Below are 286,885 nucleotides of genomic sequence, written 5' to 3' on the forward strand. Positions count from 1 at the left end.
AATTATCACACCACAGTCTGTACAAAACATGACACCAAGAGTAAAATTGCTCAGATGAAAATACAGAGCTGACTATAAAATTTATATTAAGATGAAACGAATAGGCAAATAACCACCACAGAAACGTTTAAAGTCATGTATTTTGATGAGAACTTCATAAAACAAAGTTAAAAATACATTAAAAGGAGACATTGAATATTTCAAAAAACCTCTGTTTTATTTGTACAGAGTAAAATACATTGTATTGTGAACATCGTTTTCATTCCATAACCGAAAGCCATTATTAAGTGTCTTCTTTTCACCAAATACCCTGGTCAGAAGCACAGACAATGGAAATAGGAAAGCTAATTAGTCTCTCTCTGCCAGGGCTACAAGGTGCATGTCAATCTCTGTTTCTGTAAGGATCCTGAAAGAACAAAAAGAAATCCTGAATAGCTTCTATGATTCTTCCCCTTAAACTCCAACCTAGTATCTATTCAGATAGGTTTTATACATTTCAGCCCTTTAAGGCCCTGCTGCCAAGGCCACAAGCCAACATTTCAACTGCTTTTGAAAAACAAAGGAAGAATCAAAGCCACTAAAGAGCAAAGTAGCAAGTGGTAGAAACAGAATAGGTAATTCCTCCTGTGCAATACATTTGCAAGCTGGGACCTGGTGAAAATAATGGGTATGGTAATTAGTGCAATTACTCCAAGGAATACACATGTTTTTGTTGCTTTTTCCTTCTGTTTGTTACCCATCTTTCCAAAAAGGACATGACTGGTAAATGAAGTTTGGCAGAGACTAGCACTAGACCCTTGAGCAGCTTTAGAAAAGGGATAATTCAGCTCTTGTTTGCTTTTTCAGAAATGCTATGCTATTCTGTTGTCCTAAACATCCATTATCAAATGTAAAATTACTCATCAACACCACGTCAACTTATACATCACGAAGCACTCAAAGGTCTGCACCTGTAGGGCTCCAATGTTTGAAGCCTCTCTCTGATCCTCACCTGCTAAGTCGTTAGATTAATGCAGCAGAGGACTTTCTCCCCACCAAATTGTTCCTCAGTTGTTTTTTGTTGTTACTGTTGTTCTGTTTTGTTTTATTTTAATGAAAAACCAAACCAAGAGACAATGAAAGACTAAAGCAAAAATTAACTGAATGACTCTACAGCAAGCCTGACTCAGCTACATTTTAGGTAACACATACCTAGAGGGCCTTTTTGCATTAACCAAAATGTCTCAAGAATTATTTTTCCATTCTTTCACAGCTGTACAGTATGCTGTGAGAAGGCTGTGCCTCACATTAGATACAGTGTGCAGAACAATCTGCAGCAGGAAGATTTCCAGGTATTGTCTATTTAGACTGACCTCGTAAGCATGCTGCACACACAGGGCTGCACTCTAACTGAAACAATAGTGGAGGCAGCAGGGAGGAAATGGCAGGTCTTCCTTTCACTCTGGGTGGGAATGTGCTGTTACTTGGGAAGTAAATGCTCAGCCTGTTCCAAATCACTGCAGTGATTTTAAGTCCAGAATAGTTTAATCTTGTCAAAATAACTGCATGAATTGTCATGTTGAAATCAGACTCCAGATACTAGTACAAGCCAATCTTCAGAATTCTCTTAAGCATTAAAAAAACATTTAGAATGGACATAAGATTTTGATCATTGTGGAAAACACTACCCTTTTACAAAGACCAGATTCCCTTGTCAGTTTAAATACTTCAATATCTGAACAATGTCTTTTACAAATTTTGTAATTACAAGTAAAATAAAACTAACAGAAAACAAACCTTAAACTTCAATTTCTGACATTTCTGAATTTACCATTGTACAAGCAGTAAAAACAAATTGCACAGAACCAAAGAAATACACCATGTTTTATCTACAGCGATCACGACCACTTACCTGAACTTCGGATTTTCCACTGTAACTACACCAACTTCTATTTCTGAAGGTTTGAAATCAATGGATAGTACAGTAGACAGGCACGTTATTGCTGTCTGAAAGAACAAAAAGCTCCTATCAATAAACAGAAAGAACTAAAGTATTTTTAGTAGATCTAGCATTAACAATTACCCTCTCTTCTAGTTTTATTTCCTTCCACCTCTAAACCTCAGATGTAAAGTTTCAAAGAGTTTCTGTTTGGTACAGAATATACTGCCTCTCCAGTTCCCTCCCAAAGAAGTTCAATCTACAAAAGCCAATGGATACATTTTCTTAACAGGAAAAAAAAAAAAAAAGACAAAACCAAACCCTTGACCAGGCAAAGATTAACACCCCAGGTCCCAAGCACATAACCTGTTCCCTAAGTGGCAAACAACAGATGTAATCATTACAGTCCAGGATTACTCAAAGCATGGATTACTTGTGTGCCTTTCATTTTGGCTTTTCTTCCGGTAACTAAAATTACACTGGCTGATTTTAGAAGTTGTATTTAATTATGGCTTAACTTGCCTTTTTTTCCCACCTTAGTCAGCACCTGTTTTAAAAGGTGTTCTTTGCAACTTCACTCATCCTTTGAAGTCAAGTCATAATAATGCTGAAATGTATTCCTAAAACAATGACTGAACACAAAAAACTCACCAGATGCTTACCAAATCAGTCATTTTGCATAGCATTCATATATCTTAATACAATATTCAGTTTCAACTTACGGTGGGGTCGACTGCTTATACCTCATTTCAACCACTGATTTTGCAATGCAAGAGACCTAACATTACAAGAGAACAAGACCAGGCAGGAGAAACAGGTGGGCCATAGAAGAGGACTCTTTGACTTTACACAGCTCACTATGGTGTAGGTGAAAATGAAAACTATAACGCAAGCTCATTAACCTGTTATATAAATAGGGTATGCTTTTACAATGGGCCTTGAACAACAGTTCTCACAGTAGGCATAGCATTTGCTGCTCTGTGCTGAACTGAAGCAGAAGTGTCTGAAACACTTTTTAGCATAAAGACTGCTTTAAGCATCACTGAAGACATATTACAGAGGCATGCCCAGAATCAAACACTGCAATAACCGGGCACCAACTACAGTAGAAGTGGTACAGCCACAGGTTCCACTTCAGCTAATGTAACGCAGAAGAAACAGATGAGAGGACTCTAAATGCTAACCAAATATCTTCAAAGGACTTTCTGGTTGAAAAGCTATGCTGCTCTGGAAACTGTCAGAAAAAAGGAAATGCCCAACTGCACTCCTCTGTATCAAAATCCTACATACAACACAGTCATTAAAAATACTTTGACGAATCTTTATTGCCTTCTACCAGCCTACCTCTACAGTTTGTTCGTATGTCCAATCAAATTTCTTCTTTACTTTCTTTTCAAGAAAACTGGTTGACTCTGTCTGTTTAACTCCTGCAGCTGTAGCCTTGAATCCACAATAGTAACCTGCTGGATCACACTTGTACACCTGAGGGCCATGCTCTTCATCAATACCAATCAAAATCATACCTTGAAGAGAAAGTTTGTTCATTATTATTTCTTTTTCTAATATTAGCAAGTTCATTGAACCAAAGAATAATTTGATACGCTGCTCCTAAGGAACACATGCATGCAAAGCTCCTCTGAAACAAGTCCAATGCCTAGACTTCAGACTCCCTCTTTCTCTCTCATTTGCCTTTTCTTACCAGTGTCTCACGCCAGGCATGCAACTCGTTTTAGTGTAAACTAGATTTGTGTCATACCCAAAGAAAGCTATTCATTAAACATAGAAATGTTTTGGCCAGCCTCAGTGTGTAAAGAACCACAAAGTCAGGAAATAAAGAAGCTTAATCCTGATACAAGGCTCACCCAGCCACAGTTCACATCCTGTGCATTATATGACAATGAGACTTTAAAAATCATTCAGTCAAGATGTCTTTTACCAGAAAGCAAATCTACAAACAAGTTGAAGTTATCCAAAATACTGAAAGTTCAATTTCAAATTTCTTAACAGTGAGGAAAAAAAAAAAGGAAATATTATCAGAAGACAAAACAGAACCTTTGAAGGCCATTTGACTAAGTGCTTTCAATTTGCAATTTCAAGTGAAATAAACTGGACAAATCTCTGCACTGCATCTGTGTCCACCTGCACTTCCAGATCTATAGTTTCAGCTTGCATATTAAAAATAACTGAAAATAACAATAACAAAAAGAAATTATCTTATATTGCTGTTAGCTTTATACTTGTGTGACTTTTAAATAGTAGTTACAGCTACACCAGCTTCTGAAAAACTACTACTGCAAACAAAAAAGAAATTCCCATCATCTTAAAAAAAAAAAAAAGGAAGAAAAAAAGGTATTTTTCTTAGCTTTGACATTTTTCTTCTCGCGTGGAACAAAGTTCGCTTTCCATCAGTATCAAGTACTGGAAGTGCCAAGCAAAGAAATGATCGTTCCCGAACATTACAAGTATATAAGCATGGGAAAACTGCCCCATCATGGAAACAGTGGTGCAACCCTGAATATTGCTTCTTTAGTAAGAAGTGCTAGTGCCTAGTATGATTACCAGAAGTGATTCATCAGTTCTGAAAATACTCTCTTGAAAAAAAAAACAAAACAAAAAAAAAAAACCCCAAACCCAAAACAACAAAAAGAAACTTAGGCAGAATGTTTAACGAAACAGCAATTGAGGAAACAAAGTCATTTACCTCAGTTCCCAGAGGGTCTAACAATATGGCTACACTTCGTTCATGACCAAGTGTAAGAAAAAAAAGTCAGAACCAACTTCAAAGTACAAGGATAACCAACTGTAGTAGAAATATATATACATTTTTTCCATTTAAACATAAGCTACATTTGCTATTATGAAGGAATACCTGTCCAGACATGTTGACAAGTGAAATATTAAGTACATCTTCCCTACAATATACAGGAAATGATGAAGTTAAAAGCATCAGTTAAGCCTATTTTTAGCCTATACACATCGCTTAGATAAAGAACAGTTGAAGTCCGCACAATCTGCATTCTTCATATATCTGTGATGTTTATGCAGGCCACACAGGCTAGTAAGAAGAGCATCTTCCATTAATAGCCATCACTCTGCAAACAGATTACGCCCACAAAACTAAGGGAAAAAAGCACCATGTGTTTTAAAAGCACTGAAATTATTTATTTAAATTCAAAACCTAAGTCGGTGGTAGAATCATACTTTCAATTCAAGACTTGCGAGATTATTCTCATCTGGTTGTTCATCCCTCTCAGTCCAATGGTTACATTCATGTTATTTTGCACAATTTGAAAACAGGTGAGAATCTCTTATACTTTTTGCAAGATTAAACAAGAAACAGCACAGATTTCATACTCTTATACTTACAGCAACCAAGAGGCCTCATTTCAGCATTCTGCGTATAGACCTGAGAAATATCCGCAATCCTTTTACATAGCATATCCACAGGGATGTCATAGCCATACTTGTACTTCCAGTTAGCAGCCTCATAGCGGGCTCTCTGCACCTGGGATCTGCTGTCAGCTAAAGAGAAAGGATTAATATTAATTTCACTGACTGTGTATCACATTTATCCCTAGCATTATTTGAGAAAGCCACACCCAAACTCTAAGTCATCTTAAAATACACACATGAGAACTAGACACGTTTTCTAAAATGAAACGGAGGGAAACAAACTTCCTTGAGTGAATAATTAATTTTATGCAATATACAGTTGGTAAATTATATAGAAATGCCAACACTTGAGATACTTAAAAAGATGAATTAAATACCTGTCATTCCTGTCATCACACAGCCAATATTTTCAGTAATGCTGAATAAATGAGTTACTGTGTTGGAATCCAGTAACTTGTCCTAAAGAAGAAGTAGAAATAGAATCACTGAATATCTGGAGTTGGAAAGGTCCCACAAGGATCACCAAGTCCCATCCACTCGCTCCACATAGGACCACTCAAAATCCAAACCCTATTCCTGACAGTTTTGTCCAAATGTTCTTTGAACTCCAGCTGCATGAGGCACTGCCCACTGCCCTGGGGAGTCTGTTTCATGCCTCTCCTCTGGTGAAGAACTTTTCCGTAACCCCAAACCTAATCATGATGCAGCTCCATGCCATTCCCTTAGGTCCTGTCACTGTGACCAGAAAGTGAAGATCAGCCCCACCCCCCTGCTCCCTGTGAAAAGCTGCAGGTCACCATAAGGCCTCCTCTCAGCCTCCTCTTCTCTGTTCTGAACAAACCAAGGGACCTCAGCTGCTCCTCATACACCTTGCCTTCCAGACCCTTCACCATCTTCACAGCACTCCTTCAGGTGCTCAATATCTAGGAAAGGCTGTCAACTAGAGCTCAACCAATATTAAAGTTCTTTTGTTCTCAAAATTTCTTCAGCTGTAAGACAGAAAGATTGGAGCCCCAAGTTGTCTTCAAATACTAGAGTTCTCCCCCTTTGTCAACAGTACAACAACACTGGGCCGAAACACTCGTGAAAATGTTACTGTGCTTCTGGCTTATTGTTTTTGTAGTAGGAATTAAAAAAGAGAAATCAGAAAACTGACTCGAGATAACTCAGCCCTTACAAGTCAGAACAGTGTCGAAGTACATCAGACCCTACTCCGTATTTTAGTTTTACCCCTTTGACAGCTCTAGAGAAAAAACATTAATGCAGTACTTGGTGACAAAACATACAATTAAGCACTAAACAAAGCTAAAATTAACAATAATCAGAACAACAAGAAGGTATTCAAACTGCTGCATACGTCAGTGATAATAAGTATAATAATGTTTCAGCGCTACACCCCCCACTTATTTTATTCTTCACTTCTTCCCAGCCCTCCTTCAGAAGCAGACTACTTACAGGTACTTTCTTCTGCGTTACGATTACTGCAGAGTCTTTTCCACGAACAGCTACAGACGTAAGCCCGCCCTGGTTTATGGCCTTAAAAGCATACTCTAGAAAAATATACAAAAGATATTAAAAACTCAATTAGATATGTTAGTATAAATAACTCGGACATATCTATGCCTCCCTAATATCTCACCACGTTCCACTACTGCTTCATTCAGCTATTTTTAACAATTCGCCTTTTTCTTCTATTACAGCACATAACAATTTGTTTTAAATCAAAATGTCAGATCTGCTCTTGACCAAAACAGTCCAACATTATCCTAATGTAACTGCAGATCCTGCACGACATTTTCAACACGTGGGAGCTTTCAAGCATTATTTCCATTGCAAGGATGTGATTTCTCCTGTATGTTTTAGTTGATACAGATGAAAATTGATATAACAGAGGCAAGGCAGAGAAGTTTAAATCTTATCATATTTTCTGACTTGATATTCAAATACTACAAAGTTTTATTTTACTTTATAAAACAAAATCTGTGTACACGCCTACTAAAAAGGTGTTACTCAGACAAATGAAGTTTCCTTCATGTGATCTAAGAAATATATTTCTCTTTATTAACAATCTCAAAAGTCTCCAAAACCTCTAAAAAATCTTTATCTGGCAAGTACCCAGCACTTCCCAATATCTAGTCAAGAAAGGAAAGTTTCAGGCACTACCTAGGATGCTTTTTTTTAATTAGTTACGTGAATGAGGCTGGAATTCAGAACAATTTGCTAAAGCTATACTCTAAAACAACGTGAGCAAGAAGGTACGCTGTTTTAAAAGCTGCACTCAAATCTACGGAAGAGACTGCATAACAGGGGAGGAATAATCTTAAAACCAGTAAATAAATCTTGCAGAAACTCGGACTTCATTTAATGCACTCAGGCTTCAGAGGATTTAACCGTTACCTAAAAATGCCATGAAGAATGCTTCCCCCTCTCCCTCCACTAGGTGCACAATCTTGCTCACCTCTTCCATTTGCCTTCCCAAGGACTATTCACACTAGCCCGCAGCTAAGTACAGAAAAACAGTGAGACATGAGCTAACACTGCCTGGAAATGGTTACGTTTCAAGCCCCAGAGGTATGTGACACGTTTGTTTATGTGTATAAATACCTGACACGAAAACGTGAAGAAGACAGAGCTGTGCCCAGTGCCAGGAAAAGAGGCAGGAGGCACAAAATGGAACATCAGAGCTTTCCTCTAAACATCAGGCAGTGCTTCTTTACTGTGCAGCTGGCTGAGCACAGGCTGCCCAGGGCTGTGAAGTCTCCTTCTTGGAGATCTTCAGAAGCTGCCTGGACCTGGCCCTGGACACCCTGCTCTGGGTGTCCCTGTTTGAACAGGAGTTGTAGAGGATAGACCCAGGATTCACGAGATTCAGGAAGAAAGAAAAAGGTAGAATAATATAGCTGACCATAAGCAAACACATTTTCTGCCCATACTGTGGCTAGATGCTAGCCAGCAGAGACATCAGTGTGGCATCATGCCCAAATTATCAACCTGGCTGCAAGCAGAGTGAGCTCATACTTACTTGAAGTAAACTAGCACACCTAAGTACTTTTCTCCTCATCTTTCCCTAGCAGGCAGATACTCAATGTACCTTCAATACAGCTTCAGGCTACATGCAAATACTCTCAAACATACAGATACTTCTCAGGACCTAGACAAAAGATTTGCAAGTGCCATACATTTCTCGTACATTAACTTAATTGTTGAATAACAGCTGATGAATATATCCAGGAGGCACCTCAATTTACTCTTTGCTACAGGATGCATAAGCCATGACCAGCAAGTAGTACTGCAGCACAGAGCGAGCTAGAAAGTTGTTCCAAACCAACCAGCATGTTTTAATAGCAACAGAAGACTGTATCCTGTGACTCTTACGTTATGTAGCCACTGACAACCAGTGCAAAAATGTGTTGCTCCCACTAAGCATATCTACAGAGCTGTTCATGCTGCATACAAACTTTACATTCACTATAGGTATTAATAAAGCACCTCTATATTTATATAGCTAGCACCTCTATATTTATAAAGGTAGCTTTCTACCAACATAAAGATACCCATACACATGTACCTTCATAGTTATTCCCTGCAAAAGGGACTTTCCAGGACTGCACTGCCTACCCAGGAAGCCTATTCCACATAGACAGTCTTCCTGAGAAAAACTTAAGGTCAGATGCAAAATAAACTACTGGCTACTACTGACAACTTGTACAGACCGTTCACAACAACTTCCTTTCCTGGAGAACAGATGGATGTACAGATGTCATACATAATACACTCAGTCAGGGCACTATGGAAGAGCCACTGGAATCCAGAGAGAGTGCATCAGGATGGTGCTGCAAGAGCAACTCAACAGGCCCATTTCTGAGAACCCTTCAGGTGCACTATGGACGAACTGTCTTTGCCAGACTGGAAGCTGGCTACACTGTTACAGAGAATTCTGAAAGAGCACCACAAGGCTCTTCTGCAGAACCTGGTGCACGGGAAACAGAATGGTAGATTCAGCGATCTAAAGAAGCTTGGATACAGCTTAATCACAGAAGGTTTGCAGATGCCTGGAAATAAAGGATGGTTGCTACTATCTCACAGGCCATGCTGTACAGAACATATGGCATTCAGGTGTAACAATGGAGAGCATGGGTTACTGCCACACAGATTCTGATGTCCCAGTACGCACTGCCTGGGACAGTGCAAGTGCCATTCCAAACTGCCATCGTAACCCTCAGATTACAAAGCACAACACTGGTCAGTCTGACGCGATTAACTGGAAGAAACACTTAAAGGGGAACAAACCGCTGTCAGGGAAGCTTTCAAGGCCCCGGAGTCTCACAGAGGCACAGGACACACCACAGGGCTCTAACCCCCCCTCACTTCCAACGAGGCCGCCCTCACAGCCTCCATGTATGATCGGACCGTGGCTGCCCCAGCTCCCCTCTTCTCGCCCGGACAGAGCAACAACGGAGCCCGGTGCACCGGCCAAGGGAGGCAGCACGCTTCCCCATCCTCCGAGGCAGCGGCGTTACACGGCGGAGCTCTCCGCGCCGGCTGCAGCCCGGCGCCGCGGGGAGGCCCGGCCCGTGACGGGGCAATTCAACGGCGACATCCCCGGGGCTCGGCACCCACCGACTTGGTAGAGACGGCCCTCGGGCGAGAAGATGGTGATGTGGCGGTCGAAGCCGGCGCTGGAGCCTCGAGACATGGCGGCAGCGGGAACGGAGCGGCCGAGGGGCTGACAGCGTGCAGGACCCCACCGCTACCGCAACGGGCCGCCGCCGGAGCGCTTCCGGGTCACGAGCGGTGCGCATGCGCTCGAATACTCCCGGCCCGCGCACCGTCACGCTCCATCATCACCACTGCGCATGCCCGAACTCCGAGGCGAGCGTCCCCCCGCCTCGCGTCTCTCCTCTGGTGAGCATGCGCAGTAGGGCGGAAGCGGGATATGGGCTGGGCTTGGGGCGGTAGTCATGTCACGACATATCGCTTCCGCCGAGCGATCGGAGAGCTGCCAAGGAGCCGCCTGGCGGAATGACGGGGAAAGGCCGCAAAGCAGAGAAGAAAAGCTCCGGAGTGAGCAGGCAGTGCTCCGGAGTGCGCGGGCAGCCGGGGGAGGAGCGCCCCTTTCGCTCTCCTAACAAAGCGTTTCCACGTGTTGTCTTAACGAGCGTCGTGTTCAAGCAGAGAAACACAGCGAGCTCCAAGAGGACGGACTGGGTACACGTGAAGAGTCACTGTTACCACGGCGCGGTGTTTGAAGTCCCGCGCAGAGGGAAATCCCCCCTTTCAACTGATGAACGCACGCCTGCCTTTCAGCAGCCTGGATTTCCCCGCTCCGTGGGGAGGATCTTGTTGTTTTTTCCTCTTTTAATTTAAAGCAGGCCATCTAAAGCTGTGAAAGCTACTTGGATAGCTGCACTTTCGTTTTAAAACATCATGGACTAACTTCTGGTGACACAGCAGGTGACAGGTGCACTTTTGGAGCACAGTATGCATGCCCCACATTTGGTCTGCTTTAATTTTTCCATATATCTACCTAATGGGACACTAGGTATTTATTACAAGAGGCAGTTTTTGTCCTCTTCATTTTGGAAAAGCATTGTGGGTAGATTAAAAAAAAAAAGTTTACAATTTGTGATGGCAGTTCTCCAGCCCAGTGCCTCCTGACTAGCTGTGACCAAAAGCAAATGCCCAAGGAAAAGCATTAAGGCTACAGAAAGCCTTTAATGATGCATTCCCTGAATGTTCTCCCAGCCTCCTGCTGTCTGGAGGGACTTCCCAAAACAGTGATACCATCCAGTTATTTAATAGCCCATGCTGGGCTTCTCTTTCATGAAGTTGCTGGTTTCCCCTTGAGATCCTGTGAATCACCTGCATCCACGGCAGCAGTGGGAAAGGGTCGCTCAGCACAATGCTGCGTTGTGCAGTTTCAACTGAAACTTCACATTTTATCTGAACCTTCTATCTGCCAGCATCATTTGATGCTGCTTCTGTACTGGAAGAGGCAGCAAACAATCCATTCCTATGCATTCCCTCCACAACACTCCAGATTCTAAAAGCCTCTGTTTCTCTTAAGATCTCTTTTCTTCTGGGCTGAGAATGCCTAGCTTCTTACTCCTACCATACATTAAGCTGTTCTATACTGTAACACTGGAGTTTAATGCCAGATGTTTTATTTTTCCCCCATGAGAAAAAGGAGATGAGAAAGTGGAAGGAATACTCAAACATTTCACCTAATTGCCAAAAAGGAACCAAGCAAGAAAATACTTGACATGTCAAGGACAGTGTCATGAAATCCTGTCAGAAGTAGCAAATCTAAGACTGCGAAAGAATAAGACAGTATTTCAGAAGTTGTTTCTTACAGACAAAATCTTAATGTGTTTTGTAACAGCAAATCTCTTGCACTGTATGTAATCAAATGAATTCTAATTAAAGTGAGGAAGTATTAGAGCTATGTGTGCCAGACCAGTGGCAATCATGTCATTTGTCCCAATGAGCTCTATTTGCCAGGTTCTATGCAATGCTGCTGCAAGGTCAGCATGCCAATTTTGAAGTTACTCTGAAAGCATTGCCTAATTCTTCTGAAGAACAGAGTTCACGAGTTTCAGTGTAGATGAGAAGCTTAAGCTAAATAAATAAATAAATAAACAACAAACAAACAAACAAAAATACATAACCTGAAATTTCAGAGGGAAAAACAAGTTTTAATTAAAAATCACATGGAGAGGGTACAGAAGTTGCTTGTTAAGATGGAAATAACAAACCTAATTCATCCTTGCTGGACCACCATTAGTGTCCGCAGGTTTACAAGAAGAATGAGTTTGACAAAAGGCAGTTACTGAATTTTTTTTAGTTATAGGCCTCACACATTAATCCCATAATTGTACTGCTGAGTTCTCCCAGTCTGCAGCAGCTGCCTAGAAAAAAAACAACCCAACAACAACAACAAAAAAACCCCATCACAGAAGAAGCTTCAGCTTGCACAGTTACATTGTTCTGTACTTCCGCTGAAGGCAAAGCCATTTTCTTGGTATTTGATATGAATATTTTTCCTCAAAAATGTCTTTATAGGGGATATGCCATGTGTCACCTGTAGTCTGTACTACACAGTCATAACTGCAAGCAGGCTGTGGGATAAAGAAAAATAAAAACAATTTTTAAGACTCTATCCAATGCGTTAGTAAAAGATTATAGCTGTTTTCCTCAGAAATCTGCACAAACTCATCTTTTTAGCAACACATTTGTTCACAAAATTTAGCACTGGAGGAAAAATTAAAACATCTTTTAGTATTTTGAGGTCTAGGTGGCATTATAAATGTTTAAAATTCTGTCCTTGATGTCCACCAGGTAAAAGGATTTGAACATAATACATGACATTATCAGAAATAACAAATTGTTATTCTGTTCAGTTAAATGAAATCATATGGGAATTAGTTCAGGATGTAGCATTCTGCAGCTTGAACTGATAGGGGACATTAAAGATATCTTGGGTTTGTACCTCCACAAACTGATTTGTGCTGAGGATGTTTTAAGGAAAGGAGTTCTCAATAGCACTTTCAAGAACAGGCAGACAAATACAATTCTGGTCTACTGTGTTACAGGTATATTAACTCAACGTGTGCACCACAAATATTAAAAATAACTGGTTTGCATTTATAGTTCTCAGAACGTAGTGTCATTCTGTATTTATACACTTGGAAGTCTATGATCATGAATGTCCAACATCCAAAGTAATTCATATGGGAATTGAGATGTGAAAATTACTAGCCCTGCTACAACAAAGTAAGTACAGCTAAAGCTGTAAACCTACATCCAATATTTGTTTCCATTATTAGGAATGTGTACAGCATTCATCTTTCTGTATATGGCTGTCATCCTTATAGGCCTATATCTCTGCAGTCTGATTGTAGTGAAGAACACTCATTTACAATTTTAACTACAGCAGCAAGAAAATGAATCTAAGTAAGCGCAGTACTGCTTTAATTCAGCAGTAACAATGGAGGTACGCCAGTCATCAAGGAACCACATGATATGCAATGTCACATGATTAATTTTTCCCCAGGAAATTATGTTCAAGGCTCACAAGGACTTTTGTCTTCTAGGCTAAATAAGTAAATACGTAAGTCAATAAATAAAATATACTAAATAAATAAATAAATATTCTGCCATAAGACAGTACTGTGCTTGGAAGTCTGACATTTCAGTAGCTAAATACCAACTACAGCTCTGACTATTCTGGGCTCTCCTTCATGAATCTTTGTAGAAATGCCTGGATAACATTACAGTCCACAGTGAAAAGAGTGTATTTTCCTATGGCTTCTTCTTCAACATGAAGATGAGAGAAATTGTATTACACAATTAGAAGCATAATAGTGCTACAGAAAAGAATTAGATAGTTCACAGTTTAAATCAAATGAAAAAATACTGGCACTTACATTTTATAGCAGTGGACAGACTACTATACACACAGATATAACTACACTTTCATTATAAACATTTAAGGTGACGATCTCTTACTTCTTGACAGCTTTCAGGTTTATTCCATGCTTTGTGAATATAGAGAATTTTCAGTAAAAATGGAAATTTTGAGCCCATGGGTACAAATCTACTTCGTATGCTTGAACAAAAAATTTTTGCTTACTGAGCTAGAAACTCCATATTTAATTAATACCCTTTGTGTGCTTTCTGAACGCAGTAGAAAACTTACCCAAAAAATTATATGTTTTCCTCCTGCAGAAGAGGAAACTGCTATTTGGTGTCCACGCTGCCACTTACGGAACAGGTGACGAGTCTCACTGCCAGACAGACAAGCTTTGTGATCCCGGAGGAAGTCTCTCGTAACAAACTTGCAATGTTTGCCTGACCGAAGAGTGGCATATAACAAGAAGGCATCATCTTCAGAACTTAACAAAACAGACGGAAAAGACAGAGATCATTCACAAGGTCGTAAGTGGCTGCAGGAAATGAATCAAATGCTGATCTGAGATTTATTCATCAGCAACACTGAAAATTCCCATCACTGCTTTAGTTCTGTGTTAAAATACTGAACTTCTGCTTACCGTAAGGCACTGAAAGAGAGTACAATAAAAAATACACACTATACGGAACATTTTTCCCTCTTACTACTGTCTGCTTGCGTAATAATATAATTCTTTGTCACAGACCTTAACAATACAGTGCTATGTGGAACAGAACTGCTATAACAAGAAAGGGTAGCCCCAAAACTTTGTTGAAATATAAACAACAATCACCACTGACAACAAAGCATAACATAAGCAACGACACAAATCTGTAAGTCCCTGTGACATGGGTAAATCTAATTCCAAAGAGACCTGGTGATCATTTGAAAAAGGTATTTGACATTAGTTCCTATTAAACAAAAATAGCTTTAGGAGAAAATCTCTAAAACTGAATTTATAGTTACCCCATAGCTGAAGATGCTGAGTGGAACTTTGTTTGAATGACTTTTTAATTGCAGTGGATTACTCTAACAGTAAGTGTCAGGCCATGAAATTAGTACGATTCTCTATCCAGGCTAACAAGTGTCCCCTTTGCTGGTGCTCAGACAAGTAGGAAGGAAAGCAACATGACAGACAGCAAAGAAAATGCGAGCAAGAACTAGAAGGCTGATGAAGGAGAACCTATCTGAAAAAATGAGCAAGACAGAAGGGTCTTGGAATGGCTGTTGGGAACAGGAACCTTGCCAGAAGTTCTGGGAACTGAGATCACAGAAGCAGTGGCAGAGACAGGTAGACAGATTCAAGTGATGAAACTCTTCATAATGCAACATTTAATGTGCAGTTTTTTGAAGTGAGTACAGCACAGGAGTATGCTTCTTTTTCATACATGCAAACTAGAGATACTAGTAATAGCACTATAACCTACAGCTATTAATACTAATTAAAAACACACACAAGTCACGTGTTGACTGCCATTAAATTTATCTGTTCTCTTCAACTTACATATTTTCAGCAAAGAAGAAGTCTGCCTTGTTCTGCATCTCTTTCATAATCTCTCTTTTCCAGTTGGAAGAGTTGGCCAGCATGTGTTTGCGGCCCAGCACAAGCAACCGAGCGTGGTCTTTTGCCAGCCAGTTGACAGCCTCAAAAAGCTGCAGAAAAACAAAGTAAAACAAAAGATTTCCTTAGCTGTAAGCAAACACAATGGCACTAAACACTTTCACGTCTGTGTGTCAGCCAGTGGGACCCATGACACACCCTCATTTCACACAGTTCTTACCTGCAACACAAATTAGGTAGATAACTAAGCTAATTCTTCAATGAAAAAGGAAAAAGAAATAATAATAAAATTCCTTGTCAGAAGTTGCTCTCAAAACACAGAAAATGCATTGCTTCCATAAACCTTTCCCAGCCCTTGCAGGTTAGGACCGAGCTAGCTCAGGGACCTAGATCACTTTGGAATTTGAATAATGTCCAGCCTTGGAAAAGATTTACCAGAGTTCTTGTTGGCACTGGAGAGGAGGACCAGACCTTAAACCACACTGTTTTTCCAGCTCCACCTGTTGTCAAAATCACAGAACTACATTTGATTTGGGTTGCCTGTGAGGAAGTAGCAAGCTACAGCAGAAGGAAATTTATCACCTCAGGATGAAGGGTTTATGAAAGCCACATCCAGACTAGCCTCCCACTGATGAACCAACATCCTGAGGTGGCAAATTCAATGCCGTGTCAGCTTCTCTTCAGAAGGACATTTTACCAGCCTCCCAGAGCCATAAATGCTGCTTGGGGCAGGCACTTCTGCCCAGCTCCCTCTTCCAGCTGTTCTCCTTCAGCATGTTTCCAGCTCCTGCCCTCCCCCTTCCTGCTCTCAGCAGGCAAAGGTTCTGGTATTCAGCATAGAAATGGGTACCATGTGGGTTGGAGGGTGTCACAAAGCACTGCCATCTGAATTCTGCCCAGAAAGAGAGAACTGTTTCTTCAGACCCAAGGCTGATAACTGTATGCTCAGCATCCAGGGAAAGGTGCTTCCTGATTTGCAACTCTGTTTGCTGCTACTGTTTGTAGATTCACAGTCTCCTGGTTTTTCTCCAATCCCTTTTCCTGCTTTGCTAGCTACTTCCCTCTTTCCCGTTATCTCTTCCCCCTGCTATACTTTTCTGCTCTTCCACTTTTTGCCTCTTTAACCTCCTTAAACTAACTGGACTCACCATTAAAAAAATGGCCCAACAGCACACCATCCTTCCTCTACTTGCCTCAAAGATTCTGCTTTACTTACACAATTAAAATGCAGAATACAGGTATTTTAATCTTACAAGATACAGGTAATTTTGTTCTGCACACTCCCTTGCATGATGTGACTTTACTAGGGCGCACCTTGAGCAGGGATGGTCCACACAGATTCACAGAGCCTAGGTGGGGGTTTCCTGAGTGTGGCGACTCCCACCCACAGCTGCTTCTCGAGAAAGGAACACATGAAACACAGTAACACTTGCTTCAGTCAGAGAGGAAAATGAACATAATACTGTTAACACAGCAGCAGTAGTTATACCTCACTTAACAAGAAAGAGTATTTTCTTAATCTACTGTTTCCAAAAGTTACCGTGTACATTTATCTTTCCTCAGGACAGCCCCAGAGATAAGTGCATGCAGCTATTTCCTCCCAAGTAAATAAGTTTGTTGTTTCTGCTGCAGTGTTATTTGATGGAATTTACCACCACCACCACCACCACATTCTTTCCCTTGCAGTAAAATGCACCTTTGTCCCCAGCTGTGCTGATGCCATCTATTTGTGGGGTGCAGAGCAGGCACAGCTGAAATCATGGATGGGCAGAACTTCTGGTCCAGGAACCAGAGCAAGAGGTGGGGAGATGAGCCCAGGGCAGAAAGCACACACCAGACAGTGCTGTGCCACGTTCAGCTCCTTGTATCATGATACAAAAGCCAGGAGTTTCACAAATATGGCATAAAACAACTGGAAACGCTGTAGTTGGTGGTTTTACTTCCTAAAAATCAAGCAAGTTGTATTTTAGAATAATCACTTTTCAGGTGAGAAGGCAGGTTATAAGCTCAGACATGGGCCTTTGAACAGGGCAGGATATAGATTTTCCAAGGCCTCACTGCCAGCCATCCCATCTGATCACCTTGCACCACGTGTCACGTTTTCAAAGGCTAGCTTTCTGCACACTGCATTTTTCCTTAGACATTACCGGTGCTTTCCCATTTGTCAGATGGGAAACCCCTAAGTGCCATCACTCAGAGGGACAGCACTCAGCTCCTCAGTCAGAGCTGGCCTACCTGCACACAGCTACAGCAGGAAGAAGCAGCCAAATAAATAGTTTAAATTTGTTTTGATGTTAATAAATTAATGTTAAACATTTCCTAAACATTGGGTGTTACTAACAACCATTTTAAAAGCAAAGCACACCTACAGTCTGCTAAGAACAGCAACAAACTGCTCTTACTACCATTGCTGCTTTCCCCTGCTGGTACTGCCACCTCCCACTCACTTCTGTAGCTGTGAAGTGCAGGGGAAACTACTGCACTGATGCAGGTAATAGGCCTGAGTGTGCTGCCAGCTGGGGCTGAGCATGACCATCCCCAGGGTTACGCAAGGAACCAGTTCCCACCATCAACACATTCATTTGAATTACAGTTTCATAATCTTTAGTTCCTTTTTTATATTCTACAGACAAAGAAGCTCTAGAAACCTGTGCACATAGCTGCTACACATAACAGGAGGAAAGAGGCTTTCCCCAGAGCACCCCAGCTACGCAGGAAGGCACACAAGATAGGCTGGACTTCCCCACTGAGCCCAGTAATTTCATTAAATTCAACACCATTATCAAAGCAGCAATCACAATAGAAGCTTCTTCTTATATTCCCTACATTATTACTGAAGAAGTCTGTTTTCGGAGGCATCCTGAGGATGTTTCTGCAGCCAAGTTCGACCGGACTGTGTACCAAGACACTTGGTGTTTCATCACATCCCAGTATCGACACTGACTGCAGGACTTTGCTCAAGTGCAGCACTGCATAAATGCAGACATACCTTCACCCAGGTAGAAACTAACTGCAAGGACTCTCCATGCACTGCATCCAAGCTAATTTGTCTTCTTGATTCCTCAAAGCAAATGAGTTATAAAGACCAACCTCAAACAGATTAAGCTCAGGCACAGAAGCAATAGTGCAATTTATGTTTTCCTGTATTCATGCTACCCTGGCTATTTTGCCAGGAATAGAGGTAACTTTAATTACTGCTACTCCATTCGACTTAAACTGAAGGTGGTGGAACTTCCATAAAATAATCTCTGAAACAGCTTGAAGTGCAGAAGCAGTATGTTTGTAATTCGACTCTAGCATTCCATTCTGCTTTATTATAGACTATAGGTAAATTTTCCTATTTCCAAGCAAGTTTGAAGAGCCACCGCAACAAAATAAACCTCTTTAAATTGTCTTTAGGTTTGGGAAAACTGTTACAAATTTCTTCTATGCAAATTTTCAACAGAGAGGCACATCATAAAAAAAAGTTTTGAAATAGATATTTTCTAATATATAATCCAATTACAGCTATACCCTGCTCTTAACTCAGAAGACATAATAAGTAATCATTTGATGGATAGTGAAGCAGTATTTTCTACAATAATTAACAGAATCAAATGGGATGCATGCAGGTACCGAATATATATATATGTATATACACAAATTAGACATACTATTTAACTTGTTAGTATGACAGGAAGGATGGAGAGGCAGGGTCATCAGTAACAAGAGAGCTTTTTGGAGTCTGGCTTTTTGGAATGGATCACCACTTTGGGAGACCCCAGCCCCTTCTCAGAGCTTACACCTCACAAATCTTGCGATTTGTGACCATACTTGCACACACTTATTAAATGTCATTCTTTTTGAATGATAATATTTTCATCATCATCATGATCCTCAGATGAATAAAGGTCAATCATGGATAAATAAGAAAAATGGGTAATGACAACAGTTAGCATAGCATGTTATTAAAAGAACAATGCCAAGAACTCTGATGTGACAGCTAAAAAAAGAGAGAGCTGTAGAGAACTGCTCAATTTCGTAGCAGAATTTGTAGAAGAGAAAAATAGTCTCAATTGGACTCTGAAAACAACTCAAGAAATATGTGGAAACACAAACATTCCTTAGTTGCATAACCGAATTTTTGAAAGTTGAGTTTTGAAAGTCACTGCAGCGCCAGTTAAGTTTCCCAATCCACAAACTATTCTGTTATGTAGCAACAGGCTTAGAGTTGCATAGGGGTTTTGTTAAACAGTTATGACACTGTTTTTTCCCCAGTCACTTAAAAAAAAAAATATATATATATATATAATTGATTTATACTTGCAAGCAGCCCCATTGATATTAGCTCAGTAATTATTAAGTAAGCATAATGATCAAGAAGTGATTTCAAATCCAAAGTAGCATTTTGACAAATAACTAAAACCGGGAGATGTTTGTATTTACTAAGAAAATAGTGTAATAAAGTCATTTTCTCCTTTTGTCACAAGAATAGCGAACTTCCTTAAGATTTTAGGAATTCAGAAATACATAGTGCAGTCATAATCAATAATCTGAAATCTATACCTAGACTATGACTTAATGCAGTCTCAGTGGTTGCACCCTGCTGCATCTTGAAAAAAGTTCATGTGTGAGAACTACAAATCTAGGCTGAGATGGGTCCTGCTGTTTTGGCTCCACACTCTTCACCTGGCTGCAGAATTTTGGGGGGCAGGAAGATTAGGCTTGTGGCTTCTGATCCCATGTTCCCATCTAACTGATTTCCTGACATGGGGCTTGTGAAAGGAACATGGAGACTACTGCTGCAAGGGAATTTGTGGGAGGCAGAGCTGCTCATCTCTATAAGCAATTAAAATATTCATATACAAAGCTTTTTCTTATTGTATAACTATACTTTTTCATACGTTATTTTCAGACAAATCTGGGCAATAAAAAGACAGGTACAATTCACTCATAAGCTTCATTCATCAACTCTAAACATAAACGGTTTTAGGCTTCAGTTCTCCCTGAAAGTTACCGGTTAGAAGGATCTCCTTATAAAGTAAGATCAAGCACCTGTGTCACTCAAGTCTTTTCAGGAATTATAGCATGATTTATTGGAACACAACTCTTTAATATAAACAATAAAATGTCTCTCTTGCGTATAAGTTTTAAAATATGCGTTTTACTTTTAGAGATTATTTCTCTAGAAAGAAATCGAGTTTACAATAATATCATTACTATTATTAATAATAATCCCTTGACACTTCCCATCCTAGATAATTCATTTCCAGGAGTCAAGTATTAATACCACAAATTAAAAAGATGAACCATTTTTTCCTTACACTGCAATTAAAAATAAAGAAATTATAATGATAAAAGAATAACAGATTTAATTCATCTTGTTCTTTTCATAATGTTTATTATGAAATCCAGAAAGTCAGTTTACACAAGTAAAACTACTTAATCATAGTACAACATATACCTCAAACTTCCAATAAATTCTGCTTTATGAGTGAACAGCTGTGTAATGCTGAGCTGCCTGCAGGGTTAAGCCACAACAGGCATTCTTACATGGAGATTTTTTTTATCCAGACTTCAACTGAGTATTCACTTTTTTTTTTCCTACCAAAACTTGGAGATTTGCAAAGTATTGAAGAGTTATTGGTATAAATCCTCCACACTTTGGGAATGAGTGGGGTGAATCTGTCTATCAATGATTATACAGCAGGAGGAAAAAGAACACATAAAAGTTCGAAGGACACATCTCAGTTGTTCTAACATCTCCTTTGTTCTCATTTTAAAATCTGTACTGCTGTTTCCTCAACTATTATTTTCTTTATAACATCTCACTTCAGAAAAAATGTAAAAAAAACCAAAACACTATTAGAAAGGAATGTTAGTGAAGCTGCTCCAGTCTTAAGATTTTGATAGGCTGGTTCAGGAGTTATAGGTATGTACTGAAAATCCAAAACATGAGCAGGATCTCTGGGTGGCAGCAGCAATAGTGTTATGAAAATGAAAGCACAAGCTTGATTGATCTTTTCCATAGATAGGAAATAACTTTAGTGCAGGACTGAAATCAGCATTGTAAGATTGAAACTGACAGTTTAAAAGATACCAATGTTTTAGTTTTCACCACAGTCCTATGCAGATGTCTGCACAGCATCAGTATGATGTGAAATGTTTTCCCACTCTCCAATCTGTGGTTCAGAAAGTCCCAGACAGTACTTCTGTTGTTTGAGGAAAGGGACTGCACCAGTTGGGGAGATTGGTGGTTCAGCAGGTGCAGGTATGATGCTGTTCAAGGCACAGTAGAGCTCCGCCTCTGTAGTGACAACTTACCTTTCAATAAACTTGAGAGTTACAGAAAAACTTTAAAATATATGCAGTTTCCGTGCCCAAAGGTAAACAGGCTTGTGGTCCAGTTAGAATGACAAAATAACAGGGAAAATCATCTGGGAATCAACAGCTTGCAATCAAAAACCAAGAATTAATCTATAGCATGCAGCAAACATTTGTAGAATTTTCACAGTTTTTGTTCTGTTCCTTATTACTACTATTTTCCAGCTGCTTGCTATAGATTATTATTCACAGATAAAGACACTATCTCCAAAAACAGCTGTTCCAATAAGAACTTCTAGTCCTTTACACAAATAAATACATCAATCAACACTATTCAAATACGGTGATTTCTATTTGAAAGATGAAAAATGTGTTTAATCTGACAAGAGAACATATCATGTTTATCTTCCAGAGGACAAAAATCAACAGAAACAAACTACAGCATAAATGCCAAAGGTGCAGGAGCAGCTGTATGGCCAGAGCCAGGCTCACCTGCCCTGCACACATACCAGCTACCTGGTAGACCATGCAATGAGGCTTCCAGCAAGGAGGGATCAAGGAAGCAACCAACTTTATACTAAGGTAAGCATAACTAATATTTATCAGGCTGGAGAAAACGTATGGCACTTTAATATTTCAGCATTACTCTTATTAAAAGAGTCATTAACTGGGATCATCCAACATTGTAGGCTCATGCTATTTTGCTACCAGTATCACTGCTGCCAACATCTGAGGCTGGAGATCTTACACAGTGAAGGTCTGAAAGTATTCACCATAACTAAGATCCACAAAATCTGATTTATTTCAATGCTTTTAAATAGAAGTGTGTTGATAACAATCTGAAGTACTCAATAGCTGAGCACTGGGTAAGTCAGCATTTATCTTAAGCATTTTTCATTAACACAGGAGATAAGATAAAGTAATTTGACAAACTGATAATATTATCAGCTCCCACAAGTTAATTATGGGTGATATTTGACATTGGTCTGAAATCTCCATTCTCCTGGAAACAACTGGATATATGAAAATCTCTGTCTACTTTGTTAATTTTTGTCCATGTAGTCAGAAAAATAAGCTTGACGATATTAAAATACGATTACCAGAGAGATTCAGGCAACAGAAGCAAAATAAGAACATCCCACCCACTATTTCACAAAAGCCTCTCATTTCAAAGCAAATTTCATTTTGGGGACTCGGAATAATTGTTTCCAGCTATCTGTCTGTGACCATACCCACCAGCCCATTTGAGGAATTCCACTGCATCTGTGCCCACTTCTGTGGAAAGAATGTACATACCACATAATGTCCCCTGCAGCACTCAAGATCAAATGTCTGTGCTCAAGGGATAACTTTACAGACAATATAGCCCAATTTATTCAATAATTTATAGTGTTAAAACTATTTGATATTACTGGTTATGTTGCCCAGGCCAGCAAAGTTGAAAGGGGCTTTTGGAAATGAGTGGGATGAGAAAATCAAAATCCCTGTCCTTTTACCATTGGCACTTCTGAAAGTCCACCTGGGGATGCTCAATCAATGGAAAGACAGAACTTTCTACTCTTCAAGGCAAGAAAACATGAAGTATGAACGATACATATGAACGACAAGTGATGATGTCAGAAGCATCCAATTATTTTAAACCATTTCATTCAAGTACCACATCTTAGGGCCATCATGCATAAATGGACTTAGTGTAATATAAAGTTTTTCAGGGATATAATGTGTAAACCAAAGATTACTTTATATACTGAAAGCGGTACAGCAGAATGAACATTAGACAAACCCAGGAGAATGACTCCTAATAATGAGCAAGTAAAATAAACACCGTTAATGCTGACTGGTTCCCTCTTATAACCACTTCATTTATTTATTCCAATATATGCCAATGTAGGGCTGCAGTGGAAGAAAATTCCTATCCATCAATCAATCAGGTAGTAGTATAGGTAGTACTAGCATCTAAGGAGCACCTATCTTCCACTCAGCTCTCCCTGAATTGTATTAAATATCAAGGGTCAAATTCCAATGAATCACAACTCTAATAAGCACCTACATCACAGTTCTACCTTTAGATTTCCCATTGCGCAGTGTAAGCACTACCTATTTTACCCAAATATCACGCAATTAGGAAATAAACAAGGAGGGAAGGCATCAGCAAAGAGGATTCTTCCATGCAGGTACACCATGTGAGTTAGGAAAAACACCACTGAATCAATAGAAATGAACTGGTTCTTAACTTCTATAAGAGAGCTCATGCCACTCGCTGCACACAACTTGCTCAAAGAGCCATATTAACATGAACCCTGGAAAGGACCTTTTTAAATAAAAAAAATTAAAATATTGCAGACAGAGGAAACATTACTGCCAAAACGTTTCTTCTTTAATGATCACAGAAGTGAGCAGGTAAATAGATGAATACAGGAAAACAATGAGGACAGATATAAGCACATCTAGTGCTTCCTTACTTACCTCAAAGGTAAGGTGGTGTCATCAAAAATTGACAGATGCACAGGTCCACTTTTAAAAGTTACCAAAGGAAAAATTGTGCAAGGATAGGACAGTTGGAAACGATATAAATGATTCAGAAACTATCAGTTAATACTGATAAAATTGGTCGGAAAATAGTGTCTCTATATTCATGCAGTTTTGACAACATCTTTAGCTTCTGACTCACTTGACTCGCTATAACTTGAATGTGTGTTTCTGAACAGAACCGTGACAGAAATATCAGATCATTAAAAAAGTTTCTGGTGAATAATAGATCAGGAAGAAAAAGAATCACAAGCTAGTATCACTGCATGGAAAGAAAAAAACAGCAGGCAGTTGAAAAGATTAAAATGAAATATGTGATTTGAACTAAAATAGAGGATTTCTTAAGAAGATGTAGGCTTCCTAAAAACGTGAGGCTGTTTAGTAAGCACAACGGCAGAGATGAAGCATTTCAAGTGATTTAAAATGTGGGATCATCTTTAGGGATGAAAATCAAAATTATTCTGGGAAAGTAAATACATTCATCAGAGGAAACTCTATCAAAGGCAATTAGATTTGCCACTTCTTAATCCACAAGTTCCTAAATCAGTAACAAAGTCTGGGAGACTGTAACAACAGGAATCATCCCTCCAAACTTGATAGAAACTGCCACTTCTGCACCTGACCTACAAAATCAGTACTGGAAAAAAGCATGCTTTTCATAGTAACTGTATTGATGCAGGATTCGCCTGAAATGGCCAACATTTCACATTAAGTGTTCTTAAAATTTGTAACAAGTCTGAAATACGAACTGTTGTGAATTGGTTTTGAGCAAGCATATTATCAGTGTGATCCTGTTAACAGTGCTGTCTTCATTTTGCTACAGTTATCCTAGATTCAAGTAGGAGTTCATATACTCATTTTCTAGTTCCAAAGATGAACACGAACAAACAGCTTCTGAAGAGATTTAGATTAGAAGCTGTGGAAAATTCTACTCAATTTTTCTGGAAGATTAAAAAAATTAACTTATATTTTAATTTTCACAGCAGCGTATAGTCATTTTATAACCTCAATTTAAACAGATTCAGATACCTATACAAATGTTTCTTCCACTCTAACTCTACAAGTAGAATTCAAATAGTGAAAAAACAATAAATGTGGGTTAATAACTTGTTGAATCATTAATCAGCATGCCAATATACTGAAATCTCTGGAAATAATGTATTGTACAAGGAAATCAAGGCTTTCACAACTCCAAAAACAAATGAAAATGAAATTTAGACTTAAGTCTCATTGTACCTTTTCTCCCTCAGATAACACAGTTTCAAAACAGGCACATTTTCCTTCTACTAAAAATAGCATATCAGATATGAAAGGCAAGTGTGAATCAAAAATTGATTCTTTTCAAAGTACATAAATTCAGATCTATATAAATGAATGCAAACACTGTTCTGATGGTTTTACCTATATTATCTTTAAGATGACATACAAAAATAACCAAAAACATTTCTCAGACTGAAACCAAAATAGATATTTTTACATAGAATTATCCAATAATAAACTAAGCTTCCCATTTTCTGGCCTGCTCTCCATATATTAATGGCACTACTTAATATGGAGGTTCCACACAAGAGACACTTCTAAAGTTCTGCTCTCTGAAGACTAGGTTTCATGTCTGGAGGCACAGCATACTATTGCCATACAGGTAACAGTTCGAAAATTAGATGAATCAGTTGGATAGCCCAAAGTTCACCTCACAGTTTTTTAAGGGGTAAGTGAAACAGAACAATTGAAACTCATCCATTTCATAGATGCTATTTGACTTTATCACCTAGATTTCAGTGGGACTTCTCTACAGTACAACAAACAGCCCACTGCTACAGTTACAGAGTTCACTGGGACATGACTCACAAGGCCACACTCATTCTGCTATCTTGAATTTCAAGCTCGTGTATCTGGTGATGCACAAGAGCTTTTGTTACAAAAGATGTGATGCAAGATGTGAATGCCCCATCCCTGGAAGCATTCAAGGCAAGGCTAGATGTGGCTCTGGGCATCCTGGTCTAGCAGCTGGAGACCCTGCTTGAAACTAGATGAGCTTTGAGGTTCTTTTCAACACAGGCCATTCTATGATTCAATTCTCCTCATTAAAAAGCAGTGCCTACGTGCTCCTGCACTCAGCTTAACACTTGATTTGCTGCTACTGTCAAATACAAAGCCAAAATAAATAAATATCAGAGAGGCATCAATACAGCCTGTTCATTTAATCACTTTCTTTATTCAGCCTCATAACCAGCAGCAAAGGTTGCAAATAGTAATGGGAGGCACCACAATGAAGCATCAGACTTAGGGAGAAAGCAACAGGGAGAGGTTGCCTGATGGTCAAATTGCTTAACCTGTTCAGTTGCTTTATTCTTCCCATCAAGGAATGCAAAATCAGACTGGCTACCTCCAAAAGGAAAGTAAAAGCATACATCCTTACTAATTGTCGGTGAATTTCTAGAATCTGTGACACTCATAACAAACATGCTTGCAATTATTATGTATGTGAAGCTGAACATTAAGTATCCTTTCATTATTTTTTTAAGCCACAAATGGAAACTATCAGACTTTTCTGAAGAACTGTGAGAAAACAGACTTCAGGTCTTTCCTCTAGGTTTGAGGCAAACAAGCCTAGTTTTCTTGACCTCTCCTTAGAAGTATAACAGCTATGCTCTTCTGCAGGACCTGGTGACCAAAAATTTATGAACTTGATCTACCTTATTTAACATGGCTCCAGTACAAAGAGGGGAAGACCTTAGCATATTAGTCTCTTACATGTGACTTAGGAGAAGAAATTGACCCAGTACACCTACTGAGACACTCAAGGACCTTCAGAAATTAACCGAGGAGAGATAGAAGGCAATAATGAAAGCACCAGTCACATGCCTTTAACACTAAAAATAAGTGACGTTGCAAGAATATCTGCCAGTATTTGAGTTCCTTTTCTCTTTTAAGAGAAAACTTGAATGTCTGTAGAGGTATCCTGTGACTAAATCAACTGAAGATCATGTTACACAGATGCTGGAGGTGATTTCAGTGAACCCATCAAATACCTTCAGTATTTCACCAATCCTTGAAGGAACTGAAAGCACAGTTCCAAAGAATGAAAAAGATTTTGCAAAGACAAATTCCTACTGTTTTGAGTAACAAGGCAGACTTTCAGTTATCATAGAAACATAAACTTGGACTATCACTATTAAGACAGAAGAGATGGAAAAGGCTGAGAGCAAATGGACAAATGTCTGACAACTTTGCTGAGTGTTACGACAAGAGATAGTGGGAGGAAGAATTGATGAACTGTCACAGTATGACAAATAAGACCTCTGTAGGATGTATCGATCCTGAACAGAGAATGACTCATGGATCAACTCAATTTTTGCTTCATTTAAAGACACTAAAGTACTTGAACAAATCACAGATGCTGCCAAACGAGTCAGAGAAGAAAAAAATTGTTTTCCATGCATGACTTGATTTGGGGGCAAATTTATTAATAAATGCTTGTTTTGCAGGACAGCTCATATAGCAGAGCTCATGTTTTGTACAAAGTATCACTGTCTCACTAGATCTCACTAAATGAAAATCTGGGTATATTAGCACCCATATTTATCTATTATATGTAAGCACAGATATTACTTCTTTTGTTCTTTGATCTCCAAATATATTCTGTATATCAGATACGCAAGAGAAAGTTTTGCTTATAGTTTCTCCCAAAGACTGTAAGTTGCAATAGCTTTTTTATTTCTTTAAATCATAGATAATTCATGGGTGCAAGAGACTTCAAAGAAACAAAGTTACACTTCAACAGGGATTGGAGTTACTAATGATGGGTTAACATGTCCATATATTTTATTTTTCCTCATTATTACACTCTTTAAGAGCTGTATTTTTAATCTGAGGAGAAAGAACCTTGACACTGTGAATAAGGCTCATATCAAAACAACAGTTTTGAGCTGAATTTACAAATAATTCTTCAAAGTTCTTCAATTCCACAGTCTTTTTTTTTTTCCAGAAATTTAATAAGACCATTCACTATTTTCCTGTAGACTAGCATCCTCCATCCTGATCTAGTGGAATTTAGATAGTAGAACTCCTCTGCTCTAGTGGAAATCTTCTCACTGTCTGCTTTCCTTTCAAGGTGGCAACCTCTTCCTCCCCTTCCTTTTCCATACTGCCAAGGTTGGGGAGCATAGGCATAAACTAGCACAAAACCACTAGAACAGCTAAAACTATAATACTAGATTTAAACTTCAAATCCCCTTGACAAAATTCGGAAACTAGTTAACATGAAAAAACAAACAAGCAAATGCAGTAACCTGTGATTGCTACGCTACTTGTGACCACAGTTCATCTAGCCACACAAACTCTCCCCCATTGTTAAGCTTCCATTCAGCAAGTTTGCTACTTTCTTCCCAGAAGAGAGAAGAAATATCTACCAGGTAAATCCCTACTCTGCCTGCCCCAGAGCTGCCTCCAGCAAGGGCATCCACAGTCTTTTATCCTGTGGAAGGCTGTGAGAGGTGCAGGAAGGCAGTTCAGTGGCTCTTCTGGCAGAGGCTGATTGCTGCTGCGGAGAGGAGGTATGGTGGGACTGCCTGCCAACTGCTGCCATCAGGATGGGACGAGACAGGAACAGCAAGGATCTGACTTTGTCAGCTGTTGTACAGGCCTACTACAATTTGCATAGGAATTGCATGAACTTGTGCAGTCCATTTACAGAAATGTTGATTAAGTTTGGGAGCAGTCACTTTGAACTCCCCACCAAGAGCAAGTATTCCTTTGTGCCTAAGGAACAAAAAGTATTTAACCAATCTTTAATATGTCTGAGTTCAATACAGAGATTAGTGAAAAGTTGGGGTTGATTAGGCCTCAGTGGCTGAAGAGTTTGAAGAAGGGAACTGTGAGTTTGCTTTTATATGTTCCTGCACACATTTGAAACATGTATATGTATATAAATATATATTTAGTTATGTCTAAGACCAGCTGGGTACAGCTATGAAGGGAGCTGGCTGCATACCTCATTTACAGCAGAATAATCTAAATGTAAATTAAAAACAGTCAAGTCTTTTCCACATCATGCTTGCTCCCTACATCTCACCTCCAGCTCTGGCCCCTACAATCCAGAGATAGTTGGAAAGTGCTCAGGGCTGTCACAACCTCTCCCACAAGGGAAGTGGGGTACTTCAGAGCCTTGATACCCCAGCATTCACTTACATTCTCCTCTCTTCTAACGAATAGCACAGAAAACTGATAAACCGGAAAAAGTGCATTTGAGAATTATGCAACAGTTTTTGTTTAATAAAAGAGCCACACAGCTAATGTGTGGAAATTCCCTCTCTTGACCTTTACAAGGTGAAAGGAGTACAGCAGGGAGTCAGGCAGCAAGGGACATGGAGTTCCAATCGTCATTGTGTTGGCTGAGGATTTATGTCATTAGATACATCTGGATTAACTCAAAGTCACAACACAGCCCCAGTGACCTTTGCTTAGACAAACAGCAAGGCTAGCTCAGTTTATAAACTACCATTTTTTGCAGTACAAACTGTGACTGACTCATCAAGGCAAACACATAACAGCAGTCTTAAACAGAAGGAGAATATAACACACAGAAGACTGAAAGAAATACACAACTCAACTATTTTTCACTTTATGGGAGTCTGTTTCTACTGCTTGGATTATGTAGCAAGAACAATTTTCATCCTATGATACTGTTAATTAGAAATCAATTTTAATGTCCAATTTAAAATGACGCACTAAGATGCAAAAGGTTGAAAAGAAGTACTGCTGATACCTAGTGTTGCAGTCTTACAGTGACTCCTTCAAAAGGCATCCTCTCAATATTCTATTTCCCTCCAAAGTGTTTGATCCCACCCTCACTCTCCCTCCTCTTCTGTCAGCAATTGATGCAGCTGCATGGTGATTTATATCAGGAAAAACAGCTCTAGTTTAGAAATCAATCTGGCAAAGAAAATGGATTATAATTACAAAGTGACCATGTCATATAGTAGAGAAATTACCACAGAATAGTCCTGTAAATCTGCCAAGTCAATAAGATTCATCATGCCCTGTTAAGTAAGCGCTAGTTGTGAAAACTGAAGGTGCCTGCAGCTACTGAAGTCACATATCTAGTTTTACAGAACATCGGAATACTTTTGGGATTACATGAGTAGAAATCACTCCTTCAAGTTCTGCTGTTTTTCCTTTTCTTCTCACCCCACAAAAAAGGTATTTGTGCCTTCTTCACATGCCCAGTCACTTTCCAGGATGCTTATAGAATGCATAAGTGGAATTACAAATAATAAGCTGTTTGAAAACCAAAGTAGTGTTTTTATCAATGTTTTCTGATTTTAATAATCTCACTCAAAGATAGCTAGTTGTACTTCAACAACACATTCGCATTTCCTACAACTTACTCTAAAAGGCAAACAATACTTTTTGTTTAATTTTGACACATTCTTGTCTGTATTTAACACATAGATCTTATGCCACTTCCCATGTTTAACAGCGTCTATTCTGGTATTCTCTCTAAGTTGTGTTAGGAGTGGTACAAAAAGCCAACAATTTACACACATTCACATTTGCAGAGAACCACAATCTCATGTTCTCTTTCAGCTATCGTAGCATACTCCTGGTAGGCTGGGAACAGATTTACAATGCAGTATCTTGACTAAGGCTGACAGATGTTGTAATAAACCCTTGAGAAGAACACAAATGATTCCTACCTGGAGACAAAAAATAATTTTTTGTAAGTAAAACACATTGGGTTGTGCAGCTTTTAATCAAAGTTCTTGGAAATATACTCCTGTATTATTTCTCAGGACAAGCAGAAGAGGTCGCTAAAGAGTCACAATACACTCCTCTTCTAAATTGGCCATTCCTGCTGGGCTGGGCATCCAGCTCGACCTCAGCAGCCTTCATACTCTGCCTCCAAACTTTCTTGCATGTACTTCAATTTATCCTCTTAATTCTGCCCTTTGAGCCCTAGACCTGCTACACTGCACTTTCCCATTTCAGCTGTCTCTGCTGTGAGGATGGCAGCCTCCAGCAAGGACATGCTAATGGCAGCACAAGTCCTCAAAGGCAACCTGCAGGCAGGTCAGCAGCCACGGGTGAACTACTCTGCAGAGGTTCCCATGGCCTGCCCTTCCCCAAAGCTTGGAGACATAAGAAAGAGTTTGCATAGCCGATTTTCTTCCTCCTTTTCTTCTGTTTATCAGTTTCTATTCCGTTACCAAGACAGAACAGCATACATACTCTCCAATTTGAAAGTATCTAGGGATACTTGAATCATGAGGGATTCAACATGGACCTATACAGAATCATCTAAATGAAAAGTTGGTGTCTCCATACTGTGCTCCTGGAACTGCATGGCACGACAGATCCAAAAAACACAGCAGAAGGTAAGAAGGAATTCAAAGGTAGCTTATGTTGCTCAACATGCCAATATCTCCTAGAAAGATTTCTGACCAGAAATGAGCAGTAATTATCCCACAAGACCAGACTGACTCTTCACTCCGCTGCCTCCAATCACATAGAGTGGAGAAGTTGAAAGGGACCTCTATAGAGATCTTCAAGTCCAAATGTGAAAGCACAGAAGATCACACAAGGAGTCCAGACAAGTCTTGAATATTTCCAGAGAATATCTACTGAATACTCAGGAATTCATTCAGAGCTCCCACACTGGGGTCAGGGGACATCAACAAGCCAACAGTTCGTTTCTCTTCCCCCTCTGGCAGCATATACCTGTTTCTATAGGTCTAAAAATACTGTGAATCTTCACATACAATCAACACTTCTCCACGATCCCATGCAAACAACTTGTAAACTTCCTTTTCTATTTTCATACTAAGGAAAGTACCCTTTTCATGAGCCAGAATCTCACGAAACTTCACCACAGCTCTCAGATGTCTTTCAGCAGGCTTATCTAACTCTGTAGCTCAGCTGCTTTTATCTTTATATATGAGAGGATATCCTGCCACTTCAGAATGGTTTTAAAGTAGCTCTAAGAAGTAAACTGTTTTTCTTGTAATCACTAGAAGTAAATCACTTCCTTTTTAAATGAAAAGAGTTTGAAAGTTTGAAGTTTGGCTTTGGAGGACTTGTCATAGAACACCCCAAGTTGGAAGGAAACCATAAGGAACACTGAGTCCAACTCCTGGCTCTCAAAAATCGGAATATATCTCTGAGGGCATTGTTCAGACACTTCTTGAACTCTGACAGCTCAGTGCCATGACCACTGCCCTAGGCAGCCCATTCCATGTCCACCACGCTCCAATGAAGGACCTTTCCCTAACCCACAACCTGATCCTCCTCTGACACAGCTCCACACTGCTCCCTCAGGCCCTGTTGCTGTCACCAGAGAGCAGAGATCAGTGCTGCCCTCCACTCCCCATGAGGAGCTGCAGCCACAAAGCTTCCCCTCAGTTCCTCTGCTCTGGGCTGAACAAACCTTGGGGTCTCAGCTGCTCCTCATACATCATCCCCTCTAGACCCCTCATCACCTTCATAGCCCTTTGGGTGGCAGCTGTATGCCCTGTAATTACTAATTTAAAATTAATCTTGGACAAAAACAACAACAATGAAAAACATGAAACCATTTCTTAGTGAAATAACGAAAATGGAGTATCAAGAATTCTCAAAAACGGGTACTGGTAAAGAGGCAGGATTAATCTAAAAATCACCAAGTGGAAAGAAATTAAGCTTGTTTGCCCCTTGCCTGAACAGGGCCCAAATGCTTAAGACAACAGAAAGTGAAATGAAATTTAAACTTGTATAGGATGCAGTTTGAACTAAGAGTTACTTCAACATAAAGACTTAAAATCATAACAGTACAGACTAAGTTTTCAAAATAGAACTTTTATTCTGTTCCCCAGTATTATGAAAACTGACATAATGTATGTCCTAATAAAGTTTTCATCAGTAGCTTATCTCCGAACATGACACACTAAGGGAAAATCTAAAGTATGATTTTACTTGACTAGTACAGTCAAATACGTAAGAACCAACACCTTTCATCTGATTGTTTTAATCTGCAAAGTCTAGATATTACAATGAAATTCAAAGATTTATGTGCCACAAAAATGTTTGATCAATTTCTCAGGAGGGTAAGTAATAATGAGGCACTAATTGTTCTGCCATCAGCCTAAGCATACACAAAATCCTTAATTAATATTTAACCAGCACTTACGTTTTCACACTGCACCTTCTTGGGCATTATATGGGAAATATTGAGTCCATCAATGACAATATCAAATGGAAGTCGATTTTCCACAAATGCTTGAAAGGCTTCAAATTCCTGAAATAAATAAACAAAACAATATGGGAAATAATAGACTTTGTTTAATAGAAATAGCTTTCATTCAATTTTGATTATGAAAACAATCAAAGGAGCCTCCACTAAATTTCTCTATTTTCTTACTTGCACATTTCCAAAAACAACAAAACACATAGAAAAACTTTTAGAAGACACAGATGTTACACTGGATAGTTTTTACATACTTTTAAGCTACATTACTACTGAAAACCACAACTTTGCAGTTATGCAGATTTTACCAATTATAGTCTGAATTCTACACTTTTATAAAGATGCATGTTACAGTCATTTTTACACAACAGCTTCAAAATAAAGCAATTTTACATCCTAGGAGACCGTGACACTATCACTAACAATTTCCAACAGTAAAATAGGCATCATTCTTAATTTCTCCACAAGAATCCTGAACTCTCTGAATGCTAGTCTTTGGATAACAGATTTATATTTAAATCAGCATTCATTTACAAGCACAGCCCTACATTTCTGAGATACAGTTTTAAAACTAGCAAACCAATGAATTCCTTACTACATCAAAAACATTACACAGTGATTAAGCAAACAGACAGCATCCATTCATGTTGGCGTTCTGTTTTTTTGCTTTTTTTCCCCCTCCAACAGAAGAAGGAATCACAATTGCTTTAAGGCAGATAGGAAAAGAATAAGGTAGAGAGTTTTAATAGTCTTCGTGAATCTGTGTTTTGATTTTTAAGATCTAGTATTTTTAGCAGACACCTTCACTACATTTCCATCTCCTGCTTCTGACTGCTTTTGATAGACATAGGAACCCTAATCCATTCAGGTGAGCAGTGACCTTGCTTCATAACAGACCCTTTTGTTAAGGGATAAAACCTATTTATTGGGTAATAGAGGTTTCAGTCTACAGCTACAAATAAAGGAACTCACAACAATCACAAACTTCATATCTGCTGCTGGGAATTCAAGAACCCCTCCTCCAACCTTCCCCTCCCCTGTGTAACCACATAGCAATATACAAATCTAAAGAATTACAAGCCCTGTGCCCTCCACATTAAAACAAAAACCTTGGATAGCACACAGAATTCTTCCTCTGAGAAAGAAGTGAAATAAAGAATGCATTTGCTCTGAAATTATACTGCTGTCAGGCAGCAACACATGATCACCAACACCAAATTTAGTCAGAATATTTGCAACAAATTAAAACAGAAAAATGATTATTTTTACTGAGAGCACAAACAGACCAAGAGAGATAATTAAAATTTCAGGTATAAATTCCAAGTGTACAGCCCTGTACCAGTGGAAAGCACACTGGTAAGAACACAGGCAACATGGCTCAGCCTGGCATCACCATCATCAACCGCCCTTCGTGGGATCTTTTTACTTCCCCACAGCTTAAATAAATATGATTAAGTACAAGAAATAAGGCACAAAAACAATCACCACAAACAAACTGTTGACACCTGTTAAGCGTTTCTCCCCTCCCAGTCTCCAGATTTTTTTTAATATAGATGAATGGCTACTCCCACTGCCATCTGAGGGACAGGGACATCAAGACTCACAAAGAACATCACTAGCAAAGGCAGAAAAGGAGGGGGAAACAGGGAAGAGAAACAATTGAGGAAAAAAGATTTCTGGCTTCCAGGCTCATGGTATTCATTGGAACAACTCATGGTTCAAAATCAAGCAAGTCATTGCTGCAACACTAGACAGCAGTCTGTGATGAGCTGAAGAGAAAAAGAAGGAAACAGAGAACAAAGGCAAAATAGGAAAGCCTCAGGACAAAGATAAGCATGAATGGAAAAAACAGAGGAAGCAAATTAAAATACATGGGAAACACTCCAACAGAGCATTATTTTTCCAGTGCCAACATTACTGGAAGTAACACTGATCAACTACAGTCAAGTAGACATTTTTAGAGAACAAGATGTACACATAATCTTGTATTTCAAGGCTCCATTCCATGCAAACACTTAGTGAAGACCCTTCACATGGGAACTTTATTTCAAGCGACGATAGTTACAGAGCAGTTCCTTAAACAGGCGAGTTCTCCTGATGAGCAGAACATTTTGCAAAGCAAGCACTGCAGCACAGGCACTAGAAGAGCCATAGAGGAGATGGGTGCTCTCTCTGTACCCTGTGCGTTGCTCTTCCTTCTCTTCCAGATGGGTACGTGGAGAAGAAGTTGCCAGGACAGGCTCAGTCCCTTTCAGAAGCCAACTCTGTCTCTCTGTTTGCTTTTGGAGCAGGAGAGAAGCTGCAGCCTTTAAGGTCACTCTCTCAAACACCCTGACCCTGCCATCTCCCTCTCCAACCTCAAAGCCCTGTTGGCATGTCCCTACCACTCTCCACATCTGCACAATCCTTTTTCCTCATTACCAGTAATCTATGCAATACAGCAGGAAGGGAATGAGAAAACACTCTTAATACCAGGAAATAATACGGTCAGAAGAAGAAGGCTTGCTGCCACAGGAGACTGTTATTCATGCATGAAGAGGTGAGGAGTTAACAGTAGAATAAGTGCAGAAGGCCAAATTCACAACCCAAAATTCAAAAGACTACAGTGATAATCCTCAGAGAAATTAAAACCCTCCAAGAATCTGTTCATTTTCTCCATTCCATTTATGTTTCCCCAGCAATACAAAAGATTGCTTCTTTCCTTTCAGGGAAAAGAATAAAAAATAGATGATCACCCAGATCTCCTTCCCTGAACAGAAAGCCAAGTGCGAGGTGTTGCACTCGGGTTGAGGCAATCCCAGATATGAGTACAGACTGGGAGAAGAACTCACTGAGAGCAGCCCTGCTGAGAAGGGCTCAGGGGTCCTAGTGGATGAAAAGCTGCACAGAAGCCAGCAGCGAGCAATTGTAGCCCACAAGGCCAAGTGCTGCTATTCTGGACTGCATCTACAGAGGAGTGGCCAGCAGGGTGAAAGGGATGACTGTCCCCTCTACTCTGCTCTTGTGAGGCCCCATCTGCAGTAGTGTGCCCAGACTTGTGGCTCCTCCCTAGAGGAAAGATGTAGAACTGCTGGAGTGGGTCCAGAGCAGGGCCATGAAAATGACAGGAGGGCTGAAATGTCTCTCCAGAAAGAAAGGAGAAAGGAGATGAGGTAATTTAGCTTGGAGAAGAGAAGTCTCTGGGGAAATCTCACTGTGGCTTTCTAGTACTTAAGGAAATTTATAAGCAAGAGGAGGACTGACTTTTTATGCATGTGATAGCGATAGGACAAGGGGGGAAATAATTTAAACTAAAAATGGGGAGATTTAGGCTAGATGTTTGGATGAATTTTTTTTTTACTTAGAGGGTGGTAAAGCACTGGAACAGGTTGCCCAGACATGTTGTGGATGGTCCTTTTCTGAAGGCATTCAATGCCAGGTTGGATGGGAAGTCAAGCCAGGCAGCCTGATCTAGTTGGTAGGCAACTCTGCTTATGGGTTGGGATCACAATCTTTTATGGTCCCTCCCAGCCTATGCCATTTTATGAAGGAGAGTCTGAGTTGCCAGATTTTCCATCCTCTCCAGGCATAGGGAATTAAAAAGGGTGAACCCTGGAAACAAGCAGTAGGCTATACCATCAAGATGCAGTACAGGGGGTTATTCAAGCATACAAATACTGACCTGCTCTATAAGAGATAAAGTATAACATCCAAAAGATACCAATCTTCCAATGACAAAGAATTGGCTGGACTTTATCCAGCTGATACTTACAGCTACAGTAATAAAGAAATGATTCATCAACAATTCAGCCAAGATATTCCCCTCACTAACCATCTGGAAAAAGAAATTGAAGATCTTCCTTATGAAATGTAATTAAGCAGCGCACAGCTGCAGCTAAGCTACAACCTATCAAGAGATGCCAGACACAAAATTCACCAACACAGTACAATAATGACATGAGGGCCAATTCAGACAAAAGGAACTATGCTACTCAAACAAGCTTCCACTTCCACACTGAGAACCTGACCTGTGAGCAGCAGTGCGTTTGCCAGACAGGGAGGTAGTGACAGGAAGCCTGAAAGGAACATTTAGATGAACACAACAGGGTGGGTGCACTCCTGCAGCATGCAACAAGACACCAAGCATCAGAATGTCTCTCTTTACATACAAGGACACACAAAAAAACACAGTAAACACTACACCAATTTCTAACTTGGGCTCATCTCAAGAAGCTGATGAGGGAAATTTTTATCTTAATACAATGGAGCTACAGAAAAGTATTGCAATAAGCTGTACAGCAGCTCTTTCATGACAGATGTTCTGCAGCGGTCTGTGTACCTGGTGAGCATGCCTCATGCAGCAGGACTGTGGGAAGCCTGCAGAAGGGAGGTTCCAGTCATAGCCTTTTATATACTACATTCAAATGAAAAGGAACTGGAAAAAGGAAACACCCAATTTCATTCACTGCCTGGCTGAGAAAACAGGGAAATGCCAACTACACAATCGTTAGAGGTGACTCACTGCCGTTTCTACCAACAGAACTTACGTTTGCAAATGGATATGACACTGACTACATCAGTTCTTTACTATGTCAGCCATAAAAATCCAATGTGGAATTTATCCTTATGTGAAGAAGGCATTTAAAATATTTGTCTGATTATGTACTAGCATGTGGGTGGCTGAAATCCATTCATACCTCAGCAACAGCACAAAGCAATCTCAATTCTCTTGGCACTCCACACCATCTGGTTTTCCCATGCTCTCTCTCACAATTATTAGTATATTTTTATTTTTTTAAAGTGGCACATGCTGATGCTGACACAGAAATGGGCATTTCTACCTTTTTCCTTCCCTCAGCCATTCATTCCTAATTCCTCTTCTACCTATGCAAGCAAGTCTGCTAGAGCAACAAAGAAGACAGGAGCAAATTAAGGACATATCTGACACGAGCTGAGCCAATGGAACAGACTTCAGTCTGAGCTGATTCCCCTGCTCAGGTCAGTCTACACCAGCCCAACAGTGCAGACAGCACACAGATTAGAGGTGAGGCAGGGAGTAGGTGAAGCTACTGCGACCACTATGGAGCACTGACTGCTAACTTCAACACTGTGAAACTACATAATTTTCTGGGATTTTCAGTGATCTCTCCCTCTGAGGGAGAAAAGTTTAAGATCATAGCGTTTTTCTGCTCGAGTCTAAATAGAAACTATCCTGGCAACCAGAAATAAAAATCACAGACTTTCAAATTCATCACCAAGCCAAAATGCCCACTGATTGAAATGCTAAAAAACGAAGTAATGTAACATGCAAAGGAGATAGATAAGCAAATCCATAGAGGAATTTCAATACAAGAAAAGCCATTCTGTTCATGCAAATTCATGAAATTTGAAGGAAAAAAAAAAGAAAACCTTACTAAAGGGATTTGATTTAGTAGTTTAGTGGGTAGGGATGGTGATAGGAGGATGGTTGGACTAGATGATCTTGTAGGTCCTTTCCAACCTAATGTACCTATGAACCTATAAAAGTTATCAAAACCATTGCAGAAACAACTGTTTGTCGCTTCTATACAATCAAACCTGTGCTCACTCATAAGAAATGGTGGAGACATTACAAAACATGTAAGAACAGAACTAGAGTTATTGATGCATCATTTCCCAGAAGCATTTGAAATTCTAGGCTTTGAACAAAAGAAAAAGCAGTGCTTTCTCACTCCACGTTGAATGGCAATATACCCAAGTGCAAGGAAGAGCAAACAATACTGAACAGAATATTACACTGCAATTAAATACTACAAAACCCTATCCCTAAGCATCAAGCAGGGCATTTTTTCAGTACTGTGCGAGCAGTTTTTAGAGAACTGAAAACACTCTTTAATCAGTTTCATAAAACACAAAGTGGTGCAGGCTGCTTTGTTTTTGGCAGTATTTCCTGGTATCAGAAGAAAAACACAGGAATGCGTGTTAGTGCATGAGACATAGAATTCAGCTGTCAAGCTGAAATCCAGACAATTTTTTTTTTAAGGTGCTTTGTGTTGCAACTGCTGGAGTATCCTTAAGTCCGCTGTCGTTATGCCTGAAGGCTTTAAATATTTCCCCCCCCCAGTTTCAAAGCTTGGAAATCCCCTTCGAACCATTATAAGCAGGAAGGCTTTTCTCAGTATTGTGTATGGTATCACTATGTACTCTGGATTAAAAACGACCCTTTTGTCCACTATTATCACGCTTGCAAAGTTAACAAATAATGCAAGGCTCAAAGTACCATGGCTGTAACCTCCAGATACACTGTCACAAACAAGAAGGAACCTAGAAACAAAGAGCAGGCAGGCAGACAGCCAGGCTGAGGTGAGATGTGTGCTGCCAGATCATGCTCCTGCATCAACAGCAGGCAGCGCTGCTGTGGAACTTGGTGCAGCCTGGTGTGAGTCAGTTCCACCAGCACGAGTGCCCGGGCAGAGCACTTCCCGAGCACACTGACCATGGAGAGAGAACAAGAAGTTCATGCTGCTGTCCTCAATGGAAAAATATACTCAGTTTTGCAATGCTTCCATTATTGAAATGGAATGCCTAGTAATACCATAACAAGCGCTATACAAAGACAGTGGGACAATGTAAAAGCTATGCATCACAAACCGTACCAAAAAGAGAATACTACAAGTACATGAGGCAGGAGAGTTATTTACACACTGTCCACAATCTCCATGTGGAAAGATGTTATGTTAAGATCAGACAAATACACTCCCATGCTGCTGCCTATGTTTGTAGTGAATCTAAGCAAGTAACTCATCTAGCTGAAAAAAGATGAAAAGTCACCCAAGGCAAAACAACCACCTTATTTTGTCATCTAGCCATGTCCCCTGCTCTTTATGGGAACACGCTCACCTTTTTTCTCTCTTGGCACACTTGAAGGGGACAGAAGTGAGCAGCTGGGAGGGTGGCAAGGCCAGTTACACTAGTTTGAAAAGCATGCTGCCACCAACTACACATGTTGAGTAATATTTGTAATCTCAATAGAAACAGCAGCCACTCCAGGAACTGAACGGTACTAAATGTTCTACCCTCACATTTCTGGAAACAATCCAGAGAATTAGAAGCCTATACACACAGCACCTGCACACTGGAATAAGATTAAACCAACTGTGCAACACTGGAACGCTATGATCTGCTAGAGTTTGATGTACATACCTTTTGACACAAAACTTTGTAAGAAGCTACTAGAACATTGTTTTTAAAATGCTGCAGCTAGCTCACAGGAAAAAAAAACAACCAAAGGGTCATGCTAAAAAATTAGCACCATCTTTCAAATTTCTGTCCTAATTCCCACACATAAAAATCTTTTACAGGTATTTAGAAAAGGGAATGGTATAGAAGCCAAAACAGTAAAGAGTACAAAACAAAATTAACATAAAGAAGATGGAATGATGCATGCTGTAGGAAAAAAAAAAGCGCTTATATTTCACAAATTCCTGGAGAAACTGCATAGACTTAAAGGATCATGTTAACAAAAATATCTGCTCGAACTGTTGCTATTCTAAAACAAAAGTAATTAAATCTTAAGAAATAAAGCACTAGATAAATAATGTGAAATTACAATAATCTGTTAAGCCATTTTAATTACCATAAATTACAATGCCATCTTCTGCAGCATCAGAAAACTCTGGGTTTGACCACAGCTGGAAAGCAGCTCCTTCACTATGAAGTAACTGGTGATGGAACAAACAATAAAATGGTAAAGGACCACTTGATAATACCCAAGTTAAAGGGGTATCCTTGTAAACTGTGTAAAACCAACACACGTTCACATTAATTTTATTTCACAGGTACTATCAAAAAATTCAGCAATAATCAAACACAGAAAACACTTCAAAACTGCATCATGCCAGAATTTCTCAAGAATCTACTTAGTGGAATGGATGAGCTACAAGTACCAGACTGTGTACTCAAGGAGTTCCTGATAAACTAATCTCCTTAAAAATCAGCAACTCAGCTAAGTCGGACTAGTTTAACTCTTTGGTGAAAACTTACTGTTCTAACTTTATGTTTATAGCCCCCTCTACATCTGTTGAGTGAACGGGAAAATGAGCTAATGAACAGGAAAAAAAAGAAATAATTAAGGTATGACATTCTAAAACCTCAGTGGATTCTTCCTACTACTTCTTACATGTTCTAGATAATATAAGAAAGACACAAGTCTGAGAAAAATCACTGCATTAGCAAAGCAACTTTGTACATTGCTTAGCAAGATCTCCAAATTATGTACAGTGGAAGTTGTGTATAATTAACACTTCTAACCATGCAATAAGTGCTCAAAAAGATTAAAGATTAGAAACAGATTTTTCTTACTCAATTGCACTAACTGGAATATGAAGAATGCATCACGTTAAGAGTATTTTCAAATACAGAGGTGACAAAAGAGTTGTTAAAAAGACAACTGCACTGGACAGCAAAACACAGCAAAACAGACACTGATCTGAACAAAAGCTCAATTTATTCCTTGTTAAATCAGTTAAGAAAAGGAAGAGTGGACCACTGCAGAAGATCTGATCCAACCTCAAGAAAATTCTCTAATACTGAGGTAACCAAGAGAAAGAAATACATGATAAATTCATGTTTTCATCTAGACCTATTCCTTCCTATTGCTAGTAAGGAAGCAGCTTCATCCTTTACTCCTCTGCCAAAATAATCTCTGTGCTTCTGTTTGCTTCCATTAAAAATCAGGAGTCTCTGCAGTAAGATAGGGCTCTCTGGAAGATCCTAGAAGATCACATCAAAGGAAGACTGTAATATCCATTCTGAATTAAATGGAAGAAGGAAGACAAAGTAAGCAGGATAAGCCTGCAGCTTGGGTTGCAGTGTTCTCAGACTCCATTCAAGCAGTGCAGAACTGAAATGATCTCAACATTCACCATAACTTCACCCATCTTTATTCTACGCTTACTGGCCCTTACAAGCATTGAAGCTAGTGTTCTTCCTAACCCCCAAACTAGCCTTTGTCCTAGCCAAAATACTGCAAACAAAAACTTGCAACTAAACCACAGCCCCATTCAACCCAGGTCTCCTTGGTCCTGGTGAATCTTACAAGACCTAGCAGCAAAACCTGGCCTACAAGGCAATACAGGATACTGCTGCATCCTACTGCATCTAGCAACCCATACTTAGCAGAGAAACAACAAAAAAAAACCCACCCACATCCGTTTAGCCCTAGCTATATGGATTCACAGCAGGACCAGATGAATTAATTACGTAATCTGCTTTCTCCATGAAAGAATCAGGCAAAGAAGTCATGGCATCCAGGTGCAAGATAACCATAATCATCAAGGCAGCTCAGGGCAGGTATCAGTAGCCAACCTTAGAAGCAGCTAACTTCACTAGGTTAGAGTAGGCCCACTTTTCAAGCCTGTCCAGGTCCCTCTGGGTTGCACCCTTTTCCCTCAGCATGTTGACCACACTACACAGCTTGTCGTTGCTGGCAAACTTGTTTAGAGTGCATTCAGTCCCACTGGGCACAAAAGGCTTTAAGGCAAATCTTGAAGTTGGGAAATGCACATATCAAAGGAGAACTGATGCATTATACAAAAGTCATCAACTTAACAGTTGAGAGGGAGCTCTATTTTCAAATCTTTGTGGAACCAGCTGCAAGAATTACAGAGATATGAATGGATCACTTTTTCTTCCCCCTCCAGACTATTATATTCTATAGGAACATGAAAAACCCTTTTACACACTTGACCCAGACCTAGCATGGGGACTATATGTGCCCACAAAGCCATCCCTTCCGGCCTTCCTCACAGCACATGCACATCAGCCCTTATCAGGGGTATGAAGTAGCTACAAATGGAATGAAATTACTGTATTGGAGTATTTGAGAAACATCTGAGAACAGCTGAGCATGAAAGTCATCCAGCAAAAGATGATACTGTCTCTCAGTATACTGATTATACTATCTCAGTCTCGATGGCATAGCCCCCAATTAAACGCAGAGTAAACAGGAATCCAGCTGAAAGTATCATATAGATTCTGGTACAAAGGTGACAGCCTTGTTAAAATTGTTTTCTTCCTACATCAGTTCGTAAGGCTGCAATTTGCTACATCAGATCACCACCTAAAAGAGCTTTTGGTAGTTGTGCATAAAGATATGAATTTGTATTATCTATGTAAAAGGTATTTTCTCATTACAGACAATATTTCATAGTTCAGGCAACCCATCTTGAAAATACTTGTAAATAATGTCCAAGGCCGTTCTTATGCATCCCCCTAAACTGTTTCATTTTCTTTGCCAAGAAGTACCTAATCACAGTCTTTTTTTCTTTTTTTCTTTTTAAACACAGCATAACAGTATTTTCAGAGAGGATCTTCAATAAACCAAACCTTTGCTCCTTACTAACTACTCTGATTGCATTTATGCCTGAGTGGAGTAAAAACAACCTACTCAACGAAGAAAAAAGAAAATTCCAAATGCATTCCAAATGCAATTTAAAGTGTTGCTGGAATAAAACTTTTCAGAGCTCAAAACTACTTAAACTGTTTCCCTGTTTAATCATTCTGTTACAAGAAACACCAATGCACTGAAGAATATTTGTCAAAAGAAAAGAGGGAACAGAAAGCTGAAATGTTTTCTATTGTGGCTGCTACAAAGAAGCATCACTGACTGGAAAATGGAAAGCTCCCTCTCACATATACTTGCCTACATAGTAATTTCAGCCTCTTCACCCAGTTTCCCCTGTGGAAAACCCTGGGCACAGGAGGAGTCACACTGTCTGGCATACCTAAAATGGGCAGGATATTTTCATCACCACATCTGCTTTCATAGCACAAAGGCAACTAAAAAGTCCCAAAGTTATTTCTGGAAACCTCCAACACATCACACCACTTCGCCTCTGCCACACATCCATGCTAAGCATTCAGGGAGGGAGCAGAATCAGCTGTACAGCCACCAGTAAACACACCACAGTCGCCCCCATTCAGCCTGCCTGATGGTAACAGAACTGGACTGAGGTCAGTTCTTAACTGCCAAGGGGGCGGCCCTGGAGAGGTAAATGACAAATTCAGTTGTCACACAAGTCAGCAAAATCTGCAGACATCAAAACTTAAAATAGTATTCTTTGTTTCATTCAGACCCCATTCATTATCAGGTACTTAGAAGTAACATAACATCCTTTTACCAGGACTGTCTTCCTAAATCTTCCTCGCTTCAACCAATACTGTCAATATCTATCTACGAACACTTTACACATTGGAAGTTTTCAAGACAGCAGTCATCATATAAAACACATATGAAGCTTCACAGATTGGACAGCAAACTGCTTAAGGAATTAAAGTTTTATTGTTGTTTTCTTTGATAAAACTACCTAAGCCATAACTTTCACCTTTTCATAAAGGCTTTTAGAGAACAGGTAAAGTTAGTTCTACAGCATGCAATAAAACACACCCTTTCATTTATCTCATATTACTACTATGTTGCTACATTTTAAGGATAATTTCACTCTCCTCTACAATTCACAGCTAGATGAGCCAGAAGTCCTGAAACGAACTGAATATCCGCACATAAAGTAGAGGGCTGAACAGGGTTCAGGTACTATGAGCACCCCAACACTGTTCCAAGTTTTTTTTACTTGTTACATGTGTATAAGGTCTGTGTCTGCAGAAAGCCTTAACTAAACTTGGTGAGTCCATCCATATTTTCGGAATCCATGCAGAACAGAGGTGCACACTACAGTTCTAAGTGACATCAGCGTTTAAAAGGTAAAGCTAAACCACCCCAGTGTGGTGCGGGCTCCATCTAGTGGACGTCAGTTTCATTCGGCATCACTAATGCTGAATCTCTGCACAAAACGCGTAATAGAACTGCAACACACAACAGAGTATGGAAATTCCACTCTGTCAGATGTTTAAAGTGTCCTTTGAAAAAGCTGGATATTCTTGATGTATGCTGTAATTATAAAGACGAAAGTATATCTTTAAAAATAAAAAATGTCAGTAGGAATCTAAAGGCTTATTAATGTTTAAAGCTAAGGGGAAAAAAAAAACAAAAACACAACGTATCTGTGCTATTTTCAGAGAACATCAACATGAATTCTGTGTTACTCTCCTAGCCTGACAGCATGCAAGACATACCTGTGGACTTGTCTTCCTGAAAGTGTCCGTCCCATGTATCACATCACTTATTATTCTTTCTCTCAGATTACTGTACTCCTCTTCAGTGAGCTCACTATCCTCCAGCTGATGGTTGCAAACCGGGCACCGTCCACTGCCAATAATGAAACAAGAAAATAGAAATAAGGTAAGAAGAAAATAAAAATAAAAAAGAATTATCTTAAATTTTACAATCACACAACAAATGTTCATATTGTCAAGGATTAAAAAGTTGTCTTAAACAATGATTCAGAGAAAAGTTGTTTTATAGTTATGAAAGAAGAGTTCATCTTATGAAAAGGCAACAGCTCACTTATAAGTAAAACACTGCATTTACCTATCTTTAATATTGGTCAGGTGTCCTTTCCAGTTTTCTCCTGGTATACTAAAACATACACGGGAAAAGAAATTACAGCATTAGATTCTCATTTAGCTGCACGAGCGTTACAGATAACAAAAAAATACAGATACTTTGCTCAGTATTTAGAAATAGACCCATTGCTACCCTGAAAAAAAAAAAACAACAACACAAAGAATTCATACATAATTCAATAACACCTTGAAGTATTAAATAACGAATCAGTGTTTAACAACAATGCTACATTGAGACTTTCTGATGCCACATCATCACCATCAGTGCTACTTACACTGGTACCACCACACTGGTGTAAAAGTTCCATTTTGCCCACAAGATCTGTAACAGAATAGGCTATATGCATGAGAGAGTGAAATGGCAGGTACTTCTCCCTTTGCCACTTTGTTTACTATCTCTGGTTGCACAATTACGTGCTGTAGGCTTTGGGATAGCCATTTCACTTGTCACTTCCTTTCCCATTTCATACAATGATACACAGGTTCTTCAGTTGTTTGCTTTTTTAAACAAAGAGAATGGGCAACAGAAAATATGGTGGTTCTTTGTTAGACACTCAGATCTCTATTGGATCTGGCTTTACTCACTAGAAGTCAGTGCTGGTCTGCTCTTCAGAAAAATCATTACTGAAAATAACACTTTTTCAGTTATGCTCATTTCTGTGATTACTGCAGCACCTTTTTCCTCTGTTAATAAGAGTCAAGTCTCAACCTTCATTATTTCTGTGATGTTGACAGAATTCTTAAGTTAACAGATCCTACTTTTGTTTGGGAACTCCACATAAACTGCCTATTTAATTTTAGCCAACAGCATAAACACTATTTCAGGTATCTTATTAGATCTGATACATGGCATAATTAGAATTGCATCCTCATGAACTGGAGCTTGCTACTGAGACATGATTTACCTTTCAAACCATAGCTTTATACTCCGCATAAATGTTTTGTGAGGGTATATTTGGTTTTCTCTCAAATATAAGAGGATACCAAACAGCACTTTTTGTAATGCAGGATCTTTCATACCCCTGCTGTAGTCAAAAAGGGCCTGCAGGACATCCAAGGTTGGCACTAAATCCTTAGTCAGCATTTCATGATAAAGTTCACAAGCAAGGGTCATTTCTCGGTGACGGCCAGCTGCTTTGATACAGGATTCATAGTTTGATCGTGAGGGAACCGTAACCCTTTTTACTTCCTCCAGAAGAGTCAATGCCATCCTCCATTGATCTGAATCACTCAGTCCCCTGATAAGAAGATTGTAAGCCCCACTTTCTAAAATCTTAAATCTGATTTTCAATATGTCGTACACATCACAAATTTCTGAAGTTTTTCCTTGTTGGACACACAGTGCCAGATATCTGACCAATAAATTATACCCAATGTCACCATTACTCTTTGCCACATGAGTCAGCAAGGACTTAGCCACGTCAATAGGGCTGTTATACCTGACCATATTGTTAAGCATCACTTCTTCAAATATTTCAGGGGACTGAAAACTTTCCCTCAATCTATTCCATTCCTCAGCACACAAAGGCCTTTCAGGAGGCTGTACAGTGGCAAACTTATGTCTTGATACAGTGTGATTCATAAACTGTTTCTTCAAAGTTCCCCCAGAGGAAGAAAAGCGGGGTTTCCCCTCAAGCATTTCTTGAGTCTCCTCATCTCGTCCTTTTTCTTCTTCATAATCAACTTCAGACCTTCTCTTAGAAGAACAGGCATCAGTCCCGTGGGCATCCACTGGTAAAGCAGTGCTGGAAGATGTCATAAAGCTGAAAAAGCTAACCTTGCCCTTTTTAGGGATGCCAAAAGAGACAGCAAACAGTTGATGGCATCTTGAAACAGGCCAGAATACACGGCTCTTCCATAGCAAAGCCTGTAAACCACGTTGACTGGGTTGAGAAAAGAGTGCCATCACCAGAATGAATTACGTCACTATTATCTCACTGTAGCGAGGAAAGTTCTGAAGTGGAAAATGCAGTTTGCATACAAAAGCTTATCATAAAAGAGCTGTCAAGCTACATATGCTTCACTTTCAGAATGGTTGTTCTACAGCATCTGGCAAAAACAAAATATGGTTAAATCTCATTCAAAAAAAGCCCAGTCACTTCCCTCAGAGCTGTGAGAACATTCACCCAGATGTGAGTGCTTTTCTTTCTACAGTTGTTCTGCAGGTTTACAGCTTATTGCTCCTCTTTGTCAGACACTGTGAAGATGAGCACTGCGCATGCTGCGCACACACAGGGACTGCTGACACTGCCAGACAGAAGGCACTGTTCCTTTCTTTCATCCAAATCGACTCAATAAGTTTTCTAAAAAATAAAATAAAAAAAAATCACTAAAACATCATGCTTTAGACATATGTGTAAGAACAAATTTAAGCTCCCAAGCTAGAAATGTTCTATACGATTTCAGGTCAAGAACCCAGATTCCAACACCTCCACCAGCCCAGGCACAGCACGCCTAGAGGAGCTCCCACCGGCCTCTAACCCAGGACCAACACCTTTCTCAGGGCCCGAGCCACAACCCCGAAAATCTCAACACTACAACTCCCAGAGCTCCCCGCGTCCCAGCAGCGCTGCCCGCCGGGAAACACAGTCTCTCGGCCTCTCTCACAGTTAGTACACCGGAGCATCGCGAAGCGCAGAGCCGGTGCAGCCCAGGCCCCTTCCCTGCGGGGCGCACCCACCTGTCTCGCTGCGCAGAGGCCATAGGCACCCGGAGCCGCGCGATGCCACCCACCCAGCGCGTAGCGCAGAGCAGATCGCGCGACAAGCACGGCGCCGTCAACCCCGCTCTCACCCGGAAGTACTACCAGACGCGCTCAGCGCTCTTGGAACCAATAGCGTCTCGCGGGGCGGCACGTGATCTGGCACGGCCTATCAGAGCGCCCCGCTCGCTCCGCCATGTCAGGTGTGGGCCGGGAACGTCGGGTGGCGTACTGCGCATGCGCGGGGCGTCGGGCGGCGCGGTGGGGTCATGGACTGGAAGCGGAGCTTGCGGAACCGCCTGGCAGCGCGCTGCGCTCGTGAGCATGGGATCGCGGGGATGTGACTGGGGAGCGGGACCCCTCCGGAGGGGGAGGCGGGAGGGGACGGCTTTGAGGCTTAAAAAAACGAATCTGACTCTTGTCATATTGACAGCCGTGAGCATGTCTGTCATAAGCACGGCGTCACAGCGCGCGCAGCTGCTGGAAGCGGCCCTCCGTACTCCTGAGGTGGGACGGGCAGGTCCTGTGTCCGCGGTGTCTGCAGGAGGCCGTCCCCTAACTCGCATTCGTCCTACGTGTTAGTGTGGCTGCATAGGACACGGTGTTAATGCTGTACTCCGAGCACCTCGTTACGTTAGAAGTCTTTATTTGCAGCCCGATCTGAAAATCCTTTCCTGTGTTAATTAGCCAAAAAGAGCGAACAGGAGCTGAAAGATGAAGAGATGGAGCTGTTCACGAAGTATTACATGGAGTGGAAAGGAGGAAGAGCTAGCGTCAATACGTCGTACGCAAACATCCCGCGATTTTATTACAGGGTGAGCGAGGTGTCCAGATACGTTTGAGCAAGAAACTGTTTTGTTTTATAAGAAAAATAAAGCACTTATTCAAAGGGGCATTTCAGCTTCAGAGGCTGAAGTAGGTTGAGATCTGAAAGATGTGAATTGCTAAGCATAATTCTTCTTTGAGTTTGCATACTTATGAATTTCAGCAGTTTCAAATAATTACCAGGCACTTATGGTAGTCTGTGCAGTAGCTTGCTAGCTGGACCATAGACCTGAGTGTTTACTAAAGATAACAAGTCCTATTTCAGAGATACTTGTTAACCCTGCACACAACAGGGGCTAGGTGATCTTTAAGGTCCCTTCTGATCCAAGGCATTCTCTGATTCTTCTTTTCACTGTTTTGACATACTGTTGTTACAAATACCTATCTCCCTATCTCTATACACACAATAGGCTGCTACTTTCTGGAAAGTGTCATTGATCTTGCAGACTAAAGATAGAGCTGTTGATTGCATCATCGTGGTCAGACAACTTATCTGTGATATAAATCAAATTGGAATGGGGAAATGGGAGAGCAAAATTTGGACACCTTTCGTATAATCAGCTGCTGTCTAACCTTGCATCATCCCTTAATCCTCAGGATCATGGGTTTCTGCCAATAGAGTTCTCAAGTACTTGTTTCTGCTGATGAATATACATGCAACCATCCATTCTGGTAGTTCTGTACAATTTTGTGTGTAAACATTTGTAGAACCTCATGAAAACCATCCTCCCATCTGATTTTCTGACCAAAGTGTGTCTGGTAGATGTTCATACTTCTGAGTGTCAGGCCTACTGTCTAAGTGCTGCTCTCTGTTGACTAAAATAGCAGTAATAAAAGTTTAGAGTTCAAGCCCCTGTGTCCCACAACAGTGGGAAAGTGCTTACAAATGGATTATGAAATATGGGGTAATTCTCTGTCTCTCATGACAAAGATACCCTGCTTTAAATAAACATGTAATTACTGAATTAATTTGAGACAGTATTCAAGTCGAGAAGTATTCCTGTAGAAGAAGCAGGTACCACAGTAGCACTCGGGTAAATAGCTCAGTATTTTCTGTCAAGTAAACAACTTCATCCAAGTGTCTGAGGTGGGGTTACCTAAGAATTCTCAGTGACTGTGTGGTTTTTCAGTAGTACCACTGTACAGAAAACTGAAATGCCACATTTTCTCTAGTTGCCAGCTGAAGATGAAGTCTTACTTCAGAAATTAAGAGAAGAATCTAGAGCAGTCTTTCTGCAAAGAAAAAGTCGAGAGCTGTTGGATAATGAAGAGCTTCAGGTAAGAAAGTGTTTTCTGTATGGCTTGCAATGATTTCTGACAGATATCTTTTCTCTGCAGAGTTTGAGCATCTCTTGTCTGTCCGTGGGATCTTGTGTTATTGTAGAGGTGCTTTGTGTTTACACAGGTTGGCTTGTGCTAGCTAAAGCCAAAGTGCTGAATAGTCTAGGGCTGGTAACATAAGTGTAAAGCTTCCTTGTTATTATGTACCTGAGGAATAAATCAGTGGCTTCTGGTTTTCCCACGTTTTGACAATTTTTTAATGGGCTCAGAAGAAGAAGTAATAAGTTTTGTCTATGTATCACTGAGAGAGACTCTGAAGACTGTTGAGCTCACCTCAGTACTAAGACAAAGAGATGTGGCCCTAGAAATCCCAGTAATGTGTTTATAACACCAGTTTAGGGTAGTGGAAGTGCTCCTTGCTTGCTTTGCTGGCTGATGTTGTGTCCCAGCTGAGACAGCCTTGCAATAAAAACATGTATTTGCTGCATTTTTTAGATGTTCTATCTTAGACACATTGACATATACAGAGTGTTATCTTCTTAATCAAATATGTAAATGTCTTTCAAGAATCTATGGTTTTTACTGGACAAACATCAGACATCACCAATGACTGGGGAAGAAGCAATGATCAATTATGAGAACTTCTTGAAAGTTGGTGAAAAAGCTGGACCTAAATGCAAGTAAGCATTTCTTTTCTTGCTTACTCTGGCTAAGTTTAAATGGTGCTGTAACTTTTAATTGCTCAAGTAAATGGTGACAGTCTATTGGTGAGATACTTCATGAAGTTATTGCTGACCTAATCGGTTTATGTTCTTGCAAAGGTATGTTTCTATGTATCTCTGCAGGAAATTTTCATAGGTTTGGAAAAGAGAATACCATGGTGGGTTTTTTTGTTTGTTTTTAAGAATAAATTCTCACCACCATAAGCATTTTTATGTTGGTATGGCCACTAAACTGCACACTTTATACTTGAAGAGGAAATCTTGTCTCCAGCGTCCAGCATTCCCTCATATTTGGTAGGAAATTTTCCATAAAAAGATATTCTGTGTATGTCATGTGATGACTTTTGCCATTTTACATTCTTGTTGGAGACTGCTGTTGCACACGTGGCTTTGTAATTGAGTTTTGGGTAAAAGCAGATTGCTGAGGGACTTCGGTTTGTTCAGCCTTGAAAAAAAAAGAAGACTCAGAGGGGATCTGATCCAAGTCGATAAATATCTAAGGAGTGGGAAGCAAAGGGAGAAAGCTGGACTCTTCTCAGCAGTGTGTGGCGATAGGACTAAGGGAGATGGCCACAAAATGAAGCGTAGGAAGTTCTGCACAAATGTCTGTGGGAACTTCTTCATAAGGGTGATGGAGCAGTGGCACAGCTGCACAGAGAGGTGGTAGAGTCTCCTTCTCTAGAGATGTTCCAGACCCACCTGGACGCCTACCTGTGCAACCTGGGCTAGGGAGCTGCTTTGGCAGGGGGGCTGGACTAGATGATCTCTAGGGGTCCCCTCCAACCTCTACAGTTCTGTGATTTTGGGTGTCAGTACTTCATGTATATATCGCTGAAGAAGATTGGGTGCTACCAACTATCTTGTACTGAAGAGAAATTAAAGTTGAAGAAAAATTCAAAATTTGCAGGCTGTTGAACAGTTCACTTGCTATGAACACACTCAGTACTTATCACTTTTAGGTTAGTGAATTAATATCTTTGAAGAGACAGAACTCATTCTCTATGGTTAAAACTGTCTTTTAAACTTTCTGCAACTTTGGAGTAATGGATCTGCATATGTCACTGTAGCATAATCAGGTGCATACAAGCAACTTTTTATTTTACAGGCAGTTCTTCACAGCAAAGATTTTTGCTAAATTGCTCCATAATGATCCGTATGGGAGGATATCTATCATGCAGTTTTTCAATTATGTCATGCGAAAAGGTTAGTTGTTGCTTCCTCTGTTTTAATGAGAAGTATTGTTTTTTTTGAGGGCATTTTAAGCTTTGTTAATTAATTGCTGTTCTCATCAACAGCAGTAGAATCCTATCCTTTGATTGCTAATGCTGTTTTCATGGAGGTCTGAGGGTTTTCTTTCTTACTGACAGGTAGGATGATTTACTGTAGCCTTGAAGTCAATCAGCCAACAAGATCACTGATCAGTTTATTATATATAATTATCTACCAATTTATTATATATTATCGTTCTAAGCATATATATATATATAATATTTATTATGTATATTATATGTATTTATATAATATATAATGTATTATTGTGAAGTATAAAGCAGTGAAGTTATGTAAACAGTGTGATCCTAACTGTTGTCCTGTAGATTCAGATATGTGTGCCTTCTTATTTCAAAAATGCATGCTTATGCTGTTTAAATTCTGCTGTTGTATTAGACCTCAGGAGTGAGCTCAGGGCTGTTGGATGGTAGCTGTCTAACACATAATCTGTGTACCACACTGTACAGCTGTTTTTAGTGCATGAAAATAGTTTAGTGACAGAGTGCAAATCTGTAGGATTCCATGTACCAGGTCAAACATGGTTCCTGCTCAGCCATTTCTCACAGCTGGTTATTAGAAAGCAGTCTTGGTCACAGAATACCCCATATCACTTCTGACTCTTACCAAATTGAAGGCAGGATCACGGTTTTTCAGCAAGGCTGCTCAAATCTCAGCAAAACGGGAAATACAGAGGTGCTCAGCATTGAACAGTGCATTGTGCATTTTAGAATAACTTCAAATTTTGGTGAGACCTCAGAAAAAATCTCCAGGTTTCTTCCCTGTAATTCTGTTTTCTGTTTTACAGTGTGGCTTCATCAGACAAGAATAGGTCTCAGTTTATATGATGTGGCAGGACAGGGCTACCTCAGAGAATCAGTAAGTACGTTCTTGATTAAGTTACTGTCTATCTTAACTCACGTGTCAGAGAATCGGAGAATGTTCAGATTTCTTCCATTTTTGTGTTACAAAAACAAAATCGTAATGTTGATTTGGATGAGGAGTGTTTATTTGGATAAACAGCAATCTCTGTATACTTGAAACTTGGTGGTGAGAGTGCTCCTACTCCTTCTAACTTAGGGATAATTCCAAAAAAGAGGTTGCAGGTACCTTGGTTTTATGTGATTGGCTCTTGACTAGCTTTGTTAAGATACAGTAGAAATCACAAAAAATTATGTCCATGCTGGGCCCAGAGTGGGAGTGAAAGTAATGTCCTATTCTGTCAGGAGTATAATAGTATAAAATAAGGAGTCTAATATTATAAAATAACTAACAAAGTTGCACTTATTGCCATAATTGAAACAATATATTAAAGAACAATCAGCAACAGGAAAATCCAATTAGGAATTACACACTGGTATTTGAAAAAGTTGCTGGTGAATTCATCTGTATTTACATGTATATATAAATAAATATATATATATACACACACACATATATTTAACATTTTGCTTTGCTTGCAGACCATTTCAGTTGTGGCACCATGTGCATGTTATGTATCTGACCTAGTATTTCTTGCACAGAGATTAGCATTTATGCTCTTTGCTGCATTGCTGTGTTTTTAACTGTGTGTACATGAAAGTCAGAGTGGAGTATAACAAACATATTCTTTAAACAACTGTAGTGTTTAAATCTTCTCTGTGTGTATTCTCTTCTTAATTCTACAGGATTTAGAAAACTATATTTTGGAATTAATCCCTACTTTGCCACAACTGGATGGCTTAGAAAAATCTTTTTACTCCTTCTATGTCTGCACAGCAGTTAGAAAGTTTTTCTTTTTTCTGGATCCTCTCAGAACAGGTAGGTCCATGTTTTTTCCAATTTTCCAAATTCTAAATAGGTGTATTTTCTGCATTAAAAAAAAGTGTTTCTACTGAAACTACTTGTGCTTTTGAACCAAAGTGTTGTCTTTGTAGGCTTCCATTCAGCACAATTGTATTTTAATCTTAATCTTCCTGGGTCTTCCATGGGTCTGTACATGTGTCTGACAGTCTACTTGCAATACAAATTACTTTTACTGAAAGATCCATCAGTTGTGGTACTCTGTGTTACAGAAATCAATATGTTAAGACATTCATAATAACAATTTCAAGTGAATGAAAAGCACAGCAAGTAACAGGGAACTCAGAATGTGTGGCAGAATATCCTTAGAGCTGTGGAAATGCTCAAGAGTGCTTATTGTGGCATCATTTCCTGTAATTAAATGTGTGCACTATGTAAACTCACTACAGATGGTTTGCAGTTATGGATGCTAATCATCTTGTTATAACTGTAGCTTACTGGGACAACAGTTTGCTTTTCCTCATATCCTTCAGTTAAGTCACAAACTACATTTTCAAGATTTCACTGTGCCCCTTGAAGACAGCGGTGTTGGGTGGGCAGCAGTCTCCAGCAGGGGTAATAACAAGTGTATAGAGAAGGTGTATGTGAAGTTACAGTGTCCTTATTCTGCACTGCTGTTTGTGTGGTGTCTCTCCACTGTTTAATGTTACAACAGCAGATACTGAGTCTTCCACCTTAGGCCTATAGTTGTGGAAGATATAAAGAAAGTAACATTGCTTAGGAGACGCTGTTATTCTAAAAAGCATTTTGAGCGTACCCTTTAGTGTTATTTTTGTTCTACATTTTGTGTTGAACATGGATGTTTTCTGGCTTTCAAAGTTGCAAAATAACTTTTCTAACAAAATTAACAAATGTCGTTCTCCTTTTTTAAAAGCTATTTTTATTTTGTCATTTAGTTGTCTGTGTTATCAACTGATTTTTTTTTTCCTTAAAAATAAAAATGTGTTTGTTTTCTGCTGTGGCACACCTAAATGAGAGCAGCCAAATGGCTGAATGACTTAAAATGGATTTTTCTTCTCTTTCTGCAGGAAAGATAAAGATACAGGACATTTTAGCTTGCAGCTTCCTGGATGACTTACTAGAGGTAAAGATCTCTTAACAGATACTACTGTATTTTACTTTACTGTTTCTGAACTCTAACTTTGTATTTCACTTAGTTAAGGGATGAAGAACTTTCTAAAGAAAGTCAGGAAACAAATTGGTTTTCTGCTCCTTCCGCACTAAGAGTTTATGGTAGGTTCCTTTTATATCTGAACACTTTTTTCTGAACCTTATATGCCTTATTCAAATTCCTAGTGTTATTTTTCCTGTTTTTTTTCTCTTTAACTCCTCCTGATAAGCAGTCTTTTCAATGTCTCTAGCCATCTTTTCATTGCATCCTTCTGACTTTCTTTACAGTTTCTGTTCTCCAATGTTGCTCTTTACCTCAGTTTTATTCCTTGTCATTTTGTGCTTCTTACTGCACAAAGTATAAAATTCCTTCTCTTCTGACAGTTCTGTTCATGCTTTTGCATTACCTTAAGCTATTTTTTGTTCACAACAGATCCATTAAAAATAATCTCTTTTTCTCAGGCTTGTGCTCCTTTCTCAGTACAAGCAGCCTTTACTTTGGAGCCCTCACTTTGCAGCTTGTTACCAGAATTTTGAAACCCCCTTCTGACCCCCACTGCTTCTGGTGCTCATTTATGATGATCCATGAATGTTTCTGTGGTTCTAGCATAACTCCCACTTACCTAACCTCTATGATAAAAATTAATTAAATGTTAAACGTGCTGAATTTTCTTTCCCCATTGAAACACTTTGTTGGCTCTATAGGAATGCTGTATTTTGTCATCTGTTTCCTTCCTAGGACAGTACTTAAACCTCGATAAAGATCACAATGGCATGCTCAGCAAAGAAGAGTTGTCTCGGTATGGAACAGGGACCCTGACCAACATATTTCTGGATCGCGTCTTTCAGGAATGCTTAACTTATGATGGAGAAATGGTAATTGTATGCTTTTACTCTGTTCACAGTACAGAAGTTTTTACTGATTAATAGGGGAAACGTCTCATGGTCAGTATCTTTTTTTAAAGAGTAGCTTGAGTTAAAGTAAATTTTGTTTGTCATTGTTAGGTTAGATTGTAGTGTAGCTGGAAAACAAGTTTCTTGTTCTGAAAAGCAGAAATGCTACAGAATCCAGGTAATGCTATAGAAGCTCAGGGTAAAGCTTCTCTTCTGCTTGTAGATTCGGTACATAAAGTGCATATTGAAAGAAACACATAGATAAATCCATGTTTTTAGAGGACATTTAATTCTTGAAAGAGAGAGGAAGGCAAATGGCATACTTGAGACTGTTCTAAGTCAGCTAATCCATGAGTTTCTTCATGAAGACAGTAGTGTTTGTTTTTTTTAATTCTAGGCTTTGCATAGCTGTGAACTATGAAATGAAAAATATCTGCTGGTTATTTTGAAAGTTTTGTATGATGTATCACTAAGATGTCTGTTTTTAGATGATTTGGCTCTAAAATGTGCTAAACTACAGTTTACTGTATAGCACTGCTACTCCCTTAGTAATTTTTTGTAGAATCCTTGAATCACGGAGTGTGGGAGGAATCCTCTCAGTTGCCCTTTGTTGGACTTGCTTCAGTAGGTGCTTACCTCCGTTGTAGTCAGGAGTCCAGAGCAGAACCTAGCACTCAGATGCAGTCTAACCAGTGATAAACAGAGAATCATCTCCTTCACTGACTTGCCAGTAAAGCTCTTCCTCGTGCAGCTCAAAATGCTGTTGTCAGCTGCCTTTGCTGCAAGGGCGCATTGCTTATATTCAGCCTTGTTGCTGTCAGGACTCTCAGCTTATTCTATGCAGAGCTGCTTTCTGGCTAGTTAGCCCCCACCATGTGCTGGTGCACGTGCAGAATTTCGTATTCCCTCTGAACTCAATGAGATTCCCATTTCTGCAGCCTGCTGAGGTCCTTCTGAATGGCAGCACAGCCCTCTGATGGTTAAGGTAGGCAGGGATGCTATGAGCACAGGACTGTATGTAGGCTTTCTGTCCTTAATTGTCACAGCTCTGTCTTGATCAGGACACTGAAAGTCCGTAAGGAAAAAGTAGGAAATGTACACCTCTGTGTTGTTTACTAGTGCTTCAACCACACAGATTGCTGAACTACCTACTCAGGTCTAAGGATTGTGTACTTCAGTTGGTCAGATGGTTCACTTTTGGATAAGACAAGGGTTATTACCTCTGAACACTTCTGACTTGTGCTAACGAAAACTATTACGGCTTTTCTTAACTGATTGGATATGTTCAGCATTCTGAAGATGTAATAAACATTGTTTTAAGAGTATATAGTGTGTTTAATTTGGATTTATGTTTGCAATACAATTTTACATCTAAAAATGGCAAGATTTCCTCTCCTCAGCAGTCACTAGAACTAACTTTTCTGTTCACATGGATGGTAGCTGCCATTTTCCATTTTATTTTGTCTTTTTCAGAAAATAGACTGATCCCCTACAATGAAATAGCTGCCAATTATAATGTTCCTGCTTGCAAAATCAATTTAGAAAGAAGACTGTAATAAACATGATTGTATCTACTTTTAGGACTATAAAACCTACCTGGACTTTGTACTTGCATTAGAAAACAGAAAGGAGCCTGCAGCTCTGCAATATATTTTCAAACTGCTTGATATTGAGAACAAAGGATACCTGAATGTCTTTTCCCTTAATTATTTCTTTAGGGTAAGTCTCTTTATGCAGGTAGGTCATTTTCTGTGTTTATGGTGTTATAGCCTGTGTGCTTCTGCATGCAGATCTGCAGGGAGTCCCTTTAAATTACCAGTACCCACTGGGAAGCCAGTAACTGCTTGTAAGATTTAAAACATTAAAAAAATATATTCCAAAACCTGGAAAGATTTCAAAAGGTATTCAGCATTGTTTTTCTGCAGTTGAAATTAACTGTTTTGATTTAATCTAGGAAAAATATTTTTTGTTGCTTTTAAAGTATACGTATATAATGATTACTTGTAAAAATCACTCACGATGGTTCTAGCTGGCAGTTGCCTGTGCTTTTAGTTTCCACTGTAATCCTAAAATTTGGTACGGTAAAGGAAAATGCTGAAGTGCAGTGATGGTCTGTAAGGCTGTGGGGTTTTACATCCAGGGTAATCATTCCAAAAAGCTTCTCACTGGTGTCATAATCAATAGTACTTCACAGTTTTTAGAATCATAGAATGGTTTGGGTTGGGAGGGACCTTTAAGATCATCTGTTCCAACCCCCCTGCTATGGGCAGGGACACCTCCCTCTAGAGCAAGTTGCTCACAGCCCCATCCAGCCTGGCCTCAAATGCCTCCAGGGAAGGGGGCATTCACAACCTCACTGGGCAACCTGTTCCTGTGTCTCACCACCCTCACAGTAAAGAATTTCTTTCTAATATCTACTCTAAGTCTACCCTCCTCCAGTTTAAAGCCATTTTCCCTCATCCTGTTGCTACGTGCTCTTATAAACAGTCCCTCCCCAAAAAATGGAATAACGAATCTTCCAATCTGAATATATTCCTATCTTGAGTAAGGAATGATGTGAGTGTTTGCATATCCTGGCTGCCAAATGCTCAAATTGTGGCCATAATTAAAGTTGGATTCTCATTATACGAAGAACTGTGGTCTTGGAGATAAACATCACTGATTGTGCCTTAACTCACCACCGCCTTATGTGTGGACGAGGACCGATGGCAAGCTGTTCTGTTAGTGCCTTGTCACACAGCAGTGCAACTTAACGTGCAGAAGCATGTTTAGGAAGTATCATACAGTGTCAGTATAGTGCTGCACAACTTATGTCTTAACATTTCTTTTTTAGGCTATTCAGGAACAAATGAAAATCCACGGACAAGAACCTGTTTCTTTTCAGGATGTCAAGGTTGGTATTCCGGAATACAGTACTACGTGAAATGTTTGAATAAATGTTTCATAATTTACCTATGTAGTGTTGTAGTTTCTAGGTTGATACGTATTTTATGGCAGGGTAGTAGAGGTGAATCTGACTTGTCTGTCTTGTGGGTTTGAAAATGTCTTTCTATGCAGCGTGTTGCCTAAGAAAAATCTGGTATTCAACTGTGCTAGTAGTTTTCATATGTAGTAGATAAACTGTCTATTAATGTATACTGCTGTGCCTTACACTTCTAGATAGATAGCTTATAGGACTTGGAATCATCTCTCCTTCAGGACCAAGAAGAGATGAAGTTGACAAACTATTGTCAGTACAGTTGTCTTCACTACTGCCTGCTCACGTTAGCAGTTTCAGTGCTAGATGTACAAGCTTCAGGAAGACTTAACTCACATGGATGAGCTGAGTTTCATGTTGCCTCCTGGAGCCCAAAAGCAAGTTCTTATTTGAGCTGTGGGAGCTGAGCACACTGCTTCTTTCTGTAGCTGTTACTGTGTTTTGTGTCTCACACGGTTAGGGACTTAACGGCCTGTTTTGTATATTGGTGTGGATGGTGCTGGTTACCCTAAGGTCATTCTGTATACAGCATAAAGTAGCCATTATTCTGCTCATTAATGTGTGAGGGCTCTTCCCCCTCCCACCTCCTAATTTTGACTTTTTTCTTTCACAGGATGAGATCTTTGATATGGTAAAGCCTAAAGATCCTTACAAAATCTCCCTTCAAGATTTAATCAATAGCAGTCAAGGAGACACTGTTACCAGCATTCTAATAGATCTGAATGGGTTCTGGACTTATGAGAACAGAGAGGTCCTTGTGGCAAGTGATAATGACAGTGCTGCTGATGCAGATGATACGTGATTCTCAACAGGAGTAAACTGCATCTGTTGAGATATCTCTTAACTGATGTATTCATCAACTATTGGACGCTGGGAACATTCATTAATTAAATGGATGCCTCTTGCATTTTACTGCCCTCCCATCTTTGCCTTCCTCAGGCACATAAAATAAAATGTGGTATGTAAAAATTAGTTCTGCAGATTCTTTGAAATGAAAACAGCAAGTCTCGTTGAAGAGGTAACTATGATCTGTTGTAGAGGTTTTTTGTTTTTTAAATAAATGTTTTGGGACTTTTTCCTTACATACTGAGCTTTTTTTAATTTGAATTTTCAAGAATGTGAACTTATCTTGTAATTAAGGATGTATTTTTGGAGTATCCTCAGCGCTGGCCTTTATCCACTCAGCCACAGTGTTCTGCACGGCTTTGTCTAATGACAGCACCATTAAGCATCCTACTCTAAAGGTGAAAGTCTTCCATAAGAGGTGAACAATGCTGGTATTTTCCTTCTTTAAGTGTCTGTCTGCAAGTGCATAACAGAAGGTAACCAGTTCAACAGTTAAGTAGATAAACGACTAAGAGGTTCATTGGCAGAAACAACTGCCCTGGATTTAGGTCTGGATAAAAGTAATCCAAAAACTCATATAAAGACTTTCACCAACTGAACTTCTTGTGTAGGTAGTATAGGGAATTTAACTTAACTGTAGAGCTGAGATGCAGCGAGATCATCGTGACTAGTCCTGCGCTGTTTATCACTTTGAGATAGCGCTGAAAATGTCCATGAATGCACCATGAAGTTGTGAGGAAGGGGCGGTGGCACGATGATGTCTTGGGCGTCAGTGCCTGGATGTCCTGCCAGGATGTGTGACTCGAGGAAAATGGAAGCAGTGACCAGGAGCTACACCTGTGTGCAGGTATAAAATGTCAACCACCCCACAGGTCCTAAGGAAAAGCCACAGCCAACTTTCAGTTCAAAAATTATATTAAATATAAAATAACCAATTAATGCCTTTACAGAAAAATTAAACCATTATGAAAGTAACTGCTTTCATACAGTTTGAAAAAAAAAACAACCAAAAAACTGAAGGAAGGATTAAGTTAAGGCACAGTGAGTAATACAGCATTTTATACAAAGAAGTTGAACCCCAAGGCAGTGTGAGCATTTCCAATACACCAGACAGTAGGGACAGAAGAAAACAAACACAACTGACATTAATTTCATGGCATAAAAACAAAGCATCTTTCAGCTCTAGAGGTTTCACTGTTGAGCTAAGCGAGACTTTCTCTTTGCCACAGTCCAAGAACTCCCAATATTTTCCTGTGCATTCCCCAAGTACTGATCCATGCCCTCCCTTGCAGATGTTCGGGGAGGAACGATTTTGCTTGGCTGTCAGCACTCTGTATTACCATTCAAAAAAAAGGTAAAGAACAGAGCATCAAAACAGTTCAAATGGAACTGATGACTGAATCTTTCTCAGATGATCATCTGCAGCGTAGAAGGGCACATGAAGGAGAAAGGACTTGTGTTGTATGGGATACTGTTTCAGAGAGCTGTCCAAAATACATAACTGAGCTCTGCAAAGTAATGCCCAAGGTTCCTGGCCTGTGCTGTTAGAGCAGGCTCCTTTGTTAGCTGGTAGATGGGGAACTATGGTGATGTCCAACAGAAAAATTCACTGAAAGTTCTTGAAATTTTTGAAGTCTCAAGGATAGAAACAGTTAAAATGGTTACTACATAGGTCAATGAGCAGAAAACACTACAAATAATCTGTAAAGGAAGTGACTGGGACACAGTTACTTATTCCCCTGTCTGCAGCAGTGACTCCTGATTGTCCCAGTGTAAACTATTCACCTCCAACTTAGAACTAGGATCACAGTCATTGCAATAAATTCCTTCAAATTGGTAACTGGGGGTAGTTAAAAACTGGAGGTACCTGCATTTCACTTAAAAAAAGAATGAGTTTTGTTTCAATACTGAAACAAGTGGGTTTTTTTTTGTTTGTTTGTTTCAATTTAAAAGAAGATATGTAAGCCTGGTTTTATCATTTCCAGTTATTTATAAATTCTGCACTGAGGGGAAGATACCTGCAGTAGGACATTTCTTCATAACTGAACAAGAAACAAACTGCCTGTCCAGGTTAATTAGGTACGCTAATTCAGGTATCCTAAAAGAAAGGTGTAGTTGAAGGGTGGTACTGTACACAGCATCTGCTGCATTCATGATAATTTAGCAAGATTTCACATTACTCTCCGTGCCAATTCAGAGCATGTGAAGAAGTATAAGAACAGGTGGCTCACTATTAATTCTTGGATCTAGAGGACAGCGTCTCACGCTGACGCTAGTTGTGTACTCAACTGCAGCACTGCACAGAACAGCTGAGCAGTATCAGCTTCCCACAGTGCTCGTACAAGTACCTGTGTGCTTAGAGGTGTTTATAGCCTCCTTTAAAGTTAACAGCAATAATAAAGTGTTTCATTGGGCCTTAAATCTGGTTAACATTAAACCTAACATCTCTTGTGTCAGTAACAGAAAGATACATGCACACAGTAACAAATAGGGGAATTCTGAAGCTACTATAATCACTTGTGTGTTACAGGATATTGATTCCTATTGATCTGTTCATGGAGAGCCAAGTTGCAAACAATGTACAAATCAGAAATAGGTGTTTAGAAATAGGAAAGAGCACTACGTCTGCGATCCACAGTGCCAGACAGTTTAAAAGTTTTACTTGCTTTACAAGAAATTCAATTTTAGACTAAATGTTTGTTGTACAATTTTCATTTTAACTGAAGTGCCAATTTGGCAGAATGCCTCAGCCTTTATTAGGCTGGAGGAATGAAGAGACATCACTTAGCTCTCTCCTGATCAATAAGAATGCTACAAGTCGTATTACACGGAACAAGTATAATCCTATTTTCCTGCTTGTAGCCAGATTATGACACCTGACACTTCCTATTTCCTACAATATACAGAGGTTTTCACTTAACTGGGGACAGAAACTATGTCTTGTTTGTTTTCCTCAACAGCCTGGCAATCTCCCTCATTTTCAAAGTTTACATTCACGAAGGAAGTAGAGGTTGTTGCTTCAGGCTGGTCTGTCTGGACAGGAGCCTCAGCCTGTGCCTTGCTCTGCTGCTCCTGATGCTGTCTTTCTGCTTCTTCTGACATCCTGTTTTCCTGTTCCTCCTCTTCTTCCTAAAATAAATGACCAGGTTCATAAGCTACTGTTTCCTTGAAGTAAGAAAGACTTATATTCTGTAAGAACACACCAGTTCCCGTTACGAGACACAGATATTTGTTCTGCTTTAAAAGTCACTAGCTTATTGTAATTGCAGAACTCCCATTAAGGAAAAAAAAAAACCCAAGACATTTAAAATAAAGGATCAAACTGCGTCCCATCAACACAGAAAAAAATGATTGTCCAGATAAGCAGTCTTTAGTGAACAGTAGTAGTGATAGGTCCACTTCCTGTGAAGCATTTCAATTCTATTCTAGTAATAAAAAGCTATTAAAATAAGCATTAAAAGTGTTACAGCTTTAAGTTCTTTTTGCACAAAGCACTAGCTACCTATCATTCATTTTCAGTTACAGCTTAGGATAAATGGTAGTGTAACGTTCAATCTCCCTTTAATTCAGAGTTGGAAAGTACATCTACTTTAAGTGAAATAAAGTGAGGCAGCTGCCTCCTTAGAGTGTTCCTTTCAACTTTCTGAAGCTTTTTAAAATCAACTGTGTAATGGAATAGAAGCAAGCAGGCAGAGCAGTGGTCAGGACCCAATTAACTCTAAGGCTAACAAGCTGATGAGAAAATGCTCTTGGATAAGCAAGCATAGGTCACGATCAAGTGAAAACTGAAGGTGAACTGAAACAGAGCTTCTAAATCTTAACTTCATTTCAGTAATCAATGCACGCATGCAGATTTTATTTTTGAGAACACCAGGGAAATAGGGAGAAAAAGCATTTAAGAACCTAATCTCACACACATACCTCTTTCTTCATTCTGTAATACTCATCAATGGCATATTGGTATTTTGGAGTGCTTATCCCCAGAACAGATGCAATCTTTTCCCCAAGGAAATCACACACTGAAAACAAAAAGTTTAGGAATGGTTAGTATATAGAAGAAAGATGTTGAACACAGTTCCATTGTAAAAGGCGTCACCTTTCCTGAATGGTTTTCCATCCTTGTACATCACTCAAAAGAGAATATCTGCTATGCTAAAATACTTACAGATCTTAGCTTAATATATTAAGAACTATTCTTAAAGAAAGAGAATGAACAAAAAAAGAATATGGAAATGAAGGAAAACCTCAGTAGTGGTAGTGTTTGCAGGCTAACAGCTTTAGCTTTGCATCCAGGTTTGTTTTGCTAGGGCATCCATTAAAATTTAAGCTTTTAACTGAAAATTAGACAAAAATATGGCTACCAACTATACTGGCACTTCAGTCTAATGGTACCAGACAACTGAAGTTATTTAATGGTATATGTACACTTTAATGCAGTACCAGTTTTAATGATGCTCTGTGTTGCATACTGATAGATTAATAAGTTTATAGGTTTGGGCTGTCTCAGTTTTCAAGCTGGAGGAAACATGTAGGATTACTTTGCCAAAACATGTAGTGCAGTCAGAAGGATGGCACAGGTGGGCTTGGGTCATTTGGTTGTTTTATCAACACGATGGTTAAAGCACTACTGCTTCAATAAAAGTGAGCAAGAAATTAAATATATTGCATTTCAAAATTACAAATCTGCCCTTAGGATGCAAATGAGTTACTTGGTCATCTTCAGTGAAAACAGAAGTCATCAATTGAATGGTTCTGGGAATGTACAGTCATTTTATAGATAACCTTACAGACAGAGCTCTTTTGAATGAACACTTCAAATGGCAAACATGGGAGGCAAAACTTAATTGGGAAGAAGGAAGGATGTAGCCATCCTCAAACCCATAACAGACTTCTGGGGGAAAAAAAAAAGAAAAAAAGAGAGTGATATGTGCCTTTGTGAATGAGGAAAACATATGGCATGGACAGGATACTTCTATAAAGTATATACTTTATAGTATTTACTACTTTAAAGTGTTTCTAAAAATACTAATAGTTTAATCAATAGGATAGACTGCCAATAGTCTTTTAAACACTCACAGCCTGTACTATGATGGAAATCCTACAGTTCATCAGTATACAATACTACTTCATACGTTGGGAAGAACACAGACTAGGACAAGCATTCCAAAAACAGCAAAATTTTATGAGGGCCACAGCTCAAAGAAACTTCTGTTTAGTGAGTTAAGACTTCTGACAGTAAGTCCTATTTTTGTCTATCTTGCAACCTCAGCAGGCTGTTGAAAAGTACAAGACTAGGTATACTCTCAGGATATTTGCCAGTTGTCTTAATAAAAATGGATGATTTAGTTAGGCAAAACATTCTTTCCAAATAACATCACTCAAAATGGTTCAACAGAAGACTTAATAGGAAGCTGATGTACTCCCTTGCCAACATCACCATAACTACATATGGAGAAAAATAGAAAAATTAAAGTGTTCAGCAAAGGGATTCATGCTTCATACAGCAGTTGTTGACTGAAAAGAAATAAATACATAGATAAATAACATTGCTGCCTAAAGCAAGGAAAAAGCACACAATCTTTCATACTTTTGAAAAAAATGACCAGTAGACTACAAAGATTATTCACAGTCTGTCAAAGTGACTCAATGTTCTTCATTGTGTTTAACTAAGAATTGAATGAATCAGTACCTGATAAGGTTGATGTGGCAACTCTCAGCATATGAAACCACAAGTAGGGTCCCCACGTGAGCGTTGTCTGTAACAACAAAATAGTACCAACGTGTAGAGCTGTATGTTAAAGATACACAGTAAGATATGCAAATGCTCAAACAGACGTGGAACAAAATCTGCAATGACACCTGTCTGCAGCTACCACATATTTTTGCTTTACAGTAAGTATAGACCAGGCATACAAGATAGGGAGCCACCATTTGTGTAAGAGCAGGTGGAGTTCATGGAGCTCGGCCTAGGCGTGGATAAGGGCCAGCCTGCAGCATACTGGGAAGGATTAAAGTGCTGACTACAGGTAACACTGTAGCATGTGCATGCTATAGGTCAAAGTACCAGGAAGAACAAGTGGATGAGGTCTGCTACACACAGCAAGAAACAGTCTCAATCCCACTGGAATAGCCCTGTGGGAAAAAGCCCTAGAGAGAAGAGGGGTCCAGGAAAGCTAGCTGATAATCAAAAATCATCTACACCAAGCTCACAAGCAATCCATCCCAACAAGCAGGAAGTCAGGCAGAAATGCCAGCAGGACTGTGTCAATAAACAAGGAGCTCCTGGCCAAACTCAGCTGTAAAAAGGGAATATACAGAAAGTGAAAGCAGGGACAGGTAACACCAGAGGAATATAAAGCAGCCTGAGCATTCAGAGACAGAATTAGGAAAGCCAGAGCACACCTGGAGTCAAATCTAGCAAGAAACATAAAAGGCAACATGAAGTGTTTCTGTAAATACGTAAGTGGCAAGAGGAAGATGCAGGCCTACTGCAGAAGGGGGCAGAGGCTCTGATGACACAGGACATGGAAATGTCTGTGGTAGTGAAAACTCCCTTCATCCCACATGTCCTTGTACAACTGAACTTCAGAAATCCAAAGGACAAGGAGAAAGGTGTGGTGTAAAAAAGACAGTACAAGAGGATCTGCTTCCAGCAAACTGGACAGAAGTGTGTTTGTGAACCCGGATGGGAAGCACCATTACTAAGATGGTGAAGGGACTGGAACATCTTCCACATGAAGGAAGGATTTGAGAGGTAGGGCTGTTCAGCGTTGAGAAGGCTCTGGGGAAATCTCATCCACGAGTACAATCTGTCAAGCAAGAAGCTCAAGCTGGCAAGCAGAATTAAAACAGATGCTATGTATTTTTGGCAATGGATATGGAAAATGTCCTGCCAAGGTAAAAGTGTAAGCAAAACCAGCTGCTAGCCTGCTTACACAAAAGCACCTCCAGCTTGTTGATTACGTACGCAGTTGGCAGACAAGCTAACAACAATCATTTCTCAATTTGTTCAGTTGAAGAACTCAAGAAAAGTGCTGGAAAAGCTCGTTGCCACAGGTGCAAATAATGGCATCGACAAGCTTTTGTACAGTCCTTCATAACAAGGTGACAGGGTCAAAAAGCACTCACACAGCGTGTAGGACAAACAAAAGCCTGCTGTGCAGCAGTAAGTAAGAAGCTACAAGAGCCCCTTTAATATTTAAGGATAAAAAGAGAAGCTGAGCTTCAATATGACAGAAGTGAATCAGACAGAATATTCTAATGTCCTACTGCAGTACCACAAACACTAAATCTGAGTCTCTGCAGGCACAGAGATGCTTTCTATTTCTACTATTCCCCCACCACAATTAAAGAACAGTTTGCTATGTTAGAAGTAATTCTAAGTTCAACTTTGTACAAACCTCTGCTTCCTACAACATGTGTCTATGGCCTAGCTAGGTTCTTTGCTCAGTCCAGTATTTTTGTGCCAGTCCTGGTAATTCAAAAAAAGGAACATTCTTTCAAGTGTCTCAAAAGGTAATATAAAGCCAAAAGAAACCATGTAATGAAATTTCAACAGTAAAAATGAAATGGCTTGTAGTGTAAACACCACAGAGAACAAGCAGGAGAACATGCGAACACATCCAGCAGAAATAATTCTCCTCTGTTTTTTTCTTGCTTCCTCAAGGTAAGTTTGGGCAGCTTCTGACAGAAGCTCAGATACCTAAGCAAGAAAGGCAAATGTGAGGTGAGAAGAGGCACTGGAGAGAACAAGAGCCTTATGGGTCATAACATAAATGTTATGCAAAAGCTGAATATAAATTAATACTACTAGATGAGGTATCTTTAATTCCTTGAATGACGCTGGAAAATGATACCAAAGTCAGTTCAGTAAGAACTGCACACCCAGATGTCATATATCTTTTTTGTCTAGAGAAGCCTTAATGTTCAGTGTAAACAAAACAAGAACATATAACACTGTATTTCTTGAATGGAATGCAGGAGATTAGTTTAATATGAGGGAACAATATTTCTCCTACCGTCATTCTCTTAAGTATATGTTTCTTCAATGCTTGACTATACTATCTTTCTATCCAGATATAATTTTGTTTTTTAAAATTAAAAACATAATGGTTATTTAGAGTTGATTTTACATTCCATAACACCCTAATGCACAATTCTAAAACTCAGCTATAATATAATCTGCCCAAGTCCACGTACAGAAGGTGTTAGTGCACTGCATCTTAAGTAGGAATTAACGTAATGAATTCATCCACTGGTAAAACCAAGAGGGCTATGATTCAGCAACAGCACGGTATTGTTTCCTAGTATGGTGTAAGGGAGCAGACACACTCTGCTGAACTTCTGAATATGCCATAGAAACCATCCACATCCATATTTATTTTTGTCAGTTTCAGTCGCTAATAACACTTCCTGAGCTTTCTGAAGAATGTAGCTTTGCTGCTTTGTTCTTTGTTAGGTTGGTTTTGTTTGCTTTGTTCTCGGGTTTTTTTTTTTGTTTGGAGTGTGTGCGTTTTTCCTCAGAGTAAATAGCAAAAATAAAGAAAAGAATCATTTATTATTTAGGAAAACATATATATATGTTTTATGAGTTAAACACTGCCATTATTTACTGTGTCAAGATGCAAGTTTAATGAGTTTAATTACTGATGGACTAGTCACTGGTATAACAAGTTCTTCACTGAGCACAGCAGGTGAAACTGCTACCACGAGCTGGTGAAATCAATATTGAGGAGCATCAAAAAAAGCATCTATCCTATGATGAATAGCAACTATTTGGTCACTGACTGTTTTTCCTCCCTCAATCTCAAATTCTTCAAATAAAATTAGACTTTCAGAGTTCTCAATAGCATAAAATAATGGCTTGGGGTTTTTTTGCTATATGAAGTTGAGCTCCTTTTAACTAGAAGATATCAGAATAATCCTCCTGTAAGAATATCTTTCAATCTTTCCAACAAAGTTAATCTGTTCTGGAGCTCTATAACTGAAATGTTCTGAGGATGAACGCTAAGGTTACAATCAACAGTTGTATAGTTGCTTAGAGTTGCTCTGCAAAGGCGTTTCTGCCCACTCACCTAATAGGTGAGGGCAACAAAGTGGCAATCCAGGAATAAGCAGAAAGATTATCACTAGATCCCCTTAGAGAAAGGTTTCAGAGGACAGAATCAAAGGAGATTTACAGTATAAATTACATTTTTTGATAGATGATTCAGTTATGAACAAAGCATTTACAAACACTAAAGAAGCAAAGGGGAACACTATTTAATAAAAAAAATACAGTTATCTTAAAATAATAAATTAGAAAAAGGTAGTAAGCATGCCCTGCATTTTGGATTCAACTCTCTCTTAAAAAACCACCACAATAGACCAGACACTGGTCCAGGAACAGCAATGAACTGAACGCTGACTTACAGAACAGTCAGAATCACTGCTTCAAAGCAAAACTTAAGACTTATGAGAATTAATTTCATTTTGGGTGGCATCAGCCCATCACACCGACATATTTAGTTGTCATATCATCAGCGTACATACATGTTACTTTGCTCAGTACCAAAGACATTACCATTGTCTGCTTAGCTGTACAGTGTAATTAAACCAAGGCACAGTTACTGAAGAAGTTTCTTTACAACACAGCAAAATGTTTGTTTCTCTACAACTCACTCAGAAGCTGCTACCACGCCAATACCAGCAGAGCTTTGAATTTTCATGATTTAAAGTTTCTATTCCAAATATTATGTGCTTTTTCTAAAAATAAATTGGTCCAGGAACAGCTATTATTTGCAACATACTTTTCTGTATCCCAACTGAGATAACAAGTTTTAGACATGCTGGTCCCAGCAAACTGACTACTTAATTGCTTTTATAGAAATCCTACAATAAAAACATTTTCAAGGCAGCTGTTGGCTAAAACATCAAAGCTCAGCTTGGACTAACATTTCTTCAATTCACTGGCTCAGTTGGGATACACGAAGCATTCAGCAGATAAGGTAAACTTCATTTAATGGCAACCCTTGGTCTAATCAAGTTTATTCTGCCAAGGTAAAAAGCAATGCTTAATAGGGCATACTGTGCTCCACAGTAAAGTACTCTGCTTTAGAAGGTTATTTTATTATATATTAAAAAAAAAGTAATAAAAATTAAATATTTCATGAAGTATAGTGGAATAAAGCAATTTTAACTGTACCATACAATATGCTTTTTGGTATTCAGAATAAAATTCATATTAGGAAAGTAGGAGTATGATCACACACAAATCCTGGCAGTTGTGAATATTTGAGGACTTTTTAGTTAAGTGCCCATTTGCACTTCTGTGGCCTCACAACACATACACCAAGTCCTGCAAGCCTCTCACCATGCTAATGCAGTGAGATTGTTCTACTGAGGGGATATGACAGAGAAATTACACTGATATAGTCCCTTCCTTATTATAATTAAAAAAAAAACCCTGTAAATATCTATGGACATCTGACAGAACCCTCATTGTGTGGAACAGATCTGAATCTGAAGGTACATCAGTGTTACTGTAATATTCAGTAAATTTCACAGTTCTTGCACTTCTAGAGTAAACCCTTAGGGGGAAGAAAAAACAACAACAGCAACAAAAACCAACAATAGTTTCATATCTATCAAGTGTTTTTAAGTTAAATATATTTATTTTCAATAACTAATTAGAAAAAAAAATCAATTTTCAATGCTTCAATTAATTTGTAAACTTGACATGCATTTTTATGCTGATACAGCTGTTCTCAGGCTAACGTTACTTTTCTTTGTATACCAGAAAGAGGTACCAATGCCATCAGTCCATCCAAGACTGAATGCAACAGCTTTGTACATGAACCCCTCAGAGGCCCAATCGCAGCACTCCATAGTCTCATAGCAGTTCAATCCTCAAACTATTACTTTTTCATCAGGCTAAATTAATTTTACATAGAGATAAAAGGAGAACTGATTGACAGTTCCTCACAGAGCAAAGCCCTTGTGGCCACAACACTTCTTCAGAGGAGAACAAGCAGAAAGTCAAACTCTCCTGAATTCCCTCTCTTTTGCATCCTTGGGAAGGATGCAAACAGAAAGTAATACAGCAGCAAGTCATACATTAAATAGGAAACTTTGAACGTAACATTCCTTAATTGTGGATTCCCAAACTGTGGTGCACAAGCCATTTCAACAGCAATCCTTATGACAGGTAGAAAACAGCACCCGTTTCTGTGTGTGCAAAGACTCTTATCTGAAGCATAGGAACAAGCAGCTCTAAACAGGCGTTTGCCTCCAGTGCACAAGCAGGCTGGCTGCTGCACAAAGCAGCAACCCCCAGCCACTTGACTGTACTCAGCACATGGGGAAAGATCCAGCCAATTTCCAGGACCCCACTTCAAGCTCAATACAGGCAATCAAGGCCAGAGAAGGCCAGGAATAGAGGCAGGCAGAGAACAGGACTGTATACTCAATTTGTGGGAAGACAGAACTGTAGGAGGATAGAAAAGAAATAGTTGGGATATCAATTTGTGGGGCTGTCAAAAAAGAAACACAAGACTGGGGATGTGGCAAAACTTCTCAGAAATACTTCTGAGATTTCTCAGTGCTTAGAAACAATTGAATTAACTGAATCTTTAATACACCAAATCAAATTTGTGACATCAAAACTACAAGAAAAAATGCAAGCAGTTATCCAATAAAACAGCATGCAGAAAAGTACCAAATGAAATACTTACAGGATCTACAGGAGGCAACAGGTCTTTCTTCTCTTGTTCATCTTCCTCTTCATCTGTGCTATATTCTTCCATTGTTTCTCCACTTGCAAAGTGAATAACCCTCCTTGGAACTTTCTTCTTTTTTCCTATGACACCCAGCTCCACATTCTCAAAGCCTCTATCTCCATTTGCAAGTTGCTACAGAGAAGAAAAAACAGAAATTACCTGAAGTACACTTCTACACAGTACTACACAGTAAGCTGCAAAACTGGACTTTTCCCTCAAAAAACTTCACAATATGTTTAAGAATTTAAATTGTTTAGAATATACAGCATCAGCATTAACTGTTAGTAGAAGGGAAAAAGAATACTTAATTTAGTAGGTAAGGATGGATGAAGAAGAGAAGTGTGGGTTTGTTCTTCCAGCTACTGAATACTACAGAGCAGTCTTCAAGTCTTAGAAAGCTTTACATCTAGTTCAAAGGCCACTCTGTAATTCTTTAGGATAACAGCTCTTGTTGTCAGAGAACTTTAGTAAGTTTTGTATTATATTGTACTCTTCATTTTAGTAGAGCTTTTAAGTACTCCTGCAACAAATGCAAAAGCTCTTTTGAAAATACTTCTGTCATACAGTGAAGAACACAGAAGGTAGGAAACGTTAGCCAGTTGCTTTTCATGTACCAGGCAGGTTTTTAAAAGCACACGTATTGTAGGAGCGTGTCATGAGGAACTTGGGGAAGGAAATGTATGCACGCATACATAGAATTAAATTGATGTAAAATAGACATGTTCCAATTTTTTATTACTTGTGTATATTTAACCTGAGAAGCCTTCACAGATCACAAATCAAAATTATTAGTTAAAATATGTATTTTTTAACACACGGTGGTAGGATTACCCTTAATCCTAAACACAGCGTGGCTTTTCCTGTCACTTCTGCTGGGTTCACCAGGAAATCCAGCAAGCATAGTGCAATGGGATAAGTGAAGGCAGGAGGGCAGAACTGCTTCCTTCATTCCAGGCAATGGATTTTTCTCATGCCCAGAAAAGAGGGAGGGAACACACCGATCACGTGCCAGGCCTGACGATGCGGAGAGGGAGTACACACATTCATCATTCCTTCTAGCCCTCATACTGCAGCTTCAGAAAACTGCAAGTCATTTTGGCCTCCTGCAGCATTTCTTTAGCTACCGTGGCATGTTCTGTGTATGTTTCTGGAGGAAAGAAACAGAATGAAGTGGCAGGATGAAGTTTTCAGTGAATCCAGCTGAAATGGCATTACGTCTCCATGAAGAACCACAAAGCTGGCAGTCCTGGGCCTAGTGCACTCTCTCTGAGTTTCATTCCTGGGAATAGCAGTGGTAGAACAGCAAAGCTACAGAAATCTGAGTGCTGAGAAAGTGGAACAGCCTGAACACAGGGAGCATCCTATGTACTGCTGTGAAGGCAGGCACTGCTCACTGCAAGTTGGTTCTGTGTTTTTTGGAGCACAGAGCACCACAGAATTGGCATCTTATGAAAATTTCACATTCTTTTATTGGCACAGTACAATGATTCCATTTTTCATGGTTAGCTGCAGTACTGTAAGAGCCCTATTTCGTATAATTATTTACTGTGAACAATAATAGCAAGCCTCACTACAAGCTCCTAGAAATCTTTCTGCTGATTTTGATTCATTTAGCTCAAATACTTGAAATATCTTTTAGCTCAGAAAAATAGTGTAGTACAATTTTAAAGTTTAAAAGCAGGCTTTAATTCACTGGCTATGGAAGCTGTACACTTCTCAATGCATCCTGTACCCCTCTTAGGCTACGTGTGGTAAAGAGCTCAGCACAGCTGGTGCTGCTACAACATTTTGGTCAAATGTAGTCCAGCACAAAAAAGAATCATCAATGGATGATGAAACATTTTCCTTGCTAATCTGGTTTGAAGACCTAAATGTATTTAATAAAATAAAGCATATCAGCTGTTGCTTTGATTATTACAAGGGCACAAACCTAGGTGTCACTGAGACAAATGCCACAGTCATCACTGTGGCATTTGTCCTTTTAATTTTTACATGCACAACATCAACAAAAGCCATGTCTCCCAGTTGCGAGCAGAAGCCCAGCATCAGAACATTTTATTTCCATTCCCAACAGCATCTACTCAAAAATGTGGCAACACAGACCTAATCTTTAATTATCACCTAGACTCACTTTATAGCCAAACAACAGTATCTTCTGATTGAGGCCTTACACATTTATTTTCTTTTTCCAGTGCAGGGAGCTGTCATGCAGATCACCCTTCATGTGCAGAGCTCTGGTCAGCTTGTCATCTCATTTTTTCCACAGGCCTATCCCCACCACCACGTTACATAGGTCCTGAAAGCCCCAGTATGTAGCATAATGTAAATAAATACTATGCAAGCATTTACTTTGGTTTCCCTTCTACCAGCTATTAAACATGGGGCTAGTTATCTTTGTGCATTCTACATGCTAGAGCTTTAGGTGTGAAGATGCTCTGTGAACTCTGTCCTGCTATTTTCTTCTCCAAATGGCCCCTGGAAATTTTAATTCACTTTACAACCCTCACACACTCCTCTCCTTTTGGAAGTTACATCCCAAAGCCGTTCCTTGTTACTCCCCTCATCCCCTCAAAACCTCAATTTTTGGCAGAAGCACATAGAGCAGGGAGCACTTCAGCTGTGCTGGTACAATGCCCAGCACCATGGGATCCCAGCCCACAAGCAAAATGCCAAAACAAATAAACTGCGATTAAGAATTAAGTGTATGAGGACACCTGCAGCTGGTGGCACTCGGTGTAACTAACACAGGACAACGTTAACAACCTCAACTTTTGCTAGGGAAAGAAAGAAGAAAAGCAAATAGGAGAGCAGACCACTCACTCTGTCATCCTCCAGTCTGACAATCAAACCCTCCAATCTGGGGGTCACATACTGAACTTTTGATCCAAAACACACAAGTCTGTGTCACCTGCACTCCGCCAGAAGGGCTGGCAATTGATCAGTTCACAAAGAGCTGCCGGCCTGACCACGCTAGTCACTGGGAGGCTGTAATAGCAATCAAAACGCGGTCCTGCCCGTGCTATCCCGCTTCTGCCGAGCTGGGGAGCGCCCTGCAGGTCAAAGTCCGCCCGAGCCCCGGTGCTCTGACACCTCGGCTCTGTCACTGACACGCTGGCTGGCAAAGGGAAGCCGCCCTGATCCAATATTTATCAGGCAATTTGTAAGGCGCTGTTCGCCCGTGAAACAGAAGACGCGGGGGAGGGGGGGGGGGGGTGAGCGTGCCCGCGCTGCAGGCGGTAACTACAGCGCACCGAAGAGCAGAGCCGCTCCGGCTGCTGCCAGTACGACCACCGGCCCTCCCGCCGGGCTCTGCCACGCACACCGCGGCCCCGCCCGAGCCCCGGTGACCCCGCTCACCTGCTCGGGCTCCATGGCGCAGGCGGCGGGTGCGGGGCTGGCGGCGGGCGCGCAGTACAGGGTGATGGCGGACAGCCCCTGCTCCATCCTCCCGCCCGCCGCGGCCCAGGGAGGCGAGCAACCGGGCGGCGCCGCCCGTCATCACCGCCCGGGGGGGCGGGGCGCTGAGCGAGGGCCGCTGGGGCCTGGTGCGCCCCGCCGCGCTCCCGCCTCTAGGCCGCTGCCCGGGGGCTCGGCGCGGGCCGCACCTCGGGCGCTGCGTCCTTCAGCTGCACTTAGAGCCAGGAGGGAGCTGGCTTCTCAGGGCCAGGCTGAGCTCCCCCAGCCTGCTCGCTCTTCGTCCCCCTCACATCTGCCTGGCCGCCCGCTGGATCAGCGGGAGGCTGAAGTCTCAACCGAAGAGCAGGATTTCACCTCAGGTGTTAAAGCATGCAGTCCTCCCAGCTCAGCTGCCTGTGGATGAACTATCACACCTCACAAAAAAAATGGCAAATTCTGGAGCTGGGGAAAAGGCCCCACCTCGTGCCTTTTAGGAGAAAAACAAAAATACCCCAGCAAACCTAAGGGTATCCTAGTCCCTGGGATTTGTCTCAGTGAGAAAATAAGCAAGCAAGGAAAAGCATTTGCCTTCACTTAACTGGTTTGCTCCAATGAGCAACAGCAAAGTCTTCTTTCTCCTAACTGCATGCTGAAAGCTTTACGCTACTGCTAGCCACCTTAATAACAAGGGACCAGAACTGATCTAAAAAAAAGCACATCAGCCACTGCCAAGAGGGACAGAACAAAGGCTTCCTCCTCTGCATGTGGAAGATCCTGTTTACAGAATTAAGGAATGAATGAATCACTTTTTCAAGTTTGGAGTTAGTGGCTGTAACATGCTCTTCCAAGGAGCCATGGCCTGTAGTATAGATAGGCTCTCAGAACATGTCTTAGAATTGCAGTTTCTCAGAAGAGAGCTGTCACGAACTAAACCCATCCTTCTCAATAGCTGCAATGAAAGAATATAAATATTTGAGCTGCCAGAGTCATCCCTGTTCCTTGCTAGGTTGAAAACAAAGTTGCATCAAACCTGTTCCTCTAGTCCTGTGGGTAGGACTTTCCATTAAAGAGCAGCAAACTAAACAAGCATGCACTGAGAATACAAGAATGATTGTTCCACAGCTGGTGAGGGTCTTCTAAATACAGAAGAGCACAATCAGGGCTTGCACACACTTTGACATGCATCATCCCTCCAAAAACAATAAACATATCAGAAACCTGTTTCTACATTAATGTGCCCTAATAAGTACATACCTAAGCTTGATAACATGCTGTAACCAGAGGGTAACCAACTGTAGGGATGTCGCTGATTTTAAAGTAAGGATGCGCAACTAGAACACAAATATAAGGAGTTAAGCGTATTTGGTACATTGCTCTCTTAGCCATTAGCTCCTCCTAGTGGCATTGTCCAGGCACTACAATTACCTGTTGACCCGAATTTAGATTTAGCCACTTGTCCAGACAGTAAAACATCAGATACATACAAGCAGCCTAACAATAAAATGATCTAGTGCTGACACTTTCTAACACTTTTATAAAGCCCCTCACATTTATGTAATTAAGAATACCCAGCCAAAAGAACAGAGTACATTCCATTGTGCTCTGCAGAATTCACATTTTATTTCCCACACTCTTTAAAGTGTTCTCCTATAAAGCTATTGAAGTGTTTTATAGACCATTTCCTAAAATCAAACAAAAAAAAATCTTCAGGCAGTTGGTTCCTAACAAGCTCTGAAGATTGTCCTGCTCAACATAAGAGTTCACCTATGTGTAATTGGCAAGCAATAGTCTGTTGTTCGTTTATACCAATAATATACTTTGGAAACAACAAATCACACATCCAACATCAACAGAACTATTGTCCAAACCCACCCTTGCCTCTCCTTGCTCATCCAGCTAGCAAGAACTCTATTCCTGTACAGTAGCAGCAGTGGTAATATAGAAATTCTTTCTAAAGACTAAAGCTAAACATGCACAATAAAGTGAAAATAGGAAGAGTTAACTGCTAATAACGTGACAGTCCAGCTGAGTCTGTATGAAAGCATAGAGCTTCACTGTTCATTCTCAATATGCCTATTCATGTACGATTTCCATCAACAGCATTCAAATTAACTATCCACTATCCCCTAACTGTGTTGCAAACCAAGATTTATTTTCCAGTCTCTGCTACATGGTTTTGTATATTGTATTAGTTTTTATTGCTCATGAACTGAAAATACTATAAAAACAAAGCTTCTGTAAATACATACCATTTAAATAGCTGAGAGCAGCACCCACACAAGCTCGTGATACAGAAATATTCATTGTTCTGTTGCGCTTAAAATACTAGGATCCAACTTAAGCAGTCCTTTCAGGCTGCATTTTAGGCATATGAATAGTGTCATAGTGAGTGGCATATCTACAGATTTTTCAGCATCATCTACAGGTAAGAATACATTTGCCATTAATAGTGCAGAAGATAGTTCCACATTATAGATTAAGTTACAGCACATCTTATATTTTACTAGCAGTAGAGGATTTCTGTAGGAAATTATGCTATCAGCTGTGTTAGCTGCCACCTTTTCAGACAACTGACATTAACAGATGGAGTTTTAACTTCTGTATTTATTTTTTAACAATTATCTAGGCAATATAAAGGGGAGCATTTACAACCCCAAGCACTTCGCAGTATATTTAAATCCATAACACACTCTCCGTCCTAAAAATAAGGATTAAAGATCTTACCATATTTGCTCAGACATCAAATTTTAACTTAGCTTATGAAATACCTGTAGATTCCAACCATTTCAGATCAAGCAGTGGATGATGTAAGATATTAAGACCAGAATGTGGCTAAGCTGGGGTAATACGGTCTGTCAGATACAGCTGTTTTTGTTTCAAGATGAATACCAGCACAAAAATCTACGATATATTACTATCTTCACAAAAGAACAGCAGTTTAATTGGCAGTCTGTTGTGAAGATTATCAAGCTGTCACATATACTAAAGATATCTGCATACGCACATTGTTAGTTGCTTCATTCTTTATGTATAGGGAAAGAACAATAGAATTCTGAAGAACAAAATTCTGTGCAAAACTAGCACACTCACCTTCTTCAAAAATCTGAGCAGCAGCAGCACTTTTCAGATGGTGAACGAGTTAAACTGTATATGCCAAAGAGTTATAGCAGTAATTAGAAACCAAATTAAGGAAGTCTCACTGCATGCTCATAAATGATCATTATGAAAGAATTGAAAAAATAAGACATTCCTCTGTTTATAATTAATTTTATTTTACAGTATATCTGTGACTTTTATGTACTATAACCAAAGATCAGGGTTGTTTACAAATATAATGGCTGCCATTTAATGTAAACAATTAAAAAGTGTCTCTAAATATTAAAATTTTACATCATTAAATTCAATAACTTTGTGCCATCAGGTATTAGTGGAGAGGAACTAATTTAAGCAAAAATAGTTTTCAGAAATTAAATGTAGAAACTGAGAAGCTTGAATAGCATTTTAAAAGACCACTCTGCCCATCACTGTAAAAAGGAAGAAAGCAAATTCTTTCACCGAAGTTGCAACTAATAGTCAAACAAGTCCATCTTTAAGGCTTCTTCACATATTATTGAATCCCATCATGCCTTTCATATTCCCAGCAGCACCTTGTTGGAATTGTCTCATCATTGACTGCAATCCTGCCATGCCACCTACAGAAAATAAGCGAGAACATGTGTTAATTAGTTTTGAAACACAGATCTTGCTTCAAAAGCACGTATGCTGTAAATAGGCCATTTCAGTAACATACAAATGAAAACCCAAGACTCAACCAGGCTTAAATAGCTATCAAAATATAGGTATCTGACAAAGTAATTGCAGGAGGATCTACAAACACAAGGCTCAGAGTGGATTTTAACATGACCTTTGCATTAAAATCTCAACAAAAGAAAAAAACTTCAAGGAGTTATCACTATCAGTTAGCAAGACTTGAGTACGGAAGCATTTACAATGTCAACATTACTTATTGGAGCCAAAGCTTGGAAGAGAAGTTCAGAAATAGATGCACTTTGCAACATACATGCTTGAGTTCTGATAAGTAATCTTTGTTATTTTGTCATACACTATTCCAATTGCTCATTTTGAGACCTAAATCCAAATGAAGAGCCTAGAATATGCACTTCTAAGCACAAAGTACTCAACTAAGCTTTCTGATTCTTGTTAGGACACACTGAATACTGATATGTAATTAACACATTTTTACATCCCCCTCCTCAATTCCATAATATTTCAAATGGATCAAATGTAAATGCTGAAGTTGTAAAAAGACAATGGATACCCATATGATGGAGGACTCTTGGATCCATCATCTTTGCCATCTGCTGGTTCAGCTTGGCCAGCTGCGATGGGTTTACATTCTTGGACATATCACCACCTTAAAGAAAATGGAAGAAGCAAAGCATATTAATTTGAGGCTAAAAAAACAACACCAAAATTCTGATTCATGTTTTTGTTTCCTACTTCTAAAATCCAGTTAAATCAATGATCAAAAGTTACTACATCAACCACTGTACTTTAGGATGAGCAGTCTCTTTCCCTCCCACACCATGGACTGAAGTATCAGTATTGTAATAATGAACTCTACATTGGGTAGAGTAGTTTTGACTGCCACGAATCATGCCACAGCATTATGAAGAACAGAACAGCTCTCACTAGTTACATTAGAGCTTACAAACATTATGAAAGGTGGTGAACTCAGTCTTCCTCTCATAATACACTTCCCCTTGTCTCCTAAAACCTAATATACATTGAGATTCCTGTGTTCACACATCAAGTGGCCTTCACATCGAGTGTTTTACTTTTTTTTTTTTTTTTTTACCTTTGAAAAGTCCTTTGATACCTCCCATTTTTTTCACCATCTGTGCAAATTTAGTGTATTGGGTCAAAAGTTCCTGGACATCTCTAGTAGAAACACCTGAACCTCTTGCTACTCTTTGGATTCTTCCTGGTTGCTTACTGAATACTTTAGCACCATCTGTACTGTCAAGTTCTGAAATCACAAGAAAAGGGAAAAAAAACTGTTACTGATTAGAGCCAGTAGCAGAAATAAAAACAACTGTGCTAAGAATTTATTTTTGAGACAGAGAACAAAAAATTAGTTTTAGAAGTGGCTATGCAGAATTGTATAGAAATAATTGAGGAAATTCTAAACAATGGTCCTTCATAAGTTAAATCACAGTGAAAGAAAAAGTTGCTAGAAACCATTTATTCTTTCAGAATACCCAGACTAAGCCATGTTAACAGGTTTAGCTCAAGGGTAAGAGTACATCTCTCCTGTGAAAGTTATGGGTAGATAAACAGCACACCTTCCAGAAAGCAGGCTATATCACTATGTAAACGTGAGTGTGGAAGAAAGATATAGACTGACAGTGACTGACTGAAGATGAATGCAACTTTTTCATTTGTAAGGACAGCGTTAATAATTTAAGAAGCATAGCTACACATTGACAATGCTTTGAAATTTTATCTCACCTCTACAAGAAATCAGAAGTATGTATCTGTGTATTGACAAAGTTTATAGGGTACAGGGATACATACGTACGTGCTCTTTACTATTCGTAAGGGTGAAATGTTCCTCTCTCTTTTCTGTCATCCTAGAAGCACCCTTATGTCTAACTTGTTGCCCAAAACAATCTTCAAAGAGTCTCGTTCAACAAAGAAAAATAATGGATTAGATTTATTTTACCTTGATCATTCATACTGTCCATTATAGTCATCAATTTCTTTAGCCTTGCCATTGATTCTTGTTCATTCCCTTTACTCATGAAGTCAGTTCCAAAACCAGGGATCATGCCCTAGTTTTAAAATGCAAAACAAAAGCTGTGTCAGAATGGGCACAACTAACTTGAAGAAATACAGACAAGAAGTTTTAGTTCAGCAGATATGTATTACAGTAGACAAATAATTTTACCTTTTTGAAAAATATAAAGTACAGATTCTAGTAGTATCAGTTTCAGTAAATAATTTTGAGTTTACAGCAGAATTTTGACAGCTATAGACCAGAAACTGATAAAATAAAATGATTTTTAGAATAACTAACCAGGATCTGACTGAATGGTCCCATTTTCATGATGTTTTGGAATTGTTCATACATATCCCTTAGTGTAAACTGACCTGAAGTACAACAAAAAGAAGATTAGCAAAAGTTACACTAACATTTTGCTGTTACTACCCTTTCTTAATTATTATTCTTTATAGTTACAGGGTAAATACTACTCTGGATAAACAAGCAGATAAGTAAACTTCTTGACTATTAATATGGCTAAGCCATTTCTGATGGCACAGAAGTTTTTTGCTAGTTCATCTGCAATTACAGCTCTACTTGTGTCATTTGAAGAAAAACATAACTATTGACCTGCCTGACACATTTACTAGTGAATGATTGTTCTTCAGTGTGCACTTGGAACAAGTTACTTGTCTGTGAATTCAAGCTTTGGGAACAACTTACCATGTTTGAGCTTTTCTATGAGTGCCTCGTTATCATCCAACTTTAATTCATTTACTTTATCTATCAATCCCTCAATATCACCCATACCTGGAAAACAAAACCAGATCTGAGGTTGGCATCGAAGAAATCACACTTTAACTTGCAATTAATTACCCAATTCAAAGTATCTTGAGAACAGCTGCATGTAGTACATACCAAGAAGTTTGCTGATGAAAGGCTGTGTTTTGAAGGGTTCAAAGTCATCTATGTGCTCACCAGTTCCAATAAAAATAATAGGAGACTTTGTAGCAGCAACTCTGCAGTAAAATACGTGTATTATGAAATGGCCTCTCAGCTAGAGATCATCAGCACAACACAATAAACACAACATCAGCGCAATCTCCTAAGTATCTCTCATACTCTCAAGTTATTAATGCAAATAAATCCAGCATTTACGATGGGTAGCTGGGAATAGCTGACATTTCTCTAATTAGTACTTCAAAATATAAACTCTACTTCTGCACTCTGCCTTGAAAAAACATCAGGAACGTAAGTTGCTTAAATTCACTGCCAAGTTCCAGAAATTTCAAAGGATAGAAAGAAAAATAAATTGCATCTATTCTGTCCTAATCCTGGAAGGTCAGATGACACATGGTGGCTGATTTTGTTGTCTGCTGTAGAAGGAACCCTAAAAAAAAAAATCTCACTTTCAACACAGGGAAAAAAAAGCTTACATATGGGAAAAAAAAACTTTTAAAATAATTGATCAATAGCAGTAGCATCAAATAAATCTGCTTCCCATCTGCAGAATGTAGGGAACAGATACAGCAGACAGCACATGCAACCACATGACAGCAAAGAACTCCTTTTTGGTATTTTCACTTTGCTTTTAAGTTCAATTTTCCATCACTGTGCTATAAATAACAGCAAAATACACATGGCAGATGAGGAATTCTAACACTTAAATGCAAATCAAACAGTGATTTAGCAAGTTGGTGTCAGATAACTCTGACTGTTTTGACATATAATCTCAGCTCCACGCAAGCTGTACCACCCAAAAGCAGCTGGAGGTTAGTCTCATGTAAAAGACAGAAGATAATATCACCTGTTCTAGTCAAAATTTGTCAACATATAGCACAGTGTACAACAAGCCCAGCAAGAATGGAGTACAGAAAAGCGTAACTGCAGATTTACCTTTTACCAACTTGCTGGACACTTACTGGACTTCAGAAATTTAATGTGCATCACAGCTCTAGAGCAATTAAGTTTTACTAGCTTCAATTTCTCTCATTTCAGTAAATATCTTGGACATTAAATGAAAGGAAATAAACACCATGTGGAAAGTTCATTACATCCAAACGTATATTTATTTTTTTAATTAAAAGTCCTTCTAAGCAAGATGCAATAATAATTGTATTCTGTTCTCAGAATGTGAAAATACTACTGCATTGGAAGCATATTCTAATATCTCATTGATCATGAATGCCAACACTGAAATTAGGATAAAAATTTAAGTAATTATATCTCTAAGATTTCCTGTAACTTGACAGTGATGCTTTCATTTGACACGAATACATTTAATGGCTGTCCACCCACGGACAGACACCTCTATTGTATCACAATACTTACGCACTAAGGGCACCACCTCCTTTTGCATGTCCATCAAGCTTAGTCACAATAACAGAAGCTACATCTACTTTATCTTTGAAAGCCTTAGCTTGAGCTTCACAAGCTTGGCCAATGGAAGCATCCATCACATACACAATGTTATCTGGTTGCTAGGAAGAAAAAAAAAAGGATAATATTTCCCTGCACTCTTAAACTTTTTTCATGCATTATGTTCAGTAACAGAAGTTACTGCAGTACATTTCTATGAGCACTATTATCTAAGGACCACTTGAAAAACCTTATGCTGTATTACTATCTCAAAAAAAAAACGTATCTAACAAAATATTAAAATTTAATAGTTTTAGTTATTTATGTTTTGAGTGACTCTAGATAGTATCCAAGCCAGCAAGCTAATTAGCACCTATAAGCAATGAACATCTTCCATTTGTTTTTTTCATTAAGAATGTTAAGATGCCCATTCCCCTGAAAACAAGTTACCCATTAGCATGAGTTGTGTCAGAACTGCCATATTGTTATGCGAGGCCATAGAATCAAAAAGAATAGATATTTTGAATTCACAGAAGAAACACCAACTTCATTTACATATCCAAGTTGCTGAACATTCTGTTTCAGGGCAACAATCGTAACAATCATAGAAAAGGTAGTACACATAGCTACAGAAACTTGACTTTTTTTTAAAATCTAGTTTCACGATGCAAAAACCCTTAAAGGCAAAGCTAAAGCAGGAACTGTAGTCTAGTTGCATGCAAGCATCCTTGAATTACAGATCCAAGAATTAAAACTGACACAAAGCAATTAAGTACTAATTATCTCTTGTTTATTCACATCAATTCATAATTTTTAGCACATTCTAGATGTTAGAAGTGCTGACACACTCTAGAGAACAAAACCACCAGAACTCTAGGAAGTCAACAATTAATTGCAGTTGAATAACTATAACAGAAGTTAATGTATTTCTTGAAACTACTCACTATGGCATTAGCAACTTGTAACATCTCTTCAAACAATGAGTCTTCCTGTTTGTGTCGTCCACTTGTATCAACAATGATAATTTCAAAGTTTTCATTCTTAAATTTCTCAACACCTTCTGAGGCTATAATTACAGGATCCATTTCTGTATAACTGATCAAAAAGAAACATCATTACATATGCAATTCTTTATTCCCAAACTAATTAAACCTTTTACTGCTTGACTTCAAACTTATTAACCATAAATGTATTCATGTCAAGATTGACTTTCTCTTGTTTCAAGCCAAAACTGATTAAGATTACACCTCTCTAAATCTCTTACCCTTACTGTTCAGTGAACTGAAGTACAAAGGACTGTCACATCTAATGAACACTGCACTAGGTTTTGCTAGCCCTTCTCTGAAGCACTCATAGTTCATCTCCACGAACTAGCAGTGTACCTTTGTGGCAAGAACGCCAACTGACTTCTTTGCTGCACTGAGAACACTGTGAGCAGGTCAAGAGAGGTTATCCTCCCCCTCTACTCAGCCCTGGTAAAGACACAGCTGGAGTACCGTGTCCAGTTCTGGGGAGCTCAGAACAAAAGGCCTCGACCTACTGGTGAGAATACAGGGCTACAGAGACAATGAGGTGCCTGCAGCATCTCCCTTATGAGGAAAGGCTGACAGACCTAAGACTGTTGAAGAGAAGACAGAGGGAATCTTATCAATATATATATAAGATATCTTCAGTGATGGAGCCAGATCCTCTTCAGCAGCACACAGTGACAGAGTAAGAGGCAAAAGTGCAAACTGAAACTATTCAAGATTAATATGAGGAAAAATAATGTACTGTGAGGATGACAGAGTACTGGCATAGGTTGCTCACAGAGGTTGTGGATTCCCTTCTCGAGAGAGATTGAAAACCCATCTGGACACAATCCTGTGCAACCTGCTCCACATGACTCTGCTCAAGCAGCACGGGGGTAAAACAGATCTTCAGAGGTCTCTTCCAAACAAAACCACTCAGTATGTGTCACCAGAGCAAATTTTAATATAAAGTCTAAGTAGTTAAAAAATTCTTCCTAAGAGATGTTCAATAAGGAACAATACATCATTAAAACTGAATTGTTCCCCAAACCGATCCTGAAAGATGCTTACCTCCCATAAAAAGGGATTCTTGCTTTCGTTGCATTCTGCTTTAATTGGTCAAAAGCACCTGTAAAACAGGTATGGGTCAAGGAAATTTGTGAAAAAACCCCGATAGCTAAGTATTAGAGAGAACCTTACCATTAGTAGCTGTTTGTATTACCTGCTCTGTATGTGTCTGCACATATTAAACATGTCTTCCAACCTTTCCTTTGATAGAAGTATGCTAACTGTTAAAAAAAAATCCAAAACAAGTAGTTATACCAGAATTCCACTACAAAGTATGACACTGTGAGAGCTTAAATTACATACTGAGGACAATCATATTCCAGCCTTGGTATAACTGCAATCACTTAATAGCATCACAGAAGCATCAAATGTTAGCATATTGGAAAAGTATGATACACAAATAACTGTTCAGTTAGACAAAAACAAGTGGTTTGTCTTTGCTTCTAATTTCAGTTTCCTGAGCTAGGAATGGTCACAAATAGCCTCTGATTCCATTTTATTAGCTCTTAATACTGCAAATAGAGCTAGCTTTTGGAAGCTAGCTAAAGTAGTTAAGTTCTAATGGCTAAAACTTGAGCATTTCTTTGCTTCTTTACTTCCAGAGGAATGAAGATACTTCAATTGCAAGGACGTTTTAAAGCAGTCTTTTATAACACTGTTTTTGAACACTTGCAAGCCTCACTAGTTCAACAGACATTCACAGAACATCTGATTCACACAAATAAAGACTTCCAAGATATACTTTCCTACAGAAGCACTAGGAATATCCTATGAAATCAGAGCAGTGATATAATTAGCATGGCCTATGTATGAATCTCTCTGTGAGCAACTGACAAAAAAAGGCAACAAGTACACATTAGCCTTTTTCCATAGGACAAGTTTTTCCTCTCCAAAAATATCTGTTAATAGGCTAAGTTACAATTGCTCTGAATTGAGCATTCTTTTTTAGTCTTGAAAATATACATTTAAATTTCCTAAATAAACTAGCAGCTGGAAGAGGTTTCACACCATCCACTCGTGCTTATCTGGGACATCTATACAGAAGTAACTTACATTAGTTCTCCTAAACAGGCAATAGAATTAGATAGGTTCCACTCACAGTGCATCTCAAACCCATGAAGTGTGGAGTGCAAAGAAACTGCTATCCATATATAATATCGTTTCATTAAAAGTTTAGTTAAAAAATAGTCTTGAATGGAGTCCTGCAACTATAAATAAGTTTAAAGAATATTACTTCGGACATTCACCTAAGAACCCCCTCTACAAAAGATTTTCTACAAATGTAATCAGTAATAGAAACAGCAAACATCGCAAGTACATTGTACTTTAAGTGTTCGACAACATTCTCCTTCCCAAGAAGGAAAACTATAGAAAATCCAAACAGGTCCAGTGTAAGTTACCTTTGAGCAGGTTGTTGTTTTACCACTTCCTTGCAAACCAACAAACATTATAATGTTCTGTTTTCCTTTGGTAGGTGTCCATGCTTTGACTCCAGGATCTACAAGCTACAGAACAAAGAGTACTGTATGTTGCGGAACTGAAATTCAGAAACTTAGACACTTTGTGTCATACTCGGCCCTGATAAGTGCCTGATTTTATAAGTAATGAAGAAAGCAAGCTTTTTGCATTTTTGGGTCTCGACTTAGATGCTTTAAATTCACAATGAACACCCACATCTACAGTATATGGTGTTATACATAATCATTCTGTAACAGTTATTCTTTTTCCCTAAGACTAATTATTAAAGGCAAGGCAGCCTATATATATTGCATACATATAAAAGTCAGCATAGGAACATAACCTCCACCCCACCATCGCAGCACAAGATGGATCTCTCCTGGTGAGAACCCTACAACACAGAAGACCTTCTAGGCTTAGTCTCTTGCTTCTGGAATGAGTGGAAGCAGACACTCCACAGAGCCAACAGATGCATGGCCACAGACAACAGATAAACAGAAGACCACATTTAATAGTAAAGAGGACAAAATACTGATACCAGACACAGACTTGACCAAACAAGCAGATAACAAGTTGCCATAGAGAAACTGCCTAATTGTTACTCAGACTTCTTCAATGTTTTGTAAGTAGTTTGAACAAATCTTCCCTAAAGTAGCAAGCTTATATTTCTGGTACAACCAAAGACAGCAGTCCACGAGCTTACAGTCCCTTATCCTTATTTTGTCTTTAAATTTCTTTGGAAAGAATAGCTGAACTTAAAGGTTAGTCTAGAAGGTACACCCAGAAAGTAAAGTTCCAATCAGAAAAGGTACTGCTGTTGGCATAGGAAGTAGCTTTAGAACAGAAAACCTGACAACCCAAAAAGGCAGAACTCCTGCTGGTACTATGCAATAACCTTAAAACTTAGCTTGCTACTGTACTGCTCACACAACACGAGCTGCACATAAAAAGTGTCGTAACAATTATGAAAGTCCTACTTTAACAAGTTCTTTAAAGACAGCATGCTGAATCATTTTTCTCTTGTTAAGGCCAGATGCCATCTCTTCAAGATCAATTGCAGACCTGAGTTAAAGAAAACAGCTTTGGTAAAATTGAAGCCATGAAGCACTGGTATAACTTACAGCATCAGTTTAACCTAGTACTAAGTGAAGTCTCTTCAAGTAAAACAGTAACCTCGAGTTTCTAGGTACAACGTATTCAAGAAGTGACATACATTAGAGACATTTCTGTATGCAAGACAAAACCAGGTTTCTAGTGTACTCGTATCTACTTACACATCTCAAAATAACCAAGGTAACAGTAGTGATCATGTACACACATCAATCTGTATGCAGCACAGAACATTGGAAGATGAGGTGTCTAGGCAGTAACAAAGAGCTTGTTTGCTACTCCACTTGACTGACGTTGTTTATCTTAAAAAAAAGATCACAGCAATTGCCTAAACTTGAGGAAGATCACTTTGATACAGCTGGCTAGACACTGTTTAAAACTGAATTTTTCTGTTAAAGTGAAAATGAAGGTTTGAAGGTGGACTGGAAATATCATATACAAATTAGAACTTATTCTTCTGTAACATCAAGCTACAATTTTCACAAACATTAGAATTAAAATTGATGTTGATTCCTATACTTACTTGACATTTTCTCTTAGCTGCTTCACAAGTTTAATATTAACATCAGCTTCCAGTAGTGCTGTGCATACTTCTTTTAGCATAGCATTTAAAACCTTTGGAGTGTAAAAGAAAAACGGTTTTACAACACACAACATTGACTAGCTCAGTATTAGTCTACAATAAGAATGAGAAAGTGTATTTAGGAATTAAATGTGGTCCTATTACTATATTGACTGCCACAAAGCCTATGCATTTGCTCATAGGCAAATCTAGTTTAAATCCAAAAGGGAACCATCTCGTCACCTGTATTTTCAGCAGAAACTTTACTGCTGCTTTGAAGTATGGCTTTTCAGGCAAACATGTGGATCAGGAATCTAGATCAGAAGTCATAAAATGTTTCACTTTGAAAAGTCTTGAACAGAAAGATTTTCACTTTTTTAAATGAAGTAACCTGAATAATCAATTTCATTTGTAAAGTTTAAACTCTCACAGCAGAACAGCTTGTATGACTAAAAAAAATGCATTGGGTTGTATTAGACTGTTGTTTTCTACCTTAAGATGCTGTAAATACCTTTCACCTTGCACGAGTTCTAAAAATGTAGCAACCCTACTGGTAAGCCTATTTTTCAGTTACTTCAGGCAACAAAACATTTGTCCACCTCAAGTTTCTAGCAATTTACTCAAAAGCACTTCCAAATCATCATATCTGATAGCTTTCAACCTTGCTTTTCAGTCCTTCGAACATATTTACCATTTCAAAATCTTAATTAAAAAAATACAGACTATGAAGTCAGCTTCCAGAATCATATACTGGCTAGACCAAGAAGGCAGCAAACTTAACACTCCTCGCAAAACCTATATTGAAAATTATTTCTTCTTCCACAGTCCAGCTTCTAGCAATCTAGTACACATGTCCATTGCACAGCGGAACACTAATGCTGGTGCATTCTGCAAGGTCTCAGAGTGACTCCCACCAGAACACAGCCATAAACTGCCTTCAGCATCCACCACTTCAGAATGCTACTTTCCAGGAGTACAGCCACCAGTCACGACGACCCTGTGAACATGGGGCCCACTGTCTCTATATGCCTAAGCCTAGCACTGAGTTTTTGCTATCATGGGCTATAAAGCTCAAGCTAAAAATTTTACTTGAAGGATGAAAAGATCCCAGGAATAACATCCTGTCACTTTCATCAGCCTAATCAGAACGTTGCTTTCCAAATGTTACAGTGTCATCATGCACGCACGTTACATACCTCTTCATTGATAATTGTAGCATTGCTCAGCGAACGCAATGCTGAGGTGATTTTTCTTCCAAGATCTGCTAGAACCATTTTGACGGCTTCAAAAAGATCTCAGAAGAATCTGGAAAATCATTAACAAATAGTTTTAAAACTACTTGAAGCTATGCCTTCACAGAATAATTATTCCAGTATATTCCAGGTTAAGTAACCCGCTTTGTGCTCCAGAAAGCAGGAGTTTTATCTTTTTAAGAATTATTTTTGGCATTTTAAGTTAATTTTAGGATATCCTGCTGGCCTACTTAGAAATAGAAATACCATCCTGCAATTAAGAATCATTTCACTGTCTGGTATATTTATGCCTAAAATTCATCCTGGTATGCTTGTTCCTAAAATTCATTACGAAAAAATAGTCCAGACATAATCCCAGATAGAACACTGCTTCCAGGTTTCCTACAAGGATGATGTTACATGACAGACTTAAAACAAAGCCAAGCAGCCTAGAAGCTATGTATCCTGCAGAGACAGCATGACCAGAAGGAGTATGCTTTGTATGTTCACAAGAGTGAACACTGTTGATCAGCACTATTACATCTACCTAATTCTAAATCAAACCAGATTTCCCACTTCAACAGTCCTATGCACATACACATATTTCAATTAGCAGAACTCATGCTGTATTTTTGGACTGTTCTATTGGGAAACCTGACCGTTTTTTGTTCATTACAACAAATCCTACATGCAAGCCTAAGATAACTTGACAGTTTTTTAAAAAATCAATTAATTTCTGAAAGCTACACATGCTAAGTCAACACATTAGCCCACTATGCGTCTAAAACTTTGGAAAAGGACAAAAAAATTGGTCTAATACCAAAGTCGCAGCACCGTAGTTGCTGCAGAAAGTAGTGCTTCAGGCTCCTCTTGTTCACCTTCTGATTTTGCAGCTGCTTTCAAACACTCCGCTGGAATTCCCCCCCCAGGTCAGCTCTGAATTCAAACCTCACACCCGTTATCCTTTCAGCAAACTTCCCAGCATGAAACCACCTGTAATCAAAGCAGCTGTCAATTTCCACGCTCTCTTCCACCCATATTCCAGAATCCTACAGATATCTAAGTATAGAAAGTTAATTATTCCCTAGCGAACAAACATTCTCACTGCTGAACGATACAGCCTCGAAGACCCGCTGCGCCAGAGCACCAGAAGCGATGGCACGGCAGCACGCACCCGTGCTGCTCTGACAGAACCCGCAGCAGCGGCAAGCTGCACCGTAGCGCCGAGCAGCGCCCGTCGCGGGCCGAGGCGTGGCGGCGGAGCGCGAGGCTGAGCCGCAGGGCAGCGCTGCGCTGCGGGGGCTGCGGCCCGCTCTGCGGCTGCCGGAGGACGGGCACGTCGGGAGCGGGGCGGCAGCAGCCGGGGTGGGATTTAAGCTACGTCCAGCCAGGCGTCCGGCGCGGGCACTCACCGGCGTGGCGGCCCGGGGCTTGCTGCTGGCGGGGCCGGGTTACGCTGCAGTGCCTCCGCGCTCTGCCACCGGCGGCAGCGGCCCGCTCCTACCGAGCGGGGAGACGTCACCACTCGCCTACACCCTCGGCGCACTTCCGCCGCCGGGGCACAAACCGGCCCCCTCGTTAAGGCCACCACGACTCAACGACGGCAAACGCCCTCCGAGACCCTTCGCACCACCTTAAGAGCGGCTGGTGGGCGGGGCTAGCGCAGGACGGCCCCCTGGGCATGCGCAGCGGGCGAGATCTCCCGTTCAAGCATGCGCAGAGACAGCGCTTCGCCGTCTCGGCTTCTGAGCATGCGCGGTAAGCGGTTGCGGTCAGGGCGCCCCCTTGCGGTGGTTGGGCGCGCGGCGATGGAGCTGGCGGCGGCGCGGCGCGCGGTGTTGGCCGCCGTGCGGGGCACGTGCGCCGCCGACCTGCCCCGCCTGCTGCACTGGATGCGCCACAGCAGTAAGCGGCGGGAGGCGGCGCGGGGGGCTCGGCCCGGCATGGTGGGGCAGGGGCGGCCGAAGGCCGAAGCCCTGCTGCGCTGCAGCTGGAGATGTGGGGAGGCCTGGCGCGGCAGAGCTGCACGTGCCGTGTGCTGCCCGCTGCCCCGGCCTCCAGCGTGGAGAGAGGCGGCAGGGCCTGCTGGGCTGGGAATGGCACGGCCTGGGGCTGCGGTGTTCGCCTTGTTGCACCCCATCGCCTTCCCAGCCCGGCACGTTGTCTGGCGGGAAACGTGCTGCCGCGTGCTGCTGAGCATGCACGAGTCAGCCTGCACGTGGACAGGAGAGATCTATGGAGAAACATAGAACCCATAAAATCTGGGCCCTTGCTACTGCTTGTAGTGGCTGCCAGTTTCTGAATCTACTGGTCAGGTTGCTTTAGCAAAATTACCTGGTTTTTTGATGCAATTTTAAGGTTTTATAGACTCCCCACTAAAATGTACATGTGCCTTTATGGTAGAGGAGAGGGGATTAGAACACTTTGTGCAGACCTATAAGAATTTGTCACGATTATCCAAAGAAGATGTGTTTCAACAATTTGTTAGGCTATTACCCTGTACCTGTCTATAATAGCTGTGTCCTCCTGGTTCGTCTTTTTTTTTCTTTTTCCTGTGTGAGCTCAGCCTCAAGCAAAGAGCTCTCTCTCTATTAGTGGTTTACGTTCCTTCATCACTGAGCAGTAAGTAAGCGGAGGCATTTATCCAATTTCTGTTCCCTTTCTGCAGTTTTGCCAGAATCACAGATGTTTGGGGTGATGTCCCCAGCAAAACACTTTGATGATTCCTCTCTCCATACGGTTTCTGGTTCTCCGAACAGCTTCTGTGTCTGCATACTGACAGTTACCTTCACTGTGGTCATTGTAACATGTAGGTGAAGCAGTGATAATTAGTGCTGATTGGCCAGAGGATTGTGAGGAGCTGAAACCAAGGTTTCTGCTGTTGCACACTGTACACAACTCAGGAATTTGGGGTTCCTGTGTGCCGAGAGAAAACTGTTGTGAGAGAAGTTGAAAAGGTACTGTATTTTTCTACCACACAGCAATATGGGTGAAGGAAAGAAACCCGTAAAGGAAAAAGTGTGGGGATGTAGGGATAGCATTCTGAATGAAAAACAGTAAAAGTAAGCAAGGATAGGATAAAAGGGAATGCAGATGGTATCCTCACAGACATGTGTTTTCCCCCCATCTCCCAACCTGCCAACCTGTTCTGTTTCTGTCAAGGTGTTGTGCTTACAGTTTTACGTCCAGCTGAGGAAGAGCAGGTGCACTTCCAGTGTTAGCTGTGGTCAGGCTTTCTTCTCTCCCAAACAGCATGCATGCAGCCTTACAAAAAGCCATATGTAAGTGGTTGCCCATTAGCTGTGTTTACTTATTTAAGTGAACTGATATTTTCTGATTTGCATGCTATATGTGTGAACTGATAAAAAAAACAACAACACTTTTCTCTGAAAGAGACAAATTAGTGAAACAAATAATATAAAGACACTTATGTAGGTGTAGCTAAGAGAACATTACTCAGTTCTCAGTCTAATGATTTCTGATTAATCTGTCTCAATAATTACAAGAGAGAGGGTATGTGTAAGATGCTATTCATTTTCTTTGTCCCAACAGAGAACAAAATATCTAGTCACGCTTTTTTTAGTCTTGCAAATTTTAGAAGTTCCAGATCTTTACATAGGATGGAAGAACACATGAGAGTTTTAAGGCAGCTGCTTAGCAACGCTGCTTCACTGTTTCGCAGTTGGCCAGCCCTTCCCACACACTGCAGTGGGACATACGTCATTTCATGGTGACTTGCCTTCCAGCTTTTCTTTTGAGTTAGTCTTAGATCACAGAGAAAATGAAACAATAGCAGTTGGAAAGTACTACAGGAACCTTTGGTGTCTTAACTGATTTTTTTTTTATCATATGATGATTAATGCTTTAATATCCTCCTGCAATAAGCACATTCCTGAAGTTCTGGCTAGGAAAGCTTGGGTGAAGCCCAACAGCTAATTCAAACCACTTGGGGGAACCCCCTTGAAGGTCCCACTCAGTTGGTCCCAGCATTTGATGTATAGCTTCTATATAAATGTGTGCGTGCACGTATTCCCAATTGTTCTTTACTGCCCAAACTCATAAAAATTTTCAGGAGCATGGGAGGTTGCATTTGGTAAGAGTGGGTGCTGGAGGAGATAAGCAATGAAAGCAGAGATTGGTCAGGCTTCTGTATCTCAACAGAGATGCAAGAATGAAAGCAAGTAGCCCCGGGAATACTAATTTCAAGATTGAAGCCACCAAATCTCTTTACTTAGTGGCAATTGCTGAGTCTCCTTGCTGTACTTGTAGCTTTGGTGCAGGTTACAGATGCCTATCTCTTGATCAATGTCAGTGGAACACATAAGGTAAAAAAAGACCCTTTGTGGTTTTCAGTGTGCTGTCATGGGACCTGAAATAAATGAAAAACAAAATTCAGCAGGGCTGTAAAAGGCTAATAGTAGCTTTTTTTTTTCAGTTATGTAACGGTGAAGTAAAGCAATCTTAAAAGCTTTTTCCATTTTATACATTTCATTAGAAACTTTTCTATTTGAAGCTGAGATTTCAAAGTGATTTTCAAGGCTGAATTGCCAGCTTTTTTAAATGGTATTGTATTGTTTGAAACTATAATTGAATAATAAATCATCACATTTCCTCTCAGTTTAGGACAAGTGACATATAATTATGATTATTTTCTTCTTTTGGACTCACTTGTACTGGGGGTAAACCAGTTTTGTAAGTGATTGAGGTAGAATTTAGTCCTGTAACTTGGAAGTTGAGGTCCATCAGTGCCACAAGCTCAGACTTTTAGAAAGTGATGAAGGAAAGGTACCTGACAAAATGAACTTAACCAGACATGGTGGCTGTGTTTCTGTATTGTAGCAATCTGCATGCAGAGAACAAAACTTCTTGTCATACTCTCAGTAACAGACCACATTTGTCCAGCTTTTATATTACATAATTCATGACCAAAGCGTTACTGTGTTCCTAGGCATTTTAGGTAAAATTAGCAGATGGTGATTTTTACAAAACAAGGACATAGTATAAAATAAGGAAAAAGCCTCTCTTGTAGGGGAATGGTGTCTAATGTTTTCTTGTTGTCAGTGAAAGTGGAATGAGTTTTTAAAAGGAAAAAAGCATGAGTTTCTGTGATGTAATCAAGTATTAGCATAGTTTTCTGTGCGTGTGAAAAAGCAGCTTAGAGCAAGGTTTCATATCCAAGTGGATAGAAGTGATTTATCCAAGTAGAATATCCTTGCAAAAGGCATCAACATAGTTGATGTTGGAAAGCCACGTTAACAGGAATGTATTTCTCACGGTGATGCTATATCAAACATCTTTTTCATTACTCTCTTGTTTGGTAAGCCTGTGGTGTGATGAATCACCAGTTTTAGGAACTGGCATTAATTTTCTTTGTTATTCTCAGTTGAGACAAATGGTACTGCTGCGGGAGAGAAATCTCAAGAATACCAACAACTAGTACTTCTAAGTTGTTAGTCACTGAAACTTAATGAAGGTGGGGAAAACTTGTGACTGGAAAATGGGCACGTGAAGTGACTAGTTTAAAATTTAACTTTACAGTTTCATACAGTTTATGAATGAGAGGAACTAATAAAATATGCTCCAATTATATTTCTACTGGAAAAAAGCTGGGCACTTTTTACCAAAATAGCTAGGTATGTTTAAGGATACAGAAAGCATTTAGAGTTCCCGAGGAAACAGTCTCATATATTGAGGTCAGAGGTTAGCATTGTTAGCCAGAAAGGAGCTAGTAATTTTCTAGAGATGTGGGACTTCCTCTTTGACCTGTTTGTCCAGTATCATTAAAACACACTGCTCTGCTAAATTAGCTTTGTATCAAGTAACATGGATGCTAGTATTTGCTTTTTACATCTCCGAGACTGAATATATATCTAGAAAACCACAAAGTTGTCTGTTACAGTTGGTTTTGCTAAATCTTCGTACTTCCACATGAAGTTATCTTCTGATATCATTTGGAAGTCATATATTGCTTGTCCTCTGACATGCAGTATGCAGTACCTGGGTGTGAAGGGTTTGGTGTGGCAGTCCTTTCTGTACTGTGTGAGGTTTTGTGATGTTTTCTTAGCATGTGTTGTATTTGCTGTAGAAAGACTGAGCAGCACCAGGGTGTTAATTAGAGTTTTTGCAGTGTGTTGATTAAATGTTAGAAATATGTGTTGACTAGATCCAGTGAAACCGGTTTTTGAAGTAAAATACAAACACTATTGCACTCAGACTTCCTCCATAAACAAATGATTGTGATTCATCTTGCAGCACTTCATGAACTGTACACTTCTTTCCTGGTTAGCTGTCTGCTCTACGAACACCAGGTTTGCACACTCGGCATTTCATATTTACAACAGTCACTAAAATGATAGCAAAAATAGTTTTCTGTTCTATTTTCTTCTTTGAAGGTCCTCGTAAGCTGATGCTGAGATTCTCAAGAGTGGACAATTTGTTAAACACCAGGGTGGAGTTGATAAAACTGTACCAAACTGAGGCAGAAACACGTATTTTCATATTTGGCACCTGCGTTCTGTAGTTGATGGCAATCTATGAATATTTACATACTGCAGAAGCAAATGAGGCATTGTGGGAGCTGCTGCTGTTCTTGCTTTGACAGGAATGGTGTGACTCGGAGGCTGCATTTAGTCATGGGCTAAGCATGCAAGTGCAGAGCCTCACGCAGCTCCTGCTGTTTTGTTGTCCTGGGAGGAACGTGTTCTAACCTCCTTTGCAGTGCTGACGGTTGGAAAGGAGTGTGTGCTTCCAGTGGCCATTTACATTTCAGTATTAACATCAGTGGTTTCCATTGCCCACATAGTTTTCGGTATTAACGTTTCATGTTCTTCATTTGAGCTGCTTAGTTTTAAGATTTTTTGGTAGGAGACAGTTCATACAGAGCATCCACAAGAACTTCTGTACGTTGTCATGTTTCCTAGGAGGAACTCCGAGGGCCCCATCCAAGAAGTTCAGTGTTGTGACAAGTGTGTAGAGATGGCAGTCCCAGCAGGAAGGACAGTCAGGAATTGAGGAAGGGAGGCATGCTGACTGTCTTCCACTGACAATACCATCTTGCTGGGGCACAGATGGCATGTGTCACACAGCCCATTGGACTGTTCCCACCACCCTTGGCCAGGAAAGGTCTCTCAGGGTGTGAAGGAGCAGGCCTTAGCTCATCAGTCCCCCAAGGAAGGGAGCTAAGTTGTGCTCTTGCCATGTGGTGCGGCTGGCACGGTGGTCTACGAACTCTTCCTGCATTTCATTAAACTCTGTATATGAATTTGATACTCTTAACAGCTGGATGAGGTCTCTTGCATAGTAATAGTATTGTTATAAAGCATCTGCCAGATGTAGGGGCTTATTGCCCACAGTCACCAGTCTGTACAGCTGCTAATATCAGCTTTCTGCTCTCTTTCTGTCCATGTCCCTGTTTTTCCTCTTGCTTCTTCAGTTCTTCCTCTTGTTTTCCACCTCTGCAGACTCTGCTCTCTAAAGGTCTGTCCTAGTGTCCATGGTCCCGTTGCCGCATTATTTCTTAAGACTTCTCCCAGCCTAATATGAAATTTAAGCAACAGTTAGTTTGTCCAGCTTCCTATAATATCTGACTTCTGTGCATCCATAGAAGCCTTCTCTGTGCTGATCAGAAAAGTCACTGCTTCTTGAATGATCTTAGAAAATCTGGAAATGTTGAGCGAACTCTGGGACTCACTGAGATGCTGCTCGTTAGAGGTTTCATGTTCAAATGTTGACAGGCTAGGGCTGCTGCTTTGCACCTGTTGTATTGTTCGTGCTGCTTCATTTGCAGCTGCCTCCTCTGTCCCACCCAGTTCCTTATTGCAAAGTTTGCATCTTTTGTGGAGCTGGGTTTCTGGAGGATGTATCTGTGAGCTGCTTCAAATGGCAGATTGTCTTCTAGTTGTGTAACAGCTGATGGGTGTACCGTGAACATCAGGGCTTTGATGCAAAGAAATCTTTTGGTCTAAATAGAGCAAGAAGCAAACTAGAAGGAAGGGGGGAACAGGACATGTGTTGAGGAAACAAGATGGGGTGGTTGTATTTTTCAGGGTTAGATTTGTGGTTGCTTTTTGTTTTGTGTTTTTTATTTCTTTTATGTATATATGGTTTTGACCTGATGCGTGTCCTTGTTTAGAACCACCAGTTCAGAGTCTTCAGAGCAGTGAAACATCCAGGCAAAAGATATTTCACGTAGTCTTCTTTGAGGAAAATGTAGCAGAAAAAGAACAGAGCACAGGTGTACAGCAGATCTCAGGCTGGATGTCAGATAGGGGGCTGACATGAAACTAAGGTATGTAAGCAGGACATTGTCTGTGAGGCGTGAAGTCTGATGCAAATAAACATTTACCTAGAGAGATGGGTTTAGTTCTGAATGCTGTGGGTCATGTGACAGTCCAGAAGTTCCAAGGGGAAGTGATGAGAATGATTAGACTCTACAAAAAGTGAAAGAAAGGGCTGAAGAAGTGGATCTTGTTTCTTCTAGAAAAGTGAAGGCTGAGGGGATGTGATGGGTCTTCAAAGAAATAAAAAGTTTCTATATTCAAGTAAGAAACAAATCTCTCTACTTCCATCATAAGTGAAATGGAGAGTACTAGGTTTAAGTTGTGGCAGAGATATTTAGATTAATTAAAGAGAAGTACTTATTTCCAATAGTAAGTATAGTGCACCACTGGAATGGGTTGATAAGGAAGACTGTAGATTGATAACGGAGACTGTAGATTGTCCTGAACCCCAGAAAATTTTATTTACATATTTATGTAGGTAATAGTTGGGGAAAGGTATTGGCAATCAGAATTGACTCTGCCTTGGAAGAAACATTGGAGAATTCCTTCCAGGTCCTTTCTCTAAATGCCTAAAATTAAAAAAAAATGTTAAAAGAATGTAGGGACATCTTGGAAACACAGCAAGATTTATGGTGTGGCTCTGCAAAAAATTACTGTTTTGCATCTTTTCCTGTTTTCTTTCTCATTTGAAATATTTTGATTGTTTCAATCACATAGAATCTAAGTTGAACTGTTGAACTGTGCATCCCTTGTAACCACTTTATTAGAAAGATTGGAATGTATAAAGAGAAACTTTTGATTCGTTTTTTCTTTTTTTTTTAAATATACATAAAAAACAAAACTATGTGCGTTTAGGCAACTGTGAGTTTTGTAATTTCTCCAATAGTTCAAAAACATCTTTGATGTTTTTATATCTTAGGCTGAAACAGTATCACTTTAGTGGCAGTCCAGACCATCATGTGTGAGTTATAAGTTTATAAATATGAAAATAATTTGAGATTTCAAAAAAGCGATATGTTTATTTTAAGTGTTATTACAATCTAAATCTGTCATTGGCTGGGAAAACTAAGAAAGGCTGAAAAATGCATTTCAAGTAAAAACCTTATCCATCTGGTATTGTTTATGTCTTGCAACTATATTGTATTGGTCATCACTTAGTCCACATGATCTACGCATGATTGTTCAGAGTTTTTTGTTGGTTTTGATTTATAGGTGACTTTGATGAGTTTGTGGTGACCAACAATGATGTCGTACTGAAAAATATCGCTGAAGATTTGCGGAGTCATTTACCCATTGAGGCGATGTTGAATTCGGAGCATCTAGCTATCCAGAAAGTAAGCTCATCATTATGGTCTCCTTTTGCTGAACCGTGCATTTATTTGGAGCTGTGCAGTTTTACTAGTTGCTTACAGCACAGAATGAGCGTTGGATTGAGACGTGGGAAATCGCAGTTTGGTTCTCAGGTCTGTTTCTGCATAACTGTGTGACCCTAAGAAATTTGCTTTGTACTTCTTAAAACTTTCATCATAAATTATTTGGCGCAGCTTTCATCCTTTGTGGTATGCTACCTGTCACAGTGATTCTTTAATGCTGGCTCCGTGAGAGACTCCAATGGCCCCCTGAAAGAAAATGAAAATACAGGGCCAGTGTTTTGCTTTTGCCATAATGTGGGCAGCCTAGGAGCAATTTCAGCTCTTTTCAGATTGCGATGGCTCAGAAAGAGGTAGGCTGTGAGCCCTGTGGGAAAGGAGAACACCTCTTCTACTTGAGTTGTTAGAATAGCTGGAAGATGAACACATTTCCTGAAAATGCTGTGTGGCTTTTAAATGGAAAAAGTAGATCGACTGCTCTAGGAAGGGGAGGAAAAAGGAGTAGGGGGATAAAAAATATACCCCTTGAAATGATGAGTAGACAACATCCCAACCACAGTTCTTTTGACTGGAAGTTACAGCGGTATAAATCAGGTGCTTTTAGACTGAGGTATAAGGCATGAAGATGAAACTATTTGGACGGTTGAAGTGAAGATGCAAAATTGCCTTTCTTAGTATACATTCTCCTCTCATGGAAGAGAAGCTTGTGTTAACTAGTTCCTCCTCTATAGCCAAGTAATTCTAAGAAGACAAAGTTGAGAGCAGCTCTCCTACTCAGCTGTCAAAACCTGCAGTTTTCATTTCTTTGTCAGCTTCCACCTACTGGTTATGTCAGTGAAATTTGATGATCCAGTTTTCATGCAAGATTTCTGTGGTTTAATTTTGATGTTACTTCTGAATAGGGAAACACTTGGCCTCAGGGATTTTGGTGAAGGCAGAGCAATGATATTAAGAGAGATGGTTATACTTTTCTTACATTTTCTTCCTTTTCTCAGATACATCAACATCCACTACCCATGGTTCATGTTGATGCATTCCTTTATGATGATGATTTTGTTGATACAATGTGTGAGGAGGGGAGAATGAGTAGGAACTACTGCACAGAGTGTGGCTCATACAAGACTGCATCTTTAGGTAAGTGAAAGACGAGAAGTGAATTCTGTTCAACTATTTGTGCAGTGATTCAGCTGGACAACACAGCATACATCTGATGGAGGACTTTGTGCAGACTGATGCAGTGCACAGGCCAGTATTATGTTCCATAACCAGTAGAAGGAGTCTATTACATATGTGAGTCCAAGTAATTTCCTGTGAATGAGTGACGCTAGTTGCCCACAAAAAATGGATAAGGTCATGTACCACTGAAAAGGTGTATACAGAAAGAATACTGTAGCAGCCCATGCAGTAGCCTCAGTCTTCTCTTGCAGGCTGAAAAGCAGTAGAGAGAACCATCTGTCTTAAAGCTTGTGTGGTGTGGTACAGATCAGTGTTGTAACCAGTACAGCACAGGCATTGAAGAAAGAATAGCTTATATGGAGAACATTCTGTTCCTTACAACCTTGGAGCTGAATTTTTAGCTATTAATATGTCTGCCCATAAAAAGGTTTGCATGAATTGTGTTGAACTTTAGGTACCATGTTTCCTTTTCTACTTCAATGATTCCAAGTTATTGTATTTTGTTTTGTTTAATATGTGTCACTGTGCAGAAGAAGGTAATTCAGTTTCATGAAGGATTTCAAAATTCTCCATGTAAGGGAAAAAATCCCTGGACTCAGGGCAGTCTGCTGACAGGCTGGATCAGATCTGCAGTCCCTGTTTTTTCTACATCCCCCACACTAGTTGAGGAAGGAAAGCAAATGGGTTTTCAGTTGGTTACTAACACATTAGTTAGTACTGCCCTCCCACCCAACACGTTTGTTTAGTACTGCCCACCCAACACCTTTGTTCTGTTCTTATTTCCCAGAGTTTATTTCGCATTCCTTTTCCCTCATGGAACTGAAGTTTCTTTATCAACATGTACTGCCTGACCTGACAGGAAAGGTAGTGGTTGACGTTGGCTCCAGGCTTGGTGCAGTGCTATTTGCGGTAACTTCCAGCACAGGAGTTTGTATTTTATTACTGTAACAAACATATTCCTTTTCTCTGACTTCCTACTCTCATTGCTCAGTCTTGGACAGGTCATTCTGAATGGCACCTCTGATCTGGCTGAATAGAGTAAGGTGCTCCTTAGTGGTGATTTTAGTTTTTGCTCTTTCTTCACAAAAGAGAATACAAGTGATCTTGTTTATGGAGGGGAGAAGTCTGTTGTCCAACACAGCAGCATATTGCTGTCACACATGCTGCTCTTTTGCTAATTCCTGCTCTGTCTTTCCTCCGTAAGTGAGTTTGTCCCATATGTCTTGACCATGTCTATATATAGATCAGATATGTTAAATTCCTTTATGAAACTGACAAACTGTTGAATTACACAAAGGAAGGCTTTGATATGAATTTGTCTCCAAAAACATATTGTCCTGCTCTGTGTTTTAAAATGCACATAAAATACTTCATCGAGAAACTTGAGTGCAATTTTGATTGCTTTTGGCATGGCTGGTGCAACATATGGCCAACAGCAACGCAAAACACACATTACAACTTTCTTACGAAAGTCAATGACTGTTTAGGGCTCAGTCTTGGAAACGCATGAGCATGTAATTTTACTCATCTGAATAATCTAATTTTGGGACTACTCAAATGAGAAAAGTTACTCCCTTTTGTAAATATTTGCAGCATCAGATCCTTAAATGGTAACACTTTTGCTAGCTGTTGAATTTCTTTTGAAGTGTTTAAGTGCTGTAGTAGAAGATAGTCTCAAGATAAATATTTTTCAAGAAGAGTCCTACTTTTTGTCATGTTTGGAAATGGTAGTTACCTTCATAGGTTGCTGTCACTGAGTTGAATGAGTTCAGAAAATGTTAATAATTAGATCGCAATATGTTATTATCTTGAACTTTCTATATCTTCAGCATTGTTTGCTTGTGTTTCCCATTGTTTGCAAACCGTTCTATGGAGGCAATGGGAAATAGAAGTTAAAGCTGCATTTGGACCCTATATGCTCAGGGGGTTTTTAGGTTGTTTTTTTTTTTTTCACATCTCCTACAGATTTCTAAAATCTCAGTCCAAAATGGAACCACTGAAGTATTTTGGGCTTATCTTTTAGAGATAATTTCTCATTTTTGTCCTGTGTATCTCTGTGAAGCACCTGAAAATGGGAACGATACACTACTTAGAGGTGCTGATAAAGACTGTCCCAAAATAACCCATTATATTATGGGTAAGATTATCCTCTGTTTTCACTCACATTAACTGTCCCTGTTGTTTTTTCTTCTCTTGCTGTATTTTCTTCTTCTATTCTCGCAAAAAACAAATATGTACAGCCTTCTCCTTTCTTGCTATTTTTATAATTTGGTTTCTAGTGCTTTTTTCCTCCCTAGGCCTTTTTCCATCTACTTAGCAATTGAAGTAAAGTTGAAGCTTTCCTATTCGTTTTATTATTTTGGCTGGTTGTTTTGGATATCTTATAAAAATTTTGTGAGACAAAAGTAAAAACTGCCAAAACGGGCCTAGCTTTGAAAAGTGTATCACATCCACTGTAAGGCATATCTCAGCTTCTTTTTTTTTATTAAATACTTTCTTAATATTTACTTTTGTTTTATTTTTTTCTATTTCAACTGAAATATTTGAAGTTGTTTTACAGACATCACGGTTACTAAATTTCCTTTTCCTGATGTAGGGTTATCTTTATAGCTCAGCATCCCAACTGTATGGAGTAGAAATGAATGCAGACTTTTGCCAGTTGCAAGAAATGACAATTACAAAATACCAGTTCATTGACAGAATAAAGGTAACTAAATATATGGCTCGGTGTGTATATTCTTAACCACTACGTAGTAGATATCCTGTTTCCGAGAGTGGCTGGTAAATCAGCATTCTGAAAAGTTGTTTCTGCCTTTGCTTGCTTTAGTGCTAAACAAAGGGCTTGTATTGGAAAAAAATCTCAGTGCAGAACGAAAGAAGAAAATTACCAAAATATGACAACACGCTGTATGTCTTAGCCTTTTCCTGAATGGATTTACCTGCTGGCTCATGTGAAACAGATACATCTTAGCTGCTTCTCCCAGTGAAATCAACGACAGCATTCCCACTAACTTCCTTGAAACAGTGAATCCGTTTCTGTCTTGAATAAGAAAACCAAATGTCTGTGCATTTCATTAACACTAGCAGAAGGATTTGTGAATTTGCATCTAAGAACACCTAAAGGACTTTTGGCTATTGGAATTTGTTTTCTTGGCATGTCAGTGCATGTGTACTTTCCACAAACAAGATGAGTTTCAAACGCTGTGATATCGTTATGCGAATTGTTTCTCAACTCCTATTATGGAAATAACTACTACTATTATTTCAGTGAGAAAAATGTTTGGGTGTTTTTCCCTTTCTGAGGAATACCGGTTGTTTTGTTCCAGAAAAAAACTGCTAAGTAGTATATGCTGTGTGAAATACTGGCTTTAATCCTGTGTTATATGCATATGCTCTTGAGTGGAGTCTCAAAAACCACTGTAAGTAATTTCTTGGAAATTAAGGTAACAGATTTTGAACCTTAATGAAGAATAAACATACGTAAATATAGCACCAGGTAAGCAGTGTCATTGGGTTGCCAAGTTCAGTACCAATTGCTGAGAGTTTATCCGTAACCTTCAATTTTTGCATGTACTTTGTCTCATTTGTGATGAGACTGAAGTCACAGTTAAGAACGTTATCAAGTTACTTTAGTAGAGCTGGAGATGTGTATACCTGCTATTCACCTCCAGTGTTCTGTATTATAAGACTTTGTTTTTCCTTCACACCTTGTAATTCTGCTGACATATTCATTTCAGAGCAGAAAGATAAGAAGATATTATGTTTTCAAAGCAGTGCCTGAGGACTTTAGTATTTGAATTTCATTAGATGCTAATTTAGTCATGTGACTTTTGTTATCACCCTGCTTTGAATATCTCATTCTTAGATTTTTATTTTGCCTCTCAAGAGACATACTAGCTTAAAAATAGTCGGAATCCAGCTGCTGATAATAATTTATGACACAGATTTTGAAGAGACCTTTCTTAAATAACAATTGTTTTTCAGGATACACTGAATTTTTAGTGGAATATGTTCCCAGAGGACAGAGGGGTGGAATACTGGACAAGATTTGATTTGTTAAAGTACATAGAATGTTGCTCAGTGTCTTGATGCTGGAAGGAAAATAAAAAGGTTCAACAGATTTAAAATCAGTTGCTGTACTCTGTTGTGCCAGCATATAGCCAAGTGGAACCTGGTGCAGCTGACACAGAACCCAGTGTTTCAGCTGGAGCAGCATCTGTGCCTGGCTTGTTGTGCAGCCACATATGCTCATGTGGTCCTGCATTCCCCAGTAGGAACAAGGGTGGATTTAACAAGAATGGGCTGCAAAGGTCAGTTTAATCAGCACAGTTTCCTGATCTGTAAAAGCAGTCTAATTTTAATTTAAGGTCTAAGCATTATTGAAGTAAATAAGGCATCAGCCAACATATGTTTAACATTTCCTGATTTATTTTTCTGAGTCAAGGCTAAAAATACTAGGGCTGCCATTAGCAGGACATGAAGAAAATTCAGTAGTAATACGATGTCTTGCACTGCTTGTGTGTGATCTTTTCTTCCTTCAAGTTGTCATTTTAGAATTCCCTTCGGAAATAGTTAATCAGTCACTTGGGTTTGAATTAAGGGCTGCTCTTCAGGTATTTTGGACAGAAATGTGCTGACTTCATTACTTTCCCCCTTGAAAATAAAAGTAAAAATGTCTCCTTTGCCTTGAAATTTTGACCTGAATCCCGTGTACAGCATAGGTGCACTAAAAATAATGGAGGAATCCAAGTGCTGATACATGAGATCCAGCAGATCTAGCTGAGGCACGTTTTGTCCCTTGCTGTTTGTCCTGCCCCAACTGCTGTTGCCCACATACTAAGGCAGCAGTTAAGGCTGTATCCATAATACCTCTGCCACCTCAGATCACAGCCTGTTATTTTATCTATAGTTAGCAATGGCTTTATGCAGTGGGCATAGGTTTGCAACCAAGACCTGCCCTCTTTAGGACTGCTGATGGTGACAGTGACAGGAATGGTCTGTCTTGCTTGTTTCTCTGCTCTCTGGGCGTTTGAGCTTTTTAATCAGATCCTTTGCAGATGTATTTTATACTATACTGTTTTAAGATAAATGATCACAAATGTTAATTGTCTTAAAATATTCAAAATATTGTGAACTAGTGGATAAGTAGTTCAGATATCCATGCATTGGAGGTGAAAGCTGTCATTTGACTGGTTGTTTAGCTGTCCATATTATTTCTCAGTGAATAGTGCCTTCAAACACTAAGCTTCCAATTCTGTATAAACTACAAGAACAGTACTTCCCTTCCACTCATTACAGGCAGCAGTAAACAACTTGGCATGGTACCGTGTTTAAGAAAATGAAGCTGTTGATGCCTAATATTTTCTGAACAGCAGCTTTGTTTCTGATGTTACTGATCTTGTAATGTTTGGCTACAATTTCAATTTCTATAATGTACTCTAATAGCATCAATTGGGATCATAAACTGAGACAGTTTGTCATCTCATTCCCCATTGGAACTCCTACAGGTTGCAGGGGTGGTAATACCTCTTTTCTCTGTCATGTTCTTTATGAGGATAGATATGTATCTTACCCTCTCAACAAGTACTGATCTATTGTTTATTGGGTAAAATGTCTTTCAACAGATAAATGTTTTATTTTCTGCACAAACATTCAGAATCAGGAATTCCCTTTTACATCTTTTGAATATTGGAAGGAATCCATGAAATGTGAAATGTTGAATCTGTAGTGTTAGTGTATTCTCTGCACCACCTAGTAATAGTTCACACAAGAAAGACCAGAAGTTGATCAGCTTTTCTGTACATTTTTAATATATGTGGAAGCACGTTCAGAAAATTTCGTAGAATTCAAGGAATGTTCATGTTTGCTTTCTTTCCCTTATTCCCTCAAAAGGTGTTCCAGTTTGTGTTTCTCAGATTTAGGATGTGATGCATTTTTCCATGTTGAAGAGGAAATCAAATACATCTTGTCAGAGTGTTAATGAGCATTCACATTCTCTTGTCACCATGATCTCACCTGTTTGAAAATGACATTATGTACTAATACCTTTTGTGATAAGTGAAGGTAAATGAAGTCAAACCAGCTCCTATGCAGACTGGAGAAGTAGTTGTTGGGGAAGTTAAAGCACTTGCTGTCTTCCAGTGCCAGAAAGTATTTTGCCTTTCCAGCACCCCCAATCCCTATATAGGTAATGAGAATTCAATTGTCAAACGTGTCTGTAGTGTTTGGATGGTTGGACTAGATGATCTTGTAGGTCCTTTCCAACCTAATGTGCCTATGAACCTATGTTTTTTCTAGCTACGATCCCTTAGTAGGGCACTGAGCTTGTGAGGGGCCTTCAAGTACTCTCGAAAACAAATTAGATACTTAACTACAGTGAAGTCAGTGAAGTGCCCCTTTTTGTGATGGGTTCAAAAAGGTCATAGCATGTATTGTAATACATTGTTGGTCTTCATGTTTATTTGAAGGAGGAATTTGTCTCAAATTAATATATGCTTTGTGAATGTTTTCTCCTTCAGGTGGTTCACGCAGACATCTGTACTCAGGCTTCACTTCTTCAGAAGGCTGATGTTGTTGTAATGAATAATGTCTTTGAATATTTTCTTGACAGACTGGAACAGGCCAGGTAAGCTATGTGTCCAAACAAGTAATCTATTTCTTTGGCACTGTATGTGTAACTTTGTGGAAGACCTTAAGGTTGTGCTTTTTAAAGTCACTTACATAAATTACATAAGGAAATTGTTTTAAACTGCCTTTACTTAATTGTTGTTAAACTCACTGAATACTGCTCCTTTGTTTACCCAGACCTTGCCCTGGATCCTTGCACTGTTAAGGGTCTGAAGTTACTTCATCAGCATAAAGCTTGATTCTCAGAGAGAAGACAGGTTGCTCTGACTTGTTGATGTCAGAGCACTGACACAAATACAAAACATGGATGTTAATATTTCTAGTGTATTTTCATAAGAATGTTAGTAGCAAATAAATGCATGATTAAGCTTCTTCTCAGGTTTCTGGATGCTTCCAGGTGAATGCTTGTTAATCATTATCCATTTAAAACATAAATAACTTCACCTGCCAAAAGTTACTGTGCCTTTAGCATGGGTAGTCAAAAGAAAAGGGTGCCTGTGTCTCCACAAGTAGTTTTAAGTTAATGCTTGTTTTACTCTTGGTACCAAACAGCAATCTCAGGTAGAGAATAGATGGGTAAATTAGTGGCTGTTTCAGATTGTCTGGAGATTTGTTTTCAGGCACGTGACTGAGAATTAATTTGATTCTTCAAGAATTCAGTTGTAGTGGCTTAATGTTGTGTTAGTACCATGAAGACAAATTACATTTGAAAAATAGTAAAAATTAAATTCTTTTGAATATGAATTGCTGTGATGTTAGGAGTGAACCACCTTGCAAAATCAGAAAAAAAAAGGAAATGCTGGGGGCTGTATTTATATACTTCTGTTGCTAATGCCTTATGAGACTTATGTCACAGCTGCAAAAAAGTATGTATAGAGCTGCTTAATAAAACTGTGTGCTTGGGAACTGGATTTTCTTCAAAAGTTCAAAAGGACCAAATGTTGATATTTAGTCTTAGTCCTAAATCCGACAGTAAAAAATGAAATGTGTATATGTATCAGAGTGAAAAAAAATTTCAAACACCAACAATTATAACAAGTTTCAAGTTTAGTCTACCCCCATCAACTAAACTGAGGTGTTAGATTTGGTGTATCTCAAAGGTGTTTCTGTCCCTGAGAATTGATGACCTATTTTCAAAAGTGTTTCAGAGCTTAGGAATTTATTGCTTATCATATAAAGAAATAATATATTTCTTTTCCTACAACCTGATGACCTGCTTTTAAATGTGTTTCAGAGCTTGGGAGTTTATTGCTTGTAATGTAAAGAAAAGAGGTTCCTTGCTAGTTACAGTTCCAAGCCTTAAAGAATCACTCTCAAAGCTCCAGGTAAGTTCTTTCAGCCAGTTTTAGCCAACACATTTTGTCACTTTCTGTGAAAGTAGCAGTTCTGCTCTTGGAGGTAAGTTGCTTGCCAGCGTTGCAATCAGAAGGGGTATGTAATTCGGAGTATAGATTAAAATGTGAAGGACTCTGGATTCTTTTTCCAGATTGACTACAAATAATATGTACTTTAACTGTTCCTACCCATAAAATGGAAAACCCAGTCGATATCGGTAGGCTCCATGAATCATTGCATCATCGTGTGAGTTATTACCAAGACTTAAGCTGTGAGGTTATGAAAAAAAACATTGTATAAGCTGTATAATGATGTAAATTCTGTGGTAATAAGTTTAGTCATGGAGTCGGGGCAGAACTGTGACAGTACCCACTCCCCTTCAGGCTATATCCAGGTATAGGTGTAGAAGTTAAGAAGTACAGATCTAGCTTCTAGTTAGGAGCAAAACTTTTAATTGTTTTCTCTATTTAACTTTACGCTTGCACATTGCCTTAAAAAATGACAAACTGTTTTGCTAAGACAGTAGGAAAAAGGAACATATTGAAGAAAGGACCATCCTTGATGTTATCCTACTTTCTTTCCTGCTGTCAGCATCAAAAGTGATTCATAATGTGCCATTATGAGCTATTAGAAGTACAGATGAGGAGAGATGTGGTATCCCAGCTAGCCAAGTGACTACCACCAGGTGCCTCAGATCAGTAACATAGCTTTAAATTGCAGTTGGAAACAAAAAGAATGACAGTGCAACTTTAAATGATGCTGAATATCCTGCGCTGCTGCTCTTCTGTTGTTCTCTGAGTACTAATCACTTCTGACAGACCAGCCTCTGCACTGCATCCATTCTGCCATAGGTCACTGGTACATTACAGCTGTTACGTAGATGATGCCTATACAAATTATATGGGCTAGCTTTAGTTGGGAAACAAAATGCGGATAATACACAAAGTTAGTTACAGAGTAGCTTGCTGGCACAATAGTATGCTTTAGAGAAGTTAAATCATTTGTTGCCATGTGCTGTTGGGTGAAATAGATCCTTGGCCCCAGGAGAAGCAGTGATGTCATTTGAGATTTTCTTGGAGTAGAGTAGTCACACAACAGCTGAGTCTTATTCTGTATTTTCTAGATGTAAAACAGAAAAAAGTATGTGTGTTTCTTCCATAGTGCAGTTAGCTGCTCCCTCACTGCTACTGTCAAAATGATGTCCTGAGATCAGGATGCTTGAGGCTCGTACAGATGCAGTTAGAGAAGCAGTTGTAACATACTTACAGAGGATCTAAACTACCAATTGAGATAATTTTAAAAATTTATCTTTATTATGCTCTTCTATTTAAGTTAAATGGCATTTCCAGAAATGGATTTATCCAGTGCTGCATAATTTGCTGTGACTAATCTCTCTTATTATGCCTTGCTTTCTTAACGTTGTGCTGGCCTTGAAACTCCTGTCGTGTTTCTCAGAATTGTGTTAATTTAATGATCTGTTTTCATTGTTTCAGATGGATATACAGCTCAGCCAGTGGGTAGAGGAGGTGCAGCTAAACTATGATGTGTATGTGGAAAAGGATGCTGACAGAGAAGCACTCGAACAAATACATTTATACAGGATTCTGTAGTACCTGGAAAAACTTACTAATATCCTTGTGATATCATATATTTTTAGTATAAAATGAATTCTGATTTACATGTATGAATAAATTGGGTAAAAGTTGTTACTGTAATTGAGTGTTAATTGTGGTTTGTAATGTAAGAGTCTTTCTTTTGGAACACGACTCCTTGTGAAGGCATTTTGTCTCAGCAAAATATATTGGCTTTTAACTGAAAGATACATTTCATGTTTAGGAGAATTCTAAGAAAGAGTGACTGTTGACTTATGGCAAAAGAAGTTTTGTTCCCAGCATTGTGCACTGCTAACATGTGCTGAATATAACCAAACCCAAGAATGGCAAACGAGTATTACTGGGATGATAGCAATACATTTAACATAGTTACTTAAAAGCTGCATCTATTAAGATGTTTCTGTTTTGTTTTGTCTTAAACCATTTTCTCATATTGTCTATACTTTCTCATGTGGAATTCTTAGGTTTTCTTTCCATGGTCTGCCAGATAACCTGAGCATTTTCTGGCATTAGTTAAGAGAAGTGACTCCATCCATTTAGTTAATCCTTAAGGTAAGGATGTTAATGCAAAACACTGGAAGGTACCTAGGAGGCAGTGAGAATTAATACCACAAGTCTGGGACTGAAGAACACTGTTCCATGCTCTGCACTTCTAGGGATTATAGGAAGTATAATAAGGGGTTAAGAAGCTGAAAATTCTGAACAGGTGTCAGGGCTTAGCAGAGGCTTGGTGGTGGCGTAAAACATTGGAAATTCGCAACAGAGCCTCCTCAGAGAAAAAAGATCCACATACGCCCACCACATTTATATTTAGATTTTACATTCTAAGGATGTGAAGCTTTTAGTCAGCTGAGGAATGTTTCAGTTTTTGCCAAACATTGGCAATCCAGTGCAAAAATATTAACTTTGGGAGTTTGGATTAAGTGCATTGTGAATTTTGAAACATCGTTCGTGTCTGAAAGTGTACTACACAACTTAGGTCTAACGCGGATGGGAAAGCTTTAAATTGGATTTCAGTTTTCCAATGATTTATTAGCCAGTGAACTTTATAATATATCTTATAGGCAAAAAAAGAACAGTGGTCATTAGGCACTCAGTAACAAAGAAGTGAAATGGTACTAGATAAGTAGTAGTAAGTTTTAAGAAGTTGTATTTTTAGTGGTCTGTTGGGAATGGAGAAGGGTGTTTAAACTTGAGTGATACTGAATCGCTGCCCCAAAACATGACTGAATCTGCTTTTTATGCATTTAAAACAAACAGGCTTTGCTTAAAATATTTATTTTATTAAAGTGTAGTAAGTCAGCTGTTGATTGCGTAATTGCCAAAGAGACTAATGCCCCTAGGAAGGGAACCTAGAAGAGGCTATACAGCAGGGTGGAGGTAATGCAAGGCTAATAGATCTAGCAAGGAGAGAATAAAAAACAAGAAAAGAAATTTATGTGCAGTTCAGAATGAGGAAATGAGACTGTGGTAGTCAGTACAATACAGTGGGAGCTGTGACTGAATTTGGAGTGTGTAAATAGTCTACTATAAAAGGAAAACTGGCTGGGTGTTTAAAAGCTACTGCATAGCCCCGCTGTCATGTGAGAGGAAAAGACCATATTGGAATGTTTGTTACTTGTTTCAGAGGTCCTTCAAGATCTGCTCCTTAATCAGTTGCCAGGACTTCTGGTTCATGATACCGAGTATAACCTGTGCCCTGCACCTTTGGTAGTGCAGGAATGATAGGTTTCATTGCAGTCATTTCCCCTCTTCGTGCTGAGTCTTCAAATACTTTTTGGGTGTTGATCTCAGATTAAAAACAAAAAAAAGCAATAGGCTGGAGCAGATCACTAGCATATTTAATGACATCTGTATCCTCTGACTCTGGAAATAGCATGCACGCATCTGGAGCTCATATGTAACAGAGGGTGCAACAGGGAAGAGCTCCCCATGTCTTTTTTAGACATCAGGAGAAAGTCAGAGGTGAGTTCAACTTGCTCAAATTTCTGTCTTCCAGTGCTGCCCTTAACAGGTCCTTGATTTAAACCCAGACATCCATTGTTTGCAGAGAAGTTTTGGTTAGCAATACATAGAAAGTTAAAAAAAAAAAAAAAAAGAAAGAAAGAAAAGACTCAGAGGGGATCTGATCCACGTCTATAAATATCTGAGGTGCGGGAGGCAAAGGGAGGAGGCCTTCTCTGCAGTGTGTGGTGATAGGATGAGGGGAAACGGCCACAAACTGCAGCATAGGAAGTTCTGCACAGATGTGCATGGGAACTTCTTCACAGTGCAGTGACGGAGCACTGGCACAGCTGCACAGAGAGGTGGTGGAGTCTCCTTCTCTGGACCCCTTGGATGCCTACCTGTGCAACCTGGGCTAGGGAGCTGCTTTGGCAGGGGGGTTGGACTCTGGTCTCTAGGTGTTCCCTTACAAGCCCTACAATTTTATGATTCTGTAATTTTTCAGTCCCTTTAGACATTTCTTCCTAACTTGGTTTCATAGGGCCTAAGCCCATAGAGCCATTCTTAACGGTGTTAGGCTAGACGAGGAAGACAAGTTCAAACAACTAGTGTGAGAGAGGTGTTAATTGAATTTGTTCCTTTTCCAACTTGTCTGGCTCCTGTTAGTCCTGTTACAGATTCTCCTACACAGGAGTAGCAAAAGTAAGATGTAAGGAGGTTTGCAAATGCCTTCGTGGTAAGTTGGAAAATCTGTCATCCTTTTGTATACTTGGTCAGCCTGCGATGTCAGCAAAAATTCACCTGAGAGTACGTGTATTGCTTCAGCTCTGGTTTTGCTTGTTTGGCCCTTGGAAGCTGCCAAGGGTACATCCAGTGTGCCGAGTCCTCATTCATGGTTCTGCTGCTGCTGTATTGAATGCTTCTTGGCAGGCAATTCAACCTTTCTCTGCCTTAGTTTTTAAGGTGAAAATTGGAGTAACAGGTCCAAAATCAAAGCAAGGTTGTGAATTAATTGAGTATCAACTTCTTTGAGTGTCATATAAAATGTGCTAAACAGCCAAGCTGTTCTTTGTAAACTGACCTGATTTAAGAGCAAAGCAAAACATCAAATATTTTTCTAAAATAACTTTCTGCCTCTTTTCTCTACAGGACAACATTGAAAAGGAAGCCTAGATTAACCAACTACAGTACTGAACAATACAAAAATAAGTCTTCCTTGTGCCCCCACTCTCCTTGCTGGAAAGTCTCCTTGACACTGGCATCAGGTGGAGAGGGAGAGAAACAAACCCCTGATAGCGTCCAGATTTTTGGTTGGCATGGGGCAGTTGGGTGACAGCTGCAAATGGCACTGTGGCTGTTGCAAGCTGCCAGCTCAGGAGCTCCTTGCTGCCCAGAACGGCTCTTAGGCTATATGGCCAGTGCACAAGGGACAGTGCTGTGTATGACCTGATGTGGGACCTAACCCCAGCTATGATACTGAAATGAGCAACTTATAAGTGATGGAATTTTACATTTGTAGGCCTGAACTGGGACAAAATAATCAGGGAGCTGTGCATCTGCAGTGCTTGTTGGAATCATCTGGAACTCCTGGCACACGGTGAAAGCCATTCCACTCTTCATAACTCTCCATGTTATACTCTGCATTCTGCAGGATGAGCTAGCTGAAGTTTAGATCCGTTGGGAATTACTTCAGTAAACCAAAGGTGTTTGGGATGCACGGTAATAGGGCAAAAGCTGTAAAGCTTTAACTTGCAGACAGAAAACATTGCAGATACATTCACTCAGGATCATGCCCTCAAATGCCTGCTGTGGGCAGCCTGGAGGTCAAAGGTGAGTCATTTTCCATGTGTGCTTCTTCCCAGTAAGTGCTATTGGAAGGGTCTAATGACACATGCTTGGGAAAACTTGACAGTGAGTCGAGCTTGAAAAAAAATATACCTCCTCAATTCCTTTTCGTCTGTGTTGTCTCCTTTTCTCTCTAGGTTTCTTTCATCTCCTGTCTCTTTTAAAACTGTGCTCTCCCTCTCTGTTCCCAGAGCCAGGACCAGGCAGTAGTGCAGCAGGAGGCAAGCAGGATCTCTGCAGGAGTGTGGCCTTTGCCTGCCTGCTGTCTATCACTGGAAGACAGTGACAGCAGACATAGCCAGCCACTTTAGCTGAGCAGCTTCTCAGGGTCAGTGCTCACTGGAATGATGATGGAAGCATTTATAAAGGGCTACTTCACGCCCTCCAGGAATTCCTGTCAGGACCTCCACAGAAAAGTGCAGAGCCATCTCCATCCCATCTTGCAGGCACTGCATCAAACCCCTGGCCTTTGCTTCCCTACCTCACTGTAACAGAGCTTGGCACGTACAATGCCACAGCTCCTTGCCAGCGTTTTAACAAATGGCCTCCCAGAATTCACCCTTGGGCTGTGACAAACCCTCTGCAATAGAGGGGTGTGTATTTGCAGAACTGGAGGAGAAAAATGCTATTTGACCAATAAACGCACGCTAATTACTCTCTTTTTTAAATATCTGTACTTCCACTAATGATCTGAGAACAGATTAACGCAGCACAGTGTTTTAGTGGAGGGAGAGATGGAACATGGTTGCTTAAGTATTTTGAATTCTGGCAACTCAGTGCAGCTTGCAGCATTAAAAAAAATAATAAATTGACATTTGTGTGACCCCAGGGATGAGTCTGTTCTGACAGGAGTGAAACAGCACTGTGTTGAAGGCTTGGAGCTCATCATCCCGGGAGTCCACTGTGCCTGGTAATGTAGGAGCCCCTTACCTTAGCATTTATTGGAGTCATTCCCCACGTGCTTCTTTCAGGAATGCTGACAAATAGATCTTAAAAACTCCGACCCAGAAGTTGCCTATTTGCTCTAAGTCTTCCCTAGAAAGCATTTGGGATCGCCCCCTCTCCCTGCTGCATGATATCCCAGCCCCTCCTGCAGCTGTGGTAGTCCTTTACCTGGAGACCCAGGGACTTCTGGATTCACTCATCTCAGATGGTCCGTCTACATTAAGGGGAAAATAAAGAAGAGGAAAGTGTTCTTCATTTGCCATAGCAGGATGCAGCAGAGTCCTCCTGGGCTCTGCCTCATCTGTCCTTTTCTGTGTGAGAAAGATTCTGAGGGCTCTGCCTCTCCACTACCGGCCCCAGGCCCCACTAAGGGGATGCTTGGGCAGAAGTAAAGGCTCTGCTTCTGTCCTCCAGCATTTCCACTGTGCTGTGTTCCCCAGCTTTGCTGGAGCATCGAAGGCAGCTAACCAACACTGTTAGCCTGGGCTAGGACTAGCAGGAAGAAGGAAAGTCAGCAGGAAACTTCATGCTGAAGTTTGAAGTGGGATATTCTACCAGAGTTGCTAGCAACTCCAACACAGCAGGCTCTGATGGTTTGCCACACTGTGTGAGCATGTGCATTGTGTATGTAGGTGTGTGTGTATATATATATATAGAGAGAGAGAGAGAGACATCCAAGTACAAAATGAGATTCTGCTTATCATCAAGAGTCTGCTATGTACATGGACAAAGGTAGAAGAAAGGAAGCATTTCCTTTCTTACAGAAAGGCATTAAATTAAGGGTAGTCACTGTGATCGTGTAAATGTAATTGCACACACGTGGTCTGCTGTGGTATTGGTGAGTGCACTTTTGTGGTCAATATCTGACTTACAATTTTGAGCATGAAAATATCCACATTGCTGTTAAAAGAAACAGTTTCTATATTTAAAATGACATTAAGGAGATGAATAATCCACGATGGAGGGAGGAGGGGAGAGGAACATCACTGACAGCTTCCTGGCAAAGCATGTAAGACGTTGAAAAACAGACACCGAGCTGATATGTGGATAAACCTAGCAAGGACATGGTGTAACGAAGGGAAGAATTTGGGTGGAGCTGCCTGCTTCCCTTCCAACCACTTGAACAAAGGAAGAAATAAAGGAAGAATAATGGCATTAGTAGTGAGTTAAATAGAAAGCTGAAAACATGAATCCTAGTGTCTTAAGAGTGAACTAAGTGTGATGTTGCAAAAGCACTTGGCAGCCAACAAGGGCAAGCTGTCAGGGAGTACTGCTCTATACCTAACGGTGGATGCCTGTGTATTTTCCTTTTGACCCTGCATAAGACAGATCTGCAAGCAGAATATGTACATGAGCTGGTAAATTTTCATAGTAATTCTGAAGTCACCCATAACCCAAAGAAGCACCAGGCAATGACAGTGTCGTAGGAAAAATCCAGGGGTTTTGTAACCACAAATACTGCACATGTAAGCACATGTGGTGCTACAACACCGCAAGCCTGTCGTTCTGATACACATACTGGAATTAGCAGGGAGCTCCACTGCCTATTTCAAATCTGTGTTTCGTAGACTGACTCCCTCCATTTCAGTGTCATAAAGGTGTCAGCCAACATTTCTGAAGCTGCGCTAAGATTTCTATGGAAGAGAAGACTCCAAAGTATGTACAGCTTTTGGCCCTCCCTCAGGAAGGGGCCGACTGTGGAGTGCACTACATGTTGGGCTTTTTTTGCTTTTTAATGACTCACAAGTTGGACCTTTTATCTGTTCATCTGTCAGTACCAAACAAATTGCTATTTAGGTCAAACTGCTGTTTTGGTACTAATAGAAGCAGACATCGGTTTTGTCTATGGATTTCACAGCTATACATTTTTTTCAATGTGAAGTTTCCTCTTTAGGCTACTGCTGACATTCAGCTGCGCTGGTACCACACCGGCATCAGCGCTACCTTTGCTGCATTACCCACGTGTGCAGTCAAGGGATACAGCAACAGAGCTGCCGTTCAGACACGGTTCCTTTCTGTTCATGCAGGCTCTGGGTATGGTCACCTCCTCCTCCCAGTTTCTGTTTCAGGCTTCTGTGCTGTCCTGGCTTTCGCTTCCTGGCTCTTCATCAGCATCAGCCTGCATCCAGTTGGTGTAACAGTGTGTATAGGACTCCCGTGGACTTCCTTCAGCTCTAATCAGCTGAGTATCTTGCTCCACACCTCTGAATCAGGCACTGAGATGTCTAAAGATGGTTCTTTAAGCCTGCTTTTGCACATAGAACCTCAGCTATAGCCAAAGGAGAAAGTAAAAGAAATGATGTCAAGCTACCTTGGACGTTCTTCTGCATCTCTCTTATTTTGTTTGCTCTGATGTAAAAAATACTTCAAATACCAATTGGTTAGCAGTTATTCCAGGTTCTCTACTATCAGCTGAAGTCTAGAAATCCAAAATCACCTTTCAAAGCTGTTTCCTTCCTTCCCATTCTCCTTAGGCTTTCCTATAGGTGAAAGGAACCTTAAAATGACGCGTTTAGTTCTGAGAGGTCTTCACACTCGGGAACAGCACAATTGAGGATTGCCTGAGATTTAATATTTACTTAAATAGATGACAGGATGGTTTCTGTGAAGTTTTCCAGTCCCTCTCAGACTTCTTCTACAGTACATACATGACACAATCCAACAATGTTCCTTTGTCTTGAGCCACTGTGGTCTGCCTTTCTTGTTCTTTGTCTTTTGTTTTTGTGTTTGTTTTTGTTTTGTTTTCTGGTCAACTATTTTGCCAAAATTGAGTGTTTAGAACAGCTGATGCCACCCTGAAAGCCGTCTGGTAACAGAAATGTTCTTACATGTTTTCCTATTTTTTCCTCCTACCACTCATCAGTTGGAGTTGATATTCATGCTCTGAATTAACAGAAGTTAGCTGCACCACCCACATTTCATCATGACTGTACATATGGTTCAGCTCTCACAAACAACAGGGATGAGTTTTTATTTAGTAACTGAAAGGGGGCATTTCACTGAGACTCGCAGGCACACCAACCCAGAGCTACCAGCCATCAGTTGCACAGCTTGTTCTTGTCCTGTAACTGCAGTTCTAGGGTACCCAGCCTTTGGCTGATCTCTTTGTCCTTCCAGTAAGTGGCCTCAGGTGTGTGAGGGGAGAGGCCATGCAGCTGGTCAGGAAGTAATTACCCACCTGTGCAGGCCTTAATCATAGGAAGTGATGCTAGCATAGAGGAGAGTAGGCACGTGCTCTGCATGTGCAAATCCATGCTCACAACCTAGACTCGCTGTGTTGTGTAAGGCTCGCCTCTAGTGGGGAAGCAGCAAGGACATTGCTCAGGCAGAAGAGGTAAGTGTTAAGGCCCCAGTGATGACTGAACCAGGATAAGCTCAGTTCAGTTTGGTCTTTTCCCTCATGTTATATTCAGCCCTGAACGTCCCAGTGTTGTTCTGAAGCCCTGGATTTACTAAGCCAGGTCTTCTCCCCACAGGCAAACTTCTACTTTGCTTCTTGCGTGACCCAGACAGCTTTCTCCCTCTCATCTTGCTGAATCTTCACACCACTCCCTTTTGTGCTCTTGCTATAACTCTTCCTGTGGGATTTTCAGAGCAGCACACGCATCTCATTGCTCTTCACCTCAGCAAGGGGAGCTGGACTACAGAGGTCACAACCTAGAATTGCTTTCTGCCCAGACTGGTTAACCTGGACACGCCTGCCGGCTCCCACTGAGCTGCTGGTTCCCAGCCAGCTCCCAGGAGCTGTGAGAGGAAAAAATAGGAGAAAGTGGCAACATCAAGACTTGTTCTGAAAAAAAAAATGGGGAAAAAATACTGCATGCAGGCAGGCTGTTGCCAGCTGTTGTTTCTACCCCTGTCCAGAGGACTGGGGTAATGCACAGCTGGCAGGCAGGCAGTTTGCTTGTCCTTTGCAATGCAGTGTAAAGGCTCTGAGAGTCCTCCAGGGAGAGAGAGGTGGCTTAGAGGGACGAGGGGAGCAGTAGATAGTTGGCAGAAGGAGGGCTCTCCTAACAGTGCTTCAGGGCCTGTCAGCACCCACTGTGGAAGCAGCATGGGATGGCTGCTAACACCAGTCCTTCCACTTCATCCTTCCACTGCTGTGCTCATGGCCCCTCCTCTGGTACTTGTGTTCTTTTCATATAAAAGCATTCTTTCTGGGCTGGTGGGTCAGAAGTCCTCCTTCGCCTCCCTGCTGCCATACGCTTGACCAGCACTTTCAGCTGCTCTCCCTGAGCCCTGGGCTCAGCACACCACTATAGCCTGCGTTCTCAGAAGTCTTATTTATAGCCACATCTAAATAAGATAAAGACTGATTAATTTGCATAGGTGCCAGACACAGAGGTGCATGAAACTCGTCGGGAAGGCCAAGAAGCAGGGGGTGCTGCAAATGAGAGAAAATGGGGCCCACGCTCATCTCTCCGTAGTAGGGCTGGTGGCCAAGGGAGATGGGGTTATGTCAATCCAGAGGCAGCCTCAGATCAAAGCTGTGAAAGGAGTTGTAAGGCTGTTCTGCTAGCTGCATGCACCGCTTTGCTGTAAGCAAAACTTTCTCAGTGGTCACACTGCTATGCATTTGAAGAAGTTGCTGCATAAAGCTTCTGGAAAGGAGCTGGGTGTGAGATGCCACAATCAAACTGGGTCAGATTCAGCACTGGCAGCTCTGCGTTGCTCACCTCTTCCCCCTTTGCAGAGGTCCCTCTGGCAGAGGTTCCTGCCACCTCCCATTCTTCAGTCTTTAGCTTAAGCCAGTAATAAAGGCAAGCCTGTGCAGTGACACTCAGGCGTAAATGAGTATGGCCCTCACGTGTGTGAATCCAGCTCAGCTACCTGGCAAAAGACAGCAACTTTCTGTGCCTGAGGTGTCTTTGACTGTTTTCAGCAAAGGGAGCTTCAACAGAGCTCTGCAGGCACTCAGCTCCTCAATGAGAGCATCTGCATAGGATTTAAGATGTTTTAAATTGTTCATGTTGCCTTCATGCCTTCAGCTGATACATCTTAAATCTCTCAAGTGGCAACATGGCAAAAGTTTGCCAAAAATACATGGGAAATTTTGCCTGTAGGCTCAGGACAACCCTGACAAATGATTGTGGAGGCACCAGGTAACAGTCAGGTTACTTACATCCTCTTCGTTTTCACTGTTTCTCTTTGTTAAGGCACACTGGAAATTTTGCTGTCAGATGATGACAACAGTTTGGGGATGTGGTTATCTGCCTCCACTTGCTGCACTCTCAGCACTCCCTCTCAGTGGCTGAGTGGGGTGGCTAGCAAATAGGGAGGATGTGGCTTCTAAATTCTGAATCATGACAGTTTTCACCCAATGCTCTTACCTGCAGTAATTAAAAAATCCAGACAAGTAATTAGATTGTAGCTGCTATCACGCTCCGTGGGCCTTGACAGTAGCCTTTTAAATTTCAGGAGCACTCATAATATTCAAATTAAGATTGTTTGTTTTTAATCTACTGAACAAATAATAAATCAAGGGAGCAAGCTGAGGAACAGCATATTAAAGGTCATTCTGTTACTTCCATTTCTCTTTTTCCCTGAGGAGCTGCTAGTACCACGCTCAGTCTTTTGTAAAACCTTGCAGCAGGGTCAGATACAGGCTGCACTCCAGGTAGTGTGAAGATATGTGAGTGAAGATAACCCAACAATCTGATGTGGGCTGTTCCAACTTGCTTTGGGATGAATAGATTAGATGGTCTTCAGAGAGCCCTTCCAGCCCTGTTTTCTCCCGTCTTTGCAATATATATGGGGACACAATGATCATAAAATAGTTGGTTGCCTCTTGCATCTGAAGATTTATTTCCAGTTGGAAACTGGTGAACTGTGCGTGTAAACAAATCTAACAAAAACAAAAAAACAAAAGCCTTAGAAGGCTTCCAGACTGTCAGTATGTACCTCAGAGCTCTTGTTTTAGATGCTAGAGATAGGATTACTATTTCTTCTCAGGTCAGGCTAGAGTGTGTGGAAGGGAACTTGTCACCATTTGTCAGTTTTTACCTGGGATCTAACTCGCTGGAGCTGCAGCTGGTACAGGGCAGAGTTGGGTCCCTTCCTTCCCATGCCCATGTACAGCAGGTGAATAATGCAGTGAATGATGAGCGGGCCCCATGAGATTCCTCTTGGTGATCTCTGAGCTGAGTTCAGCTCTGTCTGGTGATAGGATTATCTCAGTCCCTAATCAAGAGCAAACAATGATGCACTACACCCACAGATATTTCCTATGAGAAATTGTGCCTGCAGCCTGAGGTTTTGCTGTGCTAAGCACTAAATCCAGTGGTGTGTGCAGATCAGATATTGCATTAATATCTAATCCTGTGTGTAGCTGGACACCGAGCTCAAATTCATTTATACACGTAAGCTTCACTTAATTTAATGATGACCCTGTCCCGTGTTTTCTCACATTGAAGATTAGCTGATGTGTCTGAACTGGGAGTTACTGCAGTATTAATCATTTTCCTGGCTACTGCTTAGCTTATCCCTGAAATTCATCTTCAGGCTTTGGACCACCTTTACCTTGGAAACTGAACAAAACTGAAATGCAAGTCTCAAATTCTGTCATAGCAGATCTTAAACTGCCTACATCTCATGGAAAAAATCTAACAGATGCCTTATTTGGAACTGCTCTGGTTTAGGTATGTACTTCTGTTTTGTTCCCTTAATACTTTTTTTTTTTTTTAATGAAAACAGGGTTATGGTTTAGGATTTAATCTTCTGTGGATTGCTGAGTTCAATCATAATCTCTGACTGCATCACAATTAGCGGGGACATCATCTTCACAGTGTACATCAGATTTGAAAATTATCTTTTTATCTTTTTTTTTTCCTCTCTCTGTAAAGGTCTAAAAGCTAAGCAGAAAAGCAAAGAGAAAAGCCTACTTTCATTTCACTGGTGTGTCACGCTCTAAGTTTTCTCATCCTTTCTAAACTAATCTCAGTCTGAATTGATTCTGTGGTATTGATTCTTGGAAAATTGTCTGTAAGCAGTTACACTTTCAGCAATATATTAAGTAACAAAAAGGATCTGGGTGCATTTGTTTATAAAAACCAGAACTATTCTTTATACAATCTATGTAACAGCAGAAATTCACTACTGTCAGGAGGCAGTCCAGGTTACAATGCTGCATTTGCTTTTCAGTTCTCTGTGTTAACCAGAAAAGATGGTAATGACCCTGCTGTTGTCTCTCAGTGTGGGATGGCACACAGATGTGAAATAGTAGGCAGGCACAACCCATGACTTTCCAGAAGCAATTGGAGACCTGACTGAAGAACCCAGTGAAAGATGCACTCAGACAACATACAGAAGAATAAACTAGAGACTTACACCAAGGGTTATATATATTCACTACCACAAAGAGTAGTGACAGCACCCTGTCATCTGCCCCAGCTGAACCAACGCGTTATTGTACGTTGGCTGTAGGAAGGTTGTACTGAAGCTACCACAAAGGGGATCCCAAAATAAACCAAACCGGTCCTTTCCCACACAGCTGCTTCTCACTGCTGTGGGAAGCAGGGTGCACGGAGGCCCCGTGCACTGCGGGCGGTGGCTGCCCAGGCAGAGGCCACAGGCTACGTGGTGTAGGGCCTGCCATTTTAGTGACATTTGTAAGTTAAAAACATGCAGAAAAATGTTTAAATCCAGAGCGGTAAGAAAACAGATGAATTAGTTCCATTCCAACAGCTAGTTGGAATACCTTAGCGTTAACAGTGTTGGTACAGGTATCAAAATATTCAGGATGTTCTATAGAATTATCACTGGATTTACATGCATTCTACATATTTTATTTAAAATACTTTGATCAATCTTCCCATTTTATTTGTGCTTTAGTTTGTCTTCATCTCTGCTGTCTGTCAGAGGTTGTTTTACCACAGTTAAAACTAACCCTTACGAAATGCAGTTATTCAAAATGGTTTCCTAGAGATCTTCTCCTCCACAGACTGCCTTACCCTCCTGGTACGGCAGCTGGGGGCCGATCTGCCCAGTCGGCGTACAGAGGGATGATTTAGATCACTGAGCTTGAGCTCTTGGTTAGTGCTTTTTGCCACCATGAAATGGTCCAGTAATTAAGGCACGCCAGAAAACTCTCTCAAATCACATTTTAAAAAGCATTTTCCACAAGTGACTATGTTAGCAGACATTACTGTCACCAGAAGGCCTCTGCTAATCTTACAAAGCATCTGCGATGAATAATCTTCCCCTCCCCCATTCTTATTTGCTGCCAGAAACAGCTTATAAATGCTTACTTGAAATCTCTGCCAAATTTTGTTTTTAGGCACACTGTTGTAAATAGAGACTATTTCCACTGATCTTGGTAGGATCTCTCTGGATTTACACGGGTGTGAATGAAACCCAAATTTCACCTGGTCTGTTCTCAGCTGCCCGTTGCTGCCTGGCGAGCTTCAGTGCTGCCACTTTTGCTGCTGGTGGAAGGCAAGTGCTTGAGCCCAGCCTGACCGTCGCTGACAAATTATTATAAACAGATTTGAACAAATATTTCTTCACAAAACAAACTGGTCAGCAGGCTCCAGGCTCTATTCTCCTGATGCATTTTACAGGAAATAATATCAAGTTAGCTATTATGAAACTACCCCCCCCCTCCTCACACACATGTAATTGCTTCCAGCTTTCTGATTATTACCCTCCTTAACTGATAGAGTGAGAAGAGAAATAAAAATATCTCCATACAGTGGGCCAAATCCTCATCTGGTATAAATCGACATAGCTCCATCAAAGTCAATAAAACCACGTTGATTTACATCAGTTGAGGAGCTGATGCACTGTAATTTTTTACTTGCTTTTAAAAATAAAACCTTATGTGATTGTGTAACCAACGTTGCAACAGAAACCAGCATTTCCTTTTGTGAACTCAAATGTGCCCTCAACTTTCAAACATTTTCACTTAGATAGTCCTACAGATATTTTTCCTCACTTCCTGGCACAATGCTCCCTACACCGTTTTACTGGACCAGCATCTACATAGAGGTGTAAACTGTGCTGAATGAGAGTCAGACACAAATTAGTATTTTTACAGAGTAATGAGGAGAAGGAATGACATTCTGCCACTACTCTTTCACACGGAAGAGGGAATAGAGGTAAGTAAAACAAAAGATAAGACAATTGTTTCTTTCCTGGCTTTCTCTCTGGCTCCCACAACACTTTCCAGTTAGCCAATGTATATTATCATTACCAAGCACTTTGTATTATCCAGGAATGAAAGTACTGTAAGCTACTATTATAGATTTCTTTTCCTTAAGTCATCTTTAAAACAATGCAACAAGACTTACAAGGTTTGCTGCAGCTGACAGAAACTGTGTGCTCTTCCTGGATAACATGAGGCTTCTAAAATCTCTCTTCAGCCTTCACTACAGACTGTTAAACACATCGTGGATCTTTTGGGAATGCTCTGTCTTGTTCTGATCAAGAGTATAAGTTATAGAGATGCTCTATGGCAAATCTCTTACATCCGTTGTAGAAGCTATATGCATTGTAGTGTGGTCTTCCTCAAATCCCTCAGATTTTTGACTGGTTCTTTTGGTGGATTTGTATGTTCAGAAGTTCCTGACAATTTCAGAAGCATCCTGAAAAATCTGAACAATTTATTGTTAATGTTGACATAATTTTGTATTGGCTCAGCAATGGCTTTTAATATTAATAAAACTTATATTACTTAATCCTTGGTAATTATCAGGAGCTAATAACATGCTGGTAGTTCTGTGAAAGTTAATGGTGATGTTTCTTGGTAGGTTCATAGCCTGTAATTTCCAACAGCTTTGTTTTGTACTTTAACAGATTAAGGTACAACAAAGAATTGCAAGAGCATGTATTTCCAAATGATTTGTGCAAAATCTGGACAAGGTTAAGCTCACTTTAAAATGCATATTCCATTGTTTTTAACACCTTCAAAATCATTCTATGAAGTCAGGAATTTAGTTGCAAAGATTGATTTAGCATTTAGTTGCATACTCTGGTCCCTGCTTTAGTATACATTTTGTAATTCATAGGCCAGTCTGAAAAGCACTCAGATTTGATTGTAAAGCTTCTTATAGTAAAACTTAAAAACTTTGTAACCACATTTGGAAGGTACCACTGCACTATTATTTTGATTTGGAAAAGATATCGCTGATTGCTTGTCTCCATTAACCTGGGAAACCTCTGCTTTTGGAGTCCCGCTTTTACTATAACCTCTATTTTGAAGTGAGGATTTGTCACCTGGTTGAATAAATGACTGAGATGTGGATGCAGAAAAATCCAGTTCAGACCTTTCATTAGCTGTCTGTTTCCATGGCAAGATTTGACTTGAAAATACAATCTAGTCCCAGGAGAAAAAAGTGGTTCCTCAAGTATCCTTTAAGCAGATATTTATAGTGAGACACTCTCCAGATCTGCGCAGAGGAAATTAAAATAAAGCACACACAAATTGGCAAACACTTTCCAATCAGTCAGGATTGAAAGAGTGGCCCAGTCTGTACAGGAAGACAATGGCAGATCTTGCCAAGTAGTTCTGTCACATATAGGGTAGGACAGCCTTGCATAACTCAGGCAAGAAGCATCAAGTCCTGCTGGGGACCAACAAAAGTTATTTGAAATGCCAGGTTCTGCCCTCCCTGGTGCCAAAGGAGACAAACGAGTCCTTCCCAATTAAAGCTGCATGAGGAATCAAGCAGAGTTTTGGTTCCCTAGAAAGTGTAGTAATTGTCAGAGCAGAGGTTGAAGCTTTCTGACTCTCAGGAGGAGTTGTCAGGGTCTGCGGGTGCCTTGCTTTCAAGCTGACAATTTAATAGGTCAGAGCAGCCCTTTACAAAGCTGACCCTATTTCCCACATGACAGCAACAGCAATAGTCATATGGCAATGCCCACACTCGTGAGGCTTGAGCTTTTCCTGGGAAAGTCACAAATTGCTCTTTGAGGAAGTGGTGTCAGCCACTATCGAGTTGGATGAGCTGGAGACTGAGTACCCACAAACCATTTGCCTGCAGGTTGGAGACAGGAGCCCAGATCAGGGGAGTGCTCTGTTTCTGGGAGCCTTGCTTTGGCTTTGACTGCTGAAAGCTCAGGGTGTTTCCAATGAAATGCTTCCAGCTCAGAGCTCATTTGAGCAGATAAAAGCAAATCTAACCAGTTCCAACCCCAGCTTCCTTCCTCCAAGTCATATGGAATAGGCACAGAAGATTTTGGTAACTTGTCTTCCTTTTTAACTTTATCTGTAACAAAGCTTTTAATTTATCCCTAATTATGGCAACCAAGATCGGAAAGAAAAAAAAACACCAAACATGGCATTGCCTTGCCTTAAGTGGAGGAGTAGTGCTGGAGTTTTGTGGCATCTTTAGACTGGATTCTCAAACCTTATAGACTAGAGAAACCTGAAAGCATACTGGATATGAAGTCAAAACAGCTTGTTACCCAACTTGCTTTCTTCCACAGATTATTAAGAACACAGGCAAATAATGCTTAGATACAACTTTCTTTGTTTGTATGGGGTTGCATTTGTTTGTTTGAAGCCAAGCTGGGTGGATAATTTTGCATTTTATGTCTTCACGGTGAATTGTGCGGCTCTGAAATGTAAGATAAGATCACAAACAAGTAAAAACATGTGTAGGCTGAAAAATCAATATGTTTCAAAATAACCGTTGAGAAACAAATTATTCCTGTATTAATGTGCTGAAAACTAGGTTTAGGATTCTGCTATGGCTGATAATGCTACTAACATCTAATACAGTACTGCCAGGGATTAGATCTGCCTTCATGGTCAGATGTTAATCATGTCATCACCCAGAAGTAAGGTACTCAAAAAGCTGATAATGGCAAATGCAATATTAAGGATTTTTTTAATCTTCCCATTCTTTGCATAATAATTAGGTCTTAACAACAATAGTTCTTTTAATCACTTATGCTGAGGTCTGCTCTTTCCATTTGCCCTGAAATTTTCTAATGTTTTTGCTGAACTATCCAGAACAGCAACTCCCTTGTTAAGATGTTCCTGGTTTTCAATTCAGGACTCAACGTCATTGTCACTGAAGGGTGGCAGAATTCCTGCTAACTTAATCACATTCAGACCTATACCATGCCTAACATCAGAAAGCCATTAATAACTAGCTTATGCCAACCAAAGTCTGCTTTGTCTGTGATGACACATCTTAAAAATAGTTTCCTCTGAATGAAATCTATGTTTCTGTACTGAATTATTACTTGCTGGGAGTCATTCTTTCAGTAACCCTTACAATTTTGCTCAAACACTCACTGCCCTTGAGAAGCACCTGAAGAAGCCATTCCTAATATGATACGATTCAGGAATAACTAAAGACAATAACTGAAAACTGTAGGCTGCCAGCCACATAAATATTTAATTTACCTCCAGAACCTGGCTTTTTTTTTCTATTTTTTTTTCATCCTGTCCTTTGCTTAGGACATTCAGGAACTCTATGGGATTTGAACACTTGGATTTTCAGAGGTAATCCTAAGAATCCACAATCTCTGTGCCTGGTACATAATTCACTAAGACAGAATTAAACATTTCCTGTTTATATTTCTCTTTATATGCTGAAGTCTCCTGAGTGCTGGATTTGTCTACAGGTCAGCCATATATGTACTATAAACATCTGTGTATTTCTAATACAGAATTTCCCAAATTCTCAATACCTCAGTGGTCAACTTTTTTAGAAGATACACATGGAATTACAGTCTCATCCTCTCTACAGGTACACATTTGTTCAACAGCACTCTTTAGAGAGTTGATAAACAAAGGGACAGACTGCTGAGCTGGGAGGCTGAGGGAGAACTGCAGTGGGGTAGCTGGGATTGGAACAGTGAAGTGGAGCGGTTGTTAATTCAGTCCTTCCACGTTGCTGGAGCAACTCAAGCAGTCTATCAAGGCACACCATGTGGAGACTTACCTTTCATTTATTCATCTTAGATAACATTCTTAAGCATACTTGGCTTGTTTGTATGGATGTTTTCCAGTAAGAAAGTATAGGCCTACATAAAAGAATTCAAACAAAAAGAAAAACAAGGAAATCTTTCCAGTGCAACTCATACTAACAGTGCTCAAGATGGAATTTGGACCAGGCCTGAACTGAGAGTGTCAGAAGCTCCCAGAGCAGTTTCTTTGGTTTTTATGACAAGGGCGAGAAGTGCAGATTAAGGCTTACAAAGGGAAAATCCTTACATGTTACATTAAATGACAGAGGAAAGAGAAGAAATTAATAACAAAAGAATGACCTACTTCGTAACCTATTTAACCTGTTTTCTTCTACATGCTCCCCAAGTTCCAACTTTATTATCTCAGACATTTTTAAACAGCTGTGAAATCACTTGTTACTTGCCAATTACAGTTTAACTTTGGATAATCAATGACCACAGCCACTTTGGAAGAAGAAAAACAAGTTGGCAGCTGTGACAATGTGTTAAAAGGGATGTTTATGACTGGATGATTAAGAACAGCCGTTGGAAGGGATCAAGACTGGCAGCAAAGGTAAGGCCAGAGACAGTGAGTGGGACTAGGGCATACAGAAACAGCTTCTCTCAAAGAAGGTACAAGCTTCTTGTAATAGTGCTGGGAGCCTTATACACATAGCCACCGTAATTCCCAAGGGTGTGGGGCATTCTAGCTTGGAGAAACAGGAGTGAAATCTGGTCATGTTTGGAATTTTTTGTGAGATTGTGGCTTGATCTCATTCTAGGAAGGTTCATTGTGTTATGATTTGCTCCTATCACTTAAAGGTCTGTAACTCCTAACTGTCTTTGCTGTGTCTTGCCAGCTGTTTGCTCCACATCTGCGATCCTTCTGGAGTCGTGGTACTGTACAACACAGCTTGATTAGATCCTACAGCTGGCCTCCCACCCCTTTTGCACTCCTAGCAGTCCTCCAATTCTCTCTTGCTGCTCTAAGTCAAGGCAGGATAGGCTGTAGCATTTCCCATTTACTGGGGCAGTGAGGCACAAGAACACACCCTGGGAGAGAAGATGACACTCCTGGGGCAGGCTGAGTAACGGAGGTAGGAGGATAAAGTGGCCAACGTTTGCAAAAGCAGGCATCTCATTTCATGGATTTCTTGTCCAAGCCATTCAAAGGCTAGTCCTCTGTAAAAAATGTGCTTTTCACCCCAGAGTAACACCATTCTGTGTGCCTTCAATACTTGTGTTGGAGTTTCTTAGACATAATCTATTGAAGTCCATCATACCTTAGACTACCAAACTGATGGTTAAAAAGAAATGAAAGCTGTATTCAAAACAAACAAACAAAACCAATGTGACATTAACAGAATCCAGATAGAAGTCATAAAGCAATACAGACATGGTCTTTACTTCTCCCAAAATGTTTAATGTGTGCCTTGTTTGAAACATACCATAATACACACTACTTGTTTAGAACTAGAAAATCACTTATGACAATACTTGAAGGCATCTGCCATTATAAGATACTTAAAAGCATTCTTAAATACTATAAATACTGCAATGAACTGTGACTTCTGTCTCTTGAAAAGTTTTTATAACAGCAGAGCCAGCAAACTTTTGATGTACACTACTGCTGTAAAATTGGATATGACAATCCAATGTGAGTTCTGTTTCTGATTGATAAGAATGCACTTTAAGTAATACAGCAGTTTATTTTTTGTAATGATCTAAATTATCCCAGAACTAGTAATTCCAGAAAACTGATGTGTTTGAAGATGTAAATAATTTTTTAAAAAAGAAAAAATGAAAAACTGTAAAGGAAAAGGCTAACAGAGATGTTATAAATCTAGCATAGAGTATCTTGTAGAATAGTCTACATTTTTTATTCTATATTTTTTAAATTGGGCTGTGACAAACAAGGTGAATTTCACCCTGTATGGTTAATATTTGTATACCAGTCACTTTCCTTGCAGACTGTGAGAACAGAGACTCAACTGAATCATTTGCACAACCTTTTTCTTATCTTTTCATGAGACAAAGTTCATACAGAGAGATAAGGAGATAGAGGAAATCAGAAGGTGAGTTCTGAAGCGATGAAAAGAGTACCTTCAGACAGGAATCTGCGCTGCCTTTTAATTTTTGGCTGTTATGTTTTCACCTTTGTTACAGCCTTGCCATTCAAAACGTGGTACTGACAAAAATCCTTTTAAAAAGGATTTCATGCACCTGCAAGAACAGAGGGCATCATCATCACTTACACCAGTGAAGCAGCTGTAAACCATTTAAAATCAGCATCACGTTCAGGTGTCCTTGTTCTCTTCTCAGTTAAGCCTGGAAGAGAGGAGCCTGCATTTGGAGAACCTTTACTGCTATTTCATTTTGCTAAGGAAAGACAGTAAGTTTATGGCATTTCTAGATGTTCTGTGTGTTACCTAGTTCTCTTCGAGTGATTAAGAACTGCTCTCTGCAGGTTGCTTTATTGCAGCGATATGCAAGCTAACATTTTGAGGAGCAGTGTTCCCTTTTCCTCATAACTGCGAGTGCCTACATTCCATTAAGATAGTATTTCAAGATAGCATGTTTTGTAACGCTGAACTGAATTATTCTGTGTTATCTGTGAAGTTTCTTTGAATTGCATTAATTGCTTATGCTAAAGTTGAAACTTCTTCAAGTAACTTTTATGAAAATGATAGCATTTGTGTTATTTTCCATTTTAAGTATTGGACAGCAGGTAACATCTCACATATCTCAACACTGTCGGAATTCACAAGCAAGTAGAAATCCAAAATATGTGGCAACTCTTTTGAGAAACCAATTAAATTTTTTTGCTGAAAATGAGACATTTTCAGCAAAATAGTAGTTGGGTAGGGATAGTGATAGGAGGATGGTTGGACTAGATGATCTTGTAGGTCCTTTCCAACCTTATGAACCTATGAACCTATGCCTATCTCTTAGATGCACATTGAGAGTTGCTGCCACTAAACATCTGAATGTTGTAGAATTTGAAAATAATGGTTTTTGCTTAGTTTAGAAGTAATTATTTGAGTCTTCGGATTAGTGTTTCTATTAGGAGAGTAAAGGGATAATACCAGCTCTATATTTTTTTCTGTAGTCCTTGTAAATAAACAGATAGTAAGCAATTCATTTTTCCCAAATCCTGTGCTTGGCCTTCAGGTCCATTCAATCACTATTTCCCTCTTTTCTGTCTTGTTCCTTCTCACAAAGTTCAATGCCAAGTCAGGCCTGGGATTTGTAGCTAGTTCTAAAAGGGGCAAAGGTTCTACATGACTCTAGGCAACAGGAACACACACACAAAAAAATTCTGTCCCTTTGCTCTGGGCAACTGCTAGACAGAGGGTTGTGTTTTTGTTCTGTTTTCTTTCAGCTTCTTTTTTCTTTTCCACCTAGAGGTAGTGTCTTTGCTCTTAATGCATTCTCATCAATCTGGGAAGATCACACAGGGTTACTCTTTGCTCAGGTCTTCAAATTCAGCCCACTGCCTTGGATAACTATTGCTATGTATGCTCTGGAGAGCTAACACTGTCCTAAGATGCACATCTCAGGGCACCCCACATTTAGCCCAAGCTAATAAACATATGACTGTTAACAGATTAAAACCTGTTGATGTTGCTATTAATAGTTTTCAGCATTGTAGAATGTTGACTTTTTTTTTTATTACTGCACGAAATTTCATCATTTTCTCACCAGAAGCTTGGGAGCGAGATTGAACAAAGCAAGCAACAGGAACTCAAAGATGGTACCTAGGCTGATTCACTGGAGACCAAAGAAAAGCAAACATACTGAATCCTCTTGGTTGGCATGAAAAATAATAGTTTCTTATTGCTGATCTGACTCTTCCTCATATAAAGATGACTTCAAACCAAACACTTTTTTTTTTAAGGGTTTTATATCATTTTGTATCGTTGTTCTGCAGTTTGTGGAATTAACTCCACAGCCCTTAGGTCGGAGTTGCTCCCAAGGCAGACCAACACAGAGCAAGTATGTACAGTGCCATTTGTTCTGGGCAACAGAGCTGAGAAAGGGACAAACACGGGCTGCCTCAGTGTGTCTGTGCCCTGCAGAGTTGTCCCTGGAGATGTGAACTCGTTTATGGCTGGGACGGTTAAGCTGATGGTTCTGGAGCTGTTTTGAGCTGCTGGAGCCACGCCGAGGATCTGGCTCAACTGATAGATTTTGTTTTCAAGTCACATAAGCTCAAGTAACCTGCAAGGCTCAATTATTTTTTAGTGCAATTGTTAAGTTCAGATAGGTTTACTTAAATAGCGGCTATGCAGGGAACCATGTCAGCATTTGTCACTTTACCTTAACTACCCTCCCTAGAAGCTGCATCCTCATATGTAGCAGCAGGCCTTTGGGTCTGCTCTTACAGCTGGTATTCTGACCTCAACAGCCTGCAGAGGTTGGGGTGGTATTCACCTTCTCCTTTTGAGAAACTGTAAATCATATTAACCCCTGGTGTAAAACCTCTGACCTTATCCTGTATGATTTTTAGAACAAAATCACCTTGTTTCACAGTGAACCAAAGAGTAACTTTAATAGGCTTGAACTTAAAGTGTGATGTTCCCTAACTGTGGTTGCATTTTTTTCTTATTGTTTTCTATAGCTCTGTTCTTATAAAGTTCAAGATGGGTTTCTCTTCTTGCAGGGTTTTTGCATAGTCTCTGAAACATGCTTGTGTAAGGGCAAAACATGCATGTGTTTGACTATGTGGCTGTCGGCTGTGCTCAGAACTCATAGCAGGACTAAGAGCAGGGTCTGGGAAGATTATGTTAAAGGGGAGTCAGAAAATATCCCTTCTGTGTTCCCTTACATTGCAAAACCAGAACAATTTGCAGCAGTACGTAACACTTGGAAGCGATGGTTCATTAAATCGAGGGTACGATGGGACAGGCTGAACTATACGACAAAGGACAGTCGGGCAGTGCAGGAGTACCGATGCCGAACGGTATGCACTGACTCCGGTTTAAGGGAGGACCCCAAACCCAATTCCCCAGCAGGACGCTCTTTGGAGCGGAGCGGGCCCTGAGGGCGGCGCGAGGGCAGCTCCCGGCGGGGCACGGCAGCGGCCTGCCCGGGTTAAGCTTTAACCAAGCCTTATCGAAACGGGCAGCACTCGCACGATGCCAGGCGGGGACGGGCCGCCCCACGGGCTGGCTGCGGGTCCCTCCTCTCCCTCACACAGGCACGGCGCTCTCGTGTCGCCGCTGCCGCCAGGGGGCGCCGCAGTCGGGCAGCGCGTACCCGGCGCGCGGAGCTGCGCCGCGGTTTGTCCGGGCGCTGCCGCCGGGACGGGCTGTGCCCGTTCGCTTTTGCAAGCAGTGTAAGGAGTTACAACTTTTCACGACGGCTTTTTATGTGAACTCCGAAATATTTCATATCTGTTGGCTTCAGAAGTCGGGTGTGAGTACGGCAGTCGCGGATCTCGTTGAGAATGTCGCTGTTGACATAAAACCGAGCACTGTGTTCCTGGTCTACCTTTCCCAATCTTCCTCACTTATTACAACACGTTGTCCTGCTGCCAGAAGCTTCCTTAGTGCTATGTGAAGTATCGTTGGTCAGGGGAGGAAAAAAAAAAAAGGAAAAAATATTGGTTTATTTCAATTTATGGCAGCTGTGAGGCATTCTTACCCAGGCATGTGTACATGCAGTGTGCACACATACTGGATAAATTCTCAGTTGCACAACAGGCAAGAGAGTTGAGGTCATATGTATGCCTTGCATTTGTACAACTGTACGTACTGAGCAGGAAATTCTCTCCCTGAGCTTTTAGTTTTGTCACAGATGTACAGTGCACCAGCTCACAGCATCTGACTAACCATCTCAAGTCAGCCTTAAACCCGGGTCCATTCAGAGATGCATAAATTGCATCACTAGAAGCTGTTCCTATAGAAAACAAACTGTTCAGATAGAAGCATTTCTACATTATATGTGTCCACACTCTAGAACTGTACCAAATTAGATCTCAGCTCCTGTAACTTCCATATCTGAATATGATTTAGGATCATGAAGTGTCTTTGCTTTTTGCTTAGGAACTTCCTGGATGACTGGAAATGGTGACAGAAATAGTTTTTAATTCTGAATTCACAGATTACTGAATCTTTAGCAATTTCCTTCTATCAGTGCTTGTGCTGAATTGGTAGTAATAACAAAAAAGTGTGCATTTTCTTACTTGCTGTATTTGCTCAGCAGTACAGTGGCGTGGCAATAGTCCTACTAACTTGCTGTCTGTCCTGAGCCTTCCACAGCCAGCAAGATGAAAGCAAGCACTGGATTTATCACTTTCAAGTTGTTTTCTCTGCATGTTTTGTATAAAATAAACATATTTTCAAGTGCCTGAATTTAAGAAATGTAGAAATGCATCGGTATCTCCAATTCCCTAGAGCGTGAGGCCCCAGCAGGGGCAGTGTGACAGTGTACATCTAACACATGCCTGTCCCCAGAGCTGTGGGAGGAGGAAGGGTCGTTGTGGGTCTGTGCAGAGGGAGCGCTCCTTCCAGAGGATGTCCTTCGCATGTAGCATTCCCCTAAACAATGTTTTGTGACTGTGACCTCCCCTCCAGTGTTAGAACTCAGTGCACCAGGTCTGGATGCCTCTGCCAGAACCCTGCTAATACAAGTCCTTCAGGGGAAACAAAGAAGCTGAAGTCAAACTGCAGGTTGTTTTGCACCCAGGACAAGACATTCAACTGCTTTATGCTTGCCCTTGTCCACCTGAGCTAAATTCCTATGCATAAATGCTATGTTGGGGCCATTCCATGGCAGGACTACCCTGTGTGATGCCATGAGGGGAGGCATCAGGGGCACCACCAGGCAGAGTGAGGCTCAAGCAGCTGCTGCCTTCTCTCACACCACTCCTGCTTGGTATCTATGGTCGGAATGGTGCCTAAGTGGTTAATCTTCCATGCTTCAGCCTTCCTGCAGCCCCCTGTGAGAGATGAGCAGCAAGACAGATGAATATAAGTTGGGTGCCAAAGCAGCCTTGTATTACATGGATAAGTCAGAATACCAGTCATGATCGTGAGTCATTACATTTGTCAAACAAATGGCTCAGTGAAGACCCATCATGGTGTGTATTTGGGCAGAATTTTGTGATTCAGATTGGCTCATTTCTGTAATCCTGGTCTAAATGACCCAGATCAGGGACTGGGCCAACTCCTCTTTGTATGCTACTAAGCAGCAACTACACTGCATGGGATCTCTTTCCACAAGCAAACAGATTTGGCTTACCTCAGTATTACTGGAAAAAAAAAAATGTTGGGGCTGCAGTTATATAGCAAAGCCATAAAGTAGAGCAAGATCCTTCATACTGTGGGTTCCACTCATCAGCTGACAGAGAGGTGTTTGATATAATTAATTACAGTAAAGTCAATGCAAGTAAGTTAGTATTATGCAGTTCTAGATTTCTTACTCTCAGATTTGACCACATAAAGAATATCTTGTTGATTCAGGTCCAGGTTTCAAACAGTTTGATCCAAGACATTTATTCTAAAGTGCCATACATCGCTGTAGGAGCGAGAATGTGCATATATAGAAGAAGGTAGCAAGTTCACCCATCTTTCATTCAGAATCATTAATCAGTGATCAGTCATTCTAAATACTGATTGGCAATGAGAAATCCACCATTAGTGTCAGGAAATTGCAGTAGTGCCAATGCTCTGTATCCTGTGCATTATAACTATAACTAAGAAAATGCAGTACCAATCCTCTCTGAATTTAAGCTGGTTTCAGAGACACTATTAGGAAATGATGTGTAGTTTCACAACATGATTTTATCATTTTGTAATCAGATCAGAGGCCAATGATACATGGTCATCGCTGCACAGTAGATGAGGTCAGAGTTCCTCCTCGCTTTTATAAAGTTATCAGCCTAAATATCTCTAATAGCCCTTTCTGAGAGTGGAAAAAATAGATATGATTAAAGCAAATCTTAAGCATATCCCCTAATTTGTGGAGCTTTAAGGGCATTAAGTATGCAGTTTCCATTAAAAGCAGTGAGAACTATATGTCTAAATCCAACCAAGCTATGGAAACAAACAAAAAAACAACACAATAGCAGAGTAGCTCTTACACAAAACACTTTAGTGCTCCCAGGGGGCTTGGTGAGAGAGAGATGGGCCCTGATGCTTGTTATGGTATCAGAACTCAGCAATAGGCAAAGCAGGATCTGGGTGTGACTTACTGCCCTCTCTTCTATTACAGCAAGCGAGATGCTGGGTTAAGACCATCAAGAGGCTACCAAATAAATACGAATATGTTAAAAATTCATAGAATGTAGGGATTGATTCTTTACCTCCTCCTTTATTTGTTTCATGTGAAAGCAACAAGTGTTGGATGTGCCCAGCTGCAGAATAAGGAATCCACTATCCTTGTGGTTTCAGAACTGCTCTAAATGCATGTTGAAATACAACTGAGCTAGAACAAAAGAAAAAATGAAATGTGCTGTGAAAAATTGCCTGTATGCATCGCCCCCTTTTTTGACTGAAACATGTTATTTATAAGCAAGTAAGTTATTAAAAACTGAGCATAGTTCCTTGCAGCTAGTAAAAGACAATAGACCAAATGTTGCTGTTACACACAGCTGGAGCGTATTGATAAAAGCAGCACATTGTCTTTCCTCACATAGTTTAAAGACTAAATAAAGATATACGATCAAAAGAGAGAGTGCTCAGCAAGGTGGTGCAGAAAGGGCAAGAGGTGAACAAGCTGTATCAGTAAGTTATAAAATGCATCATCAGAGAAATAACTTGTTTCTGCTGCGAGCCTCAAGCTTTAACAAGGGGAGCTAACATTGGCATATGTGTTATGGAAACACAGGGTTTTCAAAGCTGCATTCGGAAAGAAAGGGGGCAATAGTATCCCAAGAAAATCTATTCAGTGCATTAAAATGGAGTTGATGCTCATATGTGTGCTGTAGTTTTCTTCTCTTTTTTTTTTTTTTTTTTTTTTTACACACTGCAGGCAACATAGAAAACCAAAGAGATCACTGATACTATAACTGTCACTTGACTGAACATCTCACTAGCAATGTATCACTTCAACACGTATGTTCATCTTTCAAGTTTATCTTTTCCACCACATGTTTTTTATAAGAGTTGAGAACCCATAGAGTCTCATTCAAAGTCTAGTGAAGTTCTCTATGAAGAGCTTGCCATGACATTTTTTTTTTTAAATTTCAACCAAAGCCTTTGGGAAAAAAGATGAGCAAAAAAGCAAGCAAACAAGTTGCTGAACACACTCTCCAAGAAAAAAAGTTCTCCCAGCTGCTGCACAATACTACAGGTAAAACAGGTTGGGTCAAAGTCTTATTTTTGCATGGTTCCAAGGATATGATTTGGCTAAATATTAGTTATTCCAGTATAAAGTCGAGTGTGAATTTAAAGTGGCAACACCACATTAAAATAATTCCATTGCATTTGTTCCAGAATAACAATTTTTGTATATGGAATTATTTGGTAAGGGTTGATGTGAACAGGCATTTTGGAGTATCTCTATAAATCAGCTCTTGGTGGCTTTAGGAAAAGAAATAGAAGGGAAAAACAAACCTGTGATGAAGCAGGGAGCAAATGAAAAGTAAAACATAAGCAGAATTGTGGGGAGTTTCAGAGGACCATCTGGGGGGCTGCTCTGAGCCCTGGCCAGCACTGTCCCTCATAAATTGTCCTACTGCTGCAAAGCACACAAAGTTGCTTCCAGAGATTTTATCCTCCCAGTTCAACTATTTTTAAAGTCCTATGTACAAGAACTGCAACTTCACTCACTGGAAAAGAAACTCCACCTAGAATAGCTGCTGGAGTACAACATCTGAAAACAAAAGCAGCTTTTTTACCCCTTTGTGGCACAATCCATATCAATAACCCCAGTCTGGTGTCTGCAGTCAAACCTGTTCTTTCTGTGATGTGTCAGAAACGCACCAAATTATTACAAAATTTAAATACAGTGCAAAAATGCAATAAATATTCCTATGAAAGCAAAGTGACATTTTTTCAGACTTCTCAGAATTCATTCCCACTGCAATCTCAGTGCTCCCTCAGTAGCCATTATCCGGTGCCATAGAAAATAGTTATAGCTCCCTCTGACCTTACTGGGAGCAGAGTCAGACACTGACTTAGAGGGCTTCGAATAATGAAGCTGGATTCGGAAGTGAAAACTACATGAACTGCTCCTGTGTATTCTGAGAATATCAAAACGCAGCACAGCCCTATTACTTAGTGAGGATCTGCTCTTTGGGAAGTCACTGCGGGAATAATGAGGGGGGAAGAACAAGAGGAGGAGGAAAAGGTGAGAAGAAAAGAGAGAGGGCAAGAGAGAGCAAAGAGGAAAAGGGGATTTGCTTTTGATGTCGCAGTTCTATCAACTCATGCATTTTTCATGGATACCAACTAATTCTGAAGTAGCACTGTGCTGACAGTCCAGGCACAAGGAAAAAACCAGCCCAACTCCCAGATATCATGACACTGGTTTAAAAATAATGCTACTTTCAGGAGTGATCAATTCGAGACCTTTAATTCCCTTCTCATTTGTGAGTTTCAGGTTCACATATTCAAGCTCTTCTCTCAAACTTGAGATTTAGAAATGTAATTATTTTTATGAAAGCCGAGGTTCCAATGTAATCCCATCTGCTGAAGAGTCTGAGCAGAAAACAAAGTGTAGTGTTGCAAAATCTCACTGTAATCATAAGGGTTGCCAACACTAAATGTCACAACCGTGGCATACTGTAGAGTTTTGATGCAAAACTAACTAAAATTTATGAGATGTTAGATGCGTTAAAAGTGCATTAACTGAAGTTGCACTTGTGCCATTTGCTAGAAATTAATTAAAAACTGAAAGTGAAGCCAACTGGCAAATTAAAATAAGCTGGTGGGACTCGGAGCTAACCTGCATTGTAGTTCAAGCTTAATATTTTGTAAACTCGAGGAGAGCGCTGGCACTTCTCAGTGCTTTGGATTAAAACCCGATCACTTTTTCAACAAAGCAATTGGTGAATACGACTGTAAACATTCTCTGAGGTTGCAGTCATCCGGGCTACGGCAACACCGATCCTTGCAGAGAAGACAAACAGCTCCCGCACAGGTGCAGGAAGCAGCACAGTACCTTTATGTGCCGGAGCAGGGTTGGTGCTGCGGGCTCCTGCTTAGACCTGTCAGCCCCAGACATCGCCCACCTAGGTGGTTCTGGGGGGGGGTCTGCAATAATTGCGTACGTTTCTGTGTAAGTGATGGAGCGGGCGGTGGACTCTGTGTACGTCTCTAAGCCGGCTGTCACTTAAGAGATTACAATTAGGCTAACGTCCCTGTTTTAATTATGCATGAAAACGCCTTAGAGATAGTAGAAACGGTAAAACAAAACAAAACAAAACAAACAAAAAAACAACTGAGTACGCTGGCACCGCGACGTACGGACGTTTTCAACGAACTGGCGGAAAAACAGAAGGGGTAACGTAACGGGGCCCAACTGCGGGCACATCTGACGTGCAGGCGACCTTCCCTGCAGAACACACGCACCCTTGTGCCGCCGTGCTCGCCGGCAGCCGGCTCTCCCCGGCCTCGGGAAGGGAAAGCCGCGGAGCCGCGCGGCCGGGGCAGGGATCCCCGGCGCCGGGGGACGAGCGGCGAGGACCGCCTTCCTACCCCCGCCCGGCAGATCGCAGGCTGATAATTCAAAAATGGAGGATGAGCCCTCTCAGCCATTAATTAATAATGTAGCTCTCTGTCTTCCTGTGTGACACACGCTGGAAGGCACCGAGCGGCCAATAAAGATGTAGGGGAGAGAAGTGGAAAGCTCCTCCCAGCAGCTCTTCCTGATTGAGGGCTCGAAGAAGTAGATCAAAAACTTCCCAGGAGCTGGGGGGCAGAGGAGAAGCAGGGCACAGCCGCGGGCCGCGTTGCGCACCGCCCGAGCAGCGGCTCCAGGTAGGCGGGCGGCGGAGGGCCGGGGCCGGGCAGCCCCCCGCTCCGCACCCGGAGCCAGGGCCGCACCGTCCCGCGGAGTAGGCGGCGGCGGCGGCGGCGGCCGGGGAGGAAAGGGCTGCGGAACGCGGCGGGCGGCAGGAAGCGGGCGGGTCGGCCGCCGCCTCGCTCGCCCCGCGGGGAGTGGAAGTTGTGTCCGGCCGCGGCGCGCGGCTCGGAGGCGGGGAAGGGGTGAGCCGGGGCGGCGGGGGGGAGAGAAGAAGGGAGGGGGGGGTGCGACGGAGACAAAGCCGGCGGCGGCGGCCGGGGTGTCCCCGCGCCGAGCACGTTGTGTGGCGCGGGCGGGGGGGGGGGGGCCGCCGCGCCCGCCCGCCGCTCGGCGTCATGGCCCCATTGTGAGGCGGCGGGAGGAGGCGGGGGAGGAAGGATCCGCCGCCGCTCCCCTCGCAGTCCCAGGCAGGCAGCGGCGTGTCAGGCACACAAAAGGCCGCCGCCGCCGGATCCCGCCGTGCTGCCGCTCTGTGCCGCTCCTTCTCGGGCGCCCCCGAGGGAGGAACGCGCCGGGCCCGCGCTCACCGCCTCCCTCCGTTTCCTTTCTCCCCGGGTCCCGGCGCAGCGAGGAGAGGACGGAACGGGGCGATGCCGCTGCTGCACCGAAAGCCCTTCGTGAGGGAGAAGCCCCCCGCCGACCTGCGGCCGGACGAGCGCGTGTTCTACTGCAGGGTCACCAACGAGATCTTCAGGGACTACGAGTAAGCCGACCCCCTTCCCCGCGGCCGGGAGCGGTTACCCCCAATGGCTGACACCTGGGCGGGGAGGAGGAGGGAGGGGATTCCCCGGCAGCGCCGCGGGGCGCCCGGCGGGGAGGGGTCGCGGCTGGCGCCGAGCCGCGGGGTTGGGGGAGAGGGCGGATCTCCCGACCCGGCCCGGGGAATCCCTTCCCCGCTCGGCGGGGGGGATCCCGCGGCCCCCTCCTTCCGCGGGGCGGGAAGGGCAGACGGGCAGGGGGCGGCCGGCTGCTGCCCGGTTTCTTCCGCGGGGAAGTGAAAGTTGAGCGCGTGGGAGGCGGTGCTGAGCCCCGGGCCGCTGCCTTTTCCCCCCCCCTCGCCGCGTGTCGGTGCAGCGCTAGGCCGGGACGCGGCAGCAACCAATGACGGCCGCGCGCGCCGGGCCCGGGATCCGGCGGCAGCGGTTCCGCGCGCGGAGCGTGTCACGCGCCCGCCGCACTATTGTTGTGTACGTGCGCGCGTGTGTGTGTGTGTGCGTGGAGCCTCCGGGCCGGCGCAGGGCCGCGCGGAGCCTCTTGTTCCCGGCACCCTCTCCCGGGCCGGTGTCAGAGCCGCCGCGCCGCCCATGGCCGCGCTCGCCCCGCCCTTCGCCGGCTGCCGGCCCGCCGCCTGACCCGGCTGGACGCGGCCCGGCTCCGGGAGCCCGCGGCACTGCACCTGCTTCCGGGCGGGGGGCGGGGCCGCCCCGCTCCGTGCGGTTGGGGGCTGCTCGCTGCCCGCTTTTTGCTGTCGGCACGAAGACTGCCGGCGGTCGAGGAGCTGTCGTTAGCGCGGGGCCGTCCCTAACTTGGTGTCAGCGCTGTCAGAACAATGGGCGGAAAGTGCTGAGCGCCTCTCGGCGCGGGGCTCCGTGCCCCGGGGCTGCTCGGCTCCGTCCCACCTGCGGGGGGGGGAGAGCGCAGAGCTCTCCCTTTTTATTTTTTTTTGTCTGCGCAGCAGACGTGCAGACTAATGAGATTAAATCAGAAACGCTTCTCGTTCACAGCATGCGAAATGAGAGCACACCTAGATCTTTTTCGTGCTTAGACTTGTTTTTCTTACTCAAATGCACCTCGCCGAGTGCGGTCGGGCCGGGTTGGGTAACTGCCTGGCGGTGCGGGGATGGATGCGCGGCTGCTGGGGCTGCGGCAGCCCCTGCGTTTCAGAAACGGCCCTGCCGGCTGCTGCTGTCGCTGTCACATAATCGGATGACTCCCGTGCGTTTGTTGACACTGCTCTGCAGTACGTTTCGGGTGTGCATATATATAGTTTAGAATAAATTTTAGCATGAAAAACGTCTTCTCAGCTTTGGCGTGGTGTGCTGAATGTTTAATTCAGAACCAAATGCCGTATTTAACCCAAGTATGAATGAAGGGATAAATTTAAGCTTGTTGGCACAGTCCCCCCCCTAGCATTGCCAACGGGTGGCTAGCCCAGAGGTCAGGGCTGGAATATGGTGTTTGGGAAAGTACTGCTACCTGTCCTGCACAAATCTTCACTTTCTTTTTATTCTTTTTCTAACTTCTTTCTCCTGCACTGGATAGAATAGATGCTTTGCAGCAACGAGCCCAGTATTTTTTACGTGGTATGTTGTTGTGCTACAGCTGAGTGTGTTCAGATGGAGGTGAGTTGGTGGCAGTGTGATCCGCCAGGGAGCGTTGGCAAGCTGTGTAGGTGCCCATCTGTTCTGGGGCCGCAGTTCTCTGCAAAGCAGTGCCTCAGGAGGCTGCTGCGAGATGAGAGCATCGCCCTCTTCCCAAACAACAGCAGTTGGGGTAACAGGGATAGACAGGGATCACTTCTTGAAACTGATACTAGCTCTTTCGTGAAAGAAAGCTGTTGTCTGAGTTAATTTCTCCTGAATCCACTTTTGTGATAATAACTCAAATTTCCTGAAGGGAGAGTTGAAAATATATAGAATCTCAAGCAGGCTGCATTGATAAATGGGCTAACCTGAACTCACAGCTTTCTTCTGTGTATTGGCACTTCAGTTAACTACTACTTAGTGGTAATTTCTTCGGTTGTTTTGTTTTTGAGTACACTTTTAGGACTTTGGAAAGTGGCTTCCATGCTCCTAACAGCACTGGTGGAGATTAGTATGAATCACACGCAACATTATTCTTCCCTGTGTAAGAAATCCTTATGCTAATGTAAGGAGAATTTGGCAAGACTGCTGTTTTGTAAAGTGACCTTCCTGTTAAGAATCCATTTCCTTTTTCATCAGAAATACCGTCACATAATTTTGCAATCCTTTTGAAGGAGGTACATTGAGATGGCAATGTTCGGTTGTATTTATCAAGAGCAGCAGGGGCAGCTGATCATAATGCTTTGTTCTAATACTCTGTTAGGGGCTAAGATATGGGAAGAGATCATCAGAAGAGTCTTCTGAGTGGGAAGGTGGTAGTAGGAAAAACAAATTAGGGGTGTGGGGGGTGCACATGGAGAAAGTGGATGCTGTTGTTGGTCTTGACAATTTGTCTGTGAACAGCTAATTGAGGTGTGCAGTGAGAGCTACTGGCAGAGTGTGGCAAGTGTTGCTTGTGAAAGTAGTCTGAAAGGTGGGAACTCTTCGTTGTGTTTGTTTTTTCTTCTGTTTGGAGAGATGGTTGACTTAAAGAGAAGATTTAATAGAGCTCAGAAAAACAGAGTAGCTTAGAGACCAGTGGTAGGAATGTTTCTCATTCTAACACGTGATGAGTGAAGGGAGTTTTGCATGTCCAGAACTTACTGGAAAAAGTGTTTTGTTTTTTTTTATAGGTTGCCCTGTGGGGCTCTTGGTGAAAGTCAGGAGGTCTGTGTAAAAGGCTTCTGAAAGTGTACCTGTGTTAGTAATATGGATCTTTCTGTTCTGTTGAGGAAAAATAAAAACAATTTGAAATACATTAATGCATAATGAACCTGTCAATATTAGGGAATAAATGTCTTTTCCAGGTTTTTTTTTATATTACTATGTAATACATAGTGGGAACAGGTTGAGTATGTGAATGCTTTTGTGGTGCAAGATGGCAGTGTCTGTGAATATGCTGGTAACACAGCCTGCATAGATTATATGTTAGATGTGGACAAGGACTTCAGTATTAAAAATAATCTTGTCCGCAAATCAACCATGCCACATAATTTTTCTGCTCTTTCCTCTCTCTTAAATCTCCCTTAGCATAACTTCCTCCTGTTCTACATTCTCCATTATGTAATTGTTCTGTTTAAAAAAGAACTTGTTCTCTTCCGACTTGTTTTTAATATATGTTAAAAATGAATGAAAATGATTTGAAACAAGCGTGTGCTTGAAGTAATAAAAATACTGAAGAGCTCAGACTCGATTGCAATACTTGGTTAGTTCAGGCAAGAGCCATCTCTTACTGCTGCACTTGATTGGTTCCTTTATTTTGATATCCATTGCAAGTACAGTCAGCACAGAAACCGCAAGTACTTTACTTCCAGGATTACTTCATTCCTCTAATGAACTGCCTTCTGTCCAGTACTCACTAAGGAGCATGAAGCTGCAAATGGTTTGCCAGTATGTTTGCTGCCTAGCTTGCTTTGCACGGAGGACTGATTCTGTCACATCACCACAAACAGGTGTCCAGCTGAGAGTTGGCATGAATTACTGCGCCTGCAGCTGGGCTGTCGTGGTGCAGCACCTTGGTTTGAATGGGGAGCATCCGGGTGAGCTCAGTGTGCTGCTGTTTGTGGGCCTCCTTCTGTGCCTTGCCAGGGGGTTGTGCAGCGCCTGAAACAGCGTGAAGTCCTGAGGTTATACCCCTACTAAGGACATATTTAAGACTATGAGTAGTATATGGCAGCAGATGCACTTGCTGTGTGTGTTGGAATATGGTCAAGTACACTGGTGCTCTTTGTTGGTGGAGCAAGTACAGCGCTGCTTGGTACCGGTTCCTTGCTTGGTGGCTGTTGTGTATGCTCTCTGTGAATCCTCTTGTGACGTCTGGAGTGTATTGCAGAGACAAGGAGAGCAGTGCCACCAATAAAACCTGCTGTTGTGATTGTTCTCTCCTCTCTCAAACTGAGCTGGTGAGATCATTAAAACATTGCAATAAAACTGTGTTAACAGACTAAGCCACAGATGGTTTTGATGTGTGATGCGTAATGACTGGCTACCAACAAATAGTGCCTTCAAAACTGATGGCCACTTGCTTGGTACAACTTTTTGGGGAGAAATCCACACAAAACAAAAGAGGAAATGAGCTACAAGGAGACTAGATACGCAGAGCCACTGTAGGCAAATGAAAAAAGGTTTTCCTTCAAATATGTTTCAGTTCAACTCTAGAATTTTGTGCATGTAATTTCCCCAGAAGTTCAATGCTGATGTTTTAAATAGCTGGAGCAACTGGTGTCCCCTCATAGGGAACAGCAGCAGCCCTTGAAGGGATACTGCCAACTTCAGTTTCTGCTCTCTCTGGTCACTTTTGAAAAATACTTAAAAACAGATCAGAATATAACTCTAGGTAATTATCATGAGCACCTTTATTAAGTTAGGCAGAAGTGTTTGTAGAGAGAGATCTGACGAGGACTTGAGTAAATGTTCATCCACTGAAGTTAGTAAGGCTACTTAAAATTATTGTGAATCTTGCAGAGGACTAGTGAAATGTGGGCAGGGATGGACCCAGATGAATTGTGTGTCATGTATCCCATCACCTTGTTTAAAAAAATGGTCAATTTAATGATATTTTAAAAATAATTTAGACTTAAAAAAAAAGTCTTAGTTTTAGTGCTTTAGCAATAGTAGTTCATATTTTTTGCTAATACCCAATTGGTTTCAATCTGGTTGACTGCGAAAAGGGAATATTCTTTCTTTTCAATATGCAGAATGGCCAACAGCCATCTGTTCTTCATATACTGAAGAATAATTCATCTCCTCTCTCTTTCTTTGTTCTCCATGTTTTGTTTAGAGTAAGCAAAACCAAGTTGTCAATTATTACAGTCCTTAGATTGTGTATTATCAAATACGTAAAGGAGGCACAATAAATGTTTTTTATAAGTCTATAATTCGTAGTTGTTGGGCATTACTCATATAACACATCTTTTCCTCTTCTGTTCTAATTCCCTTCTTGTCACAGCTGATATTCTTCCTCAAGCATCCTTCTCTCACTCAGAGGAATCCTCTGCTTTTACAGAAAGGATTATCTGAGCCAGGACCCTCCATTGTCCTTAATCTGGAGTTTCCATTTCATTTTCAACATGTTATTGCTGCATCTGTCCAGCTGCAGTGAATATCATCATCAGTGTGACTGATGCATGTTTGTCAGCGTGAGTTAGTGGGAAGCCTGCAACAAAGAACTTCAAGTGGGAGCTGTGCAGTTCTGTAACCCTGTTATGAGGATGATCTGAACAATCCCACCACTTTAAAAATGGCAACACTGCACCCTGTAATTTTTTTTTTTAAGGGAAGAACTTCAGTGTAGGTATCTCACGTGGCATGGAATGCTCTGAAAGTATTGTGTGTGTGCTTTGAAACAGCAATGTTAAGCTAACACAGGGCGATCCAGTGGAATTTTTCACGTTGTATGTTGCACTCCTGTAAGTACTGATCTGTAGAGAGTTGTAAAGGGAGGTAAATAAATAAGTGTCAGAAGTGGAGCATGCTGAGAAAATGCTCTGCTGTCAGATCACTGATCCAGTGTGTGTGATATATTTTAATGTGTTCTTGTGAATAGCTCCACCATCTACGTCGTCTCAGAAGTTTTTTAACAAATCACTGTTTTTCTGATACCCATCAAAAGTTGAAAAGCTCTTCTTTCGAAAGAATGGAGGCTCTTATTTCTTGATCCCAATGTAATAACCAGGAAGTAAGCGGTAACAGTGCTGTAATTTTGGTATTACTTGGAAGTATAGGGAAGTAAGAGAATCAGTATTTGCTAATGGAACAGGAGGGAAGAAGAATCTTACGGAAAAAAATAGTTTATTTTCTCTAAGAGCAGTGCAAACAGTGAAGGAATGAAAACTAGAGAAGCACTTGACAAACTTTTTTTTTTTTACCTCTCCCATCTTTTAATATGTGAGCTTGAGCACTCCAAATCTGAATCTTACTCAAGTTTCAGCATGTTTCTGTGATCTTAAGATTGTTGTTCTGTGTTTGCACAAATTTTTAGATCTTCCTCCTGCCAGTTTGTGTGGAAATACAGGGGATGCCATGAAAACATGGCACATTAAACTCAGTGTGATTATTCTTATGCATAAGGCTACTTACATACGAATATTTGCCTACAGCACATGCAGGTCTTGATACTTCATGACTACCATCTGTAGTGAAAGGAGATCTCTTTTTTACAGTAACAATTTATGAAGCTATGGCTTAAGAGCTGATAGATAAACCTTGATTGCATTTGCAGCCTGCATAGAGGTAGATGTGTATTTGAACTTGAGGCTTACAGAAGAAATTTTCTTCTTGATGAATTGGGATTAAACTGAAAATGTTGGAAGATAATAATTTTCTTACTCTCTTTCCTACTTCCTTTCTTTTCAGTGACTTTTTTGAACGCACCATTCTGTGTAACAGCCTTGTATGGAGCTGTGCTGTCACAGGTAAACCAGGACTCACATATCAGGAAGCACTGGAATCAGAGAAGAGAGCCAGACATAATCTTCAGAGTTTTCCAGAGGCGCTCATCATTCCAGTTCTGTACTTGGCCACCCTTACCCATCGCTCACGACTTCATGAGATCTGCGATGAGATCTTCACTTATGTCAAGGATCGGTATTTTGTTGGTGAAACAGTGGAAGTGATTAGAAATAATGGTGCAAGGTAAGTATATTTAAAATAAAACATTTCATTTTAGTTGATGTGGGTCTCCTCTTTGAGTGTGCCTCTAAGCCTCAAATCCGAATAATAAACTGTCAGACACATCAAAAGTTAGGTGATGGTTAAGCTAGCAGTACTGTTACTGCTCCTAATTGCCTTAATTAAGAGTAGGATTGTGTTGCTGGGCTTAGTGTCTCATTCCTTCTCTTAGAAGCATCTCTAGAGGCAGGACCGTTCTCTCCAGTCGTGATGCTGCAGTCTTTCAGTCCCAGGGGTGGATGTGCAAAGGAGTGGCAGTTCCTTGGCATCCCTGTGCAAGGAAGATAGTCTGCTTGTAGAATTAGATCTAATTAGAAACTAGGAGAAAGTGTGAGTTAAAAATTGTGTGAAATCTTATACAATGCAATCAATGGAATGGTATTTTGTATACTGAAGTAAGGAGAGCTTAAAGAATCTATTAGAGTAGGATTTTTATTTTCTAAGTAGCAGCTAAAATTGTGATCACATTCTCAGAGGGGTGATTAATTGTAAAATATTTGTAATAAGTGATTATCGGAGATTTGCTTTTCTGTTTTGTCAGGAGGAAGTTATGCTGCAGAGCAGAGGAGGTACAACTTAGGTGCTTTGTAACATTGTATATGTTGGACGGTAGGAATAGGGTGGTTCAGTATAGTCATCAGATAACACATGCAGAATAAAATAATGTTTTCTTAGCATCTCATCTAGGTCTTATTAAATGGGAAAATCTGTTTCTGAGCTGCAGGAGGTAACTTCCAAGGAGCCTTTTGTGGATATGTCTTACGTGGGCTTGTGCTTAGTACAAAATAGGGAATAGATGGAAAGCTTTTGTTCTTTTCAACCAGTGAAGTGTCAGTCTGCGGAGCTGCACAAGAGTTTTGGTAGAGATGCTGTCTGTATTTTGTTTGTTTCTATTTTTTTCATCCTGTTAAGTAAGTAGATATACATCACCTTTACTATTAAAGTAGTTTTTCTTAGGGAGTAAGATCTTCCTACTCTGTTCCTTTTTTTTTTTTTTTTTTAATGTAATGTACCTATTTTAATACCTAGTTTTCGTTAGCTAAATGAAATTTTTTTTTTTGCTAATGATTTGGAAACTGGCAGTATCTTTGAAGACCAAAAACAAAGAAGTGCTTTAGAAGATCTACATTCTTTTTTTTCTCCAGGAGTAGCTTTCCCATCTTTCTGTTGCTTTTCTAAACCATTAGCTAAAATATTTATGTGCGTCTTAGCTGTTCAAAGCTTGCATGAAAAATCAGCTTGTATGAAGAAGCAAAAAAGATTTGTGTGTGTGATATCTTTTGACATTCAGAATCCGTTTCAGTTTTGTTTCTATGCCATCATTAATTTGTTTTGAAATTTTCCCCAATGAAATGGTTTTCACTCACCTTGTAGGCTGAATTCTGCTCAGGTGAAGTTGTGATATGTTTCTATCTTGTGAAGATAGTTAGGGTTTTTGTTTTTTTTTTTTTTTTACTAGCCTTTGATTCAGTCTTACTGGTTATTCACAATTATGGAGAGATGCATATTTAACAATTTTATACTTATGATCCAGTTTCACATGGAGATTATTAATATCTAAGCTAAATTTCTTAAGACTTTGGGGTGGCTTATATAATAATTCAAAATTAATTTCCATCTTTCCATCTTTAAAATCTTAAGTAGTTTAGTTATATTTTAAACTGCTTGTGTATAAATCATCTGTTAAGCGAAGAATTCTCCATAGCTATTTGTATGCCACTGATGTCCTGGGCAATTGCATAGCAGAGAGCTGCTTCAGGCCTTCATTACATTTAGGAAGCAGTGCAAATTAAATGTTACTGTAGTGGGTTTTGTAGGCTTAGAGATAAATAATTAAAGATTATAAAGTGAGGAGAGGTGATCCATAACTCTAAATTGAACAGCAGAATAACTGACTTTGACTTATATTTCAAAGTACTGCATTGAGAGTTAAATATGCTAACTCATGTTACTTGTAAATAGTAGTGCTGTTTAATAAAGTGATTCATGTGTTTGCCATGTGCAGCTACATTTTCATGGTCTGTTTTAGCAAAAATGGTCCCTGACCATCTCTAGTGAAGTAGCATCTCACGAGACCATCAGAATTTGGCAGATCATGAAACTGCATTTGTGTAGGGTTGTTGTAAACTTCATTAATGTATGAAGCTTTCTGCACATGAGATGTCAGCCAGATTGTTTATCACATGGACTTCCTGCATCTTTTAGTGTGAAGCCTACACTTACAATGCTGGATAAATAAAGGTTGTCCAAATAATGAAGTATTGGTATAATTCCTAACTTTGGACATGCTGAATGCTTGTAGGATAGAGTACTTGGATGCAATTTCCAAAAATTTTCAATGAAATAAGTGGAAGAGAATGTAAGCACTGGAGAAGCTAATGTTTTGGCTTAATGAATGTGCTTTTATCTTGAGCATAAGAAGCATTCTGTAGCACTGCAATGAATGGGTGGGTCATCTGGAAGGGTAAGAATACTAGTGCTTTGTCCAGAGGCATGTCAAAAGACTTCTGAGACTGATGGTTCCTGTAGTCTACCTGTGCCTTAGGATTGCTATGGGATCTCATATTTCAGTGATTTTCCTGGTCTTGTATCCCTTTCGGGCTCTTATGGTTTTGAGCAATGCAGTGATCTCAGTTTTGAATTTATCTGCTTCCACCTTGTTGCTGAGGTCTGGTAGAAGGAGCTCAGAGAGTTTGAGAGTTACTGGCATCTCTGTTACTTTTGTATGTCTGATGCCATAGCAGTTTTCTCGGCAAGAATGAGGATTTGCAGAGAAGCACTCAGTCCTGTGACATGTCTTGGTCAGGCAGTCTGAGATAATGATGCATTCAATTTGGTAGTCTAGTAGAAGTAACAAGGAGGTGATTCTGTTTGCTCTTTAACTCTTTCAGATGATGTAGAGTTTAAAAATAGCTAGCCTGCCTTTGTTTGTGTTCTGCTTTTCTGGCTACGCTTGGGCTGACCTTCCTCCAAAGTGGCAGCTGTGCCATGCTTTCAAAAAGGAGGCACTCAGATTGGCACTTAAAGAACTGTAATAATTCTGTATGTTTCTGTAGTACTGCTTCCATAAAGGACACAATTTTTTTTTTTTTTTTTTTTGGAACATCAGTTAGAGAAATTCATGTAATATAGACTGAAAACTTTATTTCAAATTAAGTATAAACTTTTGTTGCCAAGGTGTGAAGAATAGCTGTCAATAAATACTGTTACTTAGAACGTCAAATTACTGGGAAGCTATTCATTGATAAAGGTATAGAAAATTATTCTAGATTTTGTTGAGGTTGAGGACAAGAGTAATATTTTCTGTCTTCACTTAAGATGTAGAATGAGATGCTAATGTGATTCCAGTGCTTCAACAAAGTGAGAGATAAAACTTTCTGTATCATTTCAGAACACATAGTTTGACCTGTATGTACTAGTCTGTCTTTTCTACTAAGAGTGGCATATCTTGCTGTTTTCTGTCCAGTTCTTGCTGTCTTAGTCCTGTGCTGTATTATTAGCATCTAAAAATTGCTTAAGTGTTTTACAACATCTTAAAATCTGAATTCAGTTATCTGTGGTGTTGGAGGCCTTACCTGAAACATCAATGAATGCCTGAATGGGCTGAATAACAACCAAATAAAACCTAGTACAGTGTCATTAACTCAGTCGTAGGGCCTGTTATTTTTGAGCTTAGCAGTGCTGTCTTCAAAACAAAACAAGAAAACTAGATTTAAAGCATGTTTTAAACAACCAGTTGTGATTTATCAGTGTTCTGAGATTGGATGCTATTAAAAAAAATAACATCTGTCTTTATTAGGGTGACTGAGTGAGCAATGTGATAATTAGTTAATTAATCTGTAAGCTTGCAGTCTTGCTTGAGCAGTAAAAAGATCAGAGGCTTTATGTTGGGCAACTTTACCAGCTCTTTGATTTCCCCTCCCACTCTTTATAAATAGCTTATGAGGTGTTACCTTCCCTTCCTCACTGATGTTAAGGCACTTCTGATTGTTGTCCAATAGTTAGTATGGAGTATAACGATAAAGTAGACCCCTGACAGCTGAATTAGGTTACTAAGAGGCAGGGAATAAGACGGAAGAAAGCATATAGAAAGTGGTGGACACAGAAAGGAAATACATTTTTCATTTAATTTGACCACTAGATGACACTACTGCAGAATACTTGCCTGGTACCTGTAAGCAAGCCTGGAGATTGTCAGAATGCTTGAAGAGAATGCAGTGTTTATAAAATGAAACCAACTTCCAGAATGAGTAGATGGTGTCCTCTATGAGAAAGATTGCTTCATCTGAAATATAGGTTAATGTCCTTTCTGTGCTCTGAAAGGTTGACGTTGACCACTGCCAAACTGTATGAAATGTACGTAATCGTGAAATAACATGTAACAAGTACTGCATCTTGCCTGACTGCTTCATAGGTGTACGGTTTCCAAGGAACAGACTCATAACATTCTAGAGTTTGTATTCCTGAGTTGTTTGGTTAGGAAGGTGAGGCTACTGAGATCCCCTAGCTACTCCAGGAATTACACTGTCTCAGGGTATCTAATTGGGGGAAACCCTAACTGCTTCTCATTCATTTCCTGCTCTGGCTGTGGCCAGTATTTGCGTCTGCCGATTGTTCTGGTTCTCTTGAGATCCTTCAGCGAGCCACCTGAAATAGCTGATAGGACAGAAACTTATCCAGCTCTTACATTGTGTTAGTTTTGGCAGATAAGTGAATTGAATTTAACGGCAGTTAGTAAGCAATATTGAGTGGGGAGGCTTTAAAAAGCAAGCACTACAGAGTAAGTATGTGGCTGGAAGGAGGGATAGAAAAGAGAATTTTCCTCTTTTGACAATATCAAACTGTCAAGTAATCTTTGCATCTCCCAGAACAGCACCACAAGGCTACAGCTGCAATTTACTTCTGTACATCTTCAACCAGCCACATCTTAGCGTTAGATTTTCTGCAAGTTGTGCTGAACTGGTCTTCAAAGTGCAGCCCAGAATTATTCTTCATAGAGAATGATAGAAATGGGGCTTCTAGAGCAGCCATGTCTTGTGCTGCAGGATCCAGTCGGTATAGTATCTCTTACCTATTATATGTCCTCAGGCACTGAAGGTTGGTTTTGGAGCAGTTTGACTCCAGAGGAGTTTGTGTAATATTTTTGCAATTCTCTTTAGCTTTGTAGTTGTGCACCTTTAAGTGTATGTTTAAACTTGAATTGTTTTGCAGCAAGCTCTTATTAGCTCTGGATGTATATAGATTACTTCATACAACGTGGAGGTGTAAAGGTTGCTGAAATTGGTTGTGTTCTTGTTGTGCAGCTAGCCAGCCCTACCTGAAGTTCGTGAAAATCAATAGGAAATACTTCCTGTTGCAGGATAGGATAATTGTTTTCCAGGTTTTCTGCTCTAGCTCTTGGCTATCAGTTTCTGAGTGGGAGTTGTTGAGACATGTAAAAATTTGTGATGGCTCTGTTCTCAATTTATCTGATCATACTCTGAATATGAATGCGATTCCCTTAGTGTGAAAATAAGCTTTTTTGCAATATTCACTGTTATTTCAAGGAAAGTGCTTCTTGACTGAGGGAGAGGGCATGTATATCTTAATGTAGTTTTCTTTTAGATTGAGGTGCCTGGTTTTTACTTGATTTAGAAATTTTCACTCTTTTCCATAGTCTTCACTCCCAGTAACCATCTTTATTTCAAATATATTGGAGCAAGCAGAAGACAACTGATCTAAAGATTGTTATGTGGCAACAGATGAGATAAAGCTATGTTGGAAGGTAGGTTGGAAGTCAGAAAAAGGTTTTTACTTGAATAGCACAAAGTACAGGAATAACTTTAGGAATACTTAACAAGCTCTTAACAGGTAATGAATTTGCGAATGGTCTTATATTAAAGAGCTTGTGTGTGATGGTGGGTAGCTCAATGGTTAACCAGCCTGTCATGCCTCAGTGACTAGAGTTACAGAATCACAGAATTGTAGGGATTGGAAGAGACCTCCAGAGATTGAGTCCAGCCCCCCTGCAAAAGCAGCTCCCTAGACCTGGTTGCACAGGGAGGTGTCCAGGCGGATCTTGAGCACTTCACCAGAGAAGGAGACTCTACAGACTCTCTGGGCAGCCTGTGCCAGTGCTCTGACACCTGCACTGCAAAGTTCTTAACACACTGTGTGGAACTTCCTATGCTTCAGTGTGTGACTGTTTCCCCTCATCCTATCACCACACACTGCTGAGAAGAGTCCAGCCTCATCTCTCTGCCTCCCGCACCTCAGATATTTATAGACGTGGATCAGATCCCCCTCTAAGTCTTCTTCTTTAAAGGCTGAACAGACCCAGGTCTCTCAGCCTCTCCTCATAACAGAGGTGTTCTGCACCCTCTATCATCTTTGTAGCCCTCTGCTGGACTCTTTTGAGGAGATCACTATCTTTTTTATTCCGGAGAGCCCAGAACTGGACACAGTACTCCAGGTGAGGTGTCACCAGGGCATAGTAAAGGGAGAAGCTCACCTCTCTTGACCTGCTGGCCATGGTCTTTTTAATACACCCCAGGATGCCATTGACCTTTATGGCCACCAGAGCACACTGCTGGCTCATGGCCAGCCTGTCATCCCCAAATCAGAGGTTATCATCATGTAATTTTTAAAAACGGAACTACTGAAGTAAGTAAATTCACAAAAACGGTGTATTTTTTTTCTAAGAATTCTTTTCTGGTGCATGTCCTCCTATAAGAGGAGAGCTAATCTGATCAGTTTGATGTAAGCTGTTTAAAAGATCTTAAGGCATCCTTTTTAGAAAGTATTTAAACTACTGTTCTTTATTTGGATGTCTTGATTCAGCTCTATTCTTTTATGTACCTTATGATTTCAAATGAGATTTGTAATTAATAAACTCAAGCAATTTTTAACTTTTGGAGAAAAAGCAGATCTTCGTACCCAATAAAAGCCATGTCTTACCAAGGTATTTGCTCAAACTAGCCATGGCTAGTTATGGCTTGACTGTCATAAGGCTGAAAAGAAGTCTTCGTTTATAGATTAATTCTTTAGTGCTGGAAGGAATGATTGCATCACTTTCTTTAATCTCCTATTATAAGCAATAAAATGTAATGGCGGTTATTGAGCCAGGTGCAGAATGTTTCACTTGGTTTCTTTCTGGAAGGCATATGATAATGATTTGAAAAAAGGCATAGAGGATGGAGAATCCTTTCCTTTTTGTGTCTGCTTATTCCATTAGTCATTCTCCCTGCTTAAAAATATTCATAATAATGAAAAGCAGCTTATTGAGGATTTTGCTACTTACTGGATCAGGTGTGTGGAATATGTAGTGAAATGTGAAATTTAGAGTGCATAAACAGGTAAATGAAATGTTGGTAAAATACTCAGTGGCTAAATATCCAGTCTTTTTTGTCCAAGAGGATCGATTCTTTTATGTTTCAGATTCTAGTCCTCTGGTGATGCTGGGAAGGGTAGGTTGCTATTCAGCTTTCATGTGGCTGTTTTACTGTAATCGCGAATTCAGTGTGTATGCGCTCCCTCTAGTGGTCGTTAAACTGATTTAGACAAGTGTCAGTAGCCCTGTCTGTCAGTGTTCATTGATGCTTTTGATTCTTTTCCACTGGAAATCCTTTTAAGTGCTATTAAATTGGCTGGAAATCTCTAGGCTATACGTTTAGTAACATGGAAAGAAGTTCTGTTATGGGTTGTTTTTTTTTTTTTAAGCTTGTAATTTTTTTGTATTAGAATAAAACAACAACAAACAGCCAGATAATTCTACTGTCCAGTCATCTCTATGTTATTATTATGAAGTGGGAACCTGTGATATTTTGAATACTGGAAAAGCGAGATCCTGCAGTGACAGGGTATGTGACATACTTGTCTGCTCTCAGGATTGAGCTGGTGCTGGGCCAGGCTTTAATAAGCCCCCCTGGACCTGGGCTGAGGCTGTGAACAGCCACTAGGATCTTTCTATCTGTTACAGAGTCGGGTGCCCTCGGTTCTTTACACGGAGTCTGTTTTGATTTGCACAGTTAATTAACTTGAGCTTCACTCATCAGGAAAACGTGCCTTCCAGACCCAAACCAGCTAGCTGTGGAAACAGGGCCAGCTGCGTTTGAATGGCAGTGTGCCTGAGGTTAATAAGTCCAGTGGTCTCAAGCTGGCTCTACATGAAGGCAGCTCTGGTGTCCCCATGGATAATTAAGCATATTGATTGTCCTCTTTACTCTAGGAATACATGAGGATGTTAATAGATTTTATTTATTTATTTTGGTAATGTGCCCTCTGGAGCACATTGGAGCTTGTTCCCTGTTGGAGAGAGGTGTGGGGAGGATGGCTGCAGGCACTAACTGCTTTGCTACTCCTAGCTAATAACTCACAGGGATTTTTCAGTGCTTTCATATTTTCTATGTCTGCCCCTCAGCTGTGTTTTCTGTTGTTATTCTGTCACCCCCTACTCCCCAACAAGCACAATTTTTTATCATGCTCACTTTCAGAAAGAGGTGATTGTTTGAAGAAATATTTAGACGTTGTTTTATTTTTGTCAGTATTTAGTTCAGTTTAGATGCAGAACACATCAAATTTGGCTGTCACAGCCTCCTTTTTTTTTTCTTAATTTTTTTTTTTGTAGTTTAGTTGTTTTTTTTAATTTAGGCATAATGCCATTCTGATTCAAGCCCTCTTCTTCACGTATTTTCTGTCATACTCATTTCAAGTGTTTGGTGTGTTTGGTGCCTAGAAAAAGAGAATCATTGTTTTCTTTCTCCCCCACCCCTTTGGGCTTTTAATGGTAGTACATGACAGCATCCATTGACTGCAATAGTTAATTTTCATGAAGCAGACAGAGATTTATGGGATTAAACTACAAAATATGAACCAGGGAATTCGGGGTAAGGGTGAAAGTTAGCAGTTAAGATTCAGCTGTGATAGCTAGCCAGAATTAAGTGTAGATGAATTACAGTTTTTGATATGTAGTTAATTGTCTTTTTTTTTTTTCATAACTAGCATTCAGGATGCTAGTTATAAAGGGATAGACTTGTTTTGTCAGTTGTGTGCGTGCCAGATGGAGCCTTAATATGTGTCAGCAGATAAATGGGCCATTATTAAGATTAGATGCATAATGATCATTTCAGCCTTGTTTATTTAGGTCATGAACAACGGTAGAAAATGATCACTAAGTAAAAAAAACCAAAACAACTTTGGAATCTGAAAATCTTGCTTTCCTTAGGTTATTCTGAAAATAACAGATTTATGAATTGAAAATGTCTGCCAAGCAAATTGTTAACTTTCAGTATTTTTTCAAATGTTGAGTTTACTTGTGTGAACTTAACTTTGAAACTCATTCTACCAGTGACTTGAAAGTTGTTCTGATTAGTGAAGCTGATGGTGTATAAGCAAATGAGTTTGTTCATTTGTTAGATGGAACTAATGAAATGAATGTTTTACTTAGTATTTCAGCACGAGGCTCTTCAGTATTTACTTATCCTGTTGACGATGCAATGTTATGTGAGTGTTCTAAAAATGATAGTTAATACTTTTTGTGTTAGAGAAGGACTTTAACAGCAATAAATGTCTGTTTTGTTTCAGGTTGCAATGTCAGATTTTGGAAGTCATTCCTCCAACACATCACAATGGGATGGCAAATGGCCACGTCAGCAGTGCTGATGGAGACACCATTGTCATCAGTGATAGTGACGATTCAGAAACGCACAATAGTTCTGCACAAAATGGGTAAGTGATACTTCCTCAGGATAGGGCTTTTAGGTTGAATGGAAATGAGACTAAAACAAACATGGCAGGATCTGATTGGAACAAGTTAACTCAATTTGTATGGGTTGTGAGTATTCTGCCAGCTTGGAGGTGACTAGCTGAATGTTCGCAGACACCTTATACTGTCAAGCTAGTTACACTATGTATAATCAACTGGGGAACTATGTATTATGAGAATCTCAGTACCTACAGAATATGTGCTATTAATCTCTTCGGAATGATGCTGTTTGTGTTGGAAGATAGCAGAGGAGCCTTGTGTGCCTGTCACTAGTCCTCTCTGTGTTACGGAACCTGTGCTGCTATATTCTAGCAAATGCATTTATGTTCTGCAGTTCTACGCTATGGTACTACTCAGCTTCCTATATTCCTTTATTCCCAAATATTCCATAATGGGCCTCGGAACTGAGATTGCCTTCTGATCAAAAAAACATGATCTTACTGGAACTTTGTGAACAGTCTTCTTGTAGTTTTAATGTCATTGTCTGAAATACAAAAATCTGCAAAGCTTTTTTCATTGCATGTCTGTAAAGAAATAAAATAGTATAATAATAGATTTGACTGTGATTTAGGTATAGTAAAATAGCACCTGTCTTGTATTAAGGAATTCTGCACATGCTGCAGTGGCTTAATAACTTTGAAGAGAGCTTCTGGTCTATGATTGGGGTGTTAAATTTGGATTGTCTCTTTACCAGCTTGTAACAGGGTTTGCATGTGCTGCTTATTCTAGCACAGCAATGAGAGGAAAGATTTCTTTCAACAAGCACGGCATTGAAGGAAGAATATTTGAAACAGGTTCCAATCTAGCATCTATCAACTTACAGGTTCTGCATGAACTGTTAATAACTTTGAGATATCACATGGATGCTGAAGTTAATGTTATTGATTGCTGCATTAAGACTTCCATGACCTGAAGTTCCTTGAATAACTAAGGTGGAGTGGAGCTCCTCGCTTGGCTGAGAATGCTGTAGGATTATGATTTTTGTTATATCAGTTACCTGCTGTCCTTTGAAGGTAGCATCCAAGTTCTTTGTGAAGAAGTCCTACATCTTTGAGAAAATTAAGAGAAATGTTGTGAGACAATTTGAATGCATTTTGAAGCAGTGCTTTGTGGTATAACAAAAAAAAAGAAAAAGGAAAAAAACCCTCAAATTTGTCAAACTGAAACTGTAAACTTCTTATGGCTTCAAAATGTTAAAATGCCTGCTTAAAGTTTTGAGCTAGACTTTTTATAACAAATACAGTAGCACTCTGTTTCCAAGTTTGCATGAATCCTGAAACTATCATTTGCAATATCTACTTGAAAATAGAGTGATGTAAAATTTTCTATGTAGGTATCTTACATTTTTTATGCCTCTACCTATGACTTGGTTCTATGCGCTTAATCCTTTAGAGACTATATTTTGCTGTTTGCAGAGGATGTGGATGCTGGTAGCCTTGGGACTGGTGTTAAGCTGATGCTCTTTGCCTCTGTCTGCAGACAAGAGTCCAGGTTTTAGAGCCACCTTTCAGGCAAAGCTGCAGTGCTTCTAAACAATGGTACAGCAGATGCTGGATGTGTTTGTGAGTGGGGGGGTGGAGCACACAGCACAGATTGATGGGCCATCTGCAAATATTTTTCCTAAAGAATCTGTAAGGCTAGAGAATCCTAACTGAAAATAGATGTCATTAGAGATCTCAACCTTTCTCTGACCCCACTCGTGTTTGCTTGGGGCAGAAATAGCCAAGTATTCTGTAAAACTGCTTTTGGTGGTTATTTCTGTTGCATTCTGTGGTAAAAGCTTAAATTGTACAGGGAAAAGGAGGCCAGAACAGTCTCAGATGATGATTTTTCATTCACATAATTTTGGATCTGATAACTTTTTGCTGTAGTCCATTTGTGACATCCTGTGACGTGTCCTCTGAAATGGATCTGTCCTTTGTTAATTTCTGTATGCTTTTTATAAGACTTTATAAAATACAATGGAAGTTAATGTTGCAGTTTCTGAGCTAAAACAACTGGGCAGTCGTCCTTTTTTCTTTTTTTGTTAAAGTTTTCTGTATGTTCTGAGCGACTGCTTCTTCCTCTTCTCCACTAGGCAATAACAAGATTTTAAATCTGGGTTTACAAACGAGGGTTTCAGGAACGTGTTCACTTCTTAGGAGAATTATGGAAACTCAGTGACTAAGCTGGGAATGTTTGGTGTGTCTGGAAGTTAGATTGGGGTTCCTATGTATGATCCACTGAAGGTGAGAGAAGGACTTAGTCAAACTAGAAAAGTTATTTGCACAAGAGTTAACCATCTGGTTATTCTTTAGGTCCTGCAGACAGTATTGAAGTGGAAAGGCTGTGCTTTTGGTATAATATTGGCACTCAGTCTAATTTTATTGTCAGCACATTCTTTTTTTTGTGTTCTTTACTGAAGACTGAAGGGCTGGAAATGCAAGAGTATATGGTGATGTAACAAGTTTCACATCACCTAGAGGATCTTAGAAGCAGCATTCATTACTTTAGCTTTCCTTCCTTGGAAATGATTGTGGAAGGCTTCATTTCTATCCATTTGTGTATTTATTATCAACCATCTGAGTGTTGAATTTCTCTGGAATTGTGTTTCACAGAGTTAGTGGGGTGAGGGAGGGGAAAATTTAAGCAGATTTCATATTCTTGAGGTTTACGAGGTATGGCTCACACTATATCTGAAATGTATTCTTCGCAGGTATGAAGAATAGCAACTGTGTTAAACCAACATAATGGTACATTTCATCTATTTTTTTCTGTCACAGAATGTGCCTTCAAGTATTTTTATGAATGCTAGAATGACTGATAATGTCAGTGAAATGCACACCTCTGTATCTGCTGGTTAAGCCTGTGTCGCCTTCCTGGACTGATACAGTGATGACAGTTGAACTCTTCCTGAGAAAGCAGTGCAACTTTGATTAAAAATGGGCACCCTAGGAAATGTCTGTTCTGCTGTTTAATAGCAGAATGTGATTTTATTTACTAAAATCTCAGTGATATAACACTGCTAACGAAATCTGCCTGTAAATAATACATACTTGAAGTATGTTGGGGTGGCTGCTCTGCTAGGAATAGGTGTAAGAAAACAGCTACTGTTATGTTAACTCAGGAAAAATTTAGTTTAACTGATGACTTTCCTTTTTCAGTTAACATCAGAGAAAATCTTGCCAACCATTTATTCTGAAGTGTTAGATGCTTTGGGTTTATGGTTCCTGGTTTTTCAAAATGTTACTGATAAGGGTACTTATTCTAAATTGGTAACTAAGAAAATACTGTGCCTATTTTTTCTTTTGTTTTTTTGTTTTAGTTCAATATGCGATTCTATCTCTATGACTATCTGTTGACTTTCTTAATGATTTCTAAGTCTGTATTTCGGATTCCTTCATCCTGTGCCTGCTGCAAATACTGAGAATATTATGAAGGTTCATTTTCTGAAGATTGGGGTTGTATCAGTGCTTGTCTCCCTGTTTGTTCCCTTCCTTCACCACAAGAGAAACAGCCTCTCCACATCTCTCTTCCTGTTCCAAGCAGTTTTTCTGGCTTTGATGCAGATTTAAAATGAGTAGCAGAGAAGCTGGCACAGGTGAATAGGTCCTGTTGGGAACTGATGGAAGTTATAGATTAAGTCTGGTTGGGGATTCTGAAGAGTTCTCCTGTACATGCACAAAGCACGTAGAATATAAGACTGGTATTTTGTAATAGCTGTTAACTATTTCTTAACCTTTTTTAGGAAGAAGAAAGCCATAATTGATCCTTCTTTGTTCAAATACAAAGTCCAACCTGTTAAGAAAGAACTGTATGAATCTGTTATTGTTAAAGCATCTCAGCTAAGGTAAAATTAGTATATGAAAGTTAAAATTGTACCTTAGAACTGTGTGTGTGGGTTGCATCAGTCATTGTAAAGATGTTTTTGATATAAAATCAAATTTTACGATAGTAAATTAGAATTAGCAACTAGGGGCACTGGAGGAAGCATAAGCTTTGTGTAATAATGATTCCAAGCTTTAGCAGTTTTAATACATAAACCATCCATTCAAATTTGTGTTTTCACTGGCACATGGATGAGACCTGCTATTACTAATAATACCTATACCTACTGCTGTGAATGATGTTGCTGAAAAAAGTTTGAGAACTCTGTTCTTTTGTATTTCTAGCCTATTAACGCTGAAGTCTTTTTGTTGTAACAGTCATTGTCATCTGTCTGCTTTACTATTACAAGATAGAAAGCTGTGAAGGTTTTCTTTAAGTGTTGGAGATGGACTTTTAAACCTCTCTAACTTGGGTACTCTGGAAAAAGTTCCAGTGATTTCCATACGCTGTTCCAGCATGAACTGTGATTAGTTCCTCTCATAAATTACTCCTATGTAATAGGCAAGTCTCTTGGATGATTACTTAAATTGGGGCTAATTACACTGTATTTTTCCATGCACTTAAGAGTTTACTTAGCTTTGTGGTATTTGAGGGTATTCTGGCTAGATGTGCTCTATAAACTAGTAGCTCCTGGTTTGATTTCTTTTCCATGAGGTAGTGCAAATTCCCTGGAATGCCAGGAAGCATTTCGAGTGCACATTGTCCTGTAGCAAGGAGTTAGATGGTTTGACAAAACTGTGTGAGAATTCACCCCATCACACTCTACTTGTTGACTTGAGACTTAGATGCCCTACCTCCTCATTTGGGAGATACTGCTTTAGTTCTGTTTCTTTTTATTTTTTAGTTTGTTTTTTCTTTCCTAAAGCAATGTGATTTTCCTTTTATTTGGATATTTTAAATGCCACTGTGACAGAATGATATGTTTGTGAAAGACTTAGTGAAGACGAATAGTTTGTGGAAGTGTGTCTGTGTAATAGAGGACATAACAGGATTTTCAAAGTAAAAACTACAGTGGCACAAAAATGTGTATTCATGCATAAAGATGCACAAGCATTAAGTGTGGTTTATAATTAAGAAGATGGCAAAAAGCTTAATCACAATCTGCTACGTGTTCTTGCGCATATTGTCAGCTGCATTTAAACAATAATTAAGTATATTAGTTGGTAATACCACCTTTTTTTCCTAATACAGCCGGAGGAAACATCTATTTTCTCGTGATAGACTTAAACTTTTTCTGAAACAACACTGTGAACCACATGATGGAGTCATTAAAACTAAGGTAAGAAAGAGGAATAGTTTGTGGAATAGAATATTGACCTTATTCATTCTTTTCTCCTTTTTTTTTTTTGTTTAATTCTCTACCACTACTCAGAGCTTTTTCAACAACATCAAATTTATTCTTTTTATAAGCATAGTATACTGAAATACTATTTGACCAAACTTGTTATTCTTCAGTTCATATTACAGCCTGGAACCTGAAATCTTCATCATCTTCACATTACTTTTTAAAAGGAGCACTGGTTGTTTTATTGCATTTTCCATTTTGTGTGTGTCGAGAGGAATCCGTGTGCAGTGATGAAGCTTCTCAGACTGTATAGGAAAGCTTTGAGAGCCTCAGGGGGAGTCATACCTCTGACAGTTGTGGGAAATTAACAAAAGCAACTAATCTTCTAAATGAATTTGTAACTTTAACATCAGTCTGTTAAGTATAGGAAAATAGAGCTGAAAGGAATGTATGAGGGATCTTCTTTGGAGCATCTTTATCTCCTCATCAGTATCAGTTGGTGAAGCAGATGTCTGACCTCACCAGGTTGAGAAGACAGACTTGAAACTTTGGCAAGCAAATTTTTTTTCCTCCTCTAATTTACTAAGAATTGTGCAATTCTGTACCAGGCTTAAATGTTTCCCAGCTTTCTCTTGTCAAGGTGACTCTGAGAAAATTCTGGTAAGGTGCTGCTGTATTTCCTGAAAGATATTTAAGTAAGAATTACATCTTCAGATGTGTACTGCCTAAGTTACCTTCCTGCTGGATTAACTCTGCATTTTATAGTATAGCAGAGTTTTGTTTCTTGTGATGAGCTAACCAATTGTGATTCTCTGTTTACAGTCTTTCTGTCTTTCATTAATTTACATATGTTTATGAGAAGGTAAGAGTCTCACATTGAATATGTTTTCATCTCTCTTAAGGCAACATCAATTGCAAAATACAATCTAGCAGAACAAAATTTCTCCTTCATTTTTCCTGACGACCCACCCACATTCGTCTTCAGTCCTGCGAGTAGACGACGAGGGAGACCTCCAAAGAGGGCATCCATTAGTCACGTAAGTAATGACAGCACTTTTAACTTCTATGAACTTCCATAACAATTGGAGTTCAAGATTGAAATGGGGTTTTGTTGGTTTTCATTTCTTTAGGAATGATTTGGGGAACATTATGTAATTCCTATTGAAATAGGTTGATTATATTTAAATACGAAATTTAATCTCTTTATCAGCTTATCTTCTCATCTTTCTTATTTCTGTAGTCCCACCAAGAACCTAATTTTTCAGTATGTATTTTTCTGGGAATGGTTAATAGGTAATCTTCAAAAAAAAAAAAAATTGAATTCCTACTCTCAGGTGCAGTTATGTCAGTTACTTGTATTTAGACACAACAAAAGCTTAGTGCTCTAAGCTTGCTTGTTTAAGAAGAAGTCTGGAAGAAAAAGATCTATTAATTCAACTATTAGGCAGGATCTCTGAGTAGTCAGTATGTTTGAGAAACTGTTACAGGCTATTTTGTTTGTTTCAAAGGACAGTTGAAAAAAACGACAGTATCTGTTGCGCATCACTTCACTGTAGATGTTATGTTCTTTCTTTCAACCCCCCCACCCACTCTCTGCCAGGAGGACAATATTACTGCTAAGCAGAATACACAAGGAAATAGAAGTAAAGTAACAAAGGAAAGAACAAGATTTCAGAAGCAAAAAGAAGATATGCAGGCCATGGGTGAGTTGAGGTCTTGTGACTAGTAGAACCTGTTCCTGCAGGTTTGAGAGCTGGCCATAGTTGGAGTGTTTTTTTGGGGTTATAATTTCAAGGGGAAAAGGGAATGAGAGTTCATTCAATTTCAGAATGTCACCTCAGTGATTAGAATTGTTGTTTCCTGATTTATTTCATTGATCTGTGGATATGTATGAGGATTGCAGTCCAATTAAATTGGTCTCTTCCTCAGAGTGGTAAAGTAAAAAGTTTTTTGCAGAAGTGTAGGTTTTGAATGCGCACTGTGTTAGTACAGGTAACATTAAGCTAAACGTATTTATCTGTTAATGATACTTAATTGGAATGGTAATTAATAACATTCATGAGGTCTCTTAAAAAGAGGTGCTATAGTATTTTACTAGTGTGAAATGTTAGCAAAATTCCAAAAACCGTGGAGAATCAGCCTTCTTGTTGCATAGAAAACTATGGAGAATAAGTGTCATTGCTTTTATTTTCTGGATGAGAATCATGACTGGAATGTCTGATAAGTAGGTGAGAAAATGATCTAACCCTTTTTCAGAATTTCACAAGTATATAAAAAAAACTTTTCCACAGTTAAGTGCTTTGTATTAAAAATAAGGATCTGTTTTTTCATTGTAATTCATTTGTGATTCTAGCCTTTTTATTCTTTAAAATTGTAAGCTAATTGATCCCTTTTATTTGTTAATTTGTGTGGGAGTTGACAGATATTGTCTATCTGCTGGAAGTATGTGTCCTGCTGTTACTCTGCACACAGCTATAAAGAAATCTACCTGTAACATTTATTACCAGTTAATTTTCAGATTAACTATGAAGTAGAACGAAACCCCCTGAAGTAGTAACTAGATTTCAGATGTATTGACTTCTCAGTAATTACTGTTTTAAATATTGAAAGATAACTTATTTAAAGGATTTTCCTATAACAGATATTTTGTGAGTCTATGCCATCGCTACTTATAACATGCTTTTATTAAGCTGCTGTAGTTCTGTGTATTTGGTGTAAGTTGTCATCTTTTGTATTTTCCTTAAGAAAAAAGGAATAAATCTTTCTATACTCATTAAGAGAAGAGAAATACAACATTATTGCAACCTCAGAAAAAAAAACTTAAGCCCTTAAATTCTGAATCTCTAAAGAACTTGCAAGTGATTGAATTTCTGGTTGGCATAGAAACAATTCAGTCTTCGAGACAGTATCTTTTTCATATGTTAATTATAAAAAAGATCAAACTATTTAAACACAGTTAATTTTATTTAACTTTTTGTGAAAGGAATTTTTTTCCTTCCTATATAGCTTTTGAAAAAGCTAGATTAAAACGAGAGAAGGCAAATGCCATAGAAGCCAGAAAAAGAGAGAAAGAAGATAAGGAAAAAAAGAAAGAAGAACTAAAGAAGATTGTTGAAGAGGAAAGGATGAAGAAGAAAGAAGAGAAAGAGAGACTTAAAATACAAAAGGAAAAAGTAATGTATTTGCAGAATGTGTTTCATATAGGAACAGGAGTGTGGCTGTCTAGCTAATTCGTTTTGTTTGCTATCTCCATCAAATCATTTTCCATTAGCTGTTTTTAGTTCCTAGAAACACACTTCAGAAGAATAGGTATTTGTAAGACATAATAGGGAACTGCTTTTCTAGATATCTTTCTCTATTTCATATCATTAATTCATGAAAAAGTATACTTTGTTCTTACTTGATACTAGATGTGGATTTCCTTGTTGTCTGTCTTTGGATGAAAATTGTTTAAAAAAAACAAAAACAAAAACAACAAACTGTCACTTTACCCCAGATGGAATTATTTATGCTACTGAATTTTACTACAGCTATATCCAACGCCTATTTTGACACTTTTTCATGGCTACTTTCATGAATGCTTTTTAGATAAATTTTTTTGTTTGGCCTCCATTTGAAAACAAAAAAATCCAATCCAAGAAAGCATTACTGAAGTTCATTCTCATTTTTGCTAATACCTTCTATAAGAAGATTAAAAAATAGAATATTTCATTTTGTTGAAATATGTTCTGATTTTCTTTTTCCTTTTCTACTTTGAGTTAAATTGTAATGAATGATCTGATGTATCTTTAATACAATTCTGATTTTTCCTTAGGAAAGAGAGAAGCTGCGTGAGGAAAAAAGGAAATATGTGGAATACCTAAAACAGTGGAGTAAGCCTAGAGAAGATATGGAGTGTGATGACCTGAAGGTAGGATTGAATTTGGAATATCACAGGCTTGCATTTCATAGGAAATCTGTCTTGTTTGAAAGTCAGAGTGCTAGACCTGGTCATCTGTGAGTTCCTGCTAGCATCCACCAAGAGGTCTTGTTATAAGGTCACATCAACTCCCATTAAAACATCTTCAGCTATTCTAACTGCCTTACCAATGGAAAAAAGCAAATGCCAGAACACGTGGTGATTAGGCATGACCTTGCATATCGTAGTACTAATTGGATGTGTTTTTTAAATGCATGTGTTGAGTTTTTGTTTGCTTGTCCATGCAAACAGTGACAAGTAACTTTTTAAGAATGTGTTTATTTTTGCTTGTCTGGAGAGTTCCATAGAACTTTAATTTGTGGAATGACCCAAACTTAAGTGAAATATCTTGACACCTAATCTTAACTTGTGGAATTGAGTTCCTTTAAATGAAGTCAAAAGTTCTGTTTATATATCTGAAGTAGAATAATTTTGTATCTAAAAAGATGTATATCCAAGTTTATGTGCTATTGGTTTTTTGAGCTACAAAAGTGACAAAAATGCCTCTGTGGAGAGGTAGACACAATCAATAGATACCTTCTGCAAAATACAAACAACAACAAAAAGCCCTACAGATAAGTTCCTTAGAATCATAGACTGTTTTTAATAAGCTGTGTATTCTGCAGGGACCAAACACAATATTAACTTATTTCTTCTGGATTGTAGGAACTTCCAGTTCCAATGCCAGTGAAGACAAGACTTCCTCCTGAGATCTTCGGTGATGCTCTGATGGTTTTGGAGTTTTTATATGCTTTTGGGGAACTTTTTGATCTTCAAGATGAATTTCCTGAAGGAGTGACTTTAGGCAAGTTGTCATTTATGAGGCAGAAAGCCTCAGCTTTGTGATGTCCTTCTACCAAGCATTTTAGGTGCACTGTAATGCTGCTGCTATGGAATTGTCTGTGCAACTTCAGTATAGCAGCACTTACGCATGCACGTCTGTCAGTTTTTCTCCTCACCAAATTTTGCAGTGCTTATAAAATTAATATAAAAGCTTGTTAATCTGTTTGCTATAGTTGTCTCCTTGTACTTACTACGTAACTGCAAGAGTAAAATAAACTTACTTCGTCAGTACTTCCTGACAGCATTACAGTAGGAATATTTGTGGTAAATTATGGGAAAGTAACTTGATTATCATACTTGAAGGAAAGATGGGTTTTTTGTTTGTTTTTAATTCTTCAGTACATAATTGTTTTCCAACTTTGTGGCAAAAGTGACGCTTCTTAAACTTTATTCGCAGAAGTTTTAGAGGAAGCTCTTGTAGGAAATGACACTGAAGGCCCACTATGTGAATTGCTGTTTTTCTTCCTGACTGCCATCTTTCAGGCAATGGCCGAAGAGGAAGAAGAAGTGGCCAAAGATCAAATAGCTGATGCTGAGACCAAAGGTCAGATCCTTAATTTTACTGCTGAAAAACTGAGATTCCACTGGAATTAACTTTAAACTGCATGATTTGTGTTGTTTCCTTGCTTAACTTTGTCTTATTATGCATGGATATTGTATGCAAATGGTCTTGTTTTTTCACTTTTATCTGCATTTAAAACTTTGAGCATGGAGGCTGGGGGCTGGGGGAAATACAGAAGAAACAAGCTCATTGTTACTGCGTTTGTATCCAGCAAAGCATAATAAGCATTTAACAACTCTGCTTATGTTATGGAGTTGAAGGAAACTTGTGTCTACTTTCCTTCTCATCCTCCTTCAGCACTGTTTGTTGTTTCTCCTGAGGGTAAGGAAGAGTTCGTTTCTGAAATGTTTTCAAAGGACTTCAACTAGGAAAAAATAAAATAAAATTGGACCTAATTGGATTAAAAACTAAAACTTCCCAGCACAACTATAATGAAGAATTTCATATTCATTCTCCTTCAAATCATACTATGTGTATCTGCAGCTACCAGATACTTTGTTTCTGTAGTGTTCCAGTAAAGCAGCTCACTGTCACTCTGTCCTTGGGCATCACGGTAAGGCTGAACTTGCACACATTTTTACAGGGACTCAGAATACAGGAACCACAGAAATTTGTTCCAAACTTATGTGGTGAACAACATTATTTGTCTTCATCTTCAATAGACTGCTTCTGTTTTGTGTTCAGGCAGCTCAGTGTTTCAGCTGGTAGTCTGTGAATGCTCTGTAGGTACAATGGTCTGTAGAATAGACTTCAGATCTATTTACGCTCTACATAAATGGGGGTTTGTCAATAACACAAACTTGAAAGTATTCTGTTTATGCCCTTGCAAGGTGCTTCTCCCTTACTTGTTTGTCTGGTTATTTATAAAGTCTTACTGTGAAATCAGGGTAATCAGCTGATCCTGCCTCTTTGTTATGCTCATCCCCTATCTGTTGACCTTCTCTCAAACAATGTTTAAATGAGGAGGCAGAAAGAAGTGTCATACTTCAGAACTTATTGGAAAATATTATAAGGTGGCACTGTTGCATGTACCTCCTGTGGTTTGAATCTGAGGTCTAAAACTTCTCCCAGTTCTTAAGCTTCATATGGTGCTTGATGCGAAGGAAGACAGCTGCCACACTGCTGTTTCCCTTTGTGGTCTAAAAAATCAGTTAAAGGGAGAAACTTTCATCCTTACTGCTAGTGTGATATCATTAGAGTAGAAGAGTGCTTCCTGTTTGGTTTGATGATTCCTTGATCACTCCCTGTGAAGATGTGATACTTTTTGCTTATGTTTAATCTATAAAGTATTTTTCTGTAAAACATGGGACATCTTCAGCAGTAGAAGCTGCTCTAGTTAATTGAAGAAAGTTATAGATTAGATACAGGGTCAGAAATTTGGACTACATGTTAATTACAGTTGACTTTAGCAGTTAAACTTTTAAAAAAATTAAGTACTGAGAGAGGACACTGATAGAGCAGTGTAATCCGAGATTCCATTATTGGGTAATCAGTGGACAGTTGATTAGATGACTGATTAGATTCTTTAGTTGATGAGAAAATACAATATAACTGCCATGTTTTAGTTTTACTACATGATGCTAACAATTGCAAAATATGCTGTTCATTTCTAGTTTGGCAGAGTTATGTGCAGGGCACTTTGTCCATTATATTTATTCTACTTTTGAATGTAATTTTTTTTTCTTTGTAAATCTTGTTTATACAGCTTCTTTCTTCTAACAGAATTAGATGTTCTCAGCTTTGTAGTTCTGGCTAACTGAACTTAGCAGTAGTCATCCTCAATGTTTGCTCTCTTAAAATTCTGTTCAGGTGGTGTTTTCTGTTGGCAGAAGCACTGAGTATAAGGCTTTGGTGTGTGATACTTCTTCAAAGGGTGGCATACTGATAAGATGAGAAGGGAAAATGGAGAGGTTAGTTTTGTGATGTCTGAGTGGCAGTTCTCAAATAGCATTTATTGTCAGGCAAGACTATTGTGGATTTGCTTTTTACGTACTCTTAGTTTGTATTTGTGGTTCTTTGTTCAGTTGGTGACTTTGAAATGGCTTAATGATTAAAGTGAATTAAGTAAAATTACTCAAGCAGTATGCAATGCTGGAAAAAAAAAAGTCAACCCTCTGGAGAAATACCTGTAAGTGCTAAGGAAACTTTTTTCTAAGAAACAGGAACTTTGCTGTTTCTGCCTTTCAGTTCCCATGCTTTCCTGGTCAGTTTGCTAACATGTGATTTTCTTTATGAAGTGTAGATGCTTCTTGTAGGTCTCTTGTTGATATCTTAGTAATGGTATCTGTGCAGATCAGTCAGGTATCTCTAAGTTGCAAATTAAAAGTGTACTGTGAATGCTGACAGCCAGCATCAAAATGTTTGATTAATTTTGGTGGTCTTACCTAAATGATAATAGGAAGTAACAGTTCATTTGAGGAAGCAAAATACAGGTCTTCTTGCGTTGTTGTCTATTTTTGCTTTAAGTGTGTATCCTAATTTGTTTCCACTGCTTTTAACGTTGCTATTGTGCATGTCTTGTGCGTGACAGTTGCTTTAGCAGCTTATGTATATAGGGAGAGCAGCGTGTAGCATGTGGTGCATGTCCTTAGCTTTTAGTTGCATTTAAAGATATATTCTGATTTGGAATTGATTTCTCAGTAATTCGTGCTTTTGTAAATATCGGGCCTCTTTGCTTTGTCTGCACCTCTAAAAAATGGCTTGCTTTCCTACCTTCCACAGTACAAGTTTTTACTTGCACTAGATTAAAGTGTTTATTTCCTTAAAGATTTAACAGAGGCTTTGGATGAAGATGCAGACCCCACAAAATCTGCACTGTCTGCAGTTGCAACTTTGGCAGCTGCATGGCCCCAGTTACATCAGGGTATGTGTGGGTTTCACTTCTTGTTTTGTTACTCTTCTCGTTTTACTCTGTATTTTAAAGCACGCTTTTTATATTTATATATGTGTAAATGTCTATTTAAAATAACTGTTTATTCTTCCTAACTGTAGGCTGCAATTTGAAAAACTTGGATCTTGATAGCTGCACGCTCTCTGAGATTCTCAGACTTCACATTCTAGCATCAGGTGCTGATGTAACATCAGCCAATGCGAAGTACCGCTACCAGAAACGGGGAGGCTTTGATGCTACTGACGACGCCTGCATGGAGCTGCGGCTAAGTAATCCTGGGCTCTTGAAGAAACTTTCAAGTACCTCAGTGTATGACTTGTTGCCAGGTAATATAAGACAGCAAATGTTAGACATTATTTGACTGCTTGTCCAGTAGTTTTGTCAAAATTATTCATTCTTTATCCAGGAGAGGTGTTTACGAGTTGTATAACGAAATATCCACGTTGGTCTGAATTTTATTAGGAGAAAAGATGAAGATTCTTCATGCTCTCTGTGGGAAACTTCTGACTTTGGTCTCCACTCGAGATTTCATTGAGGACTCTGTTGATGTACTACGACAGGCAAAACAGGAGTTCAGAGAATTAAAGGCAGAACAGCATCGCAAAGAACGGGAGGCAGCAGCAGCAAGGTAGAGCTAGGATGCAGGAACCTGAATGCTGTTGATATGAATTAGACTAATTCCTCAGTTGCAAGAGGCATGTGAGAAACACTGCGTTTATGTTTTAGACTGGGATAATGAGACACAAGAGAGCAGTGAATGTTTGTTGTGCTTTCGAAGTAACTGTTATTTTTAGATGATGTTGTCGGTGAAGTAAAAACATTGCGGCTAGAGCAGACTAGATTAATTGCATTTGATTTTCTATGTTCTTACTACTGTTAGGATACGTAAGAGGAAGGAAGAAAGGTTGAAAGAACAAGAGCTAAAAATGAAAGAGAAACAAGAAAAGCTGAAGGAAGAGGAGCAAAGAAATCCTGCTGTAGAAGTATCTGTTGGGTATGATATGTGGTATTATTAGTGTTATTTTTTTCCTACCTATTATTGTAGAATTACTTCGGAAGCGATTTTATTTTAATTTTATTGTACAGCTTTACCTGTTGGCAAGAGAAACTTGAAAAATTAGTTTGTATTTTTTACGTTACTTCTCTTACTGATTTCAGTACTATGAATATTTGTCTTAAGAGATCACTGTAGTTTGTTTTTAATTTGAGGAATTGTGTTGATCTGAACTAAATAATACTAACCTTGCATAACAGTTTATGAATCAAAATTAATACTGTATTTAAAAAGTGTTATGCTATTGCAGATGGTTTCCATAAAACCAAGATTTTTGTTCTGTTAAATTTGTATGATTTCAAGTGGTAAGATTCATGCAAATGCAACTGCATGTGATTCTGGGAAGGGGGGGAACTGCAACAAAAATTCCAGGGAAGTGTACATGCAAAACTGTATCTTTACCTGCTTGAAGAAGGTAGTTAAATAAATCTGCTTGTAAGAGATGAGCATGGGCTGAAGTCAGATTTGTGCTATGTTTCTGAAGCTGTAATTGTGGGGTTAAGGGGATGGAGATTAATAAATGCTATACCCTAGTGGCTGCACATAATTTTCTAAGTTTTTAATTATGTTCCCTGTGCGAGGGGAAAAATGAATATTCTATAAAGTGCTATATGAGGGTACATACCTACATGTATTGTCTTTACTCATGAAAAATAGTTCAGCTTAGTGGGACTATATTAGGGTATCTTCAGTCAGCATCTGATGACTGTAACATTCTTTCATTTAAAGAGTGAATACCAAGGAGCTGTTTTTAGTCTTCAAATGTGAGATTTTGCAGTTCCAACTCAGTGAGTGACTTCAGGTGTTCTGTTAATGTTAAATACTGTTTATCTTAAACATGCAATATTGTATTGTTCTTTGTTCTCATTCAATTCAGCTTCTAATATATGGTTGGTCAGCTAGTCACTTTTTTTTATTATTTTATCATAGCAAGGAGGAGGAACGGGAAGACCTTGATACTAGTACAGAGAGCAAGGAAAATGAGCGTAAAGATCCAGAAGTAGACACAGTGACAGAAGATGAGGAAGAGCTGGGACCAAACAAAAAAGGAAGAAGAGGTAATGCTCTGACGTGTGTTTATGTGAATGTATGCACATCATGTATAAGGACTTGCATGCAACTGGGAAGTTCTTACTCATAGTAAACGTGTTAAAAATACAAATCTATGCACATTTATAAAGAAAAGAACTAGATCATAAGCAAAATGTGTTTAGCTGGCCTGATATAAATCTGTCATCTGCTTGTTCTTCGGTTTCTTCTGTCTTCCATGCATTCCACAAACAAAACAAAGTTGTTGCCTGACATACAGCTACAGTTACAAGTAACTACCTCGATGACCTTGTGAGAATCTAATCTAACAGGGCATTATGTTGTTTTAATTGTTTTTGTTAGGAGTCTGTGAAAACAACAGATGTTTCAGAAGAAAATGTTACATTTATTCTTATTAGCTAAAGAACGACTTTATGGGCGTTACTATCACCCTTCCTTTTCTTTTTAGGAAGGAGAGGACAAAATGGATATAAAGAATTTACGAGACAAGAAGAGTCTTCTGAAAAGAGTGAACCTCTTACTGCTGAAGATGAAGAAGCTTTAAAACAGGAGCAACAGAAGAAAGAGAAGGAGCTATTAGAAAAGATACAGAATGCAACAGCCTGCACAAATATTACTCCCTTAGGACGTGACCGTTTGTACCGCCGTTACTGGATTTTCCCCTCAGTTCCTGGACTGTTTATAGAAGAGGACTATTCTGGTCTCACAGAAGACATGTTATTGCCTCGGACCTCTTCCTTTCAGAACAGTGTACAGTCTTGCACAAATGAACCTCAGGTATTCAGTAAAACTGGAGAGTCTTTGAAATCTTCTGAATCTACCTCCAATGTTGACCAAGATTCACACACCAGTGTTGTAGAGGTGCCAAGGCCAGTATATAAACCGAACCGTTGGTGCTTTTACAGTTCTCGGGAACAACTGGACCAACTTCTAGAGGCTCTCAATTCCCGAGGACACAGGGAGAGTGCCTTAAAAGAAACTCTTTTACAAGAGAAAAATAGAATATATGAACAACTAAGCAGTTTTCCTGTGGAAAAATTCCATATTCCAGGTAAAGGAGGGGTTCCTGGTCTTAACTTGCTTGCACAGTTGTAATTGCTATATAATATTCTAGAAACTAAGTTGTACTTGATTTTAATTAATTCCCAAGAGTCAGGAATTGTTCTTCAGTACTGTTTTGGTATATGGAAAACATGGTTGTATTATTTCTTATTTTTTGCTAATGGATAATTGATTTTGTGGTGTTCTGTGCTAAAGAGGCGACTTCTGTTTTTTGTCTGCTTAGTAACTTAAACATTGGGAAAAGACTAATTTAGGGTAGGTTATTATTTGCTGAAAGTCATAGTATTGATCAACTGACATCCTCATTTCCAGTATAGTGAAAGGAGAGATGAGATATGACACTGGAGATGGAAACTTCACAAAAGGAGGCAATTATTTCTGGTTGGTTTTTTGAGTAGGTAGGACACACTATTTCACGTTTTGATAATGCATGAAGTTATTCAGAAGCCTTTGCTGGCCAGAGCACTATGAACAAGGGAAAGATAACATATTTCAGAGTCATACCAGAGACCTTGGGAAGAATGAAAGAGTAGTGTTAGCTATTAGGTGGCTTAACATCAGTGCTGCGGTGGGATGGTGGGGTTTTTTTGGTGTGGTTTTTTTTTTTGTGTGTGTGTTTTTGTTTTGTTCTCTCTCCTTTGGCAAATGCTTGCTACAGGAGGAGGAAGCGTATGCAAAACAGTATTGTTTTTATGGGTTTTGAAGTGTAGAAGTGTGCACTTGAGTGTTTTTCCTGTACTTCTTCAACAACAGTTTTAAGGCTTTTTTTTATAGAATGCTTCTAACTTTTTGCATATTCCTGTTTGGTTTTACAGTTATCTTGTTAAAAGGTACTGTAACGTGTTCTCTTAGTTTCTGTGACTTGATAGTCACACGGCTATGTTTTGAATGTGGTGATAAAGATCCATGCACAAAATAGAAATGAATTCTGCTTATCCAGCAGAGTAAGGATCATACAGATAGAAGGAATACTGGAAGTGTGACTTTCTTTTCCCCCTTTGGGTTGTTATTGAGAAAGTGCTTTCTGAAGCGGTGGATAACTTAAAAGTCATTCTTTTGTCTTTGGCAAGAATTTCTCATCCTGTGTGTTGGGATGCACAGATGCTGGTCTTTAGATCTTCACTTACAAGAATTCTGTTTGGAGTGAGTGTGGAATTGTTGGTATCGACAGCTGTGGCTGTAGGAAGAGTTTTGCTCGTGTGTTGAGTTTGTCATGCCTTGTGCTGCCTTTGCTCCCTCCACTGCCAAGTACTTGAAGGGGCTAACTCTCCTAACAAAAAGCTATTTGGTGTTATTGCAGACAAACCTCAAAGTGACATTAGACCTCCTCCAGTACGGGGAAGGATGCAGAATGCCCATGATGCATCCCAAATATCTGCAGAAAAGCAACTTGAAATGAGACTCAGAGACTTTCTTTTGGACATTGAAGACAGGATCTACCAAGGAACATTGGGAGCTATTAAGGTATTTGTGAACTGTAGAGCACCTTGGAGCACAGTGGTGCCATCAAGTCTGTAACTTCAATGAGAATTCTTGCATGCTGTGGGTTTTACTAACAGCGTAATTTAATTAAGTGTAGGCAGTAATTGTCACTAAAAGTTTGCGGCCTTTGATTCTTTGGGAATATAATATCTGTATGTTTGCTTCAGGTTACAGACAGGCAGTCTTGGAGAGCAGCCTTAGAACATGGGCGATATGAATTTCTAAATGATGAGAATAAAGAAAATGGTATAATTAAAACTGTGAATGAAGAATCTGAAGAAATGGAGACTGATGATCAAGATAAGTTTATTGTAAAAGACCGGTAAGAACTAGAATTTAAACAACACTTCTGTTTGAGCTTTCTACAGTACTCCAGTTTTTCATGTTCAAACTTTTTACTCTTCGTTTCTATAACTGGGTATTTTTCAACAGATAGTTGTAGAACACGTTAAGACCTCAAGTCTTATATCTGCATTGCTTTATATCATGTAAATAATGCTGTCCTATTGCTAACCAGGTGTCTTTGTTTTATTTTGACAACTTCTACCATTCAGATAATGAATTCATTTCAATATCACTTCAAATACAGAGGAAAAACTATTCTGCCAATATATTATTTTTTTTTCCAGAGTAAGAACTCTACTCTTTGTGGAGTGTTTAAAATGGACAGTGGTAGTGTAGTAATTAATGGTCAGCTGAACTGTACAATGTACCTCTTTATGAGGCACAGAAAGAGCCACGATTGCATGCAACAGGCCGTGGTCTGAATTGGCCTTTAGCACTGCAGCAAAACAGTGATATCATCTTGTAACTTTTAATAATGCTAACCCTTTTGTAGAACAAACTGCAACCTCAAGTCATAGTGTTGCAACTACATAATGTTTTTTTTCTGAACAATCTTCTGAGAAAGGTTAGAGACTTTCACTAAATTGATGTTTGTTGTATATCAGACCATGGGGGCTCGGAATATTCTGTGAATATTTATAAATGTTTAATTCTCAGAAGTTGTATACTTTGCAGAAATGAAGATTACGTTTAATTTACATCCTTTTAAGGTTTATATTAAGCAAGTGCTGAAATATTGCAATGAAATAAACTTCTGGCAATGAATCTTACTGTAGTGTTTGCTTGTGCATTTTGCAGTGAAATTTTCATTTTATGAAGACCATATTTCTGGACAGACTTGTAAATCCTGAATTGGATGTTGGAATTCAATTAAGATTCTTTAAGATTTTTCCTGTTCTAATGCAGCATATTGAAATAATATTTTGTTATAAGACTCTCCTTTGAGTCTGAGTTCTCCAGTTGTGTAGAGAGTAGATAGGGTCATCCCCATTATGTTGATGGCATGTTTTACAGATGCATGCTTTCTAAGAAACACAATGTGGAAATATTTCACTGTTTTAATTTATCAAGAAGCTAAAATTTGTCTGTCACCAGTTAACCTTGGCACTTGTTTCATTCACTGATTCTCAATTCAACAGTAGAAGCTTGTTGCTTTGTTTTTGGCACTTGATACCAATTCCATCAAAATTTCTGAATTGCTGTTACTGTAATATTAAGTCTCCCATATTCAAGCAGAGTATGGGATTCTGGAATCACGTGACAGATTCCTTTTGATGCTGAGCTTTTTATCCACCCGGAGCAAGTGACATCTCATTAAGACCGTGGGGGTTTGACTAGTGAAATGCTAATAAGTATGCAGCTTTTTTTTTCTGCTTGCTTTCAGGCTCTCTTAAGTATGTGTGACTGCAAAATATAATGAATAGCTTTTAAGTGTGAATTCAGAAGAGGGACAACCAAAAGCACTGTACATCCATCAGAATAAAGCACAATATAGACAGTCTTTATTAGCTGGTTGTTTTTTTTTTTTTTTTTTTGTTGTTTGGTTGTGTTGTGTGTTTTTTTTTTTTGTTTTTTAATAAACCTCATGTAGAAATTGGGTTTTATTTTCATTAGTGTAAGTTGGCCTCGTACACTATAATTATGCTTGAGGCTGGGGAAGATTAACTGCACTTTGAAATGATAGCTTAGTCTTTGGTCAAAAAAGGCTGTTTGTTGGAAACATGACTTTATTCTTGGTTGAGAATTTTTATTTATTACTGAAGACATTAAAAATAAAAACAGCAAAACTCAACATCCACAGCACTTCCCTTTCAAGGCATTGTGTTCTGTTGTATTCAACACAGTTACTGAAGCTGCATTCTTGGGTGCTGTGTAAAAATCCTGAGGGGAAGATATACACTTGAAATGAAATACGACCTTAATTTTGATTTCATCTTTGTCATTGAAATTAAGTTTGTTTGTTCACACTAAACTTACAAAGAGATACATTTCTAATCTTTTCATTACACTTAGTGTCTTTTGCTATGAATGTTGAGCATTTTGATTTTCATTTGTAATTGCTGTGGAATGTTTTTTTCTAAAATGAAAAAATAAGAAACTGTACTCTATAGAAATCCCTAATAAATTAGCTGATAAAATCCTCTGGAAATCTTACTGATTTGTTACAAGATTTGGCATCTGCATTTCTTGAAATTTAGTTATTTTTGTTGCATAAGGATGATTTATCTTAATTAGCTAAACCAATTAGCAAACCAGAGGACTGGGTTGGCTAATCACAACTGAGCAGTAGCTATTCATGTCCTTCTTCTGTGCACATAAATTAAGTTAAAAAATGAAATATCTTGTGGATACAGATGTAAGCAACTGTTTGCAATGCTGGGTTGAAAGTATGTTAAAATGTGTTCAATTCATTATTATTTTAGGCTCATTGGATTGAAAACTGAAGCTCCAAGCGCTGCATCAACAAGTACAAGTACTCCTCAGCCAGTTAATAATGTGGTCCACTGCTTGGCCTCTGCTCTGCTCCAGATAGAACAAGGAATTGAGCGCAGGTTTCTCAAAGCACCTCTTGGTAAGCTTTCAGGATTGGAACTGTATGTCTCCAGTTTGGTGTAAGGTGTTTCATCTTTGTTCTTTTCCCCAGTGGATCCTTCTGAAACAGATGGTCATGTGAAAGATGCAAATAACTACCTTAGTGCTATTTGCCGTTGTATAAATTTGCAAGTGCTTTAGGTTACATACCCATATAACTGAAAAAGTTGCAGAAAAGTAGGAACAAAATACACTTATTGGTTGACTTGAGTTCCTCCAGCGTGTTGTAGTTGTGAGAGACAGATGATTGTGAAGTATGTACAGTGTTTGTGTTTTTTACTGTTTGGAGTCCTTACCTGGGTCCTTTTGCAGTCCAGGACTGGAGATTTGCTTGAATATTTGTGTCCTTCCTGAGGCAGTCATCCCAACAAGCCTCCCATCCTGTTGTCACACTGAGGAGCTGTGCTTTGTGCCCCAGCTGGACTAGTTTAATTCTTACATCTTTAGGACTGTAGCAGGGTTACCAGTGTAACAGAGGTTTTGCTGCAGCAGTTCAAGATGTTCATGCACCAGAATGTCTATTTTTACTAGATATCGGTACCCCATGGCACAGTTGATCTAAACTGACCTAAAACTGTTTCTGTGTCTCTGCTGCCCCTGCATGGAGCTTCATGTGTTACTATCAGTTGCTGCTGAAGGCGAGTTTGAGCTGGACTTAATGCCAGAGAATCTGACACGGACAGCATTTCTTTCCTCAAACTTGTTTTCAGTGTGATTATATATAGAAAAGGAAAATGAAGCACATGATTGAGATTAAAGAGCATAGTAGTAGCTTAAACCTCAGCTGACTGAATACTTGGTTAAGTGTTTGGACAACTCAGTGCATCCTGACTTTCCAAGCCCAACATGACGTAATTTGTCTTGAATGGGCTTGATGCAGTTAATTACAGCACATGTAGAGTTTGTCACTTACTCTGCACGTGCAGGTTGTAAATTTGTTGTGCTGTGTAGGGCTCCATTTCCAAACTGCCTCTGAGGAGACTGTTAGGACAACAGTGTTTTAGTGATAGCCACAAATACACTTCAGACTACACTGAAGGGAAAAAATGCCTTTTAGCAGATTAGATTGATCATCTTGATTTGAGTCAAGAAGCGTTTAGATGAGGTGCTAAAGGATTTAATTTAGTAGTTGGGTAGAGATAGTGATAGGAGGATGGTTGGACTAGATGATCTTATAGGTCCTTTCCAACCTTATGAACTTATGAACTTATGAACTTATGAGTCCTAAGGACTTACAGGCAACAGTGTCCCTGCTAAAGACTTCCTCATTCATTGTGCCTTATACTGTGTGACAGAAAAGGTATACAGGGAAAGCAGACTTAGGAGATTTAAGACGTGTAGATCTGTTTGTTTATACTGCCATACTGCTTGGGGATTTACTCTCCTTTGAGGTAACTGTAGTGCATAAGATAATGTACATAGTGCAGGAAGGAATCCCAGTTTTTATTCTGGCTTATCACCATAACCCTTATATGTCAGGTTTCCTTGTTTTACCTTTGTGTGAAGCATCTCATATTTTTTGATTGTGTAATGGCCTGCTCCAAATAGGAGATGGGTGTAAATGGAAGCAAATTCTTAGTTCTTTCCTTAGAGATCACTTTGAGCAGCTCTGTAGTAAAGAAGACCTGAAGCACACACTGTTTCCTAATAGGTTTTGACATTTAGGCAGCTCTGTGAAAGGTGCTGTGAAATGAGAGCTTTTGGACATGGCCAGAAGGTGAAACTGCAGAGGGTCGAGGAAAACAGGGCTAGAGATGCAAGTGTAGGCACTTCAGAAGATGAGGCATCAATTCTGGATGCTTCCTGAAATACTGAAAGGTTATGTTCAGATGTGTTCACGAAAATGGAAAGTACACCAAAACTTGCAGATTCTAACATTCTGCCATTCTAACATTCTACGTGTAACAGGCAAAGGAAAGTTCACTGATTAGAAAATAGGTTAGGAGCATTATTAAAATGTTCTAGTAAAAGTGGATACAAATTCTTAATCAGATTTATTTTGAAAAAATTGTGATACTTTCTTTCTGTGTCCTGGCTAGGAAGTAGCCAAGAGTATTCTGAGGACAGAAATTAATTTTCAGTTTACAACCACCAGGTTTTTGTAGCTTTTTTTGTTTGTTACCTGCTCCCACACAGGTCAGTGTCCACACGCTCATTTTTTTTCTAGTGGATCTTTTTTAATAATTGTTCCAACTTTACCTGGACAAAATGCCTGAAAGTCTGTTTCTAATATTAAACTTGGCAAAGCCATCTTTCTAGGCTGATTTAACTATCACTGAAGTAAAAGCATGGCAAGGCAAGCAAGTGCCATGAGTTCTGTTTTGGTAGCAGGGCAGGGGAGCACTTCTGGTTAAAGGATTACCATTGCTTTTCTGCAGACTCGCTTTGTCTTTGTTATCTCAGTTGTTGTCTTTGCTGTGTCATTTCTTTCCCTCTCTGGCCCCTCACCCCTTTACATGTTGTGCTCTGCTCACATTAGGAATTGGAGCCATACCTTAGATTTTAGTTTGCACTCTATTTACAGCTTACACTGAAGACAGCACAGTGAAATTCACTGCAGTCACCATCAAGTTTATCCTGGTGGCCTCCAGGGTGCAGGCCAGACAAAGGGACCCAGCGGAGCAATAAAAGGACCAGCTGCTCCTCTTTGGTCTGTTTTTGTTCTCAGTCTCTATCAGGCAGCCGAGAGCCTTGCTGGTGATTCTGATAAGTTTAGAATTGAGATGCATGCCAAATATTCAAGTTGAAGAGCGAGAAAAGACTGACACAGAAGATAGCAATGCAAAAGCACATCTAGAAACCCCAGGAGCAGCACCCTCTGCCTAGCAGAAATGCTAGATGTCTGCTCATCTTCTGTGGTTTGGTGATAAAACTTAACAGTTCATTACTTGAATTGTAATGTATGCACTTCTTGATTTCTGAATCACCATTCATAATTCTTTTGTTATGAAAACACTGATATTTTTTTCTTTAGTCCAGTCCTAGGTAGTGTTTGGGGAGAATTAAAACAAAGAACAAACAAACAATAAAACGGGAGAGAATGGGGAGGGTTGCATTGCACACTTCTGAAAAAGTATGCATTAAAAATGTAATAAAAGCCATTTCTTTATTTACCCTGAAATGAAAGCTGTTTGATGAGCTCTGAAATGTTATTTCTAAAAAAAAAAAAAAAAAAAAAAAAAGTTTGAGGGAAGAAATACTACCTTTTTTCCTGTGGATTTTGCTGCTTTTTCTTAGTATGAGTTTCTTTTCCTTATATTTCAAAATACTTTACTGAAAAGATATCTCATTTCTGTGACAGAGATGTGAAAATTGAGATTTAAAATTAAGTGATTTGGTCACCCTGGCACACAGTGAGGCTATTGAGAGGAAAAACCTCTGCTTTCTGCACTAGTGCCAGACTACAGACATGAAGCATCTTTCATGTACAATACAAATTTCCGTACATTTCTAGTTCATGGAAGCACCTTTCTGACTGATACTGGGAACAATTTGTCTTTCTTGATTTGTGTTTTCTTGCTTCTTATTGTTCATCTCTGTTCCCTTCTTTTCTAGACTTTATTTTTAATTTCCTCTACTTCCAAAGTTGTTTCCTTTTGTTTATAATTGTCCTCTGCATAACTGTATCAGACTTCTCCTAGCAGTGAACTGGGAGAGGATTTTTATATATGCACATTTACTCTAGTGTTTTCATTACTTTCCTGCAGAGTTTCGTGAGCAGAGTCAGAGAAGATGAAAGTAAGCTTTGTTGTTGGCTTTTTTTTTTTCTTCTGATGAAATATTCTTATTCATTCTTCAGACAAGACAGTCAAAAAAAGTTATCTTGCATTTGGACCAGATGGGACTTACTGTGGCCCTTCTTGGAAGAGTAACTTCATTTAATTCTAAAGAATATGCCTTCACACAAGTACCTTGTCTGTCCAAATGAAATGACCAAGTTAAGCTAGTTTTCTTGGTCTTTGCCAACTGTGGCCGTGAAACAACCATATTTTTGAGATGTTAGAAGGCTCATAGCAGCATAAACCAGATAAGTTCTCTGCTGAGAGAGAAACTCTTGGGCAGTAAGATGTTTTTATAGCCATTCTTCCCAGAGGTGGATGCAAAGATAAGGTGGGATAGATGTAAGAAGCTTTCAGTTTCTTTTGCTCATAGTGGGAGGCAAAGTGAATCCTGAGTTATGCAATTGCTCTCTGCACATTATTCTCTTACCCTGCCTGTTTTCTTCTATATGTGTATGTGGTAACCGTTGTTCTATTTACATTTTTAGGTTATGCAAGTATGAGTAATATGAATTAATATTAAAAGCGAAGTCCACCACACGTTAAAAAAAAAAAGAAAAGTATTTGAAATAACTGTATGAATTTAATGTTAGGTAAAGCAGAAGATAATAAAAGGAGCCACAGGGGTTATAAAAAGAGGAAGAAAGTGGAAGACAAGACTAGTCAGAGAGATGGTAAATTTTAAACGTTTACTTGTGATACTAAGAACTAGCAAACTGAATATTTTTCAGTTTTCTTTTCCCATTCTTTTAATTGTGTAGCCAGTTCCTTATACTGAAGGGCTTACCATATAAATACTGAAGAATAAACAGTATTGCAAGTAATTCAAGTACACATCAAAGATTTAAAAAATAAAATTCTGCACCCAGAGATAAGGAACTGTATTTTCTTCTTATTGTGTTTGCATAATCCTTCCCCCTCCCCCCCATTTTTAAAACCTCTTCATATTTTTCCTTTTTTTTTTTTTAATTTCTTTTGGAAACCTTGCAGCATTGTGTCACTGCATATCCTTTCTAAAAAATACTGAGATTGGAAACCCTTCCCTGAACTCAATTAGCTGTTGATAGATGAATGCATAGATCTGTCAAACAACTTCATTTGCATTGTAGCAAGGCTTGGATGGCTTAGCTTGTAGAGAGGTGTCCCACTGAGCAATGAAGAGCTGCTCTGACACAAAGAGAGAGGCCATTTCTCCCTCTGAGTTAACCATATAAATAAGAAAGACGATAAATGGGAAAAAAAAAGTGTTACTCATATTTTATGAGTTGGGAACTGAAGTAGTGGGTGCCGTTTGGCATGTTCCTTTCAGTGCCAGAGCAAGTTTAAACAGGCAGTGGTCAGTAGCTGCTCTCTGCATTGCAACTGCAGTTCTGCGGCGCACGTATTTGTTGTGTTGTGTGATGAGCTCTATTGATGAACCAGTCCAGGCTAAAAATAGCTGCCAATAAAAAAGTAATAATGTTCAAGCTGCCAGTGTCAGCAAAAGAAATGCTTGCCAGAATATACATACATTGAAGAAGAATTGTGTTTGCCAGAATCATGCTGTGGCAGAACTGAGAACTGAACTGGGTTTCAGATTCTAGTCTGGTGTCCTGACAAGCTGTTTTAATGTTCTTACTGAATTTTAAATAATACATTGAGAGCTATACTGCAGTACTGTGAAGTGGAGCTTACCTACTATGTGTAGTTGGAATGAACTTGAGAAAGGGAAGCCTTAAGGACAGAGTGGGAATACTGAGAAATTTGTATTTGTATTTCAGAAGTGACTGAATTTTATTTATGAAGCTGTTCTGCCTGTTTATCCTCTGCCTTTGCTCATTGTTTCTCTTGTGCTGCTTGCTGCTAATGCAAATATATGCAAGATTAGGCAAATCCTGGCAGACAGTAGATGAGAAGGCAGAAAGACCTTGCCAGGGGAGTAATTAGTCTCATTTTTGTTCTTTCATGTTATCTGTTATTAGATGTTTTTTTTCTTCCCGTTTCTGAGGAGAAATCATTGGCAGACTGCTAGATTGCAAGCCATTCCTGTGCCCACTGTGACTAGTAGAGCAGGCAAGGTAGCTTTTTTTTTTTTACTTAAGTGCATAGTTAATGAGCTGGAGATCATAGAGTAATAACTGCAACATCACTTTTAGAAGGGACTTCTTTAGAAATTTCTATAATTAAAAGTGCTGCTTTTTTTCTTCTTGCTTTAGAACACAAGAAATAGCCTTTAACACTCAAATTTTTTTTCTACATAGCAGCAGCAATGCAGAGTGTAGTTCATACTTTCTCATTATTTTAGCTCCTCAAACAGACCGTTTGCTTCTGCAATTCTCAGCTGCTCATTCCTGTTCAGTACCATTCCTAAAACTGTTTTGTGGGACCACTTCAGTGGCCTGGATTGAAAACCACTTTGTAAAAAGTCGCATGATTTCTCACCCCTCATTTACGCTCCTCATTTATTTCTAACCTAAGGAAGATCCCAGATATGTCACAGGGCAGCCTTGGTGGCTTAGTTGGTATTTTGTGTTTTTGTTCTTGTCCAGTAAAGTCTCTGTTCAATGCTAAGCAGTTTCTTTAAATGAAAACGTTCGGGGGATTTGGCATGTCGTCCCATATACTTTAAGTTGCATCAAATTATTCAGTTTCCAGGTTGACGTCTAAATAAAGATCTGCTTTATGCCCTGTGTAAGTGGAAGTTTGCAGTTAAGTTGGTATTGAAAGGCGAAATCCTAGAGTTTTGGCAGCTGGGAACTGAGAAGGAAATGCTTCAGTTCTGTAAAGATAAGACAGAGGTGGTTCTGTTGTCACAATTTACTACTCCAATATACCAAGCCTTGCTTCATAGTCCACAACAACCTGAACGTTTGAAAGAGAAGCTTGATCCCGTGCTTTGTTTTTTTCTCTTCTTCTCTAATGGAAGATGCCAGTGATGGTGGAAGATCATATAAAACAGTTTTGGATCGCTGGAGAGAGTCACTTCTTTCTTCTACCAGCTTGTCTCAAGTCTTCCTTCATCTGTCTACGCTGGATCGAAGTGTCATCTGGTCAAAGTCCATCCTCAACGCTCGCTGTAAAGTATGTCGAAAGAAAGGTGATGCAGAAAGCATGGTGCTATGTGATGGCTGTGATCGAGGCTACCATATCTACTGTATCAGGCCCAAGCTTAAGGTATCTGAGGAAAAAGTGCTTTCTTTTCATGTGAAATTGGCATAGTTCTTATAGCTAATGGTGTCTTTACTAATTCTTTCTTCTATTTCTAGATAATTCCTGAAGGAGACTGGTTTTGCCCAGAGTGCCGACCAAAGCAGCGCTCCCGACGCCTTTCCTCCAGACAGAGACCATCTGTGGAAAGCGATGAAGAGATGGCTGAGCGAATAGATGGGGAGGAAGAGGCAAGCTACGATGAAATGAGGCAAAGCGAGGAAGAGGACTATGAAGAGGAACATGAAGAGGAAGATGAATCTCAAGAGGAGGAAGAGATGAGGTAAACGGCATCTGTCAGAGTGATTTCCTACTGGGATACTGTCTTGTCTGTTAGGTGAAGCAATTTTTCAAATAATCATGTCTTGAAAATCCAATGCTGAGTGGGAAAGGAAGCTAGTTGCCAGTTTGGCTCTTACTGATGGGGTTTAAAAAGCAAAATAAAAAATGCTAGCTCCAATGGACTTAGAGTTGCTTTTCTGTGTTAAAATTCACCTTTGGGTGTGTAGGTGAGGGATGGCTGAGTTACTGTATGACTGCTGTTTGAATGTGTGGTGGAGAGAGTTTCAAATAGTAAAGATTTTCGGGATAGAATTTTGAATGTTTTAGTCCAATTTGGGTTTTAGTGGGCATCATGCACACAGTGTTAAAGTAAGTATTAAAACATGGAAGAAAAGTATCCAAGAAAATGTCACGTTGAGAGGACTGTTTTTTTTGTTCTTAAATTAAAAAAAAAAAGCCTGAATAATTTGATGTGATAATTTCTGTCATGTGATATGTTGTACCGTAGGGATGTGAAAGCTCAAGAAAACTCTTGATATGAGAGTACTTTTTGTCTTTTCAGTACAGTCATTTCATTTGTCCAAAACAGAACCCATATTGAGGTTTTGTTTCAGTCAATTCAAATAGCATCTTCTTGAGAATTAGATTTTGGCTCTCAGATCTTTCTGTTCTCCTTTAATGGCTGGAGAGGCTTGAATATTAGTTATGAACTCTGACTAGAGCTCAACCTGTATTTTCAGCTTTTTAGTTCTGTGGTTTATTTCTTAGCTAATACTGCTCAAAACTCTTAGTAGTCGCAGTTGCTGTTAGAAATGAGCAGTCAATTTAAGAAAGCAGTAGGTGGTGTCCAAGTAATGCATTCATGTTGTACCAACTGCAAGGGTGATCAGACTTCTGATGGCTTGTTTAAAGCACGTGTTGCACACAGTATTTAATGAAAGGAATTCAGAGCAGTGTTTAAAAGACTGGTAGTGGGGTGACTGCATCAGTGAAAGCCTGTAGCCTGCCAGCCTTGAGTTGTTGGGTTTTTTTTAAATGGCTGAGTTAGAAAACTGAGAAAAAAGAGAACGATGGAATCTTGGGATAAATATAATTGCTTTTTATTTTTTTGGTAGCCCTTCAAAGCACGGAAGACCGCAGGTCAAGTTTCCATTGAAAATGAGGGCAGCCAAACTCAACAACCCTTTTTCAAGTCGGAACATCCAACGTCAAGCAAGATATGCTTCTCGGAGTCAGCAAAATACACCTAAGCAAGCAGTATCTTCATCTAGAGTGACCAGAAGGGGGTTAAGAAAGGTAAAATCGGCCCCTCCATCAGTGGCAAAACCTACTTTAAGACTTAGCAGCCGGACCACTCGTCAGAGCCAAAGTTCATTACAAGCAGATGTATTTGTGGAGTTACTCAGTCCTCGAAGACGGCGAAGAGGAAGAAAGAATGCTGATAACACACTGGAAGATAGTCCTTCTGATTCTCTTGGATTTAGAATTGTTGATACCACAGACTCAAATGAGCGGGTTAGAAAATATCCAGTTGCTGCTCCAAAGCTTTCCCTTCCTGTTAGTGAACCCAAGAGAAGAGGAAGGAAGCGACAATCCACAGGTTAGAGAAATGTCTTGGTCCAGAATGAAAACAGAGTTCACTTGATAGCAAAGAAAACTGGTAGTGAGAAATATGGTGGTTGAAAGCATTTTTAAAACTGTCTGGTAATTTGAAGAACGAATACATAAATAAATTACTAAGGAGATGCTCATGTTTTCTGTATACTAAGCTTCAAACCTGACAGTTGTATGCACTCCTGAAACCACGCAAATGTGTACTTAGAGTTTGCGTGCTTTTATTAAATAATGGCAGGTGTGGGTGAGGTAGTGACTTCAGGAATATACAGATATGAGAAAAAGGTGCTACAAGACAGATGTCATCTTTCTGGTACAGGACCAACAGTGTCCTTGCTTGTTAAGCTAGTACCACATATTTGATTGCATAAAAGTGCTTGAAAAGCTGCAATACCTTTTACACACAAAAATGACTTAGTGTAAGACTGAGGAGTGTAAAACAGCTTGCACTCCAGTCGGGCTGCCTTGTGTTCTGTGCCATTTATGTCCTTCACCATTGGGAGTTTCTGGGCTTATCCTGTGTAACTACCCTGATGACTACTCTTGGAAACAAAACCACGCTGAATAGAGTTTTTGTGAAAGTAAGTTATGAACAGGTGGCTTATTCTGTTTTTCCCTCTAATAAGGCTTTTTGACAAGCATTTAACAAATCGTTTTAAAATTGAAATCAGTGGAAAAAGTCCTTTCAAAATTAAAACTATCAAGAATTGAGAAGGAACCCAGGAAAGTCCTGGTAAAAAAAAAAAAAATTCAGGAAAAAGAGACATTTAGTGGTTAATAACAAGACTGTAACCTACTTAATTCTTGAAGCCAAACTGCAAAAGTTGTGCCCTCAAACTGTTAATGGTGGTGGTTTCAATACCCAGGGTCTCCCAAAGTAGAGCTGTTAGCTTTATTACAAGCAGTTAAACAAGAAACTGCTGTTGAACACTTGAGTAGAAACATTTTTTTCTAAGTATAGCAGTAACACAGAATGAAAATAAAACATATGCTGTTGTGCTAGACAGAAGTCTAAGGCTTAGATTCTCCTTCCTTAAATTACTTTCCAGGATTTTGTAACTTAAACGTGGATTATATATTTTCTCTTCTAGTGTAACTTAGCTGTTCTTGGGATCTGCCTCTGCTCAAAGTGAGTTGGGTGTAAGATGAGGCAGCAAAGCAGGAGAAATCTGTACGTCTTACCCTCATCCCCTGTGACACAGGGACCGAGAACTCTGGTAGTGCATCTTCTCAGCTGCCAAATCATCTTCCTTTTTATTTTTCTTTTACAACAAGATAGCGTTGTTTCACTTTCTTTTGATTTTTTTACTTGTCACACTTTTACACTCTTATGTTCATCTGGTGGAGTGTGTTTGTTTCTGCAGAATCGTCTCCTCAGACCTCATTGAACAGGAGAAGTTCGGGACGTCAGGGAGGAGTCCATGAACTCTCAGCATTTGAACAACTTGTTGTGGAACTGGTACGACATGATGACAGCTGGCCTTTTATGAAACTGGTTTCCAAAATCCAGGTAAGTAATAGAGCTGTAGAAGTCATTAGAACATTTGAGGATCTTATTGGCTGTCAGTAAAACGTGGACTTCATAGCATTGCCCAAGCAGGGGGACAGTGGAATTTGGGAAAGCACTCATGCTTCAGCTCAAATAACTGGTGCAAAAGATTTTTGGAAGGACATTGTGCAATTTTTTATCCTTGATTTCAAGAGTTTAAAATGCAGAATGCTTTGACTTGAAAAAACAAAAACAGAGCAGTGCACTGCTATAGGTAAGCTTATGGTTATTCATTAATCAATTGAATTTATGCTCAATTTGTGCAAAGATATTTTCAGAACAGGCCTGCAATAAAATAACAAGGTAGGAACAGCTTCGTTCTGACATTAATTATAATGCAGTAAAAAGGTAATTTCTTAGCTGAGTTCTTAATTTAACTTCCTTCTGCTTTAGACTTGACAGTAGAGTAGAAACAAACCTCTAAAGCAGCATTTACTTATGGTATCTTGTTGAAAGTTCCCAGAGCACGTCTGCTTTTCTGCAGATTGCACTGGCTTGTCAGTTGCTTGTCACTGCTGGATCTATTCAACTGTAACAAAGTGCCAGTCCTCTTCAGCCTCTCTGGAGCAACTCTGTGCTGACAGCAGCCATAGTCATCTTGCAGGAGCTAGTGCTCAGTGTTTGTTGTAACTAACAGCAGTAACTGGTAAAATGAAGAATTGAAACTTGAGTTGCGGACGCTGGGAGCAGGAAGACTTAACGGATCTGGACAAAAAGAATGATCTATGAATGTGAATGAAAGATGCAGGAGCAAAGGAGAGGAACTTTGAATGAATTCCAGACAAGTGTTTGATTGCTGGAGTAGTGGAATTGCATTGGGAAGAGTAAGACTGGTATATGCAAGGAAACTTTTTAAGGATGAGGGATGAAGATACTGTTGTTGTTCCCCCACCCCCTGTGTTTTGTGGGTAAAACAGAGGCACTCTAAACTCAGTGCTTGTGTGGAATTCAGAATGATCAGTATATTTGTGGGTTAAGCAGCCCATTTTGTCCTTCAGCGTTTATCACACAGTTGCTGTTCTGAGTGGCTCTGTATCTCTTGTACATGCACACTGCATTCTGCTTGATACTGAAAGGTTCACTACTATCTTTTCAACATAACTAAATGGAATTTCAAGGAACACTGCAAAAAGGTGAACTGTGGTGGAGCAAAAATGCCCTTATTAAATATTAAAAGCTCCCTAATCGTGAATATGTTACAGGAAAATGAAAGTTTTAGAATCTTGGAAATCATTTTTGCTCTCAACCAATCGGGGTAGCATTAATATTGTGCTGTTTATCTAGTCATGCAATTTTGTATCTTACAGTTGTTTGCAAGGTATTGAGAATTAGATTTATTTGATGAATTACTGGCTAATGTTTGTTGTGATTGAAAACAATATCTGCAAACCAATTTAAGATCAGGAAAGGGAGGTGGTTCCTTGGACTCCTGTTTGTTCAAAACCAAGATGCTTTCTGCTAATGCATGATTTACTTTTTTCTTTCTTTCAATGTAAGTAGAATTTAAGCTTCCATTTGTTTTGTAGGAACAACATTCTTTTTTTTTTTAAGGTACCAGATTATTACGATATCATCAAAAAACCTATTGCCTTAAATATAATTCGTGAAAAGGTGAATAAATGTGAATACAAGCTGGCATGTAAGTATCATGTGGTGAAGGAGGTAATGAATCCTGTTCTCTCTGCAAAATTAATTCTCATTCTAAAATGTTGTGTCAGGACTTGAAGCTGAAATTGTTCAGGTTTTTTGAATGAACATTAACTGATCTGTATTCAACAAATGTTATTAAAAAGACATCTTTAACTACCAAAGAGCATGATGTGCAGATGGGTAAGAAATTATCTGCTGAGATACTGCAGGTACTTTCTGAAGCTTTTGATGTCAGTGTGTGACACCAATGAAGTATTTGGAAAAGCTTCAGTTGATATGCCCGATTTGCAATCTTTCTCTTGATTATCAGGGCATTTTAAGATTGTGGCACTTCACTAATACGTGGTACATACTTGATGCATGTGTAAAGGTATCTTTGTGTTGGGGGCTCTTTACTCGTTCAGTGGTGTCATACTCCTTGATCATAGTGCTCTCTGATGGTGTGAAACTTGCTAAGCTCATTTATTTACTCTTTTATTTACTAGCGGAGTTCATTGAAGACATTGAGCTGATGTTTTCAAACTGCTTTGAATACAACCCTCGTAATACAAGTGAAGCAAAAGCTGGAACTAGACTTCAGGCTTTCTTCCACATTCAGGCTCAAAAGCTGGGACTTCCTATCACATCTGGTAATGTGGACCATGCCGCTCCTGTAGCTAAGAAGTCACGAATCTAACCTCTGCCTTCCAAAGGATTTTTTGAGGGAATCTGCTATGTTCATGAAATGAAAATGTTAGATCATGCAGTCATCATACCTGTATAAAGCAATAACAACTGTTCAACCACCTTGAAGCGTGGCCTGCACTATATTCTCAATGTAATATTAAGCACTCAGGAGAACGTAGGAAAGATTACCTTTGCTACAGTTTTATTCAGTGTCTAATAATTTTGATAGCTGTACTGGATACAGTACTGGTTTACAGAGGTTTTGTACATTTTTAATACATTCATGTGTCCAAATATCTTCTAGAAATCCTTTGTTTTGTTTTTTTTCCTGCGCCAAATGATCTTGTTTCATCCCCTAGATATTGTAAGAGCTGTGGTATTGAGGGCTTTATCAACTCAGATAAAAATCTGCTGTAGCACAGTTGAAGAAACTGTGGATGTTTAAAACTTCATTTGAGCATATCTTCTCAACACTACACATGAATGAGTACAATGAGCATATCTTATAAGTACTGTACCAGTGCTGGCTGGAGGTATTCAGTCCAAGTTTATTAAGTAGATATTTATTTAGCATTCAAAGTAATTTGTGAATTTGTTTTGTATTTATAAAATTTGTACTGGGGATTTAAAAACAAAACAACAAAAAAAAAAAGGAGTTCCAGAACTTTAAGTTTTTGCCTGTGTTTTGTTTATCCCCTCTAACTTCTTGTTGATCAATCAATAAATACCTTCTCTTCTCCCTGGCAGTTCTTCTAGCAATGAGTAAATTTACAGGACTGTATTATAAGTTTCTATGTACAACTTTCAAAGTGTACAAATAAAATGACACAATTTTTCAAAGTATTTTGAGTTTCTGACGCTTATTTTTTGTGGCGTATTGCACTTCCACCAGTGATTTACTGGGACGTGTTGCTGGAGAGAACACAAAATAATTTGATTTTGGCATGAGGATGCTATTGAGCATTTTCAGCAGATGCAGCCACTGTGATCCCTGGTCTCTGTGCGCTGCAGATACTCATCTGTGTGTAGGAAATGCAAGAAGAGTGTATATAAGCCGTGTGGTTCCCTAATTAGGATCTTTGTTCTAATGGTGTAGAAAGGTGTTAAAAGATCAATACCAGAGGACAGTAAGGATACTTTTAACAGAATTTTGACTTCAGATCCATACCTCCATATCTGAAGAAAACTGCATGGAGCACAGATTAGGGGGTGAGAGTGCAGACACTGGCAAAAACTGAAAGATGAGGTTTGCTGCAGCAGCTTCTCTGCATGTGTTTGTTCTGTGTCTTGTAGCAATGAGACCTGTACATGTAGACAACTACTTGCTACGCAGTTGTGGGTTTTCTCTGCCTGTAGGTACTTACTTTGCCTTAGACATGGCAGCAGCTGGCATTTTCTTGAGTCTGGCGTGTGGATGGTGATAAGGGACTGATCAATTTGAAGGGCTTTGTTGTTTCTTTGGTTGAAGTATGCGGGTAGTACATTTTAAAATGCCTGTTAGTGCTTCAGAGTTCATACATGAGCTGCTTCTCTTGCTACTGGATCAAAGAAGCATTTCCTGTGTTTCAGACTTTACTGTCCCAAAGTGCTGAACACAGTAAGGAACTGAGAGCAGCAGACTTGTCTGCAGGCTGGGTGATTTTTACTGTATCTCCCTGCATCTAACTAGTCCCAGGAGGATGCAGTAGTGTTGACCAGCAGGTTGCACAAACAGTTGTGTGAGTTCTTGTCTGCATGAATAGTGCCCATTGACTTGAATGTGAATACTTTGGGGGGCACAGGGAGCTGGACACAGACACACGGCTGTGACAGATGCAGTTTAAATTCTCACTGTCCTGAACCTATTCTCAGCTGTTCATTCCTCTCGGTCCTTCTCCAGGGCTGTTTCCTTCAGTAGTTTCCCCTTAGCACCACAACTAGAATTTTGAGTTTGTGCAGTGAATAGAAGCATAACTTCAGTTTATGTCTGAGTTGTTTGTGTGCTTTTGTCAAAGTTAGCAATTGTACATTAAGTTTGCAAACCGAAAGCCTTTGCTAAACTTGCTGACAGTGAAACAGGGAAGAGTTCCCACTTCTCTGAGCAGCTGTGCTTAAAACATTTGAACGTGCTGTGCGTGCAGTGCAGACCTGACTGTCTGTGGTGTGGTGCTGCTCGTGGAGTTACTTAGCTTGTCTTGTGGCTGCTGTGTGCTCAGGCGCACAAGAAAAGCGGGTATGGTTCACCCCTGTCACATCTCTCTCAGTGGACTGCCTTGCGTTGGTGCTTTTGTTATTGCTTTTCCGTGCTCCACTTACACTTTTTCTGATTGTGTCAGGAAGGCTTTTTATGATTTTATTTCCCCCTGCTCCCTTAGAGAAGGGAGTGTTTTCTTTGGCCTCTGTCAGCAGGCAGGTAATCTCAGCTGCTGTGCCCTCTGCCAGCTTCACCTGGTGGCAGCTGAGCTGGAAACCTTCAGCAATGCTGGAAGGCTGTGATGGGCTGTATCTGCTGTCAGGGGCGTGGGCTGGGACCTCCACACTACACCCACATATTGCAAAATCTGGGAACAGACATGTTTTTAAATTATGTGGATATGTGTGTATACCCATACCAAGTTTTGAATTTTAATTGCCATAAACCATCTGCTTTTAAAGCAAGTTACCATTCATGAGCATAGTACTTCAGTGCCTACAGAAGCCAGCAGTGCTGGGCTCAGATCCTGGCTCCCTCTGGCCATACCGCAGCAGCAGCAGCCCGTGTTTGGGGCGGCAGAGACAATGTGTGGCTGTGGTTGTGTTTAAGTGCTCAGCTAAATCTGATAGCTGAGGGCGAGGCACCCCAGCCCTGGCTGTGCACCTGCAGGCAGATGATCAGAGCTGCATTCTGGGAGATGGATGCTTTTCCAAACCCATGCTCTGTAATGGAGTACACTGAAGTACTAAACGCCACCGTGAAGTGCAATGTTTTCAGTGGCAGAAGGCCACAGATTATGTTTTCCAAAAAGTAAGCAGATGCTGACTTTGGGCTTCTCTCTCTGCTTTAATATATCCTTCTCCAGGCTTTGTAGTGCTTCTTTTATGAAAAATTGCTGGCATATATACATATTTTTAGTTGTAAGTACAATTATTTTTCTGTGAAAGGAGAAGAAAAAAAATGTTTTCTGAAACTTACGAGTCAAGAGGGGGGCTGCCTGGAGCAAGGCTGTGCGTGCTGCTGGCGGTGAGCACAGCACCCTGCTCCGCTGCTGTTTGCAGAACACATCCAGCTGTTCAGTCAGGCCAAGTTTCCTCTGAGGACATTGCATTACAACGTGCATAAGATCAACTTTCATGTATTCTTCTCTGTGGTGATTTGAGTTTCATTTCTCATGTTAGTCCCAAGGAAACAGGAAATAAAGGGTCTTTATCCTCCAACCTGAGCAGCACTGTGCTATAGCACACAATTGCCTGGTGGCCCCATTGGGCAGTGCTGGGATCCCGGTGCTGGGTACTGCCTGAACCATGTGGAGAAATGGGGTATTGGAGGTGTAATTGCCCTTGTGACTTGTAACAGAGTTGCAGAGGGGTATTCCTGCTTTGATAGGGTAATACAGTCAAGCTTGAGTGTTATTTGCTATTCTTAGTTTACCAAGTTATTTAGACTTTAAATTACTGTATAATCCCCTAGATTGAGTCCTGTAAGAGCATGTATAGTAATAATCTATACGTCTTTCTATTTTTCTTCTCCAGGCACCTTACAGAACAAATTAGTCTGGAGAGGAAAGGACTTTAAAAGGGAACAGTTGTACTGTGGCTTGGCTCCTGTGAAATGCCAGAAACGCGATCCAGGATGCTAAAACGTTCTGGTTCTGAATTTGTACGTGGCTTTGCCTGTTGGATCAGGACATCATAGTTCCTTTTCGTGAGCATTCCTTCCTAGATCCCACCATCGGTCACATGCTGGGCTCTGCAGTCCTGGCACTGCTCGAGTCCTGCTGTCACAGGAGGACACTTTCACAGTGACCGACAGGTCCAGGGATCCGGCTGCAGTTATAAATATTCCTGTGCCCCAAAGCCCATTCTCATCCACTAGCAAGTGACCTCAACTCATGTATTTAGCATGTTGTGCTTAGTTAATATTTTATTTTTAGATTGCTCTCTGGAAAACAAAAGCGTACCGGTTTTCAAATGCAAGATTGACTGATCTTAATGCTTCGTGAGGGGTCTTGCAATGCTGGGGACAGACACACGAGTAGATTACCTCGTGCATCCTTAGCATGTTCTTCTTTTGTTTCCTTAGTGTGTCCATCCTTGTTTTAAAGAGGTTTCTAAGAACCAATCCTCAGGTCCAGCCTCCATAAAACAGCATTTCCTTACATCTGGATGCAGTGCTACAACAAACTGAGTTCTAGGTCTGTCTGGAGCGATTTTAATAATGACAAATTCAGAAGAAAAAGAGTCAGCCATTTTTTGTCAGGCTTTTACAACTTTGAATCTCAGTGGGCCATGCAACTTAATGTCCCTTGTCCTGGCACTTTTGTGATGGCTTCCTCAACTCCTGGGCTGGATTTAATCCTTTCCTGGTGAATATTTCTTGTGTTGCAATGATGTCTCCTGAAGGTGAGCCTGCAAGTCATGGATGTGATGATGACTTCAAGGGCCTCATCCCCAACTACAGCAGGAAGAGAAGCATGGAGAGGTGAGGTGTCATCTTCAGCGCAGCAGTAGAACCAGGGCCAGGCTGCAAGATGTGGGATTAATGTTTGCAGTGTGTGTGGGCTGTGTACATCCTGTGTTGTGCATATCCAGCTGCTGAAGGAGGATCCCGTGTTCCACCAGCAGCCCTTGTTGTCTCTGAGGCCCACTTCTTTGGACTGCTCTGTAAAGAGGAGTATAGCAAATTTGCACTGTGTTCCTTACACACTAACCAGCCCAAATGTCTCTTGAAGGTTTGCACGCCTCTATCCACAATTCCTTCAATGGTTCCCACCTCTTCCCAGAGGTACACCAGCTTATGCTGTGCGATCTGCTGAGATGTCTGCCCACAGTGCAGCTTCTGGCAGTCAATCTATAAGAATCAGTCTGAAGTCAGCCAAGAAACCGCCACTTCCAGCTATGGCATCTCCTCCTCTGCTGAGTGGAGCTGATCTGTCAGTCGTGAACAAGGTTTCGGAAACCCAAGCAAGTCCTTTGTGCTCCTTTGTCTGAGTACTGTCACATTTAGAGTTTTGTATGCTAAACAAGTGAAGAAGCAATTGCTAAGCCACAGTACTGAAAAGTAAGAAAAAAACCTCTTGAAGAAAAAAATCTGCTCCTAAGCTGTGGCAAAACCACAGAAATCCTGGTGTAACAGGCAACAGGATTTGACTTCCTAAATTTGGAGGGAAAAATAGTTCTTTGAGACTGGCAGCACAAGAGCTGAACTGAAACTGTGTAAGATACAGGAGAAGTGCAAATTGCAGAATGTTGATGAGTGATGTGCTGGGCAGCAGACCTCACTGCAGCAGGAGACACACGAGCCAGGAGCACGGCGGTGTCCTGCTGAACAGCTGCTGTCATGATGGACAATTTTCTTCTCATGGAAGAGCAGGGGGATTTTAGCCACAAACCTGAAGAGGTTAGCAAAGGGTGCAACTGCTACTGGAGAAGTACCTCTTGGGACTAGTGAGTTGATTAACTTCCCTGCTAACCTCAGGCATCCCAACTTTACAGCTCCACTGGAAGCTCCTGACAGAAAGCAGCAGAACTATTAATGGCATCTCCTCTGTGCTACTCGTGTGTGTCCTTGAATAGTGACAGGAAGGAGCCTGGGGCTGCTAGATTCCTGTGTGGCTGGGAGTGGCTGCTGTGGGTTGGGGAACATGCTGAAAGAGCAGATCCCAACATCACTTCCCATGCTTTGCACTTCTCTGTGCAGCATGCTCCTGCTGCTGGCACAAATGGAGAGAGTGATGCTCTTTGGACCCAAAGCAGTGTTCTTCAGCCAAAAATGAACTGGCAGTACCAGAAAACAATTTGGTTTTTCCTCCTCCAGTTTTCACAGCTGGCATCCTTTCAACATGAGAAATTTAAACGTTTTAGTTGACTGTGCCATTAGCTCATTTTGTAGGAAAAAGTTATGTATATGAAATAAGAACACAAAGGGAATGGATTATCCAGAAGAAGTTTTTCAGCTGACCAACACATCCAGCAAATTGTGTCATTGCTTTTTGGCTGCTTGAAGAATATTTGGACTTTTATTTTATCAGAAAAATTAAATAAAATCAATATTTTGTTTTGCATTACAGTCTATACTTGCAAAGCTGCCTGGCAGCTTTTCCCCGGTGTACTTACCCAGCGTATGGGTCAGATCTATATGCCTGGTTTTCCAGGTCACTTTGGCTCCCTTCTTGCCATGTCACTGCAATAAGCATTATTCTGTGAAGCACAGCACTGACGTCGCCTTCCGGAAAATGATGCTGTTTTTCACATTTTCAGTCTTTAGAGGGGATCTAACACACACATCCACGTCTGCTACAGTCAGGATTCTGCTTCACTCTGTGTACAGATATATGTACCTCTTCAATGCAGTGTTGTAAAGCAGCAAACTCTCTTGGAGCTGGTGCTGTCAAAGGTTGCCATTGAGAAGGAAAGTCAGACCTCACTGTTTGAAACTGAAGTTTTAGTAAATAACAGTTGCAAATGAGCTGCATTTCCTTCCAAGGGAGGAAGGATACTACGCAGCCCAAAGCATGGCAGGGGCACCAAGCTCCATGTCCTGCCCCTGAGCTTGGCACAGTTTTGTGAGTGACCTCAGCAGCTCAGGGAACAAAGAGACAGTATCCATTGGGTGGGGAGACTTTATTAATAATTACAATAAAGAGCTTGCAGGCACTTATAAGTGAAAAAAATTTAGTCTTTACCACAGGAATGAAGGTTTTCTTAAAAGCAAACAAACACATAAAGATGGTAACAGTGTCAGGACTGAATTATTGATATGCAGCCCAGTGGCTGATGGAATAAATCCTTCTTTACCTGAGATTGTGCTGTGAATTTATCTCAACTGTGAACAAGAGGCAGCAGGAAGAGAGATGTGGGAAGAAATTGCTCCTGGAGAAAACACATTTTGCAAGGCATGTGGGCATTTATGAAGGCTTTTGGAGTAAACAGAAGTTACTTCTCCCAGCACTGAAGATGTGCAAAGCTGTGTGAATGTAGAACACATGGTAAGTAATTAGAAGTCATTTTTTTATCTCATGAGTGTTTATGAATAGTGCTGAGCAAAATTTCCCTCTGTGTTAGATTTTGGGTGATTTTTTTTTGTTTTGTTTACCCATTTTTCTGCCATTAGTTTCTCTCACTGGAGCATTTTTTATTCCTATCTTTGTTACATTTAAACATTATCCCTGGAATGATGTCACTACTTCTTTATTAAATCTGTCCTTTGCTGCCCATGGGTTGATGTCTGGTCAGTGGGAGCCCGGGGCCATGACCCACCAACTTGGGATTTTAGTGGCCCCAAGAGAGCGGCTGCCTGAGAGAGCATCAGCTGCTGCTGCTGGAGCCCTGGGACTGACTGAACTTTGTACTGACTTCAACTGAGTGCTGAGACTTTCTGTTACTTCAGCAAACACCCACACAAGTTCATCTGCCTTCCCTTTATAGCCCTCTAAATGAAGATGGCTTGCCAGCACCTGAAGGGATCTGAAGTCTGGCAGCAGAACTCAACGTGTCCCTGAGTTGAACCTGTAGGCATACAGCCCCACTTTCTTCTATCTCAAATGAATTATTTTATGAGGCTTAATCACTTAATTAAGTATCTTAATTACATTTGTGACCTCTATCCTTCTGCCAGATTTAACTCAGACAAGCTCACAAGTTATGTTACGGGGCCGAGGAGCAGCCTGGGTGACTGCAGGGACATGGACGAGGCCCGGTGCTGGCCTCACCTTTGCAGGAAATTGGCTAGAATGGCACTGCTGAGCTCAGTGACGTGAGAGGAGCAGAGAGTGCAAAAGCAAAGGGCTCTGATTTAAGAGAGAAGGCAGCTCTGTTCATTATGATCATTTCATGCCAGTGAGCACCCAGGAGTGGAACCCAAATGAGCAGTGCCTTCTGCTGCACTGTGAGTCACTGCCTCTGTCCACCGAGGGTGAGGGGGACGTGGAGGTTTCCTCAGAGGCGTGTGCTCAGCACAGCGTGTCACTGCATGGCTGGGCTGTTTCAGAGAGGCCAGGTGGGATGAGGGCCTTGTGGCAACCTGGGCAGTGAAACCTGATGCCTCCTGCATGCAGCCAGATCTGGGGTGAGGACCAGAGGAGTAACAGCTTTGCCCCAGCGTGATCCCGCAACACGTTTTGTTCTGTCACTGTTGCTTTTGGCTGGTCATCCGCCGTTTCTGTGGCCTCCCAAGGTCACCACTGGACTCCATCACAAGTTCATGTTCTGGTGGCTGCTGACACCAGGAGTCTGACACTCATTTTCTTGCTTACCTCTGACCTCTCTGGACGTTAAACTTGTTTCTCTCTCACAGATTTCTAAAAAGTCATAAAAATACCCCCTCTTTAATCCTTTTCAGCGCTCTGGTGACTGCCAGGTCAGTCAGAGCCCTGAGGAGCAGCATCCTGCCTGGCTGGAGGCCTCAGCTAGGCACCCGGTGAGGTCTCATTATTCAGTTTCCATGGCAGTGAGCAGGAGATGAGTCAGGCCTGATTTTGACTTGTCATCCCTGGAGCATCAGCCCAGCTGTGTGGCTCTGGGACTAGTGACTCTCTCCCACCCCTTGATGTCTGTGCCTCAGTGTGCTGGGGCAGGCCTCTGTGCAGGTGGGGAGGGTGACACGTGGAGGCCACATGGGACTGGGGCACTTTGGTGGTCTTTCACAAGTGACAGGAGCAGCCTGCTGAGGCCACAGCAGTGTTGGGACTTACTGGGCACTGCAGGATGCCCTGCAAGCGTGCACGGCTTAATGCATTTTCAAATGCCATGAATCCCTTGCTGCTGTTCTCCCAGTGGCCACCTGGTGCCAGGGTGCAAGGACACAGAAGGGCACGTGCCATGAATACTGACACAGTGCCGTGTCTCAAATGGGTTTGTGATTCACCAAACCACGCTGAGCAGCTGGAGTTCACCAAAGCCTGTGAAGCTGTATGGGAGACATCCCAAAATGGGCTGAGGAGATGGTCTCACTGGACTTAAATTGCTGTAAGCCAACCATAAACTGTGTCTGGAGAATTATCCATTTTAATAGTTGTGCTGTTAAATCCTATAAATCTTCACCTATTTTACCTAATTACTTGTACGATCAAAAGCACATGTTGTATTTGAAAACTGAACTGTGTTATGGATTACATGAAATGCAATTACGCAGTATGAGCTCTCTTCCTGGGTCTGATGCTGTTGGCAGTGCAAACAAAGGAGGAGCCATTGGCTGGAAGAAAGTCTGTGGCGGCAGAGCTGCCATCTTTGTCTCTGTGTTGGCAGGGACTGCATGGATGTGAGGGCTGGAGCCATCGTGCAGCTGTAGGGTAGCAGCCTCAAGGCTGATGGGTCACGTTTTAGGTCTCACTGAGTTCAATTCAGGTCTGAACTCTGAAATCAGAGAGGGCAGGATGTGACTCATCGTGTCAACATGGCGGCATGCAGTGATGGTGAAAGGGGGGAAAAAAGGCCTCACACATCATGCAGCACAGTATGAACACACACATATGCACACGTGTGCACCAGTTTGGTGGTCTCCACCAAAACACCACTAACAGCCTGGGTGCTTTGGGGAGCTGGCTGCTCACGCATACCGCTGGGTGGATCCTGCCTGCCCAGGAGCCCAGGCTGCCACACAGCAGCTCACTGGATGAGAGCCAAGCAGTGCCAACAGTCCCGTCTCCCGCCTGCTGTGTTGGAGACACAGATGTCCATGTCCAGCGTACCGTGTCTGACCCCTGCCCAGACAAGTGGCATGGTCCCAGGAGGGCCTTTCTTTCTTGTTTTCCTAGCAGCCATCCTCCTATCTTTTAATACTGCTCCTCACCCCTTGCACGCCGCGCCCTGCCCAGCCGTATCAGCGGTTCTTTCACACACGTGCCAGGCCCCCCCAGCTCTGTGCTCACAGACGGCTGACAGCTATAGCAGCAGCACAGCTCGCATTCAGAGTGGAACAAGGAGATGGCAGACGGCAGCAATGACACGTGCCCCCTGCTTGGCGTGCACAGAACCCGACCCCCGGCGGGGTAGCGATGCTCCAGACAGCGACTGCCGAGCGGCACAGAGTACCTGCGCTGAGAGCGGCCGCTCGTGGTGAGCTGCGGCGCGGGGCAGCGGCTGCGCTCAGCGTCCAGGAGCACGGCCGCCACCGTGACCCCGTTAGGCGGCGCGGCCGCACGTGTCGGAACGGACACCCACGTTACAGCAGCGAACGGGCGGCCGGGCGGGTCCCGGGGGAAGCCGGGCGGACAGGGAAGGCCGCATCCAGACTGCCCGTGGCCCGGAAGGGCGCCGCGCGGAGCTGCGGCCGGACCACAAAGAGGAAGCGCGGCTTTCCTCCCGCCGCCCCCAGGCGCTTCCCCGCGGGGCCGGGCGGGGCGGGCCGTACAGCGCCGCGCCGGCGGCACGTGGTGGCGGCGCTGCCCATGTGACCGGCCCTCCCCGGCCGCCGCGGCTCTTCCCCCGCCCGGCCCGAGTCCCCGCCCGCCTCGCCCCCGGCGCAGCGCAGCGCAGCGCTCTCCTGCGCGCAGCAGCCCCGCACCGCAGGCAGCCGCCCCGGACCCGGCGCCATGGTAAGGGCGGCACGGCGCGGCCGGGCGGGGAGGCGGCCCCGGGGCCGAGAGGCCGAGCGGGCCTGACGCGGCGCGCTCAGACCCCGCGGCCTCCGGCGGCCATTTTAGTCTAATTTTAGCCCGCTGCGGGGGGAAGGGGCGGTGGGAGCGGCCCCGGGACCGAGGGCCGGCAGCGGGCGGTGGGTGCGGCGCTCCCCGCGGCCGCCCGGGCGGAGTCCGTCCGCGCGCCCGTTGTATCCGCGCGCCAAGGCCGGGCGAGGTGGGAGGGGGTCCCGGCGGGCCGTGCCCCGCTGGGCTCGGGGCGCCGCCGCAGCCGACGGGACCGGGCCGGGCCGGGCCGTGCGGAGCGGGATCGCGGCGGGGCCGGGCGGGGATGCGGCGCGCCGCGCCCGAGCGAGCGGCGAACAAAGCGCGGCGGCGGGCACTGCTCCGCGGGACAAAGCCGCCGCCCCGTGCACCTGCCCGCGCCTGCGGCGAGCGATCGGGCCCGGATGCGGCGGTTGCGCCGAAGGCAAGGACGCTGCGGATGTGCTCGCCGGCTCGAGGGCGGCTGTTCCGAGGGTTTGTGTTTTGTCACCGCGAGCTGAACGCTCGACCCGTCTGTGTTTTGTCTTCTTGCCGCTGTGGGTTTGGGGTCTGACGGCTTGGTTAGCTGAGCGCGTTGTAAGCCCGGTTTGCTCGGGGAGAAATAGCGGTCGGAGAACGCTGGTAGTGCGAAATAGAAGTCGGGAGTTGTTAAAGCGCAGCGTCGGGGCTGACACAATGCAGAAAGCATCTCTCCTGCTTGTGGAGCCTTACATCACCCAGCAAAATGAGAGTCGTGACAGTGCTGGCCGCGAACCGCTGCCGTAGCATTTGTTCCATCACACAAACCCACCCCGGCCCCAAACTACAAAGTCCCGCGTCCGGCTCCTTCCCCGCCCCCGAGTGCACGATCAGGTAATGGAAAAGTGCGGGAGCGGTGCGGGTGTGGGGTCATATAAAAGCGCGGGGCAGAATTAAAGCGATGCTGAGTGGGCAGGATTTACATCTCCTTTGTATCCTCTGCAGCAGTCCTACAACACGACTAACCAACCTCACAGCGCGTTCAGGTTGAGCACAGTGTTTTCATTGCCACAGGGGCAGGTGGAGTTCTTTATCTGGTGCTGTAGGCTGTCGCGTTGGTTAGCGAATGCTAATTTTTGCTGCTTAAATCGTTCCTCTGATCTCATTTTACAGGCTTCTGGAGTAACAGTGAATGATGAAGTCATAAAGGTTTTTAATGACATGAAAGTAAGAAAATCTTCGACCCCGGAAGAGATTAAAAAGAGAAAGAAAGCCGTTCTCTTCTGCTTAAGTGATGACAAAAAGCAGATAATTGTAGAAGAGGCCAAGCAGATACTGGTTGGTGACATTGGGGATACTGTGGAGGACCCCTATACAGCCTTTGTGAAGTTGCTACCGTTGAATGATTGCCGATACGCTTTGTACGATGCCACATATGAGACAAAGGAATCTAAGAAAGAAGATCTGGTATTTATATTCTGGTGTGTAGAAGCAAAGCTTGCAGTTAAATTCAGATATGCGTGACTTAACACTGGGTGATTGAGTAACTGTTTTTCCTCCTTTAAAGGGCTCCTGAAAGTGCACCTTTAAAAAGCAAGATGATCTACGCAAGCTCTAAAGATGCCATTAAAAAGAAATTTACAGGTACGGACCTAAAAATGTCTCAGTTGTGAGTCCCAATGCTGTTTAGACACTGAGGTTTTCATGAATACCCTGTTGTCCATCTGTCTTTCAGGTATTAAACATGAGTGGCAAGTAAATGGTTTGGATGATATTAAGGACCGTTCAACACTCGGAGAGAAATTGGGAGGCAACGTGGTAGTTTCACTTGAAGGAAAACCCTTATAAAAAGACAGACAAGTGCCATCTGGATCTAAGGAGCTTCCATTTCTGCAGCTCGATCAATTGGAATAGTATTAGTCTCCCTTTCTCCTTCCCTCCTCAAAAATAAGTCCCTTCCCTTCTGCCCCTGAAGGAGATGTCATTGTTAAGCAGTCTACCAGTGATTGCCATTAGACTGTTTAATCCTGGTAGTTTTATGTAGGATCCAAGGAATGCTTTCACGTCATACTCTTAGCCAAAACTGACGCTGCATGCATTCCTTGCCACACGTACAATGAATGTGATAGTTAATGTGAATAGTCTAGCAGACAGCAAAAGGGTAAGCTAATTGAATGCCTTGAAAGTATTGTCCACTGGTGGGATGGTAGACTCTATACAGTATTACTTACAGTTGCACTTGATTGCAGTTCCATGAGGCTCTTGTGCATTCATACACCTCACCTGCCTTGACAAGCCTATTTTTGTGACATGGCAGCACACAACACTATGCATTTAAAGCACTTTTTTGTAATATGTTTGACCCGCCCCTCCCCCCCAAAGGAATGCCAATTAAGTTGCTGTAACTGTGTCATCAAATTATTGTAGTACCTCAGTTTCATTCCTGTTACATGCATATCTTTATAAATGAAGTAGCTGTTACGATGCCTTTTGTTTTCCATTGAATGTACACTACTGAACAGGAGTAGAAGTTATCTGTTTACCACGTGAGTCTTGAAACACTAAAGTTTTGTAAAACATAGGTCATGGTGGCAATTTCTGTATTAAAAAGAGCCTTAAATGGAACGTTGTTTTTGAGATCAAAAATGGGCCACGTTGCAATAAAACTTGTGGCTTATTACAGAACGTTGCCTTGTTTTCATTGGAAAATATAGTTTTAAAGTATGTTTAATTTAAGCATATTTCAAATAACTTCTGTGGAAAGTATTGTAAAGATAAACAATCATTAATCTCATCATAAATAGTGCAAGTTTTTCATTCCTAATCACGATTTAGGCACTGCTTTACAATACTTGTGGCTCTATTCTGATCTATTCCTGGTTTGCCGTAAAAAGCAGCTACCACTGCTAGAGACCATTAGCTTCCATGAAACACTTGTGTCAGAACCTTACAAGCACCGAGGAGTTAACCGTGCCGTGCGTGTCGTACCTGAATGCTCTTAAAGTTCTACATGGCAGAGTTAAACCCTTCAGGAAATCTTGCAGCTCTCTTGGTTTGGTAAGATGAAGTGTAACGGAGAATACAGGTCGGTGAATACTTTTTGCTTCTTAAGTGTTCCAGTTAGCACTGACTTGGTACAAGAAATATCCATGATGAACTGTTCTGCTTGTTAACTTCTATGTAAATAGAACTGGAAAGTGTTTGCCACTACTGAGGCTTGCACTGGGGACATGTTTTGGCCGAGAGCCAAATAATGCTCTCCTTATAGAGAATTTGATCTGCTCTGTGTGAGCAATCCTCCGTTAGCCAGAGCTATTTATGGCAAACACATGCTTTTGTATCTTGTCATCGTTATCCACAAATGGCAAAACTGGACATGATTCTGCTGGTATGCGTAAAGGCACTCTGTTAGGCAGCCAGTCACAGCTGAAATGTACGTGCTGCCAGAAGGAATGCTCTTTATCATTACCTTATTTTAAAAAGCTGGTGGAGTAGAACTGAGGAGCTCTTAAATATTGGCCCTTCACTTTCAATTCATAGCCCCCTTTTTTCAACGATGAAGCAGATAATCATCGACATCTTTTTTTTGAAGTCTAAGTAAATTAAAGATGCTGTCTTTAGGCTTTCTTGTCCTGTAGAACTTTTAAGACTTTATTTCAGGCTTCTGGCTGTCCTTACAACTTGCACGCCTCGTTGTGTTGGCTGTTCTCTGTAGGCTAAACTTGACTAGGACTTAACTAAAAAGGCATGATGACCACTGACTTACTAACTGTATCGATGAGTCTTGGTTTTGTTCTACAAAACTCTCCTTTCAGGAGTCTTTTAAGGCTGAGGAGTAACTGATGGTATGCATGTTGTCTATATAAAAAGCAACACTTTTTTATTCTTCAGATGAGTCTATTTCTGATCACTCACGTTGCGTGCAAAGCCCAGTTTAATTTAAAAATCTACTTTGTTCTTTATGTTTGACTTGAGTTCAGTATAATGAAATAGTCATTTTGACTGATTTTCACAAGATATAAATGGTTTCTTTAGAAAAAAGCCAAAACTGAAAATGTTAAATTTTAATAAACAATTCGAATCTCATTTTAGACAGTAATTTTATTATTTTTTTAAGCAGTACTGTGTTTAATGTTTGTCTCTGCTGCAGACCATCTGTAAAGATGTCTGTGGCTTTTGAACTGAATCTTTTTTTTTTGTAACTAGCTTATATGTATATACACTCAGTCCAAGTAGATATAAAATTGAAGCACAAACTGTATTTATGTAAGATCCAAAGCTACCAAACCACGCTTTGGATCAGAAAGGATCAGCCTGCCTTCAGTTCTTGAAATGACTGATGGATGTGAGGTCCAATTCACATGGCTTGCTTTTTTTTAAAAAGAAACAAACAATAAAGTGCTACAGAACTGTTACTGCTTGAATTATAAAACAGATGAGAGACAGCTGGCATCTGTTCCAAAATGGTTTGTCAGCTGTTGTTTTCTGTCATTATGCAAAATGGTGAGGGCCTCATTGTGATCGAGGAGTGGAGGAAAATCCTCTCAAGTTGAATATCTTCTGTTTATCTCAATGTAGACATGACTTTTGGGTATCTTGGCTTCAGTTACTTTATTGATAAATGTTAAATAAAACTTTCATGAGAGTAGCATGTGCAGAAATGGCATTTTTCTTCTAAGAAATAGTTCAAAACCAGCGCTTGTTTTTGTTTGATTTGGTAAATCCTGGAAAAGGTATAGACATACAGGCCTGATTTCTCTGACAAGGGAAATCAAGTCCATGACTGGGGCGAGTAGGTGAGGTTTACGGTTGTGGCAATTTTGGAAATGCGAAGTTTAAATTCATGAGGACTTAAGTGTAAGAATCATTCCCATTCAGATCCTTAAGCAGGCTTTGAGTATGGTCAGTGAAAACCCACAGAGTCCATTTATCCAAGCAGAAGAGTCTCTCTCTGCTGTGTAATTCCCTCAGAACCCGCAGCGGACTACAGCGGCCTTCAAATTGCCACAGGCTGATAACAAGCTTTACTCTCTTATGCCAATTCCAGTATAAACCAAATTTTCATGTCTGCCTATTTTCATAAACTTGTAAGTTCCCCTTAGTTTGTGGTGGAGAGTTAATGATTGTAGAGTGAAAACATGGCACTAATGATGGATGAAGGATCATCAATGTAGCACCTGTCTTTAAGTATTGAATTTCTTTGAAATATTTCTGATTTTGAAAACCTGGTATAAATAAAATTAATTTAAATGTCGCCACATGTGAGTGAGTTTTGTGTTCTAGGCTACTACTAAACCAGTTTGCCTGTTGTCTTTGGATTGGGAGCAATTCAAGCCATGCAGAAGGGCACTTTGTGGACTATGTGTGCTGTACCAGGTATTTTTGGAATGGATTTCACCTGCAGCCCATTCAGTACAATAACCACCTGTAGCAAAAGGTAGGTATAAAGAAATACCTGGTGGATAGATGCTGGATAGCCTTTTTTTTTTTTTCTGTGTTGGATCTCAGTTTGTGTCTTCAGAAAATTAGATTTTTTTTGTTTTGTTTTTGAAGTTAATAAAAAGTGTGTGCTGACAAGTCTTTCTTAGTTCTTCAGAGATAAAAGTGGGTTATTGAAATCCAGAAAAGGTGACTGTGAAGCGCATACAGTGATCAACATTGCCTGTTTGGTTCCAGTGGTATCTCTACTGTTAATGGAAATTTTCTTCTATCTAGGAGTAGCTTAGATGGAAGAGAGGCAATCTTGTGAACAAATCTCAGTAACTAGTCAAGAAGTAGCTTCATCAGGTATCTGGTAAAGGCTTGCTTTTACTCTGTGGATTAGCAATTTTTTTATTGATTACCTAACAAGTGTGTGGTTGTTTAGGGGATATGTATGAAAATAAGCATTAACAGTGAGGGAAAAGTCTCTTACGAGAAACTAACTTTATATATGTTACTACTTAGTAAGAAGTGGAAGATTTTTCACCTATTTTCATATCCACTCTTGAATGCCCTATTTAATCCACATATACTGCTGTTCACTGCCCTGCTGTCTTATGCCATCTGCCAGTACTGTCTGAAAAATTACTAAAGTGAAAAGTCAAAGCCTTTGATAGCTGGAATGTTGGAATTGGTAACATCACTTATGGTTTTAGTTTGGTAACTGTCTTTCTGTATTGTAATGCTTACAGCAAAAATGGGCAATTTGGAGGTGCTTAAGGTAATTTTGCCACTGCCTTTTAGTATCTTATTGCGGGTTAGTATTTCTACTGTTAGGTTGACTTCGTAGTTACTTAGAAAACTAATGACTGAAGAAGGAAATGAAGGCGCTGATTATCTTTGAAAGTTTCTGAGTGAAGATTCAAACGAGGAGGAAAAAAGCCACAAAAGCTGTCTCCCAGTGTTAGGTTAATTTTTATTCTTGTGTGACCAGGCTTAGGAACATGTGTGGCTGCAATCATGCCTCTCCTCTCCCACTTCTTTATTTTTAAAAACAGCTGTGTCACTGCAAATCCCTGCCATCTGCCCACCATCTTCTGTAAAGCCATACGGACAATCTCCACTTGTACCTTTTAGTACCTATTTTTCCTCACTTGTCTGCGATTGTACAGATCTGATTTAGAGAAACCAAATGCTGTAATATTATGCTGCTCAAAAGCTTTTCTATTATGCAGAAAGTTAAAAGCATCAGTTACTCTCTGGCTAGCACAGCTGCAGGTTATACATGGGCTTGAAAAAGAGATGTGATTTTGAGAACCGGTTTAGAGAGCCTTATTTGTGTCTGCTTCCTCTTACTGGCAGCACGGCTTTCATCTCTGACCTTCTATTAAGGCTGATGTGAGAGCTAAGCTTTTCTTCCATTTTAGCTGTTTCAACAGCAAATTGAAAGTGCATATTGCAAACAGGGTGCAGAGAAGCAGAGGGACATTCAGAACAAGCGGTTTTTCTTAGGGACCTGGTCAGCTAAAGAAAGAAAAAAAAAAAAAGGTCAGAGCAAAGGATTGTTTTTTTCCTTTTAATTTCAACATGAGCTTTCAGCTGTAAATGCTGGGATGATGTTACTGTTTGTTTTGCCAGAATATACTGATTCCATGTCTGTACATCTCAGTGCTTCTAAGCCATGACACACTAACACAAACTCTATCAAAGTAGAATCTGTTTTAGTCCTACTAAGATGTGACCATGCGTAAATGAGGTTTTGGCCTGTGATAATTTATAGATGGTGCATTTGAACAGTCTTGTATTTTGTTGATTTTGCCAAATGCAATAATTCAGCTGTGACACTAGGCATTAGAATGAACATAGTTCTTAATTAAGTGATTGCAGGTGATAAATATAATTCGTAGTCATATTTTAGACTCCTTAGCCCTCTTGTTTAAGCACGACTGAGACATGAAACATTTCCTAGCCCACAGCATTCATTGCCTGCAAAAGTTCTTTAATGAATTGCACAGTTTTAGCTCTTTGCTGACTACTCTGATGCAGAATCTGTCACCTGAAGGCTTTTATTCTTTTGCATTTGCGAATTTCCTTTGTATTGCTGCATTATTTCTCTGCACCCATGCTGGAAAATCAGTTCCCAGAACTCTCGTTCTGAGTAACCAGAATTCCTAAACAATATTTATTCTGTGTGACTAAAGTGGAAAGGCATCTTGTAGAACACCCATAGGAAACAAATGCATGGCATTAGCCTACATGGCCACTGAGTGTGTCTCTTCCTACGTCTCTTCCTGCCCACCTCTAGCTGCTGCTTTGTCCTGGTTGCAGGGTCACTCCACTCAGGTTGGCGTGCAGCGGCCCAGCTCAGACAGCGTGTGGAAGCTGAACAGAATGTCTTATTTCTATTTAGGTAAAGACTTTACCAGCTGGCTGAATGCCTTGTTTGCTGGTAATGCTGGGTGGAACAGCTACCATGGTCACACTGATACACACTTCCTTTATTTTTTTTCTTTCTCTTTTTTTTTTTTTTTAACCTGTTCTGTCAAAACCTGGCATTGATTCTAGCCACTTTTATAGATCTACTTCAGCGGATGAAATACTTTGAAGCATCTTCAGAATAAGCTATATTTAGATATATAACCTTTCAATAATTCTGATAGCTGCTTTGTTCTCTCATTATTTTAATCTAGTCACTTCAGTTACCTTATGATTTTAACTGCCTGGAGTTCGGTGCTGCCAGCATAGTACTCGCAACACGTTGCAGACAGCATTTAGAAGTTGTCACGGTCAAAATAAATAGTAATGTAAAACAGTTTTAATCCAATAACCTGGTGCCAGTTTTTCAGGGAGAATAACTTAAAACTTGAGCCGTCTTCCAGTGGGCTTGAGTGTGAGCATCTGCCACAGGTCTTTGGGTTTGGAATGTGTTGGAGTAGCAGGTCACAGCAGTTGGTTTGCTTTCTTTCGTAGCTGGATACATTATCAATGCTGATATGTATTGAGCTTGCAGCGCTATCAGTGTCTAATCATTTAATCTCCTTTTTCATTCTGAATAGAATGGGCAGGCTGCAATTACAGCTTTTTTCTTCTGGTACTACAGTCATCCATTTCAGCTATTATTGTTTTTGTTATTACTGCAAGGGAGTATCATAGCATTATACGCCATAAGGCCAAAATGCAGCACTGGAATGTGGTCACAATTTTCAACTGCTGTGGCTGTTGTAGCAGATATAAAATGTTATCTTGTCAAACGTGAGCTGTGTGTGTGTTCTGGTAGGCTCCGGAAAGGAGCTGTGGTGTGAGTAGCTGGCCCTTTGCTCTGTCACTGCGACATCTGTCAGGTGTAGTCCCTGGTGACTGGAAAAAGGGAAACTTCACTACCATTTTCAATAAAGGGAGCAAGGAAGACCCAGGGAACTACAGACCGGTGAGCCTCAAGACTGTGCCTGGGAAGACCATAGAGCAGATCCTTCTGAGAGCTATGTCAAGGCACAGATGAAACAAGGAAGTGATCCGAGACAGCCAGCTTGGCTTCACCAAGGGCAGATTGTGTCTGATCAATCTGTCAGCCTTCCACAGTAGGGTGATGGCACTGGTGGACAAACAAAGGGCTCCTGGTGTCATCTACCTGGACTTCTCCAAAGACATTGACATGGTAATGGTTTTAAAGTAAAAGAGGGGAGATTTAGGTTAGATGTTAGGATGTTTACTTAGGGGGTGGTGAGGCGCTGGCACAGGCTGCCCAGAGAACCTGTGGATACGCCATCCCTGGAGGCATTCAAGGCTGGGCTGGATGGGATACTGGGCAGCCTGATCTAGTGGCTGGCAACCCTGCCCATGGCATGAGGTTGCAACAGGATGGTCTTTAAGATCCCTTCCAATCTAAGACATTCTATGATCATGCTAACATCATGGGACTATGTCCATTTCTATTTTTCATGAGTTTTAAAGTGCTATACTACCATACTTTAGAAGTCAGAGCAATTGACAACTCAGTACTTCTTCCTGGACTGTAAAATTTCTGTTGCTATTGCTGCTGATAGTGAAAGGCAAAGCTGAGGTATTTAACAAGAAAAAGTATGCACACCAGAGTCAAGAAGTGCACGTGTTTAGCTGCAGTCATCCTGTGCACAAAGTAATAATGGTACCATAAAAATATATAAAGCACATTTAACAGTGATAGCATTTTAGAATTTCACTTTAGTTTATGAACTTTTGTTTTCTCTTTCACTCTTTCTTTTGGTCTTTCTCTCTTTCTCTTCTCTCTTTTTAAAGAAATAGTGTTAACAAGCAGCTTTTCTACTGTAACAGTAAACTGTGGAAAGATGTTCCTCTTTGCATCAGCATCTTGCATAGTGTGCAAATACAGATCCTCTCAGACTCTACTTAATACAGTGTTTGGATCACATTCACTAGTTAATGGACAAGAACACAGAATTATTGTAAGTCACATTTTATATTATGAATATGCATATATTTTGAGTGGAAATGCAAACCCTTAGCTACCAAAAGGCATATTCAGGGAGAAATGAAGTTACTTTTTAAAGCTTATAGTTTTTTCTACTAACAAGTATTTTTATGCTGTAAGTTGCCCATTAAGATCTTTCTGTTTTGGTACTTGGTTTTGATGTTTCCCATGCTGCATTTTGTTTCAGTCTAATACAAACCACACTCAATTGTTTGCAAAGGAAATGTACTTATCCTTTTTAATTGTTCTTGGTTTTTTGTTTGTTTGGTTGGTTTTTAATTTTCACAGTATATGGATGTCATCACCCCTGTTCTTCCAGAGAGAGTCGGTGCTCATGTGCAATCCTTTCTATTTTCCCTTGTGCAAGCAGAGCAGTTGAAGTGTTCGTGGGTTTTAAATTCTTTTAATATAAATTGCCACCAACAATGATTCTTAAGGTATAAACTGCAATTTTTTATCGTTAAAGTTTATTAAAATCACTGGTCTGTGAGATAAAGGAAAATACATAGGCAAAATGTTGTATTTCTTAAGATATTTACATGGACAAGTTGGAAATAAATATGCTTACAGAGGAGCAGAGAGTGATGAGCCTCAGGTTTATGTTTTCGATGTTGAGCAATTTCTGCAGACTTCTATGAACCAATCTCTGTTGATTCTGTTCAATGGAATATCTTTGATGTGAGCTGAGCACGAGATTGTTGTTTGTGTAGTTTTCTGCAGGAAAGAGCAAACTGTTTGACCCAAATTTATGGAGCTTCCTCTTTCTACAGGGATAGGATCACAATTAAGTAAAAAGGATAAATGGATTTGAGAGTATTCAAGAGTGTTCAGTGGGAATGAGATTATTATTTAGTGTTTAATCTTGAAATAATGATAGAGCATCTCATAGATCTGCTGCCAGCATCTGTGAGAGATGAGTATTCAAACTACTTTGTGATATTAGTCTGATGTTCCTTTTGCATTGTTGTAAACTTGTAGCTCTCTAGAGAAATGCAGGAGAGCATTAATATCTGTGATGATTGTTTTGATGTTTTCACATAAAAAAAATAGATTTATAACATGTTGAGTTATAGCTTTTCAACATCTTTTAAGTGGCTGGAAACTGAAGGTTGGTTATAGAAGCAGCCATTTCATATATTCTATTCTGGGGAACTGCTGTGTCAGCAGGCTTGCTTTTCTGTCTCTCAGGTGCAGTGTGAAAGAGTGCACAAAAAGGGCACTATGATGCTACAGTTATCTGTGACCATGAAGGTTTAAGCCAATGTAATGGTAGTAACCTTACAAGCAATGCTGTCTGCAAAAGGAATAAGAAACACTCTGAGATCAGAATATGTCATTTTGATAGATAGTAACACTTGTTTCCACTTTGAACAGGTGTGATTGTCTCACTGTGTCTTTCATTTCCTTAAAGAGGATAATGACAAAATTGAGCCCTCCTCCTCCCATTGACTGGCTTCCTCTGTCCCTTCTCCAGAGCATTCCCCTGCACCCCTGGCCTGCCTTCAGAAACTGCTCACCTGCTTTTGCATCCCACTCCTCCCATTTCTCTTGGTACATCAATTTTACCTGTTCTTGTATCTCGTTTTGTTCCCTGCTATCTCTGGTCCTCTCCCGCCCCCCTGCCCTACCACTGTGTATTAGAAGCACACAGCAAACAGGAAAAAAATCTCACTTTTGATCCATCTGCTGCTTTCTGTAAAATATATAGAAAACTGCCACAGGATGTCCCCAGCATATTACGAATATACTACCAACATGTTAATGTATGTATGCACTTAAATATTTATGGAAGTAGCCTTTTGTTATCAGAGCTTATATTAATACATTTTTATCTGCTTTGTTCTCTGGAAACTTTCATTATGCTTAATGAATCTCTAGTCTTTCTGAGCAGTCATGAGCATGAGAGACTGGCAGCAACACAGTGAGGATTTATTTCCCTGTCTTGATCTTAAAATGAGAAGTTTTGGTGAAAGGATTATATGAAGAAAGGCCATCTGAGGGTGCTCTTCAGCAATGCAGCAAAGGCAAGTTAATGACGTGTCTGAGGAGAAGAGGCTTCCTGCAGAAGCCAGGCTCTGAGTTCCCCTGCATTTCTCCTGGCTCTTATCCACAGAGCAAATTTGGGAATTTACACTTCTCACTCACTGTGGAAAGGTCAGGTTTATGCTTTTTTAGAAAGGACTAATGCCTGAAATGTTTCTGAGACCTGCCTTGGACTGGACAGTTCCGGACACGGTATGTGGGATGACTCTGGAGGTGCTACACTTTGTGCTCTTGGAAGCTGCTGTGCCACTCAGTGTGCTTCCAGGCAGTGCTGGGCCAGTGTACTGCAAGCATCCTGTACAGCACAGTACATTACATTCTTCCAGTGAGAACTGGACATTCTTTGTCCATACATCACACAACTTTTATGTACGTTCCCAATATACTTAACTTAGACTAAAAGTATGTTTGGGTTTGTGGAAAATAGCAAATGGTTCTGATGTCCTTATACTTGTCCCTGCCTGGTAAATCCCAGGTAAGAGCCTGGATTGCCCAGTGATCACTTGTGTCTCAGCTTCTCATCATGCATATGCTTTAACCTGCCTATTCTGTGGTAGTCTGACTCCTGTAGAACAGATAGAGCAGTGGTGAGGTCCAGCCCAGCACATCTCAGCTCCTGATAATGTTGCAGAAGATGCATAAGGCCCTTAAAAGTTTTAAAAGTTTAATTTGGCATAAAATGTGGAGTTGCACAACGTCAGACATACACGTGCCTGGCTGCAGCCCCAATTTCCTCCTTTCACTGCATTTTGCTGTGCCTTGGTCACCCTTCCCCCATGAAGACCAATGATATGAATTAACCAAATTCCTCAGATTCTGCAGTGCTGACTAGGAGCACTGTGGAGGCTGGGACTCCTGCCATGCCACAGTCCTCCCAGGCACACTGCATGGGGACTGTCACACAGCTTTTGATGTACAAGGGCCAGCATTTCTTGACAGCTCTTTTTTTTCCTTTGTTCATTCAGCACCCTGATGAGATAAACTCCGTCCATCTTCAGCTTTTTGATGGCCCTCTGGGTGAATGGGATCTGGCAGTGTTTTGAGTAGAAGAGTACAAGGCTTTACTGTAGACTAGTTAGAAAATAAGTTGCAGGTAAAGTATCTCACCTGATATTTACGTGGAATTCAGAAGGTACACACATGCACTAAGTGTATATCAAGTTGGTTTTTGGCCAGGACTGATGTAATCCAGGCATAATGAGGGTAGCTCCCACTAAAAACAGTGGAAGTTTCAGAAATGCTTATTGCCAAGTTCATCAGTGTCTGGAATAATTAGAAATGTCTGCTGTGATGCAATGGCAGCAGTGAAATGCTCTGGGTGTACTGCAGATAAAGACTAATAATGTACAGCATTATGCACATTTTAGAGCAAGCATCACAGCTTGTAGTTTTAGGCAATGAAGATAGCACATTTCCAGCCTGAAATGTGATGATTTCCATATATGCAATAGATGCAGTCATAATTATTTTAAGCAAATGGTTGTTCTGAATATGTTATTAATTTAACCTAGTAGTACTTACTGTGACTTGGACATCTCATGCTGTACCTGTGTTATTCTTTCACATGATTAGCTTTACCTTTCCCTCAACCTTTATTTGTTCAATACCAAGATCTTCTAAGTCAGTCTTCTTCATTTCCCTAATTATCCTAACAGCACATCCTGGCAGCCTGTCCACTTTGAATAGATCTTTCCTGACTTGTTTGACAAGGTCTTATTGCTACATGTTATAAAGATAGTGAACTTATTCCTTTCTCTGCATCTTAGGATCCTGTATCTTCTTCCATTAAAGTCTGATATACATTGCCTGATATTTCTACTTCTTTCTCCTCCTTTGCTCTATCTTCATGCATTTATAAATTTCTTTTGGTCCTTAGGTTCATCACTTTACATTATTTACCTCGAAATTCCATCCTATTTCTCTTACTGCAGTTCTTCAAGATCATACAGGTCTTCCTATGTGATATTCCAGTTCTCTGCATCTGTAGTACCTTACAGTTTGTGCTGTCAGCAAATTTCATTAGCTCATTTACTTTCTATTTTTTGTGCCAAGGTCATTAATGAGAAGATTAAATAAGATTGTTCCCAGAGTGAATCCAGGAAACTGCTAATAATTCCCCTTTCTCCTGACAGAAGTCTTCTTCAAATGTTAGTCTTGATTTTCACTTTAATTAATCCTTTCCCATTTGATGTTACACAAACTGCATTCAGGAAGTCCAGCAAGATGAGATCTATCTCTATTTCATCTCTCTCTGTAAAGAACCAAATGAGTCTATCACCATTTATCAATGGGTAGAGATTTGTCTCCCATTTCTATATCCCTCTTTATCTTTTATTCTTTAAAAATGCATACTAAAATTTGGACCATTATTCAGCTCAGATTGTTGTTTTTTTTTTCCTGGTAGCTGCCTAGTTCATCTATTCCCTTTCTTGAATATATCTAAAACTTTATGCTAAGCAAGCAGTATCTCACTTTTATTGTTAACAAATTAAGCCCCAATATTTGGAACTTCATTCAGAGTAAAAATGTGTAAAAATTGGAACAAATCAGGCAATTTTCTATTATTCCATTAATAATTTTAAAACAATGTCTCAGAAATGTAGGAAAGGAGGGAAATACGAAACAACTATAAACTTTAGTGTATGCATTTACCAGTTCTATAAGTATCATTTAGCCAACCTTCAACTGTGGGGCATGCAGTTATCCTCCTGCAGACCCATACAGACCCATAACCTTGCAGCCAAACATGAACCAATTGCTGGCAGCACTTCTGACTAAGCTGATGTATTTTAGATTCAGATCCAGATGTGAACTGCAGGTGACCCAAGAGGAGGAGGTTTAGAGTTGCTAGAGCCCTAGAAGGGGACTGAAGCTGTATAGAGCGTACATATGTAGCTATATAGAAGTTGTATGGAATTAACAAGGAGCCTTAGTGAATGTAAGTGCCCTTATTTGCCTGAACTCATCCCAGAGATAACGTGTGACACACAGTCACACCTCAGGCAGCTGGGACGTTTTATGATTCGTGTGAAAGTCAGTGTAGAGCCCCTGTACCTTTAGGGCATTGCTGCAGAAACATCACAGAGGGAAGAGCATCACCTAATGAATCACCAATATGACAATATTTTCTCTGCTTTCCCATAGGCTTGTCCCATGGGTACTGTCTTGGTTTAACTCAATTCTGTTGTGGCTGCAAGCTTTGATACAGTCTTGCACCACTGCATCACACTGGGGTACTTTACAGAGCTGAAATTCATGCACATTCTAACATAAAGTAGTCGTGATTAAGTGGAATTCTTGATTGCATGTGGCTCAGAGCTGATTTTGTGATAGCATAACTAGAAGACAGGATTATTTACAGGCCAGAGCTAAGAAAGGCCAGTGCAGGCTGGAGGGTAATTGATTGCTAGCAGCTCTTTCTGGAGCTCCTCTGTCTTCAGTGCTCCACTTCAGACATTGTATGGAAATGTTAAATAAGAAATACACCAGAGAGGTTCTTTCTTATGGGATGTTGAAGGAAAAATTAAAACGAAAGCTCTCAGTCTTTGGTCAGTAATTGAGCCTTAGCCTGGTGCCTACCTTTGTCCTAAAGCACTGATTCTCTGGGTGGGGAAATTTCAAAGCACAAATTCCAAGAATAACATTGCCTTAAATGGTGGGAAATGAACTGCGTTGCAGGTTTGGTAAATCTGAAGGTTTTGTTCAGCCACTTAGTCATAGCTGCCCCCTCAAGTGAAAAATAACAAAAGGAATTTTTGGGGGAAGGTGACACTAAAGCAAAATAGAACAAAGTGAAACTGTATGAGTCCTTTAAGCTTTATAAAAAGATTTCTCATTGTACAGTATTAATCTCTAGTGCAAAAAAAATCACATATAGTAATATTGATGTAATCAGAAAACTGCAGTTGATTTTAATGGAAAAAACACTGATTTGCTCCAGCAGAAGAGCTGAGAGGAAGGAGGTGCATTCCTGACTGTCTCATTTATGTGTTTGAAATAAATCTAAAATACAACATTTATTATCTTCCTTTGTAGTTTCGTTGTGCAGGTTGCATATAGACAGACACTGAGCCCTCAGCTTTTTGAATGCACTCAGATATTGCACTGATGGAATAAATGTTGTTGCCCACATCACTCCATGTATCAGCAGGGCCTGGTCCTACATACCGTAGTTGCTGTGACAACTATGGGCAGATCTGAGCATGGCAATTGCCATGGCACAGGTTATGGTAAGTTACATCCCAAATTGATGTTCTATATTATTTGTTTTTGTGCATTGGAAAGGAAAAATGTTGCTTCCAGCAGGAGGACTAGAAGTATTTGCTGGGTTAGTTGTGTTGTGCAGCTCCCTGCTCCAGAGCCACCTATGCAGCCCAGTACTCCCTGTGGTCACCATGTAAAATTGTGAGTGATGCTGGCTTTCCTGCTCACCATCAGAGCAAAAATCTGTAAGTTGAAAGCTGTGGGTGTGGAAAAAGGAGTAATAAAAAAGTCAAAGCACTTATGCTTTCCTTCTTCCCTTCCTGCTATAAACAGTGAACAGCTGGGACAAAAAGCAGCCTCACTAAGTGCTCACTTTTCTGTCAAGACTTGATCCCACTCTTGCACATGAACAGTCCGAGCAGGTCTCTTTGTGACCATATGCAGTACAGATCAGTGTCTCAAACACCAAACACTTCCCCACATTGCAATGCAAGGCCTGTTGGAGCACAGTTACAAAACTGCCATTCTAATTTCGCTGAGGAAGATACTGCCTGTCCTGATATTACACTGTCTGTAAATTGACTGTGGGACTATTGCAATTGAATAAAGTGCTAATGGAGGTCTAAATGCTATCCCATTAACCCTCATTGCAGATTTTAGCTTAGTCTGGTCAACACCATCAAGCTATGCTGGCTAGAGGCTGACAAATGCTTTTGTTGCTTGAGTGCTTTCTGCAGGTCATGGTGAGGTGAGCTATCCTAGCTCAGTGTGCACTGCCACAGATTCTGCTTGTGCAAGAGCCTGTCCATCAGTGAACACCACCAGGCCTCTCTGAAGACCATAGCAGGACCTGCATGTATTTTAATTTGTTTTGCCTGAGCCGGAGGCTGGCCGAGTAGTTTAAGGGCAGGTTAAAAGGCTGGAGTTGCAATGTATTTTAGAGCCTCAGAAGTGGTACAGTAAGAATGAAGGGGAAAGGGTCCACTTCCTTGTCACAAGAACGTAGCCATTGGCACTTCCCTGGTGCTGTTTCATGGCACGTCCTGATCTGGGCCTCAGGACGCACATTTCTCCGAGTGTGTGCCTCCGCATGCTCAGGCAGTAATGGACTCAAGGCTGCTGGGGTAGTGGGAATGATTCACAAATCCAAAGGAAAACCAACCCTTTTCTGGTAGTCATCCTGAACACTCACTAGATTTAAGCTCAGTGCCAAATTAATCTGGCTGTTGATAACACCTGTTGGAACCACTGAAACCCTTCTACATTTCCAAAGCCAGAGAGACAGTGTGATGAGTCAGACAGAGCTGGCCTGTCTGGAAACAACGGGCAGCAGCTCAAGTGCAGCTGGTCACACTGTGAGAGTCTGTCCTTCAGTGCAGCCGCTGCACTCACCCTGCACACCCTGCTGCTTTGCACCATCAGTCGAGCCAAGCAGCCTCAGGGGATGTTAACTCACAAGCAAACAGCTGGAAGTAAAACTGCAGTGAAGCCCACCAGTGAGTGCTCTGTGCAGCAGCAGCGTAACCCATGCCTTTTATTGCAGTGGGCTGCCCAGCACAACTTAAAATTAACAAGCATCTGCATAGCTGTTTAGTCAGGAAAAGGGAATGCACAGGATGATATGCTTGCCCAGCCAATGTCTGTGTGTCCTGACTTTTTTTTCCTGAATAAACCTCAAGTCAGTCCTAAGGCCTGTGATGACAGCATATGAGAAGGAACACATTTGGATGCATTGTAGGTTTTTTTTTTTTTTTTTTTTGTCTAGACCTCTGGGCAAGCAAGCATTTGAGACTGTGGATGAAATACAGAATGCATTTTAAGGCAGCTGATCCCACGCACATGTGCTGTAAAAGGAGTGTCACAATGGATTCACCTGGAGATGGATCAGCTATGTTTCTGAGTCAGACATTGTAGCATTTGAAAAGCTGCCCCTTGCAATTAAACAGTGTCTCAGCTGACTGCTGTTTTAATGCTGGTTGATGGCACCTAGCAAACGTAACATTTTCTCTGGTAAAATATATATCAGAAAAAAACATTGTGGTGGATGTTTTTGTTTGCATTTTTTCCCCTTGGCTTAGCTTTGGTTGTTTTGAATGAGATCTCTTTGGTGAGACCAGCCAGATAAGGCTCCCCTGATACATGTAGAAAGACAAAAGGGCAGCAAAGTACTGCTAGGCAGGTTGAAGGTCACACCATTCTCCTGTGCTGCAAGTGATGCTCTAACACTACTGGTGTTGATAGGATGTGCTACGAGGTACCCCAGGTTTTCAGAGGACAACTCAGAAGTGTTCAGCTACGTGCCAGGCATCATAGGAGACAACAATGACAAGTGAGAAGGAGACCTGTGAGGAGTACATGAGGAGAACAGAGCTCTAAACAGAAGACTGAGAGGAAGAAAAGAGGCAGAAATGGAACGAGCTAGGACTGATTACAGAGAAGACCTGAAGGCCTGGGAGCAAGGGGAGACATGTCATTCTGTGATCAGCTGCAGCAAACAGACAGCTGCCTGCAGGCAAGGCTGGTGGAAACCAGGAATGGAAAGAGGTGTAACAAAGAGAAAGAAAGAAACAGGTTGAAATGGGAATAAGAGATTAAGAACAAAAAATGGTAAATGTTAAAAAAAAAGTAAAAAATACTTCACAAGGAAACAAACAAAGAAACAAAAAATTAGGAGAAAAGGAAACAAATTAAGGAGAAAAAATCAAAGAATAATGACCAATAATCACCAGAAATAGGTGCCTACTGAAGGCAGAAAGTGTCATGCAATCTATTCTAGCAAAACAAGCCTCACTGTGAAGTCCTTCCTGATACCCATTATTGTACCAGTGACAAGACACGACAAGAGCTGCTTTGTACACCCAGCCTGGTGCTGCCCTGCTGTGGCAGAGCTGGCCTTTGAGGAATGACATGCATGAGGTCACTGTTAGCTAATCTGCTTTTTATCCTTCTTGGTCACACTTTCATCAACAAGGCCTTAATTATACTGAGATTTTTCTGAATCTGTTTTACTATTCCCTAGCAAGAATTATCACTGCAAGCCCTGATGAAAGCACTCCTGTAAATGGCCCTCTGGTATTTTTACGTCAGACTCATCAACACCTGACATGAAAATAGTGGTAAAACTGTTTAGGAGAAGTCTCCCATGAAGTTTCTGTCATTGCAGTTACTCGCTAATAGGGTTAAGATTTTTTACTGTGGGGCTGACATCTCAAAGCAATCATCCTGCTGTCAGCAACCCAGGAATTAAAACTGGCAGCTCTGAAACTAAAAATCTAAGATGAAACATGGGAAGAGAATCTTTCTGGTTTCAACTGTGATGTCAACAAAAAGGCTTTTCTGTTTCTGCTATATTAATAATTTTATTTTATTTTATTTTATTATTTTATTTTATTTTACTATTTATTTTGCCAGTAATAGGAGCAAGTAAAACCTTCAGTCCAGATCAAAGGTGAGGCCAGAAATTCTGGCTTTCTCTTAAAGAAAGACATATTAAGACTTGAGAAAAATGAGAAAAAAAAAGAATTCTCTCAGAATATTCTCTGAAGTGTCCCATATTTCCATGTTTCAGCTGTTTTAAAATAAGGAAAAAGGACTAGAGTTTAGGGAAAAAGCTGAGTTCAATGGCGTCCAATCCAGATTAGGGAGATGAAACTCTGTTCAGTCTATGATTTTATTTGTAAACATTTCTATGCATTCCTGTGTGTCAGGGAATGAAAGAGCCTCTTCATGGTGACTCCTAGACCCTATAGGAGTTACAGATGATACAATCTAGTTGTGTATCCTTTTAAATGTATTCGTGTAGAAGAATGATTGCTTACAATCTGTTATAAAAGAGGGATAGTTAGGTTGGTTAGGTTAGTAACAGAATGCAATCCAGAGAAGAAAAACACCTTCAAAATGTTCAGGATTAGTGATTTTCACCTCTGTTTACTAGAAAATATATTCTTCCCCTTACAGCTTCTTAGTATTGGTTCATAGCATACCTGAAAAATGAAGCTTTAGGTAGTGCAAAATTTTTCATCAGTGTAGCTCTATACAGGCATTAAGTCATTCATGGCAGATAAGTACAAAGATGGAATGTGTCTACAGTGCCACACAAATGAACTTCAAAATTGGAAAAGAAAAAGGAATAGGAAACAAACAAACAAAAAAAGGATTCTTTTCTAGGAAAGAAGTGCAGAAGTGTGCTGAATTGGATTACAATGTATATGTATACATTTATTCAGCGTCTGTGGCACAAGGAGACCAGGATATTTAAAACTGCTCAGTGCACCTTTCCAGGATCCCTGCTGTCTGAAGAAATAAGTGCAAGGAGAACAGTTTCTCACACTTTCTGATATATGTCAGGTAGTGAAAATATCAATAAAAATATCAGAACCACTGCACTTGCATACATCAAACCCTTGCATTCATTGAATCACTCAATCATTATTTATATGGTACATATTGTACTGTGTGACATGATGCCAAGGAGTGAAAGGTCTTTATATTTCTGTAGTGATTCTCTGAGAAAAGCCTGATATTTAAATTATATGGCTTCTAGGTTTTCACGGACGTCATACTCAAAGGAAACTTGATAAACCCCTGCCAAAAAGCATTCCTAAAAATACGTATACAGCACCATCTACTGACTCTATGAGGCCTTACAGGTAACTATTTAAGCGCACCGAAGGCCTATGTTTCATAAAAGTGGTGTAGTTTCCTCGTTCTCCTAGAATGGTTCCCACTTTCTCCCTATGGCCCTGTTGAGTCAGAATAATGGTGATTCTTGATGCGAGAGTTTAACAGCTAAAATGATGCTAAATAAAATAGGGCAGTAGGGAGGAAAAACAAAGAAATAAAACCAGGAAAATTGAGATACAGAAGGAGTGGCTGAGTACAGACAATGCATGTCCTGGAGATGCTGTTAGTAAAGGAAATTATATCTTTCCTAAGAGACCCAAGACTTCACTCTTTTCTGGCTTCAGACTCCTGCATCCTCCTTTGGGCCAGATAAGCTGCTTATGAGTCAGTGCATCTCACCTACCATAACAGCTCCCTCTTCCTTTAGCCTGTGTCAATTTTTTCTTCTGGTTAGACAGGTTGAGTGGAGGCAGGGCCTGAATGAGATCAGAGCTGCTGTAAAGCTCCAATGAGTATGGAGAAGGAAGGGAGGAACGTGATGTTACCAAAGAGCTGTCAGATTGCCTCAGCTACACTGTAATTTCACTCTTCCTGGGCTATTTTTAGTTCATTGACCTGGTTTACTATTGTTGTGTAGACATACAGGAGAGTGTGCAAACAGGCAAGATGGAAATCCCCCAGGTAGGGTGAGCTGTTAGAGGAAACTTAACGTGATCCTACAGCCTCAGCAAAGGAGTATTGAACTGAGCCTTGACAGCAAAGCACTGAGAAGAGGTGGTGTTCTCCTCTAGCCTACTAGCCCAGTAACTAGGATGTCCCCATGGCAGACAGGAACTTGTATTCAGCTGTCAGTTCCAGTTCTGCTAAGGAGTCCAGCATCACTCACTTTTAACATGACGGACACTGGCCTTTTCAGACTGCACTCACATCTGTCCTGAGAGTCACAAATCTCCATACACATAGCAACTCCTCTCCTGCCAAGAGGATGCCACAGATCAGGCAGAGGAAAGGGGGACTGTGACCCAAAGAGCAAGCAGCAAGCATTCTGGTGTCAGCAGGGAGGAGCAGGGAGCACAATGTCATGGATAGGACTTCTGCTTAGCAGGTTTGGTGTAATTTTGTACATTAGTCTCTGTATTAGTGATGCTGCAAAGGCCTGTTTTTTTGTTTTTGTTTTTGTTTTTGTAGGTGCTGCTAAGATGTTCATCGTGCTGGACTCACACCAGTCAGCAGGACTCCCCAGCAATGAGATCAAATAAGTTATCTTTTTTATTACTTGTAAAGCCTTCTCACAACTTTTTGACTGGGATACATTGGTCACACAATAATATATCAACAAATAAGAAAAATAAGGTCATTCTGTCACTGCTCTAAGCTTTTCCAGAAGATTAGATCGCTGATAGGAGGAGTGGTAGCACGGCACTGAGCACAGACTGTGCACAGAATAGGATGTTGTTGTGTACAGGTAAACCCACACAGATCAGCTTCCTGCATAACTTTGGCTTTACCTCTTCAGCATGACCAGACTGGTATTTAAACAGAGATCACATAGTGTTTCTCAGTTTCCTGTAAAATGTTTTTAATTCTTCCAACCTGAGTAGTAAGTCAGTATTTTGGGTAACATTGCACGTGTCTGTATCAACATGGAAATCAACTAAACACATGAAAACAGAAGAATTCTGAATCATTTGGAATTCTAGGCACTTTTTTAAGCACTGTGGAACGCAGAAAGCTTTCCGTTCACGTATCCCACGGCTGCACGAATAGGATTTCTGCAGGTGTATTTTCCTGATCTGCTCAGGCCTACCTGAGCCCGCGGTGCTGCTGGAGCACCCGTAATTGTCCACGTAGGCGTGGACCTGGCCGCACTGCGGAGCCTGCTAGGATGGAAACCAGCCACTTGCTGCTGGATCAATTCCCTCATCTGCCCGCACGCCCAGGGGTTGCTAATGTCCATGCTTGCCACCATCTCTCAGCAACCGCAGGGGCTGGGATCAGTTTAAGCCGGTCGTAAAGCCCCACCCTGAGGCTGCTCGGGCTGATTCACCCACGCAGCCCTGCCCTCCACAGCCCTGCGTGACGCTGGTGCTTTCCACCGTTCCACGGTCACTCAACAAAGGAGCATCTATCGGCTCCGTTTCTCCATCCGAACGAAAGGCGGCCGCCAGCCACGTGACTGCCCGTAAACCAAAGGGGGATAATGAGCGCTGCATAATTGCACTGTCATTTTCACACGCGCTCCCATAAAGGCGCGATTCTCTCGTGGAAGCAGTGCCTATGGATGAAGGTCAGCGCTACCCGCTTCCAGAGGTTCCGCACGCGTGAACAAAGCCACGCTGCCGTCGGCAAAAAGAGCGCAGAAAGCAGCGCGTGGAAGGGCGCTCAGGGAGCATCGCGTCAGTCCGAGAGCGCGCACCCCGCCTCAGCACCGCCCGCACGGCGCCGGGGGAAGGGCCGTGCCCGCCGCTCCCTCGCGAGAGGCGCCGCCGCCCGCCCCGCGCGCAGCCCCGCCCCACTCCGCGCACAGCCCCGCCCCGCCGCTGGGCTGCGGGCGGCCTGGCGGGGAGGGCCGGCGGCGGGAGCGCGGCGAGCAGCCATGATGGTGGGTGTCCGGGCGGTGGGGGTAGGGGCAGGGCGGGCGCGGTCGGCCGGTCGCTCGCTAACCTGTGCGCTTTGTCTCTCCCCCACCCCGCCTCCCTCCCGGCCGCTGCTGTCTCCGGCCCGCGCCTCCTCCTTGCGCCCAGCAGGAAGGCTCTGACGACGGCCCAGATTTCCTTTCGGAGGAGGATCGAGGTGTGAGTACCGCGGGGTGGCACTGGGGGGGTCGGGGGCCGCGCCGCGGGGTAGAGGCCTGGGCTGGGTCGGGGTCCCCTGTACGAGTGCTCCGCTGTGATTTGCCCTTGTCGCGGCCCCCGCGTTTCTAGGGGCAACTGCTGGGGGCTCTTGTGGGAGAGCTGGGGCCGCCCACCCCAGCACTCTGCGCCCCAGGGCTTCCCGTGGATCATAGTGCGACGTTTGCATGCTGCCGTTGCTTATTATTAAGCTCTTTATTGAAAAGAAGTTCTGTTGTTGGGAGCGGATGCCGCGGTGATGTTCCTTACTGAGGCTTCTCTGACCTGCTCTTCTGGCCTGTGTTTATCTTCTCTTTGTATCTCCTGCATTCACCTTTAGCTTCCCTGTCTTGCTTAAGCAACAAATAGGCTAATCTGGTGCGGTTTGTTCAGGCTGACCTATCAGGTGGTATCTTGTGAAGGACTGGGTGAAATAGGAAGATGGGTTGGCTCGGTTGCTGCTGGTTGTTACAGGAGCCGTATCCACTACATTGCTGAAGACATGAAATCTGAACAACCCTGTGTTGGCATATGCTTGTATCATGTATGTCATACTCAAGCATGGAGTACCTTGTGATTTTTGATTGTAAGCGTGTGGTAGGAATTAAGTGTATGTTATATATGTATAGGCAGGTAGTATCAGGGTGAAGGGGATATGCTTTACACTGAAAAAAGGGAGATTTAGGCTAGGTGCCATGAGGAAATTTTTCACTGAGGAGGGTGGTGAGGCCCTGGCACTGCTGCCCAGAGAAGCTGTGGGTGCCTCATCCCTAGAGGTGCTCAGAGCCAAGGTGGATGGGGCCCTGGGCAGCCTGAGCTGGTGGGGAGCAGCCCTACCCATGGCAGTGGTTGGGGCTGGGTGGACTTTGAGGTCCCTTGCAACCCAAGCCATTCTGTGTTCCAGTTGTTCTTCAGCCCTAGTTCAGAGGATGTTTGAATGATGGATTTGTATTCTACGTGTGTTTTCCTTGATATTTAGGGTCAGTGAAGTTCATGATTAGGTTATTTTAATTTGAGGATGTAGATAGAATGTAAAACTTTCTCGATGGTGTTTCAATTTTCCCTTTGAGGCCTCAAGAAGTCACTGTTCACAATGTGATTTTAAAGCCATTAGCAGTCTTGTTTGTGCTGCTGGACAACTTACATCATTTCAGTTGGCCAAGCACAGTCTTTTTTTTCTTTTTTTTCCTTCCTCTCACTCCTCTAGCATCCAACACTGAGGAACTGAGCAGTGTCTTCTGTTCTCCAGTTTTGGTTTCTTATTTTCTTTTTTATTTTCTCTTCACATTGCTCTGTAAATCCCTGAGGTTAAAACACAGGCTGTTACCTGCGTTATTTTGATTGTGATACAGAAAACCTAATCAGAAGCAACATTAGCGGAGGCTGTTCATGAATAGGTTTGTTCTGCTCTTATCTTCAAAACACTAACGTTTTTCTTAGCAGTAGTAAAAATAAACAGCTTTTTGTAGAGCGTTTTCCTAGTTCTGATTTGTTGCCTTCTTCTGTGACTAAAAATGATTGGTCGGATCTTTTATTTGAAAGTGTGATTTACAATTTCTGGTTAGAGTGATTAGCTTTTAGTTTTGTGCTTTCCTCTCTAGAATTCTGAGATTGTTTTAACAACTGTACTTTAACTCTTCAGTATGGCGCTGGTCAGCTGCAGTTGTATTAAGTTTAATGTGAGGATGATGGGATGAAAGGAAAGCTGGAATTTATGCTGATGCCACATAAAACAAGTAACAATTGCACTGTACCATATGGAGACTTTTCCGGGTGGTTGTAAAATAGAGCACTGAGAATCATCTTTGAGGAAGTAGCAGTGGGTGGTCTGTAGAAGGAACTACTTATAAATAGTTTTCATAAAATGAACTTGCAGGAACTGCTTTTCTAAATCTCGTTTAGGAAGGTACTACTGAGTCCACTTAGAGTAGGTCCATTCCTGGTTGTGTTTGTTGTGTGATCTCTCTAACGTAAACAGTAAGAGCTTTAAAAAGTGTTATAGTATAGCTCCACTGGTACTCATCTGTGTATTTCGGATCTGTATATACTTCAACTTAGTGGCTAATGCTCTTGTGTACTCATCTAGGAGAAGTGCGCTTAGAGCAGGTCTGTTAGAAACTTGATGCTGCGGTGAGGCTTTGTGTTCCTCTGTTGTAAAGTGTTGCTTATTTCTCCTGCTTTGTGTATTTATCTGCCCGTTCAGTCAATTGAAGGAGGGATCCTTTCTCTCTAACCTTTTTGAACGCTTAGGGCGTTCAGTTAGTTACTGTTGTTAAAGGATGACATTGCCTAAGAATGCAAGGGTTGGTTGTTGCCCTTGTCTTTACCAGCTTCTTTTCATTATCATATGAAGTCTAATTGGTCTTTAAACAACTACTTCGTTGCTAAATCTTCAATTGCACTGCATTCTCCTTTAGTACTGTAACATTGGTTAGCCCTGTTCGTTTGGCTTGTGGCGTTTTCTAGGCTATTTGAATAAAAAAGGGACTTGGTCTAGCATAGGGAACTGCAAAGCTGCTAAATTAAGCTAGCTTGTGTTTTGCAAGACATTCAGCATAAGATGTAGACCGTGTATCTAAGCATAAAATAATTGTGCTGTGTTGTATGTATTGGATTGAGGGAGAGGGAGGAGAAAGGAGATGCGGGGATTTGTCCCACCCATATTTATTTCCAGAATTTAAAGTAGTTTAATTTTGTTCCAAATGAAGCTCCGGAGAGTTTTATAGCATTTTGCTTTTATTTTCTACTCTCTTTGTGAGTCAGTAGCTATCCGTTGGTGGCAACTTTCTTTTGAAGTAGTGATTGCTTAAGTTTGCTGTGTGATGATGTTGTGATTTCAATTCCCAGTAATACAATATGAACCGTTGTGTCATATGAATAAATTTAGCGTCTTTCAACTTTGTGATTGTCTTCGACACCTTCCATTGAATGCTTCATTACCATTGCAGATGAAAACGTTCCCTGTTGGCAGTCAGGCTGCATAGCATAATTTAACATGTGATTAAACTCTTCAGGATCGTTACAAACTTAACTTAGTATAAATCAAACAATTAGTCCTTTACGGATGTATGCCGTGAGTGGAGTTGTTGTGGTTAAGGTTCTTTGTTTCCTCAGTGCAGATAAGAATTTCATTCTGAACGTTGTAAGTAGTGCAAGTGGGCCCATAGCATGTGCTGCTCTTGATGCTGTGTAACCTCTAGTGACAGACTTCATGTTTTGAGCTGTTTTACAAAATTTTAGAGTTTGGTTTTGCACCACTTTTTTAGAAAGGAGAACAAAATGTTTTAGTAGAAATTGTTATGACCTGTGAAGAAATTAAAAAAAAATCGGGATCATCCAGGTTATTTTCTGAGATTACTCTGCTGCACTCGTTCTGTGGGGCTGGAGAAGAACAAGCAGTGCATCAAGCAGTATCACCACTAAAAACTTCCTTGCAAGCTGGAAAATTTTGGTGTTGTGACTTAAGGCAGAGTTTGGTATGTTGGATTATATTTTTCTTTCCTAAATTAGATGTTAAAGACTTTAGAAACACAGTAGGAACTGGGAGATTTCTGCTTCGTAGATGTGATCTGCAGTGGGTCACTGCGTGCTAATGTCACGGCTTTGTGTGAGGCGGTGACCTCTAAACTTGGAGAAAACAAAACAAAAATCCCTGTGTCGAGTGTGGGAATGTGTTACCATGTAATGACTTCCAGATTTGCTGTGAGGAGAAAAATTCTGCTGGCGAGCCAACCTTGCAAGGTACTCCAGGCTCTGTGATTCGGCTTAGTTTAGTACGGTAGTTATAAACTCAGGTAATCTGGTTTCTACTGCGTAAGGAGCAGAGTTGTTGGTGTGCTGAGGACAAAGAGTGGGAGCTGGCCACTGAAATTTACAAAAGGGTTAAGGCAGCTGGTGGGGAACAAGATGTGGTGCTTGATGCTTCTGTCACGATGCATTTGTGTACTTGAGTACAAACTTCAAACTGCATTCCTGAGAAATCCTGCAGGAAAAAGTCTGCAACTTCATATGGAAAAGCACTTTTATACTGAATAGTGTGGCCTTTCTAGAGATAAATGAAACATCAAAGGAAGACCGTTTCAGTAAGAAGTGAACATCCCGAGCACGACACAGAAATCATTTCTGGCAGTGCAGTTGTAGAAGATTTCAGATTTGGCCTTAGTAGTTGTAAAAAATATTAGAACGTTGGTTGATGATGATTATGAAATTGTTGTGGGACAAATTGCTTTAGAACAAGAGCGCAAGTAAGATGAGGTTAGTTTCACTGAGTAGTGGAGCAGTGAAGCCCTCTGGTTTAGTTACTGTCTCTTCTGATGGCTGTGCTCAGGTAGTTATCTTCTTTTTCTGCATTTGATTGTCTTGCTGTCTTTTTGTTGTGACTTGACAGATTTTGTGTGAGTTCAGATTTCACATCCTGTAGAAAAAAAAAAAAAAAAACAAACCCAAATTCCTAGCACTGTTGCCATTTCAGGAGATTTTTATATTTTTCAGGATATTATTCAGATATTTTTCAGGAGATTATTATATTTTTTCAGAAAAATGTCCAAAAGGAGTTAGCTCTGTGAAGTACAGAGGATTTGTTGTTGCTTTTTTTTTTTGTTTATCATTTTCAATCAGTCGTGGGGCATCTGAAACAAAAGAATAGGGTAAGACAATGTGAGCAAACCAGCTCTTTAATAGCTGTGCCTTCTTATAAATACAGGGCCACTTTTCTCCTCAAAGGAACCTTGATGACTATTAGTTACTTCTTAATTACCTTTAGGTGGTGTTGACTGTCAGTTGAGCATGCGTAAAAGGAGTGTTGGGGTGGAGTAGAGAAATGAAGACAAAAGCCTAACAGAATTGCTGCTGTCTGTATGTGTACTTTGTCTTGATCATTTCAGTTACTTGCAGGTTAACAATACTCAGAAATGAACATGGTACACTAACAGAATGCAAGAAAGGAAATCTGTGTGAGTGCCTGTGCAGTGAGGGGTACTGCAGTTGTGTGGGATTTTTAATTTTTATTTTTTCTCTGCTGGAAACGATCATTTAACGTTGCTTTTTTTTAAATGAATTATTTTTGGTCTGTAGACTAGATTGGGGCTCTTCTCAAGGGAAATGCAATTAACACATATTTGTATGTTTAGGTTATATATATATTTAAGCTAAATAGATTATTTTTCTTTGTTTAGCTAAGAGCTATCAATGTTGATCTCCAGACTGATGCTGCTCTGCAAGTGGATATCTCAGATGCACTCAGTGAGAGGGACAAAGTGAAGTTCACTGTCCATACAAAGGTAAAAGCCTGGGTTTGTATGCTGCACATTTTCTTAGTTATAAAAAAGAAAGTTTGCTTGAACTGTGTTTATGAAGCAAGTGAAATATATCCCAAAGGAGATAAGAAAACACCATTATCTCATGTTTGAGAGACCAGGTAGCAGCAATGCTCTAGGAAATGATGACAAAAAATTGAGGTTAAAAAAAAAAAAAAGCACAGAATACAGTAGCATTATTTTTTTCTTGCACTGATGTACTATTATATGATTCCTTGCCTATTAATCTGCCTGTTTGTAGGTAGAATTTTTGATACACCTCAGTATTACTCAGAGTAGTCTTTTTTTACTTAGGTTAGCTGTGGTTTCAGATTCTAAAATTACATTCCATAATGGAATTATATTCCAGTCATTTTTAGTTACAGCTTGTATCGACTTCTTTTTGTAAATTTGTTGGTTTATTGAGTGCAGAATCACAGATTAGTTGAGGTTGGATAAGATCTCTTGAGATCTTAGTCCCTTTTCCTCCTCACCATCGAATGAGGGTGTACGTTCCTCAAGGTTTGTCCAGATGGGTTCTAAATAAAGGGTAAAGATTGCACAGTTTCTCTGGGCAAACCACTCCAAGTCACTGATGCACTTATTGAGGTGGGAGTAATTATTGTTGTATGAATTTTTGATAAAATAACTGATCTGGATGCTAGCAGTTGTTGTTACTATATGTATTTTTTTTTATGGGGATACAGTTTGATGCTTCTCAAGATTCTTTTCATATAGTAGTGAAAAACTGTTTTTTGTTATTGTTGTTTTAGAAGTCTTTCTCCTTTTCCCTTTCCAGAGTTCCTTACCAAATTTCAAACAAAATGAATTTTCCGTTGTTCGGCAACATGAAGAGTTCATTTGGCTTCATGATTCCTTTGTTGAGAATGAGGACTATGCTGGCTATATTGTAAGTATGACGGTTTGTTTTATATGTGCTGGATTCTGTGTGCATGACAAGTACTCACGGCTGCTTTTAAATCTGATGGAAACAGCAGGTGTTCATTCCTACTAAAGTGAGATCAGATGCTTTACTTCTTCATTTTATTCAGTAACACAAAATTCACGTTTGAAGCAAACGGAGGAAAATCACTGTGGCTGTCATTTTTACTGTCTTTTAATGCTGAGGAGCAAGTAGCTAGTGTAGCAAGTGTGGGGGACTGTATAACTTGGTGATACTGTTTTTGTAAGCTAACTTTAACTTAGGTGAGAGCTTCACATTGCCTTTGTTTTATCTGGAATGGAAGAATGATGTAAATAAGCCCTATTAATTAGGCTTTTTCAGTTTCCATTTTGAAGATCAGAATCATTTTACCACAAAACAGTTCGAGGGAAAAAAAAAAAGCTTTGCCACCTTATGATGGGATGCCTATTAAAAATGGATGCTGCTCTTCATACTTCAATTATGGATGGAAATACTCTCTTGGTGCGAAAGTTAGGTATTTGTGTTTGGGTAAGAGGATCCACAGATTCAGTCGACAAGTGTGTATTTCTGATTGGCTACAATTACAGTAATCACTGATGTGTCATGCTATTCTTGAGCTAGTGTTTTTTTAGTAAGAGGAGCTATTGGGAGTGACTAGTCTTTGATTTCTAGTAACTAGTTTTTAACAGTTGTCTGGGTAAATTCTGGATTTTACTTCTTCTGTAATGCATTCGTATGATGGACAAATATCAGTGAACCAAAACTGATTATAAAATAACAATTTTGAGTTTTAATTCCTTGCATTGGGAAAGCTAGGTATTGCTTGAATTCTATTGTAATTAAACTACAGAAGCCATTTAGTTAGCTCTTGAGTAATCTTCAAGGATGTTTGGTGAAAATTGGCAAACTAATTCCTAGTATCTAACTCATTCATGAGAGAATTTATCTGTAAATACCTTAATGAATGACAAAATAGAGAGCCATATACTGTAAAGCTAAGCTGCAGGCAAACTTCTGTTCCTTTCCTGAAGAGATATTGTTTGACTGAGATGCTGAATGAATTAAGAAAGAATATTTGTTTCTAGATTCCACCAGCGCCACCCAGGCCTGACTTTGATGCCTCAAGGGAGAAACTGCAGAAGCTTGGAGAGGGAGAAGGATCAATGACTAAAGAAGAATTCACCAAAATGAAACAAGAACTGGAGGCGTATGTAGACTTGATTGCTACGTTTTTTTTTTTTCCTTTAAAGTTTTAGTGCTGTCCCATGTTTCTGCTTTCACTGCAGTGGTTCTCTTGTGAGACAGAAGCTTGAGAATCAAGTTGCTACCTAACCAAGGTTATCTTAGCGATCATGATCAGAGCCATTAGGAAAATTGTAGAAATCATTGCTTAGAAATTATGACTATTTCACGGACAATCTTCTGAAACAGGAAGAAAGCCAGTTTGTTCTTGAGAATTCTTTTGTAAGAGAAAGGAAAGCAACAACCTAGTTAGATCCTTTTTTTCATAGAACACTTGGAAAAGGAGGAGGTAGCCTGTCTTTTTTTTTTTTATTTCTGGAGTTCCCCATTTTATAAACATAATGAAAAAATAAGTTTTATGCATATAGTGATTGAACCAGGGATTTTTGCATGTGGTTGGTATTGTAAACATAAATGCCAACCTTCTGTTCCCTAAGAAATACAGTGATTCCTGAACATTTTTTTTCTTGAATTTTTTTTTTGCACAAGGAGAATATGCTTCCTGAAGCAAGTATCTTCACATACTGTCAATTTAGTATCTCTTGAAACATTTGAACTGTCTTCTTGTTCTATGTTGAGTTGCACAGTACGGTTTCTCCTGGCTCCTTCCGCTTTCCTTGTCATGCACTCACTTCTTTGATCTTTTTTCCTGTCATTGGTTTCAGTTTTCAAGTGTATATTTACACTGCTTCTAGACTACTTCTGTGAAGAGCTCTGAATTGGCAAGAGAAGTACACAGAACTCTTAGAACTGATGTTTTCTCTCCAAACGCCAGCAGCTGTGAGCAAATGTCTTAAAACTCTGTGTTAGTGTTGCATACACCATCATTTATAGCAGAGTAGATATACACTTCATATACAGAGAACTGGAAATTAGTAAAACACTAGATTTTAAAGAATCTGGTTTTCCAGCGGCCCTGATCATGATTCTCTTGTGGTCTGGTTAGGGGTTGGATAACACAGAAAACTTTGGGTTTCTTCTACTGCCACCTCCATCCTCTGCATCCTCCTTTTTTGTCTTCACTGAATGACTACTACTCTCACTGAGATCAAACATCTCCCAACACTGGCCCTGCTGGTTTGCTGGTATGTAAATCTTAACCTCCTTGCACATAGCGGAAGCAAAAGTGTTATCATTTCACTATTTGACCTCAGAATGGGGAAGAGAGCCCCTTCATTGTTTCTAGAGAAGTTACATCTTACTGATTGAATTTGCAGAGCAAAAAGAGTTTTAGAAAACTTGTGTTGATAAGAATGCCATCCTCTTAATTAAATCACAAATGAATATTTCCTTTAAGGTTGAGTCGATTGGTATGAGCAACTATGCAACTGTAATGGTTGTTGTAATGTGCTTGTTTTGGTTGTGCTTATGAAAGGCAGCACTTAGTTTCACTTTTAGAACCACTATGAAGCAAGACATCCATATAAGTTTCAGCCTAAAAAGGCTAAGTACTTTATCATGGAATAAGAGGCTGCTATTTCAAGAGCTACCCAAATCTTATGAACATTCAAGTAAGGAAGGAGGGTGCAAATAGGCAAGGGGATGGAGATGGGGAGGAAGGAATTGCACATCTGCTACCTACTAGCTAGCTTATCTCAATTTCTTGACTTCTGTGAAGGGACACAATTGAAATTATGCTTGCAGCAAACCCATCTATGTTAGTCTTAAAAATTAGATTGTATTAGAGCCTTCTTTAAAAGTCTATCAGTAATATGTTAGGGCTTCAAATTCCCCCCTCATATTAACCTTATATTATTTGTTTTTATGTGTGTGTATATGTATATTAAAGTACCAGTGATAACCTCTGTCAGCTTAAATTTTGTGTACTTTCTGAGGATCTCTTAAAACCTTCTCAGTGGGCTTATCTCAAACTTTATTGCTTCAAGTGAAATTCTTAGTCCATCTTGTTTCTTCTTTTCAGTGAATATTTGGCAATATTCAAGAAGACAGTTGCAATGCATGAAGTGTTCTTGTGTCGTGTGGCAGCACATCCTATTTTGAGAAAGGATTTAAATTTCCACGTCTTCTTGGAATATAATCAGGATGTGAGTATTGAAAACTAAATTGTTGGCAAGAGAAATCAAGATGTACTTTTATGTTAGTGTGGAAAATTGATTAAAAAAGCATTACCTCCTGGAGCAAGTTGTACGAGTTCCTTCATACTAGACGTATTTTAAGTTAGAAATTAATTTAGGTCTGCAGAAGTTCATTCTCTTGCCTCCTGGTGAGCAGCATCAGAATCAAAAATACTAATGGAAATCTAGTATATTTTGGATTAAAAAGATTAGCTTTTGGTGGTGATTTCATATGGTATTAAGATTGTCTGTTCCTTGGCTGAAATTTGGGATGGGGTGTGGAGTTGATGTAACAAAAAGAGAGAATAATTTTTTTAGGATTTAGAGCAATGGTTTAAATTTTGTTGCTTATGAAACAAGAGGATTTCTCCTGAAGCATTAGGATAAAGAAAGCTCCTCCCCGGCTTTTTATTTTTCAATAATGTCGGTGAAACTTCAGGTTTTTTCTGAATGCTTAGCTTCTGTGGCTATCCACACATTGTATATGGAGTTGCTTTCTGTTCCTGAGTTGTTTGAAAGAAATCTACCTGGACCCATAATAAATATTTGATGTTAGAGTTGGTGGTTGCTCATTCTGTAAATGTGTTTTAGTTGCTTTTTTAAAATTACAGAAATCAACATTGAATGTTGAAGTAAAAATCATGACAAATCCTGGTTCGACTGAGTATGTACTTACCTTTAAAATATGTTAAAGAGACTCCTCTTGTTGCTTGACTTAGAAATGCCAGCTTTTTAAAGAACTCAATTTTCTTAAACTGGACAAACTTAGTGGAGAGAAGTGTGAGTAGGCTGAAACCAAAGTTATAGTGCAGTGAGGGATAAATGCTTCTCTAGTTTCTCAAAGTGAAAGGGTTGTCATTCTATACTTAGAAGAACAAAGTTTGCTAATAAAAGTTAACTGAGGTTATACCATGCATGATACTGTATTATTGATAACTGACATGTATATGTCATTAACTTGATATCATCTATATCTGCTAGAATATTGCTGAATTTCATTTTATTTAATGGAAGGATATTGTAGATATAAAGATATATAAAGATATATAAAGATATTTACTACTCAGTAGTAAATAAGAGTAGTCCATTATTCTGGGTGCATGGTGCTCTATTTCCATTACTGCAGATCTTGCATAAGTAAAGAGCAGGAAAATTGGTTTAGAAGCAGCAAGTTTTGGTATGTCATTCTGTATTAAAAAAAAAAAAACAAAAAACAACTTCTGTTGCCTCTAGCAAATGAAATAACTTGATACATTAATTTGTTTTTTCAGTTGAGTGTTCGTGGGAAAAATAAGAAAGAGAAACTGGAAGACTTCTTTAAAAATATGGTTAAATCAGCAGACGGTGTCATTGTTTCAGGAGTAAAGGTAGTTTCTGCTTAGTATCAAGATTAAAAATGTATTAGCTTTGTCTTTCAAGTTTTCCTAAAGTTGAAAGAATGGTTTTATAACTAAAATTCTGCAGAAGCTGCTTTTTGGTCTTCTTTCTGGTATTAAATTTCCATTTGCAAGCAAATTAATGGAGCTGAAGTTCATAGTCATAAAATCTTCAAATTTGCTGGACAGAGGATATAATTGTGGATTAATTATGACATGGAAAAAAAATACAAAGTCCAAATAACCAGCAGTAGTTACTCAAAAAGCACGCTGAAGTCTGTGCTGTAGTCTATTAGTTGTTCTGGAATATCCGTGCTGTTTTAGGGTTTTAGTTTAAGCCAAATATCTTAAATGGTAGTACAATAACAATTTAAATTTACCTACATTTGTGAACTTGAAATAAATCTGTCATAAAGGTCAGTGCTGTAAGTTTGTATTGTCTGTGAGCACGTGCACAGTTGGCTTTCTTACTATCCCATCCTGCCTTTTCCTAGGTTAGTGTCCTTGATTTAGTTCTTGACATTCATCCTGTGTTTCTATCAAAGTGATAGGTAATAGTGAACCGATTTCACTTCAGGTTTAGTTACTTAGACCTTTGAAATGCTTGTTGCAAGTTTGTAATGAAACGGGAAACCGTGATTAAATAAATAAGGAGATGAACAGTTTACGTAAATGATGTTATAGATAAAAGTCATTTCGTGTCACAGCAACAGCACTATATGCAAATACATACATATATAGTTTGTACTATACAGGATGAGTGAAATCTGAGGGCTTTTTGTCCTTTTCCTTTTCAGGACGTGGATGATTTTTTTGAACATGAAAGGACATTCCTTGTAGAATACCACAGCCGAGTCAAAGATGCCTCTGCCAAATCCGATAAAATGACAAGATCACATAAAAGTGAGTTCTGAAAAAAGAAGGAGAGCTGTACTAGAATGTACAGAAATTACTTGTGAGGAACAACTGTTTTTACTTTTTTACAAGAAAAAGTGAATTTCTCAAAGTGTAGTCTTCTGGTAGTGAAAAACAAACTGTGATATTATTTTCAAAGTTTAACCTTTGCTGTAACAGGCTGGATGAAGCATATTTCTGTGCTGAAGACATCTTCAGTCCCTTTGAAGTGAAACAAAACCTTATGTACTTTTTTTTAAGACTGATTCTTAGTCTTTTAATTGTAAAATGAGTAATGGAGCATTACTTGTGATTTTAGTTCTAATGAGGTTGGTCTCCATTAGTTAAGCCTGTGCTCATCAGAGTGCAGTTTCTTAGCACACTAGGCATTGCATTGACTTAGCAGCAAACTCATGTTTGTGCTGTTAGTTACAGATTGGGAGATTACAGATCAGTTTCCATTTTTCAGCTTTCTGGAGTGGATATTGGAATTTGTATTCAGTAGCTTGTATTCAGTTGCTGAAGTGAGATTCTCTGATTAGTTATTGATTTCTCTTCCAAAACTGAATGCTAGCTAACATCATTTCTTGAAGCTCTAGACAATGTACTCAATTGCATTATGCATATTTGAGAAAATGGGAGCCCTTTGATTTAGGAACATAAAACTGTGTTTTGAGAAACTATGAAAAACTAGACTTCTCTTGCCCTTGATTTCCATTTTTTAGACCCATATCCTGTATAATGCTTATGGGCAACTTTTATCAAACAGGAGCAGGAATTCCCGTAACCTGGGAAGCTTATTTTGAAAATGGGCAATCTGTAGAAGTGAAGAAGAATTGGTTCTAACCTTGTTTTATGGTTAGGTTAGTTTATCCGGGAACTTTGGAAATGTAAATGTTTCTGTAAACTCCAAAAACAAGAAACAAAGTTTGCTATTCATTGCTTGGATCTGTTAACATTTTCCTCAGCTGTTGAATTTATACTGAAAGTTTTTAAAGAAGCAGTCTGTGCAAAGATCTGATTTGATTACTGTGTAGCTGCATCTCACTTGTCAGATTAGGCAGCCTTCTTCACAAACGGTGCTTCTGATTTTATTGCTTAAAATGCTTTAACTGTAGTGCCACTTTAACTAGTAACCACTTGTTGATGGGTAAAGGTTTCTTGGAAATTAAATGTATGTAAGAAAAAGATGTTGTGCATATAGCTCTGTATTTTGGCAGTTCACAGTTGGTATTCAGTGTAATACCCCAAAGCACTTGGAGTTTTCATTTTCTTTTAAATAGCTCTGTACTTCGGATTTGGATTTAAATTCGAATTTTAGCCATTGAATCTGTAGATTTCTAAAAGATAAAACCTAACAATGTTGCACAATAAATGTATTCAGCAGGTTCTAGTTGTACTGAATATCCCCAGATCAATGACAGTCTCTGAGGTGTGGTGAGAGAGCCATGTTTGTTGTGTGAGGCTGTCCTTCATAATACATGACATAAATTAAATTGCATTTCTGGTTTTGTATTAAAGTATGCTCCTTGTAGGATTAAAAAATCCCAGAACACTGTTGAAAAAATAAAGGATCTTGATTTCCAGAAAGGAGAGGAATTAAATAGTAAAACCAGTACTTGCTTTTTTTTCTAGATGTGGCGGATGACTATAATAGAATTGGTTCTTCATTGTATGCATTAGGAACACAGGACTCCACAGATATATGCAAGTAAGATTTTCTAATAGCTTATGGGGGAGTTTGCTAAGTAGCAGCCTTAATGATGGCTAGCTGAGTTTGGTAGCACTCTTGTTATGAGAAGAATGGAATTTATTGCAGTTATATCCCATTATGAGGTTTTCTTCACTAGCGTTTCTGTTCTGTAATCTGAGACTGCTTCAATATTTTTTTTCTTCAGTAATTTCCTGGGAAAAATGCTATTGTTTTCTGTAGTGTGTAGACAGTGATACTGAGGGGAGGAGCCCTCATAGAATAGGCAAAGCCTCTGCTGTCATCTTTTTTTTTAAAATGGTTTAAGTGCTTCAGTGTGTGCAGCAAGGGCGTATCGCAGGTCTGAGCATACAGAATTTTTGGATGTTCCTGTAACAGCATCTTGATAAATAACCTTGCTGTTCTGGCAGCTTATTTACTGCCTTTAGGAAAGTAAAGGAACAGAAATTCCAAAAGCTTTGAAAATAGCAGGAGGTTTCTGTGTATGCATATTTGTCTTCTACTCTTCCAATGATTTGCTTGAATGTGAACTGTTTGATGTGTCTTAAAGTAACAGTTAACTAGCTGAAGATGTTAGTTAACAGTTGTGAACATTTACTAGTGTTAAAGTAGAGAAGTATATTTGAAAGGTGACTTATTTTTGTCAATTTACCTGATTTATAATTATGTACTTCCAAATGTTATGTGATACCTTACAGATGAATAATTATAAACAATTACTTCATTTATAACACTGAGATTTGACGTAGCTTGTTAGAGTCTGTCAGGAATCACATCTGTCTCCTGTCAAAATGCAATGACTAATTCAGTCTGCTGTTTTACCAAATGTGTGCAGTGCCTCCTGTGATGCAGATGTGCCATGCTTTTCAAGCTCTCCGAATTCCAAGTAGGGCATGTGTCATATTTACTGTTCAGAGAAACATACATTCAGATTTGAATGAAGGAGAGCTGGTAACTGTGTAGGACTTTTAACCAGGATGGTGGGATTTTGAGTTTAATTTATAGAAGTTGAAGAATCTCTGAGGAGCTGTTCAGTTATTCTATAGCAAAATCCATCCTTACCTTACACATAATCTCTTCCCTTTTTTGAAGTTGTACAGTTCCCAAATGATTGAAGTACTACAGTTTGAAACTCTAATATTCTTTGGATTCTGCAAATGACAATTAGAAGCAGTGCATTTACAGTCTTTGTTGCCATACGCAGCCTATATTTCCAATTATGGAAAGCTGATGAGACTGTTCAAGTTAATATTGTAATACAAGCTCTTTCCTTCCTACAGGTTCTTTCTGAAGGTATCAGAATTATTTGATAAAACAAGGGTATGTATCTTGAAACCATTGTAGATACATTCTTTGTATCTGCCTTTGAAGTACCAGGATGTCTTGCATCAATTAGGCATTAGCATGGGGATGTTTTATGGATACTGTAATATGGCATATGAAAGCAAAGTGCATAGGGAATGGAAAAGCATGATTTTCAGTCATCTGTTTGTGAAATGATTGACTTTTGAAAGTAGTTGGTCTGCTAAATTTCTGTCAGTCTTGTCTTCTGCTTAATAACGTAGTAAAGCTGTTGTGCCTTCAACATGCTTAAACTGCTGTTCATGTTTGGTATTGGTTACCATCACAGAACTTTTTAAGGAAATTTTTAATCTAAAAAGTCATGTTACTAGTTTCTGAAGCCAATACTTGTTTCTACAGATGCATGTTGCAAATCATGAATGGTTTTGAATGAAAAGTGTGTTACTTTCCTAAAGAGAAACAGTTGTATCCACATAAGTAGATCCTTTAAAGGAAATGAGAACTCTGAGATGGCATTGACACCGAATGTTCCCTTTAGAAATTTTTATTTAAAAATTAAGATCTTAAAAATGCATTTACTCACTCTAAATTCACAGAGATGTCTGTTTTAAATACAGTAATACAAAATACAAATAATATTACGGAGTAGTATTTTGAACCATTGAATTCAGTACAGTGACACAGCCACTCTGCTGAAGTACCTGAATTGTTTTAATTTGATCTTGACAACTGTACTTCTTGTGCAGCTCTTATCAGATGTAAAGTTTTTGTTTCTCTTCTGTGTTTTTTTCCTAGTGTATAATAAGAATAATAGGAATTGGGAAGAAAGCTTTTTTATTTGATGCAAAGCCACTTGTCACATTTTAAAAGAAAAGTCTAATGCCATTTCTCATGCTGCACGTCTAAGTATCGTATCACAAGTGCATGATCTTAACTTCTGAAGACAACAGTCTGTCTTGTGCTGTTGCATAGTTCATATTGTATTTATGTCATACAAATGTGACTGATACCTAGGTGTTTAAATCAATGCTTTTACTTACTGTTTTTGTCCAGAAAATAGAGGCCCGGGTGTCTGCTGATGAAGATCTTAAACTTTCTGATCTCCTGAAATACTACTTAAGGGAATCTCAAGCTGCTAAGGTAAACTTATGTTCTGTGTTTGGTGGACCTAGTGTCCCTTTCTTAAAAGAAAGGGTGGGTGGAGGGAGAAATATACTGTTGTGTTTCTCTTAAATTGATAGACTAAAATAATGCCACCTCCAAACTGCTGTTTTTCCTTCAGAAATGCAAATTTTATCAGTTTTGTATAAGGAATAGCAGTGCAGTTGTTTGGGCTATATGAACCACTTGTCAAGGCTAACACATGCAGTATAATTAAAAACAGTGGAAGAACACTTGATAAATTTTCCAAGCTGTAGACTGCAAGCAGATTTGTTTTCTTCTTTTTAATACTGAAAAGATAAGTACTCCAGGTTCTCTGCAGGTGCTGATTCAAAAACACGTGGGCAAATTGGATATTCTGTACCTAGAGACACTCATTCTTGATGTTGCTTGATAGAAGATGATGAAGTAGTAGAATAGGGAAACATTTGACATAAAGTGTCTGTTAAATACAGACACTCGCAGCAATAACTGTTGCACAAAAAAAGAATACTGCTATTTCTTAAGCCTGTTTGTATTTCTGCTCCATAATCTAAATATAGTTTGTTTCTAATCTAAAAAGCTGTTAAATTTCCCATGATTGCCTTTTCTTAGACTTTTTGCACTATCATCTAAGCCATCTGGTGCTAGCTTCTGTCAGACAAGATGCAGACCAAACAGTATTCAACTGCATGTCTGATCCAGTAGGGATGTTCCTGTGACTTGCAGGATGAAATACAGTGAATGAAAATAATTTAGTTAGAACAGACATACAGGAAGAAAAGCTAATTTTAATCTGATTTTCTTTCTTTATTTGTATATGCTAAAATGTTTGAGTGTGTTAGTGTAAACTCTGTATGGCCTTTATACTTCATAGGATCTCCTATATAGAAGATCTAGGTCACTAGTGGATTATGAAAATGCTAATAAGGCATTGGATAAAGCAAGAGCGAAAAACAAAGATGTGCTGCAAGCTGAAACTACTCAGCAGATCTGCTGTCAGAAATTTGAGAAAATATCTGAATCAGCAAAACAAGGTACTGGGTAGTTTTTGATCCTGTTACTGCTTGAAAATTAGTGGATTTTAAGATAGTATTAATGAAAATCAATTCTTGTTCTGTTTCCTATGCAAAACTTTTATCTTTTAATTAGTATTTATTTTGGCCAGATGAAATGATATTTTTCTTCGGTTCTGATAGCTTCATTAGTCAATAATACCAGTGTCATAATTGCTTGGTAGAGCAAAGTGTAGGTGCAGATTATTTTTTATCCCTCTCTTATATGCATAGGTATAAAAAGACATTTGATAGCAGTAAAGGCACTGATCTTTTTGAGTACTTTCTGAGTACTGCTTAAATTCCCCTTTTTGGTTTTATGCAGCTGGTTGCAACAGTGATACTAAAAAAAGGGAGAAGTTATGAAAGGAGATTTTACTGAAGATGCAGAGTAACTGTAAAGGAAAGCAGTATTATTTACATGTTGGCTTCTTTCCTGGGACCATACTCCTTTTTAGGCTAAGATTGTTGTGAGTAATCATCTGACTCATTTGGGGCAGATTTGTACAAGGCTTAAATACTGTATTTATCAGTTAAAGGAATTGTTTGACCCTGCAAATCTGGCTAATTATTCATCTAGATGAGACATCCCTAACCTCTTTCTTCTTGAAGGAAAGTCAGTTAACAGTTGAGGGCACTAGCAATAATATTAATGAATCCAATCTTATTTTATGTAGAACTGATAGACTTCAAGACAAGAAGAGTTGCAGCATTCAGAAAAAATTTAGTGGAACTAGCAGAACTGGAATTAAAGCATGCTAAGGTAATTGTGGTCCTTTTTGGCCTTTATTTCAACTGGTTTTAAGTATTACATGCTTGAATAACCAAAATGCCTGCGTTAGTCTCGTGTGATACATGCTCCTACATCCAGGGAGAGGAGTTTGATGATAAGCATCCCCCAGAAAAGTAAGAACTTTCCTAAATAAGAAGAATATAAGTAAAATGTATCTGAGGAACTGGTATGAATTGTCTTTACTAAAATCATCCTCTTGAAGACAGTTTTGACTGGGGTTTTATGTTTCGTGAGCTCTTTGATATTTATTGCTTTTGTTTGAGTACCTGCCAGTTTTTAAAACCTCATCTCGCTATTTATTTTTTTTTGTAAGATAGAAAGTGTTTTCTCCTGTTTTCCAGATGTTGGAGACATGAGATGTAGGACAAGCTTAAGCATGAGATCATACAAGACCTGTATGAAGTCAGGAACTAAAGTCAGATCAGTTCTGTATGGTTACTTTTTGAATGGTTTTTTTTTTTGCCTTTAAACTAAACAATGTGAGTAGAAGATTTTATTTTGCAGATGTATAACATCAAGTGTAGGTATACATTATCAGCAGATCAGACTCTTTAACAGTCAGGCAAGGGAATGTTGAATCTTTTTTTTTTTTTCCAAAAATTAGTATTTTAGGCCTGTTCTGCATTTCTTCATTAGTAGCTTAAGTAAAACTTCATGTGTGTTCAGGCATGTTGAGTGCTTGAACCTACTCAGTATTCGACTGCTGCATTTTGAGGCATTCTTATGTTGGGCTTCATGTTCGAGAAGGGAGAACTGACGGCCTGAAATGTGGTGAAACTTCTAAGGTTACAATCATATACTTAAAACATTTAGAGCCTTGGCTGCACTCTGCGGTATGACAGGAATTTTAACTAAACCACCTCCTCCAAAAAGCAAATATTTTCCCACAAATATTAATATATACTGTCTTGCCTTTATGGATTCTGATGTAAAAAAACAAACTTGTTGCCTTACTGACAACAGATATCCGTTTGGAATTGGCAGAAGGAGGAAGGAAGCAAAATCCAAAGCTAAGGGATTTGGTTAAACGCCTTGTCTGAAGTTCTTTATTCCCTGCTTCTGTGACCACAGTCTACCAATTACTGTAATTCCTAGTGCTCAGGAGACTGAGTTGGCAAGAAATACTTTTCTGAATCTGAAATTGGAGGACTTTTTTGAACTGTGCTGGTTGCAAGTCAAGTAAATAAAATGTTGCAGCTAGAAGGAGCAGTGGTGCTCAGCCTCTGTGGTCTTTCACTTATTATAATTTAAATAAGGTTGTTGTGAACTTTGTAAACTTAATGAAAATGAATGATGTGCCTGTTTTTAAAGTGTCAGCAGGCTATCATTCTGAGACTGGAAATGACTGAGAACGTTTTTGTGCTGCATAATGATCTGTGAGCTGCAAGTTATTTCATGCTGCTGCTGAACTGTAAAGAGATGGGTAAAAGATTACTTGTCATGCTTTTCCTGTGGGTAACAGGCATGCAGTCCAGAAGTACTTCAAGCTGGGAAAAAAAAATTCCATTAATGACTTTACTACTAGCTAATAATCTACTGTTACAATAATAGAGCCCTTAGATTTGTGAATTCTAGAAAGATGGGCCACCAGGTCCCCATACGTGTCCTGTATATTGAGCTTGTTCATATTGCAGAATTGAGGCCAAGTGAAGCAGCTTGTGACTGTCCCCTGCACTTACAGAAGAACAAAGAGCTACTGAAGCCTTAACAAGTCTGAAAATAAGGCTGAGACGAAGTCTAAAAAGGGATCAGTAGACCTAAGTAGGAATCTGCTGTTTTAATGCAGTTAATTGCTTAATCTGGATTATAAAAACCTTATTGGAGGGAGAGCTATGATTTCTGACCTTTGCAGGAAGAGAAACGAGTGTCCTTTTGCATATCTACCTCTGGTCACTTGATAGGCTTTCAACTGTGGAAAAAGTAAGAATTGCAAATTCTTCAGTAGTTGTGTGGACAGTTTATCAAGGACGTGCCAATTACTGGTACTGATTAATTGCAGGCTTTCTTTGTTTGGAGTCATGTTTACAGGTTGGTTTTTGGAGGATTTTTTTTTAAAAGAAACAATTCCTTCCGTGCTCACAACTGGGGATTCAGGGTGCTTTGTCCTTGCACGTTGCCTGAATCTGATAGGAATTACTCTTAACTGTTAATAATCTAATATTATTTCTTACAGAGAGGTTTCAGATTGGGGGGAACAAATTCAGTACAGCTAAGAGTGAGCAGACAGCCATGTAAAGTGACCATTTAAACAAATGCACAAAACGATTTGAATACTGATTTATTTTTTTTCTTCTGCAAAATATCTCCTTGCTTACCAGTAGTTCACCTGTGCATAGTTGGTGGTGGTAGCTTTTTAACTACTAGTTCTGTAAATTCAGATATAAATCTGAAAGTCATCCTAGTAGAGTCAGAATGCTTTAAATACGATTTGAAAGCTGACATACTAAATCTGTGCTTGGAAAGAAGGACAGAACTGCCCGTAGAGATAAAGCTTAGTTAATGCTGAACTAGATCTTCTGTGAGAAATTTGTGGAAAAAAATATGGAAATGGTAGTTGTGCTTGTGTTTGAATTTCAGGCTTAGTTCCCTGACGCAGCATTCTTACGGTCAACAAAAATCTTTTCCTTAAATGTCTTCGCATACACCTAACACGTTCTCTTTTCCCTTAATGAGGAATGTCGTTGCTGTTTAAAAAAAACCAACACCATTTTTTGTACCATGAATGTGAAAGGAAATGTGGTCGTATTTGTCTGTATTTTTACAGGGTAACTTACAGCTGCTGCAGAGCTGCCTGGCAGTGTTAAATGGTGACACATAAGCTACGCTCCGTCCTCCCGCTAACAAGGGCTGCCCTCCTGGATTTTGTTTTCGTGACTTTAAATAGGCATTGACAGTTCCCCGGAGAAATCATTTGACAAAGTGCACATAAGCGAGCTCTTCCTTTCAAAAGAGTTAAAGCAAAGACCTGAAAGTAGCTCAAGACTATACAAAGCAACAGCTTACTTGTTATTCATACATATTCATGTTTATTTAATCATTGTATGCTTTCATTGTTCAGAAACCAAATGCTCTGTTTTTGTGAAACTAGCCAATATAATTATGTTCCTTATGAATACTACGATACAGCTGCCAATCAATTTACCTTTGTAAGTCATTTCTGAAGTTCACCATTTGAAGTACATTGTTCAAATGGCTTAACTATTACCATTAGATATTTGAATATTGTTACTATAATGCATTGTATACACTGTCTTAGTTTTTCCATGTACCGATATCAAGAAACTTAATCTTTTTTTTGATTGTGAACATTTCTTAGAAGTTTTGAAGAACTTTGTGTAACCTTTATAACTATGATTTAAAAAGAAAAGCAAATACATTAGTATGTTTGCCTTAACTTGTAGACTAATTCAATTATTGTAAAATAAACCATGAAATCAGTGATTTTTCTAAAATTATGCAGACATTGTATCATCTATAAGCTTAATATTTTCTAGTACATCAGATTAATTAGATTTTTCTCTGTTCATCCTGTAAAACCATTGAGTAGGTACCAGATAGGTTTGATGCAAAGTACTTGCTTGGCAAATTTTCACTTGTATTCTCAGGTTTATTCACTTGCCTCTGTTCATCTATGACTTTCCTATCTGGCATAGTTTTTTTTTTTTTTTTTTAGCTTAGTGGCTGACTTTGTATTTTCTTTGGCAGAAATGTTTTTTAAGGGAACTAGCTGGTTTCTTTCCAGAACGGGTGAAGTGAAGTGGCAGAAGAGTATTCACTAGAAAAGGTAATACTGTGCCACTTTTATACAGATGAGAAGCTTTGCTTCACAAAGTAAGTAGTAAAGGCATACCCAATAAAGGAATGCCTGAGCTGCAGCTCCTTCTGCTAACTGGACTTAGAGCTCTGCACACCTTATGTTGTTTCAATCCATGGCCACTCACCTTGAATGCTTTCTCTCTCTCCCTTGAATCCTTTTCCCAGGACTGCTGTTCTCTTGTATAATCTCAGAATATTGTAAAATTAGTCTTTACTTGATTAATTGTTCTTCACATGGGGGATTGCTGCTGTGTATGGGTTTGTAGCCCTTTAGTAGAGCAGCAGAATTCCAATGAATGGCATTTTTTCTTTGGAGATGCTGACCAGTGGCAGTGGCCGTCTCTGTAATCACACTCTCTGGTACTGTTGCATGGAGGGCTGGGTTTATTTTCAGTTAGGGTGAATTGCACAGCGTAGTAAACCACAGCACCGCACATGGAACGTGTGTGAGGCAGAGGGCTTCCTCAGCTTCGCCTGCTCTTTGCATTGAGTTGCATAGGCACAGCCTCAGACTTCTGGTTATCGGTGCCCGGTGGCTATTAGCAGTTCACGTCATGTATATACTATTTTCTATTAATGGCAACGACACTAATACTGTGCTGTTCATCTTCCAGCTACAAAGGTATAATTCCTAAGGAACTCATCTATAAATAGGCTATGACGGACAAAGACTGCAATGTATATACAGTTAACACAGCTGTAAATATTTTAAGTAGGATCGTGGGAAGTTTTTAGACTAGTCCTCGTTGTTCCGTGTTAGCAGCTCATTAAATTTTTTTCAAGCCTCCTTGGTATCGGCTGCGTGTCTTCAACCTCCTGCCGCGGGGCAGCGAGTCCCCTTCCGGGGGGCGGGGCCGGGTGGGGCCGCCGCCACCGGAAGTCGCGTTGACCCACCGGAAATCGCGCGGCGCCCGGAAGTGTCGGGAGCGGGCGCCGCCATGAGCCGCCTGCGGGAGGAGGACGACCCGTACGTGGTGGAGGAGCCCAGCGATGAGGAGCGAGAGCTCAGCAGGTGGCGGCCGGCCCGCGGGGCGGGGTGGGGGCTGGCGCTTCCCTCCGCTGCAGGGTTCGCTCTGTGTCGTGCCGCCGCGTAGCGGGGCAGGCCTCTGCGGGCGCGATGGGACCCATCCCATCAGGCATATCCCATGTCCCATCAAGAGGACAGTCCGCAGGCTGCCCTCGCCCCGTTGCTCCTCTGCAGTAAAACCACTGCGAGTCTGAATGAATCGTGCAATATCTGAGCGGATTTCGTGTAAATACGCGGTTAAGTGTTTCTCGGAATTTCCACGCAGCTCAAATGTTGACAGTCCAAATTAGCGTAGTAAGCCGTTCCTAATAATTGGCGGTGTAATGTTTTAATATTTGTAGCTCCGAAGATGAGGTGGATGTGCTCCTACATGGCACTCCTGACCAGAAGCGGAAGCTGTTACGGGAATGCCTGACAGGGGAGAGTGAATCTTCCAGCGACGATGAGTTCCAGAAGGAGATGGAGGCGGAGCTCAACACCACCGTGAGAAACATAGAAAGCAAATGGAGATCGCCAGAAATGGGTGAGTTGCTGTTAACATCTGCTCACCTGTGAAGCTGAGGGCTCAGTGGTGTCCAGTTAAGGGGTCGATGTGTTCTCACAGCTGAGGGGGAAATCTGTGGTGGCAGTGGAGTACTGTTTGAGACCTGTGGAAAAGTCTTAAAACAGCTTTTTCCCTAGTGTCTCTGTAACTTCTGTTTTAAGTTATTTTCTCAAGTGTATTTAGAAGCCTTTCAAGCAGTTTGCAGTCTCTTTGTGTAGTGGCTCAGAATGCTATCAACATCTGGAACACGTTCTTGCTGAAGGGAATGGCATATGGTGGGTTACAATCCCAAATCAGCTGGGGAAAAGAATCAGGATAAATACTAATCTCTTTCCAAAAAGTGCTCATAATTACAAGTTGTATCAAGTAGTGAAACTGAGGGATTTACCCATTCTGGAGTTTGTATGCTATTTTGTGTGCTGAAGGTTGATTGCTCCGGCATTTGAAGAACGTTTGTTCTTTTTACCTAGTACAAAACATCTGGTGAAGCATTGCAAATTTCCTGAGGCACAGCACTGTACCACTGTGTGCACGTGGCACAGGTGGGGCTTCTGGTGCATACTGGCTGGGACAGATGTGATTGGCAATTGATCCGAGTATTTAATGAACTTCTATATGTAGTTCATACAGAACTTATAAAATATAGTTGTTGGGTTTTTTTTTGTTTTTTTTTCCCCTTGAATTTTATGTTGATCAAAGTTTATGAACTAGTTTGCCACACTTGTATATCTTTTGTATGACTTTAAAGAAGAAGAGAATAAACTTTTCTTTGAATGGTACCTGAGGTTCATCTCAGAGGAATTGAGTGGTTTTACCTGTAAAGGAAACAACACAAGTGATGTGGTTGATCAGGACATGAGAATAAACTGCTTAACACACAGATAAACTGGGGGGCCTGTGGTTGATCAGGACATGAGAATAAACTGCTTAACACACAGATAAACTGGGGGGCCTCTTGAGTGGGGCAACTTGGAAATGTAGGTTTGTTCTGGGTCATATACACATTACCCTTTTGGTGGCATGTTCTTACCACTTTTCAATTTAATACAGGTACTTCTTCAAGCACTGGGCAGGCTGGATCTGCCACCACTTCAGAATACTATGATGACATTTACTTTGATTCTGATTCAGAAGATGAAGACAAAATGGGTAAGGGACTGAGAGAGAAGACAGCATTTTCTGAGCAGTACTGTCTCTCAGATTCAGTAGATCCTCTCAGGGCATCAGAGGCTATTCCTGAACAGGGCCTTCCAGGGACATCTACTAGCTTATATCATCTCAGCAGAGTTCTTGCAGCTTTGTGATGTATCCCAGTGTATGTAAAGTGCTTTAATCCTTTGGGGTGGTGTATTTAGAGGGGAGATAAGGTAGATATTTACGAGTTAGTTCACATTTATTGCGTGCATTGAAAATGAAAACTGAAAAAATTACTTTTTGATCAATTAAGTAAAGAATCGTCATATGTCTAACTGTTGTAACCTGTGCTTGCCCAAATCTCTGCAGTTATGCAAGATGTTCAGAAAAAAAGAAAACACCAACAACGTCGGATTCTTACCAATGATGAGCTCCTGTATGACCCACAAAAAGACAGTCGAGACCAAGAGTGGGTAGATTCACAGAGGAGGAGGTAAGAGAATGTAATTAATTATAGGGTGCTTAGAATAAACTGAAAAACCTTATGCTGTCAAGTCCACTCAGTGCCTTTGAATTTACAGCACAGGAGATTTAAAAGCTTGTCAGATTTATACATATGTGTAATGGAATTTGACTTTTCAGAGTGACAGAATGCTAAAACTTGCTATTTTTTCAAAATCAAAACTTCATAGTTCACTAAGCCAGTTTTGGCTATAGATCTTACCAAAATAACCATGATGTTGATGAAAAATTTGTAATAGGAACAGCTCAAAGCTGCTTTACTTGAGGTTTTTCTGAAAGCTGAAGAATGCTTGTTGCAGCAGAAGAGAGACCTAAATCTGTTCAAAAGCACATTGATGTAGGTTACCTACAGGGATTGTTCTTGAGATACCTGTCTTCTCTAGGAAGATGATTATGGGGGCACAAATCTGCATCTAATGTATGTACATCTCCAGGTGAAAATCCTCTATACAAATGAAATGGAAAAATACTTGTCTGTGTTTTTTCCCCATAGTTCTTACATTTATGTAGTTTCAGTTAGTAAATATTGAGAGACGGGTATTTACTGATGTGTTTTAATTTTAAAACATTTAAAGGTTAAATTGATGGGCATGGATGGGTAGTTTCCTTTTTTTTTTTTTTTTTTAATCCTTCCTCACTTCATTTGGTAGGTACCGTAATCAAAGAGTGGTGCAGCCCCAACAGACAAAACCATCATCTGTTCCAACCAGTGATGCTGTTCTGAATTGTCCTGCTTGCATGACAACGTTATGCCTGGACTGTCAGAGGTAATTAGTGAACAATAAGAAGTCGTTTTGTAATGTCTCTTTCAGTCATTTGCAGTGTGTTCAACAGTTGGATCAGTTCTGTCTTGCAAGGTGGAGCTTATAAAGAGAAGATGGCTGTATGTGAATCAGTTGTTGGAGTGAATATCAGTTTAAAAGAACAATGGCCATCAGTTTAATCTGCACCATGGAGATGAGGAAGAACAAGGAAAAACTTTAGCACAGTAGATAAGAGTAACATGTTTAAAGTAGTGAGACTAATCTAGAAGTTCATGCTGATTTATTTTTTTTTCTAATTACGTTGGCTCAATGGTTAGAGGAACAGTTAATCCAGTGTAACTATTATTTTCATGTTAAGGTGTCTTTTTTAGGAGAGGGTTAAGCAAAACATATATTCTTTTTTGGTTTGAGTATTAGCAATTTTGAGTGTAGTTGTGTTAAGTAGCACCTGGAAAGCATTTAGGTGTGAATTCATAGCACGTTTTGCAGGTCTCCAATGTTTCACTGCCCTCCAAGCCTAATTACTACTGCTAACCTGGCAAAAGAGGAGACTTTTGCACTGTGAATAAAGGAGAAAGAAGTTCTGCGAAGTGAGGAAAGAGCTACCTCTAATTTATTGAGTACTTTTGGTGATTGAAGGTAAAATTTCTCAGCAGCCTGAAGTCATCTCAGTGCTGGGTCATGTTTCCCACGCTCTTTCTTTTGCTGGTTCTGGTATTCCTCGACTCTGTTCTAAGCTGACAGAAGACTGCCCATTTTTATTGTCAGACTGGTCTTCCGTGGATTCAGTAAATTAAAATAGCCCAGCATGCCACTAGAGAGGCCCTAGAAGTCAGGACAGGACTTAGTTGGTTTAGGCTGCTCTGAAGTTGCAGGTGGAGAGACGTGTTGATGCAGACCTGACATTTGCTAAGTACTCCAGCTGTGTGGTTGTTACAGAGATGACTGCTGAAATACACGTTATTATAAACAGGCTTTTTCAAATGTGTTGTGTCATTGTTATACAGAAGTTCAGGTTTGAAATTATAGGTTATAAATACCAGTATTTGAGTCACTTGCACTCATAACTTCGTGATCTTTCCCTACCTATCATTAGCTCTAAATAGCCATGGTACTCCAGGGGTGCTTATTTCAGTGAGAACCGATGTGTTTTAAAATATGTTCCTCAAAATCAAGACAGATGGCTTCAGTTATTTCTGTGATTTTTGTAATTGGGACTGTTCTGTTTGTAAAGCTTCTTATTTATATGGCTTTCAGCCATTTGGCATGGCATTTCCTATCTTTAATCCAATTTCCAGAGATGATACCTTATTTCATGGAAGCAGTTTTACCAGTAGTGTGACTTGCATTTTCTCCTCCATAGGCATGAATCTTACAAAACACAATACAGAGCAATGTTTGTGATGAACTGTTTTGTTAACAAAGAGGAAATTCTGAAATACAGAAAGAAGCTAAAGAAAAGAAATAAGAAAATGAAGCACAGCAAAGAAACTACTCCTGTACAGTCAAATCAAGAAGAGGAGGAAGTGTATCATCCAGTATTGTGTACTGAGTGTTCAACAGAGGTGGCAGTGATGGATAAAGATGAAGTTTTTCACTTCTTCAATGTTCTAGCCAGCCACAGCTAATATGCAAACGCAGAAAAAAATGTGCGTTGTTTAAGATAGTGTGAAGTATCAGAAATGCGGGCACGTTAGTCTTCTAAAAATATGTTGTTTTAAATGTACATTTTTATCAGAGAACTTTATAGTGGTTGGACTTCTGACACTATTGTTGTATTCCTTTTTTGTGAAAGGGATACTGTTAACTGCTTGCAGCTGAGAGCAGTACTCTTCTACACTGTCAGGTGGTTGTATTGCCAAGGCTTTAATGTTTTGTAAATAAAATGTAAGATCTGTGTGTTTTGATCATTCCTTGTGCATGTACTGTCCTTTAAGTCAATATGTATTAGAACGACTGCTCAGAATAAATACGGTATAAGCTGGTTCTCCCTAGCTGCACTGGTCATTTCTGTAGATCTGTTAAACTTGGTAGTTCCCAGACTGGATTTGGACTCCTTTATGTTGATATTCTCAGTTGATCTGCACAAACATAAGATAAAGAATTGTCATTACATTTGGATTTGTGACCTAGAAATATCTCAAGAATATAATTTTGTATGTATATATAGATTGGAAGACTAGGTTATATCAACTTTGCTGGCATGGATGCTTCTGGCGTGGGTCATTTCAGTCAACATATTAATGCTTAGTAGTGTAGTTAGGAACTTTTAATATAAAAATGAATGAAGAAAATAACCTGACGGGTTATTTTTATTTTATTTTTTCTTATTGCATAGATGTTGAGCAGTCTGAAGGGCAGAGGTGACAATGACTCTTGTTTTTTTGTTATTTTTTAAAATAAGTTAGTAAATCTGATGAACGTTTTGGCCCTTTGAATTCTAAATGCTGTAGGCCAGAGCCTGCTGGTGGTTGCCCACCAAAATTTGAGGATTTACATTGTGAGGAACACAAATTGCCAGGGTCCCATACTAGATGTATCTGGGATTAATGTGAAGGAAGCTGTGATAAAAAAACACCTGGAAAGTTGATATAGTGAGCTAAGGTGGAGCAGGATGTAAAAAGAAACTGAAGGAAAAGAGTCAATAAACTTTTAGTTTTGTCATTGCCTGAATAACAGTTGCCCAGAGGCCACAACTCAGAAGGACCTGCTGGAAGCAAATCCCTCTCCTACTTAAGCATCACATAGTGCAGCAGACAGTTTTCTGCAATGCAGACTGGTGTGATATGTGCCTCTTCTAGCACTTTTTCAGAGCTTCCTAAACATCCCATGGGTTGGTACCAGTGCAATTAGTTAGTTATTAATCACTTCTTTGGACATTGGCTGTCTTCGTGTGTTGTTGTTTTCTTTAAAGGAAATTTAAGACACTTCCCTTTTATTGAAGGAATTCAGTACAAATATCAATATTCTCCTTTTATTTACAGTTTTTGAGGAAATCACTTTTTGTTGATGATAGAGGAAATAGGAGCCGTCAAAATTTTTGTCTTACTGAAACACAGAGCATGCATTCTTGTAAAATCTGGGTTAAATGCAGACTGATTGCACTTTCCAGTAAAAATAAAGAAAATCCTATCACTCTTTGAAAGCTATAGAGGTTTGCTGTTAGAAAGCTGGAACATTCTTCTTTTTTCTTCTTTTTTTCTTTTGATAATTCCAGAAATTTAGCTGTACAAGCCTTAGGACAGATTTGAGCTTGAAAGAAGTAAATGTTATAACTGGTCTTTGCTGTATCCAGAAAAACGCTGACTTCCATGTTGGTATGGTGACCGTGAATATCCTGGGATCACTGCTTGTTTCTCAGGAAGCAGCTTGGAATATATGTGCATTTTTACAACTTAATGCCTTGTCTTCCTATTTTTCCATCAGCAGAAACTTAACTGCTTGACAAAGCACTGAACTGTTGAGGTAGCTGCTGAGCACTTCGTTGGTCAGGACGGCGTACCTTTCTCTGCACAACAAACCTACAACTGAAATGGAGCTTTATTTGTTTTGAAACGTGGGATCTGCTTAGATCAGATCTCTGTCTCAGTTTTACTACCTGTGGTCTGACTGGCATGTAGAAATGATGCCATCTAAAGTGGGATAGATGATTACTACATGCCTGGAGGCATATATGGACAATTTTGAATGTGAGAACTATTCCTTCTTAATAAGTAACACTGTGAAGGAGCAGATCTAATAGAGGCTGTACTCTTGCTGTAGGGCATACTTGCTTCATTGCAAACTGTCTCCACAGTGCAGGTGATGCATGAAAGCTGTGGAGCATCAGGTTAAGCTGCAGAAAACGAGAATGTGAGAATGTTGTTCAGGGCTCACAAGTCAGTGCAGGTGGCAGCAGGAGGAGCAGTAGTTAATAGCAATCCCTAAGCAGGAGTAGGATGGAGCTGGTGAAAGATGGAACACTATATAGAGGAATACTGTCAATTTTTTTAAGGGGCTCACTAGCAACCATTGCCTTGAGTATGCACCAAAGCAAAAAGGTGTAAGGGGCCTGGACAAACAGCTGGTGGATGTGGCAGGAAATTGTGAAGCTGGGATGCTTCTCAGCGTTACCCTTCTTATTTCATGTCACTGCTGCTGCTTATCGCTCACCTGAGTTGCAGTCCCTCTTGTGGGGCATGGGAGCAGGTGAGACTGGGACACGTTTGCTCCCTATCAATACTGCTCTTGCAGCTGTGAAAAGGAGTAGTGCTTTAGTTGTGCAAAAACCCCAGTTGTCCTTGGTCTTTATGTGTTTCTATATAAAGACAGCTTTCATCATGGCTACAGCTCATTCAAGCAGTGTCAACACAAAGCTCCTCCAGTACCAATTACAACAAGCAACAGCTGTCTTGGGTAGGGGCAACAGCTCCTGTAGCCAGCTACGTGGAGGGTATTAATTGCATGAAAACGATTTCTTCTTGTGCTGAAATAAATTGGTCCAGATAAAGTATGTCTGAATGTGTTCTCGACAGATTAAATTCCATATCAGATCTTGCCACATAAATGACTACAGTATTTGGTTGTCTCTGCCAGCTAGTTTTCTTTCGCAGTTATCTCCTGGTGCTATAGGTGCAATTCACAGCTCTGTAAATAATTAATATGAGCACCCTCTTGTGATTCAATTTCCTTGCTTTCTGCTGTGCTAACAGCACTGGTGAAGTTAGGTGTGGTTCATAGGTTCATAGGTTCATTAGGTTGGAAAGGACCTACGAGATCATCTAGTCCAACCATCCTCCTATCACTATCCCTACCCAACTACTAAATCAAATCCCTTAGCACCTCATCTAAACGCTTCTTGAACAGCGCTAGGGATGGTGCCTCAACCACCTCCCTAGGCAGGCCATTCCAGTGCCTGACCACTCTTTCAGAAAAAAAATGTTTTCTCAGGTCTAATCTAAATCTTCCCTGGCACAACTTGTGGCCATTCCCTCTCATCCTGTCATTATTTATCAGGGAGAAGAGGCCCACCCCCTCCTCACCACAACCCCCCTTCAGGAAGTGGTAGAGTGCAATAAGGTCTCCTCTAACGTGTGGGGTAGCTGCAAGATTAAAATTGCACTAGAAATGCCATAAACTAAAGCTGTTTTACTGAGCAAGATGATGGCAGAGGGGTGATGGCAGTTTCCCATCTGTGGTGCACACAGTGTGCACAAATGGCCCTTGCTGGTGGCCTGGCTGCAATGCACCGGGGTTGTACCTTGCACTCAGCTTAAATGTGGTGCTTGATTTCCCCACTTGTCGCTTATCAGTGAGTTTGTGTTCTAACTACTGCATTTGAAACAAGATTGTTCACATAAGCTGCTTTTATAATTGTACGGTGCCAGGCCAATCTCTTGGCCTTAGATAAAGTAACAGAGCAGCAGTGACAAGTTTCTAGCAGTGTTTGGCCCCAGACACCTCACAGAGGTGCAAAGTTGGCAGCTGTTGAGGTAAAAAGTAGATCTACTGCCTCTGTGGGATTGACCTAGTCAGACCAAGCTGACAGACTGTAGGGTCTCCTTTATGTGAGCTGTGGTTTTGAGCAGGCTTTGCCCTCTAACAACTAAAGGTACTGAAGCCTTCTGCAGAACCCTTTAACACACTTCTAGTGGATCGTGTTGAGCACAATCTTCAGGTCTTCTGTAACTCCCGGAATCTCCATTTAAATAAAACAGGACGAGAGAAAATTGCACGCAGCAGTCTTCCAGATATGACTCAGATCTGCTCACATGGTGACAAGACAGTCGTGTAATGTGATGTGATGTGACCTAATGAGGCAGAGGCTTGTACGTACAGCTCAATCTGTAGGGGAAAATCTGCACGTCCGCTATGGGGACCGCGAGAGGGGCTGGGTTTTGTGATATGTGGAGCGAGCTTCTCCTGAGATCCGCAGAGACTGTGTTGTACAAAAGCACGGGCGGCCACACGGCCACCGTAAGCGACTCCATGACTGCCTGCCAGCACGCAGTGAGGGCGGAGGGGAGAGGGAACTGAAGGCACGCCGCTTCCAGGGGACGTGCTCGAGGGCCCCGGCCCGTGGGCGGTTCCCCGCCCGCCTCGCAGCCCTCCATCTCGGGAGGCCACCGCCCGGGGCCGGGCTTGGCTTGGCGGCGGCGGCAGCGGCAGCGGCAGCGGGGGAGGGCGGGCCGCGGGCAGCTACCGCCCCCATCTCCGCTCGGCCCGGCCCGGCCCGGCACAGGCAGCTCAGGGCCGGCGGGCGGAGAGAGAGCGGTGCGCGCCATGGCGCTGGGCTCGGCCTGGAAGCAGATGTCGTGGCTGTACTACCAGTACCTGCTGGTCACTGCGCTCTACATGCTGGAGCCGTGGGAGCGCACCGTCTTTAGTATCCTTCTGCCTCAGCGCGGGGCCTGCCGGGGAGCTGCGGGGCCGGGTGGGCTGCGGGCCGGGTGGTGGGGCTGTAGCCGAGGCCAGGCCGGTCGCGGTGCCCGTGGAGCTGGCGGGGCTGTAGCCGGCACGAGCGGAGCGCTGCCGGAGTCGGGGGACAGCCCGAGTGCCGGTGTGTGCCGTCTGTCACGGGCAGCTCCTCGCTCCGTCCGCCTCTGCTCGGGGCCGGGCTTACATCCTGACATCGTTTCCCCTGCTTTTATTTCGTTTTGTTTTATTTTCGTCCGTAGAATTCCTGTGGTTTTTTCCCCTTCCGCTTGAAGTGGAACCCCAGGGTTTCTGCTCTGCACAAGTCTTGTGTGAATCCTGCTTTGTCGTCTGGTAGAGAGCAAGCGTGTGCGCTGCAAAACCTGGGGAGCTTCAGTTTGGGCTGTGCTTTGTCACACGATGTTTGTTAGAAGAACATGTAATCCTTGAGCTGGTAAATTTGTTTGGCTCTTCAGGAGTGGCAGAACTGGCTAGATGCTAATGTGGAGGCTTCTGTGTGCAAACTACTTATAGGTGAGCCTCATCCAGCCCTGTCGGTCAGACACTGCAGTCTCTTAAGGGCTGTTATTTATCACAAGTGTTCTTTGCAAGCATGGCTGTTCTGATCTTGAGTTACAGTGATGTCTCAGCATGACCCTGAGCCATCTTCAGTTAATACTAAGAGGCACAGAGAGCTAACCAAAACATTATCATTAATTACACCCATCCAGAAGGGTTCAACAGTGAAAAGCTGCTTTTCCTGATCAGTTATAAAGGAACTTCTTTTCATTATATAAGAGTGGTTTCCCAGGTTACAGCTGGCTACAGGTTGCAGAGAGTTTTCATGTGTATGCTTGGGAAAATTGGAGTCACTATTTTTTTCTTTCTAATGTTTACAGATGCAGCATGCACAGTTATTGAGACAGTGGTTCTTAGTTTTAAAATATGTTTCTGTCTGGAACACCCTCATCTGTTTTTGCCATGTCTGTATCACTGAAAACACTTCGTTTTTGCTTTCCTTACAATTAGATTAGTTATGTATTTCTTTCCTTTTCTGTTAACCAGACAGCTTCATGACTTGGGCAAAACATTTAAGTGATTGAGAGATGTGTACGCGTTTACTTACTTTATAAAGTGCTCGTTTTGCAGTGAGGCAATTGTTGCTTCACTTAAAATAATGTCCTGAGTGTTCCACGTATTGTTTGCAGTGTCAAATGAGCAGAACTGTCCGTGTCCTCCTGAGGGAATGCTGTCACTGTGGGTGGGCCAGGTCCACCGGGCACTGTGCAGGGACCACACAGGAACCTTGGGAGCTGGCAGTGAAGGGATGTACTGGGTGTGTTTCCAGCCTCTCATGTCCCAAAAGTGCTGGGAGCACTGATGCTGGAATGTAGATCTATGGGTTGACTTTCATTTTAGTGTCTTGCACTGTGCAGTCTTCTGGGACTAAAAATACACCCAGAAGCTGTTATGCTCTAATAAGCACCACTAATACATCTGCACTATCCTGGAGAAGTCAGTCACAGGGTCTTACTTGCACACATGCTGTGGTAACTTCTCAAAGTTATGGAGCATTCACGGCTTCTCTGATTTCACCTGTGGAAACTTGAGCACTGTTATCTGTGTTATCGTGCTTGTCAATCTCCAGAGCTTTATACAGTGTTTCTGAATCTCTGCAGGTTGCTGGCTGAATTTAAGAGGTTATTGTTGAGAGTACTGCTTTTGAATTTCTGAAGTCTTAAAGTTTGAATGGCCTAATCCTTGAGTAGTCTGATGCTGTAGTTCTGTAGATAAAGCCTTGAGACTCCTGGAGTGTGACAAAGGTGTATGTTTACACTGTAAGCTGTCATCTGACTTCTCTGAGTTCCTGGCTGCTGTTTGGAGTTCAGCTAAATTAAGGGATCATCTTAAGATTATTTATCAGGTGGCTTCATGTGAGGTTTGTTTTGCAGCTCTGCCATATGAAAATACCAGTGAGCATCTGTTTATTTAAATACACAAATTTACTCCAAGCCATGCTGATCCTATGAGGCTTTGTGACTGAAATACCTGGTAAAGCGTGTGTCACATTGTCACCCTTGTTTTTCATTACCCTTGCAGCCTTTTTTTCCAGAGTACTGTCAACACTTAAATTGAGCTCCTCGACTATGAGAAAAGGTCTGAGCTGACAGAGAGGTGAACCAAATAATGTAGTGACTTAAGTCCTTGGGAACACAGGTTTCCTGGCTTTATGGTTGCAGTACAACGTGCACACCAGATGTTTTGTGAATCATAAATTAAATTTATTAGGTCATTCTGTTCCATGAAGTTGATACCAACATTTAATGCTGTCTGCTTTATAGTGAGTAGGTAATGCACAAATAACAGCTCTTACTCAGTACAAGTATTTCTATAATCCTTTTGTTTTTGCCTTTTTTTTTTTCTCTCCTTCCTGGTGGTTGACTTTTCTGCCTGACTGATAATGCTGGCTTCTGCAGGTATTGCTTAATACCTTGGGGGATGTATGCATAATTCATATATCCTCAGTGCTCATTTTCAGTTCCTTCTTCTCTCTTCCCTTGCTGCAGTCGGTACTGTTGTGTCTATGACAAGGCAGTGGCTATCTTGCGAAGCTGTTATCCTGCTGTAATTCATCTTATCAGCCCATCTGTGTTCTCTTTTTCAATGTTCTGTTGCTTCTTCCTACAGCTGTTGAATACAGTTAGTACCTGGGACTGAATAATGTAATTTTATGAGATAGTTAATGCAGAAATGGTAATGCTGTGCTTACATGGCTTGTGATGTACTTTCGGTTTCAAGTGCTTTTGTCCTTAACCGTAGTTCAGATTCAATGCTGGTTTCCATTGTTGGAATGGCACTGTACACGGGCTATGTGTTCATGCCTCAGCACATCATGGCAATATTGCACTACTTTGAAATTGTGCAGTGATGAAGAAGTAATCATGCTCTGAAATCCTGGTCTACAAAGAAGAATGCACCTCTTAGTTTTAACAAGACTTCTACTGGTGTCCAAAAAGGAAAGACACAGTGATGATTCTGAAGACTAGGAAATGAGATGTGTAGAGCAGGGACACGAGATGTCCCCTGTGTTGTGTTAATTCCTTTTGATTTTTCGAGATATGCCCTTGTATAGTAGTTTTGTCTACCTTAACATTGTGATTGTACTTTGATATCAGTATTTTCTTAACTTTGTGACAGTTTCGATATTGCACTGTGAAAGCTTTTCTTAATTGTAATTTTGAGTAAATCTTAATTGCCTTCTATTTTTAATCAGAAATTCATCTAATTAAATGGGGCTTAAAAGCTTTTGCTATTGTATGGTATGTATTTGCCTGGGTATTTCTATCAATGCATTTTTGTAAGGAAATACATCTAGATTCATATTAGAGACGTGGATATATTAGTCAAACACTATTTACACAGATTAGTTTGTACGACTGAACTCAGGTGTACTGTTTTCTTGTCCAAACTTTGTTCTGCAGTATATTTGTGCGTATCATCTGAATTTGGAAGTAGCCATTATTTTGAGTTTCTGTGCTGGAGGAGAGTGGGAGGGAGTGAAAGCATTGAAACAGTGAAGGCTGAGTTCTTTCTGTCTGAAGAAATGCTGTGGTTCTGGTCTTTTCATAGTGGGAAAAGCACTTTGCTGACATAGGCCCACGTAAAGGTTTGGGATAGTACTTTAAATCAACACTTTTTCTAAGAACCAATTAAATTGTACTTTTACATAATGCTTTGTTATGTTCCATTGGTGATGGTTTTCTGCTAATTTTCACTCAGCAGTGTAACAGCCTGTGTTTTAAGGGGGTTTTCTATCACTGCTAGCGTTCCAAATGTGTTCTCTCTAAAATGACCAAAACGTAGGGTTTTAAATGGACTTGAGTTACAACTACAGCAATAAGTAGCTGAAAACTTGACTGAAGTCCTGTCTTTTTTTTTTAATTATTATTTTTTTTAATAGGGATTTTTTTCAGTTTTGTATACTGAAATGTAAGATGGTGACAACCTAACTTTCTTAAGTGTTTTTTTTTTGTTTAAAAAATAAAACTTTAAAACCAGAGCTTTGCTGCAAAACTTTCTTTGAGAAGTTAGTGTGCTTCTGAATGTTGCTTACTTTTCTCAGACCTATAAAGAAAAAACTAATACTTGACCAAAGAATTGTGATTTAATGGCCCAGTGATAACATGTACTGTTATATCTTTCATGCAGCTTTTTCTATAATGAGGAATTTTGCCTTAGTTGTATAACTAAACTGTTCTATAACTATGCTGTCTTTCAGGTTTATATGGTTTTCTCTAATGCGCACAATGGAACAAAAAAAACCTTCTTTCATTTAAATATTTTATGCATCTCTGATGGAAAGTTATCATTGTATTGGAGCTATAAACAGTGGGCCTTCTTAGGTGAACCATAGCTTTACTGCCATTGGTAGAGGTGTCTCAATAAATTAGTGCCTTGCTTAGTGTGGAATTTCTTGTGAATATTACTTTTAAACTTGCCATCTTTCACTTATCCCATATCTGCACGAGAGGCCCAAGCAGTGGTGTTACTGATTTGGTAAGGCTAGAGACAACAGGCACGTAATCCTGCCTTTGCTTATTTAAAGTTGGTGGTGCAGACATAGGTAGTTTTGTTTTTAAAGTGCATCCACACGTACATAAGTATCTTAAAAATAAAAAGGGAGGTAATGATTAGTTAACATTCTCTTTCTGAAGTAGTGTATCATAAAGTAGTGCTGTCTGTGGGTTAAATTGTGTTTCTTTGTGAACTACATTGTGTTTGAGAACTGCTGAGAGAGGGTTTTAGTTGTATGGGGTTGGGGGGGGGAAGGATGACAACAACAAAAAAACCCAACTCTATGCTGTAGCATTATGAATGTTAAAGTGATTATTAATTGTGAAAGGTTTTATAAAAGGGCTTTGATGTACTGACTTTTATTATGTCTGCTTTTTGCTGGGAAAAATGGTAGCCGTAACCTCTAATCACTTGCATTATGTTAGGCTGGGCTTGATTGATATCGTACTTGGATTCACATGGCTAATTTGAGGAATCTTTTTTAGCAGTATTTTTTAATTATAAATCAGGAATTTCTTAGAAGCTTTGGACTGTTCCTTTTGGCTTCAGATACTTTGTTAAATATAAAATTATTTCTTTAACAAAATACTGTATGTTTCTAGAGGTATTTCTAGAGGAAAGTATCTGCAGTGTGATTTTTGTAAAGCTGATCTAGTGAAGAGATGGATGAAGTGCAATAATTGCAGAGCAAAATGAGTGTTTCTCTCTTTTTTAAAGTAAGGGTGTTGGTAGGAATTTAATTCATCATTAAATTTGAGTAATACATGAATCCTAAGGCTGTGAAGTTGTTTCCCCACTGCAGTTTGCTTTATTGTTAAACTGGGTAATCAGTTCCTTCTTCATGTTACATACTTTGAGCTTTTTCTGTGAAAGCTGAGGAACCTTAAATAATATTTGGAGGAAGCAGGTCATTCATACTTTTGTTTAAAGAAGGATGTTGTTAACTAAGCCATCAGTATTTTAGGCACAGATGGAAAAAATAATCATGAGAAGTATCTAAGGGGGGGTGTGTGGAAATCTGAGCTCTCAAAGTAGCTTTATGTTAGTCTTTCAACAACAATAGCTCCTGGGTCTTAGCGTGAGTCGATCAAATGTGTTTAAAAATCTGTTAACTCTTACAGCACAGCTGATAACACCAGCTCCATCAGGCATCCCCTACCAGAGGCTGGTACAGGGAGCAGCTGTCCTGCCTACTGTGGTGACATGCTGTGCCTGGGGCTCAGCTGTCCTCCTGTATACTGCAGGGATTGTCATTAAAAACTACGGTAGGAACTTCCATAGCCATAATAGGAAACTTGTGCATGAAATCTAGCTGGAAACTGTTCTGGGATGTGTGTGTGCACACGTGTGTATTATGTATGTGTGTATGTCCCGGATTAATCTGTTTTGTAAAAATATGTAATGATGATCTTTCAGTTTATTCCTTAAAGATACTTTTCTGATGTGGGATCAAGCTAAGACTAGCAAGACTCTGTTGTACAATGTCTCTGGTGTCTGTGATAACAAGAAAACACATGAGAATCCTAAAGCAAGACTTTCTCATTGAAATTTAGGAAAAAAAAAAAAAAAAAGACATTTGTTTGTGTCTTTTCAAAAGAAATAGGTGTGAAAGGGCTAACGGTGTTGTAAGGTTAGAACATCCCGAGTTGGAAGGGACCCACAGGGTTCGCTGAGTCCACACAGCACCACCCAAACCCAATGTCTGAGAGCAGTGTCCAAGCGCTCCTTGATCTCTGGCAGCCTGGGGCTTTGCCCACGTTCCTGAGCAGCCTGTTCATGCACTCCTTCCTCTGATGAAGGACCTTTCCCTAAACCCAGCCTGACACAGCTCCCTGCCATTCCCTCTGGCCCTGTTGTCACCAGAGAGCAGAGCTCAGCGCTGCCTTCTGCTCCATATGAGGAGCTGCAAGCTGCCATGTGGCCTCTCCTCAGCCTGCTCTGGGCTGAACAAACCACAGGACCTCAGTTGCACCTCTTATGTCTTCCCCTGTAGAGCTTACACCATCATCATAGCCCTCCTTTGGACGCTAATAGTTTCATGTCTTCATACTGTGGCACCCAAACCTGCAAACAATGCTCGAGGTGAAGCTGCACCACACAGAGCAGAGCAGGACAACCCCTTCCTTCACCCAGTGGCAGTGGTGGCCCTGATTCACCTGAAGGTACAGCTGTCTTTAGGCTGCCAGGGCATGCCGATGGCTCAGATTCGGCTTGCTGTCAGCCACAGCTCCCTGGTCCCTTTTTCACATGGCTGCTGTCCAATGTCTCATCCCCCAGTCTGTACGTAGATCTTGGGTTGCCCCATCTCAAGTGCGGAATCCACCTGAGTTGAATCTTAATTGTGTAATGGTTGGGCATAGCATTACTGCAGGTTGGTGCAATTAGCTCAATAGGAAGTGCTGTGCTGTTTCACTTGGGTGCAGTAGAGAAGCATGTGTTACAATTGCTGAACAGGGAATACCTTCTACCAGTTAACCAAAAAAGGCTGTATCGAGGTGAACAAGCACAACATGAAGAGATTTGGTCCTGTGGTATTGATGGACAGTGAACAGAGTTCTGAGGAGAAAAAAGGCATTCTCTAAATCTCCAAAGCAACATGTTCTGGGTTTGGGATGCCAATAAAGATTTTTAGTGTCAGAAGTTCCTTTTCATCAGATAATTTGCCTGTGATTTCTACAACTGCTGTTGTAGGACAATAATTTCTTCACTAACGCTAGGGTTGTCTTTTTGTTTTTCATTTTTCATTTTTTTTCTTTTTGTTTCTTTGCTTTAAAGACAAAAGCATAAAGCTTTTGTCATTTGCATTGCTTCTCTGTTCAGTTAGCTATGTCAGAATTAAACAGAAGTATTAATTGAGCACAACAGCTGCTGTCTCTTCTTCCTTTCATCAGGATGATTTAAGGGGGAGAAATCTGGCATCCTACTCTAGATCTGGATCGAGCTTCCTTTCCATGCTATGGGGAGAAATGAAATTCTAGATGTGAAATATCCCACTCTGGGATTTCTACAGAAACTCTTCTTCTTTTCTTAACAAATTCAGAGTATCAAATTCATTGTATCATCACTAGATTATCCACCTGTCTAAGCTGTCACAGTGTGACTGAAGGCTGAGGAAGGATGACTATCCACTCTCTCACTGAGCTCTGATTCAATATCTAAAGTTAAAGTCAAGCTTTTTCTTCACAATATTTTTGCAACGACCGTAGGTGTATCTCAAATGTTACAAGTACTTACAATGAAGTAGAATGTGTAATTGCATTATACAGTAGTTTATCACTAAATGCTTAGCATGATGTAAAATGCTGTGAGGCAATCTTGGCTGGAAGTCAAGCTGTCTTGAGGTGGCATTGCTGGTACTCTTGGCAGTGCTTTGTGAGTTCCCTGAGCCTATAGACTATTGCATAGACTTTAGAAAGCTGTTCTTATTCACAGTGGGAGTACTTCTATTTAAAGCAAACAGAAGTATTTAGACCTTATAATAGAAATACCATATTTTGGAAAGAAGCCCTTAAATATCAGGGACTCTGTTTTATGTGTATAGTAGTTCTTTACATTTTGTTGTTCCTCAGTTAGTACTGTGTGACTTCAGATACCTGTAGGTCCTTGGCATTTTGAAGTCTGTGAATGGTTTCTAATTTAAAGTCATTCTTCTTTCCTTTGCAGGGAGGGCCCTCTGTTAATTGCTTTCCTTACTCTGGAGGAATTCTTAAATGTATTACAGTGACTCTAATCTAAACTTGGCTCATTATGCATAATCAAAGGGGAGGTACATATGGTGGAACTAATATCAAAGGAAAGAGGCTGAAAATGAAAATTTTATTTGCCTTTGGACAAGCATCAGGATGAATAGGATGAAAATTATTTTACAAGGCTTTTGCTTTTGGTGGAGCTTCAACTCTTACAAAATGTGAGTTTCTAGTGTTTTGACAAATTTAAGAGTTATTTTCCTCAGCAGAAAGCACAATGTTATTTTCAGACGTCTGTGTTGAAATTTGACACAATCTATTGCTGATACTGGTGTTAAACCCCCAAATTTACCAGATGAAAATGTGAATTTTTCACATAAATATGACAGTTAACTGAGCTAGGAACTTTAAGCTGCAGAAGCGTTGGTTTAAGGGGTGATAACTGCACCCTAATTCTTGAGCTGCGTGTTTGTATTGTGTGGTTGGGTTGTGTGGACACATGGCTCTACCTGGCTCTGAGATCCTTCATTCTATAAAGGCACATGCTAGCATTAGGAAGAAGCCCTGGTGACTTGCTCACTTTAAAGTTCGGAGTGATGGTGTTTGGGATTAGAGGCAGAGTAATCTGTTTTATCCTGTCGTAAATAAATTGATGTTCTGATGAAACGTTGACTTTCTTGAGGCCTCGTCACCTGTCATAGGCTGGACAGAAAAGTACGGAGCAATAATTGCCAAATTTAATAGAGGATGCACCATCTGCAGCTATAAACCAAACAAAAGAAATAAGAACTGTGACCAGCAGGTCGAGGGAGGTGATTCTGCTCCTCTACTCTGCACTAGTGAGACCCAACCTGGAGTATTGTATCCAGTGCTGGGGCCCCTGCACAAGAAGGAGATCCAGCTGCTGGAGCAGGACCAGAGGAGGGCCCTAAAGATGATCAGAGGGCTGGAGCAGCTCCCCTACAAGGATAGGCTGAGAAATCTGGGACTCTTCATTCTGGAGAAGGCTTCAAAGAGGCATTTCTTGATCATTAATCTTGTGAAAAAAAATAGAAGTCCTTCCATGCACCTCTTTTGTAGTTATAGAGTATTCCAGTGGGCTAGACAAAAAAGTAGTGCTCAGCTCAAACTGACAGGGTTTGAGAAGCACAATCTATCTCTCTTAAACCACAGAAGAAGGGGCCGTACTCTGATAGCCTGCTGAATTCCTGGTATCTTCTCACAGGGAATGGTGGTCTCCACTGAAATACACAGAAGCTGTCTGCACTCAGAAGGGAGACAATTTCTGGGGAGGTGAGGCTTTCCAGGTCAGAATGTGGCTGTAGGGTGTCTTCCATGTGATGTCACCCTGTGCTGAGATCCAGAAGTACCCTGCAGGAGGGTTTGTGCAGCACTACGTTTCTTTGGAAAGAAAATTGTATGAAGTCATCTTTATGCTGAAAAGAAGTGAAGTGTGTGAGAGAAATCCTGATCAAGCTGAACGCACAGAGATGCTCTCTCCTCTCTGTACAGCGCTGCATTGCCTGTAAGCATCTGCATGGAATACTGGTTTTCAGTACTGCTTCTTCTAAATATGATGTGCACGTGTGCTCAGAGTCATTCTGTCTTGTGTCTTTGGGAAATCATAAGGCTTGCTCAGATGTGTGGGTGGCCATAGTTCAAGGGTTTCATTCCTCATTCTCTTGGCTGTTAACTGCAATCTGGGGAGCATATGCTATACTGGTCTGTTAATTTGATTGATGATAGCAATATTCCTTTTAAACCCAACATCTATGCCTCCCATGGTTATATCAGTTTGGGAATGTCTTTACCTGCAGCAAGAAGCAGTTCTGTTGGGAAAGCCTCTTTTGTCTGATATTTCAGCAACATCTGAACTCTTCATTTAGCAACTGATAAACCCTTCGAATTGTGCATGGGAATGGTTTATACCACTGTGAGCTTTCTCAAGTAATTTTGGGCCTAGGCTGGGAGAGCAGACCTCAGATGGACGTATCACAAGACTTATTGAGATCACAGACCTACCTCTACATGGGAAGAAAGCATTTGAGGAGGCGATACAAGTGACACAGGAAGTGCCTAGCCTTGTGTTAATTATGTTACGGAGGCGAACCACATATAAAAGTATGTGTTTGTGCCTGCTCACAAACAGGAAAGGGCTGGTGGCAATTGGGGTTTGCAGACAATGGCAAGGGCTTGAGTGCCCATAGGCAAATCAGTTTTAGATCCAAAAGGAAGTTGAGAGAGAAAGCAGCAAAATAACTTCTAAGTTTGGGCATATGGAAAGCAGAATTCAACTTGTTTGGGGAATTGCTAGGCAGAATCACCGCAGAAGCTGAGGATATATTGTACTGTATTCATTCATTTATGTCAACTAAGTTATCTCACAGGGTGACAGATTGAAAATACAGTGAAAGTGCTGAGATAGCAGTGTCGATATGATCCCAAGGTGATCTGTACATTTTATTTCTCTCAATGCAATTATAAGTCAATAAAAAGTTATGGTTAGGAAGAACAATAACAGCGTAGAAAGCACCATTGCCTGAGCTTGAAATGAGAAAAAAGGTCAGGAGAGGCAAGCACTGCAATATCTTACAGTCTGTTTCCTGTACAAACTGAACTGCACGTCAGTTGAGCAGAATTCTTTTCTGTTAGCTGTTTTCAGAATTAGTGTGTTATGGTCTTGTTTCTTATTTTGTTGATAGTGGTCCAAAATCATACTGACACTTTTTTTTTCCTCAAAATGCATGTAATGAGGTTCCTGGATTATCTGCTGGGCTCAGAAGTTGATTCATACTTGTCCACAACCAGACTTTGGTAGATACTCAGTGTCATTGTTATGAATGACTCTGCTATTAAGAAATCATAATGTCTCATCTCCGTTTTCAGTGAAGTATTGGTTCCAGAAGAGAATTGAAAGAAGAATCTGACTTTTACTAATTCAATTTGAAGCTATTCCCTGTGGAACTTGAAAATAGCTTATTTATGAGACTTGACTGTTCTCATATGAAAGGCCTCAAAGAGCAAACCAAAGAAAGAGAACCTGTTATTACAGTCATTTTCTTTCCTTGTCATTATTACAGAATTTCTGTTGATGTTCTTTTTTGATTTCTTGAATGACTGTGGTTGAGAAGAATCACTAAAGAGGAATACTTCATTGTCTCACAGTCTGGGATTTTCATCAACAAAAAAACCCACATCAAAAAAAAGCTTTGTTTTTTAATTTTTAAATGCAAGAACACTTCAGTCAGAAATCAAACCTTTATTTTTTGTCCTTTTGCAGTAGGCAAAAGGAGCAGGAGGGTGCTTCTGCTGTTGCTGGTGACAAATTTTTTAGCATCTTTATACTGTATGGGTTCTGAGAGCTCAGCAAAAACAAGTACCTATTCAGCTTGCATTTCTGTGGTCACTACGTCCAACTTACAGAGTAAGGGAGGTGTAACCACTTGATGGCTCGAGTTAGCATTGCCTTGACTTAAGTTGCAAAATGCAGTAATAGGGTCACTTACCTGGGAAAACCCATCTACCAGTCCTTGTTTTCACATATAAATGAATCTGGGAGAGTATCAGGGAGACTGTAGCTTCCTTTATAGCGCATCTCAGGCTAAGTATCCCTCAAGCCACTCTGTTTTGTTCCACATGCACCAACTTTCATCTTTTCTTTACTCCTGAATGAAAACTTCACTCTGGGAATAAATTTCCCATTGGCAGCTTAGCACTGTGGCAGGCTAACATCTCATTCTTGTAACCCCTGCCAGCAGCAATAAATGCAGTGATTTACATTTTCAGTGACAGTACCAGAGGGATTAGAACTCACCTCTGTGTTGTGGGTGGAGCTCTCCTTTTAATGAACCTGCCTGATGTACTGAGGTGGAGTATTAAGTGAACTGTGAACATCAAACTGCTGTGCTTTTGAAAGAGCTGCGAGTTTAAGGCCTCTAGTTCAAGTAAGCTTCCTCATGAAAACATCAACAGAAGATGCACCACGACACAATTTGCTCTGTGCCCTAACAAGGATGCTTCTTGCCAACATGTGGTCAGTGAGAGTGGGAATTTTGCAGTAGTAGAGAGGAAGCAGCTGATTCCCCACATGTCCAGCAGTGCTTTTTTTGCAGAGCTCTGTTACTAATGCAAAAAGCAATGCACAGTTTTGAACAGGAGAGTCTATTCTTGTGGTCGAGAACTGTCTACAGTTTGGGGAGCCATAGTGTCTTCTGATTATTCTTGTCTTTACACACCTGTCTTTCAGGATGACTTTTATATTAATCACATGCTTATACAAATAAAGGAGCAAACCAGATAATCTGCTGAGGGGTGAGGCTATATGATTTTTCTTGTGTGTAACCACAGGCCTAATTCCATCTAAGCTTGTTCCTACCTGTCCAATTCAGTGTACGTGAACACTGTTCCTTTTCTCTTTGCAACAGATTTTACATCCCTGAAGGCTGGAAAGATGAAGTGGGGATTTAACGACCTATAAGCTAAACTACCCCAAATTATTTTTTAGAGCTTTCTGAAACTCATTCTTAGAGCCTTCTCAAGCTCTCAGCTGAGGCCTTATCAGCATCAAATAAAATGGAGAAAATGTATTGTGACAAACACATGAAATAATCCTGTTCATACAGCCTTGCCTGAAGTTTGCCTTTCTCACAGTGCTATTATGTTGACTTGCCATCTGATTGATATCTATTGTATTCCAATGCTACTAAGAACTGTTAACTAGCCAGCTATTTTTTATCTTTAATTCATTTAGTTGGGCATTACTATTAAAATGCAATACTCTACATTAAGTTCCTGTTCACTTCGTATCTTTTTCCAGATTGCTTCTCCAATTTATTTTAATTTTTTGATATCTAGTATAATTGGAGCTTTCCCTACTTTGTCATATGCAAATTTAACAAACAATTTGTTTATTCTGTTGTTCAAATTGTTAACAAAAGCATGAAGTTGGAGGTGGTGCCATTGTCCATGAAATATCCTGTTTGACGCATACTTTTTTTTGACAGGGAGCTGTGGGTACCTACCCCTTAGGTTTTGTTTGCAGCCATTCTGTGGTAGTTTGATTTAATCTTTGCTTCTGCAGCTCGTTTATGAGAATGTCATGTTCAGTAACATCAAAAGCTGAAACTGAGTTTTGGCGCCTATTGCTTCTTCCCTATGCACAAGGCCTGCTGGCCTGTTGTGTAAGGATATCCGATTGATTTGGTGTGATTTGTTTTCTACCATTAATCTGCTCTAGTACTGTCAATGGCTTTGTTAGATGGTATATTTTAGTCTAGTAGTTTTCTGGTAACTGAACTTGACAGGTTTTTAATTTCCAACTTATCTTTTTTCCTCCTCTTGTTAGAGATAGGTTTTCCATCTGCCAGAAGCTGCCTGTATTCTGAATTCTCCAGCATGACCATTAACACTACTGAGGTAAATTCCGAAGATTTTGAATTATTCTGGGACAAACAACATTATGCTCAATGGCTATGAAAAACTTGTCTAAATAACCTATTCTTCTAAATGGGCCTTTTGATTAAAAAAAATCAACCCATCTGATTTTATTTCATTGATTTTGTTTACTTTTCAAACATACGTTTGTTGAAATACCTGAGTTACTGTGCTGTACCCATTTTTAACCCTTTTTTTGTTATGATATTGATGGTCTGCATTCTGCCAATATTTCTAGTGCAGCTTCCTATATGATATCATTTAATATTCTGGACATGTGGCATCTTCTGATTACTTTTGTCTTCTGAATTCCTGTTCCTATGGTAAATTTCCTGTCCCTCTAACTGCTGAAATACTCTGGTTAATTTCCCTTCCTAGTTACATTTGACTTGTGTATGTGTTTGCTTTTTGCAATAATTAATTTTTGCACTTTGTGAGCATACTAGTTTTATGATATATCCTACAGTGCATCTGTGGAAGAAAACTGAATAGATTTTATGCACCCTGGATGTCTTTGGTATCCTATACCTGAACACATTGCTATGGCCGCCTCACTTTGGCTGGTAAACCGCAGCTCCCATTTCATTCTCTAGAACTGGCTCCAACTGCAGGTCTGTAGCAGTCACTGCAACTGCAAACCAGAGAGCTGGATCTATGGTGTGATGTTTTGCTGATGTTTGTGAAGTGCAAGAAGTATGCTGAGTTACATGTCTTTATATTATTGATCTAAGTACCAGTGTCCAAGCCTGGGCAAGTTAACACAGACTGTAGGTAATGAAGCAATAGTGTAGGAGTATGTAGCGTTGCCTGGTAGCAAAGAGTACTGAACTGAAGAACAAATGCCCTGTCTTCTTGACTGTGAGTTTGGGTATATGACATTTATGGACTGTCTTTTTCTGTGCTTTTATCTCAGCCCCTGAAACCTTGACAGCTGAACATGGAGTCAAATAACAGTGCTGGGCTGTGAGGATAGTGGAGCTGAAATGGTTTGTTCACACAAATGAACTCAGCTTTCCAGAAGCAGCAGCTTCTGTTTATCACTCCTTGTGTTTTCTTCTTGTGATGGACATAGAATAGAAAGGTTATAATTAATTTCTGATTTTTGGTTTTAATTAAAGCTTGTGTTGTAGTTTCATGATTTTTTTGTTATTGGTATTCCACATCATAGCATGTGGTGCATTGGCAGTTAAAGAGTTAATGCTCCAGTTCCATAGAGCATCAATAGTTCTGGGTTACCTGTCTCAGAAGAGAAGAACTACATACCCCAGAAGACTTTGTGTTGTTTTGTGTTTTTCCATTTTCTGCTCAGAATGAAAGATAAAAACTGTTCACTTGTCATGAGACACAGGTTCTTTTTCCCCACCCCATTCACCATGGAACTGGGCCAAACCAGCTCCTAAACCACTGACACTCTGGAAACCTGGCTTGTCTCCCCCCCCCCCCTCAAAGCTGGCTTTCTAATGTTTATATTCTTCAATTTAAAAAGCCGATCTACATTAACTGCTGTGACTAGTGCTCTTTAATATCTCCATCTCTGACATCTACAGTGAGATCGAATGCACACTCAGCAAAGTTTGTGGATGATACCAAGCTTTGTGGTGTAGTCAACACACCTGAGGGACAGGATGACATTTAGAGAGACCTATACAGGTTTGAGCAATAGGCCCAGGAGAAAAATCACAAGGTTCAACAAATCCAAGTGCAAGTTCTGCATCTAAAGAAGCATAGCCAGCAGGTCGAGAGAGGTGATCTTGCCTGTCTAATATGTGCTGGTGAGACTTCAACTGGAGTACTGAGTCCAGATGTGCAGTCCTCATGTACAGACACGAGATGTGGATTTGTTGGAGCACATTCAGGAGGGCGACAAAAATGACCCAAGGGATATGATTCTATGATGGAGCTTCTCCCCTGGGGGACAGGCTGAGAGTGCTTAGAGCTGTTCAGCCTGGAGAAGAGAAGGCTCCAGGAAGACCTGGCAGCAGCCTTTTGGTATCTAAAGGGGGGCTATAAGAAGCAAGGGGACAGACTCTTTATCAGAGTCTGCTGTGACAGGACAAGAGGAAATGGCTTCAAACTAAAAGAGCGGGATTCAGATTCTATGTAAGGAAGTTTTTTTTACAGTAATGGTAGTGAGGCACTGGAACAGTTTGCCCAGAGCAGTGGTGGATGCCCCATGGAGGCATTCAAGGACAAGCTGGATTGGGCTCTAGCTGTAGGTGTCCCTGCTCATTGCAGGGGTGTTGAATTAGTGGCATGAACCCATACATTGTGGCATATGTTTCAAGTTAAATTCTATATAGTTGCAGTACTCAAAGGGCAGACCTGAAGGTAAATTAAATACAACATTCCTTCACATTATTTTCCTGTTCTTGACCTGCCACGGTTCTTACCACTGAAAAAGGTGACTCAGGAATGACTGAGCCTGTACACAGCACAGAAAAAGTAATCTGATCTCACTGCCATCACCATTTTGCAAATATACCCAGAACACGGCAGTGATGAACTCTTATTTATCCAGTCCCTGATTCCTCTTAGAAATGTTTTCTGTGTCAAAGCTTATCTGAAGTCTCCAATGCCTCATTTTAGGTCCAAACAAACATTAATTAGAGATGCTATGCTCTCCACTGCTCCTAGATTTTTCATGCTCTGCAGCTGGATTTTGTTTATATTGCAACCCAGTACCAAACAAGGCACACCCAGCTCAGTCTCTACAAACAATCAAAATCGTTAATAAACAAAATGAGGTTAAGTCCATTCTTTATTTAAGGGGAAAAAGAAAGAAGTCCTTTCAGTCTTTAAAGCTTGCAGTTTATTTTCTTCTAATTATTTCACAACATTTCGGAGACACAATCCATATTTTTTATGAAGCTAAAGGTTGAAAAGACTGCTCTTTTCTGTTATCCTTTCACTTGTGATCTATGAGTGTCCCTCTTCCCCCTCTTTGCTCACTCTTTTCCCTTTCAGATCCTATACTTTTAAATTTATGCCTTTCCTGGTGCAGCTCATTTTTCTAAATCTTTGGTTGGTTTCACTTTTCCTTGTTTTAAGGCTTCTGAGGCAAGTGCATTAGTATTTTAACTTATGGAAAATATTCCTTCCATATTCCAGTTTCACTTTAACATACCCTACACAATAACATTTTTTCCTCCTTTCCCATTTGCTTACCCAGCTCCCTTTTAGCTTTCTCTGTATCATCTGAGGATTTTGTGAAATGGTGATCTCAATACACTTGTGCTGTATTTATTTGCTGAGGATGTTTCCATAATACAGCTGTAGATACTTTGGCCTGGAAAGAAGTATAGGGTGAGAATTGTAGATTATCATGTCGCTCAGCAGGTCTGCAGACTTCGGATGTTGGCCTACCTTGGTCTGCTGTGAAGTTACTCCTGATTACTTACTACCTACTCCAGTCTGCAGATTTTGGATGCTGAAGGAGGTTTTCCCTCTATGTCAGAGAAGGCCAGGACAACCAGATTGCTGACTCTTGTTGCTGAAAATGTTTGGTATGAGGGGAGAGCAAATATCTACTTCTGTATTTGTACAAGCCCATATAAATCCAATTCATGGCCTCCACAGCTCCATTCCTGCCCCTGTGTGGTCCTGGGAGGCGGTGAAGCCAAAGGACACTGACTACAGAGAAGCTGAGAGCAGCTCAGATTTTTAGAGAGCAACCAGTTGGAAACTGGAAGGAGGAGCAATCAGTGGGAGGAAGCTGCAGCTGTGATTGGTTTTTAATAGGGAAGCTGACCAACACCAGAAAAGAGCTTAAGAGGGAGAATCCCTCAGCTTTTTGTCAGGCTGCATACCCTGATGTTGACAAACCAGTAGTTTCAATGAAATGTGCTTTTGTGTTGCTGCAGAGATGTGGGTTTGTTGGTTGTGCGCCTGGACCATGGTGGGCCTCTGCAGTCACTGCGACTGGCCAAAGCCAGCATGAGTCAGGTCTGTGTCTACTTACCACATCTCTAATTACATGGTGGCTTCATGCCCAGTCTAGGAGCTATTTTATCTCACTGTTTCATCTTCAGCATTCCAGCTATCCTCAGGCAATCCACACGCTTACCTGCACAGGGATCACCAGCATGTGATGCAGTGCAAAGAGTGGATTGGATGTATGCTGGCCAGAGCCCATGATTTTAGATGCTTACTGGCTTCTGAGCTCAATGTGGAGGAACAATTAGCTCAGCAATTGTGAACTTCACAGTTTGTCAAAGAGCTGATACTTTCTTGAGGCAGACAGACAACACGTGCAAGTTCATGTCTTGTCAGCATAATAATATATATGAGGTTACAGCAAAGGAAAGTGTATGAAATGTCACAAACAACAACCAGTTAAGCTTGTAGCATAACAATGAGCATAGTGTTGCAAATATTTGCTCAAATTGTGCCACTGTGAGATTAATTTTCTTGTATTAGACTATCACTGCTTTTATCAGGCTAGCATGAATGGGACAGTTTTGTCTAAGAGGACCACGCTTTCCTTAGGTGAGACTTTGGATGTTGGTTTGTACCTCTTCAGTGAGACCCACCATGTCTTTCAGATGGTGGAAAAATAAGTATGATTTTTGGGAAAATTCTTGGAGTCCACACTACCAAATTTTTACTCTGATAGGATAATTACTATTCATAGTAATCCCCATCCCCAGATTTTATTTGAAGTACAGGAGATCAAAAGGGAGACGGTAGCCCACGGTCTGTAAGTGAGATTTATTTCATGTAACTCTTGAGATTAAAATGCATAGTGCTTAGGGTAAGATGCAGACTTTCTTGGGCTTCTGACAGTTCTTGCTCTTTCCTATGTATATGACATATCTCATTTTGGATCCAGCTGCTAATCCAGTCAACTGAAATAATGCTACAAGACAGATGGGTCTAAATGGCAGAAAATTGTTAAAATCTGTTGATCACTGAAGTCTCACACAGAAAAGGGAGGCTTAATTCTAGTGTTTCAAGCTAGCATTGTCATGCTTCTGTCTCCACTGCACTCATAAGGATTCAAATATTAAAATGGAGTATGACAATTGTGACTCATGGCCCATCTATCATTTACCCTGAGGAGGAGACTTTGTGACTCGACTGGGAACATGCTGAATGAATTTCCTAACTTGGAGTTGCTGCACCTCCAGGAGTGAAGAGTGAGCCTCAAAATAGTTTCCTATACATATTGTTCCTGTACAAAATCAGTCAATATTTGGGTGACTCAAACAATGAAAATAGCAATGGGGTCCTGAGGCAGCTGAATAGTACTCCTCTTTGTTAATGTTCGGTCTCATACGGCTTTTTTTTTTTTTTTTGAAGAGAGTCCCCCCTGATAAAACTCCAGAAGGCACCAAAAATTGCGCTTCAAAAATACACGAGAAGCAGCTTGCTACTTGCTCACCAATAGATTTGTCTAAACCACAGAGCTTGTCATTTCTTCAGAGTGCTGACACATAGCAGCAAGGAAATGGGAATAATGTTTCTAAGATATGCCGGAAAAAGAAGAGTGAGGTCTTAAGTGAGCACTTCTCCAATGGTAGGTCAGCTGCACATGCTCAGTCATACCAGATGTGAAAAAGAGCTCTTGTAAATATTGATACAGGCTGGTTTTATTTTTGTCAGTACAGCAAAACGGAATGCATTTTGGGATAGCAGAGTTGGTGCTGGGCAGTTGCACACACTGAACACGATGAAGTGCTAATGATGTTATTCCTTTGCTCAAATCCTGCAGGTCTTTGTTGTTTTAGCCCTTCTCCCTGAAAAAGTAAAAGCATTTGACCTGACATTAAGTTTCTGCTCACTGTGGCCTTCAAAACAACCATCCCTTTGCACACAGACCTAACTTCATCACAAATATCTGCAGTTTTAGTTTTTTTTCTGCTATAGCAGTAGCACTCCTAGCGTTGTTATAGCAACTGTGCATACTGTCTACCTCAGAATATCCTGCACTATATCCCTGAAGCAAAATATTTTGTATCCTAGCAAATACACAGTATTTGTGTTGTTCTAAAGGATCTATAAAAGCTCCTACCTTATTTCTTAGGTAAAAGCCTCATCTCACTGCACTTACTCTGTGTTTCCTGGGTTTCTAACCATCTGTGACATTTATCCAGAAATGCTTCTGATGCTGATACATCCCTTTTGTAATGGAGCAAGCAGAACTGCATGTACTTCCCCAGTAGAGAGCAAATAATTGATTTACACAGTGGCAGCAAAGAGCACGGCCCCCTCTCCTGGGATAAATGTGTGTAGCAAAACTACTGATGTTGGTAATTAAAGTTGGGCAAGGCCAAAGGAGAGGTAAGCTTGTTCAGGGGGAAGTGGGGTTGCATGGCCAAATGTACCTGTTTGTAAGAGCCTCTGTGCTCTGAGGAGGGAAGACCAGGAAGTTTTACAGTTCTTCCTAACTCTTCCCCTTCCTACAGCAGCCTGGGGAATAATTCTGCCTGCTTAGAGCCTCTGCTTTCTCTGCAGCTCTGAAAAAGCTTCCTAGCTGTTAGCTTTAGCTCTTTTTTAAGCACAACACAGCCCTCTGCTGAGTGTGAATGGGAAGGCTTACAACTTGGCTACACTTTATTTCACTAGCCAATTTTTCAGGCATAGATTATATTGATGTTGTCTTCCTCCTCCTTTCCTACCTCAGGCTGGTACAGTGTTTGTATATGTTAAAACGTTGGCAAATGTTTTGTTTGGCTTTATTGAGGTAACATGCAAAAATCAGTAAATCTAAATCTTGCAGATGAGAGCTCTTCATCTACCAAGCTCCTCTAAAAGGGTGAGCCCACAGCTGTGTGAGTACCAGAGTGGCTACACACCTGTGTTCACCCAGGGGCGGGGGCAGGCAGAACAGGTGGGCCACATAGGCTAGGCCTCAGTTGCACAGGACAGTGCACTTGCTGCAGCACTTTGGTTAGGAGCTCTAGCTCTGACTGCCTTTTAGCATGGGCTGTCTTGTATATATAAGGAATCTTTATATGGAAAGCTCTATTTTTCAAGCGGATTCGAAGTACTTCAGGGGAAGGGATTGGAGCTGCAAAATCTACGTACTTCCATGTATAGAAGTTACCTCAAATGTATCTGGGAGAAGACACCCCATGTAAGTACAACCTCTACAGTATTACCATTAGCAGAATGCCATCAATATTACAATTAGTATCATCACTATGCAAATAGATACCTGCATTTACAAATGCTTCATTAGTGTCTGCTTCTTAATTTGCAGAGCAAAAGTAGCCCTCGAGAGCACTGTATGTTTACTGTGGAAGCTTCTGTCTGTGTGTTTCTTGTCCTCGTAGGGCATAGGGTATGAGGACACCTTTTTTGTCTGGTGAAGAAAAAGGACAGAGATAGAAATACAGAAAAATTAATAGGACTGAAAGACTCTTGAGTCCTCTGAAAAGTGCAGTGGTGGAATGTCTCCTGACTGTGTTCTGCTTTTATCTGCTTATAATAGAGGTTAGAAATCTGAAAGCAGGGACTAAACTAGATGACCAGCAAAGGGTCCCTGTCAACTTCAGCATCTCTTTGATTAAGGGGCATCTTATGCTAAAATTGATTTAAGGCAAGTGTGGAAAAAAAAAGATCTCTCTCTCCCTGTCCCCCCTTTCTCCCCAGGGATGTGGGCTGAAAAAGGGCAAAACCAAAGGAGAGAAAGCTTCTTATTATTTATTTGTTGCTTATAACGATAGTATCAAAGTGCTGTATAAAACTTGTGGAACTGAGCGCAGAATAGGAGACCCTGTTGTTAGAGAGAAATGAAGGGCTGGTTTCCAGCAAAGCAGATATATAATAAAGCTTTGCTCCTTCCTGAACAACACACACAACTGTGCTTTCTTCCTAGTGTATGTTTGAGGCATACTGAATTCTTCTGTAATTCACTTCAACTGTAACATCTCTGAAAGGTCACATCAACAGCAGGAAGTTCTCTGAAGCTGGCAGCTTTTGTGCTGGATCAGCAGGGATATGTTGGACTGGGATGAAGGTTGCTTAGAAGTTTATGTGGAGCTTGCTTGTGTCACTCCAGTGCTAGCAATTTTACTTTCACAGACGTTACTATTTGGAAATCGAATATGTAAAAGATACCAATGCAAAACAAAACAACAACAACAACAAAAAAACACTTCCCAAAATAGGAGAAATCAACCCTCAAATTATTTACTACTTGGGTAGGAAGCATGAGTAACTATTTACTTGTACTTTCAACACTATGTGCTTTGCTACATAATAGAATTTAATAGCATGCAGTGTCTTCTCTCTGAATTATGCATGACTGTGGACTGAGTGGCAATCTACAGACTGCATGTAGCCCACACATGCTTCTGTTTCTTCAATTGTTCAAACACTGTCCCAAAAGCCAGACTCCTCCTCTGGCACGCATCCAGGCTGGAGCTTGATCTGACAACTCTCGCAGTATGGATGGGCAGGAGGTAGGTGCTTCCAGGTCATCTGCGAACCTGCTGTTGCTGCTTTTCCTGATGGCAGGGTGAGCACCAGGGCATCTCAGCAGGTGCTGTGCAAGCTGTGTCTGAGGGAGGGAGGGAGAAGATGAAGTGTTTAGGCAGTGCTTGTGGCTGTAGGTGTGTTTGAGTCATGAATGTATTGCAATAGGTGTGTGTGAAGGGGGAAGGATGACTGCAAGACATTTGCTGCAGCAGCAGCCTAGAGCCTCTGCAGCTAGTGGAATCCCAGGAGAGGTCGACTCCTGAGCTCTCCAGCAGTATGGCAAAATTCTGGCTAGAAAGATCTGGCTAGTGACAGGGCTGCAAAGGCAAGCCATCAAACCTAAGGTTTCCTGGAATCAACTGGTTAGCTCTAAATTATAATTGGTAACACCTGAATTTACATAGCAAGGGTGATGCTGGACTTAAGTCCTGATAGGCATTCAAGTTCCTTGTCAGCCTGACCTCCGCTTGTGCGTTAGTTTGCTTGCAAGAGTTGGAAGAACTCTGTAAGGCCTTCAGGCCTGCTTACTGCTTTCAGTGATATAAACGAGTAGCTATGTACTGTTGTAATCTAGATGCCGTGTGAATGACTCATCAGCAGACCTTGCTGATCCTTGAGATCATTACTTAATCTTAACTCCAGTCAAATATGGACCTAAATTAGAATGTTAGCTCTCAAGCCCTTGAAATCTGGGGAAAGTTTTAAGAAGGACCTGAGTTCTGGTGGTATGGTCTCTTTTCCAGTACTGTGACTTAGTAGACCTGGAGTACGACTTCTGTATCTCGCAAAATATAGATTTCCTCTTGTGTACCTGGAACACAGCAGTCAGACTGTCACTAGATCCACTTGTTTCACAGTCACTTGAGGTGGCCAGTAGCAGATGCTTTGGAACACGTACAAGAAACTGCACTGGAATGGCTGGCTGAGGCTCTTTTTGATCTTTACTTTAAAATTTCGGATGTTGATGGCCTGCATGTTCTTTACCACAGAGCCCTTTCTTCTCATTCTTTTCTTCATTGGATTCAGTAGGACCTCTTGGGCATTGTGGCTCTGCTCAGTGAACAATTCATCACCATGATGTGCCTTCTTGTTCTATGCCTATGTTTAATTTCTGCAGCTTGCTGTTAAACATACAGAGTCTGTTTGCTTCGGCAATGATACAGAAAATACGTCTGAAAGGGAGTTAGAGAGAATGAATCTCAGGCATCAGTGCTTTTATAGCACATCTCTGCTATGCTTCTGCCTTTAAGCATGTTTATTGGTTTACTACGTGCAGTAAGTCTCTGTGCATAACCGCAGGGGCTGTTGCCCGAATAATTGGACAGAATTTTCTCCCGCATAACAAGAAAACAAAAGAGAGCAGTTATTTAGCAGTTGTCCTGCCACAAATTCATTTTAGTATTATGATGACAGAAAATGTCCTGATTTTCTACAATTAGAAGAAAACTGACAGCAGTTTTAGAATGTATCAGACAGATCTAATCGCTACTGCTTCAAAAAAATAGTGCAATTCAACCTCATGCACGCTGAAACAGGACAACTTCTCACATAAAAAGGGGAGGCTAACAGCTGAACAATCTCTGTAAAGATGAAGCAAATAAGATTGGCACAAACCACTGCTATTAACTCTCTGAATAACCTTATTCTAAGATCTGAATTGCTTATGTTGTTGCCATATTATTTTATTTGAGATCTACTTTTAATGCTTTAGTTATAGAGTATCTTGTCAGAAATTCTGCTTACTCTTAATAAATACATGAAAAGAAATTGTTTTCAACAACAACAAAAAAACCCACCAGCTTAAGCCAAATTTCATGGGAAATGCTATTAACTCCTGTCAACAACTGCTGGCTGTTCATGCAAGATAATAGATACCCTCCCTGAATTGTTTTTAACTTGCTTTGGATGTGTCTTTTGTAAAATAAAACAGAATTTCAGCTTGTGGTCTTTTTCAGCTTCTGTTTGCATCAGTTACAGTAATTTCTGTTGCCTTTATTAGGAGAAGGATCAGACCCTTGATTAAACCTAGACACGTGTTTCTGAATACCTGCTCACAGCTTGAGGGGAATCTAGCAGTGGTTTTGACAAGAAAAACCATTATTCATCATGCCTCATTTAGCAGGCATCAAATTTTACATTTTCCCTCTGCCAGCTATTCTCTCTCCCGCCCCTTCTCATCAGTCAAATACAATTAATATCACCTTAGCTGACTGTTCACTTTGATTATACAGTCTAGTACTATTACCGGTTTCCTTTCTTGACATTAGCAAACCATGAGCAATGATTTATAACCAAGTTAAAACAATGTTTCTGGCACACCCGTGCACCCGATCTTCTCTTTCTCCAAATATCTTCCAGACTAATTAAATGCTCCCACGTTGTTTCCTTATGCTTTGACTCCTCACCAGCTTTAGTATTCCTGATCATCTTTTACTGTGAATTCCTTTCTGCTGTCAGCTCTTCTGTACAACCCCTTATTGACTGCCATTCAGAGAAGATTCCATTTTTTAAAATCTTTGTCCTCGCTTCTGATGTACCTTCCTTGTAAGTTCATGATGTGGTCTCTGACCTCTGAAATAACATCTTCTGTGACATTTAGTCAACACTGTGTACTGTATTAGTTCAACACAGTCCTTCAGCTGATGTTCCCCACTGCTCAAACAACAACAAAAGGAAAATTGAGAGTCTGGAGTAGATAGTTTCTGATATTAAATGAACCAATTTGCTGGGCCACCTGCTGGTAGCCATCTCATTGCTTCTTCAAATACACGTTTTACCTGAACACTGCAAGTGTTTCTAACATATCTGGATAGCCACTCAGCGTGAATCAGTGCTGAGAGATCATTGCTGGGATCACAGAAATCAGAGACGGGAAAGGCCTGCAGGCCCCTCAGCCGGAGAGGGGTTAGTCAGGGCTGTGTGCTGCCTCGGGCTCAGTTCCTTCGTGCTCGCAGGGTCCTGCCATGCACTCCTTTCTGTGAGTTACTTGGATTTTAGAAGCAATTATTCTTGCTATGAAACCAGAACCTTTTATTGAAAGTCTAGGGAGAACGCTGCGCTGTCTCTGTTAGTGTAGGATGTTAGTGCAAAAGCCTCTCCTGAGGAGCTGGTCATGCTGCACACCCAGGCAGAATTTTGTGTAGTCGTTGTGGAGGACTATCAGGCAATTTCTGACTCATACCTTCTTAATCTGACATCTGCATTGTATTCTGGCAGTTGGCTTGCTCTGCGCTCGTTGAGTTTCACATTGCATTGTGGCACTACTGGTAGTACAACAGATAGGACTGTGGACCCGTATCCTTCTCTCTCCCAGGATTTTTGCTGCAGAGGTCACCTCACTCCACTGTTATTTATTTATTAAAGTTCAGTTAATTTGCTCTTGTAAGTGTGTACTAACTGATGAAAAAGGCAAATTTCAATTGCTGTAAGAAATAAGTATGTTTTGTAACTGTATACGCAGAATGGACGATGTCTTGACCTATAATAACAGCAACATATACTAGGTACTTTAAATCAAGCTGTGCTTCTTTGCCTGGTCTGAATTGATTTTAAACTTCATTTCTACAATGCAATTTGTGCCGTATGACTGTTCTGTCCTTCTCTACTCAAATTTTCTAAAACTGTTAGCTGTTCTAAAAGACAAATTATTTTGTGGACATCTTTTATTTTTATTTTTCGTAGCTTATCTATTCTTTCAATTGCTACAAAATTGCTACTCTTTTGTCAGTAGGCTGTTACTTAAAAAGGAGCTTTAGTGATCTTGTAGTTGGTATTAAAAGCAATATAGCATATTGCGTTTAATATAACCTAATAACAGAGATGAAATCTGCAGGGTCCAATTTGTACTTCCTGACTAACACCTGCATGCCCCATAAGGTAGTAGCACTGGTCTGTGGCCCACACTAACTGCTTTTGTCCATGCCAACTCTTCCAGTGTATTACTAGGAAAGCTGGGGTCTGAATTCTGCAAGCTGGCGAAGTACCTGTGAGTGCTGAGAAACTAAATAATGTGTTGCCTGAATCCTTTGGTTAGTCTATCACCGAGAACTTTATCATTTGATTATTTTAGTTTTATGAATTCCTGGAGGCCAGAGGGAGGATTGGGATCTCACTGTGCTAGATGCTACACAGACATGTAGAAAGAGACTTGCCCTGCAGGTCTTTCAATCTGCATGCAAGAAGATTAAAGATAAGAGAAAAGGAAATATCATGCAGATATAATAATCAGATGATAAGTAGTAAATGTCACATTAGTTCCACATTAGACTCTTTCCCTTGTTTTCTTGTTATATTCCTTTGCTCTTGCCACTGAAGATAAGAGGTAAAGAAAGAAGAACTCCTGTTAATACATCTTACCTATGGCTAAAGAGCAACTGGTATCTTGTAGGTCTCACGTTATTACAGTATATATTTTTTCCCTTAATATTTATTGTTATTATAAGTGTTAGCATTAATAATGGCATTTCTTACTTTTATGGTGTCTGAGAACTGATAGAGCCATATTGGAAAGATGCTTTATAAACAGAGGAATAATTTCATTTCTTATCTGGTTTAGCAACCCTTTTCTGAGCAACATAGAAAAAAAGAGTGCTTTAAAAAACAAACAAACAGAAACCACAAAAAACCACAGTGATTATAATATGTGGTTAAAATAAGTATTATCTTCTTAAGCTCCAGCCCTCGTAAGGGACAGCAGGATTTTGTGGTTTGGAGAAGTCTGTTTTCCAACTTTGTAGCTACATATCAATTTCTGTACATAGACATCGGTATGCTTTCCTGAAGATTATGCTTCACTTAAGTGAACTAAATCAGTCAGCCAGCCATACTTGAGCCATGTATGAAAGAAGGTCAATTTTTTTCGTATGTTTTGCTTTCTAGTGCTGCCCATAGCTTCAACAGCTTTTATTATTTGGTACACTTGTGATTTTGGCAAAGCACAGTACATAAGATATACCCAAAGCTTCCTGTCATGTCAGCATCTGGCACTTGACATAATACAAAGTAGGAAGAAAGGAAGAATTCATTGAAATCAGTGAAAACACTTAACCCCCCTCCAGTGGACACGGTTTCAAGCCATATATGCTGTGATGTGCATGCCACTGACTTCTCTCTAATGATACCACCTGCAGAAATTTGCCATTATGTCCCATGTGAAGAAGGTCTCAAATGTAATTTAAGTTTGTTGCTCTGTGAAATGTTGGTTCTGGGAGCAAATGTAACAGCAGGGTCCCAAACTCTAATGAAGATCAGAGCACTGTCTCTGAAATGAGGAAGGAAAGGGAAATTTCCTCCCAACAGCTAAGAGGTTCAATGATACAAAACCTTTCCTGAGACAGATTCTATACACTCTCAGCAGTAGTAGAAGCACAACTTTTGCCCTTCACTTTTTCAAAGTTTCTTGCTGTAAATAGTCTCACGTTTTCTTTCTTTTTTTTTTTTGTTGCAGCTCCATTCTTGAGTTCCTCATCTGGAGCTTTCCTTGACACCTATTGCTATCACCAAGTTGCATGTTTACAGTGATCTAAAGACATTTTTTTTCTTTTTTCCAACAGGGTCTGATTTTAGGAAACAATGATCTCAAGGTGATTTCAGGAATTGCTACGATTTTCCCTTTTCTCATTTCAGCTATTCATAGCAGCCACTAGATGGTGCTATGTTGCTGAGTTTTAACTCAGAACTTGCTTTTAGTCTGCTTTTCAGCACATGGAAAAGAATAGGGCCACTCACATTTGAAACGTGTATATTAAAAAGACCTTTTTCTAACACTGAACTTCAGATTTTTGTCAGTGCAGGGTCAGCTCCAGATCTGAAATTAATTCCAGCCTAGTCTGCTTCTTTTCTCTTCTTTAGAAAATGGATCTACTGTGGCTGTATTTCCTTAGTCCATGTGCAGTATGTTTCACCAGAGACCTAAGGTTGCTAATAATCACAGTAATATAATATATAATTATTTAATCTCTTCCTGTAATTCTGTCTTTCCCTCCTCCTTGCATGCTCCCATTTCTCTTAATTCTTCAAATATTGGTTAATAATATGAAGAAAAAAATTGTTGTATTTTTCAACAATGAAAATTATGAATTAATTTAATTGTTTCTAAAGGAAGAAATCAGTATTGTCTACTGCAGAAGTCAATGCAGGCAGCTTTTTCAGTATGATGCCATATAAGGGCAGTACAGGCAGGCTGTTCAACCATCTCCCTTTTTGCTGCTTAAGTAATTGAGCTTTGTTTTGAAATGTCTGCATTTCTTGTCCTGAGCTTTCCTGGTGCCAGTTTTGCTGATCGTATCAGTAAGGGCTTTAATTGACCCAGCCTCTCTTTGTTTAGATTGAAATATCAGGCTTTGCTGTTGTGTTGAGGTGCCATTGTAGTAGGAGAGATGCTGGTTTGTGTTCAGCTCAGACCACCCTGGGTCAGAGGCTGTCCTTGGGTGTGCAGATGTGGTCCTATGTCCAGCTGATGAAGAAGAGGGGGAGATGAAGGGTTCAGCTGGCCCCGCTCTGCCAGGCGTCCTACTGTGTTTCTCCTCACCAGTGGCTGCCTCTGCTCCAGCTGCAGGGATGGAGTAATGGGGCAGCCTGGGGAGCCTGTCCATTCTCCAGGAGACATCTGGAAACTGCCCAGGTGGGGGACCTGAGAGGTGCGTGCAGAGCCAGGTGTGGAGCAGAGCTTGCCATTTCGGTGGAAAGGGCTGGTGGAATATTTCCAGCCTGTTCCTCAGTAGACTTTCTGAAGTTTTGGGAGAGGTAAAGGATGATATTGTGGAAATAGGTGTATGGGAACTGTTGAATCATGGCCTGAACCACTGATTGGTCACCTGAGGCGAGCACTGAGTCAGCCGCAGGAGCACAGGTGAAGGCAATTCTGTGTGATTGGAAGGGGGTGGAGTCTGGCTCCACCTCTCCCAGACCCCATTTAAGGGCTGTCCACCACCGGGGAAGGATCTCTTGTTGGAGATCCCTCCCTTGTGGAGTTATCAGTGAGCCTCAACCATCTGGAAAAGGTGAGCCTTTCTTTATTCACTGGTTGTCTGTTTACCATCCAGATAAGCCTAGCAAAATACACCATCTTCCTCGCTACTTGCTCTGAGTATCACTCTTTTGCGTTATTCACCCTACAATAGGGAAGTCCATTCTCTGATCCCATTTAATCTGAAGATGTGATTGGGCTTTGAAAGTGGGTCTTTTCTCTCTCTCTCTCTCTCTCTCTCACACACACACACCTCAAAATATCCAATGTATCTAAGAATCTAAAGTTATGTATGAAAGAACCTGTCTTTAGCTAAGCAGACAAGCGAGCAAGATGAAATACAGGTCCCAAATGCAGAGTTCCGAGGGTTTGAGTCTGCCTCTAGTCCAAATACAGAGAAAATGTGATAACTCAGTTTGAGAGGTGGGAGGTTTCAGGGCCAGATTTCA

The 286,885-nt window shown here is 40.4% G+C and overlaps 10 protein-coding genes across 16 annotated transcripts; 7 read left to right on the forward strand and 3 right to left on the reverse strand.

The window, feature by feature from the left end:
- Positions 1-203: 203 nt before the first annotated feature.
- PSMA6 (proteasome 20S subunit alpha 6) lies at positions 204-10,098 on the reverse strand. The gene is made up of 7 exons (XM_065752830.1): positions 9,932-10,098; positions 6,767-6,861; positions 5,689-5,770; positions 5,285-5,440; positions 3,263-3,441; positions 1,892-1,986; positions 204-406 (listed from the first exon to the last, which is right to left on the reverse strand). Exons 1-7 carry the CDS (start codon positions 10,005-10,007, stop codon positions 349-351), a joined length of 741 nt encoding a protein of 246 aa, XP_065608902.1. The 5' UTR covers positions 10,008-10,098; the 3' UTR covers positions 204-348.
- Positions 10,099-12,070: 1,972 nt separating this feature from the next.
- Positions 12,071-48,125, reverse strand: PRORP (protein only RNase P catalytic subunit). Its single transcript, XM_065752843.1, has 7 exons — positions 46,759-48,125; positions 45,819-45,866; positions 45,464-45,596; positions 33,317-33,424; positions 15,265-15,413; positions 14,010-14,205; positions 12,071-12,429 (listed from the first exon to the last, which is right to left on the reverse strand). Exons 1-7 carry the CDS (start codon positions 47,757-47,759, stop codon positions 12,289-12,291), a joined length of 1,776 nt encoding a protein of 591 aa, XP_065608915.1. The 5' UTR covers positions 47,760-48,125; the 3' UTR covers positions 12,071-12,288.
- A 680-nt stretch (positions 48,126-48,805) lies between these two features.
- PPP2R3C (protein phosphatase 2 regulatory subunit B''gamma) lies at positions 48,806-60,506 on the forward strand. The gene is made up of 13 exons (XM_065752854.1): positions 48,806-48,872; positions 49,242-49,369; positions 50,553-50,657; positions 51,228-51,340; positions 52,488-52,585; positions 53,457-53,527; positions 54,316-54,448; positions 55,519-55,574; positions 55,648-55,723; positions 56,340-56,476; positions 58,076-58,213; positions 59,328-59,387; positions 60,085-60,506. Exons 1-13 carry the CDS (start codon positions 48,824-48,826, stop codon positions 60,271-60,273), a joined length of 1,353 nt encoding a protein of 450 aa, XP_065608926.1. The 5' UTR covers positions 48,806-48,823; the 3' UTR covers positions 60,274-60,506.
- Positions 60,507-62,423: 1,917 nt separating this feature from the next.
- Positions 62,424-91,569, reverse strand: LOC136059130 (signal recognition particle subunit SRP54). 3 transcript variants are annotated; one of them, XM_065753111.1, is made up of 17 exons: positions 91,444-91,569; positions 89,996-90,104; positions 88,761-88,852; positions 88,105-88,189; positions 87,070-87,174; positions 85,824-85,890; positions 85,673-85,730; positions 84,536-84,686; positions 83,565-83,713; positions 82,152-82,252; positions 81,957-82,043; positions 81,549-81,622; positions 81,195-81,303; positions 80,328-80,498; positions 79,788-79,883; positions 64,239-64,336; positions 62,424-63,446 (listed from the first exon to the last, which is right to left on the reverse strand). In XM_065753111.1, exons 2-17 carry the CDS (start codon positions 90,071-90,073, stop codon positions 63,234-63,236), a joined length of 1,734 nt encoding a protein of 577 aa, XP_065609183.1. In that variant the 5' UTR covers positions 90,074-90,104; positions 91,444-91,569; the 3' UTR covers positions 62,424-63,233. The 3 variants fall into 3 exon arrangements, with proteins under 3 accessions (XP_065609183.1, XP_065609175.1, XP_065609166.1); XM_065753094.1 differs by lacking the exons at positions 62,424-63,446; positions 64,239-64,336 and adding an exon at positions 77,489-79,161 and having other exon boundaries at positions 91,444-91,568; XM_065753103.1 differs by lacking the exons at positions 79,788-79,883; positions 80,328-80,498; positions 81,195-81,303; ... (10 more) ...; positions 89,996-90,104; positions 91,444-91,569 and adding exons at positions 66,007-66,073; positions 72,029-72,205; positions 75,431-75,593.
- Positions 91,570-91,819: 250 nt separating this feature from the next.
- Positions 91,820-110,569, forward strand: LOC136059253 (uncharacterized). Its single transcript, XM_065753298.1, has 8 exons — positions 91,820-91,936; positions 99,523-99,644; positions 100,676-100,814; positions 101,644-101,765; positions 103,453-103,563; positions 107,375-107,481; positions 108,718-108,808; positions 110,312-110,569. Exons 1-8 carry the CDS (start codon positions 91,840-91,842, stop codon positions 110,426-110,428), a joined length of 906 nt encoding a protein of 301 aa, XP_065609370.1. The 5' UTR covers positions 91,820-91,839; the 3' UTR covers positions 110,429-110,569.
- Positions 110,570-139,889: 29,320 nt separating this feature from the next.
- Positions 139,890-191,839, forward strand: BAZ1A (bromodomain adjacent to zinc finger domain 1A). 4 transcript variants are annotated; one of them, XM_065752866.1, is made up of 27 exons: positions 139,890-139,989; positions 140,603-140,738; positions 147,232-147,510; positions 157,108-157,251; positions 161,016-161,117; positions 162,347-162,434; positions 163,343-163,477; positions 164,041-164,143; positions 165,447-165,613; positions 166,255-166,350; positions 167,065-167,203; positions 167,639-167,785; positions 170,571-170,666; positions 170,795-171,019; positions 171,156-171,321; positions 171,574-171,687; positions 172,678-172,805; positions 173,246-173,848; positions 175,160-175,323; positions 175,509-175,663; positions 178,110-178,258; positions 184,963-185,210; positions 185,303-185,526; positions 186,641-187,125; positions 188,504-188,649; positions 190,240-190,327; positions 190,824-191,839. In XM_065752866.1, exons 2-27 carry the CDS (start codon positions 140,626-140,628, stop codon positions 191,012-191,014), a joined length of 4,695 nt encoding a protein of 1,564 aa, XP_065608938.1. In that variant the 5' UTR covers positions 139,890-139,989; positions 140,603-140,625; the 3' UTR covers positions 191,015-191,839. The 4 variants fall into 4 exon arrangements, with proteins under 4 accessions (XP_065608938.1, XP_065608955.1, XP_065608945.1 ...); XM_065752873.1 differs by lacking the exon at positions 139,890-139,989 and adding an exon at positions 140,131-140,217; XM_065752883.1 differs by lacking the exon at positions 170,571-170,666.
- Positions 191,840-201,606: 9,767 nt separating this feature from the next.
- Positions 201,607-204,443, forward strand: CFL2 (cofilin 2). Of its 2 annotated transcripts, none has more exons than XM_065753358.1 (4): positions 201,607-201,713; positions 202,932-203,239; positions 203,326-203,402; positions 203,494-204,443. In XM_065753358.1, exons 1-4 carry the CDS (start codon positions 201,711-201,713, stop codon positions 203,604-203,606), a joined length of 501 nt encoding a protein of 166 aa, XP_065609430.1. In that variant the 5' UTR covers positions 201,607-201,710; the 3' UTR covers positions 203,607-204,443. The 2 variants fall into 2 exon arrangements, with proteins under 2 accessions (XP_065609430.1, XP_065609441.1); XM_065753369.1 differs by lacking the exon at positions 201,607-201,713 and adding an exon at positions 202,354-202,652.
- A 20,597-nt stretch (positions 204,444-225,040) lies between these two features.
- Positions 225,041-246,606, forward strand: SNX6 (sorting nexin 6). The gene is made up of 14 exons (XM_065753383.1): positions 225,041-225,118; positions 225,264-225,311; positions 230,522-230,626; positions 231,441-231,551; positions 232,652-232,773; positions 234,730-234,853; positions 236,155-236,250; positions 237,057-237,162; positions 238,789-238,864; positions 240,145-240,184; positions 241,220-241,306; positions 242,184-242,343; positions 243,039-243,124; positions 245,919-246,606. The coding sequence occupies exons 1-14, from the start codon at positions 225,113-225,115 to the stop codon at positions 245,970-245,972; spliced, it is 1,221 nt and encodes a 406-aa protein (XP_065609455.1). The 5' UTR covers positions 225,041-225,112; the 3' UTR covers positions 245,973-246,606.
- A 1,241-nt stretch (positions 246,607-247,847) lies between these two features.
- EAPP (E2F associated phosphoprotein) lies at positions 247,848-252,948 on the forward strand. The gene is made up of 6 exons (XM_065753409.1): positions 247,848-247,982; positions 248,339-248,520; positions 249,592-249,690; positions 250,045-250,168; positions 250,848-250,964; positions 252,325-252,948. The coding sequence occupies exons 1-6, from the start codon at positions 247,909-247,911 to the stop codon at positions 252,587-252,589; spliced, it is 861 nt and encodes a 286-aa protein (XP_065609481.1). The 5' UTR covers positions 247,848-247,908; the 3' UTR covers positions 252,590-252,948.
- Positions 252,949-257,162: 4,214 nt separating this feature from the next.
- On the forward strand, positions 257,163-261,414 carry SPTSSA (serine palmitoyltransferase small subunit A). The gene is made up of 2 exons (XM_065753396.1): positions 257,163-257,325; positions 260,180-261,414. Exons 1-2 carry the CDS (start codon positions 257,223-257,225, stop codon positions 260,281-260,283), a joined length of 207 nt encoding a protein of 68 aa, XP_065609468.1. The 5' UTR covers positions 257,163-257,222; the 3' UTR covers positions 260,284-261,414.
- The last annotated feature ends 25,471 nt before the right edge of the window (positions 261,415-286,885 follow it).

Source organism: Cyrtonyx montezumae, unplaced genomic scaffold (genome assembly GCF_038088225.1).
Source record: "Cyrtonyx montezumae isolate F1298 unplaced genomic scaffold, pur_monq_1.0 scaffold_10, whole genome shotgun sequence".
NCBI lineage: Eukaryota > Metazoa > Chordata > Aves > Galliformes > Odontophoridae > Cyrtonyx > Cyrtonyx montezumae.

What these genes read in the sequence shown, in the direction of transcription:
- PPP2R3C (XM_065752854.1), top strand. Translation starts at nt 48,824, where the DNA reads ATGGACTGGAAGCGGAGCTTGCGGAACCGCCTGGCAGCGCGCTGCGCT. An exon ending in TGGATAATGAAGAGCTTCAG is followed by an intron (nt 50,658 to 51,227) that starts GTAAGAAAGTGT and finishes ATGTCTTTCAAG; the next exon opens with AATCTATGGTTTTTACTGGA. An exon ending in CCCTTAATTATTTCTTTAGG is followed by an intron (nt 58,214 to 59,327) that starts GTAAGTCTCTTT and finishes TTTCTTTTTTAG; the next exon opens with GCTATTCAGGAACAAATGAA.
- LOC136059130 (XM_065753111.1), bottom strand. Translation starts at nt 90,073, where the DNA reads ATGGTTCTAGCAGATCTTGGAAGAAAAATCACCTCAGCATTGCGTTCG. An exon ending in TTTCATCAGCAAACTTCTTG is followed by an intron (nt 82,044 to 82,151) that starts GTATGTACTACA and finishes TTTGTTTTCCAG; the next exon opens with GTATGGGTGATATTGAGGGA. An exon ending in CATAGAAAAGCTCAAACATG is followed by an intron (nt 81,623 to 81,956) that starts GTAAGTTGTTCC and finishes GTTGTACTTCAG; the next exon opens with GTCAGTTTACACTAAGGGAT.
- PRORP (XM_065752843.1), bottom strand. Translation starts at nt 47,759, where the DNA reads ATGGCACTCTTTTCTCAACCCAGTCAACGTGGTTTACAGGCTTTGCTA. An exon ending in ATAAAGCTATGGTTTGAAAG is followed by an intron (nt 45,867 to 46,758) that starts GTAAATCATGTC and finishes TGTATGTTTTAG; the next exon opens with TATACCAGGAGAAAACTGGA. An exon ending in CTGACCAATATTAAAGATAG is followed by an intron (nt 45,597 to 45,818) that starts GTAAATGCAGTG and finishes CATTATTGGCAG; the next exon opens with TGGACGGTGCCCGGTTTGCA.
- BAZ1A (XM_065752866.1), top strand. Translation starts at nt 140,626, where the DNA reads ATGCCGCTGCTGCACCGAAAGCCCTTCGTGAGGGAGAAGCCCCCCGCC. An exon ending in GTTAAAGCATCTCAGCTAAG is followed by an intron (nt 161,118 to 162,346) that starts GTAAAATTAGTA and finishes TTCCTAATACAG; the next exon opens with CCGGAGGAAACATCTATTTT. An exon ending in GAACATTGGGAGCTATTAAG is followed by an intron (nt 175,324 to 175,508) that starts GTATTTGTGAAC and finishes TGTTTGCTTCAG; the next exon opens with GTTACAGACAGGCAGTCTTG.
- PSMA6 (XM_065752830.1), bottom strand. Translation starts at nt 10,007, where the DNA reads ATGTCTCGAGGCTCCAGCGCCGGCTTCGACCGCCACATCACCATCTTC. An exon ending in TAACGCAGAAGAAAGTACCT is followed by an intron (nt 5,771 to 6,766) that starts GTAAGTAGTCTG and finishes CTTCTTCTTTAG; the next exon opens with GACAAGTTACTGGATTCCAA. An exon ending in CATACGAACAAACTGTAGAG is followed by an intron (nt 1,987 to 3,262) that starts GTAGGCTGGTAG and finishes TTGTTCTTTCAG; the next exon opens with ACAGCAATAACGTGCCTGTC.
- CFL2 (XM_065753358.1), top strand. An exon ending in GATCTGGTATTTATATTCTG is followed by an intron (nt 203,240 to 203,325) that starts GTGTGTAGAAGC and finishes CCTCCTTTAAAG; the next exon opens with GGCTCCTGAAAGTGCACCTT. An exon ending in CATTAAAAAGAAATTTACAG is followed by an intron (nt 203,403 to 203,493) that starts GTACGGACCTAA and finishes TCTGTCTTTCAG; the next exon opens with GTATTAAACATGAGTGGCAA.
- EAPP (XM_065753409.1), top strand. Translation starts at nt 247,909, where the DNA reads ATGAGCCGCCTGCGGGAGGAGGACGACCCGTACGTGGTGGAGGAGCCC. An exon ending in GAGGAGCGAGAGCTCAGCAG is followed by an intron (nt 247,983 to 248,338) that starts GTGGCGGCCGGC and finishes TAATATTTGTAG; the next exon opens with CTCCGAAGATGAGGTGGATG. An exon ending in GTAGATTCACAGAGGAGGAG is followed by an intron (nt 250,169 to 250,847) that starts GTAAGAGAATGT and finishes TTCATTTGGTAG; the next exon opens with GTACCGTAATCAAAGAGTGG.
- LOC136059253 (XM_065753298.1), top strand. Translation starts at nt 91,840, where the DNA reads ATGGAGCTGGCGGCGGCGCGGCGCGCGGTGTTGGCCGCCGTGCGGGGC. An exon ending in ATACAAGACTGCATCTTTAG is followed by an intron (nt 100,815 to 101,643) that starts GTAAGTGAAAGA and finishes CTTATTTCCCAG; the next exon opens with AGTTTATTTCGCATTCCTTT. An exon ending in AATCACTCTCAAAGCTCCAG is followed by an intron (nt 108,809 to 110,311) that starts GTAAGTTCTTTC and finishes TCATTGTTTCAG; the next exon opens with ATGGATATACAGCTCAGCCA.
- SPTSSA (XM_065753396.1), top strand. Translation starts at nt 257,223, where the DNA reads ATGGCGCTGGGCTCGGCCTGGAAGCAGATGTCGTGGCTGTACTACCAG. An exon ending in GTGGGAGCGCACCGTCTTTA is followed by an intron (nt 257,326 to 260,179) that starts GTATCCTTCTGC and finishes ACCGTAGTTCAG; the next exon opens with ATTCAATGCTGGTTTCCATT.
- SNX6 (XM_065753383.1), top strand. An exon ending in AGGACTATGCTGGCTATATT is followed by an intron (nt 231,552 to 232,651) that starts GTAAGTATGACG and finishes ATTTGTTTCTAG; the next exon opens with ATTCCACCAGCGCCACCCAG. An exon ending in TCATTGTTTCAGGAGTAAAG is followed by an intron (nt 236,251 to 237,056) that starts GTAGTTTCTGCT and finishes TTTCCTTTTCAG; the next exon opens with GACGTGGATGATTTTTTTGA.